Raw genomic sequence first — 204,413 nt, forward strand, 5'->3', positions numbered from 1 at the left:
GCAACACTCTCTGAGCAGGAGAGGGGTAGCGACTCTGGAACACAGACTGTAACTTCCAACTTGCTGAGTGACGAATTCACGCTTTCATTTAAAACAAGCATTTGCAATGCAGTAGGTCTTGAATGTACCCGAGTTTGAGCTATTGGCATTGCAAATAACAATGGCTTTTTTTTTTGTTTTTGTTTTTAAAAACATAAATAAAAGGCTTTGTCATTAACTATGCCAATAGCTTAAACTCGCATAAATGGGAGACCTATTGCATTGCATATGCTTGTTAAATCTAAGCTGCAGAATCAAAGGACAATGAAAACTATTTCATGACTGTATTAAGCTTCTGAAATGTAGAGCGTATACAATTTCTGATGAAAAATGGAAAAAGCAATAATAAAAGCAAAGCGTTTCATAAACACAGGTAAAACACTGTTTCAGTTGTTTTTTATGTCGCGAAAATGAGTAACCACTGAAAAGCACTGTTTTTTTTAGGTATTGAAATCACTGGAAAACACTGAAAAAACACCACCAGAATTTACCAAAAATAGAAACTGAAAACAGGAAAGCCTAGTGATAAGCAAGCAGCGGACAGTCAGATAGATTGGCAGAAATGAAAGTGTATTATTGTTACGAAGTGCTGCCAGACAAGTGAGCTAATGTACAAGTTGTGTTCGCAGGTCTGCACATGACAAGGCAGGAAAGGCACCCTGGAGGGAGAGAACGGAGGAGGCCATTCCAACTGCAGGGCACACCTCACCACCACCACCACCGGCATCACCACCACTGCCGGCATCACCACCTCCACCGGCATCATAACCACCACCAGCATCACAACCACCACCGGCATCACCACCACCACCTGAATAACCACCACCACCTGAATCCCCACCACCACCTGCATCACCAGCAGCTTCACCAACAGCAGTAACTAGACCCAGGAGGCATGCAGTTGCCAGACTCCAAGAGATGGAGTTGTCCTTGGAGAACAGTCAATGGTGCCAGTGGATGGCAATAATGCAGGTTCACAGTCCCCCACAGGGCGATCACACACAGGTGCCAGACGCCGCAGGACTAGGGAACCCAGTCCATCTTTGCAGGGTGAGGAGCATGGTGTATTTGCAGGTCTGGAGGCGAACATGTTAAAGTTTCAGCACCTGCAAGGGAAAGCAATATAATCAGTCCTGCGCCAGATGAGACACATGACTGCAAACATGCAGAATATAGAGAAGGGCATCTGCTCAATGAACACGACACTGGCTGAGGGCATGAAGGAAATGGCTGAGGGCATGAGGGATATGCCCAGTCAGTGATGCTGGTGTGCAGCAAGCTTGATGAGGACAGGATGGCACGGCGCATGGAGAGACAGAAGAGGGAGAATCATACAAAGGCAATGAACGGCCTCTCCCCTGCCACTTCTCTGCTCTGCAGGCGCTCCGTGGCCATGCAGGAAGGGATGGCACACTGCAGCCGTGATGTGTCAAGGGGATTTGTGAAAGTTACAACTGCACTTGAAGTGCTCCTAAATACTCAGGCTGCCAATGCTGGTGCAGCTAATGTGGGGGACAGTGAGGAGACAACAAGTCGCAGCAGCATAACGGCCCCTGCAACTGAGACCAGGAGGAGCAGCAGACGTCATGATGCTGGCACTGGATCGATTGGCAGTGATGACAGTCTGCAAAGGGAATCCAGCAATGGTGTGCATGCCACAGGCGTTAATACAAGCTTCACTTTGTCTACTTAACTGGGTGACTTAACCCATAATATCCTCCTAGGGTGGTTACAAATAGGACTGCCATGTTGAGCCCTTCGTGTAGTGGCGTAGTGCCAATATAATAAACTATGTCATTCAAATGCAACAACTGGCTGTGTGTCCTTACTTACTCAAATATAGTTGCGTGTGATCTCAGTCTGTCTTTGTCTCCCATCTGGTGCTGGCGCCACTCCTGCTGCGTTGGGCTCTGTTTGTGCAAATTCATCATCATCGTCCTCAGAGTCAGTTAATTCCACTTCTGTATCTTTCTTAGTGGCAAGGTTATGCAGCATAGCACAAATTGCGATGATCTTGAAGCAGTTGATGGGTGATCTAGCAGCAGTTGCAGCAGTGGATGGACGTGCAGCTCCGCTTTTGTGGAGGCAGCAGAACCTGCATTTCAATAGTCCAAACGTGCGCTCCACAACGTTGCGTGTTGATTTGTGTGCCACATTATATCATCTCTCACTTGGGGTCAATGGGTTTAGGTAAGGAGTGAGGATGAATGACCGCACAGCATAAGCGATATCACCTAGGTGGGAAAGACAATGCCATTAATAACACTCACCAACACATTCATCTGCAGTATACATCAGGGTGTGTCACAGTGATTTACCTAGCAGGTATCCTTCTCCAAATTCTCCCGCAGCCAGGCGTGTGTGGATCCCACTGTTCTGGAAAATGTTTGAGTCGTGGGTGCTCCCAGGAAATTTGGCCACAATGTTGGTGATTAAGTTGGCTGCATTGCAGATTACCTGCACATTAATGGAGTGGGTGGATTTTCTGTTTTGGTAGATGTACTCAGTGGCAGCAGGTGGGCAGATTGGAATGTGTGTCCCATCAATGCACCCTATAACATGCGGGAACTGTGCCTCTTGGAAAAAAAGTCTGTCTTGGTTTTCTGCAGTTCCGCCTGTGTGGTTGGGAAGCTTATGTAGTGATGCATTCTCTGCATCATGGCATCCAGGAACTTGGTAAAGAAACGGGACAGGCAACTCTGTGACACCCCACCTACCGCAGCTATCACCCCCGGGAAACTGCCAGATGCAAGTATGTGTAGGCTACAGAGCACCTTCACATGTGGTCGTATTGCGTGCACCCTTGGTGTTGGATGCTCCCTTATCAGGTCCAGGATGGTTTGGGGGTGTAGCCTGTACCTTTAATGGATCTCTGCCTCAGTCAGTTGGAAGAGTGTGATGCGCTGTCTGTAAACGTGCTCCTCCTATCTCCAGATCCTCACTCCTGCTGCCTGTAGCCGAAGCCGCCTTGCAATAACATAGAGGGTCGCCATAGTGATCACACTGTTGCATTTTGGGGCTGTTTAAATACAGTGCACCTGATTACCACCTGCTTTGAGTCACTGGTAATTATCGAGTCTTAAATACTGAATTTTAGGAAATTCGGTATTACCAAATTTTTCTACATCTCTTTTCTGGTTTTTACCATTTCTTATTCACCAATTCGGTATTTGGGTGTTCAGTAAATCCAATTCGGTAAATTGGAAATCAGTAATAAGGAATCGGTATTTACCAATTCCTTATTAACGATTCCTTTCCTACATTAGGGATTGCTATATACCGGTCGGTAATGCTGAAATCTACTGATTTTCGGTATTACCGACCGGTATTTAGGCCACCTACATCGGAACCTAAATCTTTACGTAACCAATTTCTGCCTTTAGATAACTGAACGTAAATCTATGACTATGCTGTAACGAGGTGATTATCGATTTGTGTTTGAGTAAACTGATTTGAGATTTTAAGCATACTAATGCGTTAATAAGCATTTATGGTTTGCAAATCTATTCCTCTCTGTTTCTCTTGTGGAGCAAATTATACTTCCCTATTTTAAAATGTTGAAACTCATGACTTTGAGCCTCAGTTAGAAACCAAGGTCCATTCAAGTAAGAGGACCAGATTTGAGTTTGCACCTAGTTGAGCAGTGCCACCTTTTCATGCCGAGCTATCATGAACGATAAGTGAAGTCAAGACTTTTAAAACAGTTAGTAATGCAATTGCATTGGGAGATGTTGTGCTGAGACAAGCTTTCCATGTTTGCTTCCCCTGGCATTACATCCAAGTGATTACCGGGTGATGCACCCACTTTGATGTCTAAGAGATTTGCCTGCAATGATAACCTTTTAACCTAGTTAGGCGCACATTCCATCTTCAAGGTTCTGTGCGGAAGGTTTTGAATGTAGTTTTGTGACTGAACTGAGAACCAGTGCTGCCCATCCAAACTTGCAGTTCCCCTGTTCAATTCGGAGTTGGGGGAAGTACTATGTTACATTGGCAGATCAGTGGCATCCACACCTGTGCCCCACCACCACAGCTACTAAATGTACATGGAAATGACAGAAAAGACAGACACTGCATTGGGCTCTGCTCCAGGAGCGGTGCAGGTGAGAGTGGTGGGGTGGGGTGGGGAGGCAGTCAACAATGAGAGGAAATTAAGTTTAAAAAAAAAGAAAAACACCTTATTCTCCCTGCATCACCAAGTCGGCTCCCTCTCCGCCTCTCTTACCTACCCAGGATGCTCCTACTCTGGTCTAGGGAAGTTGTTATATATGACTCTGCTGTATTTTCTCTATAGTTTTCTTAATCAACAGGAAGTGACAACTAGTACTTGCTAGAATCATGTACCACTAACTACTCTCCAAGATGTTTAGTAAAGCCCCTAAACTTGCTTTTTCTTTTTAACTAATATCTGGTTTATGTTGTCCTTCCCTCTAATGTCGTGATTTCCTTCTTTTGTAGTTGTGCTCTAGAAATCCAAACAAAAAGGGTAGAATCTGAGGCCAAAAGTGAAACTTTGGACTTAGGTGCTCACAAACCTTTTTCCAGGGGTTGAAATTATGGTCTGTGATGTTACAGAGGGCTGCTTTGGTACCCGTAGTTTGGAGGTAAGGGAAGGATGGGAAAGGTAGACGTAATGGGAAGCAAAATATGTTCATGGTGTGAACTCTGATTTGTGGAGTTATTTTGTGGGTTTTATTCTATACTGCATCTGCATAGCTATTCCTAACTGCACCCTGGAGTACACCTTCTCTTCTTACTTTAACTACCATTGGTAAGTCAAGAGTGCAAAGGAAGTAACTTGGGTATTGAAATGGAATGAAATGGAATCAGGTCCCACAATCTCCTTACACCTTTAGTTGATTATTTGTAAATATTAGGAGAGCTTAGTAACCTTCTTAGTTCTATAGTGCTATAGAACATCCGTGACAAAGCCCCTGAACAAAGTGTGAAATTAACTGAAATAGGCAGGCACACCCTCCAACCTACAGCAGTAAATGTAGTACAATGGAAATGTTTTAACCATGGCACTAGACTTGTCATTTAAATCTGCTTTACCACTTTGCCAAAATATGCTGGTTGTAAACAATATATGAAAAATCTGGGCAGGTTCCAGAACACAGTAGAAAATCTTTGATGAGAGTAGTCAATGCATCACACAATCCGAACCATTCATACCCCAATTGTTGGTATCGAGTAAGATGGAAAATATGAAACTTGAAGCTTGAAGACCTGTTTTTTTATAAATGATATTTCCCTACTCCTTTCTTTTACAGAGATAGTAAGAACCTAAGTCAATCTAAACACTGTTGTAAGGCTGTTATCTGTTATCTAGGAACCAATATGCACTATGTTGCAAGGACTGGTCAGTTCTTGATATCTCGTAATAAGGATCATATCAGTCCCCTCATAACTGTTGGCTCCTTATGACGAAATTTACATAAATACCTTCTCAAATTTGGAATTAATTGAATCTTCCCACCCAAATATTTTATATCGTACTGTCATTATGAGCCGTGACATTGCTGCTTTTACAATGTTTTTAACATTTTAACATTTTACTCTATGTTGTAGGTTTTTAGGGTGTATTTGATTTGTCTATTATGTTATGTGAATGGTCGTAAAATGATTGACTAAATAACTATTACTACTATTACTACCACTGTAGTAAGTATGCGATAAGAAACAGAACTGTAACCCAAAAATAATTTGATTTTAATCATGGGGGAGAGAGCATCCAATCTCATACTTTACTCACTGAAATGTGATATTGTGAGAAAGGTATGGGCCGTGAAAATCGCCTGTGGTGTTCAGATGCCCGCTTCACCAAATTGTTTGATCATAGTCAACTGATATTATTTCTATGCCTTTGTTCCCTCAGTTCTCATTATGTGACAGAGGTAGGAGAGCCACTGAAGGCTCGAGCCAAGCTGGAGCTAGACATCTGGCTCTGCTCAAATGTCTCTTGGATCATCAAGCACAAGACAACCCACCCCTTAATGCGGTTTCTTCATGCCACAAGAATAAAAGAAAAAGTATTTTCTGTGCGAACACCCTGGAGTCTTCTTGTTTTGATCTACCCTTCATTTTTGCTAGCTTTTGGAAATCAGAGCCTGATTTAGTTATTGGTGGATATAATGGGATTTATATTTCAAAAGACAGATATCCATCACCGTTATGACGGTGTAAACCCTCTGTCGAGATCTAAATCAGGTCCTCTGTACTTTACCCCTTGTATCCAGTAGTACAATTCCTGTGCTCCCTCTTTCACTGGGCAAATTGGCATATTCCTTACTCGTATATTTACCTATTGGTGCTTAGTATATGGTACAGAATGTACCCATGGCCTAGAAGTTAAATGGCACTAAGTGACAGCAACACCTATTGTGCTATCCACTACAGCAGAAGTGCAAACTTGGCTCACTTCCAGAAACTATATACTGGGGAGAATAGAGCAAGCAATATCAACAACACTAGGGACGGGTTGGCCTCTCCCCACGAGTCAGTAGGTGAGGACCCAGTTAGCTTCAACCTGGAAGAGATTGTGGCAGCAATCAGTACACTGAAACCTGGAAAAGCACCAGGGCTAGGTGGAATACCCTTAGACATCTATCTCTCAGAGAAATATTTATGGGTCCCTGTTAGACCTGGCACTATAGGCGTGGGTCTCCCTTCCATTTTTTCACTGTTGCCTGCCTCCTATGTTTTTGGTATGTTTTGCTGGTCTAGATGCTTTGGGCACTTTGCCACTGCTGTTCAGTGCCAAAGTGCAAGTGCACCCTGTGGTAAATTGCTGTAATGGATTGGTGACTCCATGATTGGTTTATTTGATTTACATGTCAGACCCTAGTACAGTGCACCTGGAGTGCCCAGGGCCTGTAAATCAAATGCTGCTGGTGGCCTTACAGCAATGATTGTATCACCCACAGAAGCAGCTAGTAAGATATGGCTTAGGCCTGCCATTGCAGAGCCTGTGTGCAGTCTGGGACTGCCATGTCGACTTGGCAAGTGCACCCACGTGCCAGTCTCTAAACCTTCCATTTTCTACATGTTAGTCACCCCTAAAGTAGGTCCAAGGTACACCTATGTGCAGGGTGCATTGTATGTAAAAGGTAGGACATGCCCTGGTGTGTGTGGCATGTCCTGGTAGTGAATTAAAGCCAATTTCGATTTTCACTTTTGCAAGGCTACCTGTTCCCATAGGCCTGAATGGGTAGTTTGATTATAACATCTTACAATCCTAACTGACCCAGGGAACAAGTTAGAAAAACGAGTTTAGTATGGCTGAACTCAGAATGTTAAAATACATCTTTTAGTGTGGATGATTTTTACATTCTGTGTTTGAAAATACCACTTTTAGAAAGTAGGTTTTTTCTTGCCTAACCATCCAGTATGCCTCTGCTAGGTTTGTGTATTACATGTCTGATTTGTGAGTGACAGGGAGCTGGAGAGGGCTTTGGTTCCAGCAGTTTGATGAGTCAGGGCTGGGCTAAATAGGACCTGGGTTGCCTTGAGAGTAGGGGGAGGAAATTTCCTTTCACTTGCCTGAGCCTACATTGAATAGAGAGTAGGGGGGAGATTTCTTTTCAGCTACCTGGGCCAGGTCTGCTTTCAACAATGCTGTCTCCACCTCCTGCCAGGAAGCTGCACCAGGAAGGCCAGAACTGGTTTGGCTGGTTACAGATACTCTATGCCTTCAGAGAACAAAGAAATTGTGTGTATAAAAAGAGGGGCCCAGACTCCAGAACTTAGATCACTTCTTGAAATCAAGACGAACCTTTGCCAAGGAGAGAAACTAAGGAAGCTGAAGGAAGACTGTTTGGGGTTGGCCTGCAGTGGTTACTTATTGCCAAGGAAAGGAGAAAAGGAACTTTACGTGTACTTTATCATCTTGAGGAAGATCTCCAAGGGCTTGAAGCTGAGCTTTCCTCTTGTTCTGAAGTCTCAGGGCCACAAAGACTTCACCACCAGCTCCCCTGAATTTCCTTGCTGGGAATTCTACCTGCGGAGAGGTGCCTGATGTTGTTTTAGGACCTCTAGAGACTGCCTGTCGCTGGGAGCTGGAAGAGCGTTGCAACAAGGAAGAAGCGTGTCGCTGCCGCAGATGTTGCCGTCGCATCACTGAAGAAGCCAGCTGCACCCGCAGCTGTTTGCCATCACATTGCGGAGGAAGCGTGTTGCATCACCAGAGAAGCGTGTCGCTGCTGCAGAGGTTGCCATCGCATCACCGGAAAAACGCGTCACAGGGCCTGTCGCGGCTCAAGAAACCACTGATATCGCCGCATTGCCATCGGGCGTGTACGCATCGTATCCAAGTTTTTGCATCGCATCAAAGACCCCATCTTGTCGTATCGCATTGGATTGTGGCATCGCATCGGGATGCCATCTTGACGCATCGAACCCGGGACAGAGTAAGAAACAGACGCATCCCCTCCTCTCTGGTAAGGGACAGACTCATCGCCTCCCCCGGAGCAAGGAACTGATGCATCGCCTTCCTTACACCCCTTTTGTTTATATTGCGTTACGCATCGAAGGTACTTTGAGAGTAAACTGTCGCATTTACCATCTACATTGAATTAATCTATTTCTACGATTTGAAAGTCATATTTTTGAATACTGTATTGTGGATTTTTGTTGCTTGGTCTTGTGTTAAATCTAGATAAAGATTACTTATTTTTGTAGAGCTGGTGTGGTGTCCATTTGTAGTGTTTTCACTGTATTACTGTATATGTTCACAAATGCTTTACACACTGCCTCTGAGAAAAGCCTGCCTGCTCGTGCCAAGCTACCAAGGGGGTGAGCAGGGGTTATTTTAGGAGTGTAGCCCCCTTACCCTGCCTAGAAGCAAGGGCCCCTACTTGGTCAAAGGTACGTACCTCTGCCAACTAGAGACCCCCATTTCTAACAGGCCCTTTATTTTACACAGTTTTTAATGCAATTGCACAAGGTAGGGATATCTCCGGGACCTGGAGGGGTGCTAAAATATGGAACAGCAGAGTCAGCACAAGTAGTGTGGGAGGCCACGAGCAACAGAAGGTGCTCCTTCCCCCGACTCCCTGGTAACCCGTAGATGCGCAGCAAGTGACGCGCAGAGGCACAAGTTGACCTTCATGAAGTAGAGGAATAATACGTCATTCTACTACACATAACTCACACGGTCCTGAAGAAAGCCCGCCCGACCTATCTAGGCAACAGAGGGCTGAAACATGTCGACCATTTTAGAACACGAAAATTGAATGCGTAAGAATCCTAATTATTCTCCCTAGGCATATCTACAATATTTTCATCCTTAACTCGAATCCAGGAAAATAAATTGAACCATCTGGCTGTCTGAGTAATTTTAAACTTCACATTCACCACTAATCACTGATCACTACTGCTTTTAACCTAGGGCGAATACCTTCTGGTGGAGGTTGCATACCTACTAAACCTGATGATTATGCAGTCACATGAATAAAGGGGCGGAGAACCAAGATATACCGCTACCACGAAAAACTTTACTCGTGCATGAGGGTTATTTACCATGGGACATACAATTCACCTGTATACCCAGGTTATGCAGGACAAGTGATCCTAACCCACTAACTGATTTGTGAGCTAAAATATTCCCCATATTTAAAAATATAGATAAAGGGGATCCTTCCGACCCATTAGCCTCATATATGTAGCACAGAAGGTTTTCTGTAAATTGGTCTTGATCCATTTGTAATCCTGGATAGAGGAAAATAACACCCTGTCCCAGATACAAGCCAGCTTCTGGAAGTCTACAAGCACCTTGGATCAGGCGTTTCGCTTCCTTCTGCTTATATGGTAGAAGTTACGATTAAAAAGGGACACCATCGTGTTTGTGGATCTCAAGGCTCCTTTTGACTCCATCAATCATGCTAAATTATGGGCTACTCTTAGGGATCTTGGGCTTCCCAGCGGCCTATTATGACTAATTGTCTGACTCCATCACAATAATTATGCCCAAGTAAGATGGAGCCTTTCCGGAGATCTGTTCAAGAGCGTAAGGGTATGAAAAGGAGTATGGCAAGGCTGTGTTTTGACTCCAACCCTGTTTACCCTATATATGAATGGGCTAATCAGCTCCCTATATGATTACTGGCAGCCCAATCCCATCCCTACTATTTTCAGACAATACTCTGCTTAGCTCTAAAACCCCAATGGGTATTCAAAATATTCTTAATGGGTTTGTAACAGCTTGTAATGTCCGGGGCCTTGAAATTAACTGCTCCAGAACAAAGTGTATGGTTTTTAACCACCATAAAACATTCAACGGGAATCTGAGGCTGGGTTTCAATCATCTTAGACCAGGTTCAATTATTTGATTATCTGGGTGTTAGGCTAACTAGTAACTTGACATGGTCCTCCCTGATACAAAAGAGCACTCACACAATCCAGCATATTGAGAGTGCAATCGTCAAAAAACGTAATCAATCTGTGTTCCACCCAATTTTCCCTGCTACTGAAATTAATCGAGCTAAAGGGTTGGGAGCAGCACTTTATGGCACTGAATTGTGGGGCATGGACCCACTGAGACAACTAGAGGTGACAGAAATCAAATTCATCAGATCAACTTTAAACCTACGAATAAATACGCCATTACACCTTGTACGCCTAGACATAGGGTTATTTCCCATCTCAAAAATTGCATTTTTTCAAGTCCTTGTGTTCAGGGTTAGATTGTGGACTAGTGATACCCAAAATAAATCCTGCTAAAGGAAGTTGTTGATGAACTTCTTTCCATTGAAAAACAAGTCGATGACTGGCCTGGTTGAAGGAGGTTAGCTAGTGGCTGTATAAATTGGGACAGGGGGGTCCTGTGTGAGGACCCTTAATCCATGTCTACAAAAGTGAATCTGCTCTTAAAAAAAAGATTCTGGGGTTTTATTGAGCTCACAATGCACTAAGCACTTTAACTGTTTTCATTATGAAATTTTTTAATGGATGACATTGAACCCCCTCAAGCACACACAATTTACATACAGTTTAGTGTTGGGGTCTCTGCCACTTAATGCCACCAAAAGCAAATGGAAGAATACAACCGTTTCACCATTGTGTTCAGTGTGTAGCTTGTGCACAGAATCAATCACTTTATGTTTTTCTGCCTTCACTATGCCCACTTCAGAAGATGGTGGTTATTTCTGGCTTGTCACCTTCTGTCCTTTAAATGAACCGCTGATGCCTTACGTGTGTTCAAATCTGATACAACTAAATGGCTTGTATTCGTAATAACAAGAAATTTGCTTTATGCCTGGCGTATAAGGATTAGGCTGTAATCTGTTATCTAGGAACCAATATGCGCAATGTTGCATGTAGTGGCTAGTTCTTGACATTTTGTAATAAGGATCATATCCGTTCCCTCATAATGGTTGGCTCCTTATGACGAAATTTACAGTCAAAGATGTTGCGTTTTATCATTGGGGATTGATGAACGTAATATCCAAGCAGTGTAGTTGTACTTGTAGCACAGGTCTCCTGCAGGCTTAGAATGTCTCCTGCTGTAATCAAAGGCTGAGCTATCCTCTATGGTTTTCTTGAGGGCCTGCCACATTCCATGATATTATTATTAGTGGTGAGCTGGGAGTGTTCTATCATTTTTTGCTTTGAATCATGTTTGGAGTACTGTTAAGGGAAACTTGATGTGGGCAGAGCCAGCCGTACCTATTCTGCCATGGAGTGCACTACCCTTTGCTCATTTGTGTGTAATATTTTGAGGGTTTTACACTTGTTTAGTTAAAATTTCTGTGCGTGAGTGTAATTGATGCTGTTCATTCCCCTGAGTCCAGAGTTATCCCCTTGCATTGGGGGCTAGGCCTGGAGTACATCTGGATCTTTCCATAGGTGGTTTTGTGTGATGTCTATTCCCCTTTCAGCAAGAAGATGCACTTTCTTGACCATAGCGACCTCATGTAATTGTTGGTTCATGCCTACTATTGTTGACTTCCTGTGAGTGTCACTGTTAAGTTTTTTTTAACATAGCCTCTGCAAGATCTTAGGCTTTTATATGATAGTGGGGAGTAAACACAATCTCAGAGATGGCCGTTATTGCCTTGGAATAGTTTACTTATGGTCTTCTGATGCGGGGTGTGAGTGAGGCGCTTAGCGCATCAAATACCAAAGTTGAGGGCTCATTTTTAATGAGTCCAGTAGTGGAGGGGTCTTTGAACTGACCGTTTAGAAGCAAAGAATGGATATTAGAGATATTACCTGAAGGTCAGATGGATTATGTGCATGGTTTGCTGTTTAGCGCAACTTGGGTACTTGCGTCTACCCATTCCTTGCTTGTCTGGGAGGGGGAATTCGTCATGGCAGCTGGTCTTTCATATTTTCCGTGCTTTCCCTTGAAGTGAATATCAGGCACAACTGTAATTGGTCCAGTTTAGCTTGAGGACTGAAGGGCATATTAGCAAGAACCTCGTTAAAATTATCGCCGTTTAAGCGGCAGGAAACTGCAGCTAAAACAGCGATAATGGACTTGCTAATATGCGTTATAGAATTCCAATAGAAGGTTAGATGTCCTGCACATCTAACCTGGGCTTCTATTGGACGATAATTTTAACGAGGTTCTCGCTAATATGCCCCTTAGTTTTTGGAGTCTTTTTAAGCTGTGTCCTTAGCTTTTTATTCACTGCCTCGAAAGTGGTTTGATTTGCTGGGTTGAAAGAGTTGCTGTCTCCGTGGTATCAACTTTGGATCACTGACCAAGATTGTGGGGACTGCTATTGGTGTTAGAGAATAGTTGATTTAGCAGGGACTGTGGGCTGTGCTTCCAGAGTGCCATTATGGGTTATCAACTGTGTTCCTGGTGTGCTATGACTTATCCCATCTGTTTCATAGCTCTCCTGCTTATGTGGGCATGTACAGGGTGCCTTTTGTCTGCAGGTGTGTTAGCCATACATCTCACTGAGGCAACAAGCTCCATTAAAACCTTCCAGAACTGTAGCCACTTTTTCGTTGATGTGTGCACACAAGCACATCCCGCCGTCTGATCTGCTTTGGATTTTGACTTCAATAAGGTCAATGTTGGGAGAAACCTATTGTGCTGCGTCCAGTGCTCTGGGCAGCTTCAGCATTTTTTCATTTTTTGACTTAAGATTATAGTAAGCAAATGCTGACAGGTTGCCCAGATTATAGTTGTGTTCCATCTTGCAGTTCATGTCTGTACTGATTGGGTCAAGTAAGGTAGCCAGAAGGGCAGCTGGGTTGGGTGTGTAGATTTGTGTGGCAATACCTCTAACAATGGACTTCACAAGTAGACGCCTTATCAGGTGCTATTTGTCTCATTTCCTCTGGAGTTTGCTCTTGGTCTGGCCTTAGGCAGGATCAGGACTTACATTTCCCAGTTGGAGCTTTTTGGTTGCTCAGTGCCAAGGGATTGCACAAAATGTTGTTTAGCGTTGCTGTCTTTTTTCTGCCTGTGTTACTTAATGTACTTGAGGCGCTTGAGTTGACTGAGGAGGCATGTACGATGGTGTGTGAGGCCTGCAAGTAATGGGTGATTAAATCTGTTGGTGTGAAGTTGGGGGTGTTTTAGAAGTGGGGTACATCTGCAGAGTGAGTGCACAACTCCTTGTAATGTTTCTGGGGTTCCTCAGTGTTTTGGGTGATTGCTGAAGGGAAAGAGACTTTCCCCTCGATGGCCGACATTAATCGAGTCACTTGTTTCCTTTTTGGAATTCTGCTGAACCTTCTTCTGCTTGTGTGCCCCCTGTTGATTGTACTGGGGGTGTAAGTTGTCCCACAAGCGTGTTCTGGCCTCAAGGTTACTGTCGGCTTGTTACTATGGATAGTTGCGGGTTCTGTGGGTTATTAGAGACACAGGATGAGAAGTGAGGTGTGGCAATCGGGCAGTGAACTGGGACCAGCTGCATCTGAAGTGAAAGTGGAGCCCGGTGATGATGGCTTTGCTCTTAGCACAGTGTGGAAGCTGGTGCATCAGATGGTGAAGGCGATAGAGAGAAAGACTGTTTCGGAGCCTAGTCTAACCATCTCTGCCCTTCTCCAGCTCAACCCTGTGGCTGCCGCGTTAGCACTGCAGCCATGCCTCACCTTGCCACTCTCCTCAGAAGCAACATGGATAAATCCTGTCCCCCAGAAATATTGCCTGCTCTTGTGATTTCGGGCCATCCTCAGTGCCACCTGCAATGTCTCTTTGATTAAGCGGGCCAGCTCCGCCCTTATGCAGCAGACCGCTTTGTTATTCTGTAACTCGTGGCATCAATCGTGCAGCTGCCAGCAGAGTTAGCAGCAGCGGGCTGGGGGGCTGACGTTGAGGTAGGCAGTTCTTAAGGGGATGGTGTGCCAGGAGCTGGTGAACAAACAGTTCTGCTCCCTTATTTCTCAGTAGCCAGGCAAACTGCGTGCCAGGCTGTCGGCATCCCCAATGCCTTAACCCATGCCAGCACTCCTGTCCTGGCGTGAGCCCAGCATTGGCCACAGCGTCCTCTGAGATGCATTGCGCCCTGCTTGTCCCTTTGTGATTTTGCAATTCTGATTCTGCTTGGCGTCTGACGTCAGCAACAATGCATTACCAGTGTCAAATGAACCTGGACTGGACTCTGATACTGGCCTCTGCCTGACACTCAGTTAGTCTCTTACTACCTCCTCAGAGGTCCTAGGTGGTTTAGAAGTATAATCCTGAGGTGGCTTTACTTAAAGGACTGAGGGGAGGATTTATAACAAGGTGGTATAGGTACCCCGTCGCAACGGTGATAGAAAATCCTTTACCACCAAGCAAATGGTCTGCCCTTCCGTTAGAAATGGGAGTCTCTAGTTAGCAGTGGCTTGCACTCTGTACAAGTTTGGACCTTTCTTTCTGGTCAGGGTAAGGTGATTACGCACCTTGGTGGCTTGGCACAAGCAGTCAGGCTTATCCCAGAGGCAATGTGTAAAGTATATGTACATAACACACACAATAACACAGTGAAAACACTGCAAATGGCCACCAAAACCATTTAGAAGAATAAAGTATCGTTATCTAAGCCAAAGAAGACCATGTTGACAAAAATCCAACATACACATATACAAATATCACTTTTAAAATGTAAAAACAGTTCTCTCCATATAAAGCTATTGATGTGTCACTTTTTTAACTCAGTACCTGGGATGAGTCAAAATCACAAAGCAAAAACAGGTGCATGGGAGATGAGGGGACGGAAAACACAGCAATTTGTCAGTTCCTTTTACGCAGGGAAGGTAATGTATAGTTTCCTTACTTGCAAGGAAGATAATGTGCCAGTTCCTTGCTCCAGGGGAGGTGATACATCGGTTCCCTACTGCTATGTAGGGGAGGTGATGCATTTTTCATAATGTAAGCGGAGGTGGTGCATTAGTTTCATTCTGCGCGGGGAGGTGATGCTCGACTCTCCGGACACATGTCTGATTGCTTCAGCCGCACAGCAGGACCTGCATCGGAGTCAGGGCAGTGATCTCAGACTTCAGAGACAAGGCGCGCTGACTCGGGCTGCGCTGTTTTTTTTGCCAAGGCCAGGCGCTGCGCCAATTTATTCGGCCATATGGCTACGGTGTGTAGAACTCTCTCCTGCACTGTAGTGCTGCATTAGAAAAGCAGGTGCTGGAAGGGTGATGCATGGATTTTCAACAGTAGAAACAGCAAATCAACCTCAGAGGGCCCAGAACTGGAATTGGCACCACAAGGCAGGTCAACACTTACAGCAGTGGAGGTTAGGGATGCTGCTGACGAAGTCTTTGCTGGCCCTGATACTTCTTAACAGGATACAAGCATACACAACTCATTGGATGAACTTTACAAGCAGGATAAAAAGCCAAGTCCAGTCCTTTTCCTCTCCAAAGTAGAAGCAGCAACTGCAGGTCAACCTAGAAAAACAACACACAGCAAAGGGGGCATACTCCTCGTCACAGCTCTTCAGCTCTTCTCCTTGACAGAGGTTCCTCTTCATCCAGAAGTGTTCTAAAAGTCTGCGGTTTTAGGTCCCAAACTTATACACTTTTTGGTCTTAGAAGTAGGCATTTATCAATGAGAAGTCTTTGTAGTTTACACGCTACTGCCTTCCCCTGTCTTGGGTCCAGGCACACTCCAGGGTGGTGGGGACAGCATTGTGAGAGAACATGCACAGCCCTACATGGGTGTCAGTGACAACTCCTCCCACCACTCTAGCTCAGGAAAACCGATCAGCCTGGTGATGGGCCTCGAGGATATGCAGGTCACACCTCAGCACCCTTTGTGTGACTGCCTAGAGTGAATGCACAAACAGGTCCCCTGTCAGTCTAAACCAGACATTGATTCCACAGGCAGGTACAGGATGGCTAAAGAAGAAAATCCCATTTTCAAAAAGTGGCATTTTCAAACACACAATTTATAAAACAACTTCACTAAAAGATGTATCTTTAAAGTCTGAGTTCAGGGAGCCCAAACTCCAAATCTCTATCTCTTCCTAATTGAAAATTACACTTGTAAGATTTACAAGGCAGCTCCAATGATAACCTATGGGAGAGATAGCCTTTCAATAGTGAAAAACAAAATTGGCAGTATTTCACTATCAGGACATGTAAAAAACACCCACACAGTGTTACCTCATCATCCTCAATTCTAGGCAAATTGTGTAATCTAACTAAGCCCAAAAAACCATGAATGTGACCTTGTGTAATGTGCCTAATGCTTATGTAAAGTACTCCAATACCTTTGGGTCAAATGTTCTCTATACAAAAATATTAAAACTCTTAGCATCACCAGTGGGAGCAGGGCGTATCCTCACTGCCGGGTGAAAGATACAGCCCGTAAAAATGGACACTGGCCTACCAGCCCGAGAAATACCTTTGTTATTGTTTGCATTTCACATTTTATGAACTCTTGAATTCCAAAAGTGTATTGCTCATGTTTTTATTAAGGCAATTGAGCTTATTAATGCTATTTCTGATCATACAACAAGCTGAACTGACATTAGTAGCAAAACCCATTGCTAAATCACTGTGGTGAGCTGGAACTGGGTGGTGTGTGTTTGCTCTGTATCACACAGAGCAGCCTTCTTCCCTCACTTAGTATTTCGTTCTCCTTCATCCCCAATCCATAGGTTGAGGCAGATGGTGGCTCGGCCAGGGCCAAGGACAAAGTAGCATTCTTAAGAAAAGGCAGCTTTGTATTGTGAACTTGCGGAGTCAATACTTCAGTGCCACTATGGTACAGCTTTGTTGGACTGTTACCATGATAGACTTGATCCGATCTGGAAAGGGTGTCTGGTTCAAGTATTTCCAGTGGAGCACATTTTTTTCGAAGCATTTATGATATGAACATTGCTTCCAATGCCTGTATATTTTTTCTAGACTGAATACTGAGCTTTGCTGCTGTTCATGTTCTGTTCATACTGACTATTGCGGATATATGACGGTCCAACGCGTACTTTTACAACACGTACCGTTACAACGCTACTTTTACCACGCAAGTCGTTACAACGACTTGCGTGGAGGGGCGCTGGATAGTAAATTTTTTAATTTACTATTCCAACTCCAGTCCCCGTGGACTCTAGGGAAAGGAGTTGGATAGTAAATTAATCTATTTACTATCCTGGAGCGCCCCCCAGCGCAAGTCGTGGTAAAGACTTGCGTGGTAAAAGTAGCGTGGTAATGGTACCGCGTTGTAAAAAATGCGTGGTTACCGTTGTATACCGACTATTGCACATCTTTCCTGCATTGTGACCCCATTCAGGATTGCTTGTGTTACAGTGCCTCAATTCCACTTGCCTGGGGGCTTCGTCCTGTGCTGTACCTTCCAGTTTTCTTGGTTCCAGACTAGGCTTTAGGGCACCTGCATGGAATAGGTTCCTGCCTGTACCTACACTTTAGTGTGTCATTCTGTTCACTCCATTTTGCTTAGGGGTTTGCTGCGTTGTGGACAAAATCCTCAGTCATTGCCAAAATAATGTCAAATTCAGGGAGGAGCATAGGTGCATGAAGCTTGGTTGAGAAGTTATCTTTTTCCATGTACAAGGGATTTTATGAAGCTCAGAGAGGAGCCTGAGAAGTGGTTCACAGAGGTAGATTTGGATATTTTTTAATTGTTGTTGCTCTACATTTGTGGGCTAAAGACAAGACTATATAACAGTGGCCAGAAGAAGAACGGCAGTGGAAAACCCCTCTCAATAAGTCTTCCCCAATTTTTAAGCAGAAATATAATTAGATTATTGAGCATTTGAAAACAAATATTCCGCAGAAACAAGTCAATTGGTCATAAATCATAAGAGCAATACCTAATCCAGATGAGTCACTGCATGCATATTATGAGAGATTGATGCAGATTTACAGTATAGTGAAGTTGATGACCCTGCAAAAGAGCGCATTTCAGGATTTATTTCTGCATATTTGCTGAGACTGCGTTCACACATTCGTGTTCATATTCAGGAAAGTGCGATGTGCTGATAAGCATAATTAGTAGTTTGTCGAAATCCTTTACATTAAGTATTGTAGTGATTGTTGTGATGCTTAAAATAAAATGACAAAAGAGAAATTGATTAGTGGCTCAAACTAATGGCTGATCTATATCTTGGGCTATGGATACTCCATGGCAACGGAAACTGACTATACATACCACCAAGACTGTGGACTGTCTGCCTGATTTAAATGCAGGTCGACTTTTGGTGCAATCATTTTGGAAACTACACCGCCTCGCTATGATTAAACCCCTCAGACAGCCCAACTGAGATTTTACTGCCAAGAAAACCCTTGTGGTTAGAGGCAGGGGCAGTGAAAAGGCCGTAAAAACCACAAAATGCTACCAATACCATAAAAGCAGACACCCATTGCAAGGGGAACATTTTCTTTTTCAATTAAAAGAAAGTAAATCCCCTTCAGGATTTTCTTTTTTGAAAATAGAAAAGTTAACAGTTTGTCATTTGGTTGTGTCATGCTTGTGGGGGTCAAGCATCACCTCCAAAGAGAATTGACAAGGGAGAGGAGGTGACCTAACAGCCAGATTGGTCACCCTCAAAGCAGGGGAACCATATTTGAGTCTGGAGCATGGACGCTCAACATCCTGTGATTCTGAGCAAATCACTTAATCTCCCCGTACCTAACAAAATGAATGTGTCTGTCTGTAACGAAACTGGTGCTCATGTAAAGCATGCTGATACCTTTGGGTTGAGTTTGCACTATATAAAACTCCAAATATAAAGAACCCCTGAGATGGTGGTGCCTTTCAATGCTTTAAGAAATCACTGCTAGCTTGGATGTCATTTCATAATTTGGTGGGTAGAGGTGCAGTCAAGGCGGCGGAGTATCTTACTCATGTGCCAAAACTCCTGGTCAATTCTAAATCAGCCCCTAAGTTTATTAACCCATTCGCTGCTGCCGTTAGCCAACGGCCGTCGCGAGCACTACCACAGTAGTGCTGGGCACGTCGGTTGGCCGACACGGCCCCGCCCGCGCAATAGAACGCCTGCAGCGCCGCGCTAAACGGGTTAGGTAAAGTGGTCAAAGTGGTTTTCTGATACCTGGTTTGGTGCTGGTGCTGGTGTTTGAATGAAAGGTGTTAATATGCAAGATAATTGTGTGCGATTTGATCATGGTGGAAACGGTGGGCATCCTGTTAGAGATAGAAGTTTTAATAACAATGCTAATGTGAGCAATGGTATTAACAATGCACAAATGAGCAAAGTCTGTGTCACATCTATGAGAAAAGTGGACACTGCAAGCTGGATATTAAATTTAATCCAAAAACATTATGTATTATGTTTACAAATGCAGCAGAATATGAATCAGATTTCATGGAATGGGATGACAACATCATCACATTCAATCACTCCAGTTCTACCGGCCTTTGTATAGAACTGAGATGCAGATTCAGAATTCAATGGAAATATGCTGTCTCCCCCAATTTTAAGGTTGTAAGAGGACACACTTTGTTGTTTTTCAAGGTCGTCTGAGGGACTAGGACGACCTTGGGTGGGTAAAGATACATTGCTAGTCACTGTGTCCTTGATGATGGGGGAAAATATTGTCAAAGATGTCCAGGTTGCTGTCTGATGATTGGATAAGGATAGTCCCATTGTTATAAAACGAGATAGTTGCTTCTATATTGCATGTAGATGATGGGCCAACCGTAAGTCTAAGTCCATGAGCAGTCTTCTTGGGTGTGATGATTTGGAACAGTAAGTAAAGTGACAGCCTCCATTGAGCACGTCTCTTGGTAAAGCAGAAGTAGTGATCCGAAATAAGGGTTTCTGGGTGTGATTTTAGGAGTCTGTGCTTGAAGTTTTTGGATGTGTTTTTTGTTAGGTCCGGTGGGTATTTAATTGCTTAAGCATTGTGGCCAGATGGCTTCAAATTCGTAAGGATAGGTCTTAAGGTTGTTGGCTCCTTTTCTTGACTTCTTACAACTGCTGACTGAGAGGCAGAAAGCATAAACAGTTAGGGTCTGATCCAGCGCTCTCACCAAAATATTTCACAAATGACACTATCTACTACCACAAAACTTACACTACAACACTAGGCCCATAACAACAATAGAGCGCCTGAATCATGAGGCGATAAGATCTAAATATAGTTGTTTAAACCATCTGCAATAATCAAGACCAGCTTGTCATTTTAGAAAGTTTATTTTAACACATCTAGGAAAACTTAGGTTTTGGTATTTTATTAAACAAGCATTAGAAAATGTCATAAAGAAAGATTTATTCAGTATTAATAAAAAGAGCATAAATCAAGAATTATTATTCATTAGCAGGAATAAGTAAAATTAAGCATTTCCAAAATCCTAACTATCTCTCTGTCTCTACCCTCATCACCTAGAAATAAAGTAATTAATAAAAACTCCTGTCCTCACGTGTAAAGTCCTTCAGCATAACATCGTCCTCCAGATTTCTCGAGCGTAAGCCAACTATGTGTTCTCTGAACCTATTCTTATACCCTAAATTAAGCTGAGCTAACTATTTTTCACATTCCAGCAGACGAATTCTAGTTCTCCATTGGCTGAGCCACCTCGTACCACAGTAAACTGTGACACCTCCTTCTTACATGCCCGGGCAAATTCACTAGTTCATTGTTCATTTAGAAGTCTTGGCAGTTCTTCCTTAGGCTGCTACATTTTGTAGAGAAAGCTTCCTTTTAACCTTGAGCCAGTCAGCTCTGAACTCCCGTGGCACGTTAGCAACCGTTAGCAAATTTCTCCAAAAAGTCATCTTTTTAGCAGTTCAATCCAAAACCTTTCAAAATAAAAGCTCAGAGGCCTTTTCCATCCTTCTCAGAATTATTTTCACTTGAGCCATTTTCATCATTAGGCCTCTTTTCAAAGAGCGTCAATTTTCTGCGCCACCTTCCCTGCGCCACTTTTAAAAGGGTACTATTTTCCTGCAGTCATCTCTAATCTTCATTTGTAAAACTATTATATAAACAAACACAAAGAATAATTAATGAAAGAAATACAGTTTGTTCTGTTGCCTCCCATCATTGCTAATAATTAACCCATTAGTCTAAATTACCTAGCAGTAAAGCACAAATAAAGCAGCATTTTATATCTACCAGTCTTCATGAATCCAGCAGGGTTCTTTATGCACCTATAAAGAATATAGTGACACCACATAGACAAGGGAAGCAAAATAAGCACATGCCATTATTTTAAAAACAGCTGCTATTAGTTATGACATGACAATAGACAAGATTAATTTATTATTTTCCACATACATGAGAATGCAACATAATGCACATTTATGAGCACACATGTTAGTTTCCCGCGTGTTCTGTGAAAATGCAACTTTAAACTAGGTTGAATTATTATACACAGCACAAATTGTTAGCATTATTAATTTATTTATGGAAGTGTGACTTCACGGGTTTAAACAGATTTCTGTTTTCTATCCCGCTCCATCAACTCCCTCATCTGGTGATTAACAAATCACCACACCACCACCCAATATTTTAGCAAAGATTTTATCTAAGATGAACATGATTCAATTTCACCTGTGTTAGTATTTCTAAAGACTTATCTCATCAGTTTATCTACAATTCTCATATTGAGTTTAAAGAAACCCCTCTAGTTCTAGTTCTTTCTCTTGTGTAACATACAACTAAGCTTCAATAAAAGTGTTGCAAAAACTATAACTAATAAAATGTCAGTATCTTGCTTGTCATATTAACCTAAAACTTCTCTTTGTTAATTTCTAAAGGAAAAGTAACTTAAATTAACCAAAGCAGAATTAATTTTTTATTAAGCTTGCAAAGAAAAATAAAACAAAAATTTTTAAAAATTTACCTAAATTTTCTAAAAATTTCTAACACCCCCCTTTTTCAATTTTTTTTTTTTTTTTTTATATACTCTTTAAACCTTCTAACAGTTTTTCTTCGACCTAATGTCACAAATTAATTTTTTCAGCTAACAGAATTTCTTCGACCTTGTGTCATCTAACACATTTTCTTCAGCCTTATGCCAAAAACAGAAACCTAAAATTTAACAGGTATGCACCTCAATCATTGTCACTTTTGTTTTCAATCTCTTTTTGACTCTCATTATTTACCTCCACTACAGGTATCCCTTCAATTTTCTTTCCTGCCTCACTTTTCTTTACAGAATCTTTTTGACTTGATTTTTCATCAATCTGTTTCTTTGATCTGTATCTCAATCTGAATTTTAGGCCTTCAATTTCTTCTGGCCAGTTATCACTTTTCCTTGGTAATTTCTTCTTTTGCTTGGTCACATTACATTCTGTTCTCCAAGCTCCTTTTCTGAATTTTCTTATCTGAGAATCTTCATTACTCTCATTAGTTTCAGTGTCAGATATTTCAACTTCAGACTCAGGCACTTTTTTACTCGGCAGCTTCACTCCGTTAGGAACGTCATCTTTGTAGCTGGTACTTGGCAATTCATTTTCTTCTTCAATTACTTTCAACTTCCCAGTTCCAGAATTCCTGTTCCTGCTTTCAGAGCTACTTTTCTGCTTTTCAATACTCTCCTGGTCTTGAATCACAATCTGATCACATTCTTCTTCTGCTTCTTTTTCTGGCAAATTTCCATCATTTTCTGAGTCTTCAGTCACAACTTTCAAGTCTTCTTCAATCAAGGCTTGTTTTCTATTCATGTTCTCCAGATGTCGACCAACTTGTCGATCTTCAAGATCTGGATTCTCTTCAGTCTCTTCTTCAGAATCTGAATCATCAATTGTGACACTATTCTCATCAGGATTTTCAGGTGTAGTTACACGAAAAGTATGGCCAGTGTCAATCCACCTCTTCAGTCTTTTGCACTTCACTTCATTTGTAATGACAAGACTGACTAGCCTCCTTTTCTGCCACCTTTGCACTAGACAATTTCCTTTTAGACGAACCTTTTTCCTGATCCTTTTACCTGGTAACAGATCAAGTACTTGCTCTTTTTCTCTTGTTTGCACTTCAGTTTCATCTTCATCAAACACAAAAATCATTTCATCTGATAAATTCCTGCAGTTCTCCAAATTGATGCTATCATTGATAGGCATCATTCTTTTCTCTGGTATGAATGTCTGTCTCATGACCTTGTCCATCATAATCTCACGTGGACTTAAATCTGTCTTTTTATCAGTAGTATTTCTCAGAAACATCAAAACAAGTGGAAGAACATCTGTCCACTTTGTACCTGCAGCTAGGCACATTTTTGCATCTCTGACTTTTATAGTAACATTCTCATGCTCCTCAACACCTGAAATTTCTATTCTATCTGTACAATGGAGCAGTCTGTTTTCAATATGTCTTTTGCCATCTGATAATTTTTCAGCAGTAATTTTATCATCATGTCGCATCTGAAATGTTTCAAACCATTTTGTAATCAAACAGATAATCACAAAAATGTAGCACAGTTTGTCATTCAGTGACATCTCACAGTAATCTATTTGTAATCTGTTCAATGAACCACTCTCCTGTAATTCTGTTCTCAAACTCACAACTGTTCTCTTAATTGTGTTCACTTGCTGGCAAGCCAGACACCTTTGGTAAAGAGATTCTATGATTTTATGGTACATATAGTCCATGTCAGTAATCATGCTATTTAGTAAAACAATTCTACCATCTTTGTGTGACAAAATCTCATCCTCATCTCGCTGTCTAAATTCTGTACTCAACCATGTGTTTTTCTCTTCATGAGTTGCATTGTTGCAGGGTTTCTGTACTCACACAGAACTGTGCACAGAGGAGTGGAACCTCGGCAAATTAGGATGTCCCAAAACTTACCTTAGCAACCAACTCACCCCTTACCGAGCTAGCTACAGTGTCTCATTGGACATATCAAACACCCAATGTTTAGACAAACCAGAACATGAACTTACAGTACCTCAGGGTACGTGGGACTCATGAACACTCTTTCGTTATATTATCATTACAAACCAGAACATGGAGTAAAGAAGACACATGTGCATTTGAAATGTTTATTTACTAATGCCGTCTTCTCAGGCGCAGTATCTTTGATAATACAAGTATACTTATTATCAGTAGCAAAATTATCAGCATAGTTACTAAGACATAAAAAGCGAATGGTGACAGCATGTTAACATGCTGTAATGAATAAGAGTTAACAACACTTATATCTCACCCTCCCTAACACATATATTATATTATTAGCTAAGAAGGTCTCTTTGGGTTGTTTTAGGGCGGGCCCATACCTTAGTGTCCTAGCATGAAGGAATCACATCAGCATACACCAGCTCTCTCTGCATGTGCACCGCATCAAGTGTGTTAACAATTCTCGTGCAAAGCAATATCAATCCCGCCTCAAGCCCAAGTTGGCAAAGGCTGCACTTGTGTTATGACTATGAAGGCGTGGAGATCAGACCTCATAACAATTCCATATCGTGTTGCTCCTGAAACTTCAGCACTCTCCGTGCAGACATGGTTTATTAAACAAGACTGATATCAGAGCAATAACATATTATTCTCACATACACCACGGCAAACCACTAGGTTGAAAGCTAAGTCAACAATTAAGGGTCGTGTGCAGAAGTTGCAAGAAAGGAAAAATGGCGTTTAAATCTGAAATGTACCTATGCTAACTTAACACGATATAAGGATATATAGGAGCTATACAACACCCCCCCATGATCCGAGAACGGACTAAATAAGGTAACAGAAGTGCCATCACATGAGAGCAGAATCCATTTATAAACGAGCATGAATAAAAATATAATTATAAAAACTAATGCTAAAAAATAGCCCACAAATATAATGTGGCTCAAGCCAATAGGCAAGCAAAAATAAAATGTCTTGACCAAAAGTCAATAAAATCAAGGAAATGCTATCAATCAGCATGTCAATTTGAGGCAGTGTCTATGATAAGACTGTATATGAAAAGTAAGCTGCAACAGCCTCCAGGAGGAAGTCACTGTCCTCATCTGAAAACAGTTCAGCCATCCAATTTAAAAGATGAAAGGAACATACGTGATCTTCCAGCACCGGATCCTCTATAACCATCAGAGGACAGCTCGGTGGGTTCTCAAGAAAACTTAGTTCCAAGAAATTTTGCGCTGCCGACAACACATCCCAGGGACCCATTAGTCCATGTGCCACCGCCAAGGCCATAATCCTTTCGTCAGAACAAACCAACTCGTGAGCAATGATAGGACTCATCAGTTGATCAAAATCGACGTCAGAAGATGCTGGTCCGCAGAGACACAAATCAATGGCCCAAAGGAAATCGCAGGTCAGACAGCGAAATACAGGCTGGACACAGGTGAAATAGGAGAACCGAAAAGATAATCCAAACGCCGTGCTTAGAGTCGCTAACGGCAATGTGCCATAGTAATCAAGCATGCGGTTGCGAAACCGCGTCAGTAGTAGCCGTTCGTGGTCTTGCACAGGAAGGGCATCCATATTTAAAAAGGCAGAAAACAACCAATGCGCCAGCCGCTAATGCAAGCAAAAACGGGAACCCTCCAAATAAGGATGAAAAAATAGAATGGAAGAAGGCAGGGATGACTCCAAATATCTTCTCAAAGGAAGTCACGAGACCACCGCTAACAACTTTAAAAAAATGTGCCAGGCCCGTTGTGGAGGATGCGTTAAAGATAGAACGGACCATGGCTCCGAAATGCAAAGGCAAATCAGTGTTTAATAGAGCCTGAACCTCCGTACGGGTGTTAGCAATGTGAAGCACGAAAGTTTCACGGGCCGAGCTCAAGGCCACCTCTTTCTGGGACAATAGAGCTCTTATTCTAGCCATGCCGCTGAATTCTGCTCCCAAGGTCGGTATCTGTGGCCAAATGGAAGACTCCCTATGTTCACGTGTGGGAGGATAAAGAACATTTCTGCAGCAAATAACTCGCTCACTAACCGTTACTATGAAAGCTATACCTTTAATTAAACCACAGCAGTTTTCATTATTGAGCATTAAATAACTACCATTCTCTAACAATTTAAACGTGGGGATGATAGCAGGAACTGGCGTGCCCTGTAAAACGCAAGCCATATTCGGTCGGTCCTTGTTACATGAACCGTGTAACTGTATGTGTCTGCACATTAAAGAATGATCTGGCGTCTCAGTACACTCATCCCCTGTTAGATAAACCTCTTGTTCATCCTTGAAACATCTGTATGTGTATGGGAGTGACCAGACTTCATGAAGAAAACCGCTACCTAAGGGTTCAAAACGACCTATTGGCACATACTTCATACAATTTGAAAACTTATATAAAGCAAAAGGCAGCGTTATTAAACCGTGGATAAGCCACGTAGCAGCAGTGGCTTCTGCCACAGAAAAAGGTAAAGATTCCAACCTTTCAATATGGAGCATAGAAAAGGAAGCATCACGCATTGAAAGCAAGCGTTGTTTGTCTGTCAAATTAAACGGTGCAAATAAAGAAGAAACATTCATGTATCCCCAGGGAACTTTACCCATTTTCAGAGTCTGAAGTGTCCATGCAAACTGCATGATTGAACGTAATTGATTTTGACCATGGTATAATACAGATACTTCATCATGTACAATATCAACAACAGACGACACAATATTATCTAATGTGTAAATTCTAGAGGAAAGCACGTTAATGCTATTGTCAACAACTGCAAGAACTTTCTCAAGATTTGCCTGATCAATAGCCCTAAGGCGTGAAGCAGCCTCAATCTGTGAGAGTTTCCAAATTTCATTGTAAACACCATATAACCAACGTTTCGACCTGCCACTAGCTGGGCCCTTGATGAAATCATTCAAATCCACGTCTGCATTCAGTTTGGAAAGGTGATACTTAACCGCAGGTAAAGTTGAGTGTTTCAGCCAAGCTTGACACAACTTGCCCACTGAGTAAGAGGTGACAGTATGACTCAAATCAAAACGGGGATCAGATCTAACAGTCTTAAAACCGTCAGTCATATTTAAAAATCTCTTTTGGCAAGAATCAGCACTACGGTGCCAAAGCAGCCAACCCTTGGGATTCATACTGGAAATGTTAAAGGAGGAATTCAGAAGCAGAGCCTGTATATCTCTAATGGACAAATTAGTGAAATTACTCCAATTCTCATATTCCTCCAACTCCGGGAAAGACGGGGTGTTTAACCTTTTAGATGTAGCCAATCCAAAGCATGTGGTCTGGGAAATGGTTTCATTTAAAAACCACATATGATTTGGGATGAGACATGCACGGTGCAAAGCCTCAGTGCCTTGTACCTGCCAGGCCCTTGAGCCCCAAACTGATTTAAGGTCTATGGTATCCTTCCATAACTCATACCCTCCAGTAACTAATTGATCCAGGAAGGCCTTTGAATATAACAATTTTGTATTTGTAAGTCGAACCTTGGACAGTGGCTGTTTGTGAAATTTAAAATAAAAGGACTCGGGATTGGACTGATTAAAGTCAGTGAAATAAGTATACTTTTTAAGAAACGTTTCTGAACTCCCTTGTGTTGGTGCTGGGCAATGTTCCCACTGAGTAAAATTAACCGCATCCCTTCGGGAAGATGTCTTGTGTAAGAAGTGATTGCCATAATGTTGGTAACAGAACAATTCACCATAATTAGCAGATTCTAAATATAAATCCTCAGCATCAAAAGCAGCATAATATTTTAAATCAGAAAACAAACTTTCCACAGCATTAACATCCCAATCATCAGAACGAATGTTTTGTTTCACCACATCCCCCATATTAACTCTTAGTACATTAGGGACATTAACGACTTCCGTTGGGCCATGAATCTGAAAACGAACTGCATCCCACGCGATTCCATCCAGAACAGGCCACGCTGTGATGTTAACCAAAGTCAAGTCTCTTTTTAATCTGTGTGTAGAATGTGAAGAGGAAAGTGGGGCCAAAGTTCCATTCAAATGAGTAATGCAAGTTCTCTCCTCGACATAGTGTCCATTCATAATCCGAAAAAAATAAAACACAAAACCAATTGACATAAAAAGGTAAACTGAAAAAAGGACCAGCCAAATGTATATCCAAGGAGGTATCAAAAAATGTTTTTTAAACAGGCTAGCATATACTGCAATTTTAGAGGGTTTTTTCGAGGCAAGGGAAGCAGAGTCAAATGAAAATCTGGATTCCGTGGCCAAACGAGCTTGCAGGTCAGGCATGGACAAATCAGTGGGGTATGTATAGTCTGTCTCATCAAGGTTAGTTCCTGGTAAATTATTCAATAATGGACTGGAAACAGCAGGTAATTCGATGGCCACCTCAGGTTCATTATTAGAAGCAGTGGGCATAATTGAATTTCTCACAATGGAAGGACAGGAAACAGCCGGTGTCATGCTAAGAAGAATCGGCCACTCTGTGTATCTTGACATTGTCAATAGAAATAAACCTGTTTTCCTTACGACCTGGAAGTGGTGGTAAAATGACTGTTCTTGTGCCCTTCACTCCAAGCACTGGGACCGGAGCTCGATAGGAGGGACCAAACTCTTTCTTGTTGTCGATCTTCTCTCGAACCAGTTCTCCAACTTGGGGTAGCCAGCCAACTACCGGGATCTGCAACGCATCATCCGATGTGGAGGGCAAATGTTCCTTTGCAAGAGTGTCTCTCGACTTTTGTAGATTCTGTAAAACATTGCAATGTTCATCTGCGTCAAAGGAAGTGGCGCGAACCACCGAGTCTAGACCGTCAAGGTCAGGGACGAACATCTTGATGCCAAAGAGCATTTCGTATGGGGTCCGCCCACCCAGAGACCTTCTAGGGAGATTATTAAGAGCACGCTGCACGCCATAGAGGTGAGCCAGCCAGTTTCTGCCAGTGCCTATAACTCGGGCTGTCAAAGATTGCTTTAAATCACGGTTCATTCGTTCAACTACACTATTACCCTCAGGTCTGTAGGGTGACGAAAACTTGACTTGGACCCCCATCGAAGTCATGGCATCCTTATACGCCTTAGAGGCGAAAGCCGGACCCTGATCCGAATGGAAGGTACCACAGGCAAAAATCCCTATAAAGATACGCAAATCTCTGATGACAGTCCGGGAATCAGCGCTGCGATGTGGCCATACCCACACAAAGCGTGTGCATGAGTCAACTGCTACTAAGATGTATTTATACGCAGTATCAGATGAAAATGGACCGCAGTGATCTAAATAAACACAGCCTAGTGGTTTATTAGAAATGTACAACTGAGTCTGAGGCGGACGCGTAGCAGTTGAAGGTTTAATCTGCTGGCATATGTCACAAAGAAGGACATAATCACGCGTCTGTTTGTACAGTCCCCGCCACCAGAAACGTTGTTGTAGTTGCGTTACAGTGGCTGAGACGCCCGCATGCGCAGACGCCACACCTTCATGAGCCGCTGTAATCAAGTCTGTCCTGCGATCCGTGTTGGGAATCAGCCGTTCCCCAACATCAGGAATTGTCACAAAAGGAACCTTTTCGGGACTTAAGTGGTATTTATACTTCGAAGGGAATCCCGAAGGATGTTTACTTCCCTTCTCAGAGGCAGCAACCGCTGCCAAGATGTCGCTATCAATCTTTGTTTTAGACCTAGTAACTGCTGCAACTAAGTATGTAGATACTGCAGATTTCGCCGCTTCATCAGCAAGCGAGTTGCCAACAGCGTGTACTCCCACGCGCTGATGACCGAGAGTATGAATCACATAAACGAGTGGCAACATAGCCTTAAGCTCTGCCACTCGAACCCAGATCATTTTATGTTTTATTGTGCTACCCTTGGAATCATGAAAATCATTTTGAATCCAAAAGAACAAGTTTTCATTGTAAGACTGGACACAGTAGTAAGAATCACTTACAATTAGAGTAGTAACACTTGGATCTGCGTACTCCAAAGCTAGTAAGAGAGCACGAAGCTCTGCCAATTGTGCGGTGCAATCGCCCAGGGGCAACGTGTGTACCTCCCTGGAAATGAACTCATCATTCAACATAGCACCGACCACAATGGCGCATGCGGAAACGTAGGCATGTTTAGAGCCATGCGCAACCTGCGCCGACCCATCAGTGTAAATGATGCAATGGAAGTCCTCCAAAGGTCGCATCGCCAGAGGAGCAGGGTGAACGAATTCATACTGCAAGTACTCCTGCGACCGTAAGGAAGCGTCAAAAATAAACATGACATCTGCGGATGACAATGACGCAGCCCACTGAATCCACCGAGGGTGCAAAGCCTTTGAATTTGGTACACTGGCTTTCGTGACTGCCTCTAAATGAGGACAGGGTGTTACCACTAGCATGCGCTTCCCCTGTGACAGAGCACGTTCTTTTAGAATTGCCATCTGTACAGCAGTTAAAACCTTTTCCACTGTGGGAAACCGCATCTCAGCCGAAGTGTACAAGTGTGACTTGTAAGCAATAGGTACCGTGTCACCTTCATTAAAAGTGAGGTACGTGAAACCCACCGTCCCAGGAATTATTCTTATGACCAGGTTGGTGTGGTTATCACGAGTCAGTAAATATTTAGAAGCGAGCAGATCAGCCTGCAAGGATTGCAAAATGGCTGAATGCTCAGGCAGCCAGCATGATTTAGAGAAAGTAGGTTGTATCAGAGCATACAAAGGCTTGATACGCTGGGCATATTCCGGAATGTAAGTTCTGCCGAAATTCAAAAAGCCCAGTAAGGATTGTAATTTTTTCAGTGTTGTTGGTGCGCGCAATTGTGCGCACTTCTCCAAGAAGTGAGGAGCCAAACCTCTACCTTCATTGTTGAGCTCATAGCCCAAAAACAACACTGTGTGTTCAGCAATGTGCGATTTTGCAAAGTTGAATTTGTAACCCATGTCTGCGAAGTTGCAAACAAGAGAATTTACACGACACAGATGCTCCCAAATATCGTCGTCTGTGAGATATATGTCATCCACATACGAAAAAGCATCAGGGTCGAGTGCCTCCAGAATAGAGACAATTCGAGCGGTAAATACACCAGGACTATTCTTGTAGCCCATTGGAAGACGCCGGAATTGCTTTTGGACTCCAGCGCTTGTAAAACTGGTCCATTGGGAGCTAAAGCTGTCCAATCTGTGGGCATAAAAACCATTGGATATGTCAAGCGTTGTCTTGAAACGCTTACGCACGAGACTATCCACTAGGGCAGAGCCGTGGGTATTCTGTACTGCACAGTTACGGCAATGCGAGTTTAAATGCCGGTAATCCAAAACCAAACGATATGATCCGTCAGGTTTATTCACAGTAAAAAGGGGATTATTCATCGGTGACACACACGTTTCAATAACTCCCTGATATTCCAATTGTTCAAGGATTTCCGCGACGGAAGATTTTGCTTCACGCCGAATGGGATATTGAGGTTGAGGCTGCGGCTGAGACCGCAACGGAATTTCGTGGCAAGGCGACAATTTATCCCAACCACATTGGTTACGGTACAGAGCCGGCGCGAGCGCCCGAGCCCACTCTTCTGCAAAATGCTGCGCATGCTCTTTCGAGACAGTGTTCGCGAAACTGGGTAGGATCACCTCCTCCCCTCGCGGCGCCGCGAGCACAAAAGGTGGGGGCCAGTCAGCCTCCGAAAGCAAAATATCATATGTAGAAGACAGATTCTCCCAAAATACTCCTTTAACGGTACGCTGTATGTCACCTTCAATTAACAGGACAATTTCATATAGTCTTTCAGGGGGAGCAAGTCTCGTATCCGCTGTTTCTATCACAACGTAGACATCAGTCGCTGTCACCCTCAGTAGTGGACGCAGCGCCTCTCTGACTATGGTTATCTCCGCCGCGCTGTCCAGCAAGGTCAGAGCCCACGTCAGATTCCGAAGCCGCGTTCTCACTATCTGTGGCATATCGATGCGCTGTTAAGGCTGCGACTTTCTTTTTCGCAAACTGCGGACGCCTAGGCGTAGAATCCTCCTGCTTCACTGCGCCGTCCGTCTGGCGGGACTGACCACGTCCTTGTTGGCCACCACGTCCACGTCCACCCCCTCCTCCTCCACCGGTCTTCGGGGCCGATGTGTCCTGAAAGGAACGAGGAGAGCGTTGATCAGAACCCTGAAAACGATCAGGTGATTTAATCATCGCGCGGTCGCGCAAATCATAAACTTTTTCGGATGGCGCAGAAGCTTGTATTGCAGGAAAAGTACCCTGAGTCTGCACTGTCTGCTTCCCCTGTGTCTGTTTTTTAGGCCAATTCGATTTCTTGGACTTGGGCTGGGCATCTGTCACTGCAGATTGTCCCTGTGGTTGTTTTTTATCCTTCACTGGAAAATATTTCAGACCTCTACTTGTGCGGCCAATCGTTTTATAAGCGGCCACTACAATCTTTGCTAACTGGCGGGGTTTGTCGGCATCGGGCAGAGCAGCCAAAGCATTCGACACCTGAAAGTTAACTGCATCTCCTTTAACATTGGAGAGAATGAGATCACTAACAATCTCAAAAGAACCACACAGGCGCATACCCAATTCCACCGCTGCCTCTGGACCGTGATCATTCTGAACACGTCTAATGATTTCAGGCAGGGCATTCATAGACGGGGTGCCGAAGCACCTCGTATAAACTGCCGCAAAAGTTTTTCCCCAGCTTTCACAGTCAGCAAGTTCAGGAGTAATATCCTTCGGTAGAGTAATCGTCAACATTCTATGTTTATCAGCAGGAGTAGAATTCGGAAAAACCGCCTCCAGTTGATCAAACTTCTCTGCTAGCCAGAATGGGAAGTCATCGTTGTCAACAGGACGCGCACCAAAAACCGAATTTACCATCACAGGATTGAGACGCATTCCGCCTCGTTCCATGGGAGCGGCCGCACCCCCCTGGGGACCACCAGGAAGAAGTCGACCAATGTATTGCACTAAAGCACGAATCACGGAAATGGAAACTACATGTAGCCTGCGAATTTCCGCCAGGGTACAAGCCCCGTGATTCGGGTGCGGGGTAAAGCCACCCAATGCAGGCCAATTCGTACCTGGAATCGAGAGTGGACCTAACCTCGCACGAGACAAAGAGTGGGGGAGGGCGCCATCAAACTAAACTCGATGCTGCCAATGATCAATAGGTATTTCCAATGCCCTGTATGGCGTATATTCAGCCGGGACATCCGAGGCGGTGTAGGAGTGGTACAAACCAGAATTAGCGTCCACAGCCGGAAACGTAACCCAAGAGTAAAACAACTCGTAAGGAAACGCCGGATCTGCACTTACCACGAAAATCACAGCCATCCCATCTACTGGGACCTGGTACGTCTGAAGATGGTTGCGTACCGCTACGCGACTATGCTGCGCAATAGCCACCGCTGCCGCCATTACAGAATTGGAAACAAGAAAACACAAAGAATACTTTGTAGCACAACTGGGTAGAAATTCAAAGAAAACCGTTTAAGTAAGAATCAAGCTTGAATAAAGACCTATTTCAAAAAATAGGTAGGTTTCACCAACACCCCGTTTTCCGGAAACGGACGTGAAGGGGTCAAGGCATGAACGATAAACTACTCGAGTGTCATGATATAAGACCACCGAAACCGTTGGGCGCCATGTTGCAGGGTTTCTGTACTCACACAGAACTGTGCACAGAGGAGTGGAACCTCGGCAAATTAGGATGTCCCAAAACTTACCTTAGCAACCAACTCACCCCTTACCGAGCTAGCTACAGTGTCTCATTGGACATATCAAACACCCAATGTTTAGACAAACCAGAACATGAACTTACAGTACCTCAGGGTACGTGGGACTCATGAACACTCTTTCGTTATATTATCATTACAAACCAGAACATGGAGTAAAGAAGACACATGTGCATTTGAAATGTTTATTTACTAATGCCGTCTTCTCAGGCGCAGTATCTTTGATAATACAAGTATACTTATTATCAGTAGCAAAATTATCAGCATAGTTACTAAGACATAAAAAGCGAATGGTGACAGCATGTTAACATGCTGTAATGAATAAGAGTTAACAACACTTATATCTCACCCTCCCTAACACATATATTATATTATTAGCTAAGAAGGTCTCTTTGGGTTGTTTTAGGGCGGGCCCATACCTTAGTGTCCTAGCATGAAGGAATCACATCAGCATACACCAGCTCTCTCTGCATGTGCACCGCATCAAGTGTGTTAACAATTCTCGTGCAAAGCAATATCAATCCCGCCTCAAGCCCAAGTTGGCAAAGGCTGCACTTGTGTTATGACTATGAAGGCGTGGAGATCAGACCTCATAACAATTCCATATCGTGTTGCTCCTGAAACTTCAGCACTCTCCGTGCAGACATGGTTTATTAAACAAGACTGATATCAGAGCAATAACATATTATTCTCACATACACCACGGCAAACCACTAGGTTGAAAGCTAAGTCAACAATTAAGGGTCGTGTGCAGAAGTTGCAAGAAAGGAAAAATGGCGTTTAAATCTGAAATGTACCTATGCTAACTTAACACGATATAAGGATATTTAGGAGCTATACAACAGCATCATCTTGAAAGTCTTTGATTCCCTGCCATATTTCAACTGCAGATGTTAGTATTAGGGAACTCAAAGCATGTTCATCGTTCATTTTGTATGCTGCACATATCACGACAGCAAACCTTTCTGCCAATTGAATATCATCAATCAATCTTTTAATTAAATTTGCATTTCTAAAAAGTGAACCTGCAGAAGTCAATGTTTCAATCTGTTGATCAATTGTGTCCTTTACCTTGATGTCTTCACTCAAAAGACCATCATTTTCATTCCAATATTCTGGAAGTGCATTTAATCCTTTTGGACTGTTTTCCTGTTCTTTATTTAATCCTGGATCTGTTTTCTCTGTCTGTTCATTAACAAAAATTTGTAATGGCAATGAAGCCATCTCAATCTGCTGAATCATGACCTGTCGCTGTATTTGTAGCTCTTTATTTAGCTCATTTATCTCAGTTTCCTTTTCCTTTGAGCATAATTTTGACTCGTCTGACTGTGTCAATTCAATTAGATCAATGTCAGACTTCTCACTTACCAGAACTGAAGTCATCTCTGTTTCTTGCTGAGTTTTGATCCCTACTAGTTCAATCTCAAGTACAATAGAATAAACCTTTTCAGTTAATGGGACCTTTAAAACTGCGGAACTAATTTCATCTTTTCTAAGCACATGGACTATCTCTGTTTCTATAATTTTCATGGACTCCTTTAAATCATTTGATGAATTTACATAATCAGGAATATTAATTCCAGAAGTACCAAGCATTTCATCATGTTTTTCAATTGCATTAATTTTAGTAAAATTCTGAACTGGCACCTTATCAATCTGATCTGACACTTTTGGCGTTACATTAATCTGTTCTGGGGGTCTTCTTGAATTTCTGTTCTGATCCATATTTACAACATCAATTTTACACTGATCAATAATTTCTACTCTGACACCTTTATTATTTATTTTCGCTAATTTGGGAATCTTTAATTTACTCTCACATTTAGCAACAACCTTTTTCATTTTCTTATATAAGGAAGACATTTTATTTAATTAATTTGATAAATGTACTCTCTAAATTTGCCTTGTAGCGCTTGCTGATCAATTAATTAATTAAATACTATCAGGTGTAGAAAACCTTATAATTTGGTCAATTTAATATATCTCCTAATTTACCTGTATTACTAAATTTAATTAACCTGTAAAGAAAAATATTAATTTGCAAAAACAGTAGTAACGCAAAATATTTATTTATAACAATAATACCAACATATAATCACATGTGTTTTAATTGTACTTATTTTTCACTTACACACCTTCTGCAACATATGCCTGTGGAAAAAGAAAACCTGACTTGTTTTGCTTTAATTTACATATAATGTCTTGCTTGTAAATAACCTTTTACCCCTTAAACATTAATTATATATCATTATCACATTTCGTTTTGTGACACAATGTTTTACTGTTTCTGCTATAACTTGTATTTAATTTACAATTTTAATGATAACTATTTATTATTTAACTTTTATTTAATAAACTCTAATCACCTTTGCTGCTATTGTCAATTAAACAGGGTAACTAGTTACATATAATATTCAATGTTTTATAAAATTCCACTTTTTAATGTTAATCAGTTATTAAAATATATTTCTGGGCATTACTAGCATAGGGTTTGATAGGAAATAAACAATGTGCATCAGCACAACAGGTGTTTTAATCAATCAGCGTGTGATTATTATAATGCTCAGCTGACCAGACTGTTGCTAAGGCCATAAATCGCTACTGCTTCTGTCCCACTCGCCTCACGTTCAAGCCTCTGCACTAAATCAAGTCGGGGACTTTTCAAAAACCCTTTAACATACAATAGCGCTTCATCCAATCACAGCGCGACTTTGCTGTGACACCTAGAGAGCCACATCGAATCACAGCGCAGCTCTGCTGTGACGCTGGGGCACTCCAAACCAATCAAGGCACAGCTTCCTAATGACGCGACGGGACTGCCACAAATAGAAGCGCGGCTCCTTCGTGAAGATACTGCTTTAACTATGACGCTCCGGCGTCTTAACGAATGGGAGTGTAGCTTTGGTCATGACGCGACGGCGTTTCAGCCAATGACAGCGCGGCGGCAGACACCGCAGCCGCTCTCTCTCCCTTCTCAATCCCGTGCCCGCTCTCCCAATATACACAACCCTCGTTGACCCTATCTACAACAATTTATCAGTTGTCACACAAATTTGCCTTTGAAATGACAGTGCATCCAACATTAATCAAAAACGGGGACAATTGAAAATAACACGGCAGCTCCAACCAATCAGAGAGCTGCTTTTTTAATGACGCTCCGTTACTTCACCCAATTAGAGCGTGGCGGTCTCCACACACACGACTGCTGCAGCTTCAGCTTTCTCCCCCCGCGCCTTTAACAGTCTCTTCTTAAAAACACTCCGAGACTGAAACACAATTTCCAGCGCCCTCCAGACACACCAGTTGCAATGCCCCTTCCTTTCCAAATCAATAGCGCCTATCAAAGAAGAAACCAAAACGGGACTTTATTTTTATACTTGGATGAGTTATCTGATAATATTTATTTATTATTCCTTAATTTATTTTAAACTTTGGAACAAATATAATTTGACGGGCAATCGCTTTTTAACAATAAAACGCTGCTAACCAATTACAGCGCTGCCCTGTTATGACACGACGGCATCCTAACCAATCAGGACACAGCCTTGTCTTAAAGCTACGATATTTTGACCAATGAGAGCGCGGCGGCTGACGTAGACAGCCGCTGCTGCTGGCAGCTCTCTCCTTCACTTTTTACTCGAAAAAAAACGGCCCCTCCCTTCAGAATTTATCCGGAAGGCTTTCTATTCTTTTATAAACTACGGAGAATACTCTATCAATATTTTTAAAGTTGTGACAATTTAGTGGTGATATATATCAGTTAATTATAACATGGCTCTTATTGCTAAACGCTAATTACTGGTACTACAGTCTTTGTTTTCTTGTGTTCATGCAACACGCTTCGTTTTTGATTATATCGCAATCAGGGGATGAAATTAAATTGTGGATTTTTAAATTTATAAACAATTTTATTGGTTATGGTGACGTACATCAATTATTAAAGCGCAATGTTTCTTAACAATTTTAAACTCTCTTCACAGTAATTTAGCTGACGCTCCAGCCCAATCAGAGCACAGCTTTGCTCAGACACTCCTGACACCTTTAACCAATCAGAGCGTCTTCTCCCTATGACGAGCCTTAAGTTTCAGCGAATCAGAGCGCGGTTGATCTGACGTAAGCAGCTGCTGCAGCTTCTGTCTCTCCCTACACGCTCTCACTCGCAAAACCAGCCCCTCCCTTACAATTTTCGATCGGGGCACTTTTCAATGGTTTTAAAATAGCGCGCAGTGCTTTTAAGTGCATTTAAACAATGCACAACTTTTTAGAAAGTCTTAGAATGTTACAGACTTTACCTAGAACATTCCTAAGTACCTTAGAATTACCTTTGGTACATTTTAGTGAATACATAAAACGAAACTCATCTGTCTGCTTCTCTAATTAGGATAGTTTACATACATTCAAGTATCCACACTTCGGAATAGTCGGCGCTATTCTCACTAAGGATAATTTTCATTTGCCAGTAGAGCAACTCTTACCCTACCCTTCTAACACGTAAAAATATGAACCAGTTTTCCTCTGAACGCACCGCGAAGTGACAGTTCTAAGAGTTCCACTTGAACATACCTTACAAAACAATCACGCACTTTCACACTGAAAATTCCCTAACTTCAAACACACATGAAATCCGTACAGGACTCTCACCTGTTTATAGAAATCATGCACCGTTAGCAAAATAACACCGTTATCCGTACAGGACTCTAACCTGTTTATAGATATAAAACATGTACCCGTACAGGACTCTAACCTGTTTATAGATAATCATGCAACGACATTACTCTGCCCTTCACTCAAGCTTGAATATAACTAATACTCTTATCACAGTGAGTTTTATGGAAGGCGCTTTGTCCCTATTCTCATGCTGCTCTAATTTCTTAGAAAACCCTCACTATACAAGATTCACACCTAGCCCTAAAACTGTGTTGCACGGCGACAACACTGTATTGCACGGCGACAATACTTCTGGTACACGGCGATACCAACAGTGATACTCGGCGATATCACAGAAACAGATTAGATATTCTGCATGACTACCTTCTCATCACACAGTTTTTGTACCGGTACACACATAGCACAAAATAAACAAACTCAACATGTGTTAAAACTTAATCCTATGATTTTACCAACATATATGTATCATGCATGTAACATGTATGTCAAAAACAACATATATAAACCGTCCGATGGCTACCAGAAATTGATCCAGCGCTCTCACCAAAATATTTCACAAATGACACTATCTACTACCACAAAACTTACACTACAACACTAGGCCCATAACAACAATAGAGCGCCTGAATCATGAGGCGATAAGATCTAAATATAGTTGTTTAAACCATCTGCAATAATCAAGACCAGCTTGTCATTTTAGAAAGTTTATTTTAACACATCTAGGAAAACTTAGGTTTTGGTATTTTATTAAACAAGCATTAGAAAATGTCATAAAGAAAGATTTATTCAGTATTAATAAAAAGAGCATAAATCAAGAATTATTATTCATTAGCAGGAATAAGTAAAATTAAGCATTTCCAAAATCCTAACTATCTCTCTGTCTCTACCCTCATCACCTAGAAATAAAGTAATTAATAAAAACTCCTGTCCTCACGTGTAAAGTCCTTCAGCATAACATCGTCCTCCAGATTTCTCGAGCGTAAGCCAACTATGTGTTCTCTGAACCTATTCTTATACCCTAAATTAAGCTGAGCTAACTATTTTTCACATTCCAGCAGACGAATTCTAGTTCTCCATTGGCTGAGCCACCTCGTACCACAGTAAACTGTGACACCTCCTTCTTACATGCCCGGGCAAATTCACTAGTTCATTGTTCATTTAGAAGTCTTGGCAGTTCTTCCTTAGGCTGCTACATTTTGTAGAGAAAGCTTCCTTTTAACCTTGAGCCAGTCAGCTCTGAACTCCCGTGGCACGTTAGCAACCGTTAGCAAATTTCTCCAAAAAGTCATCTTTTTAGCAGTTCAATCCAAAACCTTTCAAAATAAAAGCTCAGAGGCCTTTTCCATCCTTCTCAGAATTATTTTCACTTGAGCCATTTTCATCATTAGGCCTCTTTTCAAAGAGCGTCAATTTTCTGCGCCACCTTCCCTGCGCCACTTTTAAAAGGGTACTATTTTCCTGCAGTCATCTCTAATCTTCATTTGTAAAACTATTATATAAACAAACACAAAGAATAATTAATGAAAGAAATACAGTTTGTTCTGTTGCCTCCCATCATTGCTAATAATTAACCCATTAGTCTAAATTACCTAGCAGTAAAGCACAAATAAAGCAGCATTTTATATCTACCAGTCTTCATGAATCCAGCAGGGTTCTTTATGCACCTATAAAGAATATAGTGACACCACATAGACAAGGGAAGCAAAATAAGCACATGCCATTATTTTAAAAACAGCTGCTATTAGTTATGACATGACAATAGACAAGATTAATTTATTATTTTCCACATACATGAGAATGCAACATAATGCACATTTATGAGCACACATGTTAGTTTCCCGCGTGTTCTGTGAAAATGCAACTTTAAACTAGGTTGAATTATTATACACAGCACAAATTGTTAGCATTATTAATTTATTTATGGAAGTGTGACTTCACGGGTTTAAACAGATTTCTGTTTTCTATCCCGCTCCATCAGGTCACGGATCCAGGTGACAATGCGTGAATAGATCGTGGTATTTTGTGTACCTGCTAAAAACATGCCATTGAGTGGTGTGGTTGTGGTGCGATGAAAGTGTCCAGGGGAGCAGGCTGTGTTGGTGGGCAAGGGTCAAGGAGGAGAAGCTTGTTGGGCAGTGTCCACCTCTAAGCGTTCAGGGTAGCAGGCTGTGTTCAGGGAAGGAGGAAACCGGCAAGGGTTAAGGAGGATAAGCATTGGGGCAATGTCCACTTCTAATGCTCCTAGTCATCTTATTCACTTTCCCATTGACTCTCCATCCATCTTGGGCTATTGGGATAAGAAGGCACTGCTAGAGAGCATGGTATATATTGACATGAGCAGTAGATAGGAAAGACATTCTAAAGAGAGCAATGCATTCTAGTGGATGCTATTTAGCAAAAACTGACCTATCCTAGATGGCCTCCATTTGAGGTGAATATATGATTTCTCTTTCTATTTCAGTGACACAGGAGGGATTCAGGACACAGAAAATCAGCGAATGACTCTTTTATTTCTATTACTTCTAGCTCTGTTTCTGTACTCAGGAGAGATACAGGACGCAGAAGAGCAGCGACTGCCTCTTCTATTTCAATTGCTTCTGGCTCTGTTTCTATTTCTGGGGGAGCACAAAATGGCTGATTGCTGGTAGAGCAAATGGATGCCATTAAATGGGATCGGGGAAGTGAAGCCTGAAATGTGCCCAGCCATGACAAACCACTCAAGGAGCACCTTGCCGGTACATATCAGTCATTAGCGAATATATTGTCCACATGGAAGAACAGATCAGCCTTTAGAGCATCCCCCGCAGCAAGCTACAGCAGAGGTAAAGTCCACAGATCGGGGATTGGATCCAGCTCACTCCTCAACACCATGGAGCACCCCGTAGCAAGCCATGGCGGAGGCAGGGCCTGTAGCTCGGAGATTGGGTCATGCCCCTGGTTGGCAGTCAATGGCAGTGGGAAGCGGGAAGCAGGGATTCCCCAGTGATGTGAGTGGTTGGGGTTTGGTGCTACATCATACCTCAATGCCGGAGCAAGAGGACTCCAGTGCCGGCGGACCCCACCATTTTAGCATGGGCCCACCAGCCTCCACAACACGCCAGGAGCCGTAGCACAGATGCAGGAGCTGGCAGCCCCCCGCAACCGCAGATACTGAGGCAGCAAACTTCTGATGGGATCCGGGCTAGCACGCGGGCCCGGGTAACGACGACCTTCCCCTCGTATGTGTCTGTTACTAATCCAGGGATAGGCAGCATTCATCCCCATTCGGCAGGTCTTCCATGGCAGTGCAGAGCTTCTAGACAGAGGTAAGCTCCAATGCACACTGTTAGGGCAGCAGGATCTAGGTCAGATAGCCACAAAGGAAGTCTTAGTTTCATAATTCTCCTCCTCTGATCAGTTCCAGAGCTTCAAAGGGCAGATGGCATAGGGCATGCAGGGATTTGCACCGATGATGATCCCAGCCTTCAGAAACTCAGAAAGAGTCCTCCTGCTCAATCGGCCATCTTGTGGCACGTTATAACAATTCCAAGCTATAATTCCTGATTGAAAAGGAGTAGCAAGGTCATGTTTTATATCTGTGGAATGGTAATGATAAATCCTCTTTACTGGTAAAGTTGGATTTAACATTACTATTTTAGAAATGCTACGGAAATGTGGAGATTTCTCTTCTCTATAAGCACTGTGTGCCTGCAGCCTTTCTCTAACACACGTCTGGGGTGGGTGATGCTTGACTTTCTGCATTCCATCTATACAACCACACAAAAGGGTAGGTTAGATGTGTCTGAGTGCCCATCTGCATCTTCATGGCTTTTCCTGGGCAGAAAGGGAGAGTAGAGCGACTCCTATAAGTTAATAGGCAGTGTCCTGTCCCCCAAAAAGGGTTGTTTACCCCCCCCCCTTAGTGAGTCTGGATCCAGAGCTGGAAAGAAAGGACCTCTGTGCAGTTCAAAGACCCTTCTTTGAAGGCACCCCCACTTCAAAGGCACAACTGGCTATAAGAACTGGGTCTCTGACCTCAACAAATCAGATTCTTCTGGACCTGTAAAAGACCTCTGTCAGAAGAGCTTGTTGTACTCTACAGGCACTGACACTCTGCTGGACTGCTGATCTGAAAGACATGCTTTTTTGGTGCGCTGCCCTGCCGCCTGCTGCTCTCTGGTCCTGCTGAGGTGAGAGCTGGACTCTGCCTTGCAAACAAAGTGATCTCCAAGCGTTTGTTAGCTTGCCTCTTGTTGATTGAGACTCAGGGCCATCAAAGTCTCTACCCTTGCTCCTGTTCCTGGTTCACTGGAAGTGGACCCAGATACATCGCCCAGAGACGTTGACACATCTCCAGTCTGCCACTTTTTCCAAGGAGAAAGATGGTTCAGTGGAAGGAGTAATCCTCCCCCCCCCCCGTCTGACCCCTGAACAGAAGAGAGACTGCCACCATGTGCTGGGGGAATATTCTTCTCTGTTTTCCCTCATCCCTGTTTTCCCTCCTGTGTAGCCATGATGTGGACACAGGAGACAGCCTTCCTGTCAACTACAAATCTTACAGGCTGTCTGACAAGGTAAGGGACAGTATTAAGGTAGAGGTTCCAAAATGCTGGAATTTGATGTTATAGAACCTTCCAGTAGCCCCTTGTCCAGTCCTATGTTATTGGTACCAAACGCTGCCCCACCGGGCACCACACCTGAACTCCGGTTCTGTGTGAACTACAGGGGACTCAATTCAGTTACCGAGCCTGATACTCATCCCATCCCCCAGGCTGATGAGCTGATTGGCCGGTTAAGGGCTGCCCAGTACTTGAGTACCTTTGATATTGCATCAGAATACTGGCAGATTGACCTATCAGAGGGAGCAAATGAGAGGTTAGCCTTTTCCACTCCAGAGGGCCACTGACAGTTTAGGGTGATGCCATTGCCACTTTCCAGAGGATGATGAACTATTTTCTTGCTGGAATGGAGGCCTTCAGTGCTGCATATCTGAATGACATATCTGTATCAGTAGGAGCTGGTAGATCCACCTTTTTCACCATCAGGAAATGCTTCAGGATGTATGGTAGGCTGTCCTGGCCATCAAGGCCAGTAAGTGCCAGATAGGACAGGGATCTGTAGTGTACTTGGGCCACCTGGTGGTCAGGGGTAAGGTGCAGCTCCTTCAAGCCAAGATAGAGACTATCGTGGCCTGGGAGCCCCCTGAAACCCTGACTGAGGTCCGAGTATTCATGGGTCTCACTAGGTGCTATAGGAGGGATATGGCACCATTGTTACCCCCTTGACAGAGCTGACTTCTAAGGAGCAGCCCATGAATGTGATTTGGACAGAGGTATGCCAAAAAGCATTTGACTCTCAAAAACAGGCCATGTGCACATCCCCTGTGCTAAGGACCCTGACTTTTCCAATGAATCGAGGGGCTCATTTACAAGCTCCCTGTGGCACATTTGCACTGCTGGAACGTCACTTTTGTGATGTACCATAAGTGCAGTGTGCAGACCCATATCTATGAATCTATGCAGAGCCACTTTGCTTGGAATTTCATGGCCTTGTACATATGGAGTAAAGCAACGCACCTCGAGTCGCTGCGTTGCCTTAAACTGTGACATGGAGGTGTTCAATGGGCATTGCGGTTGGTTGTCCCACAAAACACCTGTGGAGTTTTCCGCTGCTACAGATTTACTGAATCAGTTAACCCTGGGGCAGCACCAAAACCTTATGCCTCTCCAGAGCAGGCGTAACGAGGAGAAATGTTTTCATTTCTCCTCGTCATGTCCTCTTTCCATGTGTGCTGCATTCTGCAACATATGTAGAATGAGGAAACAGCCTCCATTGTCCCTTCCTGCACAAAAGCAATCATGCCAACAATGCAGACATCCTTGCACCACGGCGCAAGGGTGCCTATATTGACTCTTGGCTGCAAAATGTGTGCCAGTGCTGGCTAAATCGAAAGGAATGCACCATATCTTGTAAATATGGTGCATTCATGCTCTTTCAATTTGGCACAGGACATCGCAGCAAAAAGAACTGCGGCTCTGACCTATGCCAGTTCTTTGTAAATGAGGCCCTTATTGTACAAACAGATGCCTCAGAGCATGGTATACAGGTAGTACCTTCACAACTTAATGAGGAGGGCCTAGATCAACCTGTTACCTTCATCTCCAGTAGGTTAATGCCCAGGGAACAAAGGTGGAATGCTATAGAAAGAAAACCTTTTTCTGTGGTCTGGGCACTGTAGAAGTTGAGACCATACCTGTTTCGGACTTTCTTCCTGATTCAGACGGACCACAGGCACCTCAGGTGGCTCATGTAAATGAGGAGAGATGAATCCAAAACTGTTGAGGTGGCCCATTTCCCTACAGGGGATGGACTTCAGGGTGGAACACAGACCATGGGTAGACAATACCAATGCTGATGGTCTATGAACGTTTTTCCGCCTTAGTGATGATGAGATCTCCCTAGAGGTTGGGCAGCTCTCCACACTTTCAGCTGGAGGAAATGTATTAGACCTATCATCCTTAGGGTGGTCTTCCCTCAAACTGTTTGCCTGCTTATGTCCTCTTTTTGCTGATTCTTTTGTTGGCCTTTTGACTATGAGCACTTTACCACTGCTAACCAGTTGCTAAAGTGCATGGGCTTCTGCCCTAAACACAGTGACGTTTGGTTTACACATAATTTATATATTTGATTTACTTGCAAATCCCTTGTAAATTGGTATACCATATACACAGGGCCTGTAAATTAAATGCTACTAGTGGACATTCAGGGCTGATTGAGCCACCCACATAGGTAGCCCTTTAAACGTGCCTATGGTCTGCCAATGCAGAACCTGTGGGTGCAGTTGTACTGCCACTTTGAACTGGCATTTAAATCCTGTTGCCAAGCCTTAAACGCCCCTTTTATTATACATAAGTCATCCCTAGGGTAGGCCCTAGGTAGCCCATAGTGCAGTTGCTGTGTAAATAAAAGGTAGGACATGCACTTTTAAATTGTGCATGTCCAGTAATGAAAAACACCAACATTTGTTTTTATTTACTGTGAGGCCTACTGCACACATAGGTTAACATTGGTAATTGTTTAATACACTTTTAAGCTATAATTCCTGATTGGGAAGGATGAGCTTTATCATTTTTTGTATCTTTGGAATGGTTACAAGTAATCCCCTTTGCTGATAAAGTTAGATTTAATATTACTATTTTAGAAATGCCACTTTTAGAAAGTGCAAATTATGTGGCACATAAATTGCAACGTATATTAGTGGATTTTGGGACAGACCACGATTCAGTTTGCACGCTACAACACAACCAGGAACAACAAATTATAATATATACAAAAACAGGAGTGCATTCTATCATTTTTCTGCATGTGTACTTTTAGAAAGAGGCCATTTCTCCTATCTTACAGGTCTGTGTGCCTGCAGCCAGTTTCCAACACACATCTGTGGTGGGTGACAGCTATACTTTGTGCATTCTCTCTAGACAGCCACAAACACTGGAAGGATATGTGTGCCCGCGTACTCCTCTGCATTCTGATGGCTTGACCTGGGCAGGAAGGTAGGGAGGGGTTGACACTTACAAATGATGAGGCCGTGCCCTATCCCCACCCAAAGGGCTGATCACCCCCTGCTGATAGTCTGGAACCAGGCCTGGGAAGAAAGGACCTCTCTGCCCTTCAAAGACCCTTCTTTGAAGTCACCACCACTTCAAAGGCACAACTGGGTGTAAGTACTGGGCCTTTGCCCCCACCAGAGCAGACACCACTGGACCTGTGAAGAACTCTGCCAGGAGTACGGAATGCCGTGCTGCTACAAGGACTGCCACTCTGCTGGACTGCTGCTGAGAAAGAATTGCTTTTCTGCCGTGCTGTGCTGACCTGCTGCCTGCCACCCCCTGCCCTGCTGAACCAATTTAACTTGAATCTAGAGTGACTTCAATGGCATGCTAGCTTGCACCCTGTTCTGAAGTCTCAGGGTCATCAAAGTCTTCCTACAATCCTGCAACAGCAACTGGACTCTGCTATCTGTGAGCCATGCCCTGCTAAGTGGTGCCAATTCAGTCCTGGACTCGTTAAAGTGAGGTATGCTGTGCAGCTCTTGACACTGATGCATCGCCACTGTTGCGCATTTCACCTAACAATGGCACATCGCCCATCGTCATCGGTGCTTGACGCCGATGCTTACCCGAGTGTGCATTTCGAAGATGATGCATCACCTATAGATCACTCGGATTGACGAGGACGCATCTCCTCACAGCTCCTCGCATCTCTTCCTCAACGTTGGTGCAAACCCCATCCAAAGATACAGTTTTAGCGGCCAAGGCTGGTCTCTTTATCCGACCCACTTTCCATCGTGGTGAGCTTGAAGATCAGGATTTACCCGGATCAAGCATGATAAGATACCCCTGGTTGGTGCTTTAAGATTCCTAGCACTATATTTTAAAATATTCTTTAAAGATTCAAACTCCGGTTTACCTTGTGGGATTGTTGTCTTTTTGGCCAGGTTGTATTAAAGAAATTAATGTCTATTTTTCTAAAGTCGTGTGGATTCTTTTTGAGGTCTTTTTATTGTGTACTGTGTTTGTGTTTGTTGCACAAATACTTTACACAATGCCTATTTTGATAAGCCTGACTGCTATGAGCCAAGCTACCAGAGGATAAGCACACATTATCTTTTAGTGAGTATCTAGCTTACCTTGACTAGCATTGTGTTTCCTACTTGAAAAGGGTTCATATGTTTGCCAACCAGAAACACAATTTCTAGAAAGATGTACCTGTACATTCTACATTGTGTGCAAGATACCCTATTGCAGTGGGTTGATATATGGGTTGGAAAGATACCGTACTAATGGATAACTGGATGAGAATATATCTGCTTATAAATTGGGCAGGTTCTCCACAACCTTTAAAGTACACATATTGGTGTGCAAATTACCCTTTAGAGAAGTGATCGATAAGGAGCAATTTTCATCTTCTAACTAGTATTGGATTCTCATCCCTACACATCTGCCAGTTCAGACTCACATCTGGGCAGGCGATGATTGCTACCCATGTAATGTGCCAATCCTCTGCTGGCACTAGCAAGTGATTATATGCTGGAGCAAGGGTTGAACCATCAAGGGACCGAGACAGGTAATTATTGAGCAGCCTTTTCCATGATTGTTTACCGTCCTAGGAAAAAATATGGTATATAAGATGACATCCTAGATGGGGACTTTACTTCACTTTGCACACAGACACACAACGCTTTGTCTTTACACGTGATGATGCATGTATCCGTCTTTGAGGTCTCAGTAAGTGTATTTTGTCTCAAAATTGTTATTACTATTTTTCAAGTAAAATATATTTTCTGCTCAAAAGGGATGTGTTATGCTAGGCCATGGAACTCGTTTTCCCTCTATTTAAGATTTTAATCAGATCCTATTTACAGAAGCATGTTAAATTTTGACCACTATACATGGAAAAGGTATTTGGTTTGAAAAAGCACAAATAAGGGCAACATGTTATGCCAGGGAAGAGTTGAATTATAAGGGAATGGATATCCAATGGGGGTTATTTTTCTTCGAGAATGCGCGCATGGTTGTGTCCCCTGAATATTGAAACCCCAATATTGATGGGACACTCATTTTAACGATACAAAAGGGGATGATGGACGGAGCGCTTGAACAAATCAAACACTCACCCCCAGTCAACTGATCTGGGTTTAATCCATCACCATTCATTAGTTCACTCAGCCACCCCAGTTCAAACATGGCTATATGCAAATCAGTCTGACCCTGTGCCTTGTGGGAACAGTCCAGCCCGAACTGCCAAGCCATGTCTTCCCTGGACCGGAAACAAGCATCCTGGGACCGGTTTCGGATTCATAACCCTCATCAGCCAGGCTATCTTGAATCCAGTGGCCAAGTGAACAAAGGACTCACGTCTGAGCATACCCTGCCACACTTAGGGCGAACAAAGCGATACAAAAGGGGATGATGGACGGAGCGTTTGAGCAAATCAAACACTCACCCCCAGTCAACTGATCTGGGTTTAATCCATCACCATTCTTTAGTGCACTCAGCCACCCCAGTTCAAACACTCATTTTAACAACAAAAAAAATCATTGACAAGTCAAGATTTCCTATGCCTCATTCCACGTACCTGCACATATGTGGTACATATAGCTTCAAGATACATAGAAATGGATTTGGGAATAGTAATCTACACTTCCCTGTATGCATTTACTTTCAATATGCTGTCCTCTGTATTCTTGTACCACAATATTGTTGGTGCTGACATTCCGTGGTACAATCAGTACCTAAAAGAGGATTTTGGAGAACCTGTTAACGTGAATGAATTGAGCATTTGAAAATTCAGAAAGTCTCAAATCAGCCTCAGAGGAACAGAAAGAAGCCCAGGCACAGAAGAACATAATAAAAAGAAACTGAAATGAAGACCTTATTTATTCATCCACAAAATGCTTCCTTGCCTCATCATGGAGAGAAAGCGCTACATAAATGCTAAAGGTATTGCAATACAATATATAAGGCAAAAGCTTACTTAAACTAATAATATTTCGTTTTTGAAGTTCATCATTTCCTCTCTGTTTCGTGTGTCTCCCACTTGATACACTCAGTAACATTCACATTCCCTTGTAAGTAGGCTCGCGGGTGAGCCCTGTTTTTTTGTTATGTTATTGCGTTTGTGGTTTTCATCAGTTTACTGTTATCCTTAGCGCAGGAGAAGTATGTTTGCACAGCACAATTCTATGCCCTGTGCAACATCTGTTGACTGCGCCAATTCTTGTTTCTTTGGTTAATTCTGTGGGAAAATCAGTAATAAAATTAGTCAGTTACTGTTTGTCACTGACATATTTGCAGTTTGTCCACAATTCCTCGCTGCTGCAATTTTCTAAGGTAATTTCTGTAATGCATGTTTTGAAATATCCAAACAGAATAGAATTAATCCTCATTGTCCGGCACACCAGCAAGTGCATTTAGCAATTGCAGAGACACAATTCGACCAAGAGAAATGCAAAAAGCTTGTAATTACAAAGAGACTAATCGTTCATTGATCCCAATTTGCAGACCCCGTGCCCTAATCTGCCAGAAAAAAACTTCAGAAGTAAAAATTGCTGAAAATTAAAGTTCTTAATACATCAGTTCACAATTTGACTTTGCGAAAAATAAATCGCATTTTCATTCAGCCCCACTGTCTAACAAACGTATGGAGTGTTTGTCCAAGCACCAATAAGGTGTACACAATTTCGGAGAAGTTTTCTGTGTGAAACACTTTCCAGACGGGTTTTCAGAGGTGGGTGAACTGAATTCTTATCACATGTTGTAGTGTAGTTCCTATCATCCCAATAGGCTCTGCGCATTGGAATAATACCTACAGCAGTAAAGGCCTAGGCCAGACGTTAACTAAGTCTACTACTGTCGATACTAGACTTAAAGTTTTGGGTTTGCCAGCTTAGCTCAGAGTTCACTAGAAACTTTCTCGAATGTTCAAGGAGGACTTAACTTCCCTGATTAGACAAGAAGGGATTTAGTTTCTGACAACCATAGAACATGACAACTTTGCTCTCCCCTAATCAAGAGTAAATCTCGAGAGTCGTGTGAACAAAAGGCAATTTATTTTACTCAGTCAGTACGTGCATTCTTAGTCTCATCAGAATGAAGAGAAAAGGAAGAGACGGGCGTGTTCAATAAAAAGGTGTTATTTATTGATCAGTCTCTTTTCTCATACAAGAGAAATGGATCGATATTATTGCAATACTTATAGCTAAGTAAAGTGCATACATTAAAAGCAATAGTATAAAATAATACTGTAAAAACATTGATATGGTTTCTAAGCCATAAGATGTTTTAAAATGAATAAAATATATTACATACACATATACATTTGACTAAACGTACTCAACTGGTGTTTCTAGATACGCCTACCCCGTGTACCTGACCTAAGTCTAATACGTGGGCGGGAGTAGAAAATTACAGTTTAAGTTAAGTTTGTTTTTGCCAAGTGAATAACTAAAGAATTCTCTGTGAGGGGTCATTCAGTTCTGTACCTGGAAGTTAGGATGAATGAGGAATGGTATCTCTCTCTCTGGTCTCGATATTCCAGGCTGCCTGCGAGGGCTACCCAGAAACGCCGGTGCTGGATTCTCGGCAGGAGAAAGCAGCGCGTCTCTCAGCGCGTCAGGAAGGCGGGGCTGCTGCCAGCGGGGTCTGCTCGGCTCTTGGCTTCGGCAAGTATGGCTGTTCCGTCTCGTCACCACGCGTGTGTTTGCATAGGGCAAGATCGGTAATATTTATACCTTTAAGGTGCCGAGATTGACGTAAGGATGGACATAGATACGTCAATAAGGATGTCATACGACTTGCTCGTTAGCACATTCTTTTACTGAAGTTCTCTGTGAAATCAAAACAATGGCCGCAGGGTTTTGCCCAGGTTGTCATAGGTTTGATTTGTTATGAGAACTCCGTATGCCTTATCAGGGGCTGGAGGAATATCGCTTGTCTAATTAGATCGCAAGCGTTATGACCTAATCAGATAACACGTTCCTGTGCCGTAGTGTGACTGCGTCAGATAACGGTATCTGCATCATGGGGGTTTTCTGCCTCATGGGCTGACGGCTAGTTAACTTGTAGGTTTGTTTAACTGGAATAGGGTCAGGAATAGGGGGATCGATTCAGAACCTATAGGAATACATGACACCCACTCCACGCTAACTATGGACATATTTACTAATCTAGGCATAGTATAACATAGTACAACATACTATAGAGTAGTGTGTATACCTTACCACCCCAAAATACATAAATGCATTTTGAAATTCTTCAAATATACGGAAAATTTGCAGACATATATATTGTATGCACTCAAGCTATGGAATAATGCTAAAGTAATCACGCATTTGTATACATTATTGCTTATTTGGTATATGAGAATTACACATGAAATGGTTTCTTAAATACAGAAAAAAGTTTCGAGACCATTCCATCACAGAATAAAATATTTGTGAACATACCAGCGGGCAGCTAAAGTCTATAAAGTATCTAAAAATAGAAATCTTAGTTCTTTAGGAATAGTTTCTTACTTTAGGCAGAAGATAAGTGTCCCGAAAAACCGAAAAAATGAATTGGGGCTTCTGAAAGAGTTGCTGTCCGTGAACTGGAGTGAAAAATAGTTCATGTGACTTTATTATTTAAAGTTGAAGGCCGAATTCAGGGAACGCCGTGTGCGAGCTTGCTCAAAAGTCTCTATTTCTGTTCGGGTGAGAACATCATATCATTTAGGCTTTCGAAAAAACTGTCAACAGCTTCCTGGGAAAGTTCCACTAACTCGGAAATAGGTGTAATCATGCATTCTTGTGCATGATTGTCTCCATTGACATTCTGATTCGCATTGCTGACAGAAGGTCGTACCTGTTCGATGCTGCTTTCATCTTGAACTTCACTACCCATCAATCGTAGTGGTGAAGCTTCCACGAATGCCGTCATCAGGATTGGTAGCCTTTGAGGGCAGCACAAAGCATGAACCTTGATCGGGCTCAACAATGTTTCTGCATCCATCGGCGCATCCGATTGTAGCGTCAGACAGGTGTCTAACACGCATTCTTCTCCGCATAGCAGACACCTTAATACAGGTAAAACACATCTTTGCCACATTGGTCGAAATGATAGAAACCAAGTCATGTTCAGGTCTCTAAGCCGGGAGAGTCCCAGGATTTTTGATATCCGGTCCCGGTATCCAATGGCTAGGATTGTTTCTTCCCTTGTCGCAAGAGTTTTGTCTGTGACATGGGTTGCCATAACGAAAAATAAGGACTAAGAATAGGATTCCTGCAATTAGTCCCAAGATCAGGGGAAGTCCGCCAAAAATCGAATGGACGAAATCTGGAAAAATACCCAGTATGGCTTTGAATGGTGTTAATGCCATCGAAAATACTGTCTTAAATACCTTTGAGACCCCATTGGTATCAGAAATATTTAAGATTTCATTCAGGATTTCCGCGAAATGTACGGGGGAATTAGTTGATAATAATGTATGTATCTCTGCAGTCGTCTTTGCGACTTGTAGATCATACGTTTCTTTTGATGACGAGAGCCTGGTAGGCGTCTGAAGAAGCACTGTTTTCATTCTGCTTAAAGTATCTATTCGAATAGAAGTAATTTTCAAATCGGGCCATGCCCTTGCCTCACTGTCTGGGAAGGAGCTGGGGAACAATGAGCGTCCACAGCACTTGACCTTCGCAGTCGTAGTTACTAGATAAGGAGTCCCGGGCATAAGACTACAACATTTGCGGTCTACAATAAGAATGTAACTCCCATTATAGAGTCTTTGAAAGAATGGTTCTATTTCTGTTGCAGGTGCGCCTTGCTGGTGACATGAAAGGTTGTATGAATTCCCTTCACAGGCTCCATGCAAACTAATTCCGTTACACAGAAGTGTGCCACTTAGTGACATCGCACAATTGTTGCCACTAAGAAACACTTTCTGTCCTTTATTACTGACACATGCGTGTGAATAGGGCAGGTTCCATGTTGTTTTAAGGTACCCCTTTCCCAATTTCTCGTACATGCCAGCCTGTATATATTTTTGGCAGTATTGAAACCTGAAGGTTGAGATTGGAATATTTATTATCCCATGTATTATCCATTCACTGACAGGTCGTTCTGACATTGTCACTGGTAATCTTTCGAGTTTTTCAATGCTCAAGATTGTATAATCAGCACCCTTTTGTGCCATACTGATTTGTCTATCAGTAAGGTTAAAGATTTGGAATAATGACGTTGTGTTGATTAGACGCCAAGGCACATAGCCTGAACGCAGATTTTGTAACGTCCAGCCAAGCTGTACAATAGAACGCAATTGTGACTGACCGTGTTGTAATAACAGTAAGTCTTGCGATAATATATCGATTGCTGAAGACACAATGCTGTCCAAAGAAAAAATTCTGGAGGACAGAGTCATTAACCCATTGTCCACTACAGAAAGTGATTTTTCCAAATTAATACGGTCAATTTCCCGTATTCTCTCTGCTGTTTCAATTTGAGTAACCTTCCAGGCCTCATTGTATGCTGCATATACAGAGGCTGCTATGAAACGCTTTTGACGCTGTTTGCGTGGTCCCAAAGTGAAATCACGCAAGTCAGCACCATCAGTAAGTAAAGTTAGGTGTTGCTTAATTTCTGCCAGTGTGGAAGTTTGTAGCCACTGAAGGCATAATTTGCCCACACTGTAGGTGGTTATTATCCCTGGGTGATGTCTTTGGGGATATCTAGGGTCTGGCCTGGTCATTTTGAACCCCTGCGTTTTGTTCAGGAATCTGTCTTGACAGTTATTAGTATCTGTGGGCCAGATCAACCACTGTTTCCAATCAGGATGTGTTCTGTTTTGGTTTAATATATGGTTTACGTCTATCTCTTCATCTGTATCAGAGTTATTGCTAAACATTGTTGGCTTTGGAATAGACGGTTTAATTAAATCTTTGATTTTGGCTAAGCCAAGACAGGTGGTCTGTTGAACAGTGTCATTTAAAAATATCATTTGTTCTGGGATCATGCAGGCTCTAAACAAAGCTTCTATACCCTGTACTTGCCATTCTTTTGTACCCCAAACACTTTTCAATTCAACATTTTTGTCCCAATAATCAAATCCAAAGGTATTCATTTTTTCAAAGAATGAGTCTGAATATAACAATTTTGTGTTGGTTATCATGGTCTTGGTCCCTGTCTTATTTGACAATTTAAAATAAAATGCTTCAGCATTACTTGTGTTAAAACCTGAAAAATATGAATATTTGTCGTAAACGGTTCTTGAGCTCCCTTTTGGAGGTGTTGCACAATGTTCCCATTGATTATAATTTAAAACATTTCTAGGTTGTGCAGATCTATGTAAAAAATGGTTACCATAGTGGTTATAACAGTACATACTATCATAATTGGTAGAACCCTGCAAATAATCATGTTTGGTAAATTTAGCAGACATTACTAAATCAGACATCATATTATTAATGCTTTCGAAGTCCCAATCATCAGCAAATGAGTTTGGTTTTACAAAGTCACTCAAGGAGATCTTAATTTGGTGTGCATATTTCAGGATCTCGACCGGACCATAAATTTCATAGTCAGTGTTGTCCCAGGCTACCCCACCAGGTATCGGATTGGCTGTGAAGTTGGCTGAAGAAAGTTCTCTTTTCTCGACGTGTGAAGATGTGTGTGGTTTGAGGATCAAGTTGATTTTCTGACTTGCTGTGTCCATTTTAGCATATTTTCCCTCAATGAAGCGTCCCAATGTAAGTACCATGATGAGCCAAAGTATGAGGATAAATGCACCAAAACCCCCCCAAAATTCAATCCATGGAGAAATCAGATATGTTTCTTTCAGTTGTTTCAAAAGTTCTTTAGCTTTATCTTTAAAGGTTTTTGATGATGGCTGTGTCTTTGATTCAGTGAAGCCTTCAGAGGAATCATCGAAGTTTATGAAGTAGCCGGAAGCAGTTCTGTCAATTGTTCCAATTGGTTCATTGGTTGCATTTTCACTTGGTACTTCATTATAGATTGGTGTGTCTCTGCTAAATGTTTTTATTTGGGTTTTCAGAGGTCTGAGTTCTATTGCATTGCTGCATAGTCCTTGTTGTTCTTCTGTAGGCGTTTCGAATGTGATTAGCCTCTTCGTAAGAACCTCTGTACTGGTAGCAAACCTTGGTGTTCTGCTACTTATTGGGAGTCCACTTGGCCTACTGTTTGTTATCGGCCACATGTTGTGGTTTTACCAGGTCGATGGATACAACTCGGTTCTCCTTTTTACCAGCAAGTTGCGGTAGTACAACTGATCTTGTCCCGTTGACAGACAAGACAGGAACTGCTTTTCTGTAAGAAGGCCCAAATTCCTTCTTTACCGCGATCTTCTCCCTGACTAGATCCCCGACTTTAGGAATCCAGACAGGTCTTGCTGGGACAGGTGGTGGTTCTTCAGTGGTTGTTGGCTGTTGTTTCAACTTTATGTTGCTCAGGTCTTTTCTTGTTTTGTTTAAGTCCTGCAAAATAGCCAAACGGTCTTTGATATCAAAGCTTTTTTCTTTCACCACTGAAGTCTGACTATCAATGTCAGAGATCATCATCCTAGTTCCAAATAATAATTCGTACGCACTGAATCCCTTCAGAGAATTTCTTGGCAAGTTATTGAGACTACGTTGGACACTTATTAAATGTTTGACCCACCCAGCTCCCGAACCTAATATCCTTTCCGCTATAGATTGCTTTATGCCTTGGTTTTTTCTTTACACCATCCCGTACCCTCAGGAAGGAAGTGAGAAGATTCCCGCTGGGCTATGCTCATTTGGTCATGTTTCCCCTCAGGCTTGAGGGCTAGAGTGGAGACAATGGTCAAACGTAGCATGCTCTTAGCGTATATGCCATTTAGACTCGCAAATCTTTGTATAACAGTCCGGACGTCAGCCGAGTGCTGGTGATCTACATTATAAGTGGAACTAGCCTGTATATGTTAATCGCAACCCTTCCTTTTTACTCCTGATTTTTCCTGGAGTAAACCGACGAGGTATTAAACTGTTTCTCTCCCCACTGCGATCTCTGTTGCAGTTTGGGCAATTTTTTACAAACATGGTATGACGCAGGCTCATGCCTGGCCACCAGTACCGTGATTGTAATTCTTCCAGAGAATCTTTTAGTTTGAGGTGTCTGAGACCCTCGCCCATATGTGCGTCTGCGATTAACAAGTTTCTCCTGTCCATGTTTGGAATCACTCTATCCCCCACTCCAGGGATTCGAGCAAAAGGGACGGAGTTTGCATCGATTATGTATGTATAATTGAGTGGATAGTTGATCGGTAACGCTGAGCAGTCGCCTTTTGATGACGTTTTCACTGCCAGCACTGTTTCACCGTCAATGTATTTTAATGTACGCTTTTTTCGAACTACGGGAGCCGATTTAGTGGCTGCCGCTGTGGCTGTCTCAGCCAATGAATTCCCTGCAACGTGAACGCCATCACGCTGATGACTCAGTGAGTGTGTCACGTGAGTCTTTGGTAGTTCTTTTTGTAAAAGAGCTATTTGTTCCCAGAGCAGTTTCTGCTTTATTGGTGCATCTGTGTCATCTTTGTAACCGTTTTGAATCCATGTCTGCAAATCCTTGTTATATGATTTGACGCAGTAATAGGAATCTGACACTATAAGTGTCGGGAATTCGCGATCCGCATTATCTAGCGCCATTTTCAATGCTATTATTTCAGTTTGTTTTTCTGAATTAGTTTCTACTGAGTGTGATTTTGTTAATAGAGGTTTTAGTTTACCTCCGCGCCACACTTCTTTTGTAATCTCACATGTGGGGTTGTATGCCTGTTCTCCCCAAACGGGGGGTTGAGCATGTCCGTCTGTATAGATTACACAGACGTAATGTCGTAAAGGCAGAATGTCGATTGGCAGAGGGTATGTTTTTTCATATTCTAAATTTTCCATTTCTTCTAGTTCTTAGAAAATTGTCAGCCAGGCTATACTTGATAATTCATATCCTACGTACAAGACTGTTAGATGGGCAATTCTGGATTTTTTAAAGTTGAATTTGTAACCCTCTGCTGCGAACCCAAGTATTATGGTGTTCACTCTCTTCAAGTGAGTCTCCAAGTCATCATCTGTTAAGTAAATGTCATCGACATAAGATAATGCTTCATCATCATATAGTTGTAGTAATTCTGTTACTCTCGCTGAGAATACCCCCGGGCTGTTCTTGTACCCCTGGGCTAACCGACAGAATTGTTTTTGAGTGCCATTTATTGAGAATGCAGTTAAATATCTGCTCTCTGGTGCTATGTTTTGACAAAAGAATCCATTAGAGATGTCCAAGGTTGTTTTGTATTTTTTGCGCACTATGTTATTCATTAGTGCAGCACTGTGTGAGTTTTGCACTGCAAAAATTTTGCAACATGCGTTAAGGTGTAGGTAATCAAAAACTAGACGATATGAATTGTCTGGTTTGGAGACCGGAAACAAAGGGTTGTTCATTTGTGAGGTGCAAGTTTCAATCACCCCCTGGTATTCTAGCTGATCTAGTATTTCATTTACTTGTTTTTTAGCTTTTTGCTTAATTGGGTACTGCCTTTGTGCAGTTGGTTGTGATTTTAACTGGATTTTGTGAGGAGGAGAGTCCTCATCCCATCCTACATGATTTTTATATAAGGCAGGCGCTAAAGCTACTGCCCATTTTCTGGCAAGTGTGTATTTTTTATGAATCGGGATATGATTCGAGAAGGCAGGCATAATTATTTCTTCGCCATGAGGGCACTCCCTAACAAACTCTGGTGGCCAGTCTTTTTCAGCTAGAAGGATGTCATAGCCCTCGGATAGGTTATCCCAAAATAGTCCCCTTATTTTCCTAGTCTTATCTCCCTCTATACGTAATGTTATCTCGTATATCTTGTGAGGTTTGCTAACTCTGGTGTCCGCAGTTTCCACTTGAAGATATTCATTCGTGTCCACTGTCTCCAGATGATTCATAAGGACTTTGCGAGCTATGCTCACTTCTGCTGCACTGTCTAGCATTGTCTGAGCCCACTCTCCGTTTTTCAGTTGTGTCCTCAGTATTCTCGGCATTGTTAACTACCTTGATACTGGCTACCTTCTTTTTTGGAAATTGTAATTTCTTTTTTAGCTGAGCAGGTTCCTTGTCTTTGGACTTGGTGTGCTCTTCTCTTTGTTCTGATCGTCCTCTTCTTTCCGATTTCTGCGAGGAAGTCTGAAAAGATTGAGAGGGACGTGTATCAATGTCTTGATATCTATCAGGCTTTTTTATATTATCCCTATTTCTAAGGTTATATCTTTTCCCAGAGGGGTCACTCTGGGGTGACCTGTGTCTTTGGTTCGGAGATTTCTCTCTTCGCCTAGGAGACCTTCCTCTGGACTGGAATTTCTTTTCTTTAGGATTGGATTGTTTGTTTCCATCCCAGTTCTTTTTTGGTGAATTATTATTAAAAAATATTTTTTCTGGACTTTCAGTCAGTTGTGGTTTTACTGGCATTCCACCTAAACTATCTCTACCTAGTTCCTCATAGGATTTTTCTATGATTCTGGCAATTTCAGCTGGTTGGTCTGCTATATCTGTCTCTTTTAACCTCTGGCGGATCGCCACGTTTGCTGCTTCTCCCTTTATGTTGGCTAATAATATAGCCGAGACCTGCTTGAAGTCTTTTAGTAATTTCATACCAAGAGTTAAAGCGGGTTCAGGACCATATTCATCTTGAATTTGTTTTAGCACATCTGGTATTACCGAAATGGATGGAACACCGTGCGTTTTTGTGTAGATGGAAGCAAAGACTGTACCCCAAGTGTCACAGTCCTCTATGTGTGGTGCGATTCCCATTGGGAGACAGATAGTCAGAATCCTGTGCTTTTCTAGCGGGGTGGTGTCAGGAAACACCGCCTCTATTTGGGTAATTTTCTGTGCCAACCAGAATGGTATTTGTTCCCGTTTAGCCGGTACTTTACCTAGGCAGGATTGGATGTTCTGTGGTGTAATTTTATTTGTGTTCCCCTGGTGAGGGGTCAGCTGTGGAAGTTTAATCGCTGGCTGAATTGTTGATGTCCGCATCACATACTGAACTAATTGTCTATGAATTTTTATTAATTGTTTTAGCTGTGTTAACAGCTCTGCTACAGACATCCCATTGATGTCTGGATGTGGTGTGTATCCGGCTAGGACCGGCCACGTTGCTCCTGGTCTACCTAAAGGACCGAGCCTGGTGATGTGATTGTTATGTTTTAGGGCGCCATCAAATAAGAGCAAATGCTCTTGAAATTTGAGTGGTACTTCCACCTCCTCGAAAGGAGTGTACTCATTAGGAGGTTCCTCTATTTTGTAATAGTGGAAGTACTTTGTTACAGCATTTGCTGCTGGAAAATGTATCCATGAATAGTATACCTCTGTCTGCCAATATTCGTGTGCCTCAATTACGAATATGACTGTGCCACCTCTAGGTGTCAGTCCATTTTCTATAAGTTTCAGGGTTATAGATCTCCTTTTGATGACCGGGATGAGTATTATATCCCCGTCCGCATCTAGTGCTGCAGCATCAGCCGCTGCGAGTTCAGCTGCTAATCTAACTGCCTCTCTTTCTTCTTCATTGTCTGACATTTTACTGTCCTGAAGGTTATTTCTTTTGTTTACAGATCAGGTTTCTTATGGAAACAAAGATTAGATGCACAATATTTTGGAACAGTGTATCCTTCAACGTTGACCATACCAAGAACCATACATAGGAGTTCCCTCCTGCGAGGTCTGGCGGATATAACCTTTCACCCACTCCAGACGTCTTTGGAGTATTTGGGAAAAGGGGTTTGAGTGAGAAAGCACGACTGAGTTACTCTAAATGTCTTACGTTAGTTTTATCGCCCTTTCCAAACGCGTTGGGCGCCATGTAGTGTAGTTCCTATCATCCCAATAGGCTCTGCGCATTGGAATAATACCTACAGCAGTAAAGGCCTAGGCCAGACGTTAACTAGGTCTACTACTGTCGATACTAGACTTAAAGTTTTGGGTTTGCCAGCTTAGCTCAGAGTTCACTAGAAACTTTCTCGAATGTTCAAGGAGGACTTAACTTCCCTGATTAGACAAGAAGGGATTTAGTTTCTGACAACCATAGAACATGACAACTTTGCTCTCCCCTAATCAAGAGTAAATCTCGAGAGTCGTGTGAACAAAAGGCAATTTATTTTACTCAGTCAGTACGTGCATTCTTAGTCTCATCAGAATGTAGAGAAAAGGAAGAGACGGGCGTGTTCAATAAAAAGGTGTTATTTATTGATCAGTCTCTTTTCTCATACAAGAGAAATGGATCGATATTATTGCAATACTTATAGCTAAGTAAAGTGCATACATTAAAAGCAATAGTATAAAATAATACTGTAAAAACATTGATATGGTTTCTAAGCCATAAGATGTTTTAAAATGAATAAAATATATTACATACACATATACATTTGACTAAACGTACTCAACTGGTGTTTCTAGATACGCCTACCCCGTGTACCTGTCTAATACGTGGGCGGGAGTAGAAAATTACAGTTTAAGTTAAGTTTGTTTTTGCCAAGTGAATAACTAAAGAATTCTCTGTGAGGGGTCATTCAGTTCTGTACCTGGAAGTTAGGATGAATGAGGAATGGTATCTCTCTCTCTGGTCTCGATATTCCAGGCTGCCTGCGAGGGCTACCCAGAAACGCCGGTGCTGGATTCTCGGCAGGAGAAAGCAGCGCGTCTCTCAGCGCGTCAGGAAGGCGGGGCTGCTGCCAGCGGGGTCTGCTCGGCTCTTGGCTTCGGCAAGTATGGCTGCTCCGTCTCGTCACCACGCGTGTGTTTGCATAGGGCAAGATCGGTAATATTTATACCTTTAAGGTGCCGAGATTGACGTAAGGATGGACATAGATACGTCAATAAGGATGTCATACGACTTGCTCGTTAGTACACTCTTTTACTGAAGTTCTCTGTGAAATCAAAACAATGGCCGCAGGGTTTTGCCCAGGTTGTCATAGGTTTGATTTGTTATGAGAACTCCGTATGCCTTATCAGGGGCTGGAGGAATATCGCTTGTCTAATTAGATCGCAAGCGTTATGACCTAATCAGATAACACGTTCCTGTGCCGTAGTGTGACTGCGTCAGATAACGGTATCTGCATCATGGGGGTTTTCTGCCTCATGGGCTGACTGCTAGTTAACTTGTTGGTTTGTTTAACTAGAATAGGGTCAGGAATAGGGGGATCGATTCAGAACCTATAGGAATACATGACAATGTGACATGCTCCAGAGAATCACGGACTATGCGCATATTATGCGTGGAAGTCGTGTGGTAATCGATCAAGAGGTTTGTGCTGTGCATGAAAAGTGCCCCAGCACCTGGATCAATGTATTGTCCTTCCTGCTTCTAGAACTACGAGAAGAATTGTAGTAACCGTAGTACATGCAGGCCTCTCCCACATCCAGATTCACTGCGACTGCAAGACAATTTCGGCTCGAAAAAGAGAAGGAAAATGGACATCAGGCAAAACAGAGTGGTGTATCAAAAAGAAAGCTAGCGCCCTAAGACGTAAGCTGCACGTTTGCCCAGCAATAGAAACTGGGTGCCGGGGTCACAAAATGTACTCCCTGATTTAAGATTAGAGTCTTCAACAATTTAGCACGCTCTCTGTATGGACCTGGACAGATATGAAGGACATAAGGAATGGTCACCAGGGGTGCACAGGATACTAGCTTCCATTGGTGCAGCAGGTGCAGTGGCACCGGCTCCCTAGACCCTGACTGCCGTGTCGTTTATAATTCAAACGCAGTCAGGGGGGGGCATTTCCTTCTTTGCACAAAGGCCCATGGCGCACTAGCTGGTTACTGGTCCGTTACTGGTGCTCAAGCGACAGCCACGACATCTGATTGTCACTTCATTCGACCAGGTACAAAGTACATCAGTAAAGGGAAGCAAAAACGATTTGAGATATTTACATTTATGTAATGTATGTAATTTCAATGGTTTTGTTAAATAATTTTGCCTCGGTTAGTTAGAAACGGAGGTGTCACACATGAGCCGTCGCCTACCTTATCTGCAACCCCTTATTACAATGAAGCATCCTTTCAACACAAAGTAGCAAGGGTTAAAAAGCTCATTTTGCTCATTCGCTCAATAAATAGAACCCATTTACTTTATCAAATGCGGTAGAATAATCCAGTAAACCAGCAAGGACACAATCTTAAACACGGCTGCCACCGTAGTGCCAATAACAGTGGTGAAGACATATTTTACCACAGCTGGGTCTGTAGCAGCAGCAACAGGAGACAGTGCTTAATTTGAGCCTGTGGTTTCCGGTGCTCAGCACCTGCACTATTGTCAACCTTGACACTTTATTGTCACCAAGGTACTCAGACAAACAGTGCCATCATGTGGTTGATTTCCCTAGTTTACGGATCCTCACAACAACATTTGCTTATTAATTCGAAATACATTAAAAATGACTAATACCTGTGGCACAAGCCATTCTTATAGCTCTGGAATAGTCTGAATTGTCACACTGCTAGGTGTATGGTGGCTAGTAGTTCTGTTGGTACTGGCAGCACTGGTCGGAGCAATGGGTGGTGCAAGCTGCAGTGGCCTCATGATGAGAGCCCTGGAGCTTATTATTTTACAAATTAAGCACTGAGAGAACGAGGGCCCGATTCACAGAACTAACTTAAGACAAAATCCTAAACTTACTACTTTTGGTATTCACAGAAGTTAGGATTTTGTCTTAAGTTTGTCTTAAGACAAACTTAAGACAGACTTAAGACAGACTTAAGTTAGGATTTTGTCTTAAGTCTGTCTTAAGTCTGTCTTAAGTTTGTCTTAAGACAAAATCCTAACTTCTGTGAATACCAAAAGTAGTAAGTTTAGGATTTTGTCTTAAGTTAGTTCTGTGAATCGGGCCCAAGGTATGTACCACAGCACAAGCAACAGCTACAAACACAGCAGTGACAGCAGCATTGAAGGCAGCCTACACCACAGCTGTTACCACTGAAGTAATCACAGCTGTAACCACAGAGAGGATGGCATGAGCCACATTTGTGTCCTTCACTCTTCCATAGTAAAAAGCAGTCTCACTTATAAATGCTCTCATCTACTGGTTTTGCCAAGTGTTTTTGCTTTTTTCGGAGTACAAATAACTTCACATACAATCAATGAAAAAGGAGTTTGACTTATAAATCGGGCCTATTGGTTTTGTTGACTTTGCCAATGAAATTCAGAATTTCTGTGTTTTTCTAATTAATCGTGTGCAATGTTTTGTTTTAGACCTCCATTTGGTGTGTTGTGGTCGTTTTAAAAAAAAAAAAGTATGCATGTGCGAGTAGAAAGAGAAATGTAATGTTTATTATGCATATCGTTGCTAAGAGTTGAGTGTTTGTATGATGCCTGCATATCTTCCCTATATGGGCTGACTATCCTGTTTTCCTATGTTTTGTGCTATTTTTGGACAGTCACGTGGTATTTTCCACGGTTAATACTGGGAAACTAAAGTCTATTGAGGCACGAGATGAAGACCTCTAAACCTTACTGGAATTTGCATAATTAAAAACAAACTAAATTGAAGCATAGGTGGATTTTACATGAGCTGGCAAAGTTAGGTGTCCTTTAATGTTCTTTCCCAAAGCTCAGGGCAGGTAAAAGCTGTGGGGTAAAAAATGGCAGAGCAATTGCGAGAAAAAAATTATATTCTTAATAAAACTTTGTTGTTAACTTGACTTACAATAACATCGCACCTGTTTATGAGGAAACTTGCATTACGTTTATAAGTACTTTGAGGCAAATACATCATTTCTGATGCAACTCTGAGGTGCGCAGCATTGTCAAAATAAATGGCGTTGTGTTGCAGCACATTCCTGCGCCATGGATACGTCATATTCATCATACGATGCACCATGGGGCGGGGCCCTAAGATGTGTCGCGCGTTGTGAAGCAAAGTACTTGATTATGGTGTAAAGTGGCATCACGCAACTACTACCTGTGCGACGCAAAGTCAGTTTGCGTGTTGTAAAACACCTTTATGTGCAGCAAATCAGCATTGCGTTATGAAGGAGTGCATTGCGGGGATGCTTTAAAACAGTAAACAGAGCGATGCAATTCTTGCTGCCCACCCCTCAAATATCTACAACTATGGAAGGAACCTCAGAAACCCATGAGGGCAAAACCCTACCCCTGAAGACATGCAAACAACCCGGGGAAAGGGAAGAGGAAGTCAAATTTATCACAACAGGAAAACCAAATACTCATCAATGATACACAGTAGCTCAGCACCTACCTAAAAGTCAATGTGTAACAACAAAGTGATACAGTACATCTAGAGTAACAATCAAACATAGAATGATCTTCCAAAGGAATAAATCAAGTCTCCTGGTTCATGTGAAAACATTTTTTTTTTCTTTTTTATTCCTTTATGGGATACTAGCAGCCTGCTGCAGCGTTGCCTGGGGCAGAAAGGGGCTGGGGGCAGCATTTGAGGCTTGCGTGCACTCCTGCCCTCGGCCCCCTCCCGCCCTGGCCCCCTCCCGCCCCCTCCCGCCCCCCTCCCGCCCGTGTCCCGGAGAGCCTGATCCTTACCTCAGCCGCCGGTCCCGCTCCAGGCGCCTCGCCCGCACAGGCCGCCACTCTCCAGGCGCCCCGCCCGCACAAGCCGCCACTCTCCAGGCGTCCCGCCTGCACAGGCCGCCACTTCGCCCAGCAGCAAGCAGGGCCGCGGCAGTCCTCCCAGCAGGTCGCGATCTTCGGCGCCATTTCCGGAAGTGTTGCCAGGGAGCGCAAACGCAAATGATGTCATCAAGCAGACGTCGCGGCCGGCGCTACTTGCAAGGGACTACTTTATTTTTATTTCGAATTTTTTTAAACAACGTATATTTTTTTATTTTTAATAGCCTATGTCCTTCTGCTTGCCCTGAGGTTTTCAAAGATGTCTTGGGTGTTTTGATTGGTGGTGTACTTTTCGAGTTTACCTGGCTCAAAGGTTTGTGTTCTCTCTTTATAATAGTAGTATAGATTTCTTCATCAGATTTTGTTCATCAAAAACAGAATACAATGTCATGGCCATAGCCGACGCGACGCGTTTCGTCCGCACAGGACTTCTTCAAGGCTGTTTGTGTTTTTAGTTCATTCACATTTGTAGCAATATCATATCCCGTTATATCCAATTAAATTCTGCAAATCTAGTTCTTCTAATAGAAAGCAATACTCTTTTAAACTCTGTGTGCTGATACTTCTAGGGTCTTATGATGGCCCTAGATCTTATATTAAAAAGCACCACTTATGTAGTTTTTGTGTGCTGAAAATTCTGAGGGGTATAATAGCCCCACATCAGAGCAGAAACAAAGATACAAGTGGTCTGGAGTCCGGGTCTGTAGAATATAATCAGAGAGGTGATCAGGAATGACCATCTATTATTTGTCACCTCCAAATTGCCTTTAGCAAAGAAGGATGCCATAATGGCAATCTATGGTAGGCAAGATCAACTGCATTGCACAAGCAAGAAGGACTGTAGAGCAGTATAAGAAGACGTGGCACAATTACAAACAGAGGACAAAAGAAAAACTGGGCAGGAATCTAAAGGTAGTCATGAGGACTGCTAGGAGGAACGGATTCCCAGGAGAATTGGAACTTTTGGAGGAGCAGGTGGCACCCCTCATTCCAACGGAGTTGGTAGCCAAAGCGGAAGGTCAGGACAGTGCTGGCATAGAGAACAATCAAGAAGTATAGGGAGAATGAAAACAAGTGGTGTACTATAATAAAGAATTGTGCAAGAGCAGTTTGATCAATGGCCAAATAAGGGATAGTTAATGGAATTTCCATCTGATTGCTAGGACAACAACCTTGGGGCACATTTATCAATCTTTAGTATTGCCTTTCCTTTCGAGGGGATTTAGATGTGAGGCAAAATATAAATGTGTTACATCAAGCCTGGCTGGCCCTCTTTGCGTGGCCCTCAGTGGCTTCATAAACCTAGAGTAGCTCAAGGAGTCGGGAATTGCTCCTGTGCTTTACTGTGCAGCAGGGAGGTGTGCCATGGGTGGAAAGTGGGTGTTCCTACGCATCTATCCATGGATTATGACACATACCCAAATTTTGCAAAATTGCAAGACCTGGGAATGTGACCAAATTGCTTACCACCCCACCAGAGGTGCTACGATGAGGCATTTCAATATTGTTCCACATTGTTTCCTCTTTTGTATGATGCTGTACTCTGCAGCACACATAGAAAGAGGAAAACGTTTCTTAGGATAGTTTTTGTCCAGGAAGAAGTCCCTACATGCACAAAAGCAATCCTGCCTTGGAAAGGAGAGGAAAGCCCTCTATAATGGGAAATATATCACATTCATTCCCTTTCCCTTTCACACAGCGCAGCAGGGTGGCTTGTTCTTTTGTACTCCATGACATATTGAGAAAAATGACCTATAGTTTAGAAACTCCCAACAAGGCTGCTATTGACTTGTCAAGTGATGCCAGTTTATGCGTTTATAGCCTACCGGCCAAACGTAGGTCAATTCATTCAATTCAGGCTGTGTGTCCTACTGGAGCTGCAATGGTTACTCATGATATAGACACTCTGTGCTGTATCAAATATATGCCATCTGAGATATGCAGACTGTCATCCATGGGACATCTGCTAGGTCACAGTACAAGTCCCTGCCATGAGGACATATCCACGCACAATGTGTATAAGACTGGCCTAAAGCTATTTTTTGTAGCAATCTTTGTTTCAAATCATTAGCAACCCTTCATCCACTCATCCTCTAGGACATCAGGCGTTTGGGGCCACTCTCACTCCTTTCTACATAGGTCTGACATGGACACCTCTGATGGAGGGTCAGACACCCCCGAGACAGGATATCAATAACTGTACCACAGGTAAGTGGTAATATTGAGAGAAAGGCTGGATGATAAAGAAATGTCTCTCAACCATGGACCACGGCATGGTGGGATGTTAATTTCTTTTTAGGTTGTAATCAATAAACACCTAAAGTTGTGATGCTACTGCCACATTTCCTGCATCAATCTGTTGTGCAATAATTGTAATGTGATGGCTAATCTGACGCCACTCTGCCTAATTTCTATGCAAAGTGTAGTTTGGTATGAAACGCATATTTAGTTTGATTCATACCATCGCCATATTTCAAGTGGTGTAAATATAAATACTCACCAAAGCCTATATTGACACTTTATTTACATTAACAGATTTCCTTGTATGTTACACAATAAGCCTAAACAGGTCCTGTTGTATTTGCTTTCTAATTCAAAGTGATATGATTAACCCCTTCCATGCTGATGACGAGCTCAGCTCGTCATCAGCATTACCTACCCTGTGCGGATGACAGGGTGAACTCGTCACGTAACATGGTATTTATGAAAATGCCGCACACAGCGGGAAAATATAGAGTACCCTTTTAATTGTACTTTGAATCACACACACATTTGTTACAGAGCTACAATTCATTTCCACCTCTTGAAAATCGTACTCATCCAGCTGAAATAAAAGTACATTAAAATGGCAATACAAATGGAGAACAGACACACAGTTCATCTTCTATTCTAAGCACTTGGATATCCTAGTATAATGGAACATTTTGACACCCTTAGACAGATATTTTAAAGTTTTCACCCATCAGAATGCAGATAGTAGGGCAGAACTGCATGAAAGGGAAAGGAGTAATATCTTATGGTAAGTTCCTGCTCTCTGTGTGCGCTGTTGTACAACCTGCTGCCCAGCTTCAACACAAGCAACATCACACCATGGAGTGAGGGTGACTGCATTGTAGGCATGATCAATTTTTGTGCGCAATGGGATAACTTCACACAAAAATAAATGTCCTCAAAGGCATTTTGCTTTTTCTACGTGTGCTGAAGACTACCCCTTGGTGCCTGCCACACTGTGCATGGTTGGAAAGGGAGGTCCCTTGGGTACCCCGAGGTACCTGATTCAGAAGTCTCTGGGTGAAGGGAGACCTGCTTCGCGCCCCCAAAGTCAGATTCTGACAGCCAATCTGAGTCAGAATAACCGATTCGGAAAGGCTGTCCGAATCTGACATTGTAATCTTTCGGTCGGAAACACGGTCCATAGACCTGTACGAGTCATCATCGAATGACTCGGTTCCTCCGAATGCAATCCGGAACCGACTCGGAAAATTGGTAGCTCAGAAACCTTTCCGAATCGGTTGGAAAGACAGGTTCAGAATCAGATCCAGCAGACCCGAATGCGATTCAGAACTTTTCCGAACGGCATCGTAATTGACCCCTTAATAACAGGAACCAATGAGTAGCAATGAAGGTATTTCACTTTGCAACTCCACTGATTGGGAGGCACACAAATCGAATGCATTGCCAGGTCTACCAGTGAACGGCAATCTGGAAATGTGTTAGAATCCAAGGATAGATGAATGGTAACAGCCATGCTCCACCCTTGGCATACATCCCTGCTTTGAGTAACGCAAACCAGCCTTTTGCTCTCACTTGCGTTGTTCTAGATCTATATATCCACAAAGGCCAACACAACAGTCCTTTGTAAAATCTTATTTAGGGTGTGTGTCACCCTTGCATCCCCTCACATTGTTCATGGGAGAGGCAAAAACGTGGAAACATTATGCCTTATATTATCTCCTTCTGCACACACATATGTTACATACACATGAAAACACACTTCGTTTTGGATGTACATTGAATAGCAGATTTAGGTACATTGTGCCATGGACCAGTAATATGCAAGGACCCACAGTGAAATACATTGGACATATATTTTAGCCTTGCCACACAAACATACCTTGTGCAGAATGGCAAATATATGTATTGACATTCTAGCCTGGGTGTCACTCTATCTTGCCTTGTGTGTCACAAGGTATCCACACATCACTAATATATTTAGCAAAAGAAAATAGATGAATTACTTTACATGACTACAAGCTAATAGTAAATGGATACATACCTACAGGAACTGCAACCTTTAGCTCCAGTAGGTCAAGCACATCAGCCTCGTGGGAAACAGCATCTGCCCATAAATGCTTCAGTTTGTGGACGGACCTCTCTTTCTCTGACACCTTTGACATTTGCATCTGCACTCGGTCCCATTTGCTTTTGCCCCCCTTGGTAGGTTAGCCTTTACTAACCCTCCATCAGCAGCAAGCATACATGGGAGGTAGTACACCATCAGCTAGATAAGTGCAACAACCTCCCCCTCATTAAAATTGCAGCTTCTCTGTAGTGTAGTCCCTATATTCCCAATAGGCTCTGCGCATTGGAATAATATACACTATAGATTTGACATAGGACTGAGGTCAGTATGTCTCTATCGAGTACATTAAACCTAATTGTGTGTGTGCCAGTTAACTCAGAGATCACTAGAAACTTTCTTGAATAAACAAGAAGGGATTAGTCTCTGACAACCGCATAAACATGACAACTTTGTTTCCCCTAGAACCGGAACAACATCTTCAGAGTCGTGGAAACAATAGATAACTATTTTACTCAGTCAATCGTGCATGCTTCGTTCCTACAGAGTTTTGCACAGAAATAGAGAGACGGCGTTTCAATAAAAAGAGTTTATTGAACAGTCTTCTTTCCTATGCAAGAGACGTGAACTGCCACAATCGTTAGACAGAATGCAAAGTATAATGTGTACAGCATGAACAGAAATATAAAATAATACTGTAATAGCATGGTCTGTTGCTATGACATATATAAAAATACATACATAAATAACACAGGCTAAAATACTCAACTGGTGCATCTAAAATACGCCTCTCCCAATGTACCTAACCTAGGTCTAGTACCAGGGAAGAAGTAGTTGCTGTCTTTAGTTATAGTTTACTTCTGCCAAGAATTGCCAAAGGTTTCTCTAGGTTCCAATCAGCTCCATACCTTAGAATGAGAGAGGTCGGTATATCTTTCATGGGACTCGATTTCCCAACACCCCGCAAGGGAAGTCAGAAACACTGGAGCTGGATTCTTGGCAGGAGGATGACAGCTTCTGGTCAGTGTGTCAGCTGGGGAGTTGGCTTCCTTCGGCACTTGCTGTAGCGAGCTGCGTTGTGCAAGTCGGTAGTTGAACTGCACTGAACCACACTGTGCCGAACCGGACCACACCGTGCTTTGCCATAGCAAGTGAAGGCATATTTATACCTTGAAGGTGCTTCGGAATGCCAGTATTGACGTAAAAGTCGGGCATATGAACGTCATGAATGAACCCCTAAAGAATAGATGTTCATACATAAGAAATGAGTTATTGGAGAAATCAATATCTAGACAAGGGGAAGTCCCTTCAGCTTAAGAGTCTGGTTTTCCAAGAAATTTTTGTGACGTAGATGAACGGATGGAAGTAGCCATGCCTGTATTTGGGTAGCATGGGCTATGCCTAAATAAGGACTGGATTTCTATGCCTATATAAGGGCAATGTGCATTGCACCGAAGGGCATGAATCAGGAAAATGCATACGGAATCTAAATCCAAACACAACATCTCCCCTTCTCAGATATGACCCTATATGGCAAAAGCCCTATTCCTGAGAATCCTAACTACTAACAGACCCTTAAACTCCCATCTCTAACTAACAAATATGTACCCTTAAATAGACAGACACCTAACACTACTCAGACACAAAGACCAACCACCAAGAATCAACACATACACCAACCACCAGTCACAGGCAGGTAGTAATTTTTTGTCTATTTTTCCAATGTATTTCCATGCAAATGGACATTGCGTCACACACTACTCCTCCTCCCTATCAACACAAGGGCCAACGCTATACCAATGTGGTTGATATGGAGCAATCCAATGGGCCACACAATTCATATGTTTCCTTTGCAGTGGTTAATAAAGAGCAACGCAAAGGGAAATGCAGTGGCCCATATAGAGCAACGGAAAAGGCCATGCAATTCATATGTTTCCTTCATATTGCAATATGCAAAGCAAAAGGCCACACAGTGGCCCATATAGAGCAAGGCCATGACATGGAAAAAGTTAAACAAATATTATGGTGGCTTTCAGCAATATGGTTGAGCAGTAATGAAATACATTTATTGTTTCAATTAATTACAATTGTTACAATGGAGAACCAGCGGAGATGTTCCAGCACTTAATTAATTCAATTATGGTCGATTTGTATTCAACCGATAATGAATACAGTCCTAATACATGAATAAAATAGATCTAAAATATTACATTTAACGCTAAAATTAGTAAAACAGTGCAAATAGTCCGCTGTCAATGCCTTCAATTAGTTATATTCCCTGATTAAGGCGATGATTTAGAGTTTTTTCATTGAAGTTCAAACTTTCCCTCATCTATATGCGACCAAGAAATGTTTTAATGGTGACTGTGCAGGTACGTGTTCGGTACTTTAGCCGTGAATAATTCAATAAAGTGCGATGTGCGAGGCATTAGCTAAAAGTTCTTTCACCTTGTGTTCAAATTTCTCAAATCTTGCCAGTTCTATTGGAATGTCCAAGTTAAAGAGAAATTTCATCGCATCTTGACATGTACGTGTTCCATATTTTAAAAACAATGGTTTTAGTAAAGTGCGGCGTGCCTGTGCCAAACAGTGGCATATACAGACCAAGTGAGCCATGGTTTCCTCATACTGATGGCACAGTCGGCAACTACTGACCACCTCTTATAATTTCCAGCTCATGTTAATGTCTTTTATTCGCTTTAAGATTAACTTATTTAAAGCGGCGTCAAGATAAGGCTGCTTTAGGCGGTCTTCATAGGAGGTGGCAAGTATCCTGATGTTGCTGCGGGGGAGCCTCAGTTCCTTCATGTCCTCTTCCTTAGGGAGTAGTCTAACTTGTTTTTTCAAAATCGATTTTAGGATACCGGGCTGATGAATAAAATCCTGCCAGTTGGAAATGTCAAGATGCAATTCAGTGCAGGCAGTGTGCAGGCCGTTGGAATGCAAGGTATTTTCTTCCTCAAAAATTGTTTTTAGGATTGCTTTCATTGAGTGCGTGGGGGCCAAACATACGCCTCAATAGAACCGTACAATTGAGGCCCAATGCTCGTAGCTCTGTTTGTTTAGCCCGAATTCAAATTGGAGCAGTGCATTCCGGGCATATGTTGGTATTTGAAAGATTCGCTTAAACGCTCGGCAGTTGGCTTCTTCCAAGATTTTACTATAAGACGCCGGGAATGCTAGTAGGCCGTATGTGAGAGAGGGTAACAGCTTTGTGCGTGTGACCTTTAGGTAACCTAACTAATTACTACACATATGATTAGGACAGTTAATGTACCATATTTATCATTATATGTAGCACTGCTGTCCTTCCCAGGCACTGGTGTATTTATGGCTGCCTAGTGCGAATGTAGGCACCCATCCAACATGATTTAGGGTGCCTGCCTTGAAGGCAGGTTTGTTTTTGTGCAGACAGGGACACCTTCCAGAAAATACACAAACCTCTGAGGCATTATACAGTTTGTATGTATGCTACTGAATGCAGCGCTCTCGAGAGAGGGAACAAAAAGAAGAAAAGATATTTCTCCTCCTTGCACCTGAGGAGAGGACTCATACAACTAACGCACATTCCATGGTCCACAAATGTAGGTAAATCCGGTAATGGGCCAGAACCCATGGGTGAATGCTTGACAACAGCCACACATCATCCATGTCACAACTCCCCGCCAAAGGGTAACACAGGGCAGTGTTCTTTGTAGCCTTGGGTTACTCTAGATTTATCAAGTCACTCTGGGCCATGCAAGATGGCCTTGCATGGTTTGACAAACCTCATTTAGTTTTGGCATCACCCTTGTGTTCCCTTGTGTGGAGCAATGCTGATAACATCACATATTACACCATTCATGTCATGGTCAGTGACATCACTGATGACATCTCAAATGACATTCAGAGATAAAGTGGCTTTCCGTAGCTCTAAAAACATGTCTTACGGTTTGCATCACTCTTGCACCACATTGAATGGTGCAAGAGTGACTCAAACATGCTGATGATTAGTCCCCTTGGTTCTTTAGTGGTATTTGCCAAGCATGTTCTTTAGTGGAATTTGCTGTGCCATGCAAGGCCACAGTGCGTGGCTCTGCACAGTTTAGTAAATCCAAAGATACGCAAGACAGCACAAATCACTGCCTTGATTTACCTTGTGGCAGCGAGGCATTCCATGGGTGGAACATGGGTCATCCCACACATTCACCCATTGTTTTTGATACAATATCAGATTGACCAGGTTTTGTAAACCTGGGATTGCAACAAAATGGTGCTCTACCCTGACCTAGGCATAACGAGGAGAAATACCTTATTTCTCCATGGTTCTTCCTCTTTGTATGTGTGCTGCATTGTGAAGCACACATACAAAGAGCACAAAGGCACAAAAAACTTCCTGCCCATAATGTAGGCACCCCTGCACCATGGAGGAAGGATGCATTTGTTGGCGCTATACAGCCACAAGTGCGCCAGCCCTAGGATACAGGAGAAATGTGCCATGTCTTTGTAAAATTTGTACATTTCCGCTCTCTCCTTTTCATGCAATGCAGTGCAGCAAGTGGTCTTTCTGTGTTGCATTACATGAAAGTATAGTAAATATGTCCCCTTGAATCTTAACAGGTGTGTAAAGACAGGAAATTGATCGAGGAGCAGCAGCATCCAATGGAGGATTTGAACCTCTTAATCTGAGTTATCTACCACTAAAAGAGAATATCCGTAGGTAATAAGGATGAAAAAGCATTAGCATTTAAGGTACAGATTCACTCTCACGTAATAATTTATTTTTTGTTGTAGGCACAGAGTCACTTCCAGGCTGTACTGAAAATTATACCTTATTCCCCACAAGTTCTGTGCATGGGGATGGACCTAACACATCTGGTAGTCATAATGCACCTGTGGAAAACTATATCTGCTGCTGCAGTCGTGGGCAGATCCACTCGCTGTGGGCTCTTCACACCAAGAATGGAGTCTTACTCCAAGGAGGGTGATGTGATCTTCGGGATTCTGGCTGCAGTTCACCAGGAGACTGTTATTCCTTCAGCAAAATCCCTATTTACTGAACCATCTGCTCCCAGGAGCTGCAAAAGGTAATTCATCCTCTTCTGTCACTATTGTTTTATTGGTAAAATGTGTTGATAATATGAAGGTTACTCAAAGGTGTGTAACGTTTTAACTCTCGTGGGTAAAATGCATAACGTTGCCCCTTTGTGAAGTTGCATATATATGTATTTCTCTGGCAGGGCTCAACAAATGTATTTTTTCCTGAAAAATGTTTTAATCAAAGGGCCAGTTTTACAACCTGTTTTTGCATGCACAAACAGGTTTGCAAACCAGTTTAGTTTTGCGCCTCGTATTTCGGTATGGGCATTCCCTTCCAAATAGCGAGTCTCAGAACCATGTACTCATTTTTTGCACCCGCAATTGTGGTTGTAAAATACTCACAATTACCACCTACTACAAGTAGGTGGTAATGCATTAGCAAATGGGAAGTAGTCCCCAGGGGACAACTTCCCCTTTCCAAATGCATGCAAAATTAGTTTTTAAGGGCAGGCAGTAGTCCATGGGAACACTGCCTGCCCTTAAAGAATAACAACTAAAAAGTTTCTTTTTTTTTCTTCTAAATGCATCCCATTTTCCTTAAGAATGCTGGGAGGGCTAGCATTCCCAATGGAATCGGAAATTGTGAGAGGCTCATTAATATTAATGAGTCTCGCAATATGCAACCCCTTTGAGAATCACAAACAGTGTTATAATACACTGTTGTACATTTCATTGAGCACGTCGCAATTTGCGACTCACAGTTTGTGGCAAATTGCGAGGCGATAAATGAAATGGTCATACATCTGGCCCAAAATCTTTAACTGTAGAATTCTCCTTCTAAAAGATTTTATGTTGTATATACAGTTGTAAAAATATTGTTGCTTCTTCAACATTAATCTCTGGTCAAGATTTCAAAAGTTGGTGGACAAGAAGTTCCACAACTTTACAGATATCAGTTGTAAATGAATTCCTGTTGTTAATGATTACTATGAGTTCACGCTCTAGAACTACTACAGACATGCATATACATACATACATGAAATATGTTCCGCCAAACATGTGTATACACTTGTTGTTTGTGTGGATGATGTATGCTTCTCACATCCTCCAGCTGAATGGAGTTTCAAATCACTTCAAAGATGATTACCTACTTCTTTAATGTGCACACTTAGGGGTCCATTATGATGTCCGCCCGCCACCGCAACGGAAGGCAGTGCCGCCCGCCAGGGGTGCGGCAATCCCGCACCTGCAATTATGATGCCACTGCCACTGTGGCATCCGCCATTCCCAGCATTGTGGTGGGCAGTGCTCACAGCACCGCCCGCCACAATGCTGGGAATGCACATTGTGCATTTGCATGCACAAGGAGACAGGCACCGTGCAGAGCCTGTATCTTTGGCAATGCAAAAGCTGGGGGGTACCATAGATACCCCATGTGCATCCCCCACCACCCCAACACCTTGTGGGACCGCACCGGGCCCCCAAAAGCCAAGACCACATGCCTTTCTCCGCCAACTTCCTAATATGGATGGCAGTGTCTTGCAGACACCGCCACCACATTAAACATGTTTTCCGCCCAGTCGACAGGCGGAAAAGCGGCGGACGGTCTTTCTGTCTGCCGCGGACCCCCAGCCATTCTAATATGGCAGGAGTCTTTCTGGTGTGGATGGAGGGCGGATAACCCCCGACGGGCTGGTGGTGGCTACAGATGGCCCGGCGGGGTGAACCGCCCACCATCCTAATGGGCCCCTAAGTAATATGATATCTACTTTTGCCATTGCTGTGATCATAGAGGTAGTGCAAATATATTAATAAAAGCCTGCCTTTTCCAGATATATGTCATTGAGACCTTTTCATGTTCTATTGCCGAGTTCTTCTCTTTCTTGTACATGTAGTTAAACCAGCTAAAAACTTGTGTAAATGAAAATACAACATAAACACCATTTCGGGTTGTGTTTTTTAAATGGTGTTAAAGCTAAAAAGTGGCACATATAACATTTTTGACAATTTTATAAATACAGAGTGGGTTTAAATACCCTTCAGAGTTTTTGAAAAGATGAATACAAGCTTATCTGGACCAATGCATTACAGTATACAGTGTTCTTCATTTGTCCCATGGTTGGTAAATAGGAAATCTGGATTATTAAATAGAAATGATGGCATTCAACCTCCTATCACTTGTATACTGAGTATCCCTGCCCTATTTCCAGAAATGCCAGAAAACCTAGAAGTGAAGAGAGACTTCAAATTAGAAATAGGATCTGAGTTTGGCGGTGCAGAACTGGGTCCATCCCGCTGGCATACCACCAAACCCCTGGGCAGAATTTCAGAATATGAGTGGAATTCATGTCTGGCAGACTTTTGTTGTTATGTTCCCACAGCAGTGCCCTGAAAATGGGCAATACAGTGGGAATGCCAAAAAACAGGTCCTGCTCGGGATGGACTGAAAAGTGCATGCACTCAGGGGGATCACATGTTGTGCCCCCCGCATGCACTCCATGGTGCACAGACACAAGGGCGCCCTGTAGAGCCACCTTTGTTTCCTCTCCACCACGGTTTTCATTGAGAAGGAAATGCAATGTAAACCATGGCGGAGAGGAAACTCGAAATATACTTGACGGGAACACAAGTGTTCCGCCTAGCATATAGCAGCCTACTGACCGCTGGGGCACCAGCTGCAGCGGGGTAATGGCGGTCCGATAACCCTAATTGTAATAGGATGGTAGGGGGAATTCCGCCGTCGTGCCACCATGAATCTGGCAGTCCACACTCGTAGTTAGGGGTATACACTCAAAATATCGAGTTTTTAATATCGATTAGCATTAATATCGAATTAAAAATATAGAATAGACACAATATCGAATGGACAGAATAGACTACAAAAATATCGAATAGAATAGCAGTATTATCGAATTTAAAATATAGAATGGACAAAATATCGAATGGACAGAATATAGACAACAAAAATATCGAATGGACAGAATATAGACAACAAAAATATAGAATGGACAGAATATAGACAACAAAAATATCGAATTTGAGGTAAGTAAGTTAATTTACATTTTTTAATAATATCTAATTTGTTAAAGTGATTTTTTATGTTAGTATATGTGCGAAAAGTGTATATTTATTTTATGATTTATTTTAATTAATTAATTTTATGGTATTTCATTTTTGCGTAATATAATTCTGTAGCGGGTTGTTGGTTTATAGGGGAATAGGGTGGAAAGTAATTTAATTATAATTAATTAAATTTTGTTATTTATTTATTGGTACTATTTTTTTAATTGTTAATTATTTGTTAATTGGTATTTAATTAAAATATAATTGGTAATTAATTTTAATTGATTGATTAATTGATAATTATGTTAATTTTATTAATTTATTTTCTGTAGCGGGTTGTGGGTTTATAGGAGAATAGGGTGGGAAGTAATTTAATTATCATTAATTAAATGTTTTTATTTATTTATTGGTATTTATTTTGAATTAATTGTTAATTAATTCTTAATTGGTAATTAATTAAAATATATTTGGTGATTAATTTTAATTGATGAATTAATTGATAAATATGTTAATTTTATTAATTTATTTTCTGTAGCGGGTTGTGGGTTTATAGGGGAATAGGGTGGGAAGTAATTTAATTATAAATAATTTAATTTTTTAATTTATTTATTGGTATTTATTTTGAATTCATCGTTATTTAAATTTTTAAATGGTAATTAATTAAAATATAATGTGTAATTAATTTAAATTAATTGATTAATTGATAATGATGTTAATTTTATTAATTTATTTTCTTGTGCGTTTATAGGGGAATAGGGTGGGAAGTAATTTAATTGTAATTAATTAAATATTTTAATTTATTTATTGGTTTTTTGTTGTTCTAATTTTTAATTATTTTATAATTGATAATTAATTGATTGTTAATTGTTAAATAATGTGTATTAATATGTAATAATTTTTAATGATTTGTATTTTTAATTGATTAATTATTGTATTATATAAAATTGTTAATTACTTTTAATTAATTTGTAATTGGTATTAATATTAAATGTATTTTTAATTATATATGAAGTATTTACTTTCCCTACTGTTGCACTCTCTGGAGTTGGTATAGTAATTTTTACCCCTACGCTATCCAACGCTTTCCCTACTGTTGCACTCTCTGGAGTTGGAATAGTAATTTTTACCCTCCTGATATCCAACGCTTTCCCTACTGTTGCACTCTCTGGAGTTGGAATAGTAATTTTTACCCCTACGCTATCCAACGCTTTCCCTAGTGTTGCACTCTCTGTAGTGGGAATAGTAATTTTTACCCCTACGCTATACAACGCTTTCCCTACAGTTGCACTCTCTGGAGTGGGAATAGTAATTTTTACACCTACGCTATCCAACGCTTTCCCTACTGTTGCACTCTCTGGAGTTGGAATACTCATTTTTAACCCTACGCTATCCAACGCTTTCCCTACTGTTGCACTCTCTGGAGTTGGAATACTAATTTTTACCCCCACGCTATCAAACGCTTTCCCTACTGTTGCACTCTCTGGAGTGGGAATAGTATTTTTTACCCCTACGCTATCCAACGCTTTTCCTACTGTTGCACTCTCTGGAGTTGGAATAGTAGTTTTTACCCCTACGCTATCAAACGCTTTCCCTACTGTTGCACTCTCTGGAGTGGGAATGGTAATTTTTACCCCTACGCTATCCAACGCTTTCCCTACTGTTGCCCTCTTTGGAGTGGGAATAGTAAAATGTACCCTGCCGCTATCCAACGTTTTCCCTACTGTTGCACTCTCTGGAGTTGGAATAGTAATTTTTACCCCTACGCTAGCCAACATTTTCCTACTGTTGCACTCTCTGGAGTGGGAATAGTAATTTTTACCCATACGCTATCCAACCCTTTCCCTACTTTTGCACTCTCTGGAGTGGGAATAGTAAGTTTTACCCCTACGCTATCCAACGCTTTCCCTACTGTTGCACTCTCTGGAGTTGGAATAGTAATTTTTACCCCTATGTTATCCAACGCTTTCCCTACTGTTGCACTCTCTGGAGTGGAAATAGTAATTTTGAACCCTTCGCTATCCATCGCGTTCCCTACTGTTGCACTCACTGGAGTAGTAATAGTAAATTTTACCCTTTCCGCTATCCTACGGTAAAAATATTGTAATTTTTAAATTAATATTACGTATATATATATTTATGTATTAACAAATCAATTTGTATTTTTTTTTACTTACATCAATTATTTATTATTTTTAGGGTTATTTAAGTATTTTAAGTATGTTTAAGTTAATTATATTTATTATTTCATGAATTTTTAATTAATTTAAAGCATTTTAAAAAATTCGATATTTTGACTAACTATATTTTTTACATCGATATTTTTGATTCAATATTTTTGTACTTACCTGTTTGGAGATAGGAGGTCGATATTTTAGTATTCTATATTTTTTTCCTCGATATTTTTGTAAATCGATATTCTTGACATCGATATTGTTTCAGTGATTTGTAATTAGGCCCTTAGTGTTCATACCCTGCTTACGTATCCTGAAGTGAAGAAAACTAACCAGTGATGGGCAGATTGGTTGATTTATTCTGAGACACTGAATTATTCTGGAACCTAATGCAGTCCATTGATTTTGTACACCATGCCACCTCAGGCCAGCCATATACAAACAAGCATTTCACCTTTTCCAAAAGGAACAGTTAATCTTGAACTGGCAGGCCAGGTCCACTCCGAGCAGGAACAAAAGCAGACCAACTAATTTTGGTCTGTTTGGGACTCATCGCAGGGGTGGAGCTTGAGTCCTGTGGCACAGGTTGCACAAGAGCTCTTATGGAGCTAGGGCAAAAGCCATTATTTGTGCACTCTGGTAGCATGTGGCTCTCTCTAATTATTAGGCAAAACCCCGCCACTGCACCCTGAACATAGCCAAAATTTGAGCCAAGTGGATGCCTGCTGTTGGATGACTTGGTTACCTGATACTTGTCATGGCTGAATATGATGCCCTTTGTAGCATGTTTTATGGGCATAACTGGAGTCAGTGAGAACCAGCGTAGGGTTTGAGTGACCCCTGCACTCAGAGTTTGTTGGATCCCATGAACTGTAATGAGCAGCAAGCTCATTGGGAAGAGGAACAAAGTGCAGAGACTTGCCAGAGGCCACCCTTTGTAGCAGCCAGCGATGGGCATAGAGTAATGTGCTGTTCAGTAAGATTTGCAGTGAACACAATCTGCCTACAAGAGATGGCTGACATCCTGTATCCAGTTCTGAATGGACATGTCAAGCACCCGTGATATGGGGACTCTGGTGCACAGTGACCAGGTATAGAGTGCTACTGGTGGCTCCCCACTGACCTGAGGGTCTACATGTAATTCTTGCAAAATGCCCCAGCTTGCTCTAAGAATCAAGATACTGGAAATTGGGTGTATGACAGCTCATGTTGACTACCAGCTGCTAGTCCAATTGCTGGATGTTGACAGTCTGCTTCTGATATTCTGGATAAAATTTTGGAATTTTGGATAGGTATGGTTAACAGCCAAACCATATTGCCTGTGCCTGCTGGGCTCAGTCAAAACCCATCTTAAGTGGGTTTTACAAAGTAGGATGTTTGTGCATAAAGTAGCTGTACCCAGCATACTACAGCCAGAACACACAAGACATGTCTAAAAACGACATCTTCTTACCCTGGAGATCATGCATGGCAGATTTTAAAGTACCTGTATGACTATATAAATACAAAAACAAAATCATGGATACAATTTAAAAAAATGAATGTTTTGTCTATTTACAGAGACCTCATACCTACCAAGTAAATGAAAGAACAGAAACATAATTCACCTATAAGATTAAATTTGAAACAACATTTTGGTTACATCTTTTTGTGATGTTCTGGTGGTGCAAGGAGATGAGCCATTTTTACAAGACCATATAAAGCCCCCCCTTGTGGCTTTTCATGGCCTTGTTGAAATGGAGTAAGGCGAAGCTGTGCAAGTCACTGCCTTGCCTTAATCTGCATGAAAGATGTGTCCCCTGAGCGTTATTGTGGGTGTTCCCACTCAACATCCATGGAATTTGTCACTGCCCCAGATTTACAACATCAGGTAAACCTTGGGCAGCGCCAAATCCTAGTGCCTCCCTAAAGTAGACGTAATGAGGAAAAATGTTTACATTTCTCCTTGTTTTTTCCTCTGTCCAGCACACATAGAAAGAAAAAAATGCCTCTAATAATTGTTTTGTGCAGAAACAAAAGCAATGCATGCAAACAACACAGAGACCCTTACACCACAGTGCAAGGGTGCCTGTGTTGGCGCATGGCTGCAAATTGTGCTCTAGCACTGACTGAAAGGACAGGAATGCACCATATCTTGCAAATATGATTCAATCCTCTCCTTTTGAATTGGTGTAGGGCAGTGCAGCAAAATGATCTGCAACGCAGCCATATGCCAGTTCCTTGTAAATATCTACCAATGTCTACAGCTATCATACCACTGCACATGACTTCATAGCCTGTCACAGATCACGTTAGGAATGATGACCCCAATTGCATTTACTGAAGCTTGATTTAAAATAATTGTCAAACATAGGGCCTCATTTAGAGTTTGGCAGATGGTTATCCCATTTGTCTTTTTACAAGTGCATTATGTTATTGATTTCACACTTAAGCATTTTCTTTCTATCTCTAGAATTAATCCAAAATACTACCAGAGTATCTCTGCCATGGTGTTTGCCATCAACGAAATCAATGCAAGCCCCCATCTCCTTCCTAACAACACATTGGGATTTCAGATTTATGACTCGTGTTCCTCTGAGGCTGGTGCTATTGGAGGCACCTTGCAGCAGCTGTCAGGAGGGAAGGAGACAACCCCTAACTATTTCTGTCATTTCAGTCCCAAACTAGCTGGTTTCATCGGAGATGGTCCAACAGCAGAAGCTCTTCCAATGGCCAGAATACTTGGAATAAGCTTGTTCCCTCAGGTATGATATGAGCATGCTATATGATAAAATACTATTTCTAGCATAACACATTCCATCGAGTGGGCACATTTAGTTGCCTGCTTCCTCCACATCCCCTTGCTCCAACTGTTCTTCTACAGATATTGGTTTTGCTTTACTGGTTAACAATAAACCCTACAAATATTAAATTATAGCAATCTAAAACATACCATAAAAATATAGATAGTCATTATCTTGTATCATGATTACTTTTGTTTTCAACCTCTCATGAAACAGTCAGCTTCACAATAGAAATATGCAAGTATTCAATTGCCTGCAAACTATGGGGCTGATTAGGATTGCGGTGAATCTGCACCCTCCGGGCCGGCGGAAGCCACCGCTGGCCCGGAGGATGTGGATTCGCCGCTGCGGTGCCTTCGAAACCCCCCTGCCGATTAGGATGGCTGGGGGGGTCATCGGCGGACGGGAAGATTGTCTGCCGCTTTTCCGCCGCGGTCGCCTTCCGACCGTGGCGGAAAAGCTTTGATATGGTGGCGGTGTCTATCAGACACCGCCAGCCATATTAGGATGGGGCAGAAAACATGCTTTTCCACTGCAGCTTTTCTGCCATGGAAAAGCATGTGGTCTTTTGTGTTTGGGGGCCCGTTGCGAGCCCCCAGGGTGTTGGGGGGTGCACATGGGGGTACCTATGGTACCCCCCTGCTTTGGCATGCACAGGGTGGCAGGCACCAAGTTGTGCATGCCAAGGCTACACATGCATATTTTACATTGCGGCGGGTGCTGCTTAAAGCAGCACCCGCCGCAATGTAAAATATACGGATGTGACCGCCAGGGTGGCGGTCACATCCTAATTTGCACGGAGGGACCGCCGCTGCCCCTGCGGACGGTCCCTCCACCTCGGGGGTCCGTCCGCCATCCTAATAAGTGCCTAAATTTGAATGAAGGGGGCCAACCTGAGGTCCGGTAGCGAAATCCAGCCGTGAGGGCAACGGCTTTGCTGGCAGTACTCTCTCCTTTGCTGCTGGGGGACGAGCGCGTCCAGCGGCTCCATTTTCGCGCCGTGAGGGAAACGGCCACGAGAACTACAACCCCCAGGTGCCCCGGGACCCGCGGCGCACTTCCGACGCCACCACCTGCGACCGGAGGCGCTACAAAGCGCCGGAGCGGCAGGAGCTCCGTGGGGGGGCCAACCTGAGGTCCAGTAGCGAAATCCAGCTGTGAGGGCAACGGCTTTGCTGGCAGTACTCTCTCCTTTGCTGCTGGGGGACGAGCGCGTCCAGCGGCTCCATTTTCGCGCCGTGAGGGAAACGGCCACGAGAACTACAACCCCCAGGTGCCCCGGGACCCGCGGCGCACTTCCGACGCCACCACCTGCGACCGGAGGCGCTACAAAGCGCCGGAGCGCCTCCCGCCCCGCGGGACGCGCGCGGGCTGGCGCCGGGCTAAGCCCGGGACAAGGGCGGGGCCGTCTGTGGCCGTCAGGGGCCGGAGGAGGCCGGGCAGGGCCACCCCCCTTGGCTCCAACTGTGAGTACAATTGTTCTACACATCGTGGAAACTAAATTCGGTCCCCTTGTTTTAATTAACATTTATTGAGACTTTTGACCAAGCCCTGACAGCTTTGAAAATGTCAGTCCAAAGTACATTACCGGACAATTACCTATTGAAAGTGGTCTCCAGAATTAACTGTGACAGAAGGAAATCACTGGGAAAAAGTACTACTGTAGACCACCCATCGAACTCTTCTGTAGATGTAACCAACAATATTAACTCTGACAATTTTGTAAATGAGATGAATGTTCCAGTCGAGTTTGATAATAGTACTAATGTTGATCTAACTATGGTACCAGATACGTCGATAAGGGGGGAAGATGACTCATGTGATAATGCTAGGGGAACCCCACAGCAATCTGGTAGGGCTTCCAAATATATGCGAGCCTGTAGAAAAACGGCCCCTAAGCGAGGTAGTCTTATCACAAGAAAGAAAAAAGACACCAAACATTTGGAGCATACTGAGGACATAGGAACTCCGAGCCAAGATAAATATGTTTCCATTAAGCCTGACCAAATTGATTTACTAATGAGTGATATTCTAAGTAAAAGTAATATGGTGGTAGAGCCCCTGTTAAATAAAATAGGAGATCTTCAGGAGGAAATTGTTAGGCTAAGGGGTGTGGTGGATAAGCAGGCTGACAACTTAGAAAAGTCTTTAGCTGATATTAAGAAGACAACTTGCTCAGCCACTGCCCCCATAAGAGACAAGGAGCAGCCTAAAGCTTCAACTAGTGCGCCCTCTAGCACTACCAGGAAATACCCCCCCAAAGTACCACTGCAGCCAATATCTACATCAACTCAGGAGGCAGATAGATCATTAATACAATCTAATATTGTGGTATCGAGTACATTGTCAGGTGCCACACTATCAGCCCCCGTGCAAGTGGCGGCACCAGTGGTGGTAGCCCCACCCAATACGACAAGGGGACCAAATGGGATACCTACTAGGATACGCAGACGCCCAGTTGACCTTCCACCCGAATGTGTACCTTACGTTGTGGTGTTAACTAATGTCCCAATCCTTTCCCAGCCCTCAATTGATCAGGAGACTGCTGATTCTTTGAGGAATAAAACTATCTCTTGGTTAAACCTACATTGTGGCTACCCAGTTGGCTATTCTGATCAAATCATCTCGATTAGAAGAGTCAACTGGATAGGTAATACCAAAAAAGTCTGTGAGGGGGATTGTGTGATAATAAATTTTAAATATCCGCAACATGTTGCGACCGTCTTGCTTAGAGCGGCCGCAATTACACAGTCGGAGACAGAAGTAGTTGCTAGACCACTGGGTTACTTTTACAACCATCTAAGTAGGCAACCCCATGTTAATTGTAAGGAGAGGATATTGAGTAATGTTACCTATCCATCTATTGCAAATAGACCAACGATGCCTAATTCTCCCTTTGGTCCACAAAATAGTCTATCTACCCCTTCGATGCATATGGGGAATCCTATGTTAGGGGGTAATGTTCCATCTTTAATGCATACCCCCAACTCATTTGTACCTCCTGGTCTATTTACTCATCCAATGTACAAGGGGAATTCTATGTTAGGGGGGAATGTTCCATCTTTAATGTATACCCCCAACTTACTTGCACCATCGGGTAGTCCCCCTTTGTTCGATAATGGAATGGTATACCAGGTTCCAACCCAGAATAGGTTTCAGAGCCTGAGTTTTCTAGATCAGAATGATTGACATGAGATCGACTTACTAAGGGACGTAGGAAATAGTACCCTTAATGAAAATGTAATTTTGTCTATAGATACAACGGGCAATGATGTGCGTTTGAACTGTACGCTGACAGGGGGTGACGTCTCAAATTTTATATCTAACATAGAGCAGTTTAATATGGAGAATAACATGTCCATATCTAGCGTTGAATTGCCAAATGTCAGCCAAGAGAGCGGGAAGTTATCTTGTTACATTGCCAGCTGGAATATTGCTGGAATTGCAGCCAAGGAGGTTGCATTAGGATGGAAGGATTTTGTGCATTTATATGCCATTCTGTGCCTACAGGAAACATGGTGTAAAGATCTCAAAGGCATTGATGGGTATGTATCCTATGAGCTCCCAGCATCGCCCTCAACCCATGGTAGAGCTAAAGGTGGGTTGATGGTGCTAATTTCAGTTAAACTACCCATCTCAGTGAAAAAGTTTGTCAATGTGGGGGCGCATTCACAAATCTTATGGCTTACACAAGAAGCCGGGAGAAATATTCTACTGATTAATTTCTATAACAATATTTTCGACAGCACCAGACATTTTGCAATTAATGAATTAGATGCGGCATTGAACATTTTCGTGAAGAATTTTAATGGTGTATTTGAATTTATTTTTGTGGGGGATTTTAACGTTTGTGTGTGCCCATTATCCGCCCAGAAGGTTTGCGGTGTGTATAACCGACTGGGGGAAGCTGAAGTTCATTTTCCCCATCATACTTATGGGGAAACCTTGAATAATTTTCTGATTCAATATGACATGGAAATTATGGACAATGCTAAAAACGACATGGGCGAAAATATACCTACTTTTAAAGGAAGGGGCGCTAATACTAGTATTGATTTTATTTGTATGTCTTCAAGCATTGCTCCGCTATGTCCAATGCCTAAAGTGATCGATATTATGTTGAGTGATCATAATTGTTTGTCCACTGAATTAACCTTCTGGAAATATGATTATGTCTGTGAACAGGGTATCATTGTCAATATCGAACCTCATAGACAGAACGGATATAGATTGAGGTGGAAGGGGGAAAAAGCCGACATAACATCAGATTACATTATTTCGAGTTGTCAGACAGAGATTGTGGCAATTTTAGAACAGGATGATATCACGCCCGTCAGTATCGACCACTTTAATAGGATCAATTTAAGGATTAATAAGAAATTTTACAAAGAGGCAGGGACTAGGGCCAGGTGTAAAAGGGGCTGGTTCGACCATGCTTGCTCTACTGCCCGGAATGATCTTAAAGAGGCTCTTGCAGCGAAACCAAGAGATAAGAGTTTGGTGGGCCAACTTAGACAGGGATATAATACGACCCTGAAAAATAGAAAAGCTGAATTACAGCAGGAAGCCTGGGATAACCTTACCCAAGCTGCGGACACGAATAATTGTACTTTGTTCTGGTCCACGGTGAATAGCCCATTCTTAAAAGACGACAAGGTTCCTGAACTCACATCTAATGTGAGTATGGAACAGTGGATCCAGCATTTTTCTAACATCTTCGACTCATATAACCAAATAGTCCCCCATGGAAAAGGCTGGCCCATCTTAGCCTTAGATATCACTATTGCAGAAACCATGGCTAGCATTAGAACTAGTAAAGGAGGCAAGGCCCAGGGGCCGGATGGCGTCCCCATAGACGTGTATAAAACTGCACCAGAGATTTGGGGTCCATTGCTTACCAAAATCTTTAATACAGCTATTTGTTGTATAATACCGTCTACATGGGAAGAGTCAATAATCGTCCCCATTTACAAAAAAGGTGACCGAGGGGACGCTAAAAATTATCGACCTATAGTCTTACTGGACTCATCGGTAAAAATCATGAGTAGGGTCCTTCTTGTAAGACTAGAGGAGTGGGCAGAAACCAATGATATTTTAAGTAACTGTCAGTTTGGCTTTAGGAAAGGCCGTGGTACCATTGAACAGTGCCTGAACTTAGAGCTACTGGTAGGGAAATATACCAAGGCAAAGAAAGGGTCTCTTTATTTATGTTTCGCTGACCTTAGCAGCGCTTTTGATTTGGTAGATCATACAATATTATGGGCTAAATTATTGGAAATGGGAGCACCTGAGGGTATTATATATTTTTTAGCCCGCCTGTACGAAAAGCTCCGTACGAGTGTCCGTTATGGACCCAATGGGGAATGTACGACTAAGTTCGGGATTGGAAGAGGTATCAGACAGGGGTGCGTTCTAGCACCCCTACTCTTTACTCTCTTTATTAATGAGGTCGAAGCCGTCCTGCAGGCAGTCGCCGCGGATGTTCCTAGAGTTAATAATCTTAATATACCTGTATTACTCTATGCGGACGACGCGGTGTTACTGTCCAGGACACCATTGGGTCTCCAACGTTTGATGGACTGTCTTTCATCTTTTATTAAGAGTAGGAAACTGGTGATCAACAAGTCTAAGACATATGTAATGGAGTGCAGATCGGGAAAAGCAAAAATTAAAGGTAATAACCATTATTTAATTGATGGGGAACCGGTTAAAAAAGTTGATCATTTCTGCTATTTGGGAATTACCTTCTCCAATAATGGAAACTGGGCCACTGAACATAAAGTAGTCAGAACTAAGATGATTAGGAGCTCTAACGGGGTCTTTTTGTTTGCCAAGAAGCTGGGGAATAGACGTATTAAAGACATGTTACAAATTTACCAAGCGAAATGTCTTTCTGCGGCCCTATATGGGGCAGGCGTCTGGGGTGTTTCATCTGCTAAGAGCCTTCAGGTAGAGGAGAATCTCTTCCTGAAAAAGCTCTTGTGTTTACCTAAGTCTACCTCCAACTCCTTGGTTCATAAGGAAACAGGGATCCAAGCCCTAAGTGATTTGATTATGTTAAGGCCCCTATTACTCTGGCGCTCTATTTGGCTCAGTGATGGTACCTCCCTGAATAGAGCTATTATCACGGATTGTCTTTTATTGGACCAGCACCTGAAGATTCCCTGGCTCAAATATGTTATTAATTGTTCACAAATATTATTTGGGATTAATGTGCTGATGGACCCTCATAGTCTCTCGGACATTCCCAAATCAAATGTGAAAACAATCTTTTTAAATCACTGCAATGAAAGGCACACTCTAGAGGATTCTAAGCTAACCACATGCGTACTGTACAATAGCATGAATGAATTTATTGGTTTTAGCCCATATTTGTCACATGTAACCAGAGGCTCGCACCAGTTTGTACTAACTAGAATGAGGATGGGTGTTGTGCATTATCTGGTTGCGTGCCCTAACATTAAAAAGCGCCCTATCGGCCCATGTGCATGTGATAACAAAACAGAACAAAGTACCAAGCATTTTTTATTGACATGCGAATTGTATAGGGAGTTACGGAAATTCTACTTGAAGCCTTTGTTAAATAGATTTGGAGTGAGAAATATTGCGGATGCTATGAGTTTGCTTTTTAACTTGAATCACCCGGATATTTGCTTTTTTACCGCTTCTTTCGTGCTTAAAGCCATTAGCGCCAGGAAAAGCATGTGTTTTTAAATATTTGTACATTCGTACATTTTACATATTTATTCTTTCCCCCTCCGGATATATTGAATTATGTGTTTCTTTTTAAGGTGTTATGTTTTGTATAATGAATTGTATATTAAGTGTTTTCTTTAATGAAATATGTATGAACTGTTTGTATCTGTAACTATATGCGCTTTTATGGACATGTTTTTTTAAATGCTCCGAATAAAGCTTTATGAAATGAAATGAAATGAATGAAGATACAAAAAAATCTTTACCAATTTGTCACAATCAAAGATGAAATGATACATACTTTGAAGTTGTTGGCGACATAATTAGTAGATATTCTTGTGATGTAAATAATATTCAGTCTAATATTTGGTTGTCGTTTTGTCAATTTGCCAAATTGTAGTAAGAAGTTCAGCTTTTTTTTCTATCATTAGTCTGCCTTCCATAGAGTATTTCTTTTGCTTTTTCCTATAATATTCCCGAAAGCTTTGATAGGTTGACAGCTGACATAAATGGTTGACAACAATTTGCTGAAACTCATCAAAGCTCTTCTCACAATGCTTTTAAAATGATATTGAGAAATGACGATTCTCCAATTATTATGAAGAGAGAATCTTGATCTCATTAAAGACATACGGAGGCTAACATTATGCAAATACTTTTATTTGCTGCCCAAACATGCAGCCCTTTAAAGAATATCATTACATCACAATAAAATAGAACTTTAACAACATAACAACTCCGTTGAGCAGGCTCCTATCTTCCTCGTGGGCTGCGATGACACAGGAGAACAGCGAAGAAATTTCATCAAAAAGTTATTCCTTAAGATTGTTAACTGAGAAGGAACAAGAAAATGCCATATGGTAAAAAAGGCATCAGATAATAATCACATTTTTCAGATATTAAAAGAAAAAACATTTGACATCAATCAACCCAAACCTCTCAGGGAGAGGAGGGTGGGATCATGTTAGCCTCCGTATGTCTTTAATGAAATCAAGATTCTCTCTTCATAATATTTGGAGAATCGTCATTTCATTACAAGACCGGAGGCTACTATGTTTAAAGCCATGCAAAACTGCACCGCTAACATGTTCTATCGGTCTCAAGTAAAACTTCGAGAAGGTACTTGCATTAGACCAATCTGCAGCTTTAGGTATTTCGGGCAGAGAACCACCAGCCCAAAATACTTTACTAGCCATTGCACCTCTAGAAGAGTGAGCACCAAACCTAGATAGATCCACACCTGCCTCATGCATAGTCAGACGGATCCATCTCGCTAAAGTAGCTGATGATACAGGCCTAAAAGGTCTAACATAAGATAAAAGAAGTTGATCACAGCCAGCAGGTCTAAAAAATGAAATCTTATTTTCATAACACTTCATGCAATTAACAACACATAATTTTTCACATTCATGAAAAAAGGGATAGAAAATAGATTCCGACATCGTTTTAGTTCTTTTCCAGATATCGAAATAAACACCTTCAGAAGAATAAAATCTATAGGAAAGTTCAAGAGCTTTAATATCAGACACCCTCCTGAAGGATATTAAACATAATAAGGTTGTTAGTTTCATTGAAATCTTTTTAAGGGAAAGTAACTCATTGACAGGCCAGGACATGAAGAGATTAAAGATGAGATTAACAAACCAAAGAGATTCATAACGAGCCCTAGGAGGTCTCCTTAGTCTAATACCCTTCATGATCCTTTTGATAAGAGGATTACTACCGATGGCAAAGTTAATAATTAAACAATGACCTGAAGAGATAGCTGATCTGTAGCAGTTGATGGTTCTAAAAGAAAGACCTGACTCAAAAAGATGTGCGAGGTAATTAGCTACAAACTGTAAAGGACATTGAACGGGATCCAACTCCCTTTCAAGGCACCAACCAGACCATTTCTTCCATATTCCTCTGTATCTCTTTCTTGTCCCAGGGGCCCATGATTCTTCCAGTAAGCTTTTAGCTTCTCCCGAAAGTTCAGAATATCTCCGTGAATCCCTGATATCCTCCAGACAAGAAGGTTCATTTTGCCCTCCAAGACTAAAGGGTGTTCTTCTCCGTCTGGGCCTTGTAGTAGGCCCAAACATGATGGGATCAACCATGGGAAGTCTACCGCCAATTCCATTACACCGGGAAACCATACTTGGGATTTCCAGAAAGGAGTCACCAGAATTATGTTGCATGATTCGAGTCTCACTTTCCACAATAATCTCTCAATCATTGAGAAGGGAGGGAAGGCGTAGCCCTTCGTTCCTTCCCAAGGTTGGAGAAAGGCATCTACTCCTGACGCATTTGGGTCTTGCCTCCAACTGAAGTATTTCGGAACTTGGTTCGTCAATCGGCTGGCAAACAAATCTATCAGAATTTGACCCCAAACTTCCTGAATTAGATGAAAGAATTTGGGATTCAGCATCCAATCGCTGGAATCGTGAAGAAAACGTGAATTCCAGTCTGCCCTCAGATTTAACGAACCGGGAATATAATCTGCTCTGAGGGTGATTTTGTGTTCCCAACAGAAATACCATATTTACTTCGTGATACCCGAGAGATTTTTGGATTTCGCGCCACCCAATCGATTTATGTAAGAGACAGCTGAAAAATTGTCCAGACGGATTAAAGTATTGGAATTCTTCAGAACCTCTCTGAAGCTCATAAGGGCATTTAAGGCTGCTAGCATTTCCAAAGAGTTTATGTGGAGGGATTGGTCTGAAAAAGACCATCTCCCACCAGTTTCTAAGTTGTTCAGACGAGCACCCCAACCATGGTTGCTTGCATCTGATTCTAGGATAAAGTCTGGTACATTTCCGAATATAGCTTTTCCATTCCAAGCTTGGAGGTTGTTTAACCCCCAATGTAGGTCTTCTCGAGCGTCTTCTGAAAGGGGAAGGGAATCTTCGTACCAGAGACCTTTCCTCAGGCCTTGAGCTTTTAATCTCTGCAAGCCCCTGTAGTGAAGTGGGCCCGGAGAAATCGCCTGTATAGAGGATGAAAGGACAAAACCCTGGCTAGGTCTTTCAGACGTATAATATCTTTTGAAAGGACGTAGGAAACGTGTTTCTTGATCTTGGTAACCTTTTGGTGGGGAAGGATTAGGTTGGATAGAATAGTATTGACTTTGAAACCCAAGAATTCTATTTCCTGAGTTGGGGATAAAATAGATTTTTCCAAATTTATGATAAAACCCAAGTCCCGAAGGAGGTTCATAGTGATATCTAAGTGTTCCCAAATTTCTGTCTTGTCTTTAGACATGATGAGGATATCATCTAAATAAATTATAAGACGAATCCCCCTTTCCCTTAGGTAACTGACCACCGGACGAAGAACCTTGGTGAAACACCAAGGGGCCGAAGACAGACCGAAGGGGAGACATTGGAACTGATAAAGAATTCCTTACCAAGTAAATCGGAGATATTTGCGGCATTCCTCGTGCATGGGAATGGTGAAATAGGCATCTTTCAGATCCAATTTCACTAGCCAGTCTTTGGTCTGAAGGATGTCCCTCAAAAGATGGATACCCTCCATCTAGAAATGTCTGTAGATTAGAAAGCTGTTTAATTTTTTTTAATTTATAACAGGTCGCCAGCCCTTGTCTTTCTTTTTGACTAAGAAGATAGAACTTAGAAAGCTTTTCGTTAACTCTGAAAGTGGAATTTTTATAATAGCTCCTTTCTCTAACATTTGGGAGATCTCTGTCTCTATTAATTTCGAATTTTCCAAGTCTAAAATGAATTCTCTGGGAGTTCTTTCCTGAAAGGGTTCTTCCCAAAATTCTATTTTGAATCCCACAACAGTCTCCAAAACCCATGGATCTTGAGTGCCTCGAAGCCAATTCTTTTCGAAGTGTCTCAATCTTCCTGCCACCTTTAAGGGGATAGAAGAGGTTGTGCTTACCGTAGTTTCCTTGATTGGATGATCGAGGTCTGCCTCCACGGGATCTTGAGCCCCTTCCTCTTCGAATAAGAGTCCTTTTGTGTTGGACATATCTTCACTAGCTGAGAGATCCGCTAGTTTCGGGTTCATCCTTAGGAGTACAGCCTTTCTACGTTCAGTGATTAGATTGGCGTTAGCATTGCCAATAAGGCAGATAGCACGTTGTGACCATCCTCGAAGCACCTCTATGTCTATAGGTGAGTCATTCGCTTTAGCTTCCTCGGTCATATCCAGGATTTTAGAAAGTGGTCCCATTACATCAAGCAGTTTATCTTGAGCTTGTTTAAGACATCTTTCGATTCCTTTTCTAGGGTCCCTTCCAAGTTTGAACAGGAAGGTGATTAGGTCAGGATCAAGATTAGGTGTATTACAAATCTTGTCCTCCGAAGAGAAACGAGGGCATTCATTCCTTAATAGATTACGGGTATTAATATCAAGTAGTTTTCTAACCCATTGTGATAGATATTTACCAACATGATCCATAGGCCACCATTCAGTGCTACGAGGATGACAGAATGTAGTGGGATTAAACATTTCCCCACCAAATGGGTCTTTGACTGAGGTAGAAGTAGAGGGTTTTTCTAAATCCTCGTCAATATCTTCAAAAGAGTCTTGAGGATCAAAGATAAATTTGTCGAAGTCATCATAGTCTGTTGGTTGACTTTGCAAATAATCATAAAAATCATTTGTCCCGTAGAGGGTACCGCCTTCTATTGTGCCACTAGGGACACCTCTTCTCCCTGCCTCAAGTAATTGAGGTCTATCTATTGTGCTGCAAGGAGCACCAATGACTCTTGTGGCGCGAGGGCCACCAAACTCGTATGCATTTTTGGATGCTTCAAAAGAATAATTCCTCTTTTGGAGTACTTTTCCCTTTTTCTGCCCTGCTGATGTTGAAGGAGATTCCCCATCCGAGAGTGAGAAATAATTCTCCTCTGTAGGCGAAACTCTCTTTCTCTTTGTGAGAGCAGCGTCAACAGCCTCTCTAATAGAAGATCTAAATTCCTCTCTAAAAAGGTTTCTAATGTTGTAAGGCAAAGGTTCCTTAGGGGAAGCATTTGCATCACTGGTGTTGTCTTCCATCACGATTTAATTATAATAAAAAAGTACACCAGTTAGGTTATAGGTCTAAATAACCTCTCCAAGGGTTAATTATAAAGGTAGTATCCTTAGAATAATTTACAGGGGAAGACTCTCTTTGTAAGAGCGAGTTTTTCACTTATCTTAAAGGGAGAGACTCTTGCGTCGATTCTGTTAGAAGCCAGTAAATGGCGATACTCTTCCAGAATTAAATCTGTAAATATGAATGTCTTTCGTTTAGATTTCGATTTAGGCTCTCGTCAGTTTTTCGTTATTAAGGATCTTGTAAAAGGACTGTTCTCTCCGTCTCCGTTACACTCTCGAGGAAGGTGTAACTATGGAGACCGGGACAATATACAAACAAATCTCCGTGTATCGGAGCGCGAGGATGTTCGCGTGCATTTCCGCGTCCCCAGCTAGTTGCTAGGAGACGCGTGAGGTTGCAAGAGCATAATGGAGCGTAATGGGCATGCGCAAAGCCCGTTGTCAAGCAGGCACGTACCCGCGTCTCTATGTTGCTAAGAGACGCGGGAAATAAAATTAATGTGTCAGCGTTTCCGTCTTTACATTTAAATTCCTTTTCTTTTTCTTTTTTTGTAAACAAGAGAAGCGCTTCCAAGCTTTAGGTGACCTCACTCGATAGCAAGAGAAGCGCTTCCAAGCTTTTAGGTGTCCTCGCTCAATAGGTCTTTACCCGATAAGAAAATGCTCAAATCAGATACACAAGACAATGTTTAAAAAAAACACTAAAATACTTACCATGAATTAATTTCTCCTGATCACATAAAGCAAACAGGAATGAAGGTTAATCCCGACCATAAATTGGACTGGGAATGATATTTTTTTTTTTTTTTTTTTTTTTTTTTTGCGTAAGACCTTTATTGATCACAAAGCAGTTGACACAGCATGAGCCTACAACCCTGGGGCCGGCTCGCTACGTTAATACCATTAACCAACATTGTAAACAACTGTTTTACATGACGCAGATCACTGTAGTATATCGTATGTATGGCTAATAGCTGGTAACAGAACTGAGTCTTACATTTTCTCATTTAATAACAAGAACAATAGAACAACATTCCCCAACTCAGACCGTACAGTGTAACCCCAACGTGCTACACGTCAGTTGTAGTGACATTCATAGTTCCCCCCAATTCCCGCCGCCACCCTGCACCTGCCCCGTGGTCACCCATTCAGTCGTCTAATCCATTCAATCCAAGGGTCGAAGTTCCTCATTATCTTGTGGGGATGCAAGATAATCCTCCAAATAGACCCAAATACTTTTTGGTCTAGACTTTGCTGGTAATAACTCTTCATAAGTTTGTAGTTTGTCGCGACAGGTGGACATGTCATGCAACCATGTTTGTACCTTCGGCACTTTGCGACTGTGCCAGCATTGTGCCACTTGCCTCTTAGCCAATAATAATGCTACTGCACAGAACTTGCGCTTCAAAGCCCTGAATTGTGGTACTATCCCCAGCAAGCAGACTTTGGGTGTACAATGTACCTCCTCCTCCAGCATACCAGACAATGTGGTAGTAACCTCCACCCAGTAACTCTCTACCTTGGCGCAGTCCCACGCCAAATGCGCAAAGTCCGCACCCTCCCGGTTACACCTTTTACATCTGTCCTCCTCCCGTAACCCAAATTTTAGCAGTTTTGCCGGTGTGTAATAAATTTGGTGAAGGAATTTAAAGTGAATTATCCTCAGATTGCCGTTGGGTGTAAGTATCTGTGTCAGGGCGCAGGTGCTAGCCCATTCTTCATCTGACAATGGTGTGTCGAGTAGTGCATCCCACCGCCCCTTTGCCTTCAACTCGTGCCCAGCTAGCTCTGATTGTGCAGCTGAATAAAGTCTAGACACCAGGTGTGATAAATCGTTAGTTGTGATCAATAATTGCAGTGGTGCAAGGCATTCTGGTTCCGAAGGGAACGTAGGGTAATGTTCCCTCAAGGCTCTAGTGAGTCTGAAATATGTGAAGCGAAACATGGATGTTTGGTTTTGAACATAACCCAGTTTGTCTAGGCTTACGAATTCGCCTCCCTGAAACACGTCCCCAATCCTATCAATACCAGCTCTGTTCAGTAGGGACATTCCGACGCTCTCCCCAGTTACCGAGAGCTCCTGATGGTGGTGAAGCATCATGGCCGGTGCATACAATGGGGTCTTATGTGCCAGTTGCCCCAGTCTGTGCCAGGCTTTAACCGTAGTGTCCACTGTGTTGATATCCCTAGCATGTAGCGGGGGGCGGGTATGTGAGATTATTGCTGTGAGGGGAACAGGGTGTGCATCGCTCTCCTCAATTGCTGCATGAGCAAGGTATGGAACCGCATGGTACCAATACGCCGCGTATTGTGCCTGCGCGCATAGGTAGTAGAGGAGGAAATCAGGCACACTGAAAACGCCCTGCGCAAGTGGAAGTGTAAGAGTCCGCAGATCCACACGGGCCTGTTTGCCCGCCCAAATCAGGGTCCTCACCAGGGAGTTTATTCGACGGAATATAGCCTGCGGTGGTGTGATTGGAATGTTATTAAACAGGTATAGTAGTTTGGGCAGTATGTTCATTTTAACAACCGCTATCCTGTCGGCTAGTGAAAGGGGCAGATGTATCCAGCGCTTGATACTGTCCTCCAGTTTCGAGAGCACCACACCGTAGTTCGCCCTTAGCACCTCATCCGGATCTCTATGGTACATGACCCCTAGGTATCTGATCGGGTCCTGTTGCCACTCTAGCGGAAAATCCACCACAAAGGGGGAGGTGGTGTCAGTGAGGGGTATTATAGAGGATTTGGACCAATTTATGGCTAGACCCGAGTGCCCCCCGAATCTGATGTATTCCCGGAGTAGGGCGTTCAAGTGAGTCTCAGGGTCACGGACATACAGTAACATGTCGTCCGCATATAATGATATGTGAAGCGGCCTGGCTATGAAGTGTAGTGCCGAATCCCTGTAGTTCTGCCGTATCAGACATGCCAGAGGTTCCAGTGCTAACGCGAATAATAGAGGTGAGAGCGGGCAGCCTTGCCTCGTCCCTCGCTCAATTGCAAATTGATCCGAAACATATCCATTGATTCTGACCCTGGCACGTGGTTTCGTGTAAAGCAGGGAGACCCACTGCACAAATCTCTTAGGAAACCCCATTCTATTTAGGACGGTGATCATATATCGCCATTCAATGGAGTCAAACGCCTTTGCCGCGTCGAGCATGACCGCCACCGCTTTGACCGATGGTTGCAGGTAGTGCGAGAGTGCAAAGAGAGTCCTAGTGTTATGCGTGGTTGATCTGGAGGGCACGAAGCCAGCTTGGTCCGGCAGAACCAAACTGGTCATCAGAGGTGACAGTCGCTTGGCTATAAGCTTCGCAAGAATTTTCGAATCAACATTTATTAATGACAGCGGTCGGTACGAGTCGCACTCCTCCGGGTTTTTAGATGGTTTGAGGAGAGCGATAATCATGGCTTCGCGTAGCGTGGGGGGGAGCACCGCTTTTTCAAATGAGGTGCCATACATATCCACTAAGTGTGGTGCTAGGACGTCCGCATATTGTTTGTAAAATTCCGAGGTAAACCCATCCGGGCCAGGCGCTTTGCCGTTCGGCAGCGAGCCTATGATCTCAGTCACCTCATCCGCCGTGATAGGCCTTGCTAAGTATTCCCTATGCGCATCTGACAGCCAACCTATCGCCACATCGTGCAGGTAGTCATAGGTGTCAGCAGCCGGAGCAGTGGGCTGGGACTTGTAGAGGGACCCAAAAGAATTAACAAAGCATTTCAAGATGTCTGCAGCATGAGTCTGTGGTTCACCCTCCTCGGTCTTCACCCTGAGTATCGCAGTAGGACCGCGACCCGTACATATTTTCCGAGCTAAAACAGCCCCCGGTCTACCTCCTTCTCCAAAGGCTCTAGCCACATGCGTACGGTTCATGTATTTCATTTCGGATTCGAGAAAGTCTGCGTGCTCAGTGTGTACTTCCCGGAGTTTAGCTAGGTGGAGGACATCCTGAGTGTACTCATATAGGGATTCCAGGTCTCTCATCTGCTGCTCGCATCTGCGTATTTGGGCCCTAATATCCTTTAGAACCCCCGACGTGGTGCTAATGCAGACCCCTCTGATCGTGGCCTTGAATGCCTCCCAGAGGATGCAAGGGTCGTCAGTCGATGGAGTATTAAGGTCAAAGTAATCCTTAATCGCCTTTTTAATCGTGTCTGCATAAACCGGGTCATTTAGTGCACGTGAGTTAAAACGCCATTGGAAGGGAGGGGGTGTGTATCTCGGAATGTCTAACTGCAAGAGGACGGGATTGTGGTCCGAAAGTGTGCGAGGGAGCACCTGCAGGTGACGAACCCATAGCGCCAGGTCTTTGGTGCCCAGCCAGTAATCCAGCCTGGACCAACTGTTGTGTGAAGCCGTTATGTGCGTGGCCCCAGATGCGTCAGTGTTCCTCAACCTCCAAAGATCCTCCAAACCCAGGTCTTTCATCATGTGTCCCACCAGTAGGCGTGATTGCTTGTGTTGTTCTATGGAGTTAGCCGATCGGTCCAAGCCGTCACTTAGAGTCACGTTCCAATCACCCCCACATAATATGTGCGTGCTATTGTGCTTCTGCAAGTGTCCCCATATCTCCCGGAAGAAGTCCGGGGCGTCTGTGTTAGGACCATACACATTCAACAACGTCACCTTCTGGCCTCTCAATGTGCCTGATACCACTAAAAATCTACCTGATGGGTCCTGCGTTACAGTGCGAGTCTCAAACCCCACCCCCCGCTTTACTAAAATGATCACCCCTCTAGAGTAAGAAGAGTACGAGGCCCTATAAACCTCTTCCGCCCACCTTGACCCCAGCTGAGCGTGTGTGTGCGGTGCCAGGTGAGATTCCTGTAGAAATGCTATGTCCACATTCCACCTCGTCAGGCTGGCAAATATCTGCCTTATTTTACGTGGCTGCGAGAAACCTCTAATGTTCCATGTGAGAACGTTTAAGCTGCGTCTATCCGACTCCCTGGCCCCCATCAAATTTGAGTAACAAAATGCATGACAGCATCCTCCCAGTCGATTGTATAGGAGTTGCCGGCTCCTCACCTGTAGGAGACCCAATTGGCACAGCAGTAGCCAGAACTAACGGGGAACCAGCACGAAAATATACTTCACACTCTGTCGGTCTAACTGTACATCCAAACAACCCGCCACCCCTTACCCCGCCCACTCCAGCAACCCCAACCTGCCGAAGCCATTCCCATCCAGTGCACCAATCCGTAACTTTCACAACCATAAAACAGTGCCCAGAACCAAACTCTTACTGGGTTATACCCTCACAGAGGTCCGCCAGGGGCACAACTCTCCACCCGGTGTACAGGTGTGGGCGATGCTAAATAAGCTGTATGAGACGCAGTTTAGGTGAACCCTCGCCGCCCCCCCCCCACCGCCCCCCGAACACCCATCAACAGAGCCACTGGTTGAACAACACGCCTGGAGCAGTGCGACCTCAACGTAGTTACATCATTTAAACAACAAAGAACAGAGCCCACCGCCCCTCACATGTACTGATCGCCACACCTATTGTATCGGAAACCGCAAAGGTAGTCCGTGATTGAGGCGTCGCAAAGCTAGATCATAGTAAGCAGAGTACATCTCCCAAGGAGCAGTGGTCTGCCATACGTGAACCAACCTTCACAGAGTGACCTCCAAATGGTGCAAGTGTCGCTGGACAGTGTTGGCCAGTACAGTGCCAGTAAGGGTGCATGGATCACAGGGCATTCACAAACCAAAGTCAGTAGTACCCCACATTATCGAACAGTGGTCTCCGTGCTCCAGTAGGCCCTCTCCATCCAAACATGCAGTTTATGTCGTACCAACACCATAATCGTTCACACAGGAGATCAGAGTCATGCAGGCCAGGCAAGTGTGGACAACAGTGGCCATGCTAACACGCATGTTTTCGGACAGAACAATAAACTCACCAGTGGCAGACCAAGAATCAACCCCATGCCTTCAGTCCGAGTCACTGCGTTGTCCATTTTGCGAGTTGTCCCTCACCTCGCGTTGCACCTTCTTGACAAATTCTTGTGCTGCCTTCGGTGATGTCAGTACCATCGCTTTCTCTTTCCATACCACCCTGAGGCGCGCCGGATACATCATGGAATACACAATGTTCAAATCCCGCAATTTGGCTTTCACTGTGGTGTATTCTTTCCGGGCCTGCTGGACCGCAACCGTGTGGTCAGGATAAAACTCTAAAGAGTTTCCTTGATGCTGGATCTTCCCTTTTTCTCTCGCTAGTCGAAGGATCGTGTCCCTGTCGCGGTAGTTGAGGATTCGCGCCACAATCGGTCTTGGCGTGGCGCCGGGTGGTGGTTTCGGGGCCAGTGATCTATGTGCACGCTCCACGATGAATAGGGGCGATAAGGCCTCAGCCCCGAACAGGTCTTTACATAGCGTTTCCACGTAGGTCTCTATCCGTCCTGTGTTGGTGGTCTCCGGCAGGCCCGCGATCCGTACGTTATTGCGTCTCGAGCGCGCCTCCAAATCCTCCTCCTTCGCTCTGATCACCTCCAGGAGCCGTTCCATATCCGCGCATTTTGAGGTGGAGGCTCGCGCCTCATCTTCGACCGCGGATATGCGTGTTTCGGCCTCATCCAGTCGCTCGCCATGCTTTTCCTGACGTGCCGCCATGCTGTCCATTCTGCAAGTTAGGTTATCCAGCTTGCCATTAATGTCTTGCAGGTTCGACTGAATCGCCAGGAGGATCTTTTCTATGTTATTGTTGGGCGCAGGCCCTGCCCCATCGCTTCCCTCCACCACCTCGTCAGTGGACTTCTGCGTCTTTTTGGCCTCAAAGGACAGCTTCTGTTGTTGCCTGTCCGGCTTACCCATGGTGGTGCTCGGGGATACTGTCTTCCTGCTTGTGGGCCCCAATGCCCTCGTAACTCTGGTCGCTGTCGCCGTGGTGATCCCCACCAGTGTGACGTCCGCCGTTGAAGATATCGTCCCACTGCCTTTCGTAAAGGGTAAAGTTGATAATCGTCTGGGTGTGAAGATATTTGGCCGAACGCTGGCCGATCGCTGGCCTCCCCGCCGTTCAGCAGACCCACTCAACACAGTCGGCCAGTGGCCCCTCAGCCGTGCAGAATGTGCGTTCTGGTGTGGCAGTGCGCCATGTTGATGCGCTCCCGGGCCTCACCAACCCCCCAGTCGGCGTGTGGTCGCAGTAGGCACTTCACTCTCACCCTGCGTGCAATATCGCTAGTCCGCCATCGCAGTATGCACGCCTTCCCCGCAGGTACAGACGCGTGACCAGGTGCAAACCTCCGCTCCCGCCCTGGTGGACCGTCAGGGCCAGGGTCTGTGTGCGCCGATCTGAGAGGGGTCAGATACGCATGTGGTCGCCAGTCAGCCCTCGCTTCTCCGTCAGCCACTGACCTGGGCGCCAAGGAGGAGAAGCACCGCGCTCTTGTAGGCTGAAGGGCAGGGCATCGATATCGACAGGTTCCTGGAGCAAGGCCTTACCCCCGTAGTGCAGTAGGCAGCACAGATGAGCGCAGACCTTCCACCTCCCACAGTGCGCGCTGTTATCATCCAGCGTTATTTATCCGTCAGGCATGTGAACACGCCACCTCTTTTGCCTGCGAACAGTCCTGCATTCCACTCTGGGCGCGTTGCAAACGGCAATCACCTCCGCTGTTGTTCCGGAGCACTATTAAGGTCGTGGCATAATCCCTGAGTCCGGAGAGAGATCGGCTATGCCCGCGTTTTCTCAGAGGCAGCCGCCATCTTGTCAGGCATTCGCCTCGGCGTTATTGTGGGGGTTCCCAGTGCTCCGCAACGTGAAAAAGGATAGAGCAGCGGCAGCGGAAGGGCCAGAGATCAAGACCCTACCTCCGAAATGCTGTGGTTAGCATAGATGGACGAACGAGGTCCGCCTGCTCCATCGTTGCCGTGCATAGGTCCCCCAGCGGCGGCCATCTTGTCAGGCACTCGGTCGCTCCGCTGCCTTCACCGATGATTTAACGTGCAATCCATGTCTGCCGGGGGGCCCTCTTCACCGCATTCACTGCCACAGCACTTCCCCCATCAGCTGAGGTGCCCGGGGAGCCAGCGGCCGGGGCGAAACCGGCGAGATCCACCAAAGTTAACGATCGCCCAGCGGAGCTGCTGCTCAGGCAGCCATCTCGCTGTGCGCCCCCTAGCGCCTCCGACTGGGAATGATATTTACAATGACGTCAAATTAAACAATGTTGAAACAATAAATTGAAGTAAATAAGTAAACATTAGTCGTCTAATAATAGCAAAGTCATAAAATACATCTAAAACATGCCAAAATATCTATAAATAAGGCCAAGATGGTATGCTAGAAAAAATAGTACTTATCTGTGTCAGAGCAGCGAACAAAAGAGGAAGATAGGAGCCTGCTCAACGGAGTTGTTATGTTGTTAAAGTTAAAGAAATTGGGAAATATTATCTAGCCACCCATAGATACAATAATCTGCAGATACTTCAAAATCTTTATTACATAGTTGTTTATCCTCTATAAGCAGTTTAATATAGCATGTTCCCTTTAACTGAATTTATGCCAGTCTCCAGTCTGGGGGTCTTTACTGAGATTGATTTCTTCTTCTACCTTCTTTTGGATTCGGCCTTTAATATGATGTAATATGATCAAAACTGAAATTCAAGAAAGGATTCTACATCGGGGCATAGTTAGCTTGCCATGAGGCCATTTATAATAGTGAATCAGTAGTAAAGCCTTTGCAATGAGTAGCAGTCAGCCATTCCTTGGGGAGTGGTTCAAATTAAATCTTTTTTTTTGTCCTCATATCAGCACCGATAAGCAGTGATCTGACTCACGCTTCCATTGTGCTCCATATCGGCTGTAATTCATTCAGAATTACTGAGTTATATCGAGTGATCACATCCCCTCCAGTCTTACTGAATTGAGAGGGTGTAATTGTTGGACAGAAATCTCTTATCAAATCTTTAACAAATCCCCAAACCTTCCTTTTCCATTCTCATTATTACTACTGTTCAATTCTTTGAAGAAAACCACAGATCTCTTCTAGACCTGCCACATAAGGGCCAAAGCTTACATATTTCTCTCCTTGATAGTAAAAGTAAAAGATCAGATAGCGGCATTTTACCTGCTGATATATATATATATATCCTTATCCTGCTGTATTATCCCAAACATTATTAAAGTAGTGCTTACCTCCATGCTAGTTCCCAAGGAGTGAGAAACAGTCCTACCTACAGCTGACCAAAATTCTTCCAGTTTTGGACACATGGCAAACATATGCATATCATCTGCCTCACAACTGCTGCACCGCTTACATTTTGAGTCCCACTTCCCCTTATCTTTACCAGCTTTTTGGGGTTCCAGTAAATTCTATGTAGGATAAAGAAATGATTCTTTCTTAGTGAAGCAGGCTTGACCACTGAATAAAGTGTAGTAAAAGATACTTGCCATAACTCAGCCAGCTTCACTTCCGGCAAGTATCCAATCCATGCGGAGTATGGTGTTTCATCTTGTCCTCCTCTGCCATCACCTGATACTGGTACCAATGCACCATTTCTGTCTTCCTAACCGATAAGTCCTGGTAGGCTATTTCCATTTGTCGAGAGTTGACTTCCAGCCAATTTTGACTTTTAAGCCATGCATTTACTCAGTACATTTTAAACCTAGATATAGTCCCATCTGTCTTATTATTACAAAAACTCCAGGTTAACTTTGCCTATCACTAGTAGGGGACAACCTGCTGTAGTAGGCTATCGCCACAATTGATCTAATCTCATACCAGGTTCTTGCTGCCACCTGCAAGCATTTCAAAGTGACCTTTTAAAAAAAATGTTGGTGTCCCATACTTGTAAGAAAATCCTTCCTCGGACAGGCTCACAACATAGTCCTAAACATAACTCCCATTAGGGTCTCATCAGGACATACAATAAGCATTCTATTATTTTTTAGCTTAAAGGCCCAGCAATAAAGTTGTAAGTCAGGGAGTCCTAGGACTCTTACGCTGGTTTTCTGTCTCAGTTTCTCCAGCGAAAGGCGTAAACCTCCACTAGCCCAAAAAAAGATGGTATTTTCTCTTGCAGTTTCAAGAGAGCCTTTTTCTCAAAGTGTAATGTGATGTTATCAAAGAGAAAGGCAAGTTTGGGGAGGACAGACATTTTCAATAGGTTAATCCGCCCACTTATCGGAACTGGAAGATTCTGCCATCTTTTTAATAACTCTCCTTTTCCATTCTCTTGCGATTAACCGCAGTGATTTTCCCTAAGTTTTTGGTTATTTTGATCACCAAAGATCTAAATTCCTGAACGCTTGTTATCTCGCCACCATTTTGCTTCCAAGTCATTTTATCCGTTTCCTCTTCAATGGCTTCATATCCTGTAAATGTACCAAATTTCCTTACCTTTCCTTGGTGGGAGAGGTGTGGCGCCGCGGCCAGGGCGACTGACGTTGGAATCTGGGGACCACGGTTTGATCCCCGGCTCCGGCGGCAGGTTAGCCCAGCACCATGTGACTCTGGGCAATAGCTCGCTTAATCTTCCAGACGGCCCCCAGCGCCTAGAGACCCTTACGGGTGATTGTGCGCTTTACAAATGTGGACTTTACTTTACTTTACTTTACTTTTACTTTACCCCAGCCATAAGGTGTGGCAGAGCAGATTTTACATCTGAGGTATAAACCATTAAATCATTTGCATAAAAGGAAATCTTCCTTGAATATGCACCCACTTCAAAAGGTTTGATCCCTTCATTAATGCTTCAGCTTTGAGCAAAAGGTTCAATATAGAGATCAAATAGTATGGGAGGAAGAGGGCAGCCTTGTCTTGTCCCCATTTCTATTCTTACTGGGGATTACAAACTATCATTCACCATGATCCTGGCAGTTGGAGCGCTATAAATCTTAAACATTGAGTCTATCACATTTTTACCAAATCCGCTGTGTCCCAAGGTGATCCTGAGATATCTCCAAATAACACGATCAAATGCTTTAGCAGCATCTAGGGTCACAATCGTAAGAGGGGCCCCTTATGTTGAAGGTAGGTCTATTGAACCTATCAGGGTAAGATTAAGTTCTCTCATATTCTTTCCCAGTAGAAAACCCTTTTGGTCCTGATGTATCAATTGTCCCATCACTTTATTCAAATGGGCTGCAAGGATGCTGGTAGAAATCGTATAGTCACTATTAAGTAACAAGATCGGACAGTAAGATTGACAATGTAGGGGGTTCTTGCCCGGCTTTGGGTCAGGAAAAGTTCCTCTTCATTCCATGACACAGGAATTGGCAGGTCTTCTAACAATATAGAATTAAATAACCTAACCCATATGGGGGTGATCTCCTCCCCCATTAAAAAGTATAGCTCACTGGGGATCCCATCCGGTCCTGCGGCCTTTCCCTTTTTTAACTTTTTTACTATATCCAAAATTTCACTGCCATTAATTTCTTGACCTAAATAGTGGGATGGATCACTAGTCAATTTTGGGAGGCGTTTTTCTTGAAGACACATTTTATTTCTTCCTTGCTGACCACTAAATCTTCTTTATATAACCCCTGAAAGAATTTGGTAAATGTGGCTTTAATTGTATTGCTCATTGACAATTCCCCTAAGCCAAGCCTTATATGCATTCCATAAACCCATGCAAGGGAGTTGATGACATATTACAGTAAACAAACTCCTCTGTACTGTGCCGCATTTTTGCCATTATTTCTATCTGAAACCTTCTGTTAACCGTCCACCACCTAATGCTACAGGAATCCCTTATCTCAATTTTTTAAAGCATTGTTGCATGATCTGCAAGGTGGTCCATCCCTACTACTTACTCCACTTCTTTCCTGTCCATGAAAAAGTAGTCTAATTTGGAGTAGTGTCCATCCTTCTTACTGTTGAAGGTATAATCCCTACAGTTCCCTTATACTCTACGGAAAATCTCACAGATGTTAAAATTCACCATCATATCCATCAGATATGCCCTCATCTTTGGGGAAGTAATCTGGATTCTTAATGAGGATATAAAAAGGGTATTATCAAATAAGAGATTAAAATCCCCACCTAAATTGGAGCCTCAAAGTCTACCAGATTATAGAAGAGTTGAATTAGCGGAGTGACATCGTCTATATTTGGGCCATAAGAGCTTACTAGTGTATATGGAGTATGGTGTACATTTGTTTCAGCAATTATTCAACGTCTTCCCTCATCAGCTCTGTACTTAACTAGCTCTACCCCTGATTTTGCTCTTAATAATACGACTGTGCCTTTGGTAGAGTGCATTTCACCTGTGGTAACACAACTCTCTATCCATTTTTGTTTTACAAAGAGGTCCTTGCATTCTTGTCTCAAAGGATGCATTTCCTGAAGCATAATTATTTGGGCATTATGGTCTTTTAAATATTCTAGGATTACTCGCTGCCTTTTTGTTTAATCTGTAATCCATTTACATTCCAACATAACATTGCTACGATCTCCCTCTTATTCATCCCTGCTCCCTCTTCTTCCACGCTTCTCATTTAAAGCAACATTAATGTTCGTGGTTTCCTTTTTTACTTGAGGACAATATTTTGTTTTCCCTATACTCTCCACCACATGTGCGCCCTCCCATGGAAACCCTTCCATTTATATTATCAGGCATTGGTGCTGCCTTCTGAGCACATCTTTAGGGAATGTCTATAACATCTTTCTTCCTATGCCAATCATGTGTCTGAATTGCCCTGCTTTACCTCCCCCAAAAATGTGTCCACTTCTTCTGGATCTAAGAAATTGTGCATCTTGGTCTGCCACATCACTTTTAAAATGGCAGGGAACCTCATTTGTACAGACGCTCCCAACTTCTTCAGCTCCTTCATTCTATTTCCCAGTTCCCACTGTCTGTCTACAACTTCCTTGGAGATATCCCACCTAATCCTGTAGGTGGCTCCCTGCGCTTGCAGTGCTTTCTCCTTCGTGGCTAACCCCAATTTTATTTCTTTCACAAAGTACGATAACAAATTCACCAGAATCTTTCTTGGCTTTTTACAGCCTGGATGGAGCTTAAAGGGGTCTCTATGTTCTTGTTGGACTTCTATATCCAGATTTGCCTGTGTGGCCTCCTGTGGGAAGGGGCTTTTCAGCAGACGAATCACAAAAGATTTACTAGCAGACCATTCCAACCCTTCTGCCACTCCTAGAATTCCAACATTGTTTCCTCCTAGCATTATTTTCTAACTTTTCACGTTTTTCCATTAGTAGCTTTTCTCTCTTCTTCAAATGTGCCACATCTTGAGTATTCACTTGAACTTTTATCTGTAGGTGCTGCATTCCGCATTCCAGCTCCTGTGAACGCTGGGTTAGACCCTCTATCTTCCTCTCCAGGCTGGATCACATTATCTGTATCTCCTTTGGATTTGCCTCAAAGGTAGAGAGGTGCTCTTTAATTTCCTGAGTTATTTGGCCGAGCATTTCCTGCACCACATCCCATCCTTTAGGGCTAGAAGCTCTGAGACCAATACCGTTTAAAATTGGAGTTCCATTGACACTCCTTGGCTCCTCCCTGGTGGCACCTCCTGCCCCCAGATTAAGTTCTTCCACATTCAGGGCAAAAATCCTATTTTGTGTAGGGACAGCAGAGTGTACTAAGTAGGTACCAAGATCTCCTGATTATGCACTCCTTATTTTGCACATTGCACTCACCCTTCCTTCCGAACATTTTTGTTCTGGGGTGACCCTGCTGTCTTCCATGTGAGGTACTGGGTTTTTCAGAACCGGTACCGAACCGGTAACCCAGCGGTGTCAGGGTACACCCTAAGACCTTGAGTACTTTCCTGATTCAGACACAGAAACTCAGAGTCTTCTAGGTGAAGTCAAAGATCGAATTTATTGGCTGCAACCAAGTAACAGGCGTCCTAGAAGTACAACAACACGGTGTGTATATTCTCAGGAGACTGCTCAGTCTTCAAAGCCAGGCTTCTCTTTTTATACAAAATATTGTGCTTTAGGCAAACATTCTTCACATTTTAGTATACCATTCACATGTTTTCACTACAATAGGAAAAGCAGAGTCATGATGACAAGCCCACATTACAGTTCGTCCAGCCAACAACAAATTACCCGGCAAGGCCCAACATTTTCATCAGATATCGGTGGACCCCCAATAAAAACGGGCACCTCCTCATCATAAAGCAAGTGAGAGAGAAAATAGCAGGGACAGGTGTGAGCAAGATTAGGCAGGGTGTGTGTGCGCGATGAAAAGGTTTTATGGTATGTTGTGCCTTGATGCTATCTCGTTCGGCCACTGGGAGAGGAACTGACCGAACAGGTTTGGCCTGTGGCAATGGTTCCAGCTTGCCCAGGTCAGAGAGAAGTCAATTAAGGTGTACGTGTCCTTGGGAATCGAATTTGGCTTTAATCATCTGCCTATGTGAGGGCAACTCACAAAATGGCTGCCGTACACAAAATGGAACCCAAGGGTTCAGAACGAAAATGACGATTTCGAGGTGAAATCGTTACTCGAAAGTGACGAAAATGCTCGTACATAGTGTACTTGTCATTCTCGGTCTTTTGATACCAAAATCGTCATGTTTCGACAAAGTTTTATTCACGAGTCCAGAATTTTCAGAACCCCAAACCCTCCTTTTGCCCTTACATAGGCAATTAACCTATCCTCATGCTAATCTGAGTCCAGGTCTATATTCCTAAAGTTATTGAGATGTTGCTGTAACATCATTCTAGTACTTAGTTCGTCTTTTGATACAGGTTTCCTTACACATGATGTAGCACAGAGGCCACATATTGCAGGAGCACACTGCACGCACAGACAGAACAGAAAAAGAATGGCTAAGACCATCCCAATGACCATCAGAATTTTCCATCCCCAGGCGGATATCAGTTCCCAGAACCATCCCATTAACGACCAATCTCCTTTGTCCACATGAATAGATTCGGAAATCTTATGTAGTTTGGAGATGGCCTGGTACACTGTTGGAGCGTTACCTGGTATGAAAACACAGCAACTCGATTGGATCAATTTACATACCCCACCTCGGTGCAAGTATGACATCTAATGCGACCCTGTTCTGAAGGGTCATAAGACGATCCGACTGGAGCTCAGCAGTCAAGTTACTAAGGGCACCAGCAGTTTAAATTACGGTGGACTCAACCACCCTTGTCAATTGTCTTATGTTCCTGCTGTTAACCATGGGTCCCCAGAACGGCGGATAACCCTTTGTGAAGTCCCCAAATTCTTGTCCTGCAGTGTCTTCTTTACTCAAGACACCTCTAACTATCCTTGTCTTGTGGTAATCTGCCGCTGCTGTGTAGGTGGGAGGCAACAGGAACGAAACAAAACATGAGCCCGAAAAGTCAGGGGGCAACCATGTATAGGCTCTATCATGGCAAATGAAATAGGTACCCTTAGCTGCTAAAAACGCAGGGGTAGTCTGAGACCCAAAAACATACGTTTCCGTACAGATACTCTTCCCTAACTGAGCTCTGGGATTCTTGCCAATACCTTGCAGACACAGGTGACCCTGATGGGGTACAATCCAAATCGGGGACGATCCCTTAGCTTGCTGTTTCTCACTCAGAGTAGCTCCATATCCAGTTACGTTCCATCCTATATATGCAAGTGTCTCATCTTCCGGGGTAGTTTCATAAGAAATCTCTTTCTTAATCATGTCGACTATACCCTTAACTAGAGCACTATTGTTAGGATTGTCTTTTGCAGAACGTAGGGGGTGGACTTCACGTGCATATATGAACATTGTTCTGTATGCCCACACAGAACCATTGTGGCTGAATGGCAGGACCAGATAAGGGATACCTTTATCCGTTGTGTGAGGCATAAGACCACACACCCAACAGTTAGTCGTGTTCATTACAAGTTGGTGTTGGTGCAAGAGCTGAACAAAGGAGTTATTAATAAACTCTAATCTCCTAGCTGATTCGTGTTCAGGAAGGGGTTGAAAAGAATGTGAGGAAACAGTGGAAGGAGGAGGTATAGGCGATGTAGTGGGTGCAAATGTTACTCGAAAAGAGAATAAAACATAACCTATTAAAAATATCATCACACTGAATAACATGAAAATGCACAATATCAAAAAGCTTTTCTTTGTCATCATTTTACATATTCTGTTTTTAAAGTTCGTTTCCTTGGCAGGTCTCTCCATCTCGAAAAACTCTATCCTCTATACAATGCTGCCCGCGATGGGAGGTTGTTTCTGCTAAGGAATGCTTCTGTCAGTCTAGGGCAACTCCCTTAGACCAACCAGAACTGTCGACCTAACGTCGTCAGCTGCACCCCAAAGACTTTTGGCAATCGCGGCCCTAGCAGCGGAACCCGGATGGCGGTTCGAAAAACAAAAATAAGCAAGTTTCTCAGATGGGAGAGCTGCGCTTTCAAAAATATCAATGAAAAAGAAAGTTGTTTTTATTTGTCCATAGTTCTCGACCTCAGATTGTATCTTTGCTTTCCAGGTATGGTATGATCTCGGAAAAGGAGTTCAGGCTCTGTAGTGTCCAATGGAACTGACGGTGATACAGCTGGTTGCAAAATATTGTCACTCTCCTGTTCAGTAAGTGTTCCTTTTACACGTGCATCACTGAAAGGCAGAAAACGTGGCACAGTTTCAGTCTCTGAGTCGGCGACACACTCCTGGACCCACCGGTTGTACGGCAGAGGCAAAGGTACCCTCTTACAATGTAGACCGTGGATCCAGTGCTTTTTCCCTTCCACTCGAACAGCTGATCTCGTTGAAAGAAGGACGAGGTGCGGTCCGGTCCACCTGGGCTGATCGTTCTATGTTTGCTGGAAGTTCTTCACGAGAACCCAGGATCCAGGGTCGATGGGATGACCTGGAGTTTCAGAGACCGGAGGCAGGGTGTCATGGACCTGTTGGTGTAAAACACACAATTTAGCCGTCAATTCGTACAAATAGTCAAGCAAAACAGGGTGTTCGATTTCACTGAACTTTGTGGGCCTTGGCACTCCCCATATATTGGCCGGGCGGCCAAAAACAATTTCATATGGACTAAGTCCCACTCGCGAATGCACAGTCATTCTGGTGGATAGGAGTGCTAAGGGTAGAACATCAGGCCATTTAGGACCAGTGCTCGCTTGAATTTAGGCCAATTTTAACTTTAGTGTGCCATTGTAGCATTCCACTAGTCCAGCTGATTGGGGGTGATTTGCAGCGTGAAACTTCTGTTGAATGCCTAGCCCTTCACGTACTTTCTTCATCACACGACCCACAAATTCACTCCCATTGTCACTCCAGACTATTCTAGGCATTCCAAATCTGGGGAAGAACTCTTTCACAAGGGCTTTCGCTGTGGACAAGGCAGTATTGTCCTTTAGGGGATATGCTTCTACCCATCTTGAGAAGGCACAAACAACAACGAGTACGTATTTTAAGTTGTTGCACCTCTCCATGTGGATGAAATCTAGCTGCAAAACCTCGAACGGATACGTAGGAGGCGCAAAATGACCAGCTGGAGTTGGGGTTCCCCTACCAGGATTGTACTTCAGACACACCATGCAATTCTTGAGCACATTCTCTGCACACTTAGGAATTCCTGCATTTTGCCATACTGGAGCCAACAACTTACAAATCCCTTTCACACTGATGTGAGCCATTCCATAGGCCATTGTAACCACTGCAAGCACGTACGCATCGGGTAGCAACCATCTCTGATGCTCTGACAATTCAATCCAGCAACCATTGGCATCCATTTTACCCGTACTTTCTCTCCACACATTCAACTCCTTCTTTGTAGCTTCAGCTTGAATAGACTTCACACTCTCTATCGTGTCTTCACACATTCCAACATCACCAACCCATCTTGCAGGGCCTGCAACATACATTCGGCTCATCACATTCCTCGCTGTTTCTTTTGCGATTTTGTCAGCAAATGCATTTCCACGACCAACATCATCAGTCACCTTCTTGTGTGCACTACATTTCACAATCGCAACTTGCAAGGGCAAAGTAAGTGATTCAAGAAGCTCATTCACCAACTGACCATGCTGAATCTTAGCTCCATGCGAAGTCAGGAACCCACGTTCTTTCCACAATCGTCCAAAACTGTGAGCCACGCCAAACGCATACTGGCTGTCGGTGTAGATGGTCACTTTCATTCCTTTCGACAACACACATGCTCTCGTAAGTCCAATCAACTCTGCTGCTTGAGCTGAATTATGTGGGATACGTGCAGCTTCAACAATTGTATACAAAGTCGTGACAGCATATGCTGCAGTCGTATCACCATTCGGAAGCTTGAAGCATGAACCATCCACCCATAAGGTACCATCACACTTTACAAGAGGAGTGTCCCTAAGATCTATTCTCCCTTTCGTTTCTTCTTCTGTTCTAAGAAAACAATCATGCTGTTCTGAAGCATCTAATTCCTCTACACTCGGCAACAACGTAGCTGGGTTAAGAGTGTTACATCTTTTTATGTGCACATGACTCGCTAACAATGTCAACTCGTAACCTGACAATCGAGCACTAGTTAAGTGCTGTGTCTTGGTTCTGTTTAACAACGTGTCCACTGCATGTGGAACCATTACAATTAACGTGTTATTCATCACTAGACCAGCAGACTGTCGAATAGAAACAGCTGCTGCCGCTGTTGCTCTCAAACAACTCGGCAATGCTTTAGCTACTGGATCCAAAGTCGACGGAAACTATGCACATGGACGCTGCTTGTCTCCAAACAACTGTGTCAACACTGACAATGCACAACCCTCTTTCTAATGGACATACAATGTAAAGGGCTTACTGTAGTCAGGGGTACCCAACACAGGAGCCGAACATAATGCATCACGCAATTCAGAAAAACTTTTCTGACACTCTTCAGACCAAGGAACGGGATTCGGTGTATCTTCACACGTTAATGCCACCAAGGGCTTGGCCAGCAAGGATAAATTTGGTATCCATTGTCTACAGTATGATGTAATACCCAAGAAAGCACGCACTTCTCTCTGTGTTCTTGGCACACTCAATTTTGCTATTGCCTGAATTCTTTCTGGGGTCAGTTTCCTTCCCTCCTTCGATAAGAGATGACCTAAGTAGGTCACTTCTTGTCGGCAATATTGCAATTTTGAGAGAGACACTTTGTGATGCAAATCACACAAATGACGCAATAAAGACAACGTGGCTTCTTTACAGATTTCCTCAGTATCTGCAGCAACAAGCAAATCATCAACATACTGAATGAGGGTAGCGCCATCAGGTAAAACAATCGTATCAAGCTGTGTTTTTAGAGCTTGACTATATATTGATGGACTTTCACAGTAGCCCTGGGGAGCGCGTTTAAAGCGGAAGCTTCGACTTCCTAAACTGAAGCCAAAAATATCCCTGCTCTCCTCAGCAATCGGGATGCTGAAGAAAGCATTCTTCAAGTCAATCACCGAAAACCAGGTTGCAGAAGCTGGAATCATAGTCAATAGGGCAGTAATGTCAGGAACAACTGGAAATTGTGGCACAACTATTTTATTCACCTCTCTAAGATCAATCACAAATCTGTAAACAGGTGGCTGGGAAGGGTCAGTTCGTTTCAAAACAGGCAGAACAGGACTATTGCAAACGTTGCCTCTTGTCTCTTCAATCACATCTTTTTCAATCAGATCATAAATGATCGCTAGTAAAGCTTTTTCACTTTCACTAGAAATTTTATATTGGGGAATGCGTGGCATTTTAACATTGGCTTTCAATGTTACAACATATGGTGGTATTTCCAAAAGGCCCACATCATTAGGACCAGTAGCCCAAAGAATATCAGGAAGAAACGACAATTCTGTCGGAAGTTTATCCCTTGACAAATACATTGGAGAAACCACTTTCTTACCCAGTGTAAGTTGTACTCCCGAAGGAGAACAGTACAAAGTCGCATACAATCTTTTTAACAGATTCAATCCCAACAAGTTTTCACCACAACCTGTTGTCAGAATAAGGGGTGCTTCTAATTCACAAGGACCAACAGAAAGGGACATATGACTAGAAATCGGGTTCCTAACCGGGGCGCCAGAAAAACCTACAGAAACATTCATTTCGCCAGACAAAGGTGCGCCAGGGAGTTTGGAGTGAATAATAGAACTCTTTGTAGCACCAGTATCCAACAGAAAAGGTTCTGACACACCTGATGTAATCACCTCAACGTATGGTCCACTCTGATCTACTGGAACTGAAACAACTCCCTCTCTTTGTCTATGGCTGTCCTAGCAATCATTACCTTCCATATGCTCATCTTCTGCATAGTAATCATCAGCATAGTATTGAGCCGTCCTACCAGACGCGTTATTCTGCTGATCAAAACTATTCATTGAATTTTGAGGCGGAAGGGGACGAGCATTCTGGGGGAAATTTCCACGTCCTCTACCTCTGGGAGCTTGCTGAACACCTCGACCTCTTGCACCAGAAACACCATTTCCACGCTGTAACAAAATAGGGCAACTATACTTAAAATGACCCTCTTCCTTACAATATGAACACTGATTGGGACCTACAGGAACACGTGGTTGAGTATACTCTACTCTTTGCCTTTGAAACTGTTGAGGTTGCTGATAATTATTCTGATAGTTACTCTGAGCGCCACTATTTTGGCCACCACCACCACGTGGCGGATACGCTTGCTGTAACAAAACCTTCGTTTTTAACTCTTTAGTTTTCTTCTCTCCTCTATCTTTCTCATCTTTGTTTTCGTAGTACTGGGCAGTAGCCAATATCTGTGCTGAAGAGGAAACTGCCCAAGAACTCTCTGAATCTTTTAACTTTTTACACAACTCGGGAAGCAGATTGTGCACAAATTTATCGACGAACAACCGCTGACCACCTCTGTACTCATATCTTGACCACTGTGGTCGACAAACGTCTCTTCAAACCTGGTGAAGAAATCTGACACCGTTTCATCTTTCTTCTGCTTACACGCAGACAATTTATCCCAATTCACACGCATCGCAGGCATTACAGTTTTCATGTAATTAATAATCCTACCAGGGAGGTCTGCTACTAAAGGCTCAGGTTTAGCACCACCAACTTGTCGGGCATCTGCAGCAGTAATATTAGCCCATGAGTCACCTAACTCCTGATCATGATCTGCATGACGAATCTTTCCCCATAAACATTCCCAAACAACATGTCTATATCCGCTAAATTCATGATGCATGACCCTGCAGTCTGTGACAACTCCTTGTAATACCCTGCAGGATTTTTACGGGGATCAGGCAATGTCTGCTTAAGGGCCAAATCTTCAGCTCGCTTCCATGGAACATGTACCCACACACGCTGAAAATGTGCTGGTATAGCTGGTGGAACATTACCAGGACCAGCTGCTACTTCTTCCTTCCATACTGGAGGAACTTCTCTCATGGGATATTGTCTTCCCTTCTTTTTAACAGAGGAATCAGATCAAACAACGACTTAGAAACACCTTCAGTCCTAAGCGACAACAACTTCGCAACTGCTTTTTCAACATCTGAACCCACAATTGCGCCTTTTGAAAACTCAAACCGTACATGGCTCAACTCGGGCGGATTAGAGTCCAAATCATTTTCCTCTAAATCTTCACACAGAAAAGCACACATTTTCTCAAAAACGTATCTCTGCTTCGATGCTTCCCACTGATGGAAAACATCCATAACAGATTCGAGCCCATACCTCGTCGGGTCTGTAACCCATTTATGTGCTAAATAATTCAACGTTTCCTTCTCCCTAGAATCAGGCAGTTGACTAAGCAACTGTTTACGCTCTGTGTCAGGAGTTACACTTGTTGCACCAAAGAAAGGATATAGGAGACTAGTGACAGTACTAGCCACTCTCTGACGAACAGAAGGAGAAGTCGATGAGGAGTACCAGGAGTGGTCGTCGTTATAGTAGTTAAAGTTGTAGGAAATAAAGGCAGAGCAGATGTCAAAGTCGGTGGCCCTTGAGGAGGCTGTACCGGAGGAGCAGGAGCCAGCTGGCGAACAGCTGGTGGGTGCTGTGGAGGAGCAGGAGGCAATGCAATCACAGGTTGCGCAGCTAAAGGTTGCGGAGGTGCCGTAGCATTTTGCGCATAAGGGGGTGGCGAACTCAATAAATGCGACATTAGGGGATCTTTTTCAAGGTCTTTTGCTGCATCTTGCTGAAGAGGCGGCAAAACTGGATAGCATTTATCTATTACCATTTTACGTTGCCTGTGCAACTGCTCACTCATCTGTTCCTCTTCGTTATCTTTAAACTGCATAGCAGCTTGTATTATCAAGATACCCCTTTCTCTCTTATTTTTCTTCGCTAATTTAATTTCCTTCTGTTTGGCTTCCTTACGCCATAGGCGGAAAGAGTCAAACATCGCCGGCCGGGCTTTCTTCTTAAAAAGTTTAACTTCAAGGTTATCTAAGATTTCCGTGTCAAAGCTACCATATTGGGTCCATTTTAAAACACCATCCTTTCTGGTGTATTTGATCCACATTTCATTATATGTGATGGGGCCTACTCCATGTTTCACATACAATTCATAAGTTGGAGTTCCAATCGGAGGAACCGGACACGAGTCCTCCAATCGGGAATCCCTATTACTACCACAACAAAACAAATTTCCAAGTCTGCTAAGACCAGGCATCTTCGCTCTCTAGTCTAGCTTCAAACTTCAAAGGATTATCGATTACGATATTCTCGTGAATACACGAGTCCTTCGGCTTTGGTACTTGTAAGTTCCAAATCAAAGATCCCGAAGGGATACCCAAAACTAAGACCAACTAAGGACTGGGAGACGCTCCACTTATACTTAACTAAGATATCAATGACGTCACCAGAAGACTCGTCTATCGTTTCGCTCTACCAAACATCAAGGGTCCAAATCAGGGTGATAGCCAGGGCAGCAGTCCTTTGTAGCCGTCGGGAAGCGGGGAACCTCGCAGCAAAGACTTTCGGACCACGTCGACATGCAGGGGTCGATGAAGTGGTTGGCCTTCCTCCAGAATTTTCACACGAAGCTCCTCACGAACCTCTGGCTTGGACCGGTACCGTTGGTATCGCCCCACGTTGGGCGCCAGCTGAGGTACTGGGTTTTTCAAAACCGGTACCGAACCGGTAACCCAGCGGTGTCAGGGTACACCCTAAGACCTCGAGTACTTTCCTGATTCATACACAGAAACTCAGAGTCTTCTAGGTGAAGTCAAAGATCGAATTTATTGGCTGCAACCAAGTAACAGGCGTCCTAGAAGTACAACAACACAGTGTGTATATTCTCAGGAGACTGCTCAATCTTCAAAGCCAGGCTTCTCTTTTTATACAAAATATTGTGCTTTAGGCAAACATTCTTCACATTTTAGTATACCATTCACATGTTTTCACTACAAAAGGAAAAGCAGAGTCAAGATGACAAGCCCACATTACAGTTCGTCCAGCCCACAACAAATTACCCGGCAAGGCCCAACATTTTCATCAGATATCGGTGGACCCCCAATAAAAACGGGCACCTCCTCATCATAAAGCAAGTGAGAGAGAAAAGAGCAGGGACAGGTGTGAGCAAGATTAGGCAGGGTGTGTGTGCGCGATGAAAAGGTTTTATGGGATGTTGTGCCTTGATGCTATCTCGTTCGGCCACTGGGAGAGGAACTGACCGAACAGGTTTGGCCTGGGGCAATGGTTCCAGCTTGCCCAGGTCAGAGAGAAGTCAATTAAGGTGTACGTGTCCTTGGGAATCGAATTTGGCTTTAATCATCTGCCTATGTGAGGGCAACTCACAAAATGGCTGCCGTACACAAAATGGAACCCAAGGGTTCAGAACTAAAATGACGATTTCGAGGTGAAATCGTTACTCGAAAGTGACGAAAATGCTCGTACATAGTGTACGTGTCATTCTCGGTCTTTTGATACCAAAATCGTCATGTTTCGACGAAGTTTTATTCACGAGTCCCGAATTTTCAGAACCACACATGGCTTCCTCCAAATTTTTCCTTGCATCAGTCCTGACTTTAAAGTATGATCTCAGTGAGGGTGCAATTCTTTAAACATTTAAGGCTGAGGAACCTTGTTTTTCTTGTATCAGCAATGCATTTGCCAGCTTTTTATTTTCTGCGGGGGGGGTGAATTTCTTTTACCATACAGGTGTTGAATCTGGACCTTTTCTGCCTAATTTGCAATTTCACTGGAAACTGAGAGCACTTTTTACCATATACTGGTTACCAGTCCACACCTGCTCCTCTTCCCTTCCTATACATGTTACTTTAGTTTGTCTGAAACCATCTCGTGTGATCTCTCAAAAAGCAGCTTACCTTTGTCTTCCACCTGGGTTCCTGTCTGCTGCCTGTCAGAATACATCAGAATGCTATGCAGACTATGTTTGCATGGTTTTGCTGCTTGGACTTTTCAGCCACCTTCTCCTTTATGGCTGTTGTATCCAGACTCTCCAGACTGTCTGCCCCCCTCTCCCGACACACACAGCTTGTGTGGCAGTACGAATTGGGCTGCATGGAGCTCCCGTAGCGCTCCTGCAACCACAAGCCTGGGCAGTGTATCCTGCACCACCTTTCAGCGAGGGACCGCAGCGACAGCTCCCCTCAAGATCAGGCACAAGTAGGGACAGTCCGAGCAGCGGACGAAGGTAGGTGCTGCTAAATTCTATGCGGAGCGGCACTCCCTTGATGGGCTTCAGCCATTTTCCCTGCACTCCTCTCTATTCGCTCAAATTAAATCTTTTTTCTCTGATAGTCAAAAAAGATTTTCTTCTTTCCATCTTAATAATTATTTACAACAAGGGGTGGTGATGGACAGAGTCTCTGAATTAAGCAGAGTACTCTCACCCAGTCAAGAGATCAGGGCTAGATCCAACACCGTTTTTTGGCTCATTGCACCATCGCAGTTTCAGAACCTGGCTGTATGCAAATTAGTCTGTCCCTGGCCCAGTGCATCATGGGAACAGGGCAGACCAGACTACAAAAGCCAATTCTTACACTGGGAAGGAAACAAGCTTCCGGGGACCGGTTTCTGCCATTTCAGGCGTCTTTGGCCCGGCTTGCTTGAATCCTGATGGTGCAATGAGCAAGGGACTCACATCTGAGTATACCCTTCCACGCTTAGGGTGGACAAAATTATTTACAACAAGGGGTGGTGATGGACAGAGTCTCTGAATTAAGCAGAGTACTCTCACCCAGTCAAGAGATCAGGGCTAGATCCAACACCGTTTTTTAGCTCATTGCACCATCCCAGTTTCAGAACCTGGCTGTATGCAAATTAGTCTGTCCCTGGCCCAGTGCATCATGGGAACAGGGCAGACCAGACTACAAAAGCCAATTCTTACACTGGGAAGGAAACAAGCTTCCGGGGACCGGTTTCTACCATTTCAGGCGTCTTCGGCCCGGCTTGCTTGAATCCTGATGGTGCAATGAGCAAGGGACTCACATCTGAGTATACCCTTCCACGCTTAGGGTGGACAAAATTATTTACAACAAGGGGTGGTGATGGACAGAGTCTCTGAATTAAGCAAAGTACTCTCACCCAGTCAAGAGATCAGGGCTAGATCCAACACCGTTTTTTAGCTCATTGCACCATCCCAGTTTCAGAACCTGGCTGTATGCAAATTAGTCTGTCCCTGGCCCAGTGCATCATGGGAACAGGGCAGACCAGACTACAAAAGCCAATTCTTACACTGGGAAGGAAACAAGCTTCCGGGGACCGGTTTCTGCCATTTCAGGCGTCTTCGGCCCGGCTTGCTTGAATCCTGATGGTGCAATGAGCAAGGGACTCACATCTGAGTATACCCTTCCACGCTTAGGGTGGACAAAATTATTTACAACAAGGGGTGGTGATGGACAGCGTCTCTGAATTAAGCAGAGTACTCTCACCCAGTCAAGAGATCAGGGCTAGATCCAACACCGTTTTTTAGCTCATTGCACCATCCCAGTTTCAGAACCTGGCTGTATGCAAATTAGTCTGTCCCTGGCCCAGTGCATCATGGGAACAGGGCAGACCAGACTACAAAAGCCAATTCTTACACTGGGAAGGAAACAAGCTTCCGGGGACCGGTTTCTGCCATTTCAGGCGTCTTCGGCCCGGCTTGCTTGAATCCTGATGGTGCAATGAGCAAGGGACTCACATCTGAGTATACCCTTCCACGCTTAGGGTGGACAAAATTATTTACAACAAGGGGTGGTGATGGACAGAGTCTCCGAATTAAGCAGAGTACTCTCACCCAGTCAAGAGATCAGGGCTAGATCCAACACCGTTTTTTAGCTCATTGCACCATCCCAGTTTCAGAACCTGGCTGTATGCAAATTAGTCTGTCCCTGGCCCAGTGCATCATGGGAACAGGGCAGACCAGACTACAAAAGCCAATTCTTACACTGGGAAGGAAACAAGCTTCCGGGGACCGGTTTCTGCCATTTCAGGCGTCTTCGGCCCGGCTTGCTTGAATCCTGATGGTGCAATGAGCAAGGGACTCACATCTGAGTATACCCTTCCACGCTTAGGGTGGACAAAATTATTTACAACAAGGGGTGGTGATGGACAGAGTCTCTGAATTAAGCAGAGTACTCTCACCCAGTCAAGAGATCAGGGCTAGATCCAACACCGTTTTTTAGCTCATTGCACCATCCCAGTTTCAGAACCTGGCTGTATGCAAATTAGTCTGTCCCTGGCCCAGTGCATCATGGGAACAGGGCAGACCAGACTACAAAAGCCAATTCTTACACTGGGAAGGAAACAAGCTTCCGGGGACCGGTTTTCTGAATCGTTTTTGGCCACTATAGGTGTGGCAGGGTATACTCAGACATGAGTCCCTTTCTCACTGCTCCATCAGGATTCAAGCAAGCCGGGCCGAAGAGGCTGAAATGCCAGAAACCGGTCCCCGGTAGCTTGTCTCCTTTCTGGTGAAGAATTGGCTTGGTAGTTTGGTCTGCCCTGTTCCCATGATGCACTGGGCCAGGGACAGACTAATTTGCATATAGCCAGGTTCTGAGCTGGGATGGGGCAGTGAGATAAATAACGGTGATGGATCAAGCCCTGATCTTTGGACTGGGTAAGAGTGGTCTGCTTAATTCAGACACTCTGTTCATCACCACCCCCTTTTCTGAATCGTTTTTGGCCACTATAGGTGTGGCAGGGTATACTCAGACATGAGTTCCTTTCTCACTGCTCCATCAGGCTTCAAGCAAGCCGGGCTGAAGAGGCTGAAATGCCAGAAACCGGTCCCCGGTAGCTTGTCTCCTTTCTGGTGAAGAATTGGCTTGGTAGTTTGGTCTGCCCTGTTCCCATGATGCACTGGGCCAGGGATAGACTAATTTGCATATAGCCAGGTTCTGAGCTGGGATGGGGCAGTGAGATAAATAACGGTGATGGATCAAGCCCTGATCTTTGGACTGGGTAAGAGTGGTCTGCTTAATTCAGACACTCTGTTCATCACCACCCCCTTTTCTGAATCGTTTTTGGCCACTGTAGGTGTGGCAGGGTATACTCAGACATGAGTCCCTTTCTCACTGCTCCATCAGGATTCAAGCAAGCCGGGCCGAAGAGGCTGAAATGCCAGAAACCGGTCCCCGGTAGCTTGTCTCCTTTCTGGTGAAGAATTGGCTTGGTAGTTTGGTCTGCCCTGTTCCCATGATGCACTGGGCCAGGGACAGACTAATTTGCATATAGCCAGGTTCTGAGCTGGGATGGGGCAGTGAGATAAATAACGGTGATGGATCAAGCCCTGATCTTTGGACTGGGTAAGAGTGGTCTGCTTAATTCAGACACTCTGTTCATCACCACCCCCTTTTCTGAATCGTTTTTGGCCACTATAGGTGTGGCAGGGTATACTCAGACATGAGTCCCTTTCTCACTGCTCCATCAGGATTCAAGCAAGCCGGGCCGAAGAGGCTGAAATGCCAGAAACCGGTCCCCGGTAGTTTGTTTCCTTTCTGGTGAAGAATTGGCTTGGTAGTTTGGTCTGCCCTGTTCCCATGATGCACTGGGCCAGGGACAGACTAATTTGCATATAGCCAGGTTCTGAGCTGGGATGGGGCAGTGAGATAAATAACGGTGATGGATCAAGCCCTGATCTTTGGACTGGGTAAGAGTGGTCTGCTTAATTCAGACACTCTGTTCATCACCACCCCCTTTTCTGAATCGTTTTTGGCCACTATAGGTGTGGCAGGGTATACTCAGACATGAGTCCCTTTCTCACTGCTCCATCAGGATTCAAGCAAGCCGGGCCGAAGAGGCTGAAATGCCAGAAACCGGTCCCCGGTAGCTTGTCTCCTTTCTGGTGAAGAATTGGCTTGGTAGTTTGGTCTGCCCTGTTCCCATGATGCACTGGGCCAGGGACAGACTAATTTGCATATAGCCAGGTTCTGAGCTGGGATGGGGCAGTGAGATAAATAACGGTGATGGATCAAGCCCTGATCTTTGGACTGGGTAAGAGTGGTCTGCTTAATTCAGACACTCTGTTCATCACCACCCCCTTTTCTGAATCTTAATAATTAAGCACATAATTCTGTAGACATCGGTCCTTATTTGGACACAACATAGAAAGTAATCTATATTTTTCCGGACCAATTCTATCTCCTTTTTATTTATATAAATTGAGATCAAGGAGATTCTACAAAATAGCTGATGCCTCAACAAATACACTAACTAGTCCTAATTTTTGTTTGAAAAAGAAAGTCCACAATGTGTGGTATGCTACTGCTACAAAATTAGCACATCCACTGATCTACTTGTCATAGAACCCTTAATGGACCTAATAGTCACTCTAAGTAAATATCAGAATCTGAATGTAAACACTGAGAAACCTGTAAACATAAAATCAAATATGTTTATGGAATGAGGGCATGTTGCTATTTATTGATATCAACCATCACTTAATATTTAGCTGCATGGTCTCCATCCTCAAATTATTTTGGAGAAGTCTATTCAATTTCCTAATATACCTCAGTCTATCCAATAACAACGTTTCTGGATTGAAAACAAACTATCTCATTTTTCTAAGTGTTTTCATCTAAGTTAGTTGGCTTCTGCCTCAAACCATCTTCCATTGTTTGTTGGAAGTGGCATATGTGTGTTTAAGAGAAATCGGTTCTGAAGAATTTGAGTCAACCTCATACAGTTCTCCAATGCATTACCTGAGCTGCTACTGTCATCTACGGCTATACCCATGAGTTTGTCAGCATTAGAAGAAGATATGAAAGCACTAAATAAGGGAATCAAATCCTTATCCCATGCAGCTTTCCACAGGACTCCCTTACTTTGAGATAACGATAAATCATTATTGTTATTAGTTCCATAACTTATAATAATTGCCTGTTCAACATCATTGGTAGTATATTTATTGAAGTATTATTTTTAACATAAAAGGCACAAACAGGCACACAACATTTCTTAAGAAAGAAGCACCTTTGTGTTTTGATCAACTTGCATTTACAATGTATTCACCATCGCAAGGTGTGAGGGACTCCATACAGGGGATTCATATTTTAACATGCAAATGTTTGCTGAAAAAGCCACATTATGCTGAAAAAGTTATGGTTCTAAGGCAATCATCATAGAGAATGGTAAAAGGGTGGTGGGGTGAAGACTCTGGTACAACACATCTGATCATTTCTCCTTTAATAATGCACCTAAACCTGCATTCATTCAAAGAGCAGACACCATCTGATAAATTATATTTTTAAACTGCAGAACAGTATTGCAGTATGAAAGATTTACTCATCACATTCCAGCATCGTGAGTTCCTTATTGTTAGAACTCAGTAGACGGCCCTTGTATGCTCTCAAAGATTAAAAGTATATTAATGTGCGGATCATTAAACCGCAGTGGGACAATCTTACTAAAAAATAACATCTAGCAATTTAATTTTATTGAACACAGATCAGGCTTCTTTCATTTGGAGCATAGAAATATACCGAGGAACTGGTCCCAGAATGCTTGTTTACAATGCAGGGAAGACCTGGCCTGGCAGTTCGGGCTGGACTCTGCCCATGGGGAGCAGTGGGAAGACTGATTTGCATATGGCTCAGTCCAAACTGGGTTGAGGTGGTGAGCAGAGGGTCCTGACTCATCGCCTACATACGAGGCAACGATGGACAGAGCAGGGCCTCCACCAGCCTGAGCAGGGACCAGGAGAGGTGAGGCTTCACCCCCGGTCAGCCTGGATGTGAGACTACTCCAGTTGTGGCACGGAGCGAGTTACTTGTGGACTAATGTGTCCAATTATATCCTTTTTCATTCACTTTAATTTATATTATTTTCACTATAGTGGCAGCAAATTCTTATGAACAGAGGCCATGAAGAAAGCCTGAGGAACCTCTTTTTCCTAGTGGCTGAAACATGTTGGCCTTTATTTGAGACGGTCGATATTTGTTTAGGACTGTCTCGCCTTTTGCACTGTTCCTGGTTTTAATCAGAGGGTCAAACAACCATTTAAAATAAAATTTACTGATCTCTGTTTTCACCACTCTGTTTTAAGTCACCACCTTATCACATACTTTGCACTGCACCTATTCCCATACTTACCATCTCATTCATGGTCAACATAGTGTATGTGGGTTTGACTCACTGAGACTTCTTTGCTACTGGGTGTGTACATGGTCCCAATGCTTGAGGGACAGATCACACCAGTTCTTCTGGATGACCAGATGAGAATATGGATCTACAAGAGATTTTTGATGGGAATCCATGATTATGACCTTTGTGAGTCTCACTGACAATCACTTGTGATCCTGTTTTGGCTGAATAAGTGTGTACCCTGGCTTTTTACAGATCATATAGCGATCTAGTAATCACTATCGAATCGACATTGTTTGCAGTAGGATTAGTATATATTGTACCTAATTCTTCTGTTGCCCCTAGTTCTCTGTTTGTTGTTTAACGTCATTGTGGGGGATATGAACTATGGCAGGTCTTTAAACATCCCTCAGACCCTTGTTTTCCTCTGTGGTGTTATTGGGTTCTGTCGACATGCCATGTTTCAGGTAGTTAAATTGCCCTTCTTTAGGGTTCTGCAGGTGAGTGACAATCAAACAGGGCAATAGTGCACAACTGCATTATATGAGCACTTCAAAAAATCTTTACTGATAAAATAGGTCATTTGGTTTAATATTGATTGCAAGGTCTAATTACTGCAGCCTACTAGATATTTGAATGGTGCCTCATACTGCAAAGTGTTTCGATCAATAAAGTTCAAAACAATCAGAAGAATAGAAAATATTACATATAAAAGAACTTTAACCAAATTGTATTTGAGGTTAGTACACTGATATGGATAACAATATGTCTGCCTTGCGTGGGATGTAGTCAGGAAATAATTTTTAGGGTTTTGAGGAGAAGAAAGCAAGCAGTAACTATATAGATGATCTGAGGTGTAAAGGCACTCTAATGTTCTGGATTTTGGATGCACTCACCAAGGCTTATCATCAAATTGATGTCTAGCTAAACAGGAAACCATCCTAAAAACAGGGTCTCATTTTTGTTTCTCAAGTTTATTTTTAAGGATTTACTTATCATCCATTTGGCTACTGGAAACATCAAAGAGAGACATGGTATGAACAAGCTCCCTTTCTTGCTCTATGAGAAAACTACTAGGACATGTGGGTATTGATTGTGTTATTTCCAAAGACCAGCTCCTAATTTTTAAGCTTTCTTTTTTTTTTTATTGACATTGGAGTCAACATGTCTGCTGTACCCTTGTGGCATAGTGGACCTGCTGTCATTGTTTTTCCTGCACAGCCTTTTTCACCAAGGAAGCGGGAATCACACTAGGGGCTCCATTAGGATGACGGGCGGACAATGGGTCCCGTGGGGGGAATTAGGATGTGCCCGCCACAGTGGCGGGCACATCCTGTAGTTTTAGCATTGTGTGCGGGCGGTGCACTCTGCACTGCCCGCCACAATGTTAAAAATGCTTTTTTGCATTTGCAAATGCAAAGCGGCAGGCACCGCGCGGTGCCTGCCGCTTTGCATATGCAAATGTGGGGGGGTACCATAGGTACCCCCCATGTGCCCCCCGACAGTGGCGGCAACCTGGGGGCCCTGCAGAGGGCCCCCGCAGCTATCTCTGCCTGCCTTTCCGTGGCGGCATTGCCGCCGCGGAAAGGCCTCTACTTTTTGCCATTGTAATATGGCTGGCGGTGTCCATTGGACACCGCCACCATATTAATCTATTACCAGTCTTTCCGTCCACCGCTGTCCCTTCTGCCATCCTAATCTGGCGGAGGGGAAAACGAGAGTGCTTGTCGGGCGGATTGCCTCCGCCAGGGTGGAGGTGGCCACCGCCACCCTGGCGGAGGCAATCTGCCCGACATCCTAATGTGGCCCTCGCTGTTTGGGAGCCAGTCCCCCGAACAGTAACAGTAACTTCACCTCCCTGGCTATTTAGTAGCTGGTCACTGCTTTCCCATCCCCAAGAAAAAAAAAAATTCCATGGTGGTTATAAGAGTCAATCAACCAGCTTAGAGGGACTTGGTGCCGGTTGCTACTCAGCTTTCTAGACTCAATATTTGTGCTGTTTCCTCACAGTGCATTGCTCCTGAATCCTAAAATCAAAACTTAATTGAGAAATCATCATACTGCATTTCCATCAGTATAAAAATGTACAGTAACCAGTGCTCTTCTTCCTTGTTGGCAAAAGTAAGTGATGCGCTGTTAACTCGCATTACATGTTTGAGTGCACACTTGTTTTTGCCTATTGAAAATCACTACTGCACCAGTAATGCTAGTGGAACTCACTATCCAAGATGTGATGCCAGGTTCTCTCTGAAACAGGACACACGCAAACCAAGACAGTTTTAGTCTAATGGGCCAATTTATTTAGCTGCAGCTTCATTACAGTGGTATAGTGAGCACGGACCAAACGTCTGGGCATCCTATCACACTTAGAGCATCACAATGAAGACTTAAAAAAATTGATGGATGAAATGCTTGAATTTATCTATATCACTAGTAATTATTCTTGTTTTTCTTGCCCATAGTGCATTCTCAATATAGACCCATGACCATATAAATCAGCCTTGATCCTGATACCATAGGAACAAAAAGAGAAGGCTAACCTACCAAGCCATATCCTCTGTGAACTGGAACACAAGCAACGTAGCACTATAAGACTAAACCAAAATGTGTTATTTTAGAGGAGAAACAACAGTTATAAACTTTTACACTTGTAATTTACCAAATGTATTTCTATTTTATTGGTATTGTAGAAAAATAATTATAAAAAATTCAAGGCAAACCTTTCTTTAATAATCTTAATTTAAAATCACCAATCATTGGTCCTGATTTCAAATAATTTGACGGTGATCTTAATGAACATTTTGACAGAGCTTTGTTCTTTGAATTTCTAACAAATAATTGTATACAACGATGTATAAAAAAGAAATAATGTTTGATAAATTACAGGTGTGAAAGTTTATGATTGTTATTACTCTCCAAAAATAAATACTTTTGAAATACAGCAACCTCAAACCGCAAGAACGAGTGTTCCTATGCTTCTTTTTCCCTTCCCTGTTTCCCCTCTCTCTTTTTCTGTTGGGTGTGTGAGTGTTCAACACATCTAGAAAGGCTCAGGGAATGCTACGATTCACACTGATTCCACATCTCTATTTAAAGACTGAGAGAGCATCTGCTTCACAGTTCTTTTTTTCTTACATTCTAGAAAATCAAGATTCAAAATAGATTAGTTAGTTATACAGTTAGGGCCCGAGTCACAAAGGTAAACTTAGACATGAAGTCTAAGGGCCCCATTAGGATGTCGGGTAGATCGCCACCGCCATGCGGGCGGTGGCGATGTACCCGACATCCTTCCCCGCCCGCCATCCATTTCCCCCCGCCACCCATTTCCCCCCGCCATATTACTATAGCGGGGGACGCAAAGACCGTCTGCCGCTTTTCTACCCGGTTAGCAAGTTGACCGGGTGGAAAAGGGTTTCATATGGTGGCGGTGTCTGTTAGACACCACCATCCATATTAGGGTGTGTGCGGGAACATGCTTTTCTGTGGTGGCATTGCCGCCACGATAAGGCATGCAGGAATGTCTTCTGGGGGCCCGTTGTGGGCTCCCAGGGACTCCAGGGGATGGGGGGTGCACATGGGGGTACCTATGGTACCCCCCTGCACTTCACTGTACAGTGTGGCAGGCACCGCATGTTGCCTGTCACGTTGTGCATTGAAGTGCGCAATATGCATTTTTAGAAAGCACCGCCCGCCGCAATGTTAAAAATGCGGGATGCACCCGCCAGTGTGGCGGGCACATCCTAATGGCCCCCACGGGACCACCGCCCTTATGGCGGGCGGTCCCGTTTTACATCGGGTTGTCCGCCCGCCATCCTAATGGGGCCCTAAGTTTAGACCTAAACTCTAAGTCCAAACTTAGGCTTCAGATCTGAAATTAGACTTCGCATCTAAAATTAGACTTTAGGTCTCAACTCAGTCTTCAGGTCTAAAGTTAAACTTCAGGTCTAAGTTTACCTTTGTGAATCGCCCCCATTGGTGGTTCAGTTCGTGTCCTTTGCACTCTTTTCAGATTTTTTTACATACAGACAGCATGTTACAGTAGTACGCTACCTTTAGATATTTTGATCAAGTGTCAAAGCACCAAAAACTTGATCTTGTGGTGCAACATTTATTTTTTAATTGGTTCTGTGCAGGTTGTCATCTGTATAGATGCCATAGATCCTTGTTTCAATTCTTAGCATTTTAACTCAGCTGCTCTCAATTTTCTTCTCAAAGCTTGATATAGAGCATAAAGCTAAAAGGAACTTCCAGAACCTTCCACCGTGAATATGCATTATAATTGTTGAATGTTTCTGTATATTATGCTGTTAATGTTGGGCGCAGGGCCAAGACTGATTTGCATATGGCTGGGTTCAAACTGGACTGGCATGGGGAGCAACAAAACGATGGATATAGGCCCAGATCTCTGTACTGCGGTGATTGTATGAAATTGTTCTGCATTCTGTCCATTAATTGTTCTTGTTGCGTTAATGTTGTTTCAGCAGTAGCTTTAACAGACCAGTGGTAATTTTGATTCCACGCTGTTCACAGCACAATCTAATAGATGTAGGCAGGTAGTACCATACACTGAGGCTTAAACAGAGGAACCTATTAAGGGGTATAGAAACACATCGCAATTCCATCAGTATAACCGAGTGCATTTTCCACTGGTGCCACTGTTAGCCCAACACATCACACCTAGCACACAGAATGTGTCCAGACTGTGCGTGCATACCAACAGGATGGGTATGCACATAGCATCATGAGTGATATATTCTCTCTCTGTCTCTTCCTTTCCCCTCTTCCTGTGTGCCACCCACCCTGGGATCCTTTTTAGCAGTATTTGCAAATGAATGAGGGAATTTTGCACCAACATCACTATTGTAGCACCAATGAATATTAGAGTCATTCCTGAGAGTACTATCACTGCAGTACAAGCAAAAATGAGCAATAAACTTATAGATATCGAAAATGTTTTGTGGAGATCCATAGGGAACTAAGGGGACTATGTCTAACAGCATAAGTCTCTTAAACCTGTGCAGCTCCTGGACGGGCTCTTGGTGCCCCATCTTGATAAACTCATCCAGTAATGAACACTGGACATGACTGAGCTCCTGGATCCTGCACAGAGAGAATTAATGTGGTAAGATCTGGAGCTCTTGCATCAGACCACCAGAAAGCAATTTTTTCCAAGTTTTTGATTTCAGATGTTGAGCATATTGAAGCTGAATATTCAAATTTCGATGGTTTGTATTAGGAATAATCCATCACTATCTATATTTTTTGTAAAACTTTATCAAGTTATCCATATGCGTGCTTAGTCCATAATCCCTCCATTTCTCTCTTCTTTCCTCTTTTCCATCCTTCATCTCTCCCTTTCTTTTATTCCTTATCTTCTACCCTGTCTTTGTTCCTGTCACCTTTATTTAATCTATTCCTTCCTTGCACCTTCTCTCTTTTCGGTCTCCCTTTCTTCAATCCTTAACTATTTTATTTCCATCACAATTGTATTAATTTATGATTGAATACCCTGTGGTTAGTAGTATGTAAAATGCTTGCTTTACCAAAGAAAATGTAATAGAGTTGAATTTACTGAGAAAAACTGTTCAATGTCTTTTAAAGTGATACAACAAATGAGTTTTCTCCACCACAGATCAGTTATGCTGCAGGACTCCCCATGTTAAGTGACAAAATCCAATTTCCTTCTTTCTTACGGACAGTGGGAAGTGCCTCTTTACAAGCAGAGGCTTTGGTACAGTTACTTCTTCACTATAGGTGGACATGGATTGGCATTCTGTTCTCAGATAATGACCTCGGTCTCCAGGGCAGCCACATGTTTAAGGAAGAGGCAGCAAAGAATGGGATTTGCATTGAATTCTTTGAGACTCTCCCCACACAAGCTAAAAGATCCCCCTTAGCCTATGTCACTAACATTATTCAAACATCCTCTTCCAACGTAATTGTGTGTTTTGCATCTTCAAAAGACATAACCCTAGTTCTAAAAGAGATATCCCTACAAGGGATCACCAGAAAAATATGGCTTGGAACAACTAGTTGGTTTACTTCAACTGTTTTTTCCCAGAGGAGCCTCTGGAAAACATTGAATGGCACACTCGGAATGATAGTACAGGGGGGTGAAATCCTCGAGTTTAAAGAATTCCTTTACAACCTTGATCCACTGAAGAACTCTAAGGATATCTTCATAAAGACATTCTGGGAACAAGTTTTTAATTGCAAATTGGTGGATGTTTTCAATGAAACAAATGGTGAGAACATGACAGTTGTGAATGGATTCTGCAGTGGGGCAGAGAAGTTGGAATCACTTGATGCTTCGGTGTTTGAGGTGAAAGATTTCACCATTCCCTACTATGCCTACAAAGCCATCTATGCCTTAGCGATGGCACTGCATGATCTACTTCATTGTAATCATCAAGAAGGTCCATTTACCAACAAGGCTTGTGCAGATCCCAAGGATTTTCAACCATGGCAGGTGAGTGCACCTTTGTATTGACACTCTACTGGTTTCTTCATTAAAAGTGGAGTATTTTTTCATGCCCTATCACAGACTCTGGCTTGTCCTTACTGACCGAATGTATCTAGGACATGGTCTTACAAAATGCTTCTTCATCCCTATTCAAGTCATATTTTCTGGTTTGAATGCAGATGTTGCACTATGTCAAGAATGTTCGCAAGAGGAGCTCTGATGGAAGTGGATTCCTTTTTGACTCAAGTGGTGATTCAGCACCACTATATGATTTGCTTTATTGGCACACGACATCCAGTGACACCAGCAGTTTTTTGAAAGTGGGAATCTACAATGGCAGAGCTTCAACAGGTTTAAGGCTGGTTGTTAATGAAAGCATCATTTTCTGGGGAGGAAAATATCATGGGGTGAGTATGATTTTGATGTTCTTCATATAAAAACTGTACATATGATCTTTCTGTAGGACACTTTTCTTAGAAGATTGGACATTACGTTTCTAATTCTCAAACTGCAGTTTGTAGTATATATTTCATATTTCAAATTTCAAAATACTTTATTCGGTTTTACAAATCAAAAAAAGATAAAAGCAACATTACATCTATTAAACATTTGATGAAACTTTTTTAAAAAGGACATACATTGTTCACAATCATGCCACATAGAGAATTCATTCTAATACAAATTAGGAGGCAAGTGTGGGATCAAATGACCACCCATACAGTACATGAACATTCTACCAGGGAGACTAATAAAAGAACAAATACAGTATTTGGATCCAGGATAACTCCAATCGCTTTCTAATCTTCATTACAGATTTCAGATACCCAGTCACAAATAAAGTACATTCTGGATTTAGCATTTGCAAAAAACAAAGTGCTGGTCGGACCTGAGTAAAATACAGCTTTTTTAAAAGAGGCTTTGAAAAGAACCTCCGGGGAGCATCATAGAGGCGACAAAAAAACAAAGTGCACCAAATCCTGAGGAGACGTGCGGCCGCAGCCACAGGGTGGTAGCATCTGTCCTCTATGGCTACGTTTCGGGACTGCAATTAAAAGATGAAAATAATCCATCCGAAACCTGATTAATAAAAACCGCTCGTAGGCCAACATGGGCCACGTAAGATATGGCTCCAATGCAGGGGTGGTTTTAAGCATCACAAATTTACGGACGCTGGGTTTAGCCATTTCTACCCCATCTCTATTCAGTTTTTTTAGTTGAATGAAAGTCTTTTTTACAAAATCCACGTCTGCGGCAGTAATTAAATCAGGTTTTAAAAAAAGATCTAAACGCCCCAGCTTCAATAAACAGCCTTTTAGATATTTTAACCAAGGGATTTTAAGCATACGATCCAGGCACAGGGCTTCTTGCAGAAGCTGGTGATTAAGAACTAGGGGCCAGATGTAGGTCGGTCGGTAACGGCCGAAAATCGGTATTTTCGGCCGTTACCGACCGGTATATGGGTGACAGGTATGTAGGGGTCATTATTTTAACGAATCGGTAAAATTACCGATTCGGTAATTTTACCGATTCGGTAAAATAAAAAATCGGTAAATTTACCGATTCTGAGGCACCGAGATGTAGGTGGGCCTCTTCAGAGTCCCAGAGGCCTTACAGAATCGGTATTTTACCATCAAATCCAATTTGATGGTAAAATACCAATTCCGGTGTGCATGCACATGTGTGCATGCACACCTATGCCATGTGACAGGCAGACCTGCCCTTAGGGCATGTATGCCTGCCACATGGCACCCGAGCCTGTTTTGGGGGTGCCAGAGGGTGTCAAAGTGACACCCCCTGCACCCTTGTGCAAATCGGTATTTTCCGATTCTGTAATTACAGAATCGGTATTGCCCATTGATTCCTATGGGCTTCACAGCCCATAGGAATCAATAGGAAATACCGATTCGGAATTTCCAGATTCGGTAAATACCGAATCTTAAAGATTCGGTATTTACACATCTGGAAATACCTACATCTCCCCCCTTCATATTTACCACTTCTTAAATACCGAATCGGTAAAATTCGGTATTTAAGAAGTGGTAAATAAGAATTACCTACATCGAGCCCTAGGTCTTTATTTAACCAGCACTTGAGGCAATAAAGCGGGGGACGCATAGCTAAAGTGTCGCTAATAAAAGGCAGCCCAGTCTCTTCGTGTACTGCTAGGTTTGAGGTACCTTGTAGAACACCCAGGAGCTGTTTTAAAAAGGTATTCTCTGCTATCTGGATGCCTTCTGATGCTGTATATCCCCATAGCTCGCTACCGTAACTGCCATCTGCGATACTTTTTGCCTGATATATCTTCAACATTGCGGCAACTGGGCGCTTACGCATTTTTGCCGCAAAGTAGAATGTACACATTAAAAAGAAACGGAGCTAAGATGCATCCCTGCCTTACTCCCCTTTCAACATTAAAATTCCTAGAAACTCTGACGTCCTGGGAAAATCTTATGTTTGCCTTTGTATCCCTGTGCAGATCCCTCAGGAAGTTAATCAAATTGGCCTCCACCATTACATGGCGTTCATGGACTGCCATAATTTCCCCAGGTTGGTAAATTGTGCCCTGCCGTGCGATTGTATACTTCCCAAGAATCATGTACAGGTTAAGGCATTGTGCTATGGTGGAATGCCCTGGGTAAAATCCGTACTGGATATCCGAGACAATCCTATTACCGTCTGCCCAGGCAGTCAATCTGTTCAGCACTACACCACCCACAACTTTGACTACAGAATCAATGAGGGAAATCGGTCTATAACAGGTGGTACTATTACGATTTCCCTTCTTGAATACCGGGATGATAGTAGAGATACCCCAAGAAGCTGGGCATCCAAACACCACGGCTGTGTTAAGCCCGGCCTTAAGGACTGGGGCCCAGAGAGATGGGTTTGATTTAAAAAGGTCCAGAGGCATACCATCCGGGCCTGGTGCCTTATCGCACGACAGCCCAGAGATTCCTTCTTCCACCTCACTTAATACAAATGGTGCAAGGGTTTCATTTTGTACACCCGCTTCAAGATATATCTGAGATGTAGTACTCTTAAAGATGGAGCCAAAATGTGAAGGAAGTAAGTTGACCATCTGTCCCCTACAGGTCCCACGTTTGATGGAGACGTTTGGAGCTTTACGAATCCAAGCTAGTGGGCTTAGCGATAACATAGAGCTCTAGCATTTTAATAGAAAAAAACACTTTGTTTTCAATCTTTCTTTCCCGCACCACAAGGAATATTCCAACGGGTGACACCGCCCCCCCAGAGACCATAGAGTGCTAGTATGCACCGTGCAAAGTAATTATTGAGAATATTTCTATGTTATGTGTGTCTGAACGTGTGTCTGTCTCTAATGTCACATCAAGTCCTGTGTTGTTTTATTGTGTGAATTCACGCCACAATCACCATGTATATATTTTTCTTAGCACGGCACCGGACCTGTAAGCCTGCACGCACCAATATGGAGCAAATCACATATATTCAACGTGCATTATGAAGGAAACTATGTACCCTATCTGTATGAGAAAGGGGTAGTGTACCACTAACTTTTCCTTATTGTTTTACAGATAAATAACATAGATTCAGATCGTATGTATTATTTATGCATGCCTTTATTAGTAGCAGCATTTTTTATATTTTGTGTATAATACATTATATTCCTATTTAGGGATTTACAGGAGTGGCATACACAGGGCTGGTCCCTGTGTGGTCCTGATGAAAAGCTAGGGGAAGCTTGAAACTTGTCAACCGCACACTGATCCCACCTTCATTACAGGTCGGAACTTAGGAGTCCATTAGGATGGCGGGCGGATTGCCCCCACCAGGCTGGCGGTAGCCAACGCCAGCCTGGCGGAGGCAATCCGCCCGCCATCCTTCCCTGTATTCCCCCATAGTAGAATGGCGGTGGGGACCACGGCAGAGCAAAACACTGCCCGCCACTTTTCCACCCCGGTCGCCTTGCGGCCGGGGCGGAAAATGATTAATATGGTGGCAGTGTCAAGCAGACATCGCCAGCCATATTATGATGGGCTGAGGGTGCTGCCTTTCCGTGGCAGCGATACCGCCATGGAAAGGCATGCGGTATTCAGTCTAGGGGCCCCCTGCGGGCCCCCAGAGTGAAAGAGGGGGGGTATTGCACATGGGGGGGTATCTGTGGTACCCCCCTTCATTTGCGTTAACAAAGTGGCAGGCACCGCGCGGTACCTGCCGCTTTGTTAATGCAAATGCAGAAATGCATTTCTAGCATTGTGGCGGGCGGTGCTGAGAGCACCGCCCGCCACAATGCTAGAAATGCAGGGTGTGCCCGCCACATCCTAATGCTGGCGTCCGGACCCCCGCCCTTAAGGCGGGCGTCCCGTTTACCAATAGGGTGGCAGGCGGGCTTTGCCCGCCCGCCATCCTGATGGAACCCTTAGTGTCCTACCCCATTTTTAAACATACCAACCTAGGAGCAGTAATAAATGTGTTGAGGCCCACTAGCACAGTATTTTTAATCACTTACACCCACTCCACGACACCTTGCACCACACATAGTCCTTCACAAAATAAGTGCTCCTATGTAATTCGCAAGTCATAGCACGCCCCTTTTCGTAGAGAACTGGGATGTCCTCAATGATGAAGCATGTCACCGTGGGGCAACCCCGGTGAGTGAGGGGACTCAAGAAAGTAATTTTTCTTTCTTTTTGGCTCTACCTGACCACATCGGCCAGTAGCCACAACATAAGCTACGTCTCAGAACCCAACACCTTGGGCTCTAACTTTCATGTTATGTCTGAGGAGGACGACCTAGTCTTATATTCCTCATTCTCCCCCTTTTGTTTGTGCCGAAATGTGACACCCATTCATCTTCAAGAATGTTAGTACCAATGTTGTCTGCCCCGTCCCTCCCAAACAGGGGTCTGTTGATTAATCCCCAGAATCTTGCACCATTACCTAATGTTTTTGGGTCTAGGAGCTCTCTCCAGCTTGCATCCTATAATTCTGTTTTGCGTTTTGCTAAAACCTTTTTGTAGTTAAGTCAAAGGGGCCGGATCTGCAAGTGATCTCTTGGCCTGGCTTTCCGCGCTACCTTTAGCTCTCTTGCAGCTTTAGAGCATTATGGGTCAAACCATTTAGCGTCCCTGAGTGCAGAGTTTGTTATACGGACACTTAATAGTGCCCCCACCTTTGAAACAATCCCCTCGAAAGCTTTAAGGACATTCGTAGTAAGGGAGTCTGGAGTCTGGAGACACGCATGATGACAATTCTAGGGCACATAATTCGTGTACATCGTCATAAAATAGATCCAGGTTCACCTGGGACCACTAAGGCGGTGTTTCTCGTCCGTGAGACGCAACACATCAGGTGTTACCGACACCTGCATTGACAATAGTATGTTTTATAGTCCTACAAAACATACTATAAAATATACTTTTTGCCTATACTTATATATGCAGAGTACTCCACCCCAACTGCAGAGTTTCCACACATGTAAGCATAGATTTTAAAAGTAAATTTGGAAGGAATATTGGGAAGTGGATGGGATAAAGGGGCAGACTTACTACTAAGGGGGATGGTATCAGGGGCAGGTAAGACTGGTTTAGGGAGGTTCGGGGAACAGTTTAGGGAGGGACTTCTCCTGCCCATACAAGAGTAAGTCAGTTGCATTATTTTCAGGGTGGAAACGTGTCACTTACACTTTGTAGTAAATTTACACTCGGAGTTTGTGAATATCCGCAGTAATAAACGTACTAGGTTTTGGTGGGTTGAGGATACAATCAGTTAGATATTTGAATGTGTCATTTATACACATTGAAAAGAGCATTGGAGCAAGATCTCATCCTTGGCACACCCCTGAAGTAAAAGGAATCCTAAAGTTTGGTCCCCGTCTTTATCCCACGTCTCTTAAAGCACCATTAGAATTCCTACCAGGGCAGAAGGAGCCCCCATCGACCTGAGGCAGTCCCAGAGACAGGCCCCAGGGACCAGATCGAACGCCGATCAGCATGAGCCTATAAACTTGATCTGTTGCACTAACTTTAGATCTAAGCCCAGCCTGGAATAGAGATAACATGTTTTTGTCTGATACCCACTGCCGAATTTTGGCTAAGATTTGGCAACCAAACCCCTTTTGAAGAATATCTATTAAGCTAATGGGCCTATAATTGCTGAGATCAGACCTTGTATCCGTTATTTAAATCGGAATTATTAGAGCCCCTCTCATAGAGGCAGAAAATCCTGCACCTCACATAATCGCATTTGACAATATATTAATATACAGGTCGCAGATCTCAATCTCCAATACAGATCTCCATGAATAAGATCCAGACATTGTGCTTTACCCAGCTTTAAGGATACTGTTGCCTTGTTTAATGAAAACACCTCCTCACCAGATGCTTCTGAACTACTACTGACTGAAGTAAACTTATCTATGCTGCATGGCATCTGATCAATGAGGCATGTAAAATAGAGGATGGTAAAGTGCTGAGCCCATGCCTGCTGATGGTGTGATCTATGGCCAGGGTACAAGCTTTAAGACTCCAATGAGCAATTATTTGCCAAAAATTAGACATATTTTTCCTCTTGGAAACCTCTAGCAAGTCCTGACAGTTGTTATCATTCCAGCTCTTGCTGCTTGATGCTAATACCCATTTATAGTATGGTCTTGCGTCACAGATCCGCAAGGGGCTCCAAGATATTATGGCAGTTAACACCTATGCTTTAGCCTATCAACATTCCTTGATGAACAAAGAAGAATATTTAGGGGCCTCTTTTTGAGCTTCTCTTGCTCCTGCCTCAAAGAGATGTTTAATAAAGCAGAAAAGTGACTGTTAATGTCTGCTCTAGAAATTGCATTCAAGTCGACGGTCTCAAATGGTGAAGCTGGTGAATTAAAGAGGTCAAAAATTAATGCTATACTTTTAGGGCAACATTTTTTTTTTGGCCACTTAAGGACCCTTCTAGTATTCTCAATAATTAAGTTTTTATATACACTAATTGGTAGGGTTGGATCAAGTAACCCTTCTTACAGCATTACATGCCTAGCATTATGATCACTTTTGGCTCTAATAGTTACTTTGAAATCAACCAGGCAACTTCATAGATTTGGGATCAACAATATAGAATCATTTCGACTTTTCAAGCATCCCCTTGAGAGCGTATTTGCCCTTCCCATATCAGTATCTGACCTGTCATTGCATGCATACAGCCTATAGGCTATGGTGAGTAAGGCTAATTGCGTGGATAAGGCTGAGCAAGATTTTGGGACATTGGTCAATTTGAAACTAAAATGCCCCTCACCAGGACGGCCCTACATGTATCTCCCTTTATGGATATGACTGTGGGATGCCCTTGTCTGGATACCACCCTCTTCCCTCCCATGGGTGTAGACACCACAGAACCCAGGGGCGTCATTATCACAATGCTGTTCTACCCAATGGGAGTCAGTATGTTTGGCCCCACTCCTATGATCCAACCCTTTGCCTAACCTTGTGTTTCCCATCTGTGGCCTGCCAGGTTAGAATATGCAAGCAGGATATGTCTCAGAGGTATTGTGATTTCCCTGACCACTCAATTGAGGGGTACTGAATCTAATAGGGGGAAGGGGTAGGGAGATAATGGGGTTTGCCTTGTTACTGTTGGACTCATTAACCTGGGTTACTACAGTAAGTTTGCATTCTAAGGATTCTACTAACAGTTGTAATCCAGCCACTTCATTTTGCAAATCTGAATGGATTTTGCATTAATTGCTTGTTGCATCATGGGGCGGTGTGGTAATGCTAGCCTCCTCTCCGCCTTGAATAGGCATTTATTGAACCCGCTCAGTGTTTTCAGCCAGCGAAGTGAACCTATTAGAACAGCCACTTCAGGTTTAAGTGGGGGAAGATGGCTCAACGTGGAGTCTCTCGGTAGTTCCCTTTCTGCAACTGTAGGTTACTGGTAGCTGTTGATTTGGTCTTGCTTACTTGTGCCTTGTCTGGCTTTGTCCCAAAAATATTGGGTATTTTGACTTTTGGGTGTTTCCTGAAACCTGGGTGTGGGTAGGAGGATTTGATATAGTCTCAACCTCCTCAATCAAATCATCTATTTAACTGAGGGCACATTTGTTTTGTTGGCGCCTTTATTAGGTGTATTATGTTTTTGGACATCATCAGTCGGTTTCCGTTTGACCATAATAGAAGGTTTGGTGTAGTTCTAATGTGGTGTAGTATAGTTCTAATCCCACTTGCCTCCAGATAAATCCCTGATAGTGCACTCCTAGTCCCCTCGCACTACACCCATGGAGTTGTTCTGGATGGCTAATACTTCTACCTCTATTTCCCACTAGCAACATCTACCCTGTAAAAAGAAAAAGTTTACAGGGGTCAGAAAAACCATGTGGCACAACTTCACTACACTCCCAGATCCTTGGCAAAGCAGTATAATCTGCCTCAATTCAAATAGGGGCATATTCTTGAATCAGTAATACAGCCCCACACCCAAACCATACCACGACATATGTGCAATAGTACACCATTTTGAAATTACAACACAGAATGAGGTTTGGGGTGATTTGGTGTCCCTTGTAAGGCTTCCTGATACCAAGGTCAGGTCAATAGCAAGGGTCATAGGTGACAGCTCCCAGTTGGAAAGGGTAGGCACCTTCACTGATGTTAATTATTTCAATAATGTATTGTCTTAGTTCTGCAGCAGAGAGTTTCCTAGAATCATGGTACATGATGCACCAGAAGCACAGTTCCACCTGGAGGGCAAAGTCCCAATGCCAAGACACTTCTTGCAGGGCAAGATTATGAGGTCAGCAACAGGCTCTCATCTCATACACTATGGACCCTGAGAATCTAAATAAACAAGCATCTGAAGGACAGTTTTAATATAAGTCAGCAGTACCTCATTGGAAATGCCAGAGGGTGGGGTCAGTAAGGTATAAAGTTATCACATGGTCCAACTTGATATGTTGAGTGTATTGCTTCATTCATGCTTTCTGTCACCATTCTAGGTGCCTCTCTCAGTCTGCAGTGATAGCTGTGCTCCAGGGTACAGGAGGTCTGCTATGAGAGGGCGCCCTGCGTGCTGTTTCTTCTGTGTGCCTTGTCCTGATGGGAGCATCTCCAACCAAACAGGTGGGTTCAGTGGCAATCATATGTATCCCATTGTGCAACTGCTCTCAATCATAGCCGAAACGAAGGATACATTTGAATTTTGAACACTTTGAGAAACAGAACTCAGTGAATAATGCCTCAAAAAAAATGTGCTCGCCTCCCTCATCAGCTAGCAGGTGTAACAGCATCAGGCATGACAAGTTAACATTATAGTTTCAAAATTGCCCAGTGAGATGCTAATCTAATTCAACCTGGGTTGATATTGGAAAGAGAGGGAGGGAGAAAAAAGAGGAGTAATACAAGGAAAATTACAAACTGAAATATACACAGATCAATGTTCTCTTTCATATGAAAATGTGAAGTTCATCATAATAGGGAATTGCTTAAATGTGCAACAGAGCAATTTCTGTTTATGAAAACGTTGTTTTATCTCTTCTGCATGCTTCCACTACTGTTCTATTTGGTAGGTGCTGGTTGCAAACATTTTGAGAGTGGCCTTGCACGCTGTCCATCTAAAGTAAATGTGCAAAAGTACTGGCAAAGTCGGCAAGTGCTATAACATGAAGTGCTTCTTCACTGTTGCCACTTAGGTATAGTAGGGTATGCTCTGCCCTTGGAAGGCATTCCATGTGTGGAGCATGGGTGCTCCCACACATTCACCCATGGATTTCGGCGCACTCCCAGATTTACATGGACTGGTAAACCTGAGAATGCATCATAATGCTATGCCTTCCCTGGGGATGCTCAATGAGGAGAAAAATCTTTATTTCTCCTTGTTGTTTCCTCCTAAGTGTGCAGCATTCTGCAACACACTTAGAAAGAGGAAAATGTCTCAGAGGGTTGTTTTTGTACAAGAGGGTTAGCTTTCTGAACAAAAACAACACTGTCTCCATTCAAGCACCCTTGCACCATGGCGTAAGGGTGACTGCTTTGGCGCTAGGCAGCACATTGTGTGCCAGCGCAGGCATAGAGCAGGAATGCGCTATATATTGGTAATTATGGTGCATTTCTCCCTATTCCTTTGACACAGCATAGCAACTTGCCTTCCTGCGTTGCCTTGCGTGAAAGTTTGATACATCTGGCCCTGGTCTACTGGTGTCCAGGTAACATTGGAAAAGGAACAAAGGGCTGAAAAAATGTTATGGGCAATGGGGATAGTTGGTTAACTCATACGACCTTCATTACAAGTGTCTAGGAACATTTCTGGGTTTTCCCCCATCCCTGAGTTAATGATACTGGAAGTATCAAAGGGCGTTGAGGGAAAATCCAGTCCATTAAAAGTTAGACCATGAGGGTCCCATTGGAAATTACCAATTGATAGTGGAATTCTAAATCGTATTCCCCTGCTCATTCCTATTTTCCCCCAGATTTAAAATGGTAAGTAAGTAAGTAAGTAAATTATTTGCACAGTTAATTAAAACCAATGCAGTACGATACAAAATATACAAAATATGAGTTAAAATAATACACAATATATGGAGATTTTGGTAGCTGAAAGCAGCCAAAATATAAGTGTGAGCCTGCATCACTGATTGCTCCACTCTCATGAGTATGTTCGCAAACCTGTGTCAGGCCTGCCACTTCAGTGCCTGTGTGTGCTGCTTAAAACTTGCACCCACTTGCCAGGCCCGAACCTTCCCTTTTATTACATGAAAAATAACCCTAAGGTAGGCCTTCCATAGCCACTTGGGCAGGGTGAAGTGTATTGTAGAGGTAGGAAATGTACTTTTGAGACTTACACATAGAAGTAAAAAACTGCTATCTTTGTTTTTCAATACAGTAAGGTCTATCTCTCCCATTGATTAACATTGCAGCTGCCAGATAACATCGAACCAGAGTATTGATGTGGCCAAAATTCCTTTTCTTTTTCGAAGGTGCTTTATGATCACAAATGTAGAGCACATCCGCATGTAATACTTTTGTCATGCTAACCTTAGGTGTTAGGACTTTGAAATGTAATAACATAAATGCGATGTATTCAGGACATTAAATAGTAAACATGAAGAACTAATGCGGAAACCAAATATAAGCAGCAGAAAACACAAATGTGAGGAATTTGTGTTGTGCAACTGACAATCATTCATTATTAAATGTGTTTATTAATCATGTCATCTATACGTAGGTAGGAATATTAACCAAACGTGCCTTATTCTCCAAGCTTTTTCGTAAACTCATGCTCCATTTCTCTTATGTTAGCTACATTTTGTAGGACTGAAATGCTGTTCTCTGGAATCTCTTGCATTAGAACTAGCAGCTTGAATTTCATGTGCACAGTAAATTTTGTTCTTTCCCACGTTTGTGTCGCAGGAAGAAGAAGAGCTCATGTTAGTTAGAATAATGTCTTTGTTTTAGGAGCTAGGCAAGGAGCGAAGAGGATACATTGAGAGTTAATGCCAGTAAGGAGAAATGTTGTATTTTCACACCAGAGTGAGCCTGGGAATCAAGGTCAGCTTGTTGCTGTTCAGGAACATTTTTGTCCTGTGGAAAACTACCTATGAGAACGTGTTCCGAGTGGATGGCGTGATCCGAAAGGAATCCTGGGAAGATACCTGTAATATTGGAACATTGCAAGTAGGAAAAGCCCCACTTCTTTTATGCCTTTGGAGAGAGAGCATCTCAGAATGAGCTATGTCTCAATAGCCCCATGCTACCTGACCCACAGGTGCCGAGAGATTTCTAAAGAAGACTCCACATGCCGACATCTTTTCTCTATCCTGACAGAAGAATGCTTAAATTGGGATGGCATGCTAGCGTTAGTGCAGGGATAGATTAATACTATATTTTCACCAACCGTCAATGCAGGGAAATTTGGACTAATGTTTTTTGATCTTCTGTGTCCTGTTTCTTGAGTTAATTGTCCTGTGCATGTTGCACTGCCTCAACTTTAGTGGAGATGTGGCTTTATATTGATTGATGAGACCGGGCTTGGCAAATGGGGCTGGACTGCTCCCATGAGGCAAGGGTCAGGACTGATTTTTATATAGCTTGGTCTGAACTGAGGTGGCGAGATGAGCTAAAGAAAGATGAAGGATTCAACCCAGATCTGTGACTGGGGGTGAGTGTCTGAAAAGTATCAGCGCTCCGTCCTTCATCTCCTTGTGTTTGCTTTGTTCACCCTAAGTTGGCAGGCTATGCCCCAGACGTGGGTTCTTTGGTCACTTTGCCACTGGATTCAAGCTAGCATAGATGATGAGGGGTGTTAACACGAAACCGGTCCCAGGATGCTTTTGTTCGGTGCAGGAAGGCCTGGCTTGGCAATTCAGGCTGAACTGTTCACATGAGGCACAGTGTCACATCTGATTAGCATATAGGTGGGTCTGAACTAAGGTGGCACGGTGAGCTAAAGAACGATGATGGATTCAACCCAGATCTAGGACTGGGGGTGAGCGTCTGAAAAGTTTCAGTGCTCTGTCTATCATCTCCTTGTGTTTGCTTTATATTGATTCCCTTGTATTTCTACATCCTCATCTTGAGGTGTCTTTATGTCTAGTTATTTTTGGCTTTGTAATAAATTAACCAATCTTAATTAGTGGTCTGGGTTAAATGTGTCTAGAGAACCCACGTTTGATTTGATTAAGATTGCTAATGATTTATTTCCCCTCCACACTTTCATGCTGAGAAAAAGAACTATTGACTTGTGATTCTAGAACACGTCTAGAACGTACGGGCTCGGCTTTTTAAGGATCTTCCAATTTCATGTAGATGGAAAAATGGAGATTGGTGTCTCTGGACTCACAATTAAAAAAAAAACTTTTAGTGAAGATGGTTTTTAAATTATAGGTCTGAAAATTGCACTTTTAGAAAGTCTGCCTTTTCTTACTTAACCATTATGTGCCTCTCCCTGTCTGTAAAACACATGCCTAGATTGGATGACTGTTGGGCTTTGTGAATTCCCTCGAGACAGTCACACCCAAAGGGAGCTGAGGTGTGCCCTGCTTATCCCCATCACCCGTTCCCAGGCTGATGAGCCTTCCTGAGCTACAGTGGTAGGAGGAGCTCAGCTGACACTTGCACCTGAATTGGGCTGTGTGTTTCCTCACACAAAAAAAGTCACCACACCTGTAGTGAGGAGCCAGGGCCAGGAAGGGCTGAGTCTTGTGCTTTACAATGATCTTTCTTTGAAGTTCCCTATTTCAAAGGTTAGAATGGGTATAAGTACTGGACCTTTGACACCATAATCCTTGAAACACTTCTGGACTGAAGACATTCTGCCAGGAAGAAGAGCTGTTGGTTGCCAGAAGGGACTGCCACTTTGCAGTTTGCTTTGCTGTGTTGGCCTCCTGCATCATTCGTTGGAGTGAGAGGACTGGACTTTGCTCTTTACATCCTGCCTTCTAATGTTTCTCCAAGGTCTTGAATTGAGCTTGACTCCTATTGGAAGTCTCATGCCCATCAAAGACTTCACCTATGGCACCTAAGCTCATCAGCTGATAGCCCTACTTGCCAAATGGTGCCAACTCCAGTTCCTGGACCCATAGAATGGAGTTTCAGTGCTACAAGAAGCAACAGACGTCAAGAGAATTTGGAGAGACTCCTGTCTGTCACTTCAAGCACCGGACCGCTGCCTGCACCATAGCTGTGGCCCACGCTCTATACAATGACTGCAAATATAACACAGACTCCGAAAATGAAGCAGTGCCTCTGAAGAACCATCATTAAGTGAGTCCTGAGTACCATGCAATCGATGTTCATGATGCACCGCTCCAATGGCACCGCTGAAGTCTAGTGGTTTGACCTGAATGTAGCGAAACCAAGGCCTCATGGTTTGATCACTGACTTTATCATTGGTACCTCACAGCAGTAAAGAATGGAGGTATTGAACCTGCAACTGACGATTCACCTCTCCTGCACCTCACATCGTCCCCTGGCTTTAGTGATTTTACTACCCTGCACTTCCTCCCGGAACTGACACCACACTGGTTACAGTGACATCTCACCTCCTTCGCGTAAAGCGCAATCCCTGACCACCAACGACCCTGCCCCGCAATAATGAACTGACGCATCACCTGCTTTCGCTAAGTCTCACCTCCCCTTTGCCTTGCAACATCTTTCGTTTGTGACACATCCAAAGTTCTGTACTGTGGTCTGCATGACTCCCGTATCTGCCTGCGTTCCTCACAGTTGGACTGAACTTGTGGATGTGACCCAATCAAGCGCGACCCACTAGCCCCAGTCTCAGCTATTGTTTTAGTGCTAGTACTTTATTTAATATTGAAAGCTTCATAACTTGATTTGTGTTTGTTGGAGTTTCGTGGTTTTGATCTTGTTTCACTCAGATAAATATTGGCATTTTACTAAACTGGTGTGGAGTACTTTTGTGGTGTTTTGACTGTGTTACTAATCATAATCATAATCATTGCATTTGTAAAGTGCGCTACTCACCCGTGGGGGTCTCAAGGCAGTGGGGGGAGGGGCAGGGGGGGTCAGTGCTCAAAGAGCCATGTCTTGAGCTGCCATGTGAAGAAGAGGTGGTCCTGTGTGGCGCGCAGGTGGCTGGGAAGGGAGTTCCAGGTCTTTGCTGCCAGGTAGGAGAAAGACCTGCCCCCAGCGGTGGCCCTGCAGATGCGGGGCACGGCTGCCAAGGCTTGTCCTGTCGAGGGTAGGGTGCGAGGAGGACAGTAGAAGGAGAGGCGGTGGTTGATGAGTTTGGGTCCGAGGTTGTGAAGGGCTTTGTGTGCGTGGGTGAGGAGCCTGAAGGTGATCCTCTTGCTGACTGGGAGCCAGTGAAGTTTCTTCAGGTGTCCGGAGATGTGGTGGTGTCGGGGGATGTTCAGGATGAGTCGTGCTGCTGCGTTCTGGATTCGTTGAAGTTTCTTCTGTAGCTTGGTAGTGATGCCGGCGTACAGAGTGTTCCCATAGTCCATGCGGCTGGTGACCAGGGCGTGGGTTACGGTCTTCCTGGTGTCGGTGGGGATCCAGCGGAAGATTTTGCGGAGCATGCGGAGGGTGTTGAAGCATGCCGATGTTACCGCGTTGACCTGTCTGTTCATGGAGAGGGACGAGTCCAGGATGAAGCCGAGGTTGCGGGCGTGGTCGGTGGGTTGGGGAGTGCTGCCCAGGGTGGGAGGCCACCAGGAGTCATCCCAGGCGGTGGGAGTAGGGCAGAGGATTAGGACCTCCGTCTTATCGGAGTTGAGTTTAAGCCGGCTGTGTGTCATCCAGTCCGCTACTTCCTTCATGCCTTCGTGTAGTCTGGTTCTTGCTGAGGTGGGGTTGTTGGTGAGGGAGAGGATGAGCTGAGTGTCGTCGGCGTAGGATATGATGTTGAGTCCGTGTTTGCGTGCGATGTTCGTCAGAGGGGTCATGTAGATGTTGAAAAGGGTGGGGCTGAGGGAGGATCCTTGTGGGACGCCGCAGATGACTTCAGTAGCTGGAGATCTGAAGGGGGGGGAGTCGGACTCTCTGTGTTCTTCCGGAGAGGAAGGAGGTGATCCATTCCAGGGCCTTGCCTCGGATGCCGGCGTTGTTGAGGCGTTGTATTAGAGTACGGTGGCATACCGTTTCGAAGGCTGTGGAGAGGTCCAGGAGTATGAGGGCTATGGTCTCTCCCTTGTCTGTCAGGGATCTGATGTCGTCTGTGGCTGCGATGAGGGCGGTCTCGGTGCTGTGGTTAGCTCTGAAACCGAACTGTGAGGGGTCGAGTGAGTCGTTGGATTCTAGGGCGGTGGTGAGTTGGGTGTTGATGATCTTCTCAATCACTTTGGCGGGGAATGGGAGGAGCGAGATGGGCCGGAAGTTTTTGAGTTCGGTGGGGTCTGCTGTAGGTTTCTTTAGGAGGGCGTTGAGTTCGGCCTGTTTCCAGTTTTCGGGGAAGATGCGTTGATGACGTCTCGTAGATGGGGTGCGATGATGTTGTTGGCTTTATTGAATATGTGGTGCGGGCATGGGTCGGATGGGTATCCTGAGTGGATGGAGTTCATGATGCGGGTGGTCTCCTCGGTGGTGGTTGGGTTCCAGGTGTGGGTGGTAGTGTTGTCTGTGTCGGATTCCGGTGGTGGGTTCGTGTTGGATGTGGAGAGGCTGTTGTAAATATCGGTGACCTTGTGGTGAAAGAAAGCCGCGAGGGAGTCGCAGAGATCCTGAGAGGGGGGGATGGCGTTGTTTTCAGCATCGAGGTTAGAGAGTTCCCTGACGATACCGAATAGTTCCTTGCTATTGTGGGCGTTGTTTTCGAGCCTGTCTTTGAAGGATGATTTTCTTGCTGCGCGGAGGAGTTGGTGGTGTTTGCGGGTGGCGTTATTGAGAGCAGACATGTTCTCGTCAGTTTGATTGAGGCTCCAGGTTTTTTCGTGGGTGCGACATTCTTTTTTGGAGTCCTTGAGGGTGGGGGTGAACCAGGAGTTTTTCTTGTGGTTGTTTTTGTATACCTTGGTCTTCAGGGGGGCCAGGAGGTTGGCGCAGTCTGAGATCCAGTTCGTGAGGTTGGTGGCCGCTTCGTTGGGGTCTGCCGTGCTGGTGGGTGGGTTCTGGGAGAGGGCTGTAGTGAGTTGTTCGGTGGTGACTCGGTTCCATTGTCTTCTTGGTGGTTGTTGGGCGTGGTGGTGTGCGGTGTTTTTTTTAAGCTGAAGTGGACACAGCTGTGGTCCGTCCAGGATAGTTTGGTGGTGTGGCTGAAGGAGATGTGTTTGCTGGAGGAGAAGATCGGGTCGAGTGTGTGTCCGGCGTAGTGGGTGGGGTTGTTGACCAGCTGTTTCAGTCCGAGGTTGGCGAGGTTGTCCAGTAGGGTGGTGGTATTGTTGTCGGCGTGGTTCTCCAGGTGGAAGTTGAGGTCCCCTCGGAGTATGTAGTTGGTGGAGGGGAGTGCGTGTGGGCTGATGAAGTCTGCGATGTCTTCGCTGAATTTTGTGCGAGGTCCCGGTGGTCTGTAGATTGTGTGCGTGAACAAATACTTTGCATATAACCTCTGGGGATAAGCCTGAGTGATTTTGCCATGCTACCAAGGGGATGAGCACAGGTTATTCTTGGTGTGTGAATTATTTAAACTGACTAAAGTAAAGGTCCCTACTCGAGCAGAATGTAAACCACTGACAACTAGAGACCCTGGGCCTCATTTATGAAAAGTGACACATCGCTGCGAGAAAACAGCGATGCATCACTTATTATTGCGGTCTCCTTGCGACACCAATGATGCGTCATATTTACAGTATAACGCATCATGTTGCAAGGAGTTACAGATACGTCAGTATTTCTGATGTATCTGTAGGTGCAAAAATGACGCATTGCTGGAGTGTCTCACAAAAGTGACACAACTCCAGCAATGGGTCATTACACATGGGCAAGCCCAATGTGAAATGTGCCTGCATCAGTCTTACGCCTGCCATGAGGCAGGTGCAAGATATTGACGCATTTGCGTCCTAGAAGTAGCGCAGTGAAATCTTATAGATTTCACTGAATCAGTACTACCACTCTTTCTTGCATTGGAAAGCCCTCTGCATACATTATACCTGCTGCAGGTATGATGTGACACCGGGGTCTACAAAGTGACGCATCTAGGTAGATGCGTCACTTTGTAAATATAGTGCAACAAGGCTCACTTTTTACGCCACTGGTGCGTCACAAAAAGTGACGCTCCGGTGGCGCAAAAGTGAGGCAAAGGCTCATAAATAACACCCCTGTTTCTAACAGGTCGTCCATGAGACCACTGTTTACTCATAATAAGCAGTTTGAGAAACTTTTCATGTTTTATTAAACTCAGGTAATTTTCCTTTAAGAAAATTAGCTGAAAAAAATATATATATTTTGCTTTATTTAAAAGCAGTCACATAAATGTTGACTTGCTAATCCCAGCAAGTGACCACCGCTGTGATGGGGGAGAATGAAAGTGTTTCAATTTGCAACCTACCTCCTTAATATTCATGAGTAGGTTGAATTGTGGCCAGCTATAATGTAGTAGTTTATGAACCAACCAATTAGTACATGAGTCAGTTTGCAAAACACCAATGCATTCAGTAAAGGTAGATGTGCAAACTGCAGCCCCTTTTAGCAAATGTATTCTTAGTACATCTTACCCATCAACATTTGCATTTGTATTTGTTGAGAAATTCCAGCACGTTACCTTCTATATGCAATTTCTGAATGCAGTCAGCCACTTGACAAAGTATGCTATCCTTGTTGTGGTTTAGGGCAACCAAAAGTGTGACTCAAGGTGGTGTAGTTTCATGGTAGCAAATATTTCTCCTATAGAGGATAATGCAAGGGTTTTTGTATGGTCTACAAGGGCACCAAAGTACATATACCTAATTTGATGAATTAGAATTGGAGAAATAACCTATTTGTTTTTTTATTGAATGTCTTTGTTTTGTGTGTAAATTAACACTCTGCAGTTACTACATTTGAAGTTGCCGACTCTATTGAGTACATGCGAGCGGTCTGTAATTTTTTGAGTGTTGGGTTCATATTATGGAATGCACTGTGAGATTCTTTAGGTTGTGGTCCATTTTAAAGGAAAACATACAATTATCAGATGCCAAAATGTTTGCTCTAAGATTCAGGAATTAGTTCCTTCTTCACAACTAATTGTCTATATAGTCCAAAATGTGGTCATCCTTGAATACCATGGGTGGTTGCTCGAGCGCTACAATAAGGAATTTCCTATAAAACGTATTGCCTAAGAAGTCTTCACAAATCTTTCTAGTTAGATCAAGACAATCAATAGCACTCTTACCTAAACGTAGGAAATTCATATAACTGTGTGTGCTGGAGTAATCCATTGCAAGAAAACAATTGCATAATCCAAATCACCCTTTCATTTAATGAATGTATTATCTACAAAGCTATGATTAGATTTATCATGGGTTATGTTAGTATCTTCATTTTAGATCATATGTTTTCAAAGTCATCAGTGTAAGGAATGTCAGAGATAGAAATGCAGGCCACCTCCAGTGAAGTGCCTTCTACTTCTAAATAATGACTACCACCAAACACAAAATAGGATTACAAGGGCAATAAGTAACAGAGAGACATTTCCATAGGAGCTTGATTGGGTTTGAAAAGATGCTCACTTGCCATAATTGTTTCTTCTTGAGGAATGTTAGTGTATAAGTACTTAATTTTCAATGTAACTAAATAGTGACAACTTCAACAACCAAGACCACCTCAGCGCTCCAGCTCCCCCCTCATGCGATGCCACCCAACAGACCCTGCTCAGATGGATCCCACTCACAACAGAAAACACCTTGAATACCATGAAAGCATCTACTTCGCAGCACCCACAGACCCCTGCCCACACCGCATCTTCCACAGAGCTGCCTCTCCCATCGCATGCAAATTACTTCGGAAGATGTTGTTATGTTATGTTAAGCCGCACTTTTTGAGCGCACGGCTACCCCAAAAGGGTGTCCCGGCGCTTTAGCAAAGAGGCCCAGAGAAACAGGAAAACCAAAGGCATACACACTACAGTCACAGCAGATTATTTGGTGAAGAGCAGAGTCTTCAACTCCTTCCTGAAAGCCAGGAGGTTGTTCGCTTTCCGGAGAGAGAGTGGGAGCTCGTTCCACAAACATGCTGTCACGTGTTGAAAGGAACGACCTCCCATCCGGACCCGTTTGACCACAGGCACCTCCAATTTGGCCAGGTCCGCCGACCGCAGCGACCTCCGTGGCACATAGAAAGCAATTCGCTTCCTCAAATAGTTAGGTCCCATCACATGGAGGGCTTTAAACGCCAAGGTGAGGAGTTTAAATCTGATTCTCCCAGAAATCGGCAGCCAGTGCAGCTTAGCCAGGAGCGCAGAAGCACTGGCTCTCCTGGGCAGGCCATAGATGGCTCTGGCCGCTGAATTCTGGACAATCTGCAGTCTGGATAGCAGATACTTAGGTAGGCCCGCAAAAAGTGCGTTTGCATAGTCCAGGCGGGATCCCACAAGCGCCTGGACTACATTCCTACGATACTGCAATGAAAGCAGAGGAAGGAATTTCCTAAGCATCTTAAGGATGCTGAAACATTTCCCTGCTAATCCCAGAATGTGCGGACGGAAGGAAAGATTATCGTCCAGCACCACTCCAAGATTTTTTACCTGAGAAGATGGTTTCTCAGGGGGGAACATGTCCTGGGGCCACCATGTCTTCCAACCCGGGTCGGGGGCACAGCCGAAAAAGAGCAACTCAGACTTGTCTGAGTTGCATTTCAGGCTGTGCCGCTGAAACCACGCAAAGACTGCACTCAGACAGTCCTTGATTCTGCCGCCGTTGAAGACCTCTCCCTTCCTGCAGGTGAACAGGAGCTGGGTATCATCAGCGTATGAGATGACCCGGGCCCCAAACGCCTCCGCTACCTCCGCTAGAGGGGCCATATATATGCTAAAAATGGTGGGGCTCAGGATAGAACCTTGAGGCACCCCCACCTCCAGCGAAGGCATTTCGGCCGAGAACGGCGGAGCCCAGATCACCTGTCGGCGGCCGGCAAGAAAGGATTGAAACCAGTCCAGCACCGTCCCACGCAGACCAATCTCCCAAAGTCTTGAGAGGAGACCTGCGTGTGGGACGGTGTCGAACGCCGCCGACAGGTCCAGCATGACCAACATAGCCTTTCCCCCATGGTCGAGCGTCTCCCTGATGGCGTCGGTTACCTCTACCAGAGCTGTCTCCGTGCTGTAATTCGCACGGAAACCGGACTGGGAGTCATGCAGCAGTTTGTTGTTCTCAATAAAGTTGGTCAAAGTATGCTGAACATGTTTCTCCAACACCTTCGCCAGAGCAGGGAGGAGGGAGATCGGTCTATAGTTAGCCCATTGCAGGGGGTCGAGCAGAGGCTTCTTAATCAGCGGCAGGATGAGTGCGTGTTTCCATTGTCGTGGAACCACCCCTGAGCTCAATGATAGATTCAGCAGAGGGTTCAGCAAGCTGTTCAACGCTGAGGCCACCCTGCCCAAGCATTTCGCCGGACAAGCATCCAGAGGCGAGCCAGAATGCAGCCGGGATAGCAGCTCAAGCGATGTCTGACAGGACAGCTGGGGAAAGACAGAGAGTAAGGGCCCAGATTCAGCCTGTGAGGGAGCTAAATGAGTCAACTTACCCCCTAAAGCAGCGTCAGCCGTTCGGGAGTCCACAGATGGAAAAGTGTCCTGAATCTTTACAATTTTGGCCACAAAAATGATGGCAAGCTGTTTGATCCATTCTTCCGAGTGTGAATGGACAGGGGTACCTACAACAGGATTGACAAACTCCTTCACAATCCTAAAGAGTTCCCGACTCGTATTGTCGGCTTTGTCAATTCTCTGCTCAAGATAGTTCTTTTTAGCTGTGGCAATCTGTTTAAAGTATGCCTTTATCGCGTCGCGGTATTTCGTTTTTTCCACAGGATCATACTTGCGCCGCCAACGCCTTTCCAACTGTTTGCAGTTTTGTCGCATAGTGCGTAGGGTGGAGGAGAACCAAGGAGCAGAATTAAGATGAGGGGCTGTTCTAGCGGACCTCAATGGGGCCAGCTCCTCGAACCTTGCCTGCATCCAATTCTGGACTAGGATTAAGTCGGCTTCCAAAACCCCTGTCAATTGACACGGGTATTGGAAAAGAGCATCGGAGAGCATATCTGCTGTCACTAAGTGGAAGGCTCTAGATTGCCGGGACCCTTCCTTCAAAGCCCTTTGGCTAAGCTTAGATTCAAGCACCAAAGCAAAGTTTATCAGATAGTGATCTGACCAAAGGACCGGGAGTGGAGGGGACGCCTCAATATGCATGGAGGAAAAGATCACATCTAATGTGTGGCCTTTCACGTGAGTGGGGCTGTGGATAAAAGGGGCTAGCCCTAACATCGCCGTGATATCACGAAGTTTGACAGCTTCGGCATCGGTTAAACAGTCCATATGCAAATTTAAATCGCCTAATAGTAAACAATGCGCAGAGCGCATGCATGGTACTGATAAAGCCGCCTGTAAATCCTCAAAAAAGGACCCAATGGGACCAGGGGGTCTATAGAGGAGAATTCCGGTACAGGTCTGAGACGCCGATAGGTGGAGCGTAAAACCCAGGGCTTCACAACCGGCAATGGTGTCCACTGCAAAGGAGGAACAATCAAAAGCCTTGTCCACAATCAGAGCCACCCCACCGCCTCTTCCCTCAGTTCTATCCCTCCTTAAGATGGAAAAGTTAGGTGGAACAGCACTGGCAATGTCAGGTTCCGATCCCACTCCCAACCAAGTCTCAGTTAAAAATAAACAAGAGAGCTTGGAATGCGCGAGAAGATCCCATATATCCGAGGTATGGCGAGGAAGGGAACTAGTATTAAGCAACGCGCTGTGGCAATACTGAGGAGGGGTAAATGGAACCCGAATAGATGATAGTGTGGGATGCCAGTTGCACACAAGGCAGCCCTTGCCTAGTCGGCGACCGCCGGGGAAAAGAGACAGACAGCCAGAGCGAGGGGGGCGCAAAGCTAACAGGGCAGAAGCGCTATACGTAATCATCATGGAACTACAGGAAGTCAACCTCTAGGCAAGCAGGCAATGGGAGCCAAGGGCCAGAGTCCGGCCTCGTCCGCCTCCGAGACGCGGACGAGCGCAGACGGGCTGGACTCTGGCGCGACTCCGGCGCAGGGAAGGCGCTCCGCTGCGCGTTACCGCTGCGCTCAACCAGCGAGCATTAAATAGCGTCGTCTCGGCGTCCCAGGTGACCTGGACGCTCAAAGATGGCGCTCGCGCTTCCTCCCAAACCAAGATGGCGCTGAAACCCACAGCCTCCCGGTAGCCCGGACCCGCCAAACAGCGGTGGTGGTTCCAGAATTACAGTGCAAGGTAGGGGCCAGGAGCGCTTTAAAATCAGGGAAGAAGGCAAAAATAAAAGTAACACAAATCCGAAAAACGGGGATTATTAAAAATAAGCTAAGCAGAAATAGTGCGCGACCAGCGCGAACAGCAGCGGGGCACCTGTGGTATTCTCGCCCTCAAGGGCACTAAGCAGGCTCTCCTTCCGGTCAGCTCGCCCTAAATAGCGTCGTCTCGGCGTCCCAGGTGACCTGGACGCTCAAAGATGGCGCTCGCGCTTCCTCCCAAACCAAGATGGCGCTGAAACCCACAGCCTCCCGGTAGCCCGGACCCGCCAAACAGCGGTGGTGGTTCCAGAATTACAGTGCAAGGTAGGGGCCAGGAGCGCTTTAAAATCAGGGAAGAAGGCAAAAATAAAAGTAACACAAATCCGAAAAACGGGGATTATTAAAAATAAGCTAAGCAGAAATAGTGCGCGACCAGCGCGAACAGCAGCGGGGCACCTGTGGTATTCTCGCCCTCAAGGACCGCCACCTTCCCCGATGACTGGAAACACGCCAAAGACAACCCCCTCCTGAAGAAACCCTCCACGGACCCGATGGACCTCAAGAACTTCAGGCCCATCTACCTGCTGCCATTTGCAGCCAAGCTCATCGAAAAGGCCATAACACCCAGCTAGCAAACTTAATCGAAGCTAACAATGTCCTGGACATTTCCCAATCTGGATATCAAAGCAACCACAGCACCAAGACAGCTCTACTCACCACCACCGATGCCATCCGCTCCCTCCACGGCCAGGGGCAGCCATTATCCTCCTGGACCGGCATCCACGGCAAGGCCCTCGACTGGATATACTCCTTCTTCACTGGCAGAACTCAGCGGGTCAGACTCCCTCCCTATTTCTTGGAACTGACAGAGACCAACTGTGGAGTGCCCCAGGGCTCCTCCCTCAGCCCCACCCACTTCAATGTCTACATACCCCCCTTGCAACCATCGTCAGGAAGCACAGGCTTAACATCTTCTCTTATGCCGATGACACCCTGTTGATCCTCTCTCTCACAAATGGACCCAACATCACCAAACACAACTTCCAAGAAGGGATGAAAGCCATTGCCACCTGGATGAAGAACAGCTGCGTGAAACTCAACTCAGAAAAGACAGAAGTCCTCATCCTTGGCTCCACCCCTTCCATATGGAACGACTCCTGGTCGCCTTCAGAAATCCCTCCATCCCGACGGACTATGCACAAAACCTCTGCATCATACTAGACTCATAGCAAACTGCCAGATCAACGCAGTATCCTCAACTTGCTTCTACACCATCTGCATGTTTCAAAAGACTTTCAGATGGATCCCAACTGAATCCAGAAAAACTGTCATGCATGCACTCATCAGAAGTAGACTGGACTACGGCAGCTCTCTCTATGCCAGAATCAACAATGAACTCCTTTGCAAGCTCCAGACTTTCCAGAATGCCGCAGTCAGAATGATCCTCGGCATCCCCGTCACTGCCACATCACCCAATACCTCTGCGATCTCCACTGGCTTCAAGTCGAAAGAAGAATAACCTTTCAACTCCTCACCCACGCATGCAAGGCCCTTCACAACACTAGACCCACATACCTGAACATCTGCTTCTGTTTCCACACACCCAAAAGACACCTCTGATCAGCCCAGCTATCTCTGTCCCCGGTCCCACTTATCCACAACGCCAGAATGGGAGGAAAGTCCTTCTCCTACCTTGCAGCCAAAGCCTGGCACACCCTCCCCCTCCACCTCCACCAATATCCCACATTTCCCCAGTTCTAGAAGGACCGCAAGACCTGGCTCTTCGAATGACCCCATCACTCAACTGAGCCACCTTCTCCCCCAGCACCTTGAGACCCTCAGGGGTGAGTAGTAAAAAAGTAAAAAAGTAACAGACATCACATAAATCCCATTTCCTCAATCATTCAGTCAGAAGCTTGCACTTGTCTGCCACCTTGGGTGATCCCAGGTAATTGAGGTCCATGCTCATCTGTCAATTGAGGCACAGGCTCTGGCTTAGTAGCTGGAGCTGACGGTGTGGTCATCTCAAAAGTAGTTTCAGGACTGGCGAGTGTTGAGGTAGGTGTTCAAAGTGTGATGTGTCACGAGTGATGGACTTGTCAGAACGATGTGCTGTCACCATATGTCCCTTGCATATTTGCACATATAAAGCATCTGTGGCAAATGGGGTGTCCATCTTTCAATTCCATCTCAGTGTTACCAGTACCTAGTGTCCCATGTCAAAGACTTTTTTGTGGGAATGTCGGTGCTGATCAGCATGCACTTTAATTTTACTGTTACGATTAGCATCAGTGTCACTAAGTTTGTCAGTGTTCATTGACTGATCTGATGTCCATTGAGGAAGATTTGTCCTGATGGCTCTGCCGAACAACGAGCTAGTCAGGCTGTCACCCGTTGTGGAGTAGGAAGTTAATCAATAGGTCTGGACGGCCTGGCACATAGCTTGGTTCAAGTTGATTCCTTCCATGGATGCTCATTGAATTACCCTCTTGAGGGTTCCCATAAATCTTTCAACTACACCATTGGCTTGGAGCCAGAAGGGTGTACTCTTTAAGTGTTTGATGTTGAGTTGTGCAAGAAAGTCTTTAAACTCTTTACTGTTGAAGGGCGGGCCATTATCTGACTTGAGGATCTATGGGATACTCTGGGATGCAAAGATGTCATCCAGCCTTTCTATGACTTTATCACATGTTGTCAATGACAGTGTCCACCAACGTGAAATGTGAATATTCATCCACGTCTACCATTAGATGCAGTCCATTTACAAATGGTCTGAAGAATTCAACTGCGATTCTCTCCCATGCATGGGCAGGAAGGTCACTGGGTGCTCAGTCACGTTGGTGGAAAGGCAGATGTGGAATGTTCAACATTCCTTTTCTACTCGCTCATCTAGGGAAGGAAACCAAACTCTGTCTCTAAATGCTCTTTTGGTGGCGACAATGCCACAGTGTCCTTCATGGGCTAAGTCAATGACCCACTGCCATAGTCTCTCAGGTATGACATTCCTTGAGCCTCTCGGTAGTCTGATTAACTCATCCTGAACTTTTGGAATTCAGTATCATCAGCAAGAGGCTGTGTTCTTCTGCTCCATGAGCGTGTCTCAATTAGTTCTTTGACAATAGTCATGTCTTTGTCTGTGTTGGTGGCAGCAATGATTTCATCCGCAGACAAATGGTGTGCTGGACTTCATGATAAAATTGAGATATTCTTCAGCTCTCCTAGATGTTGAGCTAGGAAGTTGTAGCAGTGCCTGTGAAAAGTAATCTGCTGGGTTCTGATCCCTCCCAGGTTTGTGCACAACCTCATAGAGTAGCCTCAACTCCTAACTTTCAATGTGAGGGGGCATCTTAGCCTTTCTAAAAAATAGTGAGCAAATACTGATGGTCTGTGATGGCAGTGAATTGTTTCTATAGAGGAATACATTTTGATGTTTGCAGGCTCGCACTTCAGCCAGACTCTCATCTCAGGCTGAGAGTAGTTACGTTCAGTTTCAGACAGGCTTCGACTGGCATAGGCCACAATATGTCTCTGAGCATTCGGGTGGCTGCTGTGTTGAGCAAGCATGGCCCCTGGGCTTGCATTAACTATGACTTTGGTGTGTAGCCTGAGGCTGAAGTTGTACATTTGAGTTGCATTCTCAATAGCATGTTTTATTTCTTTGAAACTTTGATCGCACTCAGGAGATCACTGAAAAGGAACATACCTCTTTGTCAAGTCTCTCAGTGGGGCAGTCACATGGCGCAATTACAAATGTATTGTGAGCAATAGCTGGCCATGCCTAGAAAAGATCGCAGCATGATAAGCATCTGGGGAGGGGAGGGCAAGTGCTTGCACTTTGTCTGGGTCTGGAGCCATTGCCCATCAGAAAATATGTGTCCAAAAAATGTAAGTTTCGCTTTGTGGAATTCACATTTCACTGCATTCAAAGTGAAGCCTGCAGCAAGCAATCAAGCAACTGACACACCTGAGTAAGGGCTTTGTCGTGTTCTCTTTGATGGGTCCAAAGACTAGTATGTCGTCACTGTAATTGAAAGCATGTGTGACTGGTTGGAATACTCTGTGGATAACATCATGAAATATCTCAGCAGCCGAAGATACTCCAAAGCTCAGTCTCTTATATCTTAACAGACCAACATGAATGGAAAAGCAGGTAATATATCTGCAGTTCTCTTTCTAGTTCAAGTTGGTGATACCCTTTGTTTAGTTCAGGACAAAAAAAGATTTTAGCTCTCTTCATTTGCATGATTGTGCCCGATATATGGGAACCAAGGTGTCTCTCCCACTCAATGGCTTTATTTGGCTGGTGCATATCAACACAACTGTGCGCCACTCCACTACTGTTAATCTTTGGTACTACTACTATAGGCAAAACCCATGGCATGGGGCCTATCAAACGTTCAATTATATTATGTTTTAAAAGCCCTGTCAACTCTTTCTCTTCAGCTACTTGCAAATGAAAAGCGACTCTACAGTGCGGCTTGGCAATGGGACGCTGTACTTTCATGTTCTTGAGTTTCCCAAAACCATGAAACAACAACGGGAATTGCCTTGTAATATAAGACTGAGCACAGGTGTTATAGTTGAGGGATATTAACCCCATGTCAGCCGCTTTGGCAAAACTGAGTAGGCTTGCACTAGACAAGTTTACAAAAAAGTGGTTCTGTTGGGTCACCGGCAAGGCGGATGGGTCTAAGCACCAACCGTCTGTTACATAATCGGATTTACACCATTACGGATACCGTGGCCATTGAGCCCTGCAGTTTAAGGCTGAGACTTCCGGCCTTCCCTAAACTGCCAACCCCTTCACTATCCTGTCTTGATAAAAACCCATCGTGACCACCCACTGGGGCACATCAGGGTTGAAACATCGACGCAACACATAGGTCCAGTACCACCAGGATTTCAATAGGAAGAATAGGAATCTTTGGCTCCAAATCGGTGTCTGGCCACCATAAAAACATCTGTGTATATATTTGTATATAGGAAATTGTTAACACTATATATATATTCTTCACCCATTGAGCACTTTTCACATAAATGTCACTGAACTGTCCTTTAATATTGATTCTGACAGTCTATTCGTGCTATGTATGGGAACACCGAATGAAGCAATTCTGTTATAAATACATAGTACAATCCCTTGATTTCATGACTTATTTGTTGAGTACCTATTTCTAGAGCTGTGTTTATCAAAGAGCATTAATCTTGGCTTGCATTATTAGCATGGTTTAATCATTATGTCTTACCCAACAGAACCACTTTTTTTATAAACCATTCATTACCCAGGTTCTGAGGGACACAGGGTTACCCCTTTTCTTTAAAATATGCACTACACAAGATTCCTTGTAGAGCATGAATGGCGGCTCATACATGCGTCATTTTGTGCTGCACTGCTGCTGTGAATGACCCTTGGCTTCTTATTGGTTTAGAGGCTGCCCAGATATATACTTTCATGTCTTAACGACTGAGGTGTGGCACAGGCGAGTGGCTGTCTAACTTTTCCACTGGCATGTTATTATTCGACACCCCACTGTCATTGATGAATGTTATAGGTGGACCGTTTACCTTCAATTTAATTCTGGGACAGTGTCGTAATGAAGTTTGGCATTTTGCTTGGTTAACTTTTCCTAGACGTAGGTCTTCTTCACAAGTAGCTACCACTAAATGAACATGTCGTCTTTTGGTAGACATCATCAGCAAAAACCCATCCTCTTCGCTAGTATTTGATAGTGCCCACTGTCTGACCTTGAAGATCATTATATGACAAACCTGACAATAATTGACTCTGCTTATCGCACTTGTGGTTGCTTTTTGGTATTGTGAGCTTGGCAAGACTGTTTCGGCTCACTCTTTTGTCCATCTTTTCTTTCTGTTCTAACGAACTTGACTTTTCTTTAGCTAATATGAAATTATTCTTTTCCCACAACCTTTACATATTTGTCCTCGGGCTGGGCACCCGCCTTCGTGGGAAAACAAAAATCCTCACCCGAAGCATAGTTTTGTTTTATTCGAGGAAATCGACTTGCGTGCATCCATTATGTGCGTGTGCTTTCTTTTCTTTGTCAATGCTGATCTGATGTGCACTGTCCCTGATTCCATGTCAGCAGCTTGTAATTCTGCTTGTTCCTCTGCTCTTGCAGCCATAAGCATTTAATCATTAGCATTGTCTCTCTCATCATGCGCCTCCTAAAACAAACTGAAAGGCAACCATCGATGTCTGCATTGATTCTTTATCAGTAAAGTTTCAGAATTTCCAATATTTAATAGGTGCATCAAGCCTTTCTACAAAGTCCTCTATTGTTTGACCAGTCTGCTGTCATGCCTTGTTGAAAAAATTCCTTTCATAGTCAACATTTGGCATTGGATTGAACTTGGCTTCTAGTGCTTCTTTAGCTTTTTGGTACGATGTTGTGTCAGTCTGTGAAACTTTCTTTAGCACTTCTTTCACTGCATCACCTGCAATGTTTTTCAAATATTTGATGATTTTCTTATCATCCTCCTCCTTAAGTGCATCCATAAAGTCATTGAATGTTTAAATCCACGCAGTCCACCTGGCACAACTTATTTGTTTCATGGCTTTATCGAAAGGCAGTTGTGGCTTTAAAAATATTGCTGCATTGCATTTTGGGCTCTCTTCTGCCACCATCATGTTAGCATGTGATTTTCAACTCATCACTGCACAGAATGACTCATGAAAATTCTGCAAGCATCAGCCACGTGTTTGCAGTGAACTATAATTGCATAGGAATGTGAACGTGCCCTCTTTGCTTTTTGTAGCTTGTGTTTATTAGCGTTATAGCTGCTTTTCTTATGTCCTCAGCATGGTTGTTCCCTTGGCCTGTGCTGTTACTCCAGCGAATGATCGGTTGATGTGCTTCTCAGGTGCTCTCCGCACATTCTTCAATTGACAGGATGCATATGCACACAACTCCATGAAAAGTTCAGGACATTTCTGTAAATTTCAGCATGTTAAGAGCAATGCACTGCTCAGGTTGTAATTGGCGGGCATTTTGAACATACTCATCTGCAGGGTCTCCAATTCTGTGGCCATGTCTGTGCTGAGTGGGGTCTTAGCGCCACTTGTGCAGGCCGTAGAATGCATTGCAATGATTCTGGCACACGTGGCATGCATGAGCAGTTTAATGTACCATTGCAAACTCTCAGGGATAGCAGTCTTGTTTTCCACTGGTACGTATTCCCTACTCTTTGCCAGATTTAGCTTCTTTCCCAGCCCAAGAGCATGCAAAACAGATTACGCCAGATACAGGAGCTGCGGATGAAGATGTCTTTATTCTCCAACCTTCATTCATACTCTACTCATTGCATCATATTTCCCACACCCCACCCAAACTCGTACCCTGCATATTACTTAGTTCCTGTTCAGAGTCCACCGAGAACCACCAGGGTCGTAGTGTGCATAGCATCAAGATACTACATCTTAGTTATGGTGTACAATACATGGGCACATGTGAATTTGTTGCTAAGGTAAACCATTCACTGTGGTAGAAAAAACCCTCACCCTTTCTAACTCACAGATTAAGGGCCAAACTGTATATGCTGGTGGGAGGGCTAGGGGGATGGAGCACATTACTCTGTTGCCCTGACAAAGATGGTGCTGCCACATTTTGAAATGACCACCAAGGTAGGACTCATTTCTAAAACATTTCCAGGAACTGCTAACATGCTGGTTCCTGTCAATGCATTTCGCTATTTGGTTCAAGGCTCCATCAACTTGATGGAGCCTTATACAAAACAGATTTTTTATGACTGTCTATAGGAAATTCTCAAAGGAGATTTCTTTTCTCGAAAATAAGCAAGATAATGCCCCACTCACTGTGGGAGGCCTCTCCCATGACGAGGGGCTCAATATACACCAACCAGCAACAGTTTTGACCACAAGCTACCCGTTAAGTAAAATATCTGATTGGAATTGCTTCCACAGCAGAGCATTACATTGAGAGGCATCTTTCCTACTCTGTTACTATCACATCTGATGCCCCATTTCTAGTGGTATTACTGAAAGTGCATAAACAAATACAGGAGCAGGAGGATGATGCCTCTCCTGAGGTAGATCTCAGAGTAGAAAACACCAATACTCTCAAGGAGCTACCAGTTTAGAGTGCATAAAAATACCAATGTTCCAGATAGGTTGTACATTCTGAAGACCGCTATTCCCCTATCCACAGGGCCAGCACCTTAAAAGTCACTCTAACAGGTTATCCCAAATAATTACGGATGACTGACCCGATCCCATACTGGCAGAACTAAAAATTATTTAGTGTTTTTTAAAGTTTAGAAACCATTGCATTACACACAGCACCCTTGCATACCCTGCAGTGACTGCAACCGTTAATCGCTGCAGAGTATGTAAAAACACTGAGTGGTATTTTGCCACACTATTTTCATATTGCAAAAAGAACAATTAATTGACAGAATGCAGAACAATGTCATACATTCACCCAAGTACAGAGATCTGGGCCTAAATCCATTGTTTTTTTACTCGCTGTGCCATTCCAGTTTGGACCCAGCCATAGCCAAATCAGTCTTGACCCTGTGCCCAATGGGAACAGTCCAACCCAAACTGCCAGGCCAGGTCATCCCTGGACTGGAAATAAGCATCCTAGGACCGGTTTCGGACTTTCAGCCCTCATCAGCCTGGATAGCTTGACTCCAGTGGCATGGAGAGCAGGGGACTTATCATTAATGTGAGGCGTTAATGTAAGGGGTAGAAGTGCACACCTATTTATATAGTTTTAACAGAAAAAACTCATATTTTATACAATTAATCTATAGGAGCATCACCACGACACGTGTTGACAGCATGTGCAGTAATGAACTGAAAATCTGACAGGGACCACGGCCTGGATGTGGTGAGCACTGTCTTTCAAAGAAAAGGGAGTTACCCCAATGCAAAGCAAAGGGACAGGGTAAACACAACACTACCAAAGAAAACAATGTCTCTGTTGTTTTAATATCAGAAGGGGAATTAACTCACCATGGACCAAGTGTCTATATCAGTATCCTATTTATTCTAAACAGTGTCATAACCTGGTCTTAGGTGAGGACAAAGTGAGCAATAACAAATAATTATAAAAATATATTAAAACAATTTATCAACAATAAACATATGTTAAAAACATACAATCTAAGCTACTTCTAGCTTTGATAAACACCATGGCATCCCTCCTCTTTGAGGTTACAATCTAAAAAATGTATTACATGAATCAGTTAAAAACATTGTTAAAAAACATTTGTTAAAAAGCAGTCGACGCAGCGTTTCGGTGACTCCTTGAAGTTTGCACCTTCTTCAGGACTAACAAAGTTTTTATAAAAATCTGCGTGGCAAAAGAATACTTAATTTTAGATGGTGTACTTATAAGTAAATTACTCATTTTTACAATACAGTTGTTACTAAAAACTCACACTTATTTGAATACATTATCTTCTGGTTCAGACACTTTATCTCAATAGACCTTATACAGTAATAACTCTTTCACTGACATCACATTTTTTGACACTTGGTCCCCGTTATCCCATTACAGAAACTGTGTCTATTGTTTTACATCACAGTTTCCCTCAAACATGACCATAATGTTGTAGCTTCTAGAAAGAACTTTTGTCATAAGTGCTTGATACATAGTCAATAATGTTCTGATTTTTACAGAATCATGCGTATTTATTCACATCTTTCAGTCATTATTCCGTTATTTCAAAATAATCCTATTTGGTTCTAATTTTAAATAACTGTGCTTTCACTTTTTAAAGATAAGTTTAGCCACTTACATTAATAAAAACACATTGGCTAACTAGCTGTGTTGCCGAATTAGTTTCCATACCATTGCCCCTCAATTATTCAAGGTCTAAATGTAAATATGAAATACCTTATTTCATATTGATGTTCTGATGCCACAATCTATGGGATTTTATGTCCACACAAAGGCCACAGGTATACCAGCCTATTAGTGACAAAACATAGGGTTCCTCATTATTTCAAGTTCTCTTAGTTACGGCACCACTTTTTTTGTTGTTGTAATTTCGTACCATTTAGATCTAAATTGGTTGTTCGTAGTTTTTATCCGTTAGAACCATAGTGCAATCTCGACATATGAGGTCATCATAAAAATTGGTTTTAAAATGCGGCCAAAATTTAATTTGAATAATAATATAAATAGACGAGACTCCAGAAGTTAATCACATGTACGAACCTGGAAGTCCGTTAGAACAGGGAGGCCGTGAGATTTTGATAAGTTAAAAGCGGAACTTTGAATGCTTGTTCGGCTAAAGTTGTAAGAATAGAAATGTAAGAATATATTTTTGAGTTGTCTAGCAAACGGTCGATATCGTTCGATTATTGTAGCCTTTGTACGCTATCTGGGCATAACCACGCGGTAATAGGAGTCCATCAATATAACTCTAAGGACTCGTATCGAGGCTCTGACTGTTGCCGTCTGCTCCATCTTTTATTTTTATGTTGAGCTTTAGTCCCATAGCATGGAAGCCCCAGCAGTTTATTAAATAAAAGTGCTGTACAACTACACAGCAGTAGGAGCCCATCAATATAACTCTGAGGACTCGTGTCGGGGCTCTGACTGTTATCGTCTGTACTATCTTTTATTTTTATTTTTATTTAGTTTTAGCTTTAGTCCTACAGCATGGAAACCTTAGTAGTTTATTAGATAAGAGCGTTGTGAATAGGAGTGCGATAGGGACTACCTCCACCAAACTTGTGATGTCATACATAAACAAGAATGGCACACCAGTCACGCCTGTCGAGTGTTAGATAAAGAACATACCCAAAATAATGTTGTGTTTCTCCCATACCAAGTCAAGAAAAACACGTTATAACAACTAGCGCAATTTTAATATATGATTGTCCTTACATCCAAAATATAAAACAATTTAAGTATATACGGGAAGTATTAATGATAAAGTTACATCTGAATATAACATAAGGGCCGGATAGAAAAAGAAGTGTACATGAAATATATGGCGTTGCGATAGGATTTTGTGTTAGGTAGACAATAAAATATGGTGTCTGATTTTGATAATTTATACATTTACAGATTTCATACTGTTGGGTGCATGCAAAACGCCCCAGACTGAGAGCACCAAGTCGCCAATTGAAAAGCATTGCTGCCAGGTCAATTGTAAACAATGTGATCCTGATAAAGCGGTTCACATCCTGATTTTAAAAGGGTTAGCATCAACACTTCCCCTGCAGGAGTACTGCACCCTATGCAAGTATAAAGCATAAGAAACAGAGAGAGAAATAGAAGAAATTAAGTAATTTTGAATTCTCTGTTTTTTTTTCTTTTTTCAGAAAATTAAATTTTGTCCGCAAGAAAATAGGTTCTGCAGAAAAGTCTTAATGGTCCCCATCTTATTATCCCATTTGGTCTGCCATATTGAACTGGGCCTTTCATATACAGAAGTTTTTATTAAAGCCCGGCCCCCTTGATTATGGTTTGCAGTGTGGAAATACAAAGAGGCTAGTCTTACGAGAGATATTATTAAAGACTGTCTCAGTTGTGACAAGGGTTGCACAATCTCCTGGTTAGCAAGAGTGGAGGCAAGTCTTCAAAAGATTGGCTATCAGCATGTATTTTCATTCCCCCGAGCACTCCATTGGTATTAGCAAAAGACATCTTCAGCAAGTTTTGTATGATTTTGTTCACACTGAAAGAATGATTATGGAGACGAGAAAGTCAACTGTGATGGCCTATCGAAGATGACAACAGCTAGCCCAGTTATAAGATATCTGTTTGGACAAACGGGTCGCTGGGGACACAGTTTATTGTTCTGATAAAGGATTGAAACTATCAAATACCTACTGTGCTTCCATACAGGTTGTCAAAGAAATCTTCATCTAACACTTTGCCTCTGTGATGGAAGATCTGGGCAAACACACTTCATTTCCTATTTTTTTGTGGCTTTTATTCGATATACACTAAGCAAATCTTAATTCCCCTTATAAAGAGATGTAATAATAATGATTTTAAGATAGAGTTGATATATCAACTTCCTGATGAAGAGGTAAATGTTCACATAGGCAGTTTTTTTGAGAATGGCAGTGCGAGCCCAGAGCTCTAGGAATACAGCTTACATTGAAGACAAAGATCTTTTTAAAAGATTGGTTTTATACATTGGATATTACTATGTATTTATGGTATATTTCTGAGCTTTCATGGATAAACGTGTTAACTGCATCTACTTCTTTAAAAGTGTCATTTTGGAAATCGGCATCACATTGCTTTCTAAAACGTATCTTCTGTTGTCATCCTCAGATGCCTTGGAATGCATGAAGTGTCCAGATGGCCAATGGTCATTCAGTGACAAGGTCCAATGTGTACCAAAGGTTATTGATTTCCTGTCCTACAAGGAACCACTTGGTTTCATACTGTCTTTAATCTCCGTCTTCTTATTTCTCAACGCTACTGGAAGTTTGTGTATTTTCATAAGGTATCGGCATACACCAGTGGTGCGAGCTAACAACCTTCATCTCAGCTATATTCTTCTAGTAGCCCTCATGCCCTGCTTCCTTTGTTCCTTGGTTTTCATTGGCCGGCCCAACAGAGTGACATGCATGCTCCGTCAAGTGATATTTGCTGTATCCTTCTCACTTGCTGTTTCCTGCGTGATGGCTAAAACAATCATGGTGGTCATCGCTTTTAGGGCTACCAAACCCAACAGCAATTTCAGAAGATGGCTTAGCTCCAGGACTTCTTATACAATCATACTGAGCTGTACCACCATAGAACTGAGCCTTGCAGTTATCTGGCTGGCAACGTCACCTCCTTTCCCAGAACTAAACAACAGTGCTGTCAATGTGAACATCGAAGCTGCATGCAATGAGGGTTCCATCTTGATGTTCTATTGCATGTTGGTATTTTTGGGATTATTGGCATGTATAAGTTTTTGGATTGCTTTTTTGGCTCGAAATTTACCAGACAATTTCAATGAAGCAAAGTTTATCACCTTCAGCATGCTGGTGTTTGTCAGTGTCTGGCTCTCTTTTATCCCGGCTTATCTCAGCACAAAAGGGAAGTACCTGGTTGCAGTTGAGATTTTTGCGATTTTGTCTTCTGGTGCTGGTCTTCTTTTCTGTATATTCGCACCAAAGATTTACATCATATTTTTGAGACCAGAAATGAACTCAAGGGAATTTTTAATGAAAACATCATCAATGCACAACAAAACTAAATAACACCTTTTATTGAATGAAGTCAAAGGCTTTTATTTGCTAAAATATTTGGAATGATAGATCTTAAATTCAAACCGCAAATACTCAGGTTCTTTGTATGTGTATTTGTAGCATCGTCTGCTGCTGCTATGGAAAATAAAGTTTATAGATATTTAAATGGTGTAAATTAGATTAAGTTCATGTATTGATTCTGCAAAGATGAATTTAGGGAAGTGGTGAAATGTGGGATCATGCATTCCTAATACAATTGGAATTTCAAATGTGATAACTATAAAGCAACAGGCAGATGTTAATGATGAATACATTTATCATCAAACCCTCTGCATTCAGCTAAGGGAGTTCTCCTGCGACGTAAGATAGAGTTCTCTCACCCACTGGAATTGCATTTTCTTGTCTTCACTTACCAGCAAATATTTAAAATCTTGGATTGGCTTCAGATCCTATCTGTCTTGTGACATCTAGCCTGTACAAGGCACAGTCATGTTTATTCTAAAAGATTATTTAAAATCGTTACAAAGAAGATAAGAAGGAATAAGTAAAATTCACATCATCAAATCATATTAATCCTCCCTGTATCAAAATGATAGGTGAATATGTACATGACAAACAGCATAAAGTTAAATCCTTTCCACACATAAAAACTAGGTTAAGACTCAAAGTCAATTGCAAGCCAAATTCTTGAAAACAAGTTCAGAAGGTTTTGCAGCAAGGCATTTCTCATTTGCGGTGTTCATACAATAATACTTCTGAGCATCTGCACATCTGCCTCCCATTAGACATGAAAATTTGAAAACGCTGCTCCATTCTCTTTGATTGTTTTGTGCCAGCTAATTTACATTCGCTGATGCAGAAAAGTAAAACATGTATACGAATTATGCTCTGATGAAAGGATTTCCTGAGATTTTCATCCAAATAGGATTTTTTTTTAGGAGAGTCTAAAAGCAAATCTGCATTCCTGAAACTGTGACATTCAGCATAACCTGCAGCTCACAAGGGAAGTATTAGCAGAGATTTAAGGATGGTCTTAAAAACTATTTTAAAAGAGTACATTGAGCAAACAGTTTCTGTTTCGAGATTTCTTTAAGCCAAAACCAGACAGGGATTTGGGAAAGGGTTGTTCAAATAAAAAATCGAGTACAACACTGCTTTTTAAAAATGAACATTTACACCGAATCTTGTTTCAATAGTCTGATGCAAATGGAAGATCCGCATATGAGTCTCAGATTGTAACACGTCTAAAGTGCAAACCATTCTATATGGAAAGACACGTTTGCCCATAAGTTAATGATAATAGTAATTTAGGGGCATATTATCAAGGTCGGGCGATACATTATCGCCGCTTTTATCGGCAGGAAACTGCCGATAAAGCGGCGATAATGGTCTTGATAATATGCTTGAATTCCTATCGAAGCCCATGTTAGATGTCTTCACATCTAACATGGGCTTCGATAGGAATTCATGGAGCATATTATCAAGCCCATTATCGCCGCTTTATCGGCAGTTTCCTGCCAATAAAAGCGGCGATAATGTATCGCCCGACCTTGAAAATATGCCCCTTAGACTTCACAAGCTTTAGAATGGTTTCTGCTAAGGGATTATTAGAATAGCGTTGAGTCTACACCATGCACAGGATAACGCATTACTTTTGCTCCATAAAATGGACAAATTATATCTTGGGGATAGCATGTCGAAAAGCCAGACAGTTGCCAGTGGGTAGTTAGTTAGGCCTATGTTTTCATAGGAAAAACGTGTTTGCTTAAAACTGTGGCACGGTTTGATGAATGTTCACAAAACTTAAAAAATCAAAGTCTCATTCACATCAGCTCCTTTCTGGAAAGTTTAGAGGTGAGGAAGCGGAGGAGGGAGGTGGGGAGAGATTAAGGGGGGTCCCAAAACACATTTTTCCCATTCATTTTTCAATAGGAAAATCGAACATCGATAACGCAAGAACTGCAGAACAGAATTACACCAAATCTAGATCTTGCGTGCTTTGTGTGATATGGTTTCAATCTGTTTAGTAAATGTAAATGTAAATGTGCTGGACTTGTAAAGCGCACAGCTGCCCGTAAGCGTCCCGGCGCTTGCTTAGGGAACCCGTCCTGGTATTCCCCTGTGAGAAACCCCGGCAGGGTGTCCACAAGGTGAAAGCCAGGCATCCCGCCGCGAGGGGCCGTAGTGGAGATTAAGCAAGCTATTGCCCAGAGTCGCAGAGTGTGACCCCATGAGTTGAGTAGGCACCAGAGCGAGAATTGTCGAGTCCGTGGAATTTTGAGCCCGAGACCCGCCGAGGCGGGGAATCGAACCCTGGTCCACGGTCGATCTCAGCTTCCGGGTCTGCCGCCTCTAACCACTGAGCCACGCTTCTCCCTAGTAATTTTTGAGAAATGAAGGTTCAAAATATATGTATGTATGATGCAGTGGAGGATCTGCAGAGGTAGCAGCTCTCTAGATAAGTTATGATTAGTTGCCCCCACTTCAACAAAATGTGAGGCAGCAATTTTAGGACTCAGGGACTCAGTCCACCGTAATGCAGTAGAAGTAAAAAAATCTTATGGGGCAGTGTAGGAATACCTTGACCCCTAGGTTAGGTGGGATGGACAAGATAAAAAAAAACTTTTTAGCAACACCATGGCTCTTCAAAAGATCTGCAAATCCACAGCTCTAATAAAACAAATGGTGGTCTTCGACCTTTTTAAAAATAAGCCCCCGGGGCTGGCCAGGGCCCAAGGTGTTGTGGAACTTTTTATTTTTAGAGGAAGGAACATGTGGCCCCTCTCCTCGAGACTCAATGAGACCCTGTATTACCCATACTACAGAGCCATTTTTTTATAATTAGAGAAGGGATGTGCGTTACCTCCTTCCAAAAGCTCAATGAGGCCCCAGGGACACCATCCCCCAGGACTGTTTGTTATAATTAGGGAAGGCAGCCAAATGCCCCTCCATAAGCCTCTATGAGGCTCCGGGAAGCCCATTCCCTGGGGACCAATCCAAGCAGTGGCCAGGGCCCCCACCCTTTGGGAACTGCTGTTTCCTGCCCAAGAGAATACAAGCATACCCTTCCGGCAGGAAACACAACTTTGCTCCCGCTGGTGCAGGATCAGAAAAAAATCCTGCTCCTGCTCAAGAGGAACAAAGCAATGAACTCATTTCTCACCAGCACCAAAATGGGTGCTGACTAGGGAGCCAGCAGGGGCACCGGGACCTTGGGGCTCCCCCTATGGCCACTAATGTTTTAGGTGCATGTGGCGGATGGTACCCGGGCACTCATTGTAAAAATTAGGAATAATCGTGAGCTCCCACTACAGTGGTGGCTGGGAGGCTGACCGAGACCTTGGGGCTCCACCCGGTGGCACCCAACTATAAACATATTGTGGGTGCCAAGGAAAATAATAACCAGCTGCAGCCAGCAGAGCCCCAACATAAAAAAAACAGGTGTGGGTGTCCCCGAGTGGGCACCGGAGCGCCCCAAAACACATAGAATATATATATTTTTTAAATGAAAAATGAGCAGGAGTCTCTCGTTTATTATTCACTGATCTAGAGAAGGGGTGCCCCATAGAGCCTTGCAAGGGTTTATACTTTTAGATACTGGTGTTTCTCCTAGAAGGGACAGAGGGACCACAACGCATTATTTAATGTTGTGGGGGGCTGCAGGGAGTACAGTAGCCCCCAGCAACATTAAAACAAACAAGTCTCATTTATCATCAAATCCATGATTTCAGGACAGCTTACCATATTTTTGAACCTGGAGGTGTGTGCTCTTCAGCTGGAGTGACTGCACGTTGTGGTCTGAAAATGTTAAAAGAAACACTCAGGGATGTTATTTTTTTGAGTAAGGCTTTATTAAAAAGAAGACATGAAAATCCTTTTATTTGATATTGTAATGTGTGAATTTATATGATATACATTTGATTATATTTGTTGATGACTTTTTTTTGTCAACGATAATAGGCCTGCTTATGTATATTAATATGCAGGCCCTTCATAAAGCCAGATGGACCACTTTTCATATTTTAGTATTTTGACAGAGTCAGGATGTGTGCCTTAATTCTAATGACACCCTTTACACTGTAACGTTACATAGTCAGCTGTGCTTGTGCAGTGTTGTGTGCCAACAGGGAGTTGGGCAGACAGATGGCCCAAGGCAAGGGAAAGTCAAGAAAATCTTGCATTTCCCAAGGTCATCACAAAAGAGCAGGAAAAGGTTTGTTTTCGCATTTTGATACGTCGTAGCTGTGAGCAACCATATTCAGAAGCAGGAAATATTTTACAGTCTCTCTATGAAAGACATATAGACTTTAAATTGGCAATTTCCCAAGTCCCTTGTGGTTTAAGTTTTTGTTAATCTTGGTGCGTTACTCTATCAATTGCTAGCATCAGTATTAATTCAGCAAATTCAATAAATGTGGTGTCTATCACAGATATATTTTATTTTGCATTCAAGAGTACCTAAATCGGGGGAGGAGCTTTGTGCACAACCAAGATGGCCGCGTGAGCTTAGGGCTTCCGAGACCCTCGTAACCTCCCGCATCTATCCTGTCGTTTATCCTGTCCCTCATTGATGTTTTCGTGAAGGCGAACCACAAGTGAGGTGAAACCTGCTTTCAGATTTTGAATCGGATCCCGGGAGCCGGAATTACGGTGCTTGGAAGATTGTGGCCTACATCTCCGTGATGCGGAGTTGGCATGGTGTCCTGGCCGTAGTTGAACAACATCGGCGTGAGGGGGCTGGGACGACTGGTCCGGTTGCTTTCACTTTCGGTTTTGCTTTCAGAGAGAACTGTGACTGGCACCGTGCCCCCCCTGAGGACGGCTGCCCAGTGACGCCCACAAGTGTGATTTTTCATCGTCTTGCTGAGTTTGGAGGACGTTCGGCCTGTGCCCCCTGGCTGGGGTTGGCTCCGCCCGAGGGGACCAGGGGCCGCCATCTTCCTGTCTCGTCTCTCCTATTCAAATTAACCTATCTCCCGCAATGACAGGGAAACAAGAGGGTGAAAAGCAGAAACTTAAGACCACTCGGCGGGGTGGCTATACCCAGACTAATATCATGGATCGATATGCCCAAGCTAAGGGATCTCCCGCCGGATCTGGTAGGTCGCAGGAAGACACGAGAGATCCACCGACTTCGGCTAACGAGCTGACCCTGAAAGATGTCATGGCCGCTATTGACGGGATTACATCCTCGTTAGGGCAACAAATGGAGACTCTCGCCCATAAGCTCGATACTGTGGCGATTGATGTCAACCTGATCCGCACAGATCTGGCAAAAACTAATGAGAAGGTCAAATCACTGGATATCAAGACTTCTAGTCTGACGGGTGATGTCGTTGACCTACAGACGGAGGTCCGTCACCTGAAGACCACCAGTGATCTCCTTACACGTCGTCTGGAGGATTATGAAGGAAGGGCTAGGCGGAACAATGTCCGTATTATTGGGGTCCCGGAAAAGGCGGAGGATCCTGCAGCTGACCTCTTTGTTGAGAACCTTATTGTTGGCCACCTCGCACCTAAAGGACTGACTAAGTTCTTTACGGTTGAATGGCTCACAGAGTTCCGGGCGGTAAACCGAAGTTGGGTGCCCCACCGCGGCCTATCATTGCGGAGATTTTCAATTTTCGTGATAGAGACGCTATCCTGCAGGCCTCACAGATGGGTGGACCTACAAAGTTTGAAAACACAAATATCAGCTTCTACCCGGACTTCACCCAATCGGTCCAGAAGCAAAGACTCGGTTTCCTGGGGTTGAAGAGAAGACTGCGTGATATGGGACTCAAATATGCCATGCTTTTCCAGGCCAAGTTGAGGATTGAACATGCTGAGCGGACTTATTTTTTTGATCGACCAGAGGTGGAGGCCAACTGGCTGGACACTCTACCGAACCAACATCCATCGGAGAAGCGGTTTGGCGGAGCGGAGGGCGGACAGGCGGAACAGGAATAGTCGCCGGCTGCTTGGTTCCTGGGATCTTTCTTGGACCTTGAACTGTGGTTCGATAATCCTGACATGTGATTTGATGTATATTTGGGGGGTTGCGGGGCTATTGGTGGGTCTTTTTTCCTCCTCTGAGTGTCTTTTTATAGTTTAGTTAAATGTGGTGGCGACAGGCACACTGCAAGTTTGGGTGGCTTTTTAGTCTTACGCAGGGGTGCAGGGTGGGGGGCTTTGTAATGGGAAGTTGGTGGGGGGATGGGAGGTTCTGTTGTGGGTGTGTGGGTGTTTTCTCGCAAGGTACCGTATCCTTAGATCGTTTCATCGAAGTGTTGAGTTCTTTCTAGAGAGGTGGACGAGGGAAAAGGATTAAAAAGATTTAAAATTCAACAAAAGGAGGAAACAAGATGTAACTGATTATTCGAGAAATCTGAAAATTAATTATAATGAAATGTTATTACTAATGGAGGACTCATTATGACTAGAATATAAGTATCTCGACTACCTTTTTCTCTCACCTCTCCTTTTTCTTTCTTTTTTTTTCTTTTCTCTCCTCTCTTTCTCGATGAGGAGCAGGTCTCATGCTCATAACTTCACTGTGCTGCCCTACCAGTGGCAGCCGGGATAGAGGGGTGCCCCCCCCAGGAGTATTTGAGGATGAGGGGGTGGGTGGGTGGAATCAAGCCATCTGGGTGGGTTGGGCAAAAAAAGGGGAAAACATTTTATTGCAAGAACAAGAAATGTTTAAAAAGTAGTAATAAGGGTAATGAAAGCGCTCTGTGGGAGAGATTGAGAAACAACAATATAAGTTATGTCTTCTCTTAAATGTTTAGTTTGGACTGTTGCCGGTCTCAATAATAAAGACAAAAGGAAACTAGTACAAGAAGAAATGAATATGTACAAACCACATATGGTATTTCTTTCAGAGACTCATATTAGATATCAAGATCATAGGCTTTTATCACAAATGGGTTATGATCTTGTTGTTTGTTCTACTTTAGGGGCATCAATTCGAGGTGCTGCTATTCTAAAACAAAAATGGCTAAGAGTAAATGTTATTAAGACTGCTGCTGATGCTAAAGGCAGGTGGGCAACAGTACAATTGCAGTTTAATCAAAAGTGTTACGTATTTTGTATAGTTTACGGGCCAAACTTAGATATACCTAAGCTGTACGAACAATTGACTATTGAGTTATTGGATTGGGAGGGGGAACTATTGATAATGGGGGATTTCAATTGTGTCATGAATTATGCTATAGACTCCACAAGCAAAGGAACTAGAAATAGGATGGGTAAAGTGAGGTCCTACTATGAGGTCCTACATCCTACTATGGCCGGCTTCACATACTACTCCTCCCCACATCAAACTTTTTCTAGAATTGATATGATCTGGGCAACAGATTGTTTCTTAGAAAATTGTGTAATAGAAATCTGCCCTAAAATTACCTCAGATCATAACCCGATACTATTCGAATTAAAAAATGTAGACACTCAACCCATAGCCCGGCAGTTCACATTCCCCAGATATTTACTAATGGACCATAAATATATCTCTGGTATCAAAAAACATATACAGGAATATATATCATTCAATATCAACTCTACTGCTACCAGCTATGTATGGGACTCATGTAAAAGCAGCATTAGAGGCTATACACAGCAATATATTTTCAGGGACAATGCTGAAAAACGAGGGCTAGAAAAGTCTACTATATCAAATATTTCTCTAGCCGAGCAACAACTCTCAGAAGCTATAATACAAGGCAAAACCAACATTAAAGAGCTAAGTCTTGGACTTATTTCATTAAGGGCATCTCTCAAGAAAACCCTTAGGGAAAAATGTAGTTCAAAAATTCATAAATACAAACTTGCACAATATGAAGGCGGTGACAGAATTGGGAAAATTCTGGCGTATAAGGTAGCGGATAAAAAGGCAAAAACTAATATTAAAAATATAAAAGGGCTTGATTCTAAAGTCTATAGCAAACCAGAACAGATTCTGGAACAATTTGCTAAATACTACTGCTACCTCTACACCCCAGAAAAAATACCTACTCTAGAAACAATGGAATCATATTTAGAGAAACACACACCTGAAAGACTGGACTCATAAATAACTAGACCACTTAGTACTAAAATCTCTATTGAAGAACTTGGCATAGCTGTAAAGGCACCCCCAAAGCAAGGCTGCAGGTGAAGATTGCTTGCCTGTGGAAATCTATAAGGTCTGTGAACAGGAACTTCTCCCTCTACTTAAACAAGTGATAGACTTTGTGAGAGAAACAGGAGTCGCCCCTGCTTCATGGCGTATAGCCAAAATAGTATTCTTTTAAAAAAAAGAATAAACCACCGGAAGAACAGGGATCATACAGGCCAATCTCATTAATCAATACTGATGCTAAAATCTACGCCAAAGTACTTGCCAATCGTTTAGCACCTATAATGCCAGTCTTAGTCAACTGCCAACAACATGGATTCGTGGTAGGTAGAGATAACACCACCCATGTCAACACTGCAATAACCGCTTTTGATGTTGCGGCGACTACTCTCACCCCACTCGGAATGGTCATGCTAGATGCAGAGAAGGCATTTGACCGAGTGGGGTGGGAGTATCTCTGGGCAACACTACTGGCTTATGGTATACAGGGGCAATATCTAAGATGGATCCAATCTCTGTATGAGACACCTACAGCAATTGTCAGCTATTTGGGGAATAACTCGGACAACTTTTCAATAAAAAGAGGCACTAGACAGGGGTGTCCTCTTTCACCCCTGTTATTCGCAATAGCCCTAGAACCATTCCTAAATGCATTAACTGCTCAAGAACACATAACCCCAATAGAACATGAAGACATGTGTTTAAAAATTACAGCTTTCGCTGACGATATAGCTATATACACTACTGACTTAGTGCGGGCTATACCTAAAATAATCAAGGAAGCAAGAGAATTTGGCGTTATATCGGGCTATAGACTCAATGTCAATAAAACGCAAGTGATAGCAAACTATCAACCCACACAGTCGATAACAGGGCTTTGCCAAAATGCTACTTATTTAGGAGTGAAACTCACCTCCAACATCGAGAAAATTATTCCATTAAATTATGATTCTTTGCTTAATTAAAGATATTGCTTCTATGCTTAAAAATTGGAATAAAATACCTCTCAGCCTGATCGGACGTATTAATATAATAAAGATGAAGATAGTTCCAAAAATACTATATCTATTCAGATCTATCCCTCTACAATGAAATAAACTATACATTAAGAAAATAGAAAGTATTTGTAGCAGCTACATCTGGGGATACAAAAAAGCTCGCCGGTCAATGACGGTATTGAAACTATCTATTGAAAAAGGGGGACTAAATTTCCCAGATCTAAAAATTTACTTTTTCGCCACTTTTATACAACGCATACGTAGCCTTTTGTCTAAAGATGTCCCCACATTCTACCATCAATTTATGCTAGGATCGCAAAGCAACCAGTTCCTATTCAGGGTACACGACCCAAATTACTACAAGAGAGTCAAATTCAAGACTGCTAGAGCCATTAAAAGAATTTGGGACCAAATAATTGACACTGATAACATCTCTTTTTTTAATGCTGAACTCCCAATATGGGGTAACCCAGGGCTGCCCAACATCTTCACAGATGGCGCGTGCACTCAATGGATAGACCAGAACATTAACAAGCTTGGGGATCTCTATGGTCCAGATGGCCTTCTGAGCTTTAATACATTAAAAATACTCTATAAAATCAAAGAGACAACACATTTTAAATACATGCAGATACAAGACTTCTTAATCAATAAAAAGAAAATTGAGAGCGTAGAACATTCAGATATTCTACAGTTTATTTACTCTAATCAGACTAAAGCCATTATCAGCAAGAGCTATATCCTTCTTAATAAAGGTCAAGTCGGTGACTGTGGGAAAATGGCAGACAAATGGACTAACAGGCTAGGAATAAATATCAACCCAAGCCAGGTTGCGAGTTCACTAAAACAAATAAATCGAGTAGTCCAGTCTTCAAATCTAAGGCTACAATTCTATAGGACAGTCACTCAAATATACTATACGCCCAAAAGAATTTCTAGCTGGACTTCTGGTAACATCTCTAATGAACGCACTAAATGCTCAAAATGCAATATGGAAGCAGCAGGCATAGAGCATATGCTCTATGAGTGCCCAAAACTCACAACCTTCTGGTTGGGAATAACTGATGTTCTCAACAGGAAGCATATACCAATGCCTACACTTTCTGCTCATTTAGTTTTGTTAGATATACAAGACACTAACAGTATACACAAAGATCTGTTATCTATCATTTTCGCCTGTGCTAGATTGGCCATCGCGCGGACATGGATTTCGAAAGAACCCCCTAGCGTCATGGAATGGTGGAATCTTATTCATGAAATACATACTATGGAACTCTCACTGGCCAAATTAAGAGGCCCTAAAGCACTAAAAGGAAGGGAAAAAATATGGGGAACATTTATTAGCTAAACGGATTAATATTTCGTGAGACCGACATGTTATATATATTTTTTCATTATGACCTTTTGTAAATTTGTGTTGTAATCATTTGCCTTTCGTCCTTTTTCTTCTCTCTCTATATTGATAATAATATGTACAGAGAATTATGCATATAAGTACAATTGAGATGATTTTATCATTGTATTTTCTGTTCTTTCTTGCAATAAATAAAAAAAGATTAAAAAAAAAAAAAGAGTTCTTTCTGGGGATGGATCTTCTTTTTTTTCGGCATGGGGTAGAGGGCTGAAACTAATGAGTTGGAATGTGAATGGGCTGGGGGATAGGATAAAACGTCGGGTGGTGTTGCAACTGTTGAAACGTTTCTCCCCTGATGTGGTCCTTCTTCAGGAGACACACTTGATTGGTAATACCTGTCATGCTATGAATAGGAAGGGGTATCGTTTGGTTGCACATGCTGGGTTTTCCTCCGGCTCAAGAGGGGTTGGAATCCTCATTAAGAATTCTCCCCACTGGAGATTGACTCCACAGTTCTCGATGATAGAGGGTGCTACGTCGCTCTTACGGGTAGATGGGAGGGCCGCACCCTCTCTCTGGTTTCGGTATATGTCCCCCCTGGCCTGCAATCAACTACTTTTGCGGACTTGGGGCGGATTATTCTCGCTCTCCCTGAGGGGTCACTGATTCTAGGTGGTGATTTTAACGCAGTTGTTTCCGATGTGGTTGATCGACACCCGCCCAGGGATCTAAAGGGATCACAGAACTGGCTCCATGGATTCCTTGACACTTTAAGTCTGGTGGATTGTTGGAGATTGCTACATCCTGCTCAACGGCAATATACGTTTCATTCGGGCGCTCACGGTAGCTTCTCCAGGATTGATTATGTTTTGGTACCGGCTGCGCAGGCTCTTTCTGTCACTGAGGTCAAGCATTTAGCTCGGGGAATTTCGGATCATTCTCCTCTATGGCTACGTATAGAGTTAGATTCCGGGTCCGAGGGATGGGTTGCCCCGATTAACCCTTGGTATTTCCGAAACCCTACAACTCGGGCTGCTCTGGTAAAATCTCTTGACCTGTATTTTTTGGAAAACGAGGGTTCTGTTTCGTCAGCAGTATCGCTTTGGGAGGCTTTCAAGACCGTCCTTAGTGGTCAGGCCCTGTCATTGATAGCAGGTGTTAAGAAACAGAGAGATGAGGAGGTGGTTAAGCTCGAGACAGAGATTGCGGACTTGGAGCTTGACCTGGAGCGGGGGGGCATGTGCCAAGACCCATGTTTTGCGACTAAAACAACTTGAGTATAGGACATTGGTTACCGATGCGGCTAAGGCCATGAGTAGGGAGCAGCAGGGTCGTCTGTATGACGTGGGTGACAAAGCTGGTAAATTGATTGCGTGGCTGGATAAGAAAAATCGAGCTAATCGGGTGGTGCCTGTGATTGAGACGGCTGCTGGTGCACGGATTTCTGACCTTATGGAGATAGTTCAGTGTTTTGCAGATCACTTCAAGACAGTGTACTCCTCTGTGTCGAACAGGCCGAAGGAGGACTCACATCTATTGTTGCGTGATATTGCTTTACCGTGTCTCTCTGACATCGATAGAGACCAAATGGACGCGCTATAACACCTGATGAAGTGGCTCTTGCGATTTGTTCCTTGCGTTCGGGGAAAGCAATGGGTCCCAATGGCCTGCCTATTGAACTTTACAAGTTGCGCCCTGACAAGATGGCTCCCTATCTCCGGGATATGTTTCTGGAGTCTCGGGAGTGTGGCTCTCTCCCCCGTGATCAGCGATTGGCGACTATTGTGGTGATCCATAAGGAGGGGAAGCCGAGAGATAAGTGTGCGTCGTATCGACCTATATCCCTTTTAAATGCTGAACCTAAGATTGTTGCGAAAGTATTGGCTACCCGATTGATCACTGTCATTAGCGAGTTGATACATCCAGATCAATCCGGTTTTATCCCGCATAGAAATACCGCCCTGAATCTTAGGCGACTGCATGGTGTTCTCGCGAGAGCTGCGACGTTGCGTGAGCCGGCCATCTTGGCGTCGTTGATGCCACAATGGCTTTCGATACCGTGAAATGGCCATATTTATGGGCTGCGTTGGCTAAGTTTGGGTTCGGACCCGGTTTTATTGGCTGGGTGCGGCTGCTCTATGAGGACCCCCTTGCGCAAATTGTTGTGAATGGCCGAGTTTCTGCTCCGTTTGGTCTTGGGAGGGGAACTCGTCAGGGTTGTCCTTTGTCGCCGCTCTTGTTCGCCCGGGCTCTCGAACCCCTCGCCGCGAGGATCCGGTGGGAGCCCTCGATGAAGGGTATTCGGTGGTCCTCTGAGTTTGAAGATTGCATCTCGCTTTATGCAGAAGATATCTTATTGTATTTGACTTCGCCCCGGAAATCACTGATAGTATTGTGCGATGTTTTGAATTAATTTGGTAGAAACTCAGGTCTAATCATTAACTGGACCAAATCCTATCTATAGGTCCTTTCAGGTGATGTTCCTCTTCCCCCAAATAACTGCCCCATCCAGATTGCGCACACGGGGTTTAAATACCTCTGTATCTATATTTCATTGGACCCCGTGACTCGGTAGGAACATAATCTCCTCCCTCCCTTGTCTAGATTGAAACAAGATGTCGCGGGTTGGCGTAAGCTTCCGCTTTCACCGCTTGGTCATGCGGCCCTCTTTAAAATGATGTCTCTGCCTCGTTTTCTTTATGCTCTCCAAAACACTTGATGTAGTTCCGGCTAGCTATTTCCGTGCGGTCGAGTGTCTTCAAAGGAAGTTGATTTGGGATGGTAGACCTCGTATTGCACTTGCTAAACTGACGCTCCCGTTGTACGACGGGGGGGATTGCTCTCCCTGATATAAAACGTTACTATTGGGCGTCTCAATTGGGAGACATTAACCATGGTATGTATGGTCCCGAATTGAACCCCGCCTTCGCAATGGATAGATGGCTGTTACCTGGGGGTAACTATTACAGGGCACTATACTCTAGATCGGTGATTAAGGATTTGTCGGGACCTACCAGGACGGCAGTGCTTCTGTGGCAGGATGCAACTAGTTCGATGGGATGGAAAGACCGCTTGACTCAAGCGACCCCGCTCTTTGGCTCTGATAAACTCGGTAAACCGTGGAAGACCAAGGGGTTTGATAAATGGGATCTCATTGGTATCAGTAAGGTGGGAGACCTCTGGGTGAAGGGCCAGATTAAATTGTTTGAAGTGCTAAAGAAGGAGTATGAACTAGCTGATGCAGAATACTTCCGTTACGTTCAGGTTTGGCATGCTTTGAGGTCGGTTTTCCCAGTGGGGGAGGTAATTCCAGAGTCATCCCCGCTCGAAGATAGATTGTTAGATGGTTATGTGCCCGATAGTACTATCTCCCTAGTCTATAAAAAATTAATAAATGATAGGACGGATCTCCTTTTGTGTCTTCGGGACTTGTGGACCCGTGACGGCCTTGAACTGGATGACGAGGACTGGCAATCTGCGATCTCCTCTCCCAAAGAGGTCGCAATTCCAGCTCGACTCAGACTGTTTCAACTTAAGATTCTTCATAGGATATACGTCACGGGCACCCGATTGGTACACGTGGGCTTTTTTGAGGAGGGTTTGTGCAAGTGAGGATGCGGCCAGATTGGGACATTTCTCCATATTATCTGGGAATGTCGTGAGGTTGCTGACTTCTGGAGTAGGGTACATGATGTAATGAAGGAAGTACCGGGGGTCGCCCTCTTACCGGAAGCTAGGCGCTGTTTATTGAATGTTTGGGAACCCACGGATTATAACGTTGCCCAGACACGGTGGGTGACCCTGGGGGCCAAGATCGCCAAGCGCGATATTGCTCAATTGTGGGGATCCCAAAAGCCACCTACAGTTGAATTATGGAAGGAAAACATGGATTGGTGCATGTTTAGAGAAAAAACTGTGTATTTGGCTCAGGGTCGGCCCCGGAAGTGGTGTAGAATATGGGGACCCTGGATTACCTACCGTGGAGATATTTGTGCACAGCCTATCACAGATAATACTGATGTCCCACTTTCCCCCTGACCACGCATTCTGACTGCTCTATTGTATGTGTATTGATTTTCCCTCTGTCCTCCCCCCTTCCCCTTCCATACATAGATTGCTGATTTCAGTGTATTGACTTTTCCTTCCCAATTTGAATTGACACTTTGTGTAATATATTTTTTTACCTTGCTGTTTCTATATTTTTCAATAAAAAGAAATATAAAAAAAAGAGTACCTAAATCTGTTGGGCAGTTGATTGTTTTTTACCATCTGTACATGTGAGAGCCCTGTAGTATCTAGTAGCAAGTGCTTTACCATGTGTGCAAGGAAGAACAGTATTGTTTTAGTGATGGGTCTATACAGTCTGTGATGTGCCTGTGATTGCCTTTGTGTAATTTATACTACTGCAACGGCTTGAGCTTTGGGTTGGAAGGGTACTCTGGATAAAATTGACTGGTTGAAAATACACATGTACATATTCAGGGATTTTTTTCTCGGTTCATTTTTAACATGTGTGTAAGTTGGAAGGTTAATTTCAGAATTCAGTCTTGACACCTGCATGGGATTAGACATAGGGCTAGAGGGCTAGCTGCAGCTTAAGATTTGGAAGAATGGTACACTGGATACTGAAGAAACTTGAACACTAGCCCACTAACTGGTGGATGCTCTTGCACACTGACTTCCTGGGTATTAGGGCACTTCTAGGGAATAAGGTGTATTGACTGCATTAGGGCAGTGGTGATATGGAGTCCTTACTTGGCAACGTGCCATATTTAGTGAGTACTGCAATCCGCCCGTATTACATCAGATACGTAACTTCACTACATTTTCCTTCTACCCTTGTTTTTTCTGACTGACGCCGTAATCTACTGTGATTAGACGTAATTATTGGGCGCCACGCCACTAACAGAGTGAATCACCTGAGAGCGGGTTTCCCTTTATAATGTCGGCATGCACGCTGTGAGCTGCACGACGCTGTAGGTGAATCCACGGGGCCAGGATCCTTGACGAAGTAAGTCATGGATAGGACAATTGGTCGGGATAGAAATACAGAGTATCGGGACCCCACCACCCCCCTTTGACTTCTTGTTATCCTTTAGTGTTTGACTACAGGACTGCCCTTTTGCCTGCACTCGTGGGAAGCGTGTTGTCCTCCAAAGATTGGTGAGACTCTCCAATTGCACTCTCTATTGTCTAAGTTACACAATATTTAAAGTATTGATCTCCATGTTAACTTTTTAACTTTTACATTTTAGTTTTCGCCCTTTTAGGGAGGTGCCTTCTGCTGTGTGGGTATAATAAGTCCTTTTGGACTTGCGCGGGACGGGTCTAGGAACCCGGTACCCCTTACTATTGGGTTAACACATGATTTGGAAAAATATCGAATGTGCTACCCCACTTTCTTTTTATTTTACACAAACTCATGATGATTTATTAAGGAGAAGTATGTAAAACTGGTGAGGTAGCATGATGCTGTGCCGTTGGTGAGCATAATCACAAATAGTGTATATTTTGACTTTCTTACAGGTTGGACATCTGACCGATATAACGCCACACTGAGGATAAGTATATCCATAGGCGTTTTGTTCTAATATAAATCGTTTTTTTATTTGTCTGTGTTTATTGTTTCCAGGGAGGGAATTTACACTGCTGTTTTGCCCTGAGGAAAGCCATGGACCCCTAGGGCTGTTTGTTTGCTGAAACATGTTGGCAAGTACTCTAGGGTCATAGGACCATCATATCCTTGGGACACCCTTTTTTCTGTTTTTAATAGCTACGACTACTCCATATTAAAGGGATACTGGGAGTTGTTGGTGGTTTTTTATCTTTAGCCCCCTTAGCCTTTTCTCTTAAGTGCTCCCTGAAACACAGTTGAGTCCACCCTGGCATTTAGGAGCCATGGGGGAACCCGATGATGAACAAGACACTACTAGAGAGTGTGAGGGTTACTATAAAAAAGAGGAACTGCTCCCAATAGGGGTAGTAGCAGTTAACTGAGTTCACCTCCTGATAGAGAATTGTGCCCCTACCTCTCCTATTTACTTTCAATAGGGCTGGATACTTTTGTTTATGAATATATATTGTTTGGGAGGACGTATCTTTCCCTGGAGGGTCTACACGTACTTCTTGCTTGGTGGGTAAACATTACCTCTCAACCCTTGTGTGACTTTTTGCCTTTTTTGTATACTCAAGATGGTGGTAGACATGTATGTCACTGTGGCTCTGAACTGGAGGCCAGCAAACTAGCTCTTGTAGTCACTTCTGGTAATACTGGGTGCATCTGAAAATTGAGAGCTCAATAGCAGGGCTGGACTCTGAAGGGTCAAGGCAGGCTCCAGGCAGCAAAACAGTGTTTCCATGTACAGCAGCAGTATGGCAGAGTGGACAACAGGTCACAGCAGCAGGCAGTCCTCTGAGAGTCCTTCTGTAGGTCCTGTAGTGAAATAGGAGTGGGTCTGAATGTCCTATTTTTATGCCCTGGTGCCCATCTTCAGGAAGGTAAAAGAAGCTTCTGGAAAGGTGCATGGATTTTCCTGACTTGCATGTTCTGGCTCCAAGCTGGCTGCAGTGACGGTAGTGTTGTTAGGACCTTTGATTAGAGACAGGTTACAGGCTATTCATTTGCAATGGGGTTTGCTCTGCTACACCCCCTCATCCTGCCGGCTGATGGCCCATTGAAGTTTGTGACTGTCTGGGAGGAATTCGCAAAATCTTACTGTGAGCTGCACCCAGTCATGTGACCTAAGACAGGCTGCAGACACAAAATGGCAAAGAGCAGGAAAATGCCAATTTTCTTAAAGTGGCATTTTCAAAACTGTAATGGAAATTCCGGCTTTGCCATTAAGATGACAAATTACAATTTCATACTTACTGAACATGATATAGCAACCTGCTCCTAATTGGAAATTACTACTTATTAAATGTAACAGAATCCTGAATGGTATCCTATAGGAGGGGTAGCTCGTACAGTAGTAAAAACAAAACTAGGTGTTTTTCATTACCAGGAGAAGTAACTCTTAAACGTACATGTCCAATCATTTGATTAGAAAGCACCCTGCCCCATGGGCTACCTAGGGCCTACTTTACATGTGACATATATGTAATTGCTAAGGAAGTTTAAATGCTAAGTAGACATCACAGTCTAAAACTGCTTTCAGCCTACAGTGGCAGGCCTGAGACATGCTTTAAGGTGCTGCTTAATTGGGTGGCACTATGCATGCTGCAGGCACACTGGTATAATGTCATTTACATTCCATGGGTATGCAATAAGCCACTCTACAAGTAACTTGTAAGTAAACTAAATATGCCAATTGGGTAGATGCCAATTTAATCATGTTTTAGGTAGATTGCACAAACACACAAGCTGGTTAGCAGTAATAAAGTGCAGTATTAAGGCCAACAAAAACAAATGCAACAAAAAAATAGAGGAGGATAAAGCAAAAAGTTGGTGGGTGACTCTACACAGAGGGCCAGGGCCTATAGCCAGGCTGCCGAGTTCTGAATCTTGCTGGTGACTAGGATGTAAGTGACAGTTTTTCTAGTGTTGCTTTGGAAGTTGGGAGCCAATTAAGGATCGTCCTCAGCAAATTCAAGATTTGGAAGCAAGATGCCGTGACGATGTTGGCTTGTGCAGTCTTGTCCCGTTTGTTGTTCCAAGGTTTGCTGGGTGTGGGTCAGAGTTCAGCTAGTCACCAGTTGGAGTCCCATGGTGAGGTGTTCTTTTAGAAGATCACTACTTCTGTCTTGTCAGTGTTGAGCGTGAGACAGTTGGTTTCACCCAGTTAGCAACTTCAGTCATGCAGGCATGGAATTTGTTTCCTGTGTTGGTGGTCCTATCCAAAAGGGAGATTATGAGTTGTGTGTAAACGGCGTAAGAGAGGATGATGTTGGCCAGAGGGATCATGTTGAGTTGAACAGGTTGGGGTTCAGTGAAGAACCTTCCAAGGGTATGAGTAATATCCTTCCACTGCCAATGTAAAGGGACTGTTTTTCTGTTTCTCTTTTAACACTCCTTCTCGCTTCCCCCATCTCTACCTCCCCAAATCCTGGTCTCTTTCTACCAGCTTCGCATAACTGCCCCCTGGTTGCCAAATCATCTCTCTTCCTACTCACCCCTGTGTTTTTTTAGTTATTGATTAATTATTTTCGTTGCACACTTCTACTCAGCTGCTTACTTCTGGACATCTGCTTAGCTGGACTAACTGTCCCCTCCAAACCCTTACTCACCGTATTATTACTTTATTATTTTTTAAATTCTTTTTTTCAAGGACTCAACAGCTGTACACTGCTACAGGGCCACTTGCTTACAATCTCACATATCTTGTAAAACGCTTGCTTGTGCATATTTGTGCAGCATAGCAAGCATAACGTATTTATTAATTTATTTGTTCAAAAGTGGCCATTAGCCATCTTTGAATGGCAAATTAAGAATGAAGTATAACAAAACAGTAACTACAAGAACGCTGGCATGCGTGAGCAAGCATGCACACACGTTAACACTCATGTGAGACTAGTGTGCAATGACACAATGCAATGATGACCTAAACCTTTCCAAGGTAACCACCAGAGCATGCACATGGGTATGTACTAATCCCTTGCAGAGATCTATGGAACTACTATATTTTGGAGAATGGATTCGCTGGGACCTTCCTAAAATGTGACCATTGTATAATGCTTATGTTTTTAATGCTAAGCTCTTCCCTCTTCAGAAAATTGTACTCAAGCTTGAGTTCCCTCCTAGTGCCAGAGGCTGCTTTTAAAACAGGGGAACATATTTAAAAGGAGTTAACGCCGTAATAGCATTAATCTTTTGATGTTACCAGACTCCTGAGGCTTGAGCCGGGAGTGCGCTATGTTTTTCCGCGCTGTTTTAAAATTATTATTGGTCTCTTTGTTATTTCGTGCTTTTAACTTACCTGCACTGCAGTTGGGAGTCGCGGGAAGCACACAGTGCACTGGGTGGTGGGCAAGGCATTAGGCGGCAGCTTTCCTGGGGTGGCTGGAGCGTTTCCGCCATCTTGGGGGGAACGTAGGGTAGCAGGCTAGTGTTTGTGGCCCTGATTGCTCAAATGCAGGCAAAGCTGCGCCTGCGACCGTCACCAGACTCCTGGGGCTTGAGCCGGGAATGCGCTACATTTTTCCGCGCTGTATTCTTGTTTTAAATTATTATTGGTCTCTTTGTTATTTCGTGCTTTTAACTTACCTGCACTGCAGTTGGGAGTCGCGGGAAGCACACGGTGCTGGGAAAGGAATTAGGCCGCAGCTTTCCTGGGGTGGCTGGAGCATTTCCGCCATCTTGGGGGGAGCGTAGGGTAGCAGGCTAGTGGTTGCGGCCCTGATTGCTCAAATGCAGGCACAGCTGCTCCCACGCAGCGGTCCGGCGCCAGTCCGCAACATGCCTTCACCAGTCGCCAGGACCCCTGCATCTTTTGCCGGAGATCCCATCAGGTACTCACGGGAAGAGCTTTTAGCTCTGACATCAAACTGCCCCTCGCTACCTTGGGCCTTTTACAAGCGCTTTTTTCATTGTGAATTATGTGCATTTGAGCTGGCGCCAATGGAACGGGTTTTCTCTCCACTAGGCTACACAGATTATCAGTTCCTTAGTTTGAACTGCCGCTCGTTGGTCAAACACCATGCTGAGGTGTTTGATCTTTTAGTTGATGAGTCCGCCGATGCCCTTTTCCTCACGGAGACCTGGCTTACTCAGGGCTCCGTAGCAGAGCCTGGCTGGCTCCCCCTCAAGGGTACGTGTTGAAGATCATCAATAGAGATGGGGGGGATAGGGGGCGGTATTGCGGTGGTCACCAAGGAAGCTTACTCCTTTAGTCTGTGCAAGGAAAATATAGTGGATTGTGAAAGTGCTTTCTTCAAAATTAAGCTTAATCATAATTTCACAATATCTGGCCTATTAATCTATAGGCCGCCCTGTCCGTCGACTTTGTTTAGGGACGATTTATTGGGCAAAGTAGGACTTCTGGCTAGTAAGGCGGCTAATTTTAACATCCTTGGGGACCTGAATCTCCATCTGGAGAATGGGGGGAAAGCTGAGATAGCCAGTTTTCTGGCAGATCTGGAGGCCTGGAGGTGTTGCAGCATGTTCTCAAAGGTACCCACGTGGCTGACCACTTGCTGGACCCTATTTTCTCCAACCTGAGTCCTCCTATAGTCCATCTGCCGGTCCCGCTGTCTTGGACCGATCATTTCTTGGTGCCATTCGTTTTGCAGCTACAGGGCAAAGCCGACATCATCTGTCCAGCCGAAGTTCTTAAACGCCCTTGGCACAAGTTGGATCTGGACCTCTTTTCTGCTTGGCTTGCCGAGCCTAGGCCTCAGCTTCCATCCGATGTGGATGCGGCTAATTTGTGTTTCCAGGAATGGCTGACGGCTGGCCTGGACAGTTGCAGCCCGGTCAAATGGGGAGGCAAGGGTGCGAGGACCCTCCAATCCGTGGTTTAATGAGTCACTTACGCTGGCAAAGAAGGGCTGTAAGCGGTTAGAGCATTCCTGGCGACGTTGGTATGATGTGTCTGCTAAATTAGAATATCGGGCGGACGTCAAGCAATATCGCAAAGATTTTCGGAGAGCACGGGCGGAGTTTGTGGCCAACAAAATCTTAGTCAGTTCGAACCCCGCAAGGACTATCTTTTCCCTGCTCAAATTTTTGAAGAACACCGGTGTGGTTAGTGCTTCTCCTATTGCCTCCAACCATCAATGCGAAGTGCTTGCACAGCACTTTTTAAATAAAGTTGAACATATCTATTTGGGCCTACCTTCGATTGCCCCCCGTTTGGAGGGGCGATGCCAGAAGAGGTGGAGAATATGGGGGGTAGCAGTTTGTTATCATTCCCACTCCTGACATTTGTGGACTTTTGTGTGTTTAAAAATTAAATCAGGCTCTCCAGCTGATCCCCGGTCCCCTGTCTTTTTCCGTCAGTTTCACTCCTTGATTTCTCCTGTGTGTTTAGAACTGGCTAATCTGTCGCTTAGGTCAGCCACAGTCCTGTGGGCATGGAAACATGTTAAAGTTATTCCATTACTAAAAAAATCTTCTTTGGACCCGGGGGAACCTGGTAATTACCAGCCAATTTCCCTCTTACCTTTGGCGTCTGTGCCATCAATTGGAGAGTCAGCCCTGTTCCAGCCGCCACAGGCAGCCAAATCCCCACGCGATTCCTGGCCAATGCTCTAAGACTGCGGAAAAACACTGTGACGTTAGGTTTTCGATGAGTCTGAAAGAGTATTACGTACACAGGGGCATATTATCAAGGGGGTTTATCTCCGCTTTTTTGGCTTTAAAAGCCAAGAAAGCGGAGATAAAATTATCTCCCTATTACCTAGCTGTCGCTAACACCAGTTAGCGACAGCTAGTAGGAGATAGCGATCATCTTGGGCCCCACTTTGCATGTCAGTGATATTTATCACTAATGACATGCAAAGTGGGTGTGCCAAGATGTTAGCGACTGGAAACAGTCGCTAACATCGCTATCTCCTATTACCAACTTTTGGAGATATTCGCGCTAAGCACGAATATCCCCAAAAACTAACACCTGCCCTGAGCAGTTCTTAGCCATGTTATCCAATGGGAGGTGGATAACATGGCTAAGAGCATTAGCTCGGTAATGCATGAATATCGCGGACTTTTCAGCGATATTTATGCATTGCGGCCGTTTTTTATCGCATTTGCGATAAACCTTGATAATAGCAAGGTTTATCTGCGATAATTTCTGACGATGCTTAGCGTTAAAAAATTCGTTGCTAAGCATCGTTAGCGATAAATATCGCTTAACGTTGGTAATATGCCCCCCAGTTTCGCAGATCCTGCTGGCTTTATAAAGTCTTGCCTGCGCATCCCATAAACACCGTTAACACAACCAGAAAGCATGGCAGCTATTGGTTACTATATGTCAAGGATCTTCCAGAACACTTTGGGGCATATTACCAACGTTAAGCGATATTTATCCTACTGTACAGGCTAAAACACCTTGGTGTAACGGGCTCAGCATTTAAATGGCTGTGCTCCTTTCTTGAAGGTCGTGAACAGGTAGTCTGGATTAAATCATATGCTTTGAGAAATAAAGAACTGAAATGGGGGGTGCCTCAGTGCTCGTCTCTTAGTCCTACACTCTTCAATATTTATATGTCTCCCCTGGCACATTTGGTGGAATTCCATAATATCAAGATCATCTCGTATGCTGATGATACCCAACTCCTGCTCCCATATGATGAGAAGCCTGAGATGGTAAGAACAGCCTCTGCCAACTGTTTGGTGGCACTGGTAGATTGGCTGAAGACAAATAGACTGCAGTGCAGCTGCAATAAGACGGAGATCTTATTATTTTGATGAGATCCCCTCCTTGGTTGGGTCTGGCTTGGCCTGACAATGTCCCCCACAACCTCCTCCAACAACGGTGGTCAGAAACCAGGGGATGCTGTTTGACTCCCAGTTCTCATTTGGAGTGCAAGTGTGAGCAGTGGTGAAGTCTTGTTTTGGGATTTTTCGCATGTTAAGGATGTTTCTTCATTTACCACGCTTTAAAAGAGCTAGAATGGGTGGACGTTCTTTTTCTGTGCTGGCGGCCGCTCTCTGGAACTCTTTGCCTGCCCCTCTCCGTTCCATCCCTGATTTGCTCCTTTTTAGGAAGGCCCTAAAAACCTTCCTATTTTCTATAGTTTAGTCTCATGCGTTTTTTAGTTATCTCTGTTGTGTTGTGTTTTATCATCTCCTAAGCGCCGGGACGCCACTTGGCTGCGGCATCTGCGCGCTATATAAAATAAAATAACATAACATAACATAATATTGGATAACATGGCTAAGAACTGCTCAGGGCAGGTGTTAGTTTTTGGAGATATTCGCGCTTAGCGCGAATATCTCCAAAAGTTGGCAATAGGAGATAGCGATGTTAGCGACTGTTTCCAGTCGCTAACATCTTGGTGCGCCCACTTTGCATGCCATTAGTGATAAATATCACTGACATGCAAAGTGGGGCCCAAGATGATCGCTATCTCCTACTAGCTGTCGCTAACTGGTGTTAGCGACAGCTAGGTAATAGGGAGATAATTTTATCTCCGCTTTCTTGGCTTTTGGAGATAAACCCCCTTGATAATATGCCCCTTTATTATGTATTTATTATGCAGTTTTGTATAGAGCTAACTCGACCGGAAGGTATTGGAGCACTTTACATGAACACCAGTTGCATTACGGACGGACAAACTGTTTTATTTGTTTGCTCGTGGAGATTAATAGATTTTCTCAGAATCACAGGATGTGGAGACTCGAACCTGCTCCCCCAGTTCCAAATAGTAAACATTGTTGGAGCAGATGTTATGATTGTGTTTATTTGCATTATATCTGCATTTTGCTGGCTTGCTTCTTTGCACTTTATGGTGTCGCACGTTTGCATACAGTTGTATCAGTGCACATTTTGGTTTACATATTATGGCGGTACACATTTGTACATTGTTTGCAAGTTGTACGAGTGCATGTTTCTACGTTAGTGTTTTGTGGTTTGTGCTCACGTCCGTGCAGTGTTTAGCAGTTGATTGACAGTTTGAGCGATTCTCTGGAAGGCTGGCGCGCTGAGTCGTGACCTGCAGTAACCCCACTGCAGCAACCGGGGGAGGAGTTTAGACAGCCGACGCAGCAGTACAGAAGCAGATGGTACCCGCTCTTAAGATTATCTCTTCTCCTACCCCTGACTGATTTCTGGACCGGTTGGGACAAGTTAGTCACGTGTCAGCACCTAAAACTATGTAGGTTGTGATGGCCAATCACACACGTTTTCGCAGCTGAAACACCGGTACGGGGTCGGTCGCCCACCTTTGCCATTTGAAGGGCTATGGACTAGTGGCTAGGGGTGGATCACAAATGCAGTTCTATATATCGGTAACTCGACCCGAAGGTATTGGAGCGCCTTACATGAGCCCCAGTTACGTCACACAAGGACACATTCATTTTTGGCTGGCACGGGTGATTGTGATTTGCCCAGAATCTCAGGATGTTGGACCAAGACTGAACCCGGTTTCCCAGATCCAACGTCGGTAGCTCTGACCTTTACGCCACATCCTGCCTGAATGTATCCTTGAGTACAGGGTAGGATTGGGATCACAATTCGGCCCGGGCACTGATGAAAAAAGTGGCCCACATTCAAGAGGCGTGGCCCATATTTAAGGGGCGTGGCCCACATTCAAGGGGCGTGCCCTTTCATGAAACACCATTTGCACAGACAAGGAATGAAAGTGGGAGGATACTGTTCTTGCACAGGACACAGGGCCAAGGTGACAATGGCCTACATGCTGAGCAACTAAAAAAAATAGCAAGGTCCCTTTCTGTCACAAAATTATTCCAGCCCTCCAGCACAGGAGCACCTGAAAAGCAGCAAAGCCCCTGCTATTACTAACCTACTTAGCCCTCCCTAGACCTTCAGCTCAGGAGCACATGAACAGAGGTAAGGCCCCTGCAATTAGTAAATTAATCAGCCCTCTGGAAAATGTCCTGGCAGGGGAGCACAAAACACAGCTTTCTGGGTCATCCAAGGTAGCCAGGTAGCCAGGGGGGAGGCTGAGGTGAAGCTGGTGCATGGGAAGTGCCTTCCCAGTGTGTTCTGGCAGTTTGAGTGTTTACCATTTACTGTAGTATTACCCATGTACCTGTGTATGGTACCCTTTTGTAACTTGCACACATCACTTTTCTCTGGTATCACACTGTATGCTACCTCTCACTTTTGTTTGCTTTAGATACTTGCACAAGTGCCACCATTGCCTACGTAACGTTTGTTCTTGGGCTGGAGTGTCTGCCATTTATTGCAGTATCATACCTCTACTTGTACTTTGTACGCTTTTGTAACCTGCACACATATCACTTTTTCCTCCTGTAATGTACCGATTGCTACCTCATGTATTTTGGTTGCTCACTATTGTCACTTTTGATTCATGTAACTTAACGTTTGCTTTTGTAATTTGTCCACTTGTAATTTTTCTCCTCATGTATTATTGCTGTTCCTAGTGTGAAGCGCTCTGACACCTTCTGGTAAAGTCCGCGCTATATAAAATCGCATAAATAAATAAATTAAATAAAAAAATTCCAAACATTACCTGGCCCCCACAGCAAGACCCATTCTTCCTCGCCCACTATGCCCTGAATGTGAAGGGCTGTCGGTGAGGTGTTAAGACTAACACCGTTTCTGGGCTGCATGGGCCCCAGGGGGGGGGAGGTGAAAATGGCTCAAAGGCCTGAGAAACACCTGGCCCCCAGGGAGGCCAATTCTTGCAAACAATCACCCCTCCCCAGCCCAGCTTCAACTTGATTGCTTGGCAGGGCAGGGGTGAAGGAGAGGCCACACTGCACAGCTGACAATCGCTGTCCGGCCGCACAGCGAGGCTGCTTTCATTTTCTCTGTCTGTCTCTGTGCACTCTGTGGGCCGTTTTTTTTCTCCCCTTTTCCTAGTCCACTCTCTGTGGACTGGGACAGGGGAGAAAAAAACTGCCCACAGAGGGCACTGAGGCACCGGCCCTTCGGCCCATGCCCGAATGCCCGCCTTGCCAATCCGCCCCTGCTTGAGTAACGTAACCGGTGCTCATGTAAAGTACTCCAATACCTTTGGGTTGAGTTCGCGCTACATAAATCTGCATAAAAAAGAATCCTATTAAATGCTAGGGTTATAGGTGCCATATAGTCAGTGTCACGCCACAGCCTCTGAAAACCCTCAGAAGCTTTCGCGTTTCTGATAAAAGATTGCCTCTGAAAGCTGGGGCTGGAATAGAAGCCACAATCAGGCCGGACTATTCGAGTGTAGAGTAGATCTTGTGCAATAAAACACCATACCACAAACCTTTATTAGCACAAAAAAGCGAATTCCATCATATACAAGTACATTCAAACTATGACCTGTCCCTGTCTGCCCACGTGATTATGGAGTCGGTAAGATGCCTGAACTCCTAACCTACCTGTCCCTAAATATCCCTATCACCTCGTCCGCCCTTTATTGCCACTATCCTATCCTCTTCCTCCCCTCATCCCAAATCATGTGGCAGAAAAGCCTGGGAAATGGTGGAGGCAGGGGGGAATGGCTCTGCCCATTGTCAGGCAACTCTCTAAAAATCCGGTTCCAGTCGGTCCTGTGCTTAATTTGCGCAGGCGGTTTCCCATGTTCAGCAATGCCCGTGTCAACATGGGCACTACAATCATCTTCCACCTGGTTGCGCTGTTTGACTAATTTAGAGATTTGTACAATAGTTGATTATTCAATATACATTTAAAATTACTCCTACATGCCGCCTAAGACTTTCCTAAATGTTTGGAAGCCTGGAATAATTTGGCTTTCCACACTTGTATGCGTGTGATAAATAGGAGTTGTTTTGTGTAGGTACTGTCAATAGTAGCACGGGCAAGGACAATAGGTGGTGCAAGCTGCAATGGCCTCCTGAGAAGGGCCTGGTACACATTTTTTTAGGTCTCGATTAAAGCATTCCTTTAGCAATGCTTGTTACTTATAGTCCATGCTTATGAGAAGCAAGTCTGGCAGTCTCTTTTACTGCCAGCCTTGCTCATCGTAATCAAGGACTATACCTTCAAAGTGCGTGTTGATGCACCGATTGCAAGTTTGAAAAATAAATGAATAAAAGGCATTGTCATTTACAATGCCAATGGCTCAAACTTAAATAATGCGAGACCTATAGCATTGTAAATGCTTGTTGGCTAAGCTGGTGGAATCTCATGTGAATTCTACTCTAGCGAATTTCATTGATCAGAACGCCATTTTTGATCTGTCACAGCATGGTTTCCGACCCAGGCATAGCACTGAGTCTGCGCTATTGGTTGTGTCGGAGGCCATTCGGGGCAGATTGGATGTTGGGGACTCGGTGGCACTGGTCTTCTGGACTTACGTGCCGCATTTGACACAGTTTCCCATGAAATACTCCTGAAACGCCTCCTGGAAGTTGGGATTGGAGATGTGGCCTTGCCCTGGATTCAGTCCTTTCTTGAGGATAGGTCCTTCCAGGTTTCAGTACCTCCATTTAATTCCCAGGAGTTTGTCCTGCATCGGGGGTGCCACAGGGCTCTGTACTAAGTACACCCTTGTTTAACTTGTATGTTAGACCCCTGGAGGAGGTGGCAAAGGGCAGGGGGCTGTCTTTGGTGTCGTATGCGGACAACACCCAATTGGTGATTGCTTTCTCGAAGAAATGCAACGCCATTGCAGCCAATTTATTGCAGTTAAACGTCAGCAAGTCGGAGATTCTGTTGTTCGGCAGGGATCGGGAGCTTTGGTCTGAGCAGTGCTGGCCGGATCGTCTCAAACGCGCCCCACTACCGAAGGAGGTTGTGAAGAACCTGGGTGTGTGGTTCGATAATGGCTTGACCTTTGACAAACATACGAAAGTCGTTGCTGGGGTCTGTTTTGGGCTATTGTTCAGGTGTCTATATTGTCCAGACTGGATTACGGTAACTCTCTTTATTTGGGTGCAACAAGGCGAGTATCAAGCGGCTGCAGAGGGTTCAGAACGCGGCGGCTCGGCTTTTGGTTGCATTGCCTAGTTCCTGCTCTGTGGCACATGTGCTCCCTAAACTCCACTGGCTGCGGGCGTAAAGCGCATTGAGTTTAAGGTGTTATGTTTTTCTCATAAGATTCTGACACATCAGGCCCCAGCAGTGTTACTTCATTTTCTGGCGCCTTATGAGCTGGTGCGTTCACTGCGTTCTGCTGATCTCGCACTGGCCCACGTTCCGCGAGTCTGTAGAGCGAGGGCTGGTGGTCGCTCCTTTTGTTACCTGGTGGCGAAGCTTTGGAATTCGCTTCCTGTCTTTTTGAGAAGCACACCGAATCACATGGCCTTTCGCAAAGCCTTAAAGACCTGGCTTTTCCCTACCCTGGCCTTTTAATCCTTTATCCTGCTCTCCTTGGTCTCCTGTTTTCTGGTTTCTGGTAGCGCTGGCACGCCCCGTTGCTGAGGCAGCCATGTGCTTTACAAATCCTAAATAAAAATAAATGTTACTGCAGCTTTTTTTCATCGCCAAATTCACAAGTTGCAGTAGTCAAGCCCAGTTAGCAGCATTTATTTTGCATGAACGAGAATATTTTACAGCGCCATTTCTATTAGTGTGACTTACTGAAAATGAGATGCAAGGTAGGCGTTCCCACAAAAAACTCCTGCAAAACTCACAACGTAATATTTACAAGGACTTCCTTGTACATTGCAAAAAAGGAAAGACTGCTGCAGAGTCACGTTAGCTGCAGTTTCTTACCGCTAGGAATTACCTGGTCCTAAAAATTACACTAACACCCTTGTATAATAGGGTTTTTGGCACAGGGCAGCACCACAAGGAATCTTGCTGCTCTGCATCAAAATAATAGGGCTGCTGATCCATCTGGGTGTGGAGGTTTTGGTTGAAGAGCGAGGTCTTGAGGTCCTTCATGAACTGGGTCAAGGACGCAGATTGCCTGAGGTAGATGGGCAGGGTGCTCTAGCTCTTGGTGGTGAGGTAGGAGAAGGATCTTCCTCCGATTATATTCTTATGGATCAGTGGGTCAGAGGCCAGGGTGAGTCGGGTGGAGCAGACTTGTCTGGTGGTTGTGTGGAAAGTGAGGCAGTGGTTCAGATATTCTGGTCCTGCTTGGCGGAGAGCCTTGTAGGTGTGTGTGAGGAGCGTGAAGGTGATTCACTTGTTGATTGGGAACCAATGGAGTTGTTGGTGGTGTTTTGTCATGTGGCTGAGGCGGGGGGTGTCAAGGACCAGTTTTGCTGCACGTTTTAGACATTCTATGGGTTCTTGAGGTGTTTCTGGGTCAGGGGTGGTTCTCTTATATGGGTGCAGGGGCTACGCCCCCTTTATTATTTCCCCCAGATGTGCCTTTTATTTTCCCTAGTATTGCTGTCAGTATTTAACTCCTTTGTGCCCATGACAGAGCGGTTCCTTCATGAGCCACGGTTGGTGTGTGCTCATGATGGAACCGCTCTCTCATGGTACCCACCCTTCTTCGAAGCACTGGCGCTCCCGCCCTGGGTATCAGATCCGATTTTGCCCCCACAAAGGGGAGTGGCATCGGAAGAGCTTCCGCGGCCCCCCCACACCCCCCCATGGGATTACCATTACCTCAGTGCGCACAGCGCACACTGACGTCATCAGGAAGTCCCAGACGCTCTGGAAGCCATTTGCTTCCAGGCATCGGAGGGAACAAGGTAGGTTTCCTTGTTCCTGGGGGGGTTTCCACAATGCATCGAGGCATCGGTGGAGAGGAAAGAGATTTTCCTCTCCCCTGATGTCTCTTTGCAGGACATTTCTGCTTCATGATCACGCACAGTGTCGTAATCGTGCAGCGGAAATGCCCCCACTAGCACCAGGGAATAACTTTATATAAATGGAAGCGACCCCTTGGGCAAGGGTCGCTTTCAAAGGGGAGCATTTCATTCTGGATGTTTTTCTGCCCCCACCCAGGGGCAAATGGGCCTGTTTTTTCAGCCGTTCTGTCTCCAGGGGGGGGGGCAGAAAACCTCACTAGCCACAAGGTTTTTTTTATAGGACCATGATTATTTAGATGGAAGTGACGCCTTGGGCAAGGGTCGCTTCCAAAGGAGAGCAAATTGTTTGGATGTATTTTCTGCCCCCCTGGGTCGCTTCCAAAGGAGATCACATTTATGGCATGTTTTTTCTGTCCCCCCTCCCCCGGGGGCAGATTGACCCTTTTTCTGACTTTTCTTCCCCCAGGAGGGGTCAGAAAACCCCACTAGCCACCAGGGATTAACCCGGTATTAATTAATTTAAATGGAAACAACCCCTTGGGCAAGGGTTGCTTCCAAAGGGGCTCAAAATGTGTGCCGTTTTTTTCTGGGCCCCCGGGGACAGATCTGCCCGTTGTTTTGGCCTTTCTGCCCTCCCTGGCCCACTTATTTGTGGATGAGTTTTCTGCCCCCCCCCCCCCGGTGGATGTCGGACCTTTTTTCTGGCCTAACTGCCCCCGGGTATGGGGGGGCAGGAAACCCCAGTAGACATCAGGGATTTTCTTTTATAGGAAATGGAAGCGACCCCTTGGCCAAGGTTCGCCTCCAATGGGGTAAATTATGTTTGTGTATTTTCTGCCCCCTACAGATCTGCCCCTTTTTTGGGTCTTTCTGCCCTAGGTGGGAGGGGAAGGCAGAAAACCCTAATAGGCACAAAATGTGTGGCTGACCACGGTTAAGCACATCAGTTTCGAAGTAGGATTATCAGTAATGGGTTTGTGCACAGAACATCCGGCACTTGCCACACAAACGCCCCACTGTAGAAACAGATACCAAATCTTGAAGACAAGGATGGTGCACCAAAGATAAAAGTCCAGAGCTTTGCAATTTTGTGAAAAGTGCTTCCTTTATTTATTCCATCTTTAAAAGGCCTCAACCAACGTGTTTCGTTCCTTGCAGAACTTCATCAGGGCTTCGTAATTTCTTGAAAATCCCACAGAACAATCAGAAGGTAGGTGAAGGAAGCCTTCCAGTGTGGCTAGGTCGCGTTCTTAAGTGGTTTGTATAAGCTTAGTTCAGACAGCAGCATATATAGGCAACCTGGTGTCTTCAGACTCAGGGCAGGTTACGACCAGAAAGAATTGTAGATCTTTATATATATTTTTGGTGAAAGCTGGAGATCATCAGTTATAATCCGCATAACAATGGGACACTTCTTGCAAAGTGGTAAATATCTGTTTTCTGCCCCACCTGTGGAACAGATTGGCCTGGCGAAAAACCCGACCAAAATCCCTTTTTTTCTAAGCCCTATTTGATGGCCCATCTGGCAGATTGACCATTTGGGTTGTGACATTGTGTGTAATAATTTTAATTGTATTTTTTTTTATGTAATTGTATTTTTTTATTTCTGTATTTTATTCTAGTTCAAGGCTTTTGCTCTTTAGACTGTTTTAGGTTGCGGTTTTGTTACTGCTGGTTCTGCAGCTTGTGTAGTTGCATGTGTTTGGTAAAATACTTTTTTTTTACTATTTACTCTAAATTAGTTTAATTTCCCTACATGAATGTGTTTTTTGCAAATGGTGTAATAATAGCAGTATGTTTGGCTTCTGTTTTTTGAGTGTCAAAATCTTTTTGCATTAGTGCTCAATGGGTACTTTGTTGTCTTATGAGTAACTGGTTTTGTTTTTTCTTTCTAGTGGGATATCGTTGCTTTTGGCTGTGTCTCTGCAGAGTAGGTGCTGGTGAGTGTAGCTATCTTTGGCAAAGGAGTTTAGTATATAGATCTTTGTGCTAAAGCCACACTTTGTATATTGCTTATTTTGCACAGTGTTGGTTGTTGTTGACTTGTTTGTGCAGTCTCCTTTCTTAATAAGGATAACGGCTAGCCACAGGATTACTGCTCAGCTGGTTGTTGGTATGCTTTTTGAGTCTTCCTCTGACCATGGTTCAGAGACTGACTCTGCATCTGAGGCAGAGGAGGGAGTGGAAAATTCAGGCAGTGAGTTTTATCTCCACATGGAATCATCAGATGATGAAGCTACTCTCAGTGTGGATGAAGCTACTCTTAGTGTGGATGAAGTGACTGTTTTAGAGGAGGACATTGATTTGCCGAAAGTGCAGCCAGAGCCATCTAGGCTGCAGACTGCTCTTCGTAAGGCTTACATTTGGTATAAGAAGTTGGCTATTCATCTTTTCCACTTGGGAACCTTTAATTCTTTTTTTGTATTCAAGGACTCTTGTCCTGAGTCAAATATGACTTTTGCTAAGTTTCAGGAGTCTGTAATAGGCAGCCATGTGGAAGTGGAACAGGCAAGTGTTCCTAGACTTGGGGTGGTGGAGGATGTGGCTAGATTGAAAGATTGCCACTTTCCTGATCCCATTCCTCCCACACCCTCCAAAGACTTTCCCAGTAGGAAATGTAGAGTCTGTTGGTGAAGAGGTACGTGGAAGAAGACTTGTATGTACTGCCCGAGTGTCCTTCTAACCCTGCACTGTCTGTGCCTGCTTGTTTTAGAATGTACCACACGCAAAATAATTTTTGGGAGCATCCATGAGTGGTAAAGTGAACTGCCTTGTCTCTAATATTTTATATTTTTTGTTTGGTTTCAAGGTTGGCATTTGTGCAATATTTTTAGTTTCAGATTTTGTGTTAGTAGATTTGTATCTATTTGCAATTTGTTTGTGTTTTCTTTTTTGTATAAAAAAATCCTAAATGTAATGGTGGTGTGTGTACGCTGAGACTTGGCTGTTGGTGTGCATGGACTGGCGCTTGGCTGGTGGTGTGTGTGGACTGGCGCTTGGCTGGCGGTGTGCTTGGACTGGCCCTTGGCTGGCTTGTGTGCCTGTCCTGGTGCTTGGCTGACGGTGTGTGGGGTCTGGCGTTTCGCTGGCGGTGTGCCTGGACTGGCGCTTGGCTGGAGGTGTGCATGAACTGGCACTTGGCTGGCAGTGTGCGTAGACTCGTGCTTGGGTGGCAGTGTGGGTGGACTTGCGCATGCCTGGTGGTGTAGGTGGACTTGCACTTGGCTGGCGGTGTGGGTGGACTGGCACTTGGCTGCTGTTGTGTGATTAGTGACTTGCTGCTGGTCACTACACACACTGCTAGCCAAACACCACTCCACACAATCCATGAGCTGGTCTGGTTGCTATGTCAGGAATGTGGGCATGTGAAAGTGATGGGCCCTTAGATGGCGCTGTCTGCTGGTGTGAGTGTAGTAATGTGCTGGGCCCGCGGCTTGCGGTGTGAATGGTTTTGTATGTGTCACAAGTATGAATGGCCTGTAAAGAGATTGGTGGCTTGTCATGGCTTTACAGCTCACGAGCTGTGAGTCAATGGTTCAGCTTCTTATCCTTTCAATTATCAACAATGCATTTCATTTTTGTGAAATCTCTGGTTAAAACAACTGTATATACTGAACCATCACTCACCCTCGCGCCAAATCCAACCAGTATGTATGTGTGCTTGAGGAATACATGGTTGTGCAAAAATATTTGTCTTTTCTGTCTTTCTCAAGCAGGGTGTACCTTTTTGTGAATGTTGTAATGTGTTGGTTTCGTGCCTGGTGTTGTGAATGGTCTTGTGTCTATCACGTATGAAAGGTGTGTGGATGGCCTGTAAAGCAGTTGTAGCCTTGTCATGGCTTTACAGCTCATGAGCTGCGACTCACTGTTTCATTTTTTTGTCCTTTCAATTACTGACAGTGCATTTCATTTTTGTGAAATCTCTTGTTATTAAAATTTTATATATCGAACCATCACTCTCCTCATGCCAAATCCAACCAGTATGTGTGTGTGCTTGAGGAATAGATGGGTGTGCAGTAATCTTTGTCTTTTTTGTCTCTCTGCCAAGGTGTAATAATAATAATAAATCCACATTTGTAGAGCGCACAATCACCCGTAAGGGTCTCTAGGCGCTGGGGGCCGTCGGGAAGATTAAGCAAGCTATTGCCCAGAGTCACATGGTGCTGGGCTAATCTGCCGCCGGTGCCGGGGGTCAAACCATGATCCCCAGAATCCAGGGTCAGTCGCCCTAGCCGCAGCGCCACACCTCTTCCCTTCCCTTCCCTCTACATTTCATCTACGAAAAAACAACCAACTGGAGATATTGTCATAAACTAAACACCCATGGGAGTACATGGTGATATCTCTCTTGTGGATTCCAACAAGTTATCTTACCCACAATGTCCTGCAAACCTCAAAATGTGACTGTCACATTTTCCTTGCATTATTGTGCCCAAATGTTCACGCTGCAGAAAGTAACAACAAATTTCCAATCCCCCAGCATTTCTTCAAGTATCCCAATAGAAATTGTACCTCACTTGTGTGGGTGGGCCAAGTACCCATGACAGGGAAGGGTCCAAAACCTATTGAGACGACATCAAAATTACCTATCACAAACCAACCTGGTTTTGCAAGGGGGTCCCATGAATTTTTGACCCGGGGTTCGGCCGCCATCTAGGGAAACCTACCAAACCCACACATTTCTGAAAACTAGATAACCAGGGGAGTCCAGGGAGGTATAGCTTGAGTGGGTCCCCCAAACTTTTCCTACCTGGAATCCCCTGCAAACCTCAAATTTCGCTGAAAAAAGCACTTTTTTCTCAAATTTCTGTGTGGGAAAGTACTGGAATCTATGTGGATCCACACATTTTCTCCCACCCAGTGCTCCCTCAGGTTTCCCAATAAAAATGGCACCTCACTCGCGTGGGTGGGTCAAGGACTCACGGCAGGCAAGGACCCAAAACTGATTGAGGCGACATCAAAATTACCTATCACAAACCAACCTGGTTTTGCAAGGGGGGTCCCATGAGTTTTTGGTCCGGGGCTGGGAGACCATTTAGGAAAACCTATCAAAGTCACACATTTCTGGAAACTAAACACCCAGGGGAGTGTAGCGAGGTATGGCTTGCGTGGGTCCCCCAACATTCTCCTACCCAGAATCCCCTGCAAACCTCAAATTTTGCTAAAAAAAACCACTTTTTTCTCAGATTTCTGTGTGGAAAAGTCCTGGAATCTGCGTGGATCCACAAATTTCCTCCCACCCAGATTTTCCCAGATCTCTGGATAAAAATGGTACCTCACTCGTGAGGGTGGGTCTCGGACCTGCAACAGGCCAGGTCCCAACACCTATTGAGGTGACATCAAAATTACCTATTAAAAACCAACATGGTTTTGCAAGGGGGTCCCATGATTTTTTGGCCCAGGGCTCGACGGCCAACAAGGGAAACCTAACTAACCCACACATTTCTGAAAACTAGACACCCGGGGAATCCAGCGAGGTATGGCTTGCGTGGATCCCCCAACATTCTCCTACCTCCAATCCCTTGCAAACCTCAAATTTTGCTGAAAAATCACTTGTTTCTCAAATTACTGTGTAGGAAAGTTCTGGAATCTGCGTGGATCCACACATTTCCTCCCACCCAGCGTTCCCCCAGGTCTCCCGATAAAATTGGTACCTCAGTTGTGTGGGTAGGCATAGTGGCTGCAACAGGAAAGGCCCAAATCGTACAGCGAAGACTTCAAAATTACCTATTTCAAAACTACTTGGTTTTGGGGTGGCACCTGGGGTTTTGGCCCCGGGCTCAGCTGCCATCATTGGAAAGTACAAAACACTAACATTTTTGAAAACTAAACACCCGGGGGAGTCTAATGAGGCATGCCTTGCATGGATCCCCCAACGGTTTCCTACCCAGAATGCCATGCAAACCTCAAATGTAGCTGAAAAAACCCACATTTTCCACATATTTTTGTGTGGAATCACCGTTCCGGCACAAATGTCCTACCCCACAGCGTTCCCCTGAGTCTCCCAAGTAAAATGATACCTCACTTGTGTGGGTGCCCAATGCAGAATTGGCTACAAACTTATTTTTTTTAAAAACTGTAGCGCTTAGAATTCCCAGGTCTTTACCCTTATTCCCTATGTTTTTGACTCTTCCCAGTCACGGAACTTTGTCCCACACACACACAAGTGAGGTTGGGGAACACGGGGTGCGTGGAGTTTTGTGGATCCACGCAGATTCCAGTACTTTCCACCACAGAAATGTGACGAAAATGTGTTTTTTTAAACAGTTTTTTTAGTTTGCAAGTGATTCTGGGTAACATAACCTGGTGAGAGCCAGTCGAGTCACTCCATTTTGGATTCCCCTGGGTGTCTTGTTTTCAAAAATGGATATGTTTGTTAGGTTCCCTAACTGCTGGCAGTGCGAGAGTTCAAAAACTACAGCTAGGCACTTTGCAAAAAGAGAGTCATTTTTCACTGTGAAAATGTGATCTGTCCACGTTGCGTTTTGTGTAATTTCCTGTTGCGGGCACTATGCCTACCCACACAAGTGAGGTACCATTTTCCTTGAAAGACTTTGAGGATCACGTGGTGGGTGGAATTTTGTGGATCCACACAGATTCCAGAACTTTCTACCACAGAAATGTGAGGAAAATGTGTTTTTTTGGACAATTGTTTAGGTTTGCAAGGGATTCTGGGTAACAGAACATGGTGAAAGCCAGTCAAGTCACACCATCCTGGATTTCCCTGTGTGTCTAGTTTAAAATAATTTATAGGTTTGCTAGGTTTCCCTTGGTGCCGGCATAGCTAGGGTTAAAAAACTACAGCTAGGCACTTTTAAAAAAAATTGTCATTTTTCACTGGAAAAATGTGGTGTATCCAAGTTGCATTTTGCACTGTTTCCTGTCGCGGGCACTAGGCCTACCTACACAAGTGAGGTACAATTTTGCTTGGAAGACTTTGGGGAATGCGGGGTGGGTGGAATTTTGTGGATCCAAATATATAAGTTTGCTAAGTTTTCCTAGGTGCCAGCAGAGCTAGGGTTAAAAAACTATAACTAGGCACTTTGCAAAAAAAGGGTCTTTTTTCACTGTGAAAATGTGGTGTGTCCACCCTGCGTTTTGCGCCATTTCCTTTCATTGGCACTAGGCCTACCCACAAAAGTGAGGTACCATTTTTCTCAGAAGACTTCGGGGAACACGTGGTGGGTGGAATTTTGTGGATCCATGCAGATTCCAGAACTTTGCACCTCAGAAATGTGAGGAAAATGTTTTTTGTTGACAATTCTTTAGGTTTGCAAGGGATTCTGGGTAACAGAACCTGGTAAGAGCCAGTCAAGTCACCCCCATCCTGGATTCCCCTGCATGTCTAGTTTTTAAAAATATATAGATTTGCTAGGTTTCCCTAAGTGCCGGTAGAGCTAAGGTTAAAAAACTACAGCTAGGCACTTTGCAAAAAAAGGGTAATTTTTCACTGCGAAAATGAGGTGTTTCCACTCTGCGTTTTGCGCCATTTCCCATTATGGGCACTAGGCCTACCCACACAAGTGAGGTACAATTTTTCTCATAAGACTTTGGGGAACGCGGGGTGGGTGGACTTTTGTGGATCCACGCAGATTCCAGAACTTTCCACCACAGAAATGTGAGGAAAATGTTTTTTTTATCAATTATTTAGGTTTGCAAGGGATACTTGGTAACAGAACCTGGAGAGAGCCAGTAAAGTCACCCCATCCTGGATTCCCCTGCGTGTCTAGTTTAAAAAAATTTATAGGTTTGCTAGGTTTCCCTAGGTGCCGGCAGAGCTAAAGTAAAAAAACTACAACTAGGCACTTTGCAAAAAAAGGGTAATTTTTCGCTGTGAAAATGTGGTGTGTCCACGCTGCAATTTGCGCCGTTTCCTGTAGCGGGCACTAGGCCTACCCACACAAGTGAGGTGCCATTTTTCTCAGAAGAGTTTGGGCAATGCAGGGTGGGTCGAATTTTGTGGAAATCTGTCCAGATCCTAGAACTTTCCGCCACACAAATGT

General features: G+C 43.8%; 1 protein-coding gene across 1 annotated transcript; it reads left to right on the forward strand.

Moving 5' to 3' along the window:
- The first annotated feature begins 13,864 nt into the window (after window positions 1-13,864).
- On the forward strand, window positions 13,865-166,735 carry LOC144783907 (extracellular calcium-sensing receptor-like). Its single transcript, XM_078662647.1, has 8 exons — window positions 13,865-14,067; window positions 43,114-43,177; window positions 73,864-74,156; window positions 81,796-82,087; window positions 129,890-130,726; window positions 130,900-131,127; window positions 139,683-139,806; window positions 165,816-166,735. Exons 1-8 carry the CDS (start codon window positions 13,865-13,867, stop codon window positions 166,733-166,735), a joined length of 2,961 nt encoding a protein of 986 aa, XP_078518773.1.
- Window positions 166,736-204,413: the final 37,678 nt, after the last annotated feature.

The sequence above is a fragment of the Lissotriton helveticus genome, chromosome 10, assembly GCF_964261635.1.
Source record: "Lissotriton helveticus chromosome 10, aLisHel1.1, whole genome shotgun sequence".
NCBI classification, from domain to species: Eukaryota; Metazoa; Chordata; class Amphibia; order Caudata; family Salamandridae; genus Lissotriton; species Lissotriton helveticus.

Bases quoted from the DNA above. Each gene is read 5' to 3' on its own strand.
- LOC144783907 (XM_078662647.1), top strand. From the start codon at position 13,865: ATGAGAAGTGAGGTGTGGCAATCGGGCAGTGAACTGGGACCAGCTGCA. The intron at 82,088-129,889 runs GTATGATATGAG...TCTCCACCACAG, and splicing joins GAATAAGCTTGTTCCCTCAG to ATCAGTTATGCTGCAGGACT. The intron at 139,807-165,815 runs GTGGGTTCAGTG...TGTCATCCTCAG, and splicing joins GAGCATCTCCAACCAAACAG to ATGCCTTGGAATGCATGAAG.